This window comes from Stegostoma tigrinum, chromosome 29 (genome assembly GCF_030684315.1).
Source record: "Stegostoma tigrinum isolate sSteTig4 chromosome 29, sSteTig4.hap1, whole genome shotgun sequence".
NCBI classification, from domain to species: domain Eukaryota; kingdom Metazoa; phylum Chordata; class Chondrichthyes; order Orectolobiformes; family Stegostomatidae; genus Stegostoma; species Stegostoma tigrinum.
The window spans coordinates 45,839,117-46,127,474 of NC_081382.1; the positions used below are offsets into that span (position 1 = coordinate 45,839,117).

General features: G+C 43.6%; 2 protein-coding genes and 1 long non-coding RNA gene across 5 annotated transcripts in view; 1 reads left to right on the top strand and 2 right to left on the bottom strand.

Moving 5' to 3' along the window:
- Window positions 1-2,886: 2,886 nt before the first annotated feature.
- Window positions 2,887-208,249, bottom strand: adamtsl2 (ADAMTS-like 2). The gene is made up of 19 exons (XM_059638308.1): window positions 208,196-208,249; window positions 204,008-204,125; window positions 187,886-188,028; window positions 165,941-166,019; window positions 164,472-164,574; window positions 154,847-154,992; window positions 154,641-154,764; window positions 143,910-143,990; window positions 142,879-143,054; window positions 130,995-131,361; window positions 104,620-104,854; window positions 102,274-102,377; window positions 92,062-92,188; window positions 77,102-77,315; window positions 65,396-65,551; window positions 53,895-54,065; window positions 25,338-25,514; window positions 21,424-21,568; window positions 2,887-7,399 (listed from the first exon to the last, which is right to left on the bottom strand). The coding sequence occupies exons 1-19, from the start codon at window positions 208,237-208,239 to the stop codon at window positions 7,281-7,283; spliced, it is 2,829 nt and encodes a 942-aa protein (XP_059494291.1). The 5' UTR covers window positions 208,240-208,249; the 3' UTR covers window positions 2,887-7,280.
- A 144-nt stretch (window positions 208,250-208,393) lies between these two features.
- On the top strand, window positions 208,394-235,950 carry mymk (myomaker, myoblast fusion factor). 2 transcript variants are annotated; one of them, XM_048559179.2, is made up of 6 exons: window positions 208,394-208,476; window positions 214,748-214,882; window positions 215,147-215,261; window positions 225,843-225,991; window positions 230,014-230,130; window positions 235,136-235,950. In XM_048559179.2, exons 2-6 carry the CDS (start codon window positions 214,748-214,750, stop codon window positions 235,277-235,279), a joined length of 660 nt encoding a protein of 219 aa, XP_048415136.1. In that variant the 5' UTR covers window positions 208,394-208,476; the 3' UTR covers window positions 235,280-235,950. The 2 variants fall into 2 exon arrangements, with proteins under 2 accessions (XP_048415136.1, XP_048415135.1); XM_048559178.2 differs by lacking the exon at window positions 208,394-208,476 and adding an exon at window positions 214,592-214,668.
- A 47,519-nt stretch (window positions 235,951-283,469) lies between these two features.
- The window catches only part of LOC132206036 (uncharacterized), an 88,719-nt gene continuing 83,830 nt past the window's right edge, over window positions 283,470-288,358 (bottom strand). For both annotated transcript variants that reach the window (XR_009442761.1, XR_009442760.1), the window contains one exon: window positions 283,470-288,358. This exon is cut by the window's right edge and continues 1,095 nt beyond it. This is a non-coding gene — a long non-coding RNA (uncharacterized LOC132206036).

Below are 288,358 nucleotides of genomic sequence, written 5' to 3' on the forward strand. Positions count from 1 at the left end.
CAGACAGGTCAAAGAGGCAGGGATGAAGCCAGTACAGGGGAGTGGAGGTAGGGAGTTTAGATGGGGGTTGGTCAGTGAGGAGGGAGGGGCTGGTAGGTGGGAGGGAAGACAGACGGGTCAAAGAGGTGGGGATGAGGCTAGGAGGGAGGGAGTGTGAGTTGGTCAGTGAGGTGGGAGGATCAGATAGGTGGGAGAAAAGACTGGCTGGTCAAGGAGGCTGGGACGAGAGGGGCTGGTTTTGGGATGAGGTTGGGGCTGTGGAGATTTTGAAGCTTGTAAAGTCCACATTGAGACCATTGGGCTGCAGGGTTCCCAGGTGGAATATGAGGTGTTGTTCCTCCAGCCTTCATTGTGGCAATGCAGGAGGCCCAGGTTGGACATGTCGTCCAAGGAGTGGGAGGGGGAGTTGAAGTGGTTCGTGACTGGGAAGTGTTGTCGTTTGTCATGAACCTAGAGTAGGTGCTTTACAAAGTGGTCTCTGAGCCTCTGCTTGGTCTCCCTGAGGTAGAGGAGGCCACACTGGGAACAGTGGACACAACAGACCACATTAGCGGATATGCAGGTGAACATCTGTTTAATGTGGAAGGTTTTCTTGGAGGCTGGAATGGGGGTGAGGGGGGTGGTGTAGAGGCAGGTGTAGCACTTCTTGTGATTGCAGGGAAAGGTGCAGGGGGTGATGCAGCTAGTGGGGAGTGTGGAGCTGATGAGGGAGTCATGGAGAACTTGGTCCCTCCGGAAGGCAGATAAGGGTGGGGAGGGAAATATATCCTCGGTAATGGGGTCAGATTGCAGGTGGCAGAAGATGATATATTGAATCTGGACGTTGATGGGGTGATATGTGAGGACAAGGGGAATTCTGTCTTTGTTGTTATTGCAGGGAAGGGGTGTGAGGGCTGAGTTGCAGGAAACGCGAGAGATGTGGTTGAGCGCGTTTTCGACCACTGTGGAGGGGAAATTGCAGTTGTTGAAGAACGAGGATATCGTCTGCTCCACACTCCCCTCCAGCCCCACCATCCATGGCACTTCTCCCTGCAACCGCAGGAAGTGCTACACCCACCCCTACACCGCTTCCCTCAACCCCATCCCAGGCCCCAAGAAGACTTTCCACATCAAACAGATGTTCACTGCACATCTGCTAGTGCGGTGTATTGTATTGGATCTGCTCTCCTGATGTGGCCTCCCCTACATCAGGGAAACTAAGGGAGTCTTGGAGACCACTTTGTGCAACAACTACACTTGGATCATGACAAATGACAACACCTTCTGGTCGCGAATCACTTCAACTCCCACTCCCACTCCTTAGGCGAAATGGCCGTCCTGGGCCTCCTCCAGTGCCACAACGATGCCACTCGAAGGCTGGAGGAACAGTACCTTCTATTCCACTTGGGAACCCTGCAGCCCGTGGACTTTACAAGCTTCAAAATTTCCCCACCCCCCCAGCCTCATCCCTAGACCAGCCCCTCTCATCCCCGCCTTTCTGACCCGTCTGTCTTTTCGCCCACCTATCTGCTCCTCCCACCTCACTGACCAACCCCCATCCAAACTCCCCACCTACACTCACCTTTACTAGTTTCATCCCTAGCTCCTAGACCTGTCCATCTTCTCTCCACCTCCCTGCTCCTCTATCCACCTTCTACCATCATCTCCCCCTCTCTTTTTTTTTCGGAGCTGCCTTCCCCTTCCCCATTTCTGAAGAAGGGTGCAGAAACGTCAGCTTTCCTGGTCCTTTGGTGCTGCCTGGCCTGCAGTGTTCATCCAGCTCCACACCTTGTTATTTAAGTTTAAACATGGATGTGTGTGAGATTCTCCAACCTGGTTGAAGGAATAGAAAGGCAACTGTTGTATTGAAGACAATTAAGAGAAGCTTCACTCCTGTGATTCTAGAAATGAGCGGCTTGTCTTATGAAGACAGGTTGACCAATTTAGGCTGATACTTTCTGGAGTTTAGAAGAATGAGATTGAATTGAGGGATATAAAATACTAAAGGAGATTGACAAAGTAGATGTAGAAAGAATCAGGTCTTGCGGGTACACTAGAATGAGAGGTCATAATTTTAGGATAAGGTTTAGCAGATTTAAAACCGAGATGAGAAATTACCTTTCTTAAAAGGTTGTGAATCTGTGGAATTCACTCCCCCAGAATGCATTGGATGCTGAGTTATCAAGAAAATTTAAACAGGAGATTTTTTTTTTTTAGTTAGTAGTAGGTTCAAGGGTAATGGACAACAGGCAGAAAAGTGGAGTTGACGCTGAGATGACTTCAGCCATGATCATATCAAATGAAGGAGCAGGCTCAAATGGCTGAATTGCATGGTCCTGTTTTTTTGTTATATTTTAAAAGTTATTACTTATTATACTGTCACTATAAGGCTAGTTGGTTTTAAACATTGCATAATGGTTCAATGGGTTTGGAAATGGCATAAATTCACATAAAAGACAACGGCAGTCATGAGAAGCATAGTTCGGCGTAGGGAGAGTGTTTCTCGGAATAGCCTTTTATAAAAGGATCATGGGAGATGTAGGGCAGAGCCTGGTATCGGGGCTAGAGACAGGTCATTGTGAGTGTGTAGGAGGTCAGCTATTGATGGCCTGTTTTTAATAGGAATGAAACCAAATGCCACAGCAACAAGGTGAGCTTTCCAAATAGCCCCTAACATCATCTCTAATTTCTTTCCTGGGTTGGCTGACCTGACTGCAGCTAGCACCCCTTTTGTTAATGATGCTAACCACTTGCCCTGGTATTGAAATTCCAGGCCTTAAACTAATCCTAAATGCTCCAAGCCCATGACAGACAACTTGTTTGTGATTCTGTTTGTTCTGGACATAAGTAAACGGTAACAAATATTACAGATATATTTGAAATAATATGCATTTTGTTTAAAATGAATTGAAGAATTCTGTCTAAAAGACAAACTTATTTATTATCATTTTTCATAAAGATCTGGTTTTACATAGATTACTTCAATATTCTTTTTCCTAGTTTCCCCAACTCCAAGAGAGCAGAATGAATACTTTGTACAAGAGTAATTTTACTCAGCATATTTTAACCCATAAAATGAGGCCAGGGGAAAAAGAAGCCAATCTACCAAATTTTCCATTTTGTTCTCCTGGGTGGGGGTGTTCTGAAGGTGCTTCATGTATAATAATTTTTGTGCAGTTAACTTTAGAAGGTTATGGATACCTGTATTTTTTGTCAAAAGAGTTCAATGCCTGGACAGTGGGACCTTTTTAAAACAAGACATTCCTTGACTGTCACAAACATCGAGGGCCTAAGGGCCTGTACTGTGCTGTAGTGTTCTATATTTTACGATAACTGCTTATTTACTGCAGAACCACAGACGGCCCCTGCCTGAGTTTATGACTGTCAGGTTGCAGCTTCTGCTTTTACCTGTAACTTCAATATGTCCAGAGATTCTATTAACTTAGCTTTGATGACATTTTCCAAGCACTCAGTGATACATGTTCCTGAAAAGTCTTAGCAACTACCAAAGCCGTTGAGATTAATGAACAATAAACTTGGTGTTTCTTTTTATCATTTTATAATTAATACCACCCTATTTCCCAATTAAACATTAGCACTGGATATCCCTCTATGATTCCTTCCTTTTATATTATGACCAAGGTCAGAAAAGAGTTTTGTCTTTTTCTAGTCCCACTACTTCACTAGTCACAACACATATTTATTTGTTTTATCTTGTTTCTGAAAGAGAAAGCATGCAATTGGCCTATGTTATAAATTAATTAAAAAGATTCATCAACCAGGTTCCTTTAATAAACACAAAACAAATGATTTTATTATAAACAAAACATTTAAATGACAATGCAAAACTGATAACCATACATAGCTGATCATATGGTGGTATGAAAATATAAATATTTATCCCTTTAAATAATCCAAGACGCACTAACAACCAAGCAGACCTCTCTACAAAGATTCACTCTGGGGAAAAAAACACTTTTAGCCAATAAGTCTTAGTCATTGACAACTTAAATAAAGGATACTGTATGGAATGTTTAAATAACTATCAGTCTGGCAGTCAGGCCCACAAACATGCATTTCACCAAACACAAAGCAGATATCTTAGGAATCAGAGCCAAACAGACTCAGGGATTCTTCTGTGCGCATTTTAGGAGGGAAATCACAGCTTAGACTGGACAAGGGATCCATCACCACACTGCACCCATAACAAGGACCTTTTCAGAAACAGCTGGTAAGGTCTTTTCCTTCCCAGGCTGGCTGGCCACTAACCGAAAAATCTAAACACTTTCCAAATCAGAAGCTGTAACCTGACAGTCCTAAACCCAGGCAGGGGCTCTGGAGTAAACAAGTACTTATCACAAGACATCTTCCTTTCAGGAAATGCATTTTTAAAAAATTCTTTTCATTGACCTATAAAGAAAAGGCCAGGTCTCCCCATACCTTCAATCTCAAGATCACAAAAATTATAAATACGAAGCATCTTCATAACAATCATTAATAATGATGAATTAAATATCATGTTATTAAATATTACATTAAAGCATGTTTTCAGCAATAAGACAATTTCTGACATAGCTGTACAAGATTTTTAATTAAGAATATTATTTTCTCTTTAAAAGATTCAGAATTTTAACACAATTCATAGATAAAACAACACAGTCACTAGGATTATTTGAGACAACCAGAAACATTCAGACAACACACTGGGATCTTCTCATTATTTTGTACGTTTATCCATGATCATATTATGGGAAGGGATAACACAGAACAATAGGCTTTAGCAGAATAATTAGCACGGTTGTACAATTAGGGCGGGAGATATAGATGTTTAACAATTACCATTGGCAGCCTGTCAGCGAGTCTTGATGGTGGGAGGTTCCTGGATACTTTTAACTTGGCTACAACTGAGCATAATAGCTCCTGGTTATTTTTAGGTAGGTGATTGAAATTGGTGTCAACTGGCTCCAAACGATGTCCTTTCTATGAACAAATTTCCTCCAGAAATTGAAACTCACAATAATTCAGACGACTGGAGAATAGGAGTTTTTAAATTTTTGATCAAATTTTACTGGGCACACAGATTTCTACTATCGGCAACCTCCATTTGTAAAACTAGACCCCAAAAGTGCCTTAATTAGCCAGTATGGAGAAAGTTACTGGCTGTTTTATGTGCCAAATATTTAACCTATACAAAAATGGTTATACACATCATCTTTGGAACAAGTTAACCATGGAACAGTAAACAAATGTATTTACTGATATTGACTGAAACAATTATCCACCCAAACTGCTCCCTGTCATTTCTCTTCATGGAAAGTTCAGAAAAATCAGAGCCGAGAATATCTTCAAGCAGTATTGTTTCATGAGTTGCTGAAACGTGAGGTGATGCCACAACACACAGCTGATGTATTGTGCTGGATTGAGCCACAAACTCACTGAGAAGGCAATGTGTGGATTTAAGGAGCCTAGGAAGAATGCAAAATATTGGACTATCTGGTATCCCAGAGACTAAACATCTAACTCTGGTGAGGAAGATTGGTAATCTGAGTTGGCAGAGTTCCAAACAAGTCTATCACTTTAAGGAGGTCCTCACCCATCATAATTTTGTTCTGGAAGCACAGCAAGTTGGAGATGGGCAGCCACCAAGTGGAATGTCCACCTCCATTTACTAGGACATCTGACCAGCTGAAATGATGAATGTTGAAATAAAAATGAAAACAAAACTGCAGATGCTGATGAATGTCTACCACTTGCTAACTCCATGCCCTCTCATATTGCCCATGCCCCCTTCCTTATCCCTTCCATGTCCTCATGGGCATCCTCTATACCCATTCTCCTAATATCCACTTTATATAGAACCAATGAAATATTGACAAGTGTTTGAAATGTTCCTAAAAATCACACAATGGACAGAGAGTTTGAGAAGATTCCTTGGGGAAGAAAAATGCTTAATTTACAATCTCTTAAAGATGTAATTCTCGACCTTGGCCAGGCATTTATAATGAGACAATCTGGCAACGATAGCAACAAAAACAGACTGAACAGAGGGCATCATTACATATACGTGGCTAATCCATTTAGATGCCAGTAAGGAACAGTTAGGTAACTGCAAACGTGAGGAAAAGCTATGTTTGATCAACATTTCTACTATCTGTTTTGAAGTCTTTTCACTCATTGTCTATGTGTTACTTAGATAAGATTAAGAAGTGTTGAACGGAGATACATTTCTAGCCTTGTTACTTTAAATGGCTGTGATTGATTGATAGCTGTATGAGAAAATAAGAGGGTCAATGCAATTCATGGGAATGTTGAATGGCTGCACTTTTTGGTTGATGCCTAAAATTAGGATCTACCATAGTTTATGACTCTTCTGGCAGGCCGTGAACCATACTGACTTAGAGAAGGGGCCTAGGTCCACCAAAATTGTGGTGTTTAGTGGGTGGAGTTTGAAATGTCCATCTCCACAACGAAGCTGGTGAAGACTGATGTATCGTATTTGGGCTGGCTATTTGTACCCTTACCCCATGCCAGTAATGATTGTTGGAAATGGTGTGAAATATACATATGTTGTGGTGGTGCTAGAATTCTGGAATTAGCCTTGCACACTATTTTTAGATGTCCTCTCAGGGAAGAAGATGGACCAAAAACAGACAGACAGGCTAATGCAACAAGTAGCAAAAGGATTGAACTGATTGAGGAAGAGGCAATGAACTGCGTAAATAAGTCCTAGAGTTACAGGAAGTTTTGATATTTGATATAATGATCATGTTACTGAGAGCCATGCTCCCTGGATCTCCATTATATGGAAAAGTATTTGAAATTAGTGTATTAAAAATATAATCATTGTAAGACCATACCAAAATTGAAATATTATCTAACTGAGCATTTGCATGTAATATAGAAGTACATTAAACTGATGATAGTATTATTGCACTAAATGGCCTTGCATGATAATTTGCAGAGTTAATATTCATTCAACCATGTCTCCATGTTCCGTAGCATTAGATGTGATGCCATGGTAATAAAATAATTTATAAGTGAATAACTGAAATAAAGTACAATGGCTCTGCCATACAGTGATGGGCAGAATGCTATACATGACAGCATGCAACACTTGAATGTCCAGGGAACCTGATGGCTTAATAGCATAATATTTCTTCGCCCAACTTGATGAGCTACCAATAACACACATGGTTCTGAGGGAAGGTGCCACTCAATTCTTGCAGTAAAACTAATTCCATCAGTTTCACATCATTCTTTTATTCACATGTTGGGGGGAGCAGTGATTCTGCCAATCTGTACTATGAATCAGCAGTTCTACAGGATCTGCAGCATGCTTTGCTGTAATACCAGTGGGAACACAGATTGACTTTAATTGCCAGTACACAATTAGTCCCAAGTTGATCTTGACAACTGTCATCTGCGGAACAATAACAGCAATTGTTAGCATCTCAAGAAGCTGTTGTTATTTCTTTTTGTCTCCATTCAAAAATACACCGTTTTAAAATCGATGTGCTATATCATCTTGAAATTTGATCTTCTGATCACTACCCTAAACAGTCAAATTAAAAGCTGAACTTTAAGTGTAGGATGCATTAACTATCACAGTGAACAAGTCAGATTCAGATTATCAATCTAATAACAAACAGGTGAGAAACAAGGGGATTAACATCAGTACAAAATAAAATCACTAAATTTGTTCTGTATATTTCTTCTCAATGATAAATACCATGCAGAATCCCACCAAGATTACTTTCACAGCAGCTCCTTCTCAAGTTACTTCTAAAATGAAGCAGGAAAGAAATAGCAATGATGTAGGAACATTATCATCTTCAAGTTCCCCAACAAATAGACATGATTCTGACTAGGATATGAATTGCTGTCCCTTAATTGTTACTGGGCCAATATTTTCAAAGTTTTTACATAGTTACAGTTGTACGTCCCTTCACAGCAAGGAACAGTAATGTTTCAAAGGGAATTCTCTCCATAAATCAGCTTTACAGGGCAACTAGGGCTGGACAATACATTTGGTTTGGTTCATAATGCCTATACCCTTGGCATATACATCACTCTACCATTACAATCAAACCAGGGGGTCAACCACAGTTCAATGGAGAATGCTGAAGGGCGAGCCAGAAACTACACTAAGCATGCCTAAAAATGAGGCAACAACCTGGTGAAGCTACAGAACTACTTGCATGCTAAAGAGCATAAGCAGCAAGTGAGGGGGCATTCTGGCGAAGTTTGCCAATGATACAAAGATAGGTGGACAGGCAGGGAGTACTGAGGAGGTGGGGAAGCTGCAGAAAGATTTAGACAGTTTAGGAGAGTGGTCCAGGAAATGGCTGATGAAATTCAACATGAGCAAATGAGAGGTCTTGCACTTTGGAAAAAAGAATACAGGCATGGACTATTTTCTAAACGGTGAGAAAATTCACAAATCAGAAGTACAAAGGGATCTGGGAGTGTTGGTCCAGGATTCTCCAAAGGTTAACTTGCAGGTAGAGTCTGTGATTAAGAAAGTGAATGTAATGGTCTTGTTTATCTCAAGAGGGTTGGAATACAAAAGCAGCGATGTGCTTCTGTGGCTTTATAAGGCTCTAGTTAGGCCCCATTTAGAATACTGTGTCCAATTTTGGGCCCCACACCTCAGGAAGGACATACTAGACCTGGAGCGTGTCCAGCGGAGATTCACACGGATGATCCCTGGAATGGTAGGTTTAATGTATGATGAACGGCTAAGGATCCTGGGATTATACTCATTAGAGTTTAGAAGGTTGAGGGGAGATCTAATAGAAACTTACAAGATAATGTATGGTTTAGAAGGGGTGGATGCTAGGAAGTTGTTTCTGTTAGGCGGGGAGATTAGGACCCGTGGGCACAGCCTTAAAATTAGAGGGGGTAAATTTAAAACTGAAATGAGATGACATTTCTTCAGCCAGAGAGTGGTGGGCCTGTGGAATTCATCGCCGCAGAGTGCAGTGGAGGCTGGGATGTTAGATGCCTTCAAGGCAGAGTGCAGGGAAGTGGTGTTGAAATGCCCATCAGCCATGATTTAAATGGCGGAGTGGGCTTGATGGGCCAAATGGCCTTACTTCCATTCCTATGTCTTATGGTCTTATGATAGACAAAGCTAATCAAACCGACAACCAATGGATCAGATCTAATCGGAGTCCTGCCACATTGAGTCGTGAATGGTGGTTGACATTTAAATAATTTACCGGAGGAGGAGGCTTCATAGAAATCTCCATCCTCAATGATGGAACATCTTAACACATCAGTAAGAAAGTAAAGGCTGAAGCATTCACAGCGATCTACAGTTAGAAGGTTCCTAGTGGATGATCCATCTCAGTCTCCTGCAGTGGTGCCCAGCATCACATACACTGTTTAAATCCAAGGTGCACACCAAGTGGAATGCTGCAAGACATAAACTACCATTTCAAGTGTGTGTCGCAACTGCCTTTTGGAAGGTGATGGCTGAGGAAGGGAAGCTAGCACCCCAGTTTGTGAACATGATCTGAAAGTCCTGAAGGACTGAGTTGAGGGGAAGGCTGCCTTTTTTATTAAGGACCCCCAACAACAGACCATGACACCACGTGCTGCCAGTGTGGATGGAGATAGCCACCTCATAATTTTAGATGAAATGTACAGCAACTGTTGTAAGCATGTCAATGGCATCTGTATTCTGCAAACATAAATGCCATCATTTTCTCTTTGCTACTTCACAGTGACTCTAACTCTAGACCAAGTCTATTATTCTCACTACTGCACGAGACATCTAGCCTCAATAGCTCTCATTCACATCTTCCCAAACTATAAACCCTGCCCACCCATTGAGCATCTACTCATTCACTTTGCATACTTCACCACAGTTCCTGTTCTGGCACTGCCACCAACAGCTCTTCAAGTGCTTTCATTCACTCAATCCCTCTGTTTGTCCCATTACAGGAGAAAACTTTTCATATTAGGTCGCAAAAGGCAAAGACAAGTAGTTCACATTCATCTCTTCAGAATTCAATACTACCAACTACCAATTTGCAGAAGCCTTCCAACAACTCATCTGCTTCATCTTCAACCACAACAGCTTCACCACTGACGACCAGTTCTTCATTCAGACACACGGACCAGCCCTGGGGACCAGATTTGCACCCCAACATTTTCATGCACAGGTTCAAGCAAGAATTCTTTGATGCCCAGAACATCTGACCAACACTATATGCCAGATACAGTGAAAACATTTTCTTCCTTTGACCTCATGGCAACGAATCTCGGAAACAATTACATAGTGATATCAGCAAGTTACATCCCATTATCAAACTTACGATGGACTACTCTTTAGAATCAGTCTCCTTTTTGGACACGCGCATCTCCATCAGGGACAGACATCTCAATACCTCACGCTACCACAAGCCCACGGATAACCTCATGATGCTGCACTTCTCTAGTTTCCACTCGAAACATAAAAACAGCCATCTCCTACGGACAAGCCCGACACATACACAGGATCTGTTTGGATTAGGAGGAACACGAAGGACACCTGAAGGTGTTGAAGGATGCTCTCATTGGAATTGGGTACGATGCTCAACTCATCAATCCCCAATTCCGACATGCCACAGTGAAAAACCCTAATGACCTCCTCAGAAGACAGACATGGGATACATTTGATAGGGTACCCTCCATTGTCCAATACTTCCAGGGAGCAGAGAAGCTACACCATGTTCTTCGCAGCCACAAATAATTGATGACGATGAGCACCTTGCCAAGATCTGACCCACGCGTCCACTTCTCACCTTCAAACAAGTGCCAAATCTTAAACAGACCATTGTTCGCAGTACTACCCAGCCTTCAGGACAACATTGCCCACAACAATATACAACCTGGTCATGGCAACCTCTGCAAGTCCTGTCAGATAATCGACATAGATACTACCATTACACATGGGATCACCACCCACCACATGCACAGCAGATACTCATGTGACACAGCCAAAGTAGTCTCTCTCATACACAGCAGAAAACAATGCCCCAAGGCATGGTACACTGGTGAAACCATGCAGACGCTAATGACAACAGATGAATGGATATTGCGCAACAATCACCAAAACAAGGATGCTCTCTCCCAGCGGGGGAAGACATCAAAGGTCAAGGACATTCGGCATCCAATCTTCAGATAAATGTTCACCGGGGGGGATTTCTCAAGACACAACAATGCAAAGTTGTTGAGCAGAGGCTGATGGCCACATTCAGTGCCCATGAGCATCGCCTCAACTCGGATCTTGGGTCATGTCACACCATAGGTGACCGCACCACACTAAACACATCGCGCGCGCGCACACACACACACACACACACACACACACATCCTCGTAAATCTCCTCTGCACCCTTTCCAAAGCTTCCACATCCTTCTTATAATGCGGCGACCAGAACTGTACACAATACGCCAAGTGCGGCCGCACCAGAATTTTGTACAGCTTCAAGATAACCTCTGGGTTCCGGAACTCGATCCATCTATTAATAAAAACTAAACACTGTATGCCTTCTTAACAGCCCTGTCAACCTGGGTGGCAACTTTCAAGGATCTGTGTACATGGACACAGAGATCTCTCTGTTCATTTACGATACTAAGAATCTTACCATTAGCCCTGTACTTTGCCTTCCGGTTACTCCTACCAAAGTGCATCACCTCACACTTGTCCGCATTAAACTCCATTTGCCACGTCTCAGTCCAGCTCTGCAGCTTATCTATGTCTCTCTGCAACCTACAACATCCTTCTTCACTATCCACAACTCCACCGACCTTAGTGTCATCTGCAAATTTACTAACCCATCCTTCTACACCCTCATCCAGGTCGTTTATAAAAATGACAAACAGCAGTGGACCCAACACCGACCCTTGCGGTACACCACTAGTAACTGGTTTCCAGGATGAACATTTCCCATCAACCACCACTGTCTGTCTTCTTTCAGCAAGCCAATTTCTGATCCAAACTGCTATATCTCCCACAATCCCATTCCTCCGCATTTTGTACAATAGCCTACTGTGGGGAACCTTATTGAACGCCTTGCTGAAATCCATATACACCACATCAACCGGTTTACTCTCATCTACCTGTTTAGGCACCTTCTCAAAGAAATCAATAAGGTTTGTGAGACACGACCTTCTCTTCACAAAACCATGTTGACTATCCCCAAATCAAATTACTCTTTTCTAGATGATTATAAATCTTATCTCTTATAACCTTTTCCAACACTTTACCAACAACTGAGGTAAGGCTCACTGGTCTATAATTACCACGGTTGTCTCTACTCCCCTTCTTGAACAGGGGAACCACATTTGCTATCCTCCAGTCATCTAACACTATTCCTGTAGACAATGACGAGTTAAAGATCAATGCCAAAGGCTCGGCAATCTCCTCCCTAGCTTCCCAGAGGATCCGCGGATAAATCCCACCCGGCCCAGGGGACTTATCTATCTTCACCCTCTGAAGGATTTCTAATACCTCTTCCTTGTGAACCTCAATTCCACCTAGTCTAGTAGCCTGTATCGCAGTATTCTCCTCGACAATATTGTCGTTTTCTAGAGTGAATACTGTCGAAAAATATTCATTTAGTGCTTCCCCTATCTCATCTGAGTCCACACACAACTTACCACTACTATCCTTGATTGGGCCTAATCTTACTTTCGTCATTCTTTTATTCCTTAAATACCTATAGAAAGCCTTAGGGTTTACCCTGATCCTATCCGCCAACAACTTCTCATGTCTCCTCCTGCCTCTTCGGAGCTCTCTCTTTAGGTCTTTCCTGGCTACCTCGTAACCCTCAAGCGCCCTAACTGAGCCTTCACATCTAATCCTAACATAAGCTTTCTTCTTCCTCTTTACCAGAGATTCCACCTCCTTCGTAAACCACGGCTCCCGCGCTCGACAACTTCCTCCATGCCTGACAGATACATACTTATCTAGGACACACAGGAGCTTTTCCTTGAATAAGCACCACATTTCTAATGTGCCCATCCCCTGCAGTTTCCTGCCCCCTAAATCTTGCCTAATCTCATCATAGATAATAGGAACTGCAGATGCTGGAGAATCCAAGATAATAAAATGTGAGGCTGGATGAGCACAGCAGCCCAAGCAGCATCTCAGGAGCACAAAAGCTGACGTTTTGGGCCTAGACCCTTCATCATCAGAGAGGGGGATGGGGTGAGGGTTCTGGAATAAATAGGGGGAAGGGATGGGTGAGAGGAAGAACAGGTTAGGGAGGCAGAGACAGGTTGGACTGGTTTTGGGATGCAGAGGGGAAGAGCTGGGCTGGTTGTGTGGTGCAGTGGGGGGAGGGGACGAACTGGGCTGGTTTAGGGATGCAGTGGGGGGAGGGGACGAACTGGCCACATTAAGCAGAGGTTCACCTGCACATCTGCCAATGTGGTATACTGCATCCACTGTACCCGGTGTCGCTTCCTCTACATTGGGGAAACCAAGCGGAGGCTTGGGGACCGCTTTGCAGAACACCTCCGCTCAGTTCGCAACAAACAACTGCACCTCCCAGTCGCAAACCATTTCCACTCCCCCTCCCATTCTTTAGATGACATGTTCATCATGGGCCTCCTGCAGTGCCACAATGATGCCACCCGAAGGTTGCAGGAACAGCAACTCATATTCCGCCTGGGAACCCTGCAGCCTAATGGTATCAATGTGGACTTCACCAGTTTCAAAATCTCCCCTTCCCCAACTGCATCCCTAAACCAGCCCAGTTCGTCCCCTCCCCCCACTGCATCCCAAAACCAGTCCAACCTGTCTCTGCCTCCCTAACCTGTTCTTCCTCTCACCCATCCCTTCCCCCCATCCCAAGCTGCACCCCCATCTACCTACTAACTTCATCCCACCTCCTTGACCTGTCCATCTTCCCTGGACTGACCTATCCCCTCCCTACCTCCCCACCTATACTCTCTCCACCTATCTTCTTTTCTCTCCATCTTCGGTCCGCCTCCCCCTCTCTCCCTATTTATTCCAGAACCCTCACCCCATCCCCCTCTCTGATGATGAAGGGTCGAGGACCGAAACGTCAGCTTTTGTGCTCCTGAGATGCTGCTTGACCTGCTGTGCTCATCCAGCCTCACATTTTATCATCTCATCATAATTGCCTTTCCCCCAGCTATAACTCTTGCCCAGTGGTATACACCTATCCCTTTCCATCACTAAAGTAAACAGAACAGAATTGTGATCGCTATCACCAAAGTGCTCACCTACTTCCAAGTCTAACACCTGGCCGGGCTCATTACCCAGTACCAAATCTAATGTGGCTTCGCCCCTTGTTGGCCTGTCTACATACTGTGTCAGGAAGCCCTCCTGCACACACTGGACAAAAACTGACCCATCTATAGTACTCGAACTATAGTGTTCCCAGTCAATATTTGGAAAGTTGAAGTCCCCCCCATAACAACTACCCTGTCTCTCTCACTCCTATCGAGAATCATCTTTGCTATCGTTTCCTCTACATATCTATAGAAAACTCCCAACAGGGTGACCTCTCCTTTCCTGTTTCTAACCTCAGCCCATACTACCTCAGTTGACAAGTCCCCAAACATCCTTTCTGCAACTGTAATACTGTCCTTGACCAACAATGCCACACCTCCCCCTCTTATACGGTCTTCTCTGTTCTTACTGAAATATCTAAATCCTGGAACCTGCAACAACCATTCCTGTCCCTGCTCTATCCATGTCTCCGAAATGGCCACAACATCGAAGTCCCAGGTACCAACGCATGCTGCAAGTTCACCCACCTTATTCCGGACGCTCCTGGCATTGAAGTAGACACATTTCAAACTAACTTCTTGCTTGCCTGTGCCATCTTGCGTCCCTGAAACTTTATTTCAGACCTCCCTACTCTCAACCTTTTCTATGCTCGAACTACAATTTTGGTGCCCATTCCCCTGCTGAATTAGTTTAAACCCACCCGAATAGCGTGAACGAATTTCCACCTCAGGATATCGGTACCCTTCTGGTTCAGGCGAAGACCATCCTGCTTGTAGAGGTCCCACCTACCCCAGAAAGAGCCCCAATTATCCAAGAATCCAAAACCCTCCCTCCAGCACCATCCCTGTAGCCACGTGTTCAACTCCTCTCTCTCCCTATTCTTCGCCTCACTAGCACGTGGCACGCGCAACAAACCAGAGATAACAACTCTGTTCGTCCTAGCTCTAAGCTTCCATCCTAGCTCCCTGAATTTCTGCCTTAAATCCCCATCTCTCTTCCTATCTATGTCGTTGGTGCCTATGTGGACCACAACTTGGGGCTGCTCCCCATCCCCCTTAAGGATCCCAAAAATACGATCAGAGACATCACGCACCCTGGCACCTGGGAAGCAACACTCCAACCGTGAGTCACTCTCGTCCCCAGAGAACCTCCTATCTGTCCCCCTAACTATGGAGTCCCTAATGACCACTGCTCTGCTCCTCTTCCCCCTTCCCTTCTGAGCAGCAGGGACGGACTCTGTGCCAGAGACCTGCGCCTCACTGCTTTCCCCTAGTAATCGTACCCCCCAACAGTATCTAGGTGGGATTGAGGTTCACAAGGAAGAGGTATTAGAAATCCTTCAGAGGGTGAAGATAGATAAGTCCCCTGGGTCGGATGGGATTTATCCTCGGATCCTCTGGGAAGCCAGGGAGGAGATTGCCGAGCCTTTGGCATTGATCTTTAACTCGTCATTGTCTACAGGAATAGTGCCAGATGACTGGAGGATAGCAAATGTAGTTCCCCTGTTCAAGAAGGGGAGTAGAGACAACCGTGGTAATTATAGACCAGTGAGTCTTACCTCAGTTGTTGGTAAAGTGTTGGAAAAGGTTATAAGAGATAGGATTTATAATCATCTAGAAAAAAATAATTTGATTAGGGATAGTCAGCACGGTTTTGTGAAGGGAAGGTCGTGCCTCACAAACCTTATTGAGTTCTTTGAGAAGGTGACCAAACAGGTAGATGAGAGTAAACCGGTTGATGTGGTGTATATGGATTTCAGCAAGGCATTCGATAAGGTTCCCCACAGTAGGCTATTGTACAAAATGCGGAGGAATGGAATTGTGGGAGATATAGCAGTTTGGATCGGAAATTGGCTTGCTGAAAGAAGACAGAGGGTGGTAGTTGATGGGACATGTTCATCCTGGAGACCAGTTACTAGTGGTGTACCGCAAGGGTCGGTGTTGGGTCCACTGCTGTTTGACATTTTTATAAATGACCTGGATGAGGGCGTAGAAGGATGGGTTAGTAAGTTTGCAGACGACACTAAGATCGGTGGAGTTGTGGATAGCGACGAAGGATGCTGTAGGTTGCAGAGAGACATAGATAAGCTGCAGAGCTGTGCTGAGAGGTGGCAAATGGAGTTTAATGCAGACAAGTGTGAGGTGATGCACTTTGGTAGGAGTAACCAGAAGGCAAAGTACAGGGCTAATGGTAAGATTCTTAGTAGTGTATGTGAGCAGACAGATCTCGGTGTCCATGTACACAGATCCTTGAAAGTTGCCACCCAGGTTGACAGGGCTGTTAAGAAGGCATACAGTGTTTTAGCTTTTATTAATAGAGGGATTGAGTTCCGGAACCAAGAGGTTATGGTGAAGCTGTACAAAACTCTGGTGCGGCCACACTTGGAGTATTGTGTACAGTTCTGGTCACCGCATTATAAGAAGGATGTGGAAGCTTTGGAAAGGGTGCAGAGGAGATTTACTAGGATGTTACCTGGTATGGAGGGAAGGTCTTACGAGGAAAGGCTGAGGGACTTGAGGCTGTTTTCATTCGAGAGAAGAAGGTTGAGAGGTGACTTAATTGAAACATATAAAATAATCAGAGGGTTAGATAGGGTGGATAGGGAGAGCCTTTTTCCTAGGATGGTGACAGCGAGCACGAGGGGGCATAGCTTTAAATTGAGGGGGGAAAGATATAGGACAGATGTCAGAGGTAGTTTCTTTACTCAGAGAGTAGTAAGGGAATGGAACGCTTTGCCTGCAACGGTAGTAGATTCGCCAACTTTAGGTACATTTAAGTCGTCATTGGATAAGCGTATGGACGTACATGGAATAGTGTCGGTTAGATGGGCTTGAGATCGATATGACAGGTCGGCACAACATCGAGGGCCGAAGGGCCTGTACTGTGCTGTAATGTTCTATGTAGTATCCAAAACGGTATCCTTACTGTTGAGGGGAATGGCCCCAGGGGATCCCTGCACTCCCTGCCGGTTCCCTTTCCGTCCCCTGACCGTAACCAATCTGCCTTTTTCTTGTACCTGAGGAGTGACTACCTCCCTGTAACTCCTCTCAATAACCCCCTCTACCTCACGAATGATCTGAAGTACATCCAGCTCCAGCTCCAGTTCCCTAACGTGGTTTTTGAGGAGCTGGAGTTGGGTGCACTTCCCGCAGATGTAGTCAGCAGGGACACTAGTGGTGACCCTTACCTCCCACATTCTGCAGGAGGAACATTCAACTGCTCTGACCTCCGTTCCCATTATTCAAAATTCCCAAAGAGACTGTTAAAAAATAAAGAGGCGCACAGAACCTTTTTTTGGGTTAGAGGAGGAGGATGGGTGGGAGACACTACCCGAGTAGTGTTTCGGGTAACGCAGCCACACAAATATATTACCTCACTTACTCAGCAGTACCGTGTCTGCTCCTGCTCAGCGTACGCTCTGCCTATTCACGAGCTAAGTTTTTAAAGCAGTGACTCACCGGCTTCCCGACAGGCCCCTGGTCCAACTTCCCACTCGCGCTGCTGCTGCAACCAGAAATGGAAAGCACCGACGCTCGAAGTAAGCTTTTTAAAGATTCAAAAGCAGTGACTCACCGGCTTCCCTCCAGGCCCCTGGTCCAAGCTCCTGCTCGCGCTGCTGCTGCAAACTGTTGAGCTGACGTATTATCCTACTCGAAGATCAAACTACCCTGCATCCCCTACATTTTACTGTCATCCATGTGACTGTCCAAGAGTCGCTTAAATGTCCCTAATGTATCTGACTCCACTACCAGCGCTGGCAGCACATTCCACGCACGCACCACTGTCAGTGTAAAGAACCCATCTCTGACATCTCCCCTATATCTTTCTCCAATTACCTTAAAATTAGTCATTTCTGCCCAGGGAAAAAATCTCTGGCTATCCACTCTATCTATTCCTCACATCATCTTGTACAACTCTATCAAGTCACCTCTCATCCTTCTTTGCTCCAATGAGAAAAATCCCTAACTCCCTCAACCTTTCCTCATAAGACCTGCTCTGCAGTCCAGGCAGCATCCTGGTAAATCTTCTCTGCACCCTCTCTAAAGCTTCTACATCCTTCCTATAATGAGGTGGCCACAACTGAACACAATATTCCAACAGTAGTCTAACCAGGGTTTATAGAGCTGCAACATAACCTCACAGCCCTTAAACTCAATTCCCCTGCCAATGAAAGCCAACTCACCATACGCCTTCTTAAAAACCCTATCAACTTGGCCAGCAACTTTGAGTGATCTATGGATGTGGACCCTAAGATCCCTCTGATCCGTCACACTGCCAAGAAACTTGTCATGAACCCTGTATTCTACATTCAAATTCGACCTACCAAAATGAATCACCTCACACTTTTCTGGATTGAATTCCATCTACCACTTCTTTGCCCAGCTCTGCATCCTATCAATGTCCCGTTGCAACCTGTAACAGCCCTCCACACTATCCACAGCTCCATCAACCTTCGTGCCATCAGCAAACTTACTAACCCACCCTTCCACTTCCTCATCCAAGTCATTTATAAAGATCTGAGTAAGGTGAGGGCCCATGGTGTTCGAGGTGAGCTACTGGCTTTGATTGAGGATTGGCTGTCTGACAGAAGGCAGAAGGTTGGGATAAAAGGCTTTTTTTCAGAATGGCAACCAGTTACAAGTAGTGTCCCACAGGGTTCTGTGTTGGGGCCGCAGCTGTTCACTTTATATATTAATGATCTGGATGAAGGGCCTGGGGGCATTCTGGCGAAGTTTGTTGATGATACGAAGGTAGTACTGAGGAGGTGGGGAGGCTGCAGAAAGATTTGGACAGTTTAGGAGAGTGGTCCAGGAAATGGCTGATGAAATTCAACGTGAACAAATGCGAGGTTTTGCACTTTGGAAAAAAGAATACAGACATTTCTAAATGGTGAGAAAATTCATAAAGCCGAAGTACAAAGGGATCTGGGAGTGCTAGTCCAGGATTCTCTAAAGGTTAACTTGCAGGTAGAGTCCGTGATTAAGGATGTAACGTTGCCACTTATCTCAAGAGAGTTGGAATATAAAAGCAGCAATGTGCTTCTGAGACTTTATAAAGCACTAGTTAGGCCCCATTTAGAATATTGTGTCCAATTTTTGGCCCCACACCTCAGGAAGGACATACTGGCACTGGAGCGTGTCCAGCGGAGATTCACATGGATGATCCCTGGAATGGTAGGCCTAACATATGATGAATGGCTGAGGATCCCGGGATTGTATTCATTAGAGTTTAGAAGGTTGAGGGTAGATCTAATAGAAACTTACAAGATAACGCATGGCTTAGAAAGGGTGGATGCTGGCAGGTTGTTTCCGTTAGGTGGGGAGATTAGGACCCGTGGGTACAGCCGTAGAATTAGGGGGGTAAGTTTAGATCAGAAATGAGGGGGCCTTTCTTCAGCCAGAGTGGTGAGCCTGTGGGATTCATTGCCATGGAGCGCAGTGGAGGCCGGGATGTTAATTTCTTGATCTCGCAAGGAATTAAGGGCTATAGGGAGAGTGCGGGTAAGTGGAGTTGAAATGCCCAGCCATGATTAAATGGTGGAGTGGACTTGATGGGCCGAATGGCCTTACTTCCACTCCTATGTCTTATGGTCTTATCACAAAGAGCAGAGGTCCCAGAACAGATCCCTGCAGAACACCACTGGTCAGCAAGCTCCAGGCTGAATACGTTCCATCTACCATCACCCTCTGTCCTCGATTGCTCAGCCAGTTCTGTATCCAGATTTATTGGGCTATTTAAATGGAAAGAACTGTAGAACTCTGAGATACAGAGGGATCTCAGAATCCTGGCATATAGATGATAAACTTAGCATATAGGTACAGCAAGACATGATCCAGGACAAAGCAGCCCGCTTGATAGGCGCCAAATCTGCAAGCATCCACTCCATCCAACGTACAGCAGCAGTGTGCATTACCTACTAGGTGCACTGCAGAACCTCACTGAAGATCTGCAGACAACATCTTCCAAATATACAATCATTTTCATCTAGGAGACAAGAGCAGCAAATACATGGGAACAGCACCACTTGCAAGTTCCCCTCTAAGTCACTCACCATCCTGACATGGAAATAACATCACTTTCCCTTCATTATTACTGGTTCAAATCCTGAAAGTCCTTCCCATCAGCATTGTGGGTTTACCTTTAGCACGCGGACTGTAGCAGTTCAAGAAGGCAGCTCACCACCACCTTCTCAAGGGTAACAAGGTGCAGGCATAGTGCTGGACAGCGAGTGTCACCCCTGTCCTATAAATGTTTTAGGAAAAAAAGCATGGCCTAAATGATGGAATCAGCACTATACAACTGCAGGTCCATCTTAGGGCGTTGGCTGGCAAAGTCATGCCAGGGTTTTGAGTTCAGCATTTATATTATCTACATTAAGAATAATTAAAAAAACACCTTCACGAACAGATGCCCAGCTGAGCCTGCAAGTTTAACCATGACCCTACAAAGTTATGGGTACATAGTGGACACTAATATAAGCATTCAATAGAGAGCGAACAAAAAAACCCAGCAAATAAAGGTAATTTCCCTAACACTCCAGTAACCAACAATATGTGCCAACTGACAGCATGCCAATATACTGTGATCCCTGACCGAGTTAATCTCAGCAAATAACATAACATCCCACCTCCTTGACCTGTCCGTCTTCCCTGGACTGACCTATCCCCTCCCTACCTATACTCTCTCCACCTATCTTCTTTACTCTCCATTTTCGGTCCGCCTCCCCCTCTCTCCCTATTTATTCCAGTTCCCTCTCCCCATCCCCCTCTCTGATGAAGGGTCTAGGCCTGAAATGTCAGCTTTTGTGCTCCTGGGATGCTGCTTGGCCTGCTGTGTTCATCCAGCCTCACATTTTATTAACATAACAAAGTGACTTGTTAACAAGCGAAATTTAACTCTGAGAAAAGAAATCCAGTACTTCTTTGTACTCTCAATAAACCCTTTGTTTAGTTCAATGGAGTTTGGCAAGAAAATTGTGTCCATGATACAGAGATTCCATGTTTAGCTAAGAATCTTTTATAACTCAGCTGAAGCTACAGTACTGTCAGGGCATTTTTCATCACTGAAAAGTTTCCCCTGCAGTGAAACTATAGACGTTTCCTATGCATGCCACTGGCACTTTAAATTTTAAGTGTAATCACTTTAGAAGTGGGAGAAGAAAACAATGACAGAAGTGCTATGCACTATTACCTGGTGGCTGGGTGGGACAGGCCTCGAGTTCACAGCTTTGCTTCGCGACAGGCTTCAAGAGTGGGTCACATCCTCGGACAATTTCTTTTCCCTGATAACATTTCACATCTCTCATTCTTACTCCAACTCCACAGGTCTTAGTGCACTGTATAAAGGTGAGAAAAAGATAGTTTATTAAATGCAGTAGAAAAATAGAAAACAAAACTATAAAATTTTAAGTGAAAATATTATGTATGGGATAATTAAGGACAAGGAAATTGGGGAAAAATGAAGGAATAGTAATGTTAATAGAAGACAAATAAAAAACCCAGTCTAAAGAAAGACTTAAGATAAGTGTGAAGGGATGACAGTGGCCAAAAGAAGAAAGGTCTAAAATATTCGCATGACAAGGACTTGCGTAATCAGAGCAATTTTTAATGCACTATAGTGAAATATAAATGCTGTAGGTCACTTCAAATACATGTAATTATTAGACTTCAAGTGAACAGAAAGATTAGTTTTTCCTTTCTTTTTCTCCTATTGGTGTCTGGACTGAGGACCAATGCATTTCTACCAAATGAGCAAAGTGACCTTGGCATTTCAGCAGTGAGTGCAATTAGCGCATGTGATCCAGGAAGAAATCCAAACCAATGTCACTTTGCTGATTAAAGACACAAAAAGCGAAGCAAAGTAATATGGCAGTGCCTCACAAACTATTTTCTCATGTGATCCCATTTTAACTTACTGTCCCCTTCTCAAAGGCAATTAGGGACAGGCAACAAGCCAGCATCAACCCATGAATGAAAACATTAAAAGACTGCTTGAAAATGTAACTGATGCCAGCAATATCAAAACAGCAATAAAACAACACAACAACATTTCATATTTAATTATTAAGAGTTCACCTATCAGATACATATATATGGAAACAAATTATTATTATTATTTTATGAACCCGTGTAGGTTTTAGCCAAAAGCAAAATACTGCAGATTTGGAAATCTGAACCACCGGGTCATTAGCCTGAAATGATAGCTGTTTCTATCCCAAAAATGCTGATATTTTCCCAGCTTTTATTCTTATTTTAGGTTTCAGCAAAGCTTTCTACATTCCCCCACCCCGCCTTTCCACACACACACACACACACACAGCGCAACCAAGCCTTCTCCCTCACTCCACACAAGCACCCCTCTTTCTAACTCCAACTCACCTATATAATAGCTCCCCCCCTCAATCAGTTGCTCCTCTCCCAAAACACCCTTGCACTAAATCACCCATTCAGAGTCTCTTACCCAGCACCCACCAACGTTCAGCAGCTCCTCTCCCAAACTCTCTCATCCCTTCCAAAGACTCAATTATCTCACTTTCCAAACTCTTCCTTCAGCTCACCAGCAGACCCTTTTCCCAAATCTTCCCTTACTGAGACTTGGGCTCCACTCCTCTCCCAAGCCACAAGCCAGCCAACAGCAGACCACATCCTTTGACAGGTCTCAGCAGCCATGTCCGAGCTGATGCAAGGTGAAGTAGTGTTGACCTGGGTCCCACTTTTCTGACTTGACTACTGGAGATTCCAGGCTGAGACTCTCACCTTTTGGGTATGGCTGCACTAGAGGTGGCGGCAGCCAGTGGGAGGTAGAATTCAGGAAAAAAAATATTAAAGCAGAGAAATTTCACAATCCCAGATTCAGAATTCTGCCAAATGATGGAAATATCTCATCCTAGTAAGCCTGGATATGCAATGGAAATAAATGAGTAATGCTAAAGAACAGCCAAAATTGCATTTCGGATAGGTGTGTAAGGGTGCACAATGCTGCTGGCTGGCTTGAGACTTGGGAGAGCATAATTAAGTCCAGATTTCTGCCAAATCCTGTAGGTGGAAAGGAGAAGGATTTGGAACATGGGTCTGCTATTCAAAGGAAGCTGGAGTTTGTGGAGTGGGATTGTTGAATCACTGGAGAGGTGGCAAGAGAGCTTGAAGTGAAAAGTTGCTGAGTGTTGAGTGGATAAACGTATAAATACAGAGTGAAATTTTACCATATTTTTGGTCGAGAGTCATGGTGCTTATCTCTCATAGATCAGTGTAACTTTTCTCACACATTGTCTGCTCTTCAATATGCAACTGGAGCCTTTGATGCCTTTCTTGGGAATTCATGCAGCTGGAAAGGTCGTCATCACCTATTAACTCTGTCACAGCACTCACATTTCATTGTGGCCTATGGGTCTGGGTATTGCATTGTTCATGTCCATTCAGTAGCTCTCACCCACCTCATCCTTCCAAACTACTAATCTCTAATGCAGTCTAAGCTTTCTACTCACTCAATGGGTCACTTCACCTCTCTGCTCATGCTTCACCACTCGCTGCTTTTGCGTCCATCTCCACCATACTTAATGCTTCCCTTTGTCTCACTGGAGTAAAAATTGGCCCACCACACAGACTATTATTTCAACAAAACTCCAACTGACCTTGACTGCTTGCAGTTAGCCTGCAGGACTGATTGTGAGCAAGTCCCTGGATGGGATGGAGGTCCAGGGCATGGATCTCTGGACTCTGGTAGAATCAAATGCCTGACTATGGTCAATCCTGGGATGAACAGAATGAGGCTCCTGACGGAATGTGGTAGTACCCCCAATGGATTTTAATAGTCTATCACTCACTTAGAACTGCTCCACTTTGACACTTGTATATGGCCATTCGTTGGAAGTACATACAGTATGCTTTCCATGTAAACTTCTAGCACTTGCTGGCGGTCTGCCATTGACGTAGCGTACTACTGTACAAAAACATGTGTGTTCCATATGTGTCTGATACATTGTTTGATCAGTACTCCCTACTGTCACAAGCTGCCTGCATCTTCCTTTTTGAAAGCAATTCAAGTTACAGAGGCTGGCAGTCTGTAAATCTGTGAAGTCAGTGAGTGTGAGTTAAGAAAGTTATGTGAAGTACACTGAGACTGGCAGCCTCCAAATAAGGTCAAAGTAGTAAGCGCTAAGAAAGCAAGTTAAGAACCATAAGATGTATCCTATGAAGATGCACAAGGTGCATGCAAAGTGACCTGGCAGAACCATGAAAATCATAGGTGCCTGTCAGCTCCGAGTAAAGTGTTAAATGGTATCTGACTTGGTCCAAAAGCTGGCACAATCATGTTATGAGGCTGGTGGCTTAGACCATAAGACACAGGAGCAGAATAAGGCCATTTGGCTCGCTGAGTCTGTTCCACCATTTGTTCACCGCTAACATGTTTCTCAAGTCCATTCTAATCTTCTCCCTGTAACCCTTAATCCTCTTACACTGTCAAGAACCCTTTATTTCTGTCTTAAATACACTCAATGACTCAGCCTCCACAGCCCTCTGCAGCAGAGTTCCACAGATTCACCACCGTCTGGCTGAAGAAATTCCTCCTCATCTTAATTCTAAAGGAACTTAGCTTCATTCTGAGGCTGTACCCTCGGGTCTTAGTCTCTCCTACTGGTGGAGGCATCTTCTCCATGACCACACTATCCCGATCTCATAGTATTGAGTAAATTTCAATGAGATCCTCCCATCATCCTTCTAAACTCAATCAAGTACATATCCAAAGTCCTAAACCATGCCTCATATGACATGTCTTTCATCCTTGGGTTCATTCTTATAGAGCTCCTCTGCACACCCTTAAAGGCCAGCACATCTTTCCTTAGATACTGGGTCCAAAAGTACTTAAAATATTGGTAACACGACTTGACCAGATGTTGAATTGCGTGGTTCAATGGTCAAGGTGAATGGCAGCCATGGAGCTGCTCAATGGCGAGATTCTGAAACCATGATTTAGGCCATGAGGGGAGAGTCTGATTTTTGCATTCTCACCTACTTTTTCACCATTACTCATGTCGCACCAAGAAAAAGTGAAAATTCCACGTTTAGGAAGTTAAGGAAAAATAGAGCAGATATTGCCCTTATTACCTCAGACCATGAAGTGGTAAACCATTTGAAACATGGACGCTCAAAGCATGTCGTTTCTTCAAGCAACTTCTGAGTGGCATCACATTCCTCAGGATTGGAAATTTTAACCTTTCCATTTACTATTCCCACACATAGAACAACTCGTCTTTTTATTCCTCTGCCACACGTTGTATTGCACTAGAGGAAACAAACCAGAAAGGTATCTTTATGTTAGGACTATGACTAAAGTCTTGAATTTAATAAATCTAAAAATTTCCTCTAATAAACCTGATGTTAGAACAAATACTTAATTTATCATTTTTCTGGGCTGTTCCAGTAATCTTTAATATTGGTAAAAGTGACGATAAATTTCTCAGCTGCAACATTAATAACCTGATCTAGTCCAAGTGAGCTTGGCACATCTAGATGTAACAAATTCAGGCTCCCATAATACAAAGAAAAGAATAAAGTTCATTATCAGTTACTTCTAAATCAGTCAGAACATTTTATTAATTTTATAGGGTTATATCTGTCAAGCTACCTTGAAAAGTTAGAGCAGGCATTCAAATGTTCCGAACCCAATCTCAAGTGCTTGTGTTTTAAATGGGAATGTCCCCAAAGACACATGGAGGCAGGGAACTTTGTCCCTGTTATATTACTTCAAGGTTTATGATTTCTGATACTATACATCAATTCTACAGGACAAATGCTTAACATATTTATATCAAATTTCTCCCTCTGCTATTCTAGAGATTATAGTAATGTTTTCGAGCGTAAATTGTACATAGAGAAATGTTCAATACATTAATTGTCATCCAATATTATCCCATAACATCAGGACTAGAGATTTATTTACAGTTTGCAAATAACCAAATTACCAATAGGCACTTTCAGGTCACAATTTACAGCCCCAAACCTGAGGTGAATTTGGAGGTGGGCATGGGTTGTTTGATCAGGCATGAGGATGCAGGATGGAGATGTTATCACCTCCCTCTGATTACATCTGATGGTGATGGGGTGGGGGGTGGCGGGGGCAGTGTGTGCTTGTGGGCACCCTTCCAACCCAGAAGCCAACTAAGGCCTCTTAAGGATCTCATTCTGCGCCACTTGTATTTAACCAGCAACAGGTGACGTACTCGCAATCCAGGGATTTTGCCCAATATATCCTACTGTGTCCAGCGATCAAAGAACTTGGCATTGGGGAAGTCAGGACCCACAGGAAGCCCCTTCTTGCTCTTGATATTGACTCTCCTCAACCCCCTCCCCATTCTCTCTAACCACTTCACCCTGGCAGGTTCTCACCGCTCCGGTGTACCCAAATTTCCCCACTTAATTGACTCCATTGCACATTCTCAGTGAAGCACCGGCTGCAGCCATCACTCAAAGTAACATAGAAAATAGGAGCAGGAGTAGGTCATTCATTTCTTCAAGCCTGCTCTACCATTCAATACATTCATGGCTGATCAGTTAACTCAGTACTCTGTTCCCATTTTCTCCCCATATTCTTTGATCCCTTAAGTCCTAACTCCTCCTGCACGCATTCAATGTTTTGGCCTCAATCACTTTCTGTGGTGGAGAATTCTGTAGGCTTACCTCACAACTGAGGTGGGACTCCCAGAGAGAAACAAATTGAGTTCATCAGTTCATCAACCAGTGGGAAATACTCCTGTTGCATTCATTAAATTACTTCCCCCCCCCTCCCTTACATGTCATCGACCCTTAAAGATAGTTTATTTTAAAATCAGACTTTAGTTTTTATATATATTCAAATATAATGGTGATTCATGCATTTTAGGATGTGTTCATTCAATAATCATACTTGTTTGGTAGTACAGAACGTGAGTAGTGGAGCAAAGGTCATGTTGTCAAAGCTTCTTGTCTTGTACTCATCGGGACAAACACCAAAAATGTCAAATTTCAAGGAATTGCAACAATTAATATTATGGGAGAAAAGGACGACGGTTGGTTTGCAAGTCAACCCTGAAAGGCTTAAAGCTTTGGCATGGAGAAAGCAACAAGTAACTATACACTCTCTAAGCACTCAGGCAATCTGTAAAAGGGTCAAAGCTTCAACATATTCCTTACATTTGCAGAGAATGGGTGCTTGGATATGGATGTATCCTGCTTCCAGCATGTAAATGAGCTATATAATACACTCAGAGATAGTGGGAACTGCAGATGCTGGAGAATCCAAGATAATAAAATGTGAGGCTGGATGAACACAGCAGGCCAAGCAGCATCTCAGGAGCACAACAGCTGACGTTTCGGGCCTAGGCCCTTCATCAGAGAGGGGGATGGGGTGAGGGTTCTGGAATAAATAGGGAGAGAGGGGGAGGCGGACCGAAGATGGAGAGAAAAGAAGATAGGTGGAGAGAGTATAGGTGGGGAGGTAGGGAGGGGATAGGTCAGTCCAGGGAAGACGGACAGGTCAAGGAGGTGGGATGAGGTTAGTAGGTAGATGGGGGTGTGGCTTGGTGTGGGAGGAAGGGATGGGTGAGAGGAAGAACAGGTTAGGGAGGCAGAGACAGGTTGGACTGGTTTTGGGACGCAGTGGGTGGAGGGGACGAACTGGGCTGGTTTTGGGATGCGGTGGGGGAAGGGGAGATTTTGAAGCTGGTGAAGTCCACATTGATACCATTGGGCTGCAGGGTTCCCAAGCGGAATATGAGTTGCTGTTCCTGCAACCTTCGAGTGGCATCATTGTGGCACTGCAGGAGGCCCATGATGGACATGTCATCTAAAGAATGGGAGGGAGAGTGGAAATGGTTTGCGACTGGGAGGTGCAGTTGTTTGTTGCGAACTGAGCTGAGGTGTTCTGCAAAGCGGTCCCCAAGCCTCCGCTTGGTTTCCCCAATGTAGAGGAAGCCACACCGGGTACAGTGGATGCAGTATACCACATTAAGCAGAGGTTCACCTGCACATCTGCCAATGTGGAATGTCATCTTGGGGCCTGGGATAGGGGTGAGGGAGGAGGTGTGGGGGCAAGTGTAGCATTTCCTGCGGTTTTAGGGGAAGGTGCCGGGTGTGGTGGGGTTGGAGGGCAGTGTGGAGCGAACAAGGGAGTCACGGAGAGAGTCGTCTCTCCGGAAAGCAGACAGGGGTGGGGATGGAAAAATGTCTTGGGTGGTGGGGTCGGATTGTAGATGGCGCAAGTGTCGGAGGATGATGCGTTGTATCCAGAGGTTGGTGGGGTGGTGTGTGAGAACGAGGGGGATCCTCTTAGGGCGGTTGTGGTGGGGGCGGGGTGGGAGGAATGTGTTGCGGGAAATGCGGGAGACGCGGTCAAGGGCGTTCTCGATTACTGTGGGGGGAAGTTGCGGTCCTTGAAGAACTTGGACATCTGGGATGTGCGGGAGTGGAATGTCTTATCTTGGGAGCAGATGCGGCAAAAGCGGAGGAATTGGGAATAGGGGATGGAATTTTTGCAGGAGGGTGGGTGGGAGGTGTATTCTAGGTAGCTGTGGGAGTCGGTGGGCTTGAAATGGACATCAGTTACTAGCTGGTTGCCTGAGATGGAGACTGAGAGGTCCAGGAAGGTGGTGAGGGATGTGCTGGAGATGGCCCAGGTGAACTGAAGGTTGGGGTGGAAGGTCTTGGAGAAGTGGATGAACTGTTCGAGCTCCTCTGGGGAGCAAAGGGCGGTGCCGATACAGTCATCAATGTACCGGAGGAAGAGGTGGGGTTTGGGGCCTGTGTAGGTGCAGAAGAGGGGCTGTTCCACGTAACCTACAAAGAGGCAGGCATAGCTGGGGCCCATGCGGGTGCCCATGGCCACCCCCTTAGTCTGTAGGAAGTGGGAGGAGTCAAAAGAGAAGTTGTTGAGGGTGAGGACAAGTACGGCTAGGCGGATAAGGGTGTCGGTGGAGGGGGACTGGTCGGGCCTGCGGGACAGGAAGAAGCCGAGGTCCTTGAGGCCATCTGCATGCAGAATGCAGGTGCATAGGGACTGGACGTCCATGGTGAAGATGAGGTGTTGGGGGCCAGGGAATTGGAAGTCCTGGAGGAGGTGGAGGGCGTGGGTGGTGTCACGGACGTAGGTAGGGAGTTCCTGGACCAAAGGGGAGAAAATAGAGGCCAGATAGGTGGAGATGAGTTCGGTGGGGCAGGAGCAGGCTGAGACGATGGGTCGACCAGGGCAGGCAGGTTTGTGGATTTTGGGAAGGAGATAGAAACGGGCCGTGCGGGGTTGGGGAACAATGAGGTTGGAGGCTGTGGATGGGAGGTCCCCTGAGGTGATGAGGTCATGAATAGTGTTGGAGATGATGGTTTGGTGCTCGGGTGTGGGGTCATGATCGAGGGGGCGGTAGGAGGTGGTGGAGAGTTGGCGTCTGGCCTCGGCGATGTAGAGGTCAGTGCGCCATACTACCACTGTGCCACCCTTGTCTGCGGGTTTGATGGTGAGGTTGGGGTTGGAGCGGAGGGCTGCCCGTTCTGCAGGGGAGAGGTTGGAGTGGGTGAGAGGGGTGGAGAGGTTGAGGCGGTTAATGTCTTGACGGCAGTTGGAGATGAAGAGGTCAAGGGAGGGTAGGAGGCCTGGGGATGGTGTCCAGGAGGAGGACTTGTATTGGAAGCGGGTGAAGGGGTCAGTGGAGGGAGGGTTAGGTTCCCGGTTGAAGAAGTAGGCATGGAGGCGAAGACGGCGGAAAAACTGCTCTACGTCCAGTCGTGACTGGTATTCGTTGATGTGTGGTTGTAGGGGGACAAAGGTGAGCCTCTTACTGAGGACTGACCGTTCGTCCTCAGTCAGTGGGCGGTCTGGGGGGATGGTGAAGATGCGGCAGGGCTCAGTGTGGCCGTCTCCTCTGGGGTTGCTGGCTGTGGACGTTGTGGGCGGAGCGATGAGGTCGTCGGCCGTGGGCGGGGTTCCGTCGGCGTCGGCCGTGGGCGGGATTCCGTCGGCGCCGGCCATGGGCGGGATTCCGTCGGCGCCGGCCATGGGCGGGATTCCGTCGGCGCCGGCCTCACCTTCCTGGACCTCTCAGTTTCCATCTCAGGCAACCAGCTTGTAACTGATGTCCATTTCAAGCCCACCGACTCCCACAGCTACCTAGAATACACCTCCTCCCACCCACCCTCCTGCAAAAATTCCATCCCCTATTCCCAATTCCTCCGCCTCCGCCGCATCTGCTCCCACGATAAGACATTCCACTCCCTACATCCCAGATGTCCAAGTTCTTCAAGGACCACAACATTCCCCCCACAGTGATCGAGAACGCCCTTGACCGCGTCTCCCGCAACACATCCCTCACACCCCGCCCCCGCCACAACCGCCCCAAGAGGATCCCCCTCGTTCTCACACACCACCCTACCAACCTCCGGATACAACGCATCATCCTCCGACACTTGCGCCATCTACAATCCGACCCCACCACCCAAGATATTTTCCCATCCCCACCCCTGTCTGCTTTCCGGAGAGACGGCTCTCTCCGTGACTCCCTTGTTCGCTCCACACTGCCCTCCAACCCCACCACACCCGGCACCTTCCCCTAAAACCGCAGGAAATGCTACACTTGCCCCCACACCTCCTCCCTCACCCCTATCCCAGGCCCCAAGATGACATTCCACATTGGCAGATGTGCAGGTGAACCTCTGCTTAAATGTGGTATACTGCATCCACTGTACCCGGTGTGGCTTCCTCTACATTGGGGAAACCAAGCAGAGGCTTGGGGACCGCTTTGCAGAACACCTCAGCTCAGTTCGCAACAAACAACTGCACCTCCCAGTCGCAAACCATTTCCACTCCCCCTCCCATTCTTTAGATGACATGTCCATCATGGGCCTCCTGCAGTGCCACAATGATGCCACCCGAAGGTTGCAGGAACAGCAACTCATATTCCGCCTGGGAACGCTGCAGCTTAATGGTATCAGTGTGGACTTCACCAGTTTCAAAATCTCCCCTTCCCCAACTGCATCCCTAAACCAGCCCAGTTCGTCCCCTCTCCCCACTGCACCACACAACCAGCCCAGCTCTTCCCCTCCACCCACTGCCTCCCAAAACCAGTCCAACCTGTCTCTGCTTCCCTAACCTGTTCTTCCTCTCACCCATCCCTTCCTCCCACCCCAAGCCGCACCTCCATCTACCTACTAACCTCATCCCACCTCCTTGACCTGTCCGTCTTCCCTGGACTGACCTATCCCCTCCCCTACCTCCCCAACTATACTCTCTCCACCTATCTTCTTTTCTCTCCATCTTCGGTCCGCCTCCCCCTCTCTCCCTATTTATTCCAGAACCCTCTCCCCATCCCCCTCTCTGAAGAAGGGTCTAGGCCCGAAACGTCAGCTTTTGTGCTCCTGAGATGCTGCTTGGCCTGCTGTGTTCATCCAGCCTCACATTTTATTATATAATACTCAATTGATTATCTTAAATTCGTTGTTAGCATATGCATTAGCACACTTAGGTTTCTTCAGCAACTGCTGCATAATTATGAAATTGCATCCATCCACAGACCTTTTGTATCTTAATGTGGTAATTTGGATTTTTAAGGAAAGCTAATCTGTTTTTAAAATACACTATTGAAATACGTTCTTCAAATCCATCAGTTAAAACATTCATTTGTATTGTTCGTCAACAACACTGAACATTATATCATGCAGGGAACACAGCGATCCACTATTGCTTACTATATGTGTTCCTGTCTAGGAACAAGGACAGGACTTGTTGCAAGATTTTCAATAGGCCAATTTATACATTTAAGGGTAACTGAACCTAAGCTTTTAGTGAGCTGGTTGTGGACAATCAAAGCAGCAGACTGCTAATTTCAGGGTTTTGGCTAGCCAGGTACTTAGGAACAGATGAAGAGGCTCCTTCTCGCCATGATCAAATTGGCATACAGACAACAAGATTAAAGAAGTAAACGCATGGTTCAAAGATTGGTGTGGGAGAAACGGGTTTGAATTCATGGGATACTGGCATCAATATTGGGGAAGGAGGGAACTCCACTTGAATCATGCTGGGATCAGAGTCTTTGTGCATCATAAAATAGGGTCGTAGGTAGGGCTTTAAAAATCAATAGTCGGGGATGTGGGCTCAGTTGTATGGAAAATTATAGTTAAAAATAAAAAGGGCAAGAGGGCTCATCTGAGATTAAAGCTTCCAAAACAAGTAATAGGATAGAGTGCATGGAAAGGGTCAGGAATCTAACGACAGGCATAATAACAGATAAGGAGACAACTATGAGAAGGTGGAGGGTGGGTGGAGTGCAGGCAATACAGGACTCAGGTCATTGTATTTAAATAGTCGTAGTGCAGACTGAAATTGGTAGGTACAACACTAAGGTCGGTGGAGTTGTGGATAGTGACGAAGGATGCTGTAGGTTGCAGAGAGACATAGATAAGCTGTAGAGCTGGGCTGAGAGGTGGCGAATGGAGTTTAATGCAGACAAGTGTGAGGTGATTCACTTTGGTAGGAGTAACCGGAAGGCAAAGTACAGGGCTAATGGTAAGATTCTTAGTAGTGTAGATGAGCAGAGAGATCTCGGTGTCCATGTACACAGATCCTTGAAAGTTGCCACCCAGGTTGACAGGGCTGTTAAGAAGGCATACAGTGTTTTAGCTTTTATTAATAGAGGGATCGAGTTCAGGAACCAAGAGGCTATGCTGCAGCTGTACAAAACTCTGGTGCGGCCACACGGAGTATTGCGTACAGTTCTGGTCACTGCATTATAAGAAGGATGTGGAAGCTTTGGAAAGGGTGCAGAGGAGATTTACTAGGACGTTGCCTGGTATGGAAGGAAGGTCTTACGATGAAAGGCTGAGGGACTTGAGGCTGTTTTCATTAGAGAGAAGAAGGTTGAGAGGTGACTTAACTGAAACATATAAAATAATCAGCGGGTTAGATAGGGTGGATAGGGAGAGCCTTTTTCCTAGGATGGTGATGGCGAGCACGAGGGGGCATAGCTTTAAATTGAGGGGTGAAAGATATAGGACAGATGTCAGAGGTAGTTTCTTTGCTCAGAGTAGTAAGGGAATGGAATGCTTTGCCTGCAATGGTAGTAGATTCGCCAACTTTAGGTACATTTAAGTCGTCATTGGATGAGCATATGGACGTACATGGAATAGTGTAGGTTAGATGGGCTTTAGATCGGTATGACAGGTCAGCACAACATCGAGGGCCGAAGGGCCTGTACTCTGCTGTAATGTTCTATGTTCTATAGGACTATGTTGTGGGTACTGCAGAGACATGGCTGAAAGAGGATCAGGTTGTCTAAGGATACATGTCCTACTAAAAGGACACGCAAATGGGCAGTGAGGCGAGGCTGTCTTTTTAGTAAGAAATGAAATTAATTCTATGGCGAGAAGTGATACCGAGTTAGAAGGCGTAGAATCTGTGTCGATAAAGTTGAGGAACCACAAAAGATAAAAAATCCTGATGGGAGTTGTGTACAGGTCCCCTAGCAGAAATCAGGATTTGGGGAAGAAAATAAATCAGGAGATAGAAAAGATACGTACGAAACACAGCATTACAATAATCATGGGAACCTTCAATATGTAAGTGGACTGGCAAAATTAGATTGATAATGAATCTCAAAAAAATAAATTCTTGGATTGTCTACAAGATGGTTTTTTGGAGCAGTTTATGGTACAGTCCAATAGAGAACAGGCAATCCTGGATTGGGTAAAGTGTAACGTGGCAGACTTGATTAGGAAGCTGAAGGTGAAGGAACCCCTGGGGGGTGCAGCGACCATAATATGATGGAATTCACTATTCAATTGGAGAGGGATTAGATTGGATCAGATGAAACAGTATTACAATTGAGCCTATGAAGATGCGAGGGAGGAGCTGGCCAGAGTTAATTGGAGAGAGGGCCCAGCAGGGAAGAAAGTGGAGCAGCAATTACAGGATTTCTGTAAGTAATTCAGAGGGCACAGCAATTCATCACAAGGATGAAGAAACACATTAAAGGGGATGGTGTGGTAACCAAGGCAGACAAGGGAAGTTGGAACGGCATAAAAGCAAAAGACTCGTGGGAAGCCAGAGGATTGCTAAGCCTGCAAAAACCTTTAAAAAAAGCAATAAGGAGGGAGAAGATGAATTCGGATAGGAAGCTAGCTAGTATTATAAAAGATGGTTAAAAGAGTTTGTTTAGATATCTAAAAGGTAAGACAGAGTGCAGTCTGGACATTGGACCCCTGGAAAATGAGGCTGGAGAAGTAGTAATGGGCAACAAAGAAATAGCAGAGGAACTCAACGGGCACTTTGTACCAGTCTTCATAGTGGAAGAAATCAGCAACGCACCAGAGCTTCAAGAAAGTCAGGGGTTGAATTTAGTATCTATCACTAAGAAGTAGGTAATGGGGAAGCTGAAAAGTTTGAAGGCAGATAAATGACTGGGCCAGACAGACTACCAAAATTGATGCTGTACTGGACAGTGAAGGATGTTACCTCAGAGTACATGAGATCTTGATGTGATGGGCTGAGGAGTGGCTCATGGAGTTTAATTTAGATAAACATGAGGTGCCATATTTTGGTAGGGGAAATCAGGGCAGGACTTCTACACTTAATGGTAAAGCCCTGGGAGTGTTGCTGACACCTTGGAGTGCAGGTTCATAGTTCCTTGAAAGTAGAGTCACAGGTAGACAAGGTAGAGAAGGTGGTGTTGGGCACACTTGCCTTTATTGGTCAGTGCATTGAGTATAGGAGTTGGAGGTCATGTTGCAGCTGTACAGAACATTGTTTGAGCCACTTTTGGAATACTGTGTTCAATTCTTGTCTCCCTGCTATAGGAAAGTTGTGAAACTTGAAAGGGCTCAGAAAAAAGGATATTGCCAGGGATGGAGCGGTTGAGCTATAGGAAGAGGCTCAATAGGGTGGGGCTATTTTCTCTGTAGCATTTGAGGCTGAGAAATGACTTTATAAAAGTCTTTAAAATCATGGATGGAGTAAATAATCAAGGTCTTTTCCTTAGGGTAGTAGAGTCTAAAACTAGAAGGCAGATCCAGTTTAAGGTGAGAGAGGAGAGATATAAAAAGGGACCTAAGGGGCGACTTTTTCCATACAGAGGGTGGTGTGTGTATGGAATGAACTGCCAGAGGAAGTGGTGGAGGCAGGTACGATTACAATGTTTAAAAAGTCACCTGGATGGGTATGTGAATAGGAAGCATTTAGAGAGATACAGGCTTAACACTGCCAATGGGACTAGACTAATTGAGGATACCTGGTCGGCACTGATGAATCGAACTGAAGGATCAATTTTCCTGCTGTACATCTCTATGACAATATGAATATCTGCCAGAGGAGATAGCTGAAGGCAGATGGTAGAGGCATTGGTTGCGTTCTTTCAGGAATCACTTGAGTCAGGGACAGTATGAAAGGACTGGCAAACGGTGAATTTAACATCCTGTTTAAGAAAGGAGGGAAGAAATTGACAGGAAACTATAGGCTAGTTGGCTTGACCTCAATCATTGGTAAGAATTTAGAGTCCAATATTAAGGATGAGATTGTGGAGTACTAGTGGAAGTGCATGAGATAAGGAAGTGGGTTGGTCACCAGCATTGGCATGGGAGCAAGAGTGAGCCACAAGCAGAGTGGCACATGTGGCTTTTCCCAGTGATCGGGGACAGTGGCAGTGAGGACATTCTCTCGCCATTCAGGGCCTGTGGCAGTAGCAGCGAGTGCGTTCTCCCAGCGTTTGGGGCTGACAACAACGGCAGCAAGATCGTCTTCCTGCCGTTCAGGGTTAGTGGCAGCAGCAGCAAGGTCATTCTCCTGGTGTCGAGGCTGGGTGCAGCATTAAGAAAGGTTATTCTCCTGGCTTTGAGGTCATCATCAGCAGCAGAAAAGCTCCTCCAGCAGTTGGGGACAGCAGTGCTGGTGGCAGCTGACTCTTAAAGATGACAGTGCCAGTGAGGTGCCAAAGCAGGACTCATGGCCCAGCAGCAACCTGTCCTGGCTGGCAAGTCAGAGTTTCTTGGCTGCAGGGTGAGTGAGGGTTCATTGGTGTCAATGAAGTGGGTCCAACGGTGAAGAGACAGTGCCCAAAGTGGGGTGACTCTTAGGTTGGTGGATCCAGCACAGGAGACAGTCAGACGGTGGTGGTCTCCCTTGAGGCTGGACGGCATGGGTGTTGTCACAAAAGTAAATTCTGAACTTTTTGACTTCTTTATTTTTCTAATTTACTCCTATGACTTATAATGCTGGACTATTTACTTCTTTCTTTCTTTTTTGTTTCCTAAGAATGTAATCTTAAGTATCTGTACTCATAGCACCTTTGTACCAAAGATGGTGCTGTAACGCGGTGACTATGCGCTTTCACTATACTCATTTCAGTACATGTGACAATAAAGCTAATTCAAAACAATCTATATTAAAGACTAGGATATGGGGATAGAAACAATGTCCCAGACACCACCATCACCATTCCTGGGTATGTCCTGTCCCACCGACAGGACAGAGCTAGCACAGGGGTCGGCACAATGGTATACAGTTGGAAGGGAGTTGCTCTGAGAGTTCTCAACGTTGACTCCAGTTAAACATGGGCAAGGAAACCTCCTGCTGATTACCACATACCATCCCCCCTCAGCCGATGAATCAGTATTCCTCAATGTTGAGCAACACTTAGAGGAAGCACTGACCATGGTGAGGGCACAAAATGTACTCTGGGTGGGAGATTTCAGTGTCCATCACCGAGCGTGGCTCGGCAGCAGTACTACTGATTGAGCTGGTCGGGTCCTAAAGGACATAGCTGCTAGACTGGGTCTGTGGCAGGTGGTGAGGGAACCAACAAGAGGGGAAAACATACTTGACCTCATCCTTACTACTTTGCCAGCTGTGGACATATCTGTCCATGGCAGTATCGGTAAGAGTGACCATTGCACAGTCCTTGTGGAGATGAAGTCCCACCTTCACAGTGAGAGCAACCTCTATCGTGTTGTGTGGCCCTATCCCCGAGCTCAATGGGACAGACTGAACAGATCGAGCAACTCAAGACTGGGGCATCCATGAGACGCTGTGGGCCATCAACAGCAGGACTGTACTCCAGCACAATCCGTAACCTCATGGCCCGGCATATCCCCCACTCAACCATTAATGTCAATCCAGGGAATCAACCCTGGTTCAATGGAGAGTGTAGGAGGATGTGCCAGGAGCAGCACCAAGCATACCTGAAGGTAAGGTACCAACCTGATGAAGCCACCAAATAGGACTATTTGCACACCAAACAATATAAGCAGCTAGTGACAGACAGAACTAAGTGATCCCACAACCAACGGATCGTATCTAAACGCTGCAATCCCTCCACATCCAGTCGTGAATGGTGGTGAACAGTTAAAGAGCTCACTGGAGGAGGAGGAGGAGGAGGTTCCACCAATACCCCTATCCTCAATGATGGAACAGCCCAGCACATCAGTGCAAAAGATAAGGCTGAAGCATTCGCAGCAATCTTCAGTCAGAAGTGCCGAGTGGACAATCCATCTCGGCCTCCTCCAGTTGTCCCCAGCTTCACAGATACCAGTCTTCAGCCAATTTGATTCACTCCACATGATATCAAGAAACGGTTGGAGGCACTGGATACTGCAAAGGCTACGGGCCCTGATAACATTCTGGCAATAGGACTGAAGACCTGTGTTCCTCTAGCCAAGCTGTTCCAATACAATTATAACACTGGTATCTACCTGACAATGTGGAAAATTGCCCAGATATATCTTGTACATAAAAAGCACGAATAATCCAACCCAGCCACTTACTGCCCCACCAATCTCCTCTCAACCATCAGTAAATCGATGGAAGTTGTCAGTAACAGCGCTATCAAGCAGCGCCTGCTCAGTGACGCCCACTTTGGGTTCCGCCAAGGCCACTCAGCTCCTGACCCCATTGTAGCCTTGGTTCAAACGTGGACAAAAGAGCTGAATCCCAGAAGTGAGATGAGAGTGACAGCCCTTGATATCAAGGCTGCATTCAATTGAGTGTAGCATCAAGGAGTCCTAGCAAGACTGGAATCAATGGATATCAGGGGACAAATGCTCCACTGGTTGGAGTCATACGTGACACATAGGAAGATGGCCATGGTTGTGGGAGGTCAATCATCTCAGCTCCAGGACATCTCTGCAGCAGTTGCTCAAGATATTGTCCTAGGTCCAACCATCTTCAGCTGCTTTATCAATGACATTCCCTCCATCAAAAGGTTAGAAGTGGGATGTTCGCCACTGATTGCATAATGTTCAGCACCATTCATGACTTCTCAGGTACGGAAGCCGTCCATGTTCACATGCAACAAGATCTGGACAATATCCAGGCTTGGGATGACAACTGACAAGTGACATTCGCACTACACTAATGCCAGGCTACGACCATCAACAATAAGTGACAATCTAACCACCGCCCCTTGAAATTCAATGGTATTACCATCACTGAATCCTCCACCATCAACATCCTCATGGTTACCATTGACCAGAAACTCAACTGGACTCACCACACGCACTCAACACAGTGGCTACGAGAGTAGGTCAGAAGCTGGGCATACTGTAGTCAGTAACTCATCTCCTGACTCCTCAAAGCCTGTCCACCATCTACAAGGCACAAGTCAGGAGTGTGATGGTTTATTCCCCACTTGTTGGATGAGTGCAGCCCCAGCAACACTTAAGAAGCTTGACACCATCCAAGACAAAGCAGCCTGCTTGATTGGCACAACATCCACTGCCTCCAGCACCAATGCTCAGCAGCAGCAGTGTGTACTATCTACAAGATGCACTGCAGAAATTCACCAAAGATCCTCAGACAGCACCTTCCAAACCCATGGCCACTTCCATCTGGAAGGACAAGGGCAGCAGATACATGGGAGCACCACCCCCTGCAAGTTCCTCTCCAAGCCACTCACCATCCTGACTTGGAAATATATTGCTGTTCCTTCACTGTCGCTAGGTCAAAATCCAGGAATTCCCTCCCTCATAGCATTGTGGGTCATCCCACAGGAGAATGAATGCAGCGGTTCAAGAATGCAGCTCACGACCACCTTCTCAAGGGCAGCAAGGGATGGGCAAGAAATGCTGGCCAGCCAGCGAGGCCCACATCCCACAAAATGAGTAGGGGAAAAAATAAAGTACAATGACTACATTTGCAGGTGACATGACAATAGATGGGAAAGTAAGTTGAAATGAAAAGAGTAAGACATTTACAAATGGAGATGAATAGGTTAGGTGAATGGGCCGGAATTTGGAAGATAAAGACTTAAAATGGATAAGTATCAGGTTATCCATTTTGGTTGGAGGAATAGAAAGGCAACTTATTATTTAGGTGGAGAGAAACTTCAGAGTGTTTCGTGTAGAGAGATCTGGGTGCCTTCATGGGCGAATCACAAAACTAATATGCAGGTAGAGCAGATAATAAAAAGGCAAATGGAATTTTGTCACTTATTGGAAAAGGAATAAAGTATAAAAATAGAGAAGTGTCACTGCAATTGCACAAGGCTTTAGTGAGATTGCGGCAGACAAATAGGAGGTTGGAAGAACAGAGCAAACCAGGCAACATCTGCAGAGTCCTGGAGAAGGGTAATACCTGAAATGTCGACTGCTCCTTTTCTCCAGATGCTGCCTGGCTTGCCATGTTCTTCCAGCCTCCTATTTGTCAACCTGCATTCTAGCATCTGCAGTTTTTTCCTCTTCTAGTGAGACCACACCTGGAGCACTGCAAACAGTTTTGGACCATTTACATAGAACATTAGAACATTACAGCACAGTACAGGCCCTTCGGCCCTCGATGTTGTGCCGACCTGTCATACCGATCTGAAGCCCATCTAACCTACGCTATTCCATGGACGTCCATATTCTTATCCAATGACGACTTAAATGTACCTAAAGTTGGTGAATCTACTACCATTGCAGGAAAAGCATTCCATTCCCTTACTACTCTGAGTAAAGAAACTACCTCTGACATCTGTCCTATATCTTTCACCCCTCAATTTAAAGCTATGCCCCCTCGTGCTCTCCCTATCCACCCTATCTAACCCTCTGATTATTTCATATGTTCAATTAAGTCACCTCTCAACCTTCTTCTCTCTAAAGAAAACAGCCTCAAGTCCCTCAGCCTTTCCTCGTAGAACTCAAAAAGGTTTGTGAGGCACGACCTTCCCTTCACAAAACCGTGCTGACTATCCCTAATCAATTTATTCTTTTCTAGATGATTATAAATCCTATCCCTTATAACCTTTTTCAACACTTTACCAACAACTGAGGTAAGGCTCACTGGTCTATAATTACCAGGGTTGTCTCTACTCCCCTTCTTGAACAGGGGAACCACATTTGTTATCCTCCAGTCATCTGGCACTATTCCTGTAGACAATGACGAGTTAAAGATCAATGCCAAAGGCTCGGCAATCTCCAGCCCCATTTAGTGCTTCCCCTATCTCCTCTGACTCCACACACAACTTACCACCACTATCCTTGATTGGTTCTAATTTTACTTTCGTCAGTTCTTTTATTCCTTAAATACCTATAGAAAGCCTTAGGGTTTACCCTGATCCTATCCGCCAACAACTTCTCATGTCTCCTCCTGGCTCTTCTGAGCTCTCTCTTTAGGTCTTTCCTGGCTACCTCGTAGCCCTCAAGCGCCCTAACTGAGCCTTCACATCTCATCCTAACATAAGCCTTCTTCTTCCTCTTGACCAGAGATTCCACCTCCTTCGTAAACCACGGCTCCCGCACTCTACAACTTCCTCCATGCCTGACAGGTACATACTTATCTAGGACACACAGGAGCTTTTCCTTGAATAAGCTCCACATTTCTAATGTGCCCATCCCCTGCAGTTTCCTTCCCCATCCTATGCTCCCTAAATCTTGCCTAATCTCATCAGAATTGCCTTTCCTCCAGCTATAACTCTTGCCCAGTGGTATACACCTATCCCTTTCCATCACTAAAGTAAACATAACAGAACTGTGATCGCTATCACCAAAGTGCTCACCTACTTCCAAATCGAACACCTGGCCAAGCTTATTACCCAGTACCAAATCTAATGTGGCGTTGCCCCTTGTTGGTCTGTCTACGTACTGTGTCAGGAAGCCCTCCTGCACACACTGGACAAAAACTGACCTACCTATAAAACTCGAACTATAGTGTTCCCAGTCAATATTTGGAAAGTTGAAGTCCCTCATGACAACTACCCTGTCTCTCTCTCTCACTCCTATCGAGAATCATATTTGCTATCCTTTCTTCTACATCTCTGGAACTATTCGGAGGCCTATAGAAAACTCCCAACAGGGTGACCTCTCCTTTCCTGTTTCTAACCTCAGCCGACGAGTCCCCGAACAACCTTTCTGCAACTGTAATACTGTCCTCTCCCTATCCACCTTAGGAGATGTTTGTTGCATTGCTTGCAGTTTAGAGAAGGCTCATCAGATTGATTCCGGGGTAAGGGGTTTGTTTTACAGAGTCGCACAGCACAGAAACAGACCCTTCAGTTCAACTCGTCTGCGCCAAATAGACATAATCCCATTTGCCAGCATTTGGCCCTTTAAACCCTTTCCATCCATAATTCCATCCAGATGCCTTTTAAATGTTGTATTGTATCAGCCTCACCCACTTTTTCTGACAGCTTGTTCCACACTCACACCACCTTCTGCATGAAAAAAAAGTCACACCTCAGGTCCCTTTTAATTTTACCCCTCTTACTTTAAACCGATGTCCTCTAGTTTTGGACACTTCTTCCCCCCCCACCACCCCACCCCCCTCAGAAAAAGACTTTGGCTATTCACCCTATCCATGCCTCTCATGATTTTATAAATCTGAGGTTGCCTCTCACCTCTGATGCTAAATGGAAAACAGCCCAGCCTATTCAGCTTCTCCCTATAACTCAAACCCTCCAGTCCTGACAATATCCTTGTAAATCTTTTCTGCTTCCTGTCAGGTGTAACAACTCTTTCATAAAGAAGAACAATCTGAATTGTATGCAGTATTTTAAACATGGCCTCACGAATGTCCCAATTCCTATACTCACTGATCTGAGCAATGAATGAAAACATTCAAACGCCTTCTTCACCACCCTGTCTACGTGCGACTCCACTTTCAAGGAAGTATGCAGCTACACCCCTAGGTCTTTGATCGGCAACACTCCTCCGAGGCAGATTCAGCAGTTCAAGCCTAACCTGTCCGGAATTTAGAAAAATGAGAATAGATCTAATTAAAGTATACAAGATGCTGAAGGGGAATGACAAAGTTGACATGGGGAGGATGATTCCTCATGTTTGGCAGTCAGAATTAGAGATCATAGTTTTAGGATAAGTGATAGCCGATTTAAAACAGAGATGAGGAGAAATTACTTCACTCAAAGGATCTGTGGAATTCATTGCTTCAGAGTGTATTGGATGCCAGGACCTTGAGTAAATGTAAAGGAGAGACAGACAGATTTTTCATTGTAATGGGTTGAAGGATCATGGACAGTGCTCTGGAAAGTGGACTTGAGGACCAAGATGAGATCAGCCATAATCATATTAAATAACGGAACAAGTTTAAGGATTGAATTGGTTATTCCTGTTTCTGGTTCTTATGTTAACTCATATTTACTTCAAATTCATTCTATGTTAGAGTATAAGTATATATAGAATATTTTGTTTAACTAGCTTAGTATAGTAAAATTTAGTTTGTTCAAAAGACTTTTAAAAAATTGGTAGGTATTTGGGATATCAAACATTGCCTACTGCAAGTAAGTTACTGAGGAGGAGTGGGTAAGATGACAGGCAGTCAGTATCACTAACAGAAGCGGATGATGTGAAGGCTATTACAGAGGAGTAAACAGATTGGCAGCATGCCTGAGTGGAATTTGGGACACAAACAAGAAATAAAATATGTTCCAGATAATACTTGAAAGAGTGAGCATAAAATAAAAGAAAGGATCCTCTACAATTTAGTTAAAATATGCCAAGACAGTGAAGACAAATGGAGACCCCTTACAGTCAGAAACACAGCAAGTTATAATGGGGAACAAAGAGATGGCAAACCAATTAAATATATATTGTGCTGTTTTTGCAGAGAACACAAATAACACCCTAAAATTGTTGGGAACACAGGGTCTAATGAAAGGGAGGAACGGAGGGAAATAAATATTAGTAGGGAAATGGTGCTGGGGAAATTGATAGGATTAAAGGCTGATAAATCCCCAATGCCAGGTCATCTACATCCAAGAGTACTTAAGGAAGTAGCCCTAGAAATAGTGGATGTATTGTTCATCATTTTTCAAGATTATATTGAGGGTGGAACAGTTGCTATGGGTTAGAGAGCAGCTAATGTAACCCACTATTCAAAAATAAAAGAGAGAAAACAGCAGAATGTGAGGCTGGATGAACACAGCAGGCCAAGCAGCATCTCAGGAGCACAAAAGCTGACGTTTCGGGCCTAGGCCCTTCATCAGAGAGGGGGATGGGGTGAGGGTTCTGGAATAAATAGGGAGAGAGGGGGAGGCGGACCGAAGACGGAGAGAAAAGATGATAGGTGGAGAGAGTATAGGTGGGGATAGGTCAGTCCAGGGAAGACGGACAGGTCAAGGAGGTGGGATGAGGTTAGTAGGTAGATGGGGGTGCGGCTTGGGGTGGGAGGAAGGGATGGGTGAGAGGAAGAACAGGTTAGGGAGGCGGAGACAGGTTGGACTGGTTTTGGGATGCAGTGGGTGGAGGGGAAGAGCTGGGCTGGTTGTGTGGTGCAGTGGGGGGCGGGGACGAACTGGGCTGGTTTAGGGATGCAGTTGGGGAAGGGGAGATTTTGAAACTGGTGAAGTCCACATTGATACCATAAGGCTGCAGGGTTCCCAGGCGGAATATGAGTTGCTGTTCCTGCAACCTTCGGGTGGCATCATTGTGGCACTGCAGGAGGCCCATGATGGACATGTCATCTAAAGAATGGGAGGGGGAGTGGAAATGGTTTGCGACTGGGAGGTGCAGTTGTTTGTTGCGAACTGAGCGGAGGTGTTCTGCAAAGCGGTCTCCAAGCCTCCGCTTGGTTTCCCCAATGTAGAGGATGCCACACCGGGTACAGTGGATGCAGTATACCACATTGGCAGATGTGCAGGTGAACCTCTGCTTAATGTGGAATGTCATCTTGGGGCCTGGGATAGGGGTGAGGGAGAAGGTGTGGGGGCAAGTGTAGCATTTCGTGCGGTTGCAGGGGAAGGGCACTCCCCCTCCCATTCTTTAGATGACATGTCCATCATGGGCCTCCTGCAGTGCCACAATGATGCCACCCGAAGGTTGCAGGAACAGCAACTCATATTCCGCCTGGGAACCCAGCAGCCTTATGGTATCAACGTGGACTTCACCAGTTTCAAAATCTCCCCTTCCCCAACTGCATCCCTAAACCAGCCCAGTTCGTCCCCTCCCCTCACTGCACCACACAACCAGCCCAGCTCTTCCCCTCCACCCACTGCATCCCAAAACCAGTCTAACCTGTCTCCGCCTCCCTAACCTGTTCTTCCTCTCACCCATCCCTTCCTCCCACCCCAAGCCGCACCCCCATCTACCTACTAACCTCATCCCACCTCCTTGACCTGTCCGTCTTCCCTGGACTGACCTATCCCCTCCCTACCTCCCCACCTATACTCTCTCCACCTATCATCTTTTCTCTCCGTCTTCGGTCCGCCTCCCCCTCTCTCCCTATTTATTCCAGAACCCTCACCCCATCCCCCTCTCTGATGAAGGGTCTAGGCCCGAAACGTCAGCTTTTGTGCTCCTGAGATGCTGCTTGGCCTGCTGTGTTCATCCAGCCTCATATTTTGAGGTCTTGGATTCTCCAGCATCTGCAGTTCCCATTATCTCAGAGAAAACAGCAGTTTCGGTTTCAGATTTCCACCATTCACAGTTCTTTTTTTCCACGTTGCCAACTAATTTGCATCAAACATGGAAACGTCCAAATCATTGGAATCGATTGTGACAGCTGGGGTCCAAAAAATGATCCTTGCAGAAACCCACTGGCAACAGTCTGCCAACCTGAACATGACCCATATATTCCAAATGCTTGTTTCCTACTGTCAACCAAATCTCAATCCATGCCATCACCTCCTATTCAATGCACTCATGTTTGTTTACTCATGCCATGTGTTGGATATTATCAAAATTCTACTGAAAATCTGAATAAACTACAACGACTGTTCTCACTTATCCACTCTCCAAAAATATGCTCAGAGAACTCCCATAGGTTTCAACAAGGGGAAAATTCTCAAATCCATTATCAAGGACTTTATGGCAGAGCATTTAGAAAGCAGTGGCAGGATCAGACAGAGTCAGCATGGATTTATGAGGGGGAACCTTGCTTGCGAAATCTGTTGGAATTTTATGAAGATGTAACTTGTAGAGTTGACAAGAGGGAACTAGTTGATGTGGTATGTTTGGACTTTCAGAACACGTTTGACAAAGTCCCAAAGAGATTACTGTGCAAGGTTAAAGCGCATTGGATTGGGATAAGTGTATTGAGAGGGGTAGAAAACTAGTTGGCAGAGAAGAAACAATGGGTCCTTTTCAAATTGCCAGGTTGTAATTAGTGGGGCGCCACAGGGATCAGTGCTAGAACCCCAGCTATTCACAATATACATTAATGTATTGAATGAGGGAATAAAGCATAACATCTCACTCAAAGTTTGCAAATGATAACAAGTTGGGTGGGAGGGTAAACAGAGACAAGGACGCAGAGATCCTTCAGCATGATCTGAACAAGTTGGACGAGTCGGCAAATTAATGGCAGTATAATTTGAATAAATGTGAGGTTTTTCACTTTAGAAGCAAAAACAAGGTGGCAGATTACTACCTGAATGCCTGTAAATTGGGAGAGGGGGAAGTGTGCAGCAGGACCTGTCCTTCTGCACCAGTCGCTGAAGGTGAGCAGACAGGTGCAGCAGACGGTAAGGAAGGCAAATGGTATGTTGGTCTTCATTGTGAGAGGTTTCAAGTACAGGAGCAAGGATGTGTTTGGTGCAGTTATGCAGGGCTTTAGTGAGGCCACACCTGGAATAGTGTGTGCAAAAGGTCTCCTTTTCTGAGGAAGGATGCTCTTGCTCCAACAGGGCTGGACAGATTAGATGCAGGGAGGATGTTTCTGACTGTGGTCACTGTATGAGGATTCGTGATAGACCATTTATTATGGAGAAGAGGAGACATTTCTTCAGCCAAAAAGAGTAGTGAATTTGTGGAATTCATTATCACAGGGAGTCGTTGATACCAAACCTTGAATGTATTCAAGAGGCAGCTAGATATCACACTTGGGGCGAATGGGATCAAAGGTTATAGAAAGCAGGATTAGACTTTTGAGGTGGATGATCAGCCATGATTGTGATGAATGATGGAGCAGGCTTAAAGGGCTGAATAGCCTCCTTCTGCTCCAGTTACCAATGCCAGCAGCAAAAGGCTCAGTCCCAAGCTTCACAGGGTGAAAATCACAGAATTTTAAGACTCTCTACGGTGTGGAAACAGGCCCTTCGGCCCAGCAAGTCCATACTGACCCTCACAGCATCCCAATCAGACCCATTCCCCAATAACCCATGTAAATCTACACATCCCTGAACACTACGGGCAATTTAGCATGACCAAACCACCTAACCGGCACATCTTTGGCCTGTGCAAGTAAACCGGAGCACCCAGAGAAAACCTACGCAGACATGGGGAGAATGTGCAAACTCCACACAGTCGCCTGAGGATGGAATTGAACTTGATGCTGCAAAGCAGCAGTGCTAACCGTTGAGCCACCGTGTTGCCAAGATTGATAAAAATTCACCTAGATTGGTTCAACACTTCTGATTGGAAAATGGCTGTCTGAGTGAAGTCCTAATTAAATACCCAGACATTTTTCATAAGGTTGAGGGACTATCAAAGCAGCCAAAGGCCACTTTGCATGTTGACCAAGAAGCAATTCCATGATTCTGCAAGGTCTGCCCAGTGCCATTTGCTACATAGGCAAAAGTAGAGGCAGAAATCAGAAGGCTGGAAAGCGACGGAATGATCAAACCAGTCCGGGTTGAGGAATGGGCAGCAGCGGTCATACTGGCTGTGAAGCCAGACAGGTTGGTTTGTGTTTGTGGGGATTTTAAACAAACAGTAAACCACTTCTTGCACTTCTCGTATACAGGATTTTATAAGCAAAGTGGCAGAGCATCCTTCATAAAGCTGCACATCAGCTATGCATACTTGCAATTTCAGTAAGATGAGGATTCTCAGAACAAAGAACAGTACAGCACAGGAACAAGCCCTACAGCCCTCCAAGCCTGCACTGACACATATTGACCTTCCATACTAGAACTGTCTTCAAAGACAGGATCCATATCCCCCTATTCCCTTCCTTTTCATGTATTCGTCCGGGTGCTTTTTGAATGTTGCTACAGTGTCTGCTTCCACCACCTCCTCTAGCAGCATGATCCAGGCACTTAACCACCCTTCATGTGAAAACGTGCCTTGTGCATCTCATTTAAACTTCCCCCATTGTACCTTGAACCTGTGTCCCAGAATAACTGACCCCCTCCAACCTGGGAAATAGCCTCATATTTTCCACTGAATCCACGCCATTCACAATCTTATAAAATTCTATCAGGTCACCCCCTCAACCTTCTGCATTCCAGTGAAAACAAGCCCAGTCTATCCAACCTTTCTTCACAGCTAAAACACCCCATACCAGGCAACATCCTGGCAAACCTTTTCTGTACACTCTCCAAAGCATCCACATCATTCTGCTGGTGTGGTTGTAAATCGGGACCCCCGCCAGGACCTCTCTCGATCCCACAATCAGTCAAAGAACACTCGCAGTCTGTCTGGCTTCTTGAAACTTTGCTCTTTATTTTCTTCAATCGGCCGGGTACAGATCATCCAGAATCACAGAAGTTGAGCGCTTCCGTACTTCTTGGAGGAGCTGCATATCATAGGTTGATACAAAGGCATTTTACACTCTTCTTAAAGCAGAATACATGGCGTGATCGCATAGTGTTTTCAATGCATTTCCAATCAATACATGATGTTGTCTCATTGAGAGTTACCTAATCCAATAGTATTAACTGGTAAACAACTTATGTCACAATGCTTAGGTTACTGAATTGTCCCACCATATAGCGCCATAACATTTGCTACTGAAGGTCAGCTAAAATGGTACTGCATTACCTTATCATTACAACGTTATTTATGCTGTAGCCCTAGCAGAATGCGAGGTTCCCAGGCTAAAAGAGCAGATCTAGCAGAATTCACAGTTCCCAGGATAGAAGCCATTTTGCTGCCAACTTGCACAGCAGCCATTTTGTGCCTGCACCCAAATTACAGACTCACATGGTGACCAGAACTGTTTGCAGTGTGGCCTAGCTAAAGTTCTATAAAGCTGCAGTAAGCTACAAATAATTTCCATATGATTTGTACCAAAATACAAGACTGCCATTTGCAGTATCACCAGCCTTTGCAATTTGTCAGTGGATGACGGAGAACATTTTACAAGGCCTACACCAGATCACCATTTATCTAGATGATGAAGAAGTGCTAATAACAGAGAAGACCAATAAAGGAGCAGTCAGAGAACTTGAATAGGTTTCTCCCAGGTGGGCACACACCTTAGGAGGAAGAAAATGCATGTTCCAGGTACCCCAAGTGACCTACTTGGGCTACAGAACTGACAAGATTGGGTTACATCCGTTGGGAAATAAAGTGAGGGTAATCAAAGGTGCCCTGGCTCCAATGTCTGTATCAGAGCATTGGGCTTTCCTTGGGCTGGTGAATTATCAAAGAAGGTTCAAACATAGCCTGGCCTCCATCCTGGCACCTTTGCATCAATTCTTTGATACAGGATCACCCTTGGAAATAGTCACGTAGCCAAGCATAGCCTTCAAGGAAGTGAAGGAACAGTTATCACCCTCTAAGGTGCTGTAATAATATGATCCCAAGCAAGATCTCATATTGACTTGTGATGTCTGTAATACCAAATGTATCTAATTACAAGGTGGTACACTGTCTGGGATGCAGGTGCATTGAGCCACCTCCCGCTGCCAGATTCAGTGGCGGTGGGACCGTCACTGGAAGAATTTTCTGGACACATGTCCAGAAGCTGACAATATCAGACTTTGGACACAGAAAGATCTGGTGCTGGCAAAGCTGAAACAGCTGGTGATGGGGGATGCCAAAGGGTCATCACAAGTAGAACTGAAACCAAAAATGGTCCTGGAGAGACCAGATCACAGCAGATTATTACAGGGAACAAGAGAGACTTTCCTGAGCAAAGGTCGCCATCAGCTACTGGGTGAACTCCATCAGGGTCATCCAGGGGTTTCCAAAGTGAAGATGTTGGCAAGAAGTTATGTCTGGTGGCCCGGCCTGGACGCAGACATAGCTACATTGGTGGGGAAGTGCTCAGAGTGCCAACAAGGACAAACATTACTGCTAGCAGCTTCCCCACATTCGTGGAAATGGCTGAGTAAACCCTGGATTCAGTTACGTGTTGACAATACAGGTCCTTCCATAGGCTCAATGTTCTTAGTCATTGCAGATGTAAAGTCAAAAATGGTTTGTTGTGGATAGAGTTCATTTGTCTCAGTGTTTGATGATGATAGAAAAACTGTGCAAATCTTTTGTAATACACCGATACCTACAAGTGCTGGTCATGATAATGAGCCATCATCTACCAAAAGGGAGTTTGAGTATTTCCTAGAATTGAATCGTCATAGAAGGACAGCTCCATAAAATCCATTATCCAATGGTCTGGCAGAAAGAGCAATCTAAACTTTGAAGGCAGGCTAAAAGAAACAGCCTACAGCTTCACTAGATAATAAACAGTCCCAGTTCCTATTTGATTATAGGACCACCCCTCATGCAACTACAGGGATAGCCCCAACAGAGTTGCTGATGGGAGAAGACTCCACACCAGGTTAAATCTGATCTCCCCAGACATGGACGTGGAAGGGGGAAACGGCATCAGGTATGCCGATGCCAGACTCCACTAAGTGAGCCCTTGACCGCGTCTCCTGCATTTTCTGCAACACATCCCTCACACCCCGCTCCCGCCACAACCGCCCCAAGAGGACCCCCCTCATTCTCACATACCACCCCACCAACCTCTGGATACAACACATCATCCTCCGGCATTTCCGCCATCGACAATCCGACCCCACCACCCAAGACATTTTTCCATCACCACCCTTGTCTGCCTTCCGGAGAGATCACTCTCTCCATGACACCCTTGTCTGCTCCACACTCCCCTCCAACCCCAACACACCCGGCACCTTCCCCTGAAACCACAGGAAGTGCTACACTTGCCCCCACACCACCTCCATCACCCCCACCCCAGGCCCCAAGATGACCTTCCATATTAGGCAGATGTTCATCTGCACATCTGCCAATGTGGTATACTGTATCCACTGTACCCGGTGTGGCTTCCTCTACATTGGGGAAACCAAGCGGAGGCTTGGGGACCGCTTTGCAGAACACCTCCGCTCAGTTCGCAATAAACAACTGCACCTCCCAGTCACGAACCATTTTAACTCCCCCTCCCATTCCTCAGACGACATGTCCATCATGGGCCTCCTGCAGTGCCACAATGATGCCACCTGAAGGTTGCAGGAACAGCAACTCATATTCCGCTTGGGAACCCTGCAGCCCAATGATATCAATGTGGACTATAGTTAGAGTACTATAGATGGGTCAGTTTTTGTCAAGTGTGTGCAGGAGGGCTTCCTGACACAGTATGTAGATAGGCCAACAAGGGGCGAAGCCACATTAGATTTGGTACTGGGTACTGAGCCTGGCCAGATGTTAGATTTGGAAGTAGGTGAGCACTTTGGTGATAGCGATCACAATTCTGTTATGTTCACTTTAGTGATGGAAAGGGATAGGTGTACACCACTGGGCAAGAGTTATAGCTGGAGGAAAGGCAATTCTGATGAGATTAGGCAAGATTTAGGGAGCATAGGATGGGGAAGGAAACTGCAGGGGATGGGCACATTAGAAATGTGGAGCTTATTCAAGGAAAAGCTCCTGTGTGTCCTAGATAAGCATGTACCTGTCAGGCATGGAGGAAGTTGTAGAGTGCGGGAGCCGTGGTTTACGAAGGAGGTGGAATCTCTGGTCAAGAGGAAGAAGGAAGGCTTATGTTAGGATGAGATGTGAAGGCTCAGTTAGGGCACTTGAGGGCTGCGAGGTAGCCAGGAAAGACCGAAAGAAAGAGCTCAGAAGAGCCAGGAGGAGACATGAGAAGTTGTTGGCAATTAGGATCAGGGTAAACCCTAAGGCTTTCTATAGGTATTTAAGGAATAAAAGAATGACGAAAGTAAGATTAGGCCCAATCAAGGATAGTGGTGGTAAGTTGTGTGTGGAGTCAGATGAGATAGGGGAAGCGCGAAATGAATATTTTTCAACAGTATTCACTCTAGAAAACAACAATGTTGCCGAGGAGAATACTGAGATACAGGCTACTAGACTAGGTGGGATTGAGGTTCACAAGGAAGACGTATTAGAAATCCTTCAGAAGGTGAAGATAGGCAAGTCCCCTGGGCCGGATGGGATTTACCCTAGGATCCTCTGGGAAGCCAAGGAGGAGATTGCCGAGCCTTTGGCATTGATCTTTAACTTGTCATTGTCTACAGGAATAGTGCCAGACAACTGGAGGATAGAGCATGTGGTTCCCCTGTTCAAGAAGGGGAGTAGAGACAGCCCTGGTAATTATAGACCAGTGAGCCTTACCTCAGTTGTTGGTAAAGTGTTGGAAAAGGTTATAAGGGATAGGATTTATAATCATCTAGAAAAGAATACATTGATTAGGGATAGTCAGCACGGTTTTGTGAAGGCAAGGTCGTGCCTCACAAACCTTACTGAGTTCTTTGAGAAGGTGATCAAACAGGTAGATGAGAGTAAACCGGTTGATGTGGTGTATACGGATTTCAGCAAGGCATTCGATAAGGTTCCCCACAATAGGCTATTGTACAAAATGCAGAGGAATGGGATTGTGGGAGATATAGCAGTTTGGATCGGAAATTGGCTTGCTGAAAGACGACACAGGGTGGTAGTTGATGGGAAATGTTCATCCTGGAGACCAGTTACTAGTGGTGTACTGCAAGGGTCAGTGTTGGGTCCACTGCTGTTTGTCATTTTTATAAATGACCTGGATGAGGGCGTAGAAGGATGGGTTAGTCAATTTGCAGACGGCACTAAGATCGGTGGAGTTGTGGATAGTGACGAAGGATGCTGTAGATTGCAGGGAAACATAGATAAGCTGCAGAGCTGTGCTGAGAGGTGGCAAATGGAGCTTAATGCAGACAAGTGTGAGGTGATGCACTTTGGTAGGAGTAACCAGAAGGCAAAGTACAGGGCTAATGTTAAGTTTCTTAGTAGAGTAGATGAGCAGAGAGAGCTCGCTGTCCATGTACACAGATCCTTGAAAGTTGCCACCCAGGTTGACAGGGCTGTTAAGAAGGGATACAGTGTTTTAGCTTTTATTAATAGAGGGATCGAGTTCAGGAACCAAGAGATTATGGTGAAGCTGTAGAAAATTCTGGTGCGGCCACACTTGGAGTATTGGTACAGTTCTGGTCACCGCATTATAAGAAGGATGTGGAAGCTTTGGAAAGGGTGCAGAGGAGATTTACTAGGGTGTTGCCTGGTATGGAGGGAAGGTCTTACGAGGAAAGGCTGAGGGACTTGAGGCTGTTTTCATTAGAGAGAAGGTTGAGAGGTGACTTAATTGAAACATATAAAATAATCAGAGGGTTAGATAGGGTGGATAGGGAGAGCCTTTTTCCAAGGATGGTGGCGGCAAGCACGAGGGGGCATAGCTTTAAATTGAGGGGTGAAAGACCTATAGGACAGATGTCAGAGGTAGTTTCTTTACTCAGAGAGTAGTAAGGGAATGGAACGCTTTGCCTGCAACGGTAGTAGATTCGCCAACTTTAGGTACATTTAAGTCGTCATTGGATAAGCATATGGACGTACATGGAATAGTGTAGGTTAGATGGGCTTGAAATCGGTATGACAGGTCGGCACAACATCGAGGGCCAAAGGGCCTGTACTGTGCTGTAATGTTCATGTTCTATGACTTCACAAGCTTCAAAATCTCCCCTTCCCCCACTGCATCCCAAAACCAGCCCAGCTCGTCCCCTCCTCCCACTGCATCCCAAAAGAAGCCCAGCCTGTCCCCGCCTCCCTACCCTGCTCTTCCTCTCACCTAAAGCCTCACTTCCATTTCCTACCTACTAACCTCATCCCGCCTCCTTGACCTGTTCGTCTTCCCTGGACTGACCGATCCCCTCCCTACCTCCCCACCTATACTCTCCTCTCCACCTATCTTCTTTTCTCTCCATCTTCGGTCTGCCTCCCCCTGTCTCCCTATTTATTCCAGAACCCTCTCCCCATTGCCCTCTCTGATGAAGGGTCTAGGCCCGAAACGTCAGCTTTTGTGGTCCTCAGATGCTGCTTGGCCTGCTGTGTTCATCCAGCTTCACACTTTGTTATCTTGCTCGTGCTGTGAGCTGGCTCCGAGAATGCTGGATCAGTATCAAAGGCTTTCCACAAGTAAATAAAGGGTGACTTGGTGATGGAACACCTGTGTCTGTGGAGTTACTTCACTTTGCAACAATGATAACTTTAGTACTGCCATATATATATGTGGAAAAAATACAAAAATAACATATGCAAAAACCAGAAATGAAACATTTCTCTACTTACTCGTTCCCAATCCTGGGCCAGCCAATGAGGTGGGCAATCTTTGGCTCCACAAGGATGTATGCCATGGGGTTTTGATTGAGGTTTGCATTGGGATTCAGGCATTACCCTTCCTTCTGAGTTCTTGCAGTACACATGTCTTATCATTCTTCCCTGCCCACAAGGCCCTGAGCACTGAACACACAAGAGAAAAATCAATCTAATACCAGTGTAACGGATTACAGATTTTGATAGATAATGCCTCAATTTCTTACAACAGTATTGGTAACATACTGTTTGTAGACAGTAATTGCACGAGGAACTTCAAATACATATTAAAACTTCATGGAATTAAACAATGATCATAGGTATTATTAATTCTATTTCCCAAACAAGAATGTGCTTTATTTATTATTGATAAACACATGGCAATTCTTCTGATAACAACATTGGATGGAAATTATGTGCAAGGCTAAGGAGAAAAATTCAGGAAATTGGCAAAAGAAATAAAAATTTATATACGCATATGAATATATTCAAGACAAGCTTCGTCCACTTCTGCTTCAAACAAGAGCAGTGAGGTAGAGGTGTCAAGGTTGGAATGGGGTGGAAAAGGTCAGAAGTCAAATGACACCAGGTTATAGTCCAACAGGTCTATTTGAAATCACAAGCTTTTGGAACACTGCTCCTTTGTCAGGTGAAGTGGAGAGAAACACACAGGCACAGAATTAAAGGCAGAGAGATCAAAAGACCACACAAATGGTGTGCGTGGAATGGTAACTTCTGAATGGACCACTCATATTTTAGATTTAATGTTGATCTTTCTCTTTGTGCACCTTCTCTACACTGCATGGTATGATCTGCAAGCAAAACAAAACTTTTCACTGTATCTAGCTACATGTGATAATAATAAATCAAATTAGATAGTGATTGCTCATTTAAAGAATCTGTGCAGGCATGAGGAATCAATATTATCTCTTTTTGCACTGTAACAATTCTGTGATTCTGTCGGTGATGCTGAAAGATGTTTCCCCTAGTGTCAGAAATTAGATGATGATGAGATAATAGTGTGGAGCTGGAGGAACACAGAAGGCCAGACAGCATTAGAGGTGCAGGAAAGCTAACGTTTCAGGTCAGGACCCTTCTGAAGAAGCTGATGAAAGGGGTACACTCAGAAGCCTTGAGATTTCAAATAAACCTGTTGGACTACAACCTGGTGTCGTCTGATTTCTGACCTTGTCCAACACCTCCACATCAAGGCTACCTTAAGGAGAACACTGGAAACTCAGCTAAATGGATGAATGATCAGGGCAGTTTTGCCCAGTTATAGACATTTGATTAGTTCTTCAATCAGGACAGTTGTGCGCGCGCTCGGAAAAGTAACACATTTTTGATTGGTTCCTGGGATAATAACTACGGCTTTGTGATTGGACAATGCAGCTTGTGAAAGAAACAGCACCTAAATCTCCCCCTCCATCTCTCTTCTGTGAGTGGAGAAGTAAAAAGAACTTTCTAAGCAACTATTTTCTCTTGCTCTCTGCAAATTCCTTCTTTAAAGGAAAAAGAAAATCCTTCAGACACCTAGAAAGATTAAATTCTCAAGCCATCAATAACTGAAATGAAGCAACTCATTGACACTTTTAATCTGGATTCATGCCATAATTGTGCTTCACTGACCTTCTTTGTTCTTTCCCCACTGATGTCCCGCAGGGTTCAGTGTTGGGGCCACAGCTGTTCACTTTATATATTCATGATCTGGATGAAGGGACTGGGGGCATTCTGGGGAAGTTTGCCGATGATACGAAGTTAGGTGGACAGGCAGGTAGTACTGAGGAAGTGGGGAGGCTGCAGAAAGATTTGGACAGTTCAGGAGAGTGGTCCAGGAAATGGCTGATGAAACTCAACGTGAGTAAATGTGAGGTTTTGCACTTTGGAAAAAAGAATACAGGCATGGACTATTTTCTAAACGGTGAGAAAATTTGCAAATCAGAAGTGCAAAGGGATCTGGGAGTGTTGGTCCAGGATTCTCTAAAGGTTAACTTGCAGGTAGAGTCCGTAATTAAGAAAGGAAATGTAATGCTGTCACTTATCTCAAGAAGGTTGGAATATAAAAGCAGCGATGTGCTTTTGAGACTTTACAAAGCTCTAGTTAGGTGCCATTTAGAATACTGTGTCCAATTTTGGGCCCCACACCTCAGGAAGGACATACTGGCGCTGGAGCGTGTCCAGCGGAGATTCACACGGATGATCCCTGGAATGATGGGCCTAACATATGATGAATGGCTGAGGATCCTGCAATTGTATTCACTGGAGTTCAGAAGGTTGAGGGGAGATCTAATAGAAACTTACAAGATAATGTATGGCTTAGGAAGGGTGGACGCTGGGAAGTTGTTTCCGTGAGGCAGGGAGACTAGGACCCGTGGGCACAGCCTTAACATAAGAGGGGATAAATTTAAAACGGAAATGGGGAGACATTTCTTCAGCTAGAGTGGTGGGCCTGTGGAATTCATTGCCACGGAGCGCAGTGGAAGCCAGGATGTTAAATGTCTTCAAGGCAGAGATTGATAAATTCTTGATCTCGCAAGCAATTAAGGGAAATGGGGAAAGTGGAGCTGAAATGCCCATCAGCCATGACTAAATGGCGGAGTGAACTCGACGGGCTGAATGGCCTTACTTCCACTCCGATGTCTTATGGTCTTATGATAATATTAGTGACTGGTACGTGTTTGTATGTGTATGGGATTTTGTTTTGAAATAGGTAGTGTTTAATTTTATGGTATTATGGATGAGCAATTCAACATATCTATTTTTGGGCTGTGAGTTAAAAGTTTCATTGTAATAAATAGTTATTTACTTGTTTGATAAAACCTCGTGTGCATATTAGAGTCACACAGCATGGAAACAGACCTCTTGGTCTAACCAGTCCATGTCGACCGCATTCCCAAACTAAACTTGTCCTACCTGTCTTCTTCTGGCCCATATCCCTCCAAATCTTTCCAACTCATCTACTTCTTCAAATATCTTTTAAATGTTGTAATTGTACCCACATCTACCACTTCCTAAGTAAGTTCATTTCACATGCTAGCCAGCCTGTGTAAAAAAATTGCCCCCATGTCCTTTTTAAATCTCTCTCCTCTCACCTTAAAAATGTGCCCTGAGTCTCAAAATCCCTCATCCAAGGGAAAAAGACAATCTACATCCCTCATTATTTTAAGCTTCTATCAGGTCGCCTGTCAACCTGCTACCCTCTAGTGAAAAAGTCCCTGTTTGTCCAGCCTTTCCTTATAACTCAAACCTTCCATACCTGGCAACATGCTGGTAAATCTCTTCTGAATCCTCTCCAGCTTGGTAATATCTTGGTAATATCCTTCCTATAATTGGGTGATCAGAAGAGGACACAGTATTCCAAAAGAGGCCTCACCAATGTTCTGTACAACCTCAACATGACTTCCCAACTCCTATGCTCAAAGGACTGAGAAATGAAGGCGTGCGCTAAATGTCTTTTTAACCACCCTGACTATATGTGATGCAAACTTCAATGAATTATGGGCCAGCGCCCATAGGACCTTCTGTTCTACAACACTCGCTAAGGCCCCATCATTAATTGTATCAAGTCCTGTCCTCATTTGTTAACCAAAATGGAATACCTCAGTTATCCAAATTCAACTCCATCTGTCATTTGACTCTGCTCAACTTGAAGTTCCAAGGGTTGGAAGAGTTAGGTAGGAGTGACTCTGCTGGTCTTCAGAGACAGGACAACCCTCCTTTGTGCCACCCATCCACCAGAACCTGCAGATCCCGGTTGACGAATCACAGTGCCGTCTTTGCTTTCTCTTACATCTTGTGGACAAATCCTTCAATGAGCATGGCAGCTCTGGAGTGTCACTACTTGTCTGAGTGCACTGACCCAAGGGATAGTGGCGTTTCAGCAATATCTGCTGAGCGCTAAGTTGTTATGGGAAGGGTGCATATTGAAACAGGGTGGATTTGTACATGAGACACGCCACAGGAGTGGGGTAGGCAATTAACGTGGCGAGTTTGAAGAGGTGAGGTAAGCAAACTCGCAAGCTTCTGCAATGACAAATGCACAAAAACCTCAATACAACACAGACTTAGCTAAATAAATGTAAGATTTTTTTCCATTGTATTAGTTTTATTTATCAGTTTTGAGTGTACAGCCAGGGTGTCTGTAAATTTGCTTGCTGATATGCATTTAAATAATATCTTTGAAAACCCTTGAGGTGAATAGTTCAGAACGTCAGGAAAAATACACAGAAAGTTGACTTTCTATTATCTAGTGACAGGAATTCAGTGGCACAGAAATTAAGAATCAGAATAACAGGCAACGTGCAGGTTTTCAGTCACAACAACAAGTCTAAAGCAGTGCTGTTAAAAACAAGATAGGGCTAGTGAAAAGCTTTCCTTTGCACAGAAGAAAACTCCTGAAACAGGAAGCTGTGGAAACCTAAGTTGAAGAAACCCTTGTTAAGTATTAAAGGAGTAGTTTGTTTAAGGGTTTCACGGAAGAGACATTAACTAATGAAAATAGCATGGACCAAATGCCCAAAAAGAAACTCATGACAGTTGCGCCAATAGAACAAGTAACTATACTGTCAAGACAAGGTCATCACTGACGAAGGTTTGGACGCCTACAAAACTGTCATCGAGGGTAAAAGAGTTAAATCTTTATGTATTGTAACGAGATCAGCCAGGTGGATCTCACAGAATATGAGTTTTCTGAACGATGCTGTTTACCTGGTCCAATCAGGAAGCCCTGGCTGACAGATATAAACAGGAGTGTCAGAGGTTCTGCTCCCTCTGAAAGCTGGGTATTAGGAAGGCAGACCATTGTCAAGTGCTATGGACGTGTAAATAGAGGGTGACTTGGTGGTGGGATACCAGTCTCGTGAAGTTATTTCAGTGGTGACGAGGATGGAATGCAGACATAGCCATGTTGGTGGGGCAGTGCCCAGAGTGCCAACAAGGATGAAATTCACCACCATAGCTCACCCACATTTGTGGGAATGGCTGTGTAAGCCCTGGAAGTGGTTGCGTATTGATTATGCCTGCCCTTTCATGAGGTCAACATTCTTAATCACTGTGGATGCCCACTCAAAAGTGGTTGGACATTTATCGTGTTTATTTATCAAACAAGAGGGCAATTATAGAAAAGCTGCCAGCATCTTTTGCAATACATAGGCTCCCAGAAGTGTTGGTCACAAACAACAGGCTATCATTTACCAGCAGGGAATTCAAGTATTTCCTAAAGTCGAACGATATATGGTATACAAGGCCAGCGCCATATCATCTATCATCGAATGGTCTGGCAGAAAGAGCTGTACAAGTTTTGAAGGCAGGCTTAAAGAAACAGCCTACAACTTCACTGTCTTGGTTCCTATTTGATTATGGCACCATCTCTCTTGCAACGTCAGCGATAGCTCCAAAGTTGCTAGTGAGTAGAAGAAACCACACCAAATTAAATCTGACACTCCAGGATTTGGGCTGGGCTTGGGCATCAGTAATGCCAACACCATACACAGAATTTTGCTAAGTGAGAGAGACCGTTTACTTCAGGGATGAAGTTTGGTGTCAAAATCATAAAAATGGTCCTTCATGGATAAAAGGTATGGCTGATCTGAGGACAGGTCCTGTGACGTACAAAGTTCAAGTAGATGAGATTGTCCTAAACAATCAAATGAACTACATCAAACCCGCAAACTCACAAATAAGACACGAACAAAACTGACCCAGCCTTGCAGAACAACTGGAAACCTGTTGGAACCTGTGCATTCTCCCCCTCCATCTAACATCTCTGGTTGGGCGTGGCAGATGCTGCAGCCTTGACGTCTTTATTGCCTGAAGAACAGGATGAATTTCCTCCAAGACAGTCCAGGTGGAAGAGTTGGGCTACAGTCCAGTACATCTTGCCCACGTCCGCAGCTCAATCAGAGGAACTGGGCCCAGAGCAAAATCGCCCCAGGGGAGTCTAAGAAACAGAACAGACCCACATCTTGGGACTTAAAGAGGAAGGACTGCATTGATTGTAACAAGGTCAGTCAGGTGGACCTCTTAAAATTAGTTCCCTGATGTGGGCTCTTAACTTGGTCCAATCAGGGAGCCCACGCTGACAGATATGAACAGGAGTGTCAGAAGTTCTGTTTACTTGGAGAGTCGGGGCTGAGGGAGTTGGACCAGTGTCAATACCATGCAACTGTATATAAAAGATGACTTGGTGAGGGGGTAGCTGCTTTTTCTCTTTTGTTTGTGTACTAAACACTTACCTTCTTCTGTTGAAAGTATATTGGCAGTCACTTGTGAATAATTCAGTGACTGACCGCAAAGTAAACAAAGTCAGAAGTCACATGACATCAGGTTATAGTCCAACAGTTTATTTGAAGACAAGCTTCCAGAACTCATTGAAAGATACCTGTTAGCCTATAACCTGGTGTCATGTGACTTCTGATCTTGGTCACCCCAGTCCAACACTGGCTCCTCCTGAAATTCTTGATCTCACAAGGAATTAAGGGCTACAGGCAGCATGCAGCAAAGTGGAGTTGAAATGCCCATCAGCCATGATTAAATGGCAGAGTGGACTCTATGGGCCGAATGACCTTACTTCCACTCCTATGTCTTATGGTCCTCCACACCATGGCCATAAAGTAAACAAACAGCAAAAACAAAAGTAACTTAGGGTCTATCAAGATAGGTACTGCTCTGGGATCAGAGTTGCCTGGTATTATCATTGACTGAGGTCATAAAGTGAGGACTGCTAGGTATCCTAATGCTGATACATACTTGACGTAAGTGCTTAGCTTTGTAGCATGCTTTCCTTCCAGCTCTGTCATTTTGTTTTCTAATTTTGGACCTATACCTGACCATCCACTTCACCTTCAATGGCCAAACACAAGCAAATCAATGGGACACCCATAGGATCACCTATCTCCTGACTTATAGCAGAAGCCGTGATGCAAAGACTAGAAAGGACTGCTCTTCCACAAATCCAGCCTAAAATGTCATCATTAATCAGGCCAAATTAGAAGAGACACACAAAAACTTACAAACAACACCCTCACCGGAATAAGATTCACTGGAGAGGAATAAACAGTCTCACTCCTGGACGTCATGGTAGACAAAACTGGGAACAGCAAACGAAAGTGCACAGAAAAGCCACACACACACACACACACACACACACACACAGACCAGGTACTAAACTTCAACAGTAACCATACCAGCACACACAAACGAAGCTGCGTGTGAACACTATTTAAACAAGCGACGACACACTGCAGCAACATGAAACTCTGCCAGGAGGAAGTAGAATACCTCTTCCAGGTTTTCAAGGATAATGGATTCTAAAGAACTGGGTCAGAAGGTCCCTACGAGAACAGCATCAGAGAGATTCTACACGCCCTGACAAACTCATCACACTACCCTACATCAGGAACACGTTGGAACTCACCACAAGACTCCTACGACCGCTGGGCATCAGAGTGGCACACATGTCCACGTCAACCCTACGACAACTCATCCGAACTAAAGGCCCACACCCCGCCATAGACAGGACCAATGTCATCCACAAAATCCCCTGCAGAGATTGCGAGAAACACTACATCAGACAAACTGGAAGGAAACTAACAACAAGGGTACACTGACACCAACTGGCTACAAAAAGACACGGCAATACTGACTCATCTCAATCCACATGCACAAGGAGAATCACGACTTCGACTGGGACAACACCAATGTCCTGGGGTAGGCTAGGCAGAGACAAGCACGAAAATTCCTGGAAGCGTGGCACTCCACGAAGCAGGCTATTAACATACATACTGAACTCGACCCCATATACTTTCCACTACAAAGGAAAACCGGAGGTGAGACAATCCATCTAAATGGACCCAGAGTTTAAAGACCAGGCGGGAAAACACACCGACGCTTCATCAGAGGCTGCACAGAGGATGTTACCAAGCACGGTAACAAAACATCTGCAAAACAACAAACCAGCATAGTTAGCCAACCAACCTTAACACTCACATCCCCAGGTACAGATCTACTCCAAAACCTGAGAGTTGCCTAATTTTATCCTGGCATCATTAGGGGAACGCAGTTGACCAAACAATCTACACTACTGTCTGACCTTACGCAGTTGCATTACTGAAAAAAAAAGAAAAATTATGGAGAATCTGGGCTAGATTGAGAGACAGCAAGTCTAAGATTGAGAGAGTCACTCCATAAAGTTTTGCTTTTATGTAGCCACTGGGCAGTTAAAGAACTGATTTTCATGTCTTTGCAAAAATTTGTGAAGAAATTAGGAAACAAGTTTGTTTCTGCCTCGAGATTATACTGTACTTTTTTAAAAGAATTTCTTTTCTTGACTGAACAAATTCAGTGGAAACCCTTGTCTATGTGTATTTTATTTCCCACACCCAATAGTGTGCATTATCCATTAACACTGCACCTTGGACGAAGTGTGGAAGAAGTGACAAAATACGTAGTGAGGTTGAAAAACATCTGATAGAATACAAGACTTTAACAAGAAACATTTCATAGAGTAGAAATAAGAAATATGTAATTTTTGTTAAAAGATGTGTTTTTTAAGATTTAACTAACATTTAATTTAATTGTATTTTCCAAATAAAAGTTTGAAACTTACAGCTAGTCAGGACCTCAGGTTTTTCATGCGGTTTCACAATTGCACACATAAATGACAATGATACACAAGCCTTAATTTGTTAGAGGTGGGCTTGCTAATTCCCTTTTATAGAAGCTAAATTCAACTGGATAGCAAGAAACCACAGGTGAGGACTGTATTGTCAGCTGGAAAAAAAACAACTGTTTTTGACGGTTTCAAACGGATAACAGCTGATCAGCTAGTAACAGATGTCAGGTGTTTCCAATTGGGAAAATTTAACTTAAAGTGGCATGCTGGATGAACACAGCAGGCCAAGCAGCATCTCAGGAGCACAAAAGCCGATGTTTTGGGCCTTCATCCCCCTCTCTGATGAAGAGTCTAGGCCCGAAACATCAGCTTTTGTGCACCTGAGATGCTGCTTGGCCTGCTGTGTTCATCCAGCTTCACACTTTGTTATCTTGGATTCTCCAGTTCCCATTATCACTGGGATAATTTAACTGTCTGGTAACCAAGATCAGTAGCTTACAACCGGTACTTGTCAACCTGGCAACAGCTAATGAATAATTCTTTCAAAGGAGGAACAAAAAGCTGCCCAACAACTGGAAGCAAATGCTTACAAATGGTATGTGAAAATCAGTCAGCAAGCAACTAAGAACAAGTCAAGATCTTCAATAGCTGGGATATACAGATTCTGACCAGTAGTCACCAATCAAATAGCAACTATTGGCCATTGCTGTCACCTGGAAGCAATAACTACCTGGCAATTAAAAGGAACTATTTTAACAGGTCTCAAAACACAGTTAACATTTTCATCCAGGATAGTAAAGTGGTTTTTCCTTCTGGGATAGCAGTTACATTCAGTATCCGAGATAATAAAGTGTGGAGCTGGATGAACACAGCTGGCCAAGCTGTATCTTAGAAGCACAAAAGCTGATGTTTTGGGCATAGACCCTTCATCAGAAAAGGGGATGGGGAGAGGGTTCTGAAATAAATGGGGAGAGAGGGGGAGGTGGATCGAAGATGGATAGAGGAGAAGATAGGTGGGGAGAGAGGGGGAGGTGGATAGAGGAGAAGATAGGTGGAGAGGAGAGGTATAGGTATAGGTCAGTCTGGGGAGGACGGACAGGTTAAGGGGGTAGGATGAGGTTAGAAGGTAGGAAATGGAGGCATGGCTTGAGGTGGGAGGAGGGGATAGGTTAGAGGAAGAACAGGTTAGGGACGAGCTGGGCTGGTTTTGGGATGCAGTGGCGGGGAGGGGAGATTTTGAAGCTTGTGAAATCCACATTGATACCATTGGGCTGCAAAGTTCCCAAGCGGAATATGACCAGTCCCCCTCCACCGACACCCTCATCCGCCTAGCCGACTTCGTCCTCTCCCTCTTTTGATTCCTTCCACTTCCTACAGACTAAGGTGGTGGCCATGGGTACCCGCATGGGCCCAAGCTGTGCCTGCCTCTTTGTAGGTGATGTGGAACAGTCCCTCTTCCGTACCGACACTGGCCCTAAACCCCACCTCTTCCTCCATTACATTGATGACTGTATCAGCACCGCCTTGTGCTCCCAAGAGGAGCTCGAACAGTTCATCCACTTCGTCAACACCTTCCACCCCAAACTCAAGTTCACTTGGACCATCTCGAACACATCCCTCACCTTCCTGGACCTCTCTGTCTTCATCTCAAGCAAACACCAAGAAACCGATAACAAAGTGTGGAGCTGGATGAACACAGCAGGCCAAGCAACATCTCAGGAGGACAAAAGCTGACGTTTCGAGCCGAGACCCTTCATCAGAGAGCTCTGATGAAGGGTCTCGGCCCGAAACGTCAGCTTTTGTGCTCCTGAGATGTTGCTTGGCCTGCTATGTTCATCCAGCTCCACACTTTGTTATCTTGGATTCTCCAGCATCTGCAGTTCCCATTATCACCCAGAAACCGATATCCACTTCAAGCCCACCAACTCCCACAGCTACCTAGAATACACCTTCTCCCACCCACCTGCCTGCAAAAATTCCATCCCCTATCCCAATTCCTTCACCTCCACCACATCTGCTCCCAGGATAAGGCATTCTACTCCTGTACATCCGAGATATCCTCATTCTTCAAGGAGCGTAACATTCCCTCCCTCCCTCCCCGCCCCCCACCCCCCCCCCCCCAGCAGTGGTCAGGAATGCCCTCGACTGTATCTCCCACATTTCACACACCTCATCTCTCACATCCCGTCCCTGCAATTACCGCCAAAAGAGAATTCCGCCTAGTCCTCACATACCACCCCACCAACCACCGGATACAACACATCATCCTCCGACACTTTCACCATCTATAATCTGACCCCACCACCAAAGACATTTTTCCATCACCACCCTCGTGTGCCTTCCATAGAGACCACTCTCTCCCCGACTCTCTTGTCCGCTCCACACTCCCCTCCAACCCCACCACATCTGGCACTTTCCCCTGCAACCGCACTTGCCCCCACGCCTCCTTGCTCACCAACACCCCAGTCCCCAAGATGACTTTCCACATCAAGCAGATGTTCACCTGCACATCTGCCAATGTGGTATACTGCATCTGCTGGACACGGTGTGGCTTCCTCTACGTTGGGGAAACCAAGCGGAGGTTTGGGGATCGCTTTGCAGAACACCTACGCTGGGTTTGCAATAAACAACAGCACCTCCGAGTCGCGAACCATTTCCACTCCCCCTCCCATTCTTTAGATGACATGTCCATCCTGGGCCTCCTGCACTGCCACAATGATGCCATCCAAAGGTTGCAGGAATAGCAACTGACATGGATGTTTGCTTCTCTTTCGGATTTTAATTTCTTCAGTTAAAAGATCACTTATGTGAACAAGATGAAAGTAGAAAATAAGAAGTTGTGCAAGCTGTTCTGCAGCTGACTTACTGGGCCCCAGTCTGACACAGTCCACTGTCGATCACAAGGGGGTCCAACACAATCCTTCTGAGATGGTGGCTTTGTTTTCTCATCACACAACCACTCTTCTTTCGAGCATCTTACTTCTCTGGTCACAGTAACCCGTTCTGCACACTTTGCTGTACACTGGAAAACAAAATGCAATGATGTATGAACCACATAATAGAACTTTATTCTTTGTTACACTTCTTCCACGTCGCAGGATTCCTATTCAACCATTAATGAAGGTAGAAGCCCATGGAATTTAAGGCAACCATTGATTTGGCTGGGAAATCTGTTGAGCGGCTGGCAACAAAATTTGGGGATCATGGGTAGGTACTCAATTTAGCAGGATATGACCATTGGAGTCACACAAGGACCTACGTTAGAACATAGAACATTACAGCACAGTACAGGCCCTTCGGCCCTCGATGTTGTGCCGACCTGTCATACCGATTTCAAGCCCATCTAACCTACACTATTCCATGTACGTCCATATGCTTATCCAATGACGACTTAAATGTACCTAAAGTTGAAGAATCTATTACCGTTGCAGGCAAAGCGTTCCATTCCCTTACTACTCTGAGTAAAGAAACTACCTCTGACATCTGTCCTATATCTTTCACCCCTCAATTTAAAGCTATGCCCCCTCGTGCTCGCCGTCACCATCCTAGGAAAAAGGCTCTCCCTATCCACCCTATCTAAACCTCTGATTATTTTATATGTCTCAATTAAGTCACCTCTCAACCTTCTTCTCTCTAATGAAAACAGCCTCAAGTCCCTCAACCTTTCCTCGTAAGACCTTCCCTCCATACCAGGCAACATCCTAGTAAATCTCCTCTGCACCCTTTCCAAAGCTTCCACATCCTTCTTATAATGCGGTGACCAGAACTGTACACAATACTCCAAGTGCAGTCGCTCCAGAGTTTTGTACAGCTTCGCCATAACCTCTTGGTTCCGGAATTCAATTCCTCTATTAATAAAAGCTAAAACACTGTATGCCTTCTTAACAGCCCTGTCAACCTGGGTGGCAACTTCCAAGGATCTGTGTACATGGACACCGAGATCTCACTGCTCATCTACACTACCAAGAATCTTACCATTAGCCCTGTACTTTGCCTTCCGGTTACTCCTACCAAACTGCATCACCTCACACTTGTCTGCATTAAACTCCATTTGCCATCTCTCTGCCCAGCTCTGCAGCTTATCTATGTCTCTCTGCAACCTACAGCATCCTTCGTCTCTGTCCATAACTCCACCGACCTTAGTGTCATCTGCAAATTTACTAACCCATCCTTCCAAGCCCTCGTCCAGGTCATTTATAAAAATGACAAACAGCAGTGGACCCAACACTGACCCTTGCGGTACACCACTAGTAACTGGTCTCCAGGATGAACATTTCCCATCAACTACCACCCTCTGTCTTCTTTCAGCAAGCCAATTTCCGATCCAAACTGCTATATCTCCCACAATTCCATTCCTCCGCATTTTGTACAATAGCCTATTGTGGGGAACCTTATCGAACGCCTTGCTGAAATCCATATACACATCAACCGGTTTACGTTAGTGTCTCAATTATTCATATTATTTTATGAAAACTTGGATAATGGTAGGGAAAGTCATATACCCAAATTTACTGATGACACAAAGTTAGGCGGCTTTGTACACAAGTGTAGATAACAGCATAAAATTATTAACAGGCATTGATAGACAAAACTATAGCAACACCGAGGACAGCAAAGGCACAAAACATTCTCAGGGTGGGGGATTTCAATGTCCACCACCAGGGGTGGCTAAGCAGCAGTACTACTAAGCAAACTGGTTGGGTCCTAAAGGACATAGCTGCTAAAGTGGGTCTGCAGCAGCTGGTGAAGGAATCAACAAGAGAGAAGAATATACTTGACCTCATCCTCACCAATTTGCTGGCTGCAGATGCACTTAAATAGACAAACTTTGAACGGATCTAGTAACTCAAGAGTGGCAATCCTTGGGGCATTGTGGGCCATCATCAGTGGTAGAATTGTACCAGTAACACTGTGCAACCTCACAGCCTCGCATGTTCCCCACTCAACCACTACCATCAAGCTAAGGGATCAACCCTAGTTCATTGGAGAGTGCAGAAATCTCAGGAGCAGCACTAGGCATACCTGAAAATGAGGAGCCAACCTCGTGAAGCTACCAAACAGGACTACTTTCACACCAAACAGCACAAGCAGCAAGCAACAGACAGAGCTAAGCAATCCTACAATCAGCAGATCAGGTTTAAGCCCGACAGTCCTGCCACATCCAGTTGTAAGTGGTGGTGGACAATTGAACAACTCATGGGAGGAAGCAGCTTTATAATTATCCCCAACCTCAATGATGGAAGAGTGCAAAAGATAAGGCTGAAGCATTCACAGGAATCTTCAGCCAGACAATGACTTTCCCTCTATCATAAGCTCAGAACTGGAGATGTTTGCTGATGATTGCACAATGTCAGCTCCATTGAGACTCTTCACAGACAGAGGCAGTCTATGTTCAAATTCAATAAGATCTTTCCTGTCCTTTCCCTGAAAGGCTCAATTCCCCTACTGATCAAGCATTTTTACACTTCTCCACTGCAGGTCACAAAATCTCAGGGAAAGCGTGTCTCTTTTAGAAGGGATTCCAGTTCTTCATGTATGAAGAGTTAGCCTTGAAACTCCTTCAAAATCTACTCACTTAGTCACAGACTGCCACAACGACTACTTGGTTGCTCAATCTCCTCCTCCAAAGTTGTACTCCACAAGATTCTTGAGACTACTACAGCATCTACACATGGACACAATTCTAGTTCGTTCACACATAGCTTCACTTAGTTGCTAATGCCCCTATTGAGCGCCACTAGTTCTCAGCTACACCAAGAAAATACTGCTCATGGGCTTCTTTCACCTGTATTATCAGCTGCACTGAACGATCAATCGTTCCAGAGCATCTTCTAAGCTCCAATTTCTCCAGACAGGTTTTTGATCCCCAACCCCAACTTTTACCTGAGCCTATTGGATCCTAGGACCTCTGAGCCCTGATTGCCTGGAGTCTACTCCTCTTACACTCTTCTATAAGACCATAAGATAGAGGAGCCAAATTAGGTCATTCAGCATATCAAGTCTGCCCTGCCTTTCGATCATGGCTGATATGTTTCTCAACTCCCTTTAAGCCTTGAGCCCCTTATCAATCAAGAACCTATCTATCTTTGCCTTAAACACACTCAATGACTTAGCCTCCACAGCCTCTGCAGGAATGAACTGTCTACCACTATTCCCGACTGGATGTGGCAGTACTGCAGACCTTAGACCTGAACTGTTCGTTGTGGGGTCTCTTTGCTCTACCATTTGCAGCTTATGCTGTTTGGCACACTTATCGTCCTGTCTGGTAGCTTCACTAGGTTGACACCTCATTTTTAAAGTATGCCTGGTGCTGCTCCTGGCATGCCTTCTTGCACTCTCCATTGAACCAAGGTTGATGCCTTGGCTTGATGGCAGTGGTTCACTGGGAGTATGCCTGTCAAAGAGTTTGTTGATTGTTACTGGAGTACAATTCTGCTTCTGTTGATGGTCCACAATGCATCACGGATGCCAAGTCTTGAGTTGTTCAAAATTTGTCCCATTTAGCGCAGTGATGGTGCCACACAGCACGATGGAAGTTAGTCAATGCGAAGGTGGGACTTTATCTCCAAAAGGACTGTGTGGTAGTCACTCTTACTAATATTGTCACAGGTAGATGCATCTGAAGCTGGGGAATTGGTGGGGATGAGGTCAAGTACGTTTTTCCCTCCTGTTGGTTCGTTCACCACTTGCTGCAGACCCAGTTTAACAGTTACGTCCTTTAGGACCCAATCAGCTTAATCAGTACTGCTGCTGCGAAGCCACTCTTGGTGGTGGACATTGAAATCCCCCAGAGTACACTTTGCACCCTCACCATCATCAGTGCTTAGCTGAAGTGCAGTTCAACATGGAGGAGTATTGATTCATTAGCAGAGGGAGGATTGTAAGTGGTAATCAGCAGGAGGTTTTCATGTTTAACCTGAAGCCATGTGATTTCATGGGATCTGGACTCAACGTTGAGGATACCCAGGGCAACTGCCTCCTGACTGTATACCATTATGCCACCATCTATACAGAGTCTGTCCTGCTTGAGGGATTGGACATATCTAGGGACAGTGATATTTGGGACAATGTTTGCAAGATGTGGTTCTGTGAGTATATGTCAGGCTGTTGCTTGGCTAGTCTGTGAGACAGCTCTCCCAATTTTAGTACAAGCCACCAAATGTTAGTGAGGAGGATTTTACAGGTCAACCGGGCTGCTTCTGCCATTGTCTCTTCTGGTACTAGGTTGTTTCCAGGTGGTCCATCTGATTCCATTTCCTTGAGACTTCATGGTGACTGAATGGCTTGCTAGGCCATTTCAGACAGTAGTTGAAAATGAACCACACTGGTCTACATCTGGAGTCACAGGTAGGCCATAACAGGTGAGGATGGCAATTTTCTTCCCTGAAGGATATTAGTGAACCTGACAGGTTTTTCTGACAATGGTTTCAAGGTTATTGGTAGGTTCTTAATTCCAGATTTTTAAAAATTGAATTCAAATTTCACCATCTGCTGTGGTTGGGTTCAATTCTGGGTCTCCAGAACATTAGTTGAGTCTCAGGCTTAACAGTCCAGCAATAATGCCACTAGGCCATCACCTCCCCACTAAATAGTCAAGAAAAGTAATGGAATGCTGGCCTTTATAACTAGAGGACTGGAGTAGAAAGATGCAGAAACAGAAGTTATGTTGCAGTTATACAAAATCCTAATTAGACTCCATTTGGAGTACTGTGAACAGATCTGGGCATCGCTGTGGCAAGGATATATTGGTCTTGGGAGGGAGTACAACATTGGTTTAAAAGAATGATACCCGGACTTCAGGGTTTAAGTTATGAGGAAAGATTTTACAAATTAGGCTTGTGTTCTCCAGGATTTAGAAGGTTAAGGGGTGATCTGATCAAAGTCTTCAAGATATTAATAAGAAAAGACAGGGTAAATAAAGATAAACTATTTCCACTGGTTGCAGATTCTACAATTAGGTGACATTGTTTAAAAATTAGGGCCAGACCATTCAGGAGAGAAGTTAGAAACACTTCTAAACATGAAGAGGGATAAATGGAATGGGACTGAGAGGCTAATTGGCCTATACTCTTTCCTATTTAACTTTCCAGCTAAGAACTGGGAGTGGAACATGAGACCTGAATAGGAGAACAGTATGAATTTTGTTAATGCCTTTTACCAATTCCTGTAATACCTGTTGTTTGTACATCAATTGGGTCAAATGGGCTAAGGAATGGCAGATGGAGTTCAATTTGGACAAATATGAAGTTTTGCATTTTGGTAATATGAAGAAGGGCAGGACTCATACAGTTAATGATAGGGCCCTGGGTAGTCTTGTTGACCTAGGGGTTCAGGTACATAGTTCTTTGAAAATTGTGTTGCAGGTAGACAGAGTGGTGAAGAAATCATTTAGTATGCTTGCCTTCATTGCTCAGACCTTTGATTATAGCCACTGGGACATCATGTTGAGGTTGCACAGGATGCTGGTGACTCCACTTTTGGAGGAAGGATATTAGTAACTTGGAGAGGATTCAGATAAGATTTATTAGCATGAAGTGAGAATGGTCAGTTTGAGTTATAAGGAGACACAAGATAGGCTGGGACTTTTTTCACTCGCACGTAGGAGGTTGACGGGTGAGCTTATAGAAGTTTATGAAATCATGAGGGACATGGACAAAATGAACAGCAAAGGTCTTTTCCCTAGGATGGGAAGTTCAAAACCAGGGGACATATTTTTAAGCCGAGAGGAGAAAAATTTAAAAGGGACCCGAAGAACAACTTTTCACACAGAGGTTGGTTCATATTTGAAATGAACTGCCAGAGGAAATGGTAGATTGCAGGCACAGTTACATTTCACAGGCATTTGGACAGGTACATGAATAGGAAGGGCTTAGAGGGATAGGAGCCAAATGCAGACAAGAGAGGCTAGTTTAGTTTGGGAAACTTGGCTGGCATGGATGAATTGAACCAAAGGGTCTGTTTCCATGCTGAATGACTCTATATAGTCTCCACATATTCCATTTACAAACACTTTCACTGAACTCCTTGGTGGGCAACCTAAATCCTTCACCAGCAAGACAGTTTTTTGTGAAGTTATGGATTTTGATCCTTGAGGGAAAAGAGCTTAACTTTCCTTTTGAGAAAAATCCTTTATTTTACTCATTTACTCTATGTACTACTTTTGTACTCACAGCAGCGTTTACCCCCAGGGCTCTTAACTGTAGTTAAAGCTACACTCTGATTCGTGGTCTCTTCCTTATGAGTTTCCCTTTTAGACTCATTCTTACAAGCATCAATAATTCTCACAGATTTCTATTACAACTTCCAGCGTTCTGAATGAAATTGTCACACTTTGTTACAATAAAAACATGTTGACTTTTGATCTTCACTTCCAACCTCAGTCCTTTCTCTTCTGATCAAAGGAGACATAAGAGCATAAGAACTAGGAGTAGGAGTAGGCCGTACGGACGCTCGAGCCTGCCACTGAATTTGTGCAACTGAGGGAAAATGTGTTTAGCCCATACTATTCAGCCAGCATTGTATTGTCTATCTGTTGTAATATCTTGGTGCTCAAAGTGGCTACATATTATGGAAGATACTGATTTTTAAAATGTTTGTAAGAGAATATCCTGTCCAAAAGTTTCATGCATAGTTTCAGCATCAAATATTCACACCCACCAGTAAAAATTACTTTAATTAACTCTTTTGAATTCAATACAAGCTTGCTTCAGCTGCTTTCTTAAATTCCAGAACGATTGGCCATATGCCTCAGGCTGTAACTCAGATGGAGCAAATATAATTTCTTTCCAGTATCACAATCCAGAGAAATTGCTTCTGACAGTGAAGCATAAATTACCTGCGCATTACCTATCAATGTACACAGCATTATCTGGGGATCAGTTAGCTCAGTTGGTTAGACAGCAGGTTTGTAATGCAGACTGACACCAGAAGTTTAGGTTCCATTCCCTTTGAAGTTACCCCCAAAAGTTTCATCATCTTAACCTGCCCCTTCAACTGAGGTGTGGTGACCCTCACATTAAACTCACAACTTGCCTCTCTTTATGGTGAGAGCTGTCCTCTGGGATCATGGTGAATTTATCCACACTCTGCATTAGAAGTATTCAGACTTCTTTTGCCCAATTCATTTGACTCACTATTTTCTTGAATTACATGAAGAATACTCCACATTTTTTTCTTCAAATTTTGTTAAGACTTATGCAAACTTAAACAGTTCCTTACTGGACTTCAAATTATGATTTTGATTCTTCCCTGCACCAGCACCTGATATCTCCTATTTCAACAGCTTCATTTTAAGCTGTTCATGTTCCCTCACTTTCTCTTCTCTTGGCAATTTTAATTCTCTCTCTCACATTTCCATTTCCTGTCTTCTTAATTCTATCTCCTTTTCCTTATCGTTGTCTGCTCTTTGTGCCTTTTTCTGCCATCTCTAGTTTCTTCATGTTCTGGCTGCTTTAACTGTAACTAAATATTATCTGTTTTGGATGGTTCATTGCTCAGGGTACCTGGCCTCTTGTGTATGAGACTATGCCAACTGATATCCTACCACCTTGATTATCTCTACATTCTTAGCTCTGTCTGACAACACTAATTCCACTTTACCCATCAAATGGATCAACATAGTCTTTCAAAGTTGCCTTTAGCCTGTTAGGGATAATGCTGTCATCTGCAGGAACCTCTGCTATTTCCAGGGACAGTTGTAAATGCAGTACGAACTTGGGTGTTGTTCTTCACCTGCAATATTTTCTAACATCATTCCAAGTTCTTATTGCCTCTATTTCAACCCATCCCTGATGAGCCTCCAAACTCTGTTACGCTTCATTGGGGTAGTACACTGAAAAATCAAACCTGCTACTTTCAGATTTGTCACAAAGGTTAAAGAGTTTAAAATTATGCAAAATTCCCCAATCCACCTGTCTTGTAGACCCATGGTAACAGAAAGCAAGGACCAGGATTTTTTACTTAACAAGAATGACAATTAGTTATAAATAGATTTCAGATACAGGCAAACAATCAAACAGTTAGTACAAATAACTCTACTAGTTAAAATTCTAATCCCCTCTATAAACTTCATTTCAACACAGATACAGACACAGACATAAAAAAACATATGGGTGTTGTGGGGGCAGAAGGAAAGACTGGGAAAGCATTTCACTAATCTCTGTCTAAGCAATTTGCTAAAATAATTCTTGTGCTGATCAGAATGCTGTTTCCTGATCTTCCTTGAGATACTTTCATCTATTTGCAGGAGGCACCAAATGACTGGATTGTCAAACATGAAGGTCTTTGATTTATCAATTAACATGCACAGCTTACAGCAAATGAAAAGAGAGATAAATTGGCTCTCTTCAGACTTAAGACGCTTTTTGCTGTAGGCCAAAAACAGCTCCTTCCTCTTCAAAGGTCTGATGGCTTCTGCCGAAACAATTACACATTGAAGCTGTTCAGCTACCTAGAAGCCAATCACATAGCTACTGGCAGGCAGAAGGCCTTTGACATCGATAATTGGTCATTAGTCCACAAGACAATCAGCAACTTGTTGCCAGTCAAAGCTCCATTCTGTTGGATACTGAGGTCCATCAAAAGCTGAATTTTCCTAGTATTTGCTGTATAATGGGTGAATTTCATTTAACAGCTATTGCAACAGAAATTAATTTTCTAAAATTCTGGCATATGAAAATAAACAGAAGAATTTCAAAAAACAAGAGGTCATGACGCCTATTTAACGAGTGTTAACAATTTATCCAGTCAAACACACTCTATTATCAATATCTTGTTTTCAAAAATAAGAAGTATTTGTTCTCAGAAAGAATGGTAAACTAAGCCTCAGATGAAAGCAGGCAAGGGGGCAATGGTTGTTCTACATTATAAGTGGCTGTCCCACAGCCATTGGCTAAGAGAGATCCAACAATTGATTAAAGCAACGTAAGTTACCTCCTCTAGAAATATTTAATGGGGATTTACTTTTTGTGTGGTTTTCCAATCTCCCTACTGTATACAACTGTATTTCTCCCCTTATTATATTTGAACTGTAACTGATGTACAGGATTGTTTTCTTGCACTGTAAGTAATAAGCCCCAGGCTTGTCATTGCATCAAACCCTATGCCCACTTTCTGACCTGATCCAATATCTTCCCCTTTAATTCTAAAACTTGAACCCCTCAGGATGAAAAGTTCTTAGAAATAGGAATCTTTTGCAATTCCCCCTTTGGATTTATTACTGTGAAACTAAATTGAAGAGAATACATCTTATTTTTATTTATTTTTGATCATGGAGCAATCTGCTCTAAAATAAGGAGACCATAGAAGAGGATGTTGCTGTTTTAAAACATGTTATTGGAACTTGTTGTAAGTTGTATTTACACTGATGCTTTGTTCAAGTGGTGGACAGGATAACTGAACTCATCAACACCATGTTTTTCCCCACCTATACTCTCTCCACCTATCTTCTTTTCTCTCCATCTTCGGTCCGCCTCCCCCTCTCTCCCTATTTATTCCAGAACCCTCACCCCATCCCCCTCTCTGATGAAGGGTCTAGGCCCGAAACATCAGCTTTTGTGCTCCTGAGATGCAGCTTGGCCTGCTGTGTTCATCCAGCCTCACATTTTATTATCCTGGAATTCTCCAGCATCTGCAGTTCCCATTATCTCTCATCAACACCATGGGTGTGTGTTCAGATCAACTGCCTAGAGGCAGCATGTTGCTTGTTTTACAATCAGTACTAGTGGCGTGGATCAGGAAACATCAGCATGACAACAACTCTCTGCTTGGTTATATAACTGTCTATGAGCCAATGTGAACAATATGGGGCAGAAAGCCTCCAGACTCTCAAAAGATGCATTGCACTCTCCCGGCAGAGAAGTAACTTGGAAATTGAAACAAAAACAGAAATTGCTGGAGGAACTCAACAAGTTTGGCAGCATTTGTGGAGAGAAAGCTCAGTTAACATTTCAAGTCTAGTAACCCTTCTTCTGAAGGGATTGGAAGATAGTTTGCTATTCTCACTCACTATTTGCATATAAACTACCTATAATGAGAGATTGAGATTGAAAAATTCATAATCCTTCTGTCTGTATCTGTAGTAAAGAACCGAGGGGCCTTGAAATGAAGAAAATTGGAGGCCAGTTCTCTGAAGAAGCAAAAGGGCATTAGACCTTAAGGTGCAGGAGCAGAAATAGGCCATTCAGCTCACTAAATCTGTTCTGTCATTCAAAGTGATCATGGGATAATCCTCAGATCCACTTTCTTGCCTTTTCCCATTACCCTTTATTCCCTTACTGATTAAAAATCTATCCATTTCAGCCTGAACATATTTAATGACCCAACATTGACATTCCTGTGTGATGAAGAATTCCACAGATTCACTACCCTCAGAGATAAAATTGCTCTTCATCTCTGTCTTAAATAACGGCCCCGTATTCTGAGATACTTTTGGTCCTTGAGTGTCCCATATGGGAATTAATCTTGCTGCATCTAACCTGTCAAGTACTCTACGAAACTTTTATGTTTCAATAAGATCACTTCTCATTCTTCCAAATACCAACAAGTCGAGGCCCAACACTCTCAAACTCTCTTCATAAAATAGTCCTTCCACAGCTGGTTATCAGCCTAGTGAATCTTCTCAAGCCTATCTCCAATGCCAGTATATCACTCCTTGGCTAAGGGGTCAAACTGTTCACAATATTTCAGTTATATGATTTGTACCTCTTAAAGTTTTAGCAAAACCTCCCTACTTTTGCATGCCATTTCCTTTGAAACAAAAGGTCAACATTCCACTTGTTGAAGATTAGATTAGATTCCCTTCAGTGTGAAAACAGACCCTTCGGCCCAACAAGTCCACACTGCCCTTTGAAGCATCCCACCCAGACCCATTCCTTTATAACCCACTCGCCCCTGAACACTATGGGCAATTTAGCATGGGCGTTCCACCTAGCCTGCACATCATTGGACTATGGGAGGAAACCAGAGCATTCGGAGGAAACCCACGCAGACAGGGGGAGAATGTGCAAACTCCACACAGACAGTCACCCGAGGTCGGAATCGAACCCGGGTCCCCGGCGGTGAGGCTGCAGTGCTAACCACTGAGCCACCGTGCCGCCCTTCCCCATTACCCAATGAACTTGGATGCTGGCCATTTTACGGTTAATGGACAAGGATACCTTGTTGAATCCTGTGTACTGGTGCTAGTGAAGTGAGTTCTCTTAACATTTTTTCTCTATCTATAACAACTATGTTTTCTTGTTTGTCTATGTTTCTCTCAATGTGTGTGTAGGGGTTTCAGAAGGCATAGAGCTACAAGCTGATAATTCATATTTTACTTGGCTGTGGTTAGAACTGATTTATTTGTAATAAATATTAATCTCTTGTTAAGCACAGAAACCTGGTCAGTGTTTTCTGTTATCTTGAGTGTATCACACAGGAGAATTGAGGACTTTGAGTAATTTGATTAGAACTTTTAACTTTTGAGATGATCCCAAGAGTAATGGGCATGAGTATCAGCTCACCTTCCCATGTAGATCATCTCAATTAACATTAGAGAACAGACTACTTAAACAGAAAAACATAGTAATCCTACCTCTGACCACTCCGACATCTCCCACTGTGGGCCACAAGATGGATTTTTGCAGGTTTTACGTTCAGATGGTTTGGAGAGATCAGCAGATTCACACATTTCATTGTACACTGAGCTGTCAAACCCCGCAGAGAGAATCTTCCAACAGCGGACTATTCTGAATTGGTGTCCTTCTCCACAGGTACGTGAGCATTCACTCCAACTGCTCGTCTCCCATCTGCAAATATTATTTATTTAAACATTGTCAGTGCATACTACACGAACACTCCGTTCTTTATTATTGTTTAAAAAATAACCAGCCAAAGGAAAAGTAGAAGCAGTACTTAAGGTCTGAAGGTACAGAATCCTACTTCAGGATTTTCTGAAGTTTAACATGCAGATTCACTTGGCAGTTACAAAGGTAAAACAATGTTGGCATTCATTTCAAAGGGGCTAGAATACAAGAGCAGAGATGAACTACCCAGGCTGTGTGGTGCATTGATAGTTCCCTACCTTTGAGCCAGGAGACCTCAGTTTAAATCCCATCTGTTCTAGAGATAAGTAATAAAATCTCTGAACAGGATAATTAGATATCTAAGGAAGGATGTATTGGTGTTGGAAATAGTTCAGACAGGTTTACATGAATGATTCTGGGAATGAGGAGTGGTTGAAAGCTCTGGGTCTGTACTCAATGGAGTTTAGAAGGATGGGGTGGATCTCTTTGAAACTTACAGAATACTGAGAGGCCCAGATAGAATGGACATGGACGTGTTTCCATCAGTAGGAGAGACTAGAACATAAGGGTACAGCATCAGAGTGAAGGACCAATTCTTTAGAACTGAGATGAGGAGGAATTTCTTCAGCAGAAAGGTGATGAATCTGTGGAACTCAGAGCTGCAGAAGACTGTGGAGGCCAAATCATTTAATGTATTTAAGACAGAGATGATTAGGTTATTCAATAGTAAGGAAACAAGAATTACAGGGAGAATGCAGGAGAATGAGGTTGAGAAACATATCAGCAATGAACGAACAGTAGAGCAGACTTAATGGGCCAAAAGGCCTAATTATGCTCCTATATTTTAAGGTCTCATGAGCAACTTTGCTGTGGTTTTACAAACACAAAAGGAGGAATATGTGATGAAGCTGAGAAAAGAAAATGGTCTGAGGCAGATGGTCAATATTTAGAATGAATTGCCCAGGAAGACAAACAAGGCCTTTAACATCAGTTGTACAAAAAGGCAATTGGACTGGCTTTAAGAGGAAATCAACTGGGACACATGCAGTGAATTGTGTGGTCTGTTTTGAAATTGGGGCTGGCAAATAGATCAAAATGTTTCTAAACTTATGCTTATTTGTCATTTCCTGCCCTTAGAATCTGTTACTTTCTTCAAAACAGAAAGTGTATCATGTTTTCTACCCAAAAATTACTTACAAGTTTTCTGCCAAAATTAGAATCTCTACAGTGTAGAAACAGGCCCTGTGGCCCAACAAATCCATACCGAAACTCAGCATCCCACCCAGACCCAAGCCCTATAACTCACCTAATCTACACCTCCTTGAAACACTACGGGCAATTTAGCATGGCCAATCCACCTAGCCTGCACATCTTTAGACTGTGGGAGGAAACCGGAGAACCCGGAGGAAACACACGCAGACACGGTGAGAATGCGCAAACTCCACACAGTCACCTGAGGCTGGAATCAAACACAGGTCCCTGGCGCTGTGAGGCAGCAGTGCTAACCGCTGTGCCACCGATCATCTGTTTGCATCTACACATTTCTACTTTTCTTCCTCAGCAAGGCAAGTTAGCCTAAATAGTTTCATTTGATCAGATGCAGATTGTATCATCGGCTCAATTTCTTGGTCCAAGTGTAGCTGCCTGCACAGTAGAGAGCAAAAACAAAGTTGCTGGAAAAGCTCAGCAGGTCTAGCAGCAACTGTGAAGTAAAAAACAAAAGTTAATGTTTTGAGGAAGGGTCACTGGGCCTGAAACGTTAACTGTTTTTTCCTTCACAGATGCTGCCAGACCTGCTAAGTTTTTCCAGCAACTACGTTTTTGTTCCTGATTTATAGCATCCACAGTTCTTTTGGTTCTTATTTTTGCACAGTCAAGAACCAGGGACCAGAAACAGACAGGCATATTTCTGTCTACTATTTCCATTTGGTAATTTAACTCAAATCAAAAATTCATAAAGCTCAGAATATTCCCAACCACTGAAGAAAGTGGTCTTGTTGACAGTCAGGAAAATAGATTAAGATTGGCAACAAAGATAATCCCGACATTGAAAGCAGAAAGTCCCATTTTCCAATCAAATGTTGAATGTCATGCCGAGAATTTTGCTATTGAACAGAAAGAGGCCTTTTTGCACGTATTAATAGTTCATTATCATTTAATCTGACCTATTTTATCTAGATTCCCATTTTCCAATCCACTGAATGGAAACTAGACAATGACAATTCCTTACATGAAAGTCAGAGCAGTTGCTTGGTGACTCCAGCTCGTTGCTTGCTCCTCCAGCCTTCCATGTGGACAACAGTCACCAAGATCTCAGGGCTCCATGGACTCCACTGGTGTTGGCAGGGGGCGCATACTACCCTCTTCACATCATCATGGCATATCTCTGACTCATGCACAATATTTAACGTTTTGGTAAAGATCTGTAACTCGAGATGTGGATGAGGTTGCTGTCTTGCTTGTCAAGCTGGTTTGTTCTTGTTCAGACGTTTCATCACCATGCCAGGTAACATCATTGGTGGAGCCTCCAATGAAGCGATAATATTCTACTCTGCTTGGAATTCATACTGTCTGGTCCGTTACAGTGAGTACTGTCATTTCTGGTTTTGATCTGTATGGGTTTGTATAGAGGGGTCCAATTCTATATGCTTGTTGATTGCATTGTGGGTGGAGAACCATGCTTCGAGGAATTCCCTTGCTTGTCTATTTTTGGCTTGTGCTACTATGGTTACCTTGTCCCAGTTAAACTGATGGCCTTCATTGTCTGAGTGTACCGATATTCAGGAGAGTTCGTAGTGCCATTTTGCTGCTAGCTGATGTTCATCTCCATAATATAGGTGCACTCAGACAATGAAGGCCATCAGTTTAATTGGGACAAGGTAACCATAGTTGTTCAAGCCAAACATAGGCAAGCAAGGGAATTCCTAGAAGCATGGTTCTCCACCCATAATGCAATCAACAAACACACAGAATTGGACCCTATATACAAAGCCATACAAATCAAAACTGCAAATGACGCTACACACCATGACAGACCAGACAGTATAAATTTCAAGCGGAGTATAATAACATTGCTTCATCAGACGTTCTATTGGAGATGCCACCTGGCATAGTGATAAAATGTCTGATGGGAACAAGCCAGCTCGATGAGCAAGGCAGCAACCTTACCATGCACAATATGGTAAATGGTTCCACATTTCATTGCTGTACTTTGCACCAGTGCTGGCACCTCTCATTGCAATGTTGCTGCCAGAACACTTTCCACACGTGGATAAGCATGCAACTCAAGGATTGGACCCAGGGTGCACTTCAGGGCTTCTTGCTTACTCTCTTAGCACTCTCTCACTTTGTACCTATTTTAATACTTACAGCATTGCTGTCTTGCTTGGACTCGTCTTTGTGTGTTGAGGTTGGTTGGCTTGCCGAGCTGGTTCGTTGTTCTGCAGACGTTTTGTTACCTTGCTCGGTAACATCCCCAGTTTTGGTGTAGTTTTCTCATTTCCTTGCCAGTTTAAGCATGTTGCATCCGTAGGTCTCTCAGGTTTTGGAGTAGATCTGTAGCTCGGGTAGTGGGTGTTTAGGTTGGTTGGCTCGCCGAGCTGGTTTGTTGTTCTGCAGATGTTTCGTTACCGTGCTTGGTAACTGAGGATATTACTCCAAAATCTTGTCTTTTTGTGCTTCGACCCTTCAGGCAGAATCAAAGGCTCATAGTACTTGTGGATTGCCTTGCTGTTTAGCACAGACATAAAAGCAGTCTGTTCATCAAGGCTGACAGCAGTCACCATTTCAGGGACTCGACATATTACTGTATACAACTTTGGCAATCTCATACCTGGGCCCTATACTAGCAGGTTATGCAACAAACACACTGAAAGTGTACCAACCAAACAGTCATGTCTCAAAAGTCTAAGGGGAGTAATCTTAAGTAAAACCAATGAAAATACTGTTCGGACATGGGACCTGGCACAATAAGTCATGGGTGGCCTCCAATATTTGTCCAGGGGCTTGGGCAGTCAGGTTTAAGAGTTCATATCTCTACAGTCTAGGGAGTGGACCATGGTCAGCCTGTTGGTCCAATACAACTAACATGTTTGGAAGGTCATGTTAAGTCAGTTGGGGAGTTGCACAGTCAGGGGTCCAGTCAGTCATCATTCAATCAAAGTTGGTCAAGAGGTAGGCCATTGTCAATCCTCGGGATGTCCTACACTAAAAGTGGAGTGAGGGGTTACCCTGCAGATCAAAGCTGGGGGAATTAAACAATCGGGATTGAAGGCAGCTTGCTGGGATGCACAGAGGATAACAATTGTGAAGGGGCAGCTCAATACATAATTGTGGGGGGAGGGGAAAGAGGCAAAAAAAATTACAGAGAAAGGGGTTAGGTGTGATGGGTGGTCATCAACAGTCAGCATCATCCTGGCTTCAATGGGGTGGGGGCTAGGTGCAGTTGGTGCACGACCATGTCTGGTATGACTTGAAAGTTGCCACCCAGGTTGACAGGGCTGTTAAGAAGGCATACAGTGTTTTAGCTTTTATTAATAGAGGGATCGAGTTCCGGAACCAAGAGGTTATGGCGAAGCTGTACAAAACTCGGGTGCAGCCGCACTTGAGTTCTGGTCGCCGCATAATAAGGATGTGGAAGCTTTGGAAAGGGTGCAGAGAAGATTTACTAGGATGTTGCCTGGTGTGGAGGGAAGGTCTTACGAGGAAAGGCTGAGGGATTTGAGGCTGTTTTCATTAGAGAGAAGGTTGAGAGGTGACTTAATTGAAACATATAAAATAATCAGAGGGTTAGATAGGGTGGATCGGGAGACCCTTTTTCCTAGGATGGTGATGGCGAGCACGAGGGGGCATAGCTTTAAATTGAGGGGGGAAAGATATAGGACAGATGTCAGACTAGTTTCTTTACTCAGAGAGTAGTAAGGGAATGGAATGCTTTGCCTGCAACGGTAGTAGATTTGCCAACTTTAGGTACATTTAGGTCGTCATTGGATAAGCATATGGACGTACACGGAATAGTGTAGGTTAGATGGGCTTCAGATCGGTATGACAGGTCGTCACAACATCGAGGGCCAAAGGGCCTGTGCTGTGCTGTAATGTTCTATGACTCCACATGCCCAGGACTCAAGGGCTAACGTACAAAGGTGATGGGTTGAGTGGGAACTTTCATATCACAGCTTATGGGGGTGATAGGCAGGGCCACCACAAAGGAGACATGAAAATCTGGCGGTGTTACCCAGACTGACAGGCTGACTATGGGACTCACTGTATGAACAGTGACCTCTTTTATTTCCGTCTTGATGCAAGAATCTAGAAAATGACAGCGATGAAAATGGCTGGCCTGACTAATGGCTATGTTGTACAAGCAATGTATTGTGGTTAAAGTAGCAAGCAAGATCTCAGTTTTCATTTGGTGCAGAATCTGTTCAGTTCACACCTGGGGCCAAAAACCAGTGTGGTGCTAAGGATGGCTAGACTCTGCACATTCATTCTTGTAGTTGCAGTGAGGAAGACATTACTCATACAGCTAATGATGAACAGTAAGCATGCATTTACAAATGTCGGAATGTATTTACAATGGAGTTCCACCCAAAGCACCAATGTGCCCTCATAATGTCCTCTTTTTCCAACAATTTCTGTTTTTGTTCCTTCAACATGAGTTACTTTGCCCACTGCCACCAACAGAACTGTCAGCTGTCCTGTGTTGGATATGCATTTTACAGAAGTTCTAAATTGCCATCACCATGGAGTCCTTTCTTGCATCAGGATTAGACAACTGATCTGCAAAAGTCTTCCGAATGTTGATGAACCAATTAAAACTGTATGCGTGTAACCGGTCTGACACCTCTTTGTTCCTCATTATATATTCTCCTGTTTCTGACTTTAAGCAACCTATATTTACCTTTACTTCTTTTTTCTCCATCCATCTATTTTTTTTTACTATCGGTTTATGTGTTCTATGCAATCTTACTCTAATCCTTATTTCCCAAGCACAATCCTGCTCAATCAATCTCATCACCTCCTTTTGCTGGAATCTAAAACTGTTCCCAATCATCAGGTTGGTGCTTATTTAGGCCAAGTCCTTATTAGCCAAGCTAGGATGAATAAGTTTTGCAGTTCATCCATTTAAATATTTGCCAATGCCTATCAACCATCATCCCTTTAAATAATGATCTTCAATTTATCATAGCTGGTTCATCACACATACCATTGTAATTTCCTTGATTTAAATTCAGGTCCCTGGTCTTGGAAACAAAATGTTACTTTTCAGCTTGGTGTGGCACAGTGCCTAGCACTGCTGCCTCACAGTGCCATGGACCTGGGTTCGATTCCACCCTTGGGCAAATGCCCATGTGGAGTTTGCAAATTTATCCTGTGTCTGCATGGGTTTCCTCCATGTGTTCTGGTTTCCTCCGACAGTCGAAAGATATGCAGGTTAGGTGGACTGGCCATGGTAAACTGCCCATGGTGTCCAGGGATGTGTTATGTAGGTTAGTGGATCATTCATGGGAAATGCAGGATTACACTGAATAAGGCTGGGCGGGGATGGATCTGTATGGGATGCTCTTTGGAGGGTCAGTGCCGACTAGCCTGCTTCCACACAGTAGGGATCTATTCTATGTTAGTGAAGAATTTTATCCTAACATGGTCACACTTGTCCAACAGCCCACACAAAACTGGATTATCAATTATTCTTACATAAGAACTAGGAGAAGGAGTAGGCCATCTGGAGCCTTGAGCCTGCTGCGCCATTCAGTAAGATCATGGCTGATCTTTTTGAGACTCAGCTCCACTTACCCGGCTGCACACCATAACCCTTAATTTCTTTACTATTCAAAAATTTATCTAGTCTTGCCTTAAAAACATTCAGCGAGATAGCTTCAACCACTTCACTGGGCAGGGAATTCCACAGATTCACAACCCTTTGGGTGAAGAAGTTCCTCCTGACCTCAGTCCTACACCTGCTTCCCTTTATTTTGAGGTGATGCCCCCTAATCCTAGTTTCACCTGCTCGTGGAAACAACCTCCCTGCCTCCACCTTATCTATTCCCTTCACAACCTTATAAGTTTCCACAAGATCCCCCCTCATTCTTCTGGATTCCAATGAGTATAATCCCAGCCTACTCAGTCTCTCCTCATAATCCAACCCCCTCAACTCTGGAATCAACCAAGTGAATCTCCTCTGCACCCCCTCCAGGGCTAGTAGGTCTCTTCTCTTTCCTCATTGCACAATACCTAGTCATGGATGGCGTTTGAACTGGATGGTACCTCAATAAAACCATAAGACATAGGAGTGGAAGTAAGGCCATTCGGCCCATCGAGTCCACTCCGCCATTTAAATCATGGCTGATGGGCATTTCACCTCCACTTCCCTGCACTCTACCCGTAGCCCTTGATTCCTTTTGAGATCAAGAACTTATCAATCCCTGCCTTGAAGGCATTTAACGTCCTGGCCTCCACTACACTCCGTGGCAATGAATTCCACAGGCCCACCACTCTCTGGCTGAAGAAATGTCTCCTCATTTCCATTTTAAATTTACCCCCTCTAAGTCTAAGGCTGTGCCCACGGGTTCTAGTCTCCCCACCTAACGGAAACAACTTCCCAGCGTCCACCCTTTCTAACCCACACATTATCTTGTAAGTTTCTATTAGATCTCCCCTCAGAGACCTTCTAAAACTCTAATGAATACCATCCCAGGATCCTCAGCCGTTCATCATATGTTAGGCCTACCATTCCAGGGATCATCCGTGTGATTCTCCGCTGGACATGCTCCGGCGCCAGTATGTCCTTCCTGAGGTGTAGGGCCCAAAATTGGACACAGTATTCTAAATGGCACCTAACTAGAGCTTTATAAAGTCTTAGAAGCACATCACTGCTTGTATATTCCAACCCTCTTGAGATAAATGACAGCATTACAATCACTTACTTAATCACGGACTCAACCTGCAAGATCCATTCGCCCCCTCCCCGCCACCCACCGCGGTGCCATTCTCCACCCATCTGTGTTCCATTCCCCATCCCCAGGAGCAATTCCCTACCCTCAAGGGGGCAATTCCCTACAGTCACAGTACCCATTCCTCACTCCCATAAGATTTGACATAACCTGCGTGAGAGAATAAAACAAGACTTTTAAAGCTTTTCTGCAGTCATATCATTCTGTGGAGAAGTGTGTGACAATCAGGTTGTGTTAACACTATTGTTCACACTCCTTCTGCCAGTGATGCATAGTGTGCCGTTGTGTGCATGGTAACTTTCTCCATGACAACCAAGTTTAAAAACAGGTCACAACTCACTCAGAATCATCATTAAATCTCAAAATATAGTTTTAAATGTTGTCCCTGTACAACAGCCAGTTTTAATACCTCAGTATTAGAATTCAGGGAAACTCTTTTGGCTTTATACACTGAGGTTATTCAAAAACATTTTTTAACTCTTATTCCACAAAATCCAAATAGCCCACCCTAGTAACAAACCAGTGTCCATTGTGTTGCACCCCAGTGTCATGTAGTGACAGACCTGAGCATCCAGGCAGGAGAGGAATTTATTGCATCTCTATTGGAGCTTCTTATCAGAAACCCGGCAGATTCACTGAATTCACATGGACGCTAGCCCAACAACATTTTATAATACAACATCATCATGCACCATCCTAGTAAGGAGGTATTTTAATGACTAACCTCTCCCTCTGATCAACATGATCCCAATTTTCCAAAAGCTCAGTTCAAAGTAAATAAATGTTTGTCCAGATTGTGGTAATCCATTTAAAGACTGGCCATTTGCTTGTAAGCGATTTTAACAAATGGACTTCTGACTCTGCTCTGTCTTGGTAGCCTCCATTATAGAACATAGAACATTACAGCACAGTTACAGGCCCTTCGGCCTTCGATGTTGTGCCGACCTGTCATATAGAGAACCAACCTGGAATCCACTTCCAATAGGTGCGGCATTTGAGACAAAGATGCATGCCCTTAATGCAGCAGTAGCTGCTGTATTCCAGTAATTAAAATTTTTAAAGGTTCCAAACCTAATTTGACAGGAACTGAGGGATGCTAAAAGAAGAGGGAGTAGGGAAGGGGGTGGGTGGGTGAGTGGCTCAGGTGACAAGTGGATGAAGCAGTGTGGAGGTAGGTGTCTGCGGGCAGGGGACATTTGTTGTAAATGCTTGTTAATGAATGATCTCTTCTGGTTCCTATTTCTTCTGCCTTAAAGATACATTTCTATGAATCATGGTTGATTTTTTAAACTTTTTGTAACCAAATACATCAATCTCCATTGAAAGAGAAACTGTTTAACCTTCAATAAAGATTTGTTTGATTCAATTCTATCTTAAATGTTTAGTTTCTCTAACAGCGCTTTGACATCACCTGGGGGCAAACAGCTAAGCTCCTGGGTTGTAATTGGAGGGATTTCCTTTGGCTTCTTATCTTATTGTCCACACAGTGATAGAAATCATGTTCACTGAAGGCATTCTTTGCAAAACCATGATTAAGTCTCTTTAAACACAACACTTAGAAGGTTTGCACCTTCTCAAAAAATATTCTGTTTTTACATTCTTATGAGCTGAATGAATAACTTCACACTTCCCTACATTACAATCTATCTACCATCTCCCTGCCCACTCACTTAACCTGTGAATATCTCTTTGCAGGCTTTCTGTTTCTTTCTTACAGCTCACCTTTCCACTGAGCTTTGTATCCAGTATGCATGGATATGTTACTGTCGGCATCCCCATCTAACTAATTAAGGGCCCATCATTGACTCTTGTGGCATTCCATATTCAGGACATGCCAACTTGAAAATGTTCCATTTAAGCCTACTGTATGCTTCATGTCCATTAACCAATCCTGTACTCACTGGGGTTGAGAAGAATGAGAGATGATCTCATTGAAACATAGAGGATTCTTCAGGGGCTTGATATGGTAAATGCTAAAAGGATGTTTCTCCACATGGGACAATCTCTTAATAAAGGGAATAGTCTCAAAGTAAATGAGTGCCAATTTAAGACTGAGATAAGACCGAATTTCTTTTGAGGGTGGTGAGTGTTTGGATCTCCTTGTCACAAAGTGCTATGAGGGTAGAATTTTTGTTTATATTTAAGGCTGAGATAGATTTTTGATCAGTCGGAGAATCAAGGGATCTGGGGTAAAGACAGGGAAGTAGATATGAGGAGTATCAGATCAGCAATGATCCTATTGGATGGTAGAACAGGCTGGAGTGGCCAAATGGCCTACTCCTATTCCTGTTTCTTATGATCCAAGGAATGGCTCGTGGTCAGTCCTGTGGCTTCATGGCAATCAGCCTAGGGACAAGTGTTAATGTGCTCAGGGAGATGTACTATCATCAGTCAAAGCACTTCTCGACAGTTCCCGTCTGGTTAGGTCCTTTCAGGAGATGGGCCACAGTTATTTAGTTGGGTCCATCTGGAGGGCGGGGAGGGGGGGGCAGTGGTTTGAAGGAGACTTGGGAACCTGTTCATGAGGATTAGGAAGGGGGGGAGGGAAGGGAAATGACAATTGTTAAGGGAGTTGTAACAATAAGGGAGAGTTACAGTACAGCATGGATTGGAATGGGGTAATGCAAGAGGGGAGTTTGCCTAAGGCCAGGAGCATCTGACTCTGATGGAGGGCACAGTGCATACAGCTGCTTTAGATTCCTCTTATGCCGGAGATGGGGGGAGCGAGGTGCAAGGTGAAGATTCATGGAGATGGGTTCTATGTCGACCTGGGAACATCCGAGGATTATGAGGTTCAAATACATTGCTATCAGAAAGGGGAGCTGGATGTTCAGTGCCTCTCAATATCACAGCACTGACAGCCGGGGAATTGTTAAGAAGGCAATGAAATGTAAATACAACAAAGGAGCCATTAAATCATAGAAACTAGGAGCAGGAGTAATCCATTCAGCCCTTTCAGCTTACTCCATCATTAAATATGATCATGGCTAATAATCCAACTCAGTCCCCTGCTCCTGTTCACATCCCATACCTTTTTGATCTCTTTAGCCCCAAGAACTATACTTAACTCCTTCTTGAAAATATTCAGTATTTTGACCTTAACTGCCTCCTATGCTGGAGAATTCCATACACTCACCACTTTCTGGGTGAAGAAATTTCTCCCCAGCTCCACGTATCCATAGACTGAATTCAAAGCCCAAAGTCAACCAAGCAAAACTCAAATTTCAGAAGCTGATCCAGTTTTCCATGTTGTTAACCTCACACACCATGCCAATGGAGTAATATGATCAAAAGTTTCTACAACCTTTTATTGACATAGCAGCCACTGCCCCCACTCATTCTGAGAGTGACACTTTATGGTACAGCTTACAAGAGACCATCTTTCATCAGTCTGATAACATATCACCAGATCCATGGATTGGCAGAGCCATTAAATAAGCTGAGCTTGGCTTCCCAAGGTCTTCCACCTGGTCCATCTGAACTGTCCAGCAGTGACAGTATTTCCAGTCTACATGGACCTCTGTATAGCCACAATGCAGAGGATTGAAACCACACTCATTTGGAGGAACTGAGCACACTTGACCCAATCAATTCAGTCAATAATCTCAAACACCTGTAGTTAGGCTGATTCAAAGGATGATGAAATATTTCAGTTTAAGGATGATATCAAGTCTGTGTAACACCAGGGACACATGGGCATTGAACACAGAAACTGGCTAACGCACAGAATGAGAGATAATGGGAACTGCAGATTCTGGAGAATCCGAGATAACAAAGTGTGAAGCTGGATGAACACAGCAGGCCAAGCAGCATCTCAGGAGCGCAGAAGCTGATGTTTTGGGCCTAGACCCCTGAAACGTCAGCTTTTGTGCTCCTAAGATGCTGCTTGGCCTGCTGTGTTCATCCAGCTTCTCACTTTATTATCTTGCCCTCTCCAGCAAATTACTTTCCTATCAGTCCACCCTTGATCTCATTAAAGTGATGGAAGGTATCATTAACAATGCAATAGCCTGCTCCCTGATGCTCAGTTTGGGTTCTGCCAGGATCACTCAGCTCCTGATGTCATTATAACCTTGGTTCAACCATGGACAAAAGAGCTGAATTCCAGTGATGAGGTGACAGTAACGGTCCTTGACATCAAGGCTGCATTCGAATGAGTGTGACATCAAGGAATCAGGGCAAAAAAGTGGAGTCAAAGAGAATCACGGGAAAGCTCACCACCGGCTTACTTGTCATACTTTGTACAGAGGAAGATGGTTGTGGTTGTTGGAGGTCAGTCATCTCTGGTGCAGGACATCTCTGCATGACTTACCTCAGAGTTATGTCCGAGGCAACATCACCTTCAGCTGCTCCATGAATGACTTTCCTTCCATCACATGGTCAGAAGTGGGGATGTTCACTGATGATTGCACAATGTTCAGCATCATTAGCTGAAGCAGTCTATGTTGAAACACAGCACGATTTGGACTGTATCCAGATTGGTGTTGAAAAGTGACAAATAACATTCACACAAGCGCCAGACCATGAGAGGTAATCTAACTACCAAGCCTTGACATTCAATGGCTTACCATCATTGAATTCCCTGCTATCAACATCGTAAGAGTTACCGTTGATTCGGAACTTAACTGAGCTTGACACAGTGGCTTCAAGAGCAGGTCAGGGACTAAGAATCCCTGCTAGGAAGTGAGTGATTCATTTCTTCACTGTTTAAGATTTATGTCATACAAGTCAGGAGAGTTAGGGAATACCCTGCGCTTGTCTGGAGGTGTGCAGCTCCTACAACATTCCAAAAGCTTGCCACTAGCCAGGACAAAGTAGCCTGTTTCATTAGCACCACATCCACAAGCATCCACTGATGCTCACTAACAGTCGTGTGTACTAACTACGAGATATATTGCAGAAATTCACTAAAGATCTCTAGTCAGCACTTTCCAAGCCCAAAGCCACTTCTGTGTGGAAGGACAACGGCAGTAGATAAGTGGGAACACCTACATCTCTAAGTTGCCCTCCAAACTACCCACCCTTCCTCCAGTGTTGTTGAATCAAAATCCTGGAATCTCCTTCCAAATAGCATTGTGAGTCACCCTTTGGTACACGGACAACAGTGGCTCAAGAAGGCAGCTCACTAATGCCTTCTCAAGGGGGACTAGGGACAGTCAATAAATATTGGCTGAGCCAGAAAAGTCCACACCCGGTGAGTATATTGAAAATATTAAAAGACGTGATTTATCTTTTTCTCTAGCAACATATATATGCCTATATATATGGTCGGACATACCACCCCACCAACCTCTGGATACAAAGCATCATCCTCCGACACTTCCGCCATCTACAATCCGACCCCACCACCCAAGACATTTTTCCATCCCCACCCATGTCTGCCTTCCGGAGAGACCACTCTCTCCGTGAATCCCTTGTCCGCTCCACACTCCCCTCCAACCCCACCACACCCGGCACCTTCCCCTGCAACCGCAGGAAATGCTACACTTGCCCCCACACCTCCTCCCTCACCCCCATCCCAGGCCCCAAGGTGACTTTCCACATCAAGCACATGTTCACCTGCACATCTGCCAATGTGGTATATTGTATCCATTGTACCCGGTGTGGCTTCCTCTACATTGGGGAAACAAAGCGGAGGCTTGGGGACCGCTTTGCAGAACACCTCCGCTCGGTTCACAATAAACAACTGCACCCCCCAGTCGCAAACCATTTCCACTCCCCCTCCCATTCTTTAGATGACATGTCCATCATGGGCCTCCTGCAGTGCCACAATGATGCCACCCGAAGGTTGCAGGAACAGCAACTCATATTCCACTTGGGAACCTTGCAGCCCAATGGTATCAATGTGGACTTCACCAGCTTCAAAATCTCCCCTTCCCCCACCGCATCCCAAAACCAGCCCAGCTCTTCCCCTCCACCCACTGCATCCCAAAACCAGTCCAACCTGTCTCTGCCTCCCTAACCTGTTCTTCCTCTCACCCATCCCTTCCTCCCACCCCAAGCCGCACCTCCAGTTCCTACCTACTAACCTCATCCCGCCTCCTTGACCTGTCCGTCCTCCCTGGACTGACCTATCCCCTCCCTACCTCCTCACCTATACTCTCCTCTCCACCTATCTTCTTTTCTCTCCATCTTCGGTCCGCCTCCCCCTCTCTCCCTATTTATTCCAGAACCCTCACCCCATCCCCCTCTCTGATGAAGGGTCTAGGCCCAAAATGTCAGCTTTTGTGCTCCTGAGATGCTGCTTGGCCTGCTGTGTTCATCCAGCTTCACACTTTATTATCTTAGATGGGCTTCAGATTGGTTTCGCAGGTCGGTGCAACATTGAGGGCCGAAGGGCCTGTACTGCGCTGTAATGTTCTATGTTCTAAACTGCTTGGCCTGTTGTGTTCATCCAGCTTCACACTTTGTTATCTTGGATTCTCCAGCATCTGCAGTTCCCATTATCACAAGCTTCACTGACATTTGTCTAATTTTCCATCACCAAATTTCAATATTATTCCCCTTACGTTTTTATATAAAACAAGTTACACAAACAGAAACCAAAATAAGTTCTTGTGCAGACACTTGGTGTGCAGCAACTACCCAAATTGAACTAATTCAAAAAAAGTTAATTTTCTTTTCTGTTCCCTAGTTATCTATCCACTCATCGGAGACATTCCTTTTCACATCATGTGTTAACAGTGGCTGTCACAAATCAAAACGGATTGCATGGGAGCTCTAAACACGGTTTGAAAAATCAATTGTTTTAACACAAGCATGGAAGGAATAACATAAAAAGAACATTGATTACTTACCTCGGTTGACATTCTCTTCCTACACAAAATTCATGAACTGGCTCTGGTCGAGTCACAGAATCACAATATGAATCATCAACTTCAACGCCATCATAACGAACACACAATGCATAAGAAGTAGATACTCCTGCATGCAGTAAAAAAATGTTCAAATAGGGTCATATTACATGTGGCTGCATTATTCTTTTAATCCTGTTCCATGGATAATAAAATTACATGTCAGCATATAAACACAGTTTCAGCTCTAGTTATCTGGCAATGAATTAATATCAGTATTTGGAGTCGCAGTGTGCTTTGGTTACATGTCAATGGAGACATAACTATAACCTAACCCGGATAGTTACCTATAAATGGATTTCAACAGATTTTGTTACTGCCCTGCTTTGCCACTGAATGGAAATCCCAGATACATACTGCTGCACTGCCTGCTGACTTCCCAACGGCAATGCAAGTTTTACTGCCTTTAATACAGTAAAAATCCCAAGGTGTCTCACTTAAGAAAGCAGAAAACATTTGAATATTAGGAGGGATGATCAATGTCATCGTCATTGAGTCCAACAACACAGAAGAGACCCTTTGGCCCTGAATCATTGAATGGCTACAGCATTAAAGGAGGCCTACTGACACTGTACAAATGCCAGCTTCCTGAAAGAACAACTCAGTTGATTTCATCTCCTCACATTTCATCCCAAGCCTTGCAAACATTCCTTCCTCAGCTGCTCATTCACTTCACTCCTGAAAGCCATGATTCAACTCGCCTCCATTATACCTTTAGGCCGTACGATCCATAACCTATAGTTTGGTATTTCAGTGCAACACTGAGAGTATGTTGCATTGCTGGAGACAGCATCCTTTGTTCAAGTTGAGGGATGAGTTTATATTATATTCTCGACAGCGATTCTTACTGACTCAGTAAGAATTCTCCCAACTCAGCTTAGACGGTTTCATCAAGAATGCTACTGATGGCTGACCCCTTGGTTTGATATTTAGGCAGCTTAGAAACTAAGACTGTGTCTGCAATTCTCATGTCAACATAGCTTTGGATCTTTCCGTACTGAGAATAGGAAGGTGAGCAGATCGGATAGAATGAGAATGGCAATACTTTGGATGAATTGGTATCATAATTGAATGCATTTCACAAACAATGAAGAATACATTGGAAAATTGAGCATCAAGTAAATAGAGCATAAATTAAGGTTTAAATATGGTTGAAAGTAAGTCAGGGGTGGAAGCAAACAATGCTATGGAGGTTAAAGTTAGTAGTGTTTGTGATAGCTATAAAATGAAACTGCAAGCCAAGAAATCATTAAGCAGTTTAGAACATAGAACATTACAGCGCAGTACAGGCCCTTCGGCCCTCAATGTTGCACCGACCTGCGAAACCAATCTGAAGCCCATCTAAGATAATAAAGTGTGAAGCTGGATGAACACAGCAGGCCAAGCAGCATCTCAGGAGCACAAAAGCTGACATTTTGGGCCTAGGCCCTTCATCAGAGAGGGGGATGGGGTGAGGGTTCTGGAATAAATAGGGAGAGAGGGGGAGGCGGACCGAAGATGGAGAGAAAGAAGATAGGTGGAGAGGAGAGTATAGGTGAGGAGGTAGGGAGGGGATAGGTCAGTCCAGGGAAGACGGACAGGTCAAGGAGGCGGGATGAGGTTAGTAGGTAGATGGGGGTGCGGCTTGGGGTGGGAGGAAGGGATGGGTGAGAGGAAGAACAGGTTAGGGAGGCAGAGACAGGTTGGACTGGTTTTGGGATGCAGTGGGTGGAGGGGAAGAGCTGGGCTGGTTGTGTGGTGCAGTGGGGGGAGGGGACGAACTGGGCTGGTTTTGGGATGCGGTGGGGGAAGGGGAGATTTTGAAGCTGGTGAAGTCCACATTGATACCATTGGGCTGCAAGGTTCCCAAGTGGAATATGAGTTGCTGTTCCTGCAACCTTCGGGTGGCATCATTGTGGCACTGCAGGAGGCCCATGATGGACATGTCATCTAAAGAATGGGAGGGGGAGTGGAAATGGTTTGCGACTGGGGGGTGCAGTTGTTTATTGTGAACCGAGCGGAGGTGTTCTGCAAAGCGGTCCCCAAGCCTCCGCTTGGTTTCCCCAATGTAGAGGATGCCACACCGGGTCCCATCAAACCTACACTATTCCATTATTATCCATATGCTTATCCAATGACCATTTAAATGCCCTTAAACTTGGTGAGTCTACTACTGTTGCAGGCAAGGCATTCCACCCCCTTACCATTCTCCGAGTAAAGAACCTACCTCGGACAGCTATCCTATATCTATCACCCCTCAATTTAAACCTACGTCCCCTTGTGCTAGCCATCTCCATCCGAGGAAAAAGGCTCTCACTGTCCGCCCTATTTAACCTTGTGATCATCTTGTATTAGGTCACCTCTTAACCTTCTTCTCTGTAATGAAAACAGCCTCATGTCCCTCAGCCTTTCCTCATAAGGCCTTCCCTCCACACCAGGCAACATCCTAGTAAATCTCCTCTGCACCCTTTCCAATGCTTCTACATCCTTCTTATAATGCGGTGACCAGAACTGTACGCAATACTCCAAGTGCGGCCGCATCAGAGTTTTGTACAGCTGCAACACGACCTCGTGACGGCGAAACTCAATCCCTCTACTAATAAAACCTAACACACCGTACGCCTTAACAACCCTATCAACCTGGGTGGCAAATTTCAGGGATCTATGTACATAGACACCGAGAGCTCTCTGCTCATCCACACTACGAAGAATCTTACCATTAGCCCAGTGCTCTGTAATCCTGTTATTACTTCCAAAGTGAATCACCTCACACTTTTCCGCATTAAATTCCATTTGCCACCTCTCAGCCCATCTCTGCAGCTTATCTATGTCCCTCTGTAACCTACAACATCCTTCCGCACTATCCACAACTCCACCAACTTTAGTGTCATCTGCAAATTTACTGACCCATCCTTCTATGCCCTCATCCAGGTCATTTATAAAAATGACAAACAGCAGTGGCCCCAAAACAGATCCTTGTGGTACACCACTAGTAAGTGAACTCCAGGATGAACATTTCCCAACAAACACCACCCTCTGTCTTCTTCCAACTAGCCAATTTTTTATCCAAACCGCTAAATCACCCTCAATGCCATGACTCCATATTTTATGCAATAGCGTACCGTCGGGAACATTATCAAACGCTTTACTAAAATCCATATACACCACGTCAATCGCTTTACCCTCATCCACCTGTTTGGTCACCTTCTCAAAGAACTCAATTAGGTTATCTCTTATAATCCTTTCCAACACTTTACCCACAACTGAAGTAAGGCTCACTGGTCTGTAATTACCAGGATTGTCCCTCCTCCCTGTCTTGAAAAAGGGGACAATATTTATAACCTGGATCAGCCCAAATCAACAGCAGGAATAGCATGATCATGGAAATGGAGGTATCTTGACTAGAGTTGAGGAAGATCAGTTCAGCTTCCACATTGTCATGTAGATTCATTGAATGGCTACATCACAGGAGGAGCCATTTGGCATCTTGTGTAAATGCCAGGTTCCTGAAAGATCAATTCAGCTAAATCCACTTCCTCACTTAGGGACATTCAAGCAACTCTTGGATGGGCACATGGATGATAGTAAACTATATGATATGCAGGGTAATTTAATCTTATTTGATAATAGTTTGGCACAACATTGTGGGCTGAAGGCCCTGTACTATGCTGTATTGTTCTATGTTCTAACATTTCGGCCAGAGCCCTGCAAACTCTCCCCTTCAGTTGCTAATCCACTTCCCTTCTAAAAGCCATGGCTGAACTTGCCTTCACCATTCTGTCAGGCAGTATGTTCCAGAACCTCTCTGCTCATTCTGTAAAAAAGTTCCTGTGTCACTGTTGCTCCTTTTGCAATCCAGCTTGAATTGGCATCCTCTGGTTCTCAACCATTCCACCTACAGTCACTGTTTCTCTACCTAGTCTATTTAGTCTCTCATGATTTTGTACACCACATAGAACTTATCTTCTCTAAGGAAAGCAACTCCAGCTTCCCCTGTCCTGGTAATAACCTCATACTTGGAATCATTCTGGTAAATGTCTTGTACCTTCTCTAAAGCCTTCACATCCTTCTTTAAGTGAAATGCCCAGACAGTTAAAGCCTAGTCAGTGTTTCATAAAGGATCATCACTACTTTTTTTGTGTTTATAGACTATTTATCTCTTAATTTTGAAACTGAACCCTATATACATTCAGGACATAAATGCATTGAAAGCAGTTCACAGAATTTATCAGACTAATAGCTGGAATAGGTAGGGTTGCAGGCTAGTTTAGAAGAGTGAAAGTTTTTTGACAGAAACATATGAGATCCTCAGGGGTCTTGGCAGGGTCCTGGTAGGAAAGATATTTCTGCTAATCCAAGTCCTTAATGTAAAATATCGATGATTTTAGCCAAACCACTAATCCCTTTGGTACTAGATCCCGGTTGCTAAGCCAAAAAGGCCTCCCTTTAACCCAGCTCTTGCCAATCCTATATCAATGCTAATATTCTGTCCTAAACAGCATGGATTCTTATCTTATTCAATAGCCTTATGTGCCACATAAATACTGTGGCCACAACTTCACATCAGATGCTAGGAATCCTGCAATGAGAAGCTGACCTCCTGATTCCCTAAAGCCAGTCAACCAATTATTTGCAAGGTTAAAGCAGGTATTTGATGCAATGCTTCCCACTTGTCTGGATTAGTGCAGTTCAAACACACTCAAATAGCTTGGCTTCACCCAGGACAAATCATCCTGCTTGACAAGCACCACATCCACAACAAACATTCAGTACTTCCACCACTTATACAGTGGCATCAGTGTTTACCATCTACAAGATGAAATTCATGAAGGATCCTTAGACAGCACTTTCCAATCACACCCACTACCATTCAAAAGAACAAGAGCAGCAGATGTTTGTGAACACTATTCACCTGTAAATTCCCATCCACATCACATACATTCAGATTTGGAAGTATATCACCATTCCTTCACTGTAGCAACTGACTGCAACAGAACTTCCCAATTGTATAAATGAAAAGCTCAAGATACGACATTTACAGCTCAGCTGAAATGCTTATGCCACAGACATCATTATTTACGTCTTGACACTTGGCTCAGATGGAAGTATTAATCAACAGTTCTATTCTGACCTTGATTCCTCACTGTCATTCCGAAAGAAGGAAAGATCCTCCTCTGGGGTACTTTAGTGCTAGGGTTGACCATAACTCCAAAGTCTGGAGAGGAACTTCAGAAAATGGCATTGCACAAACAGTCCTCTTGCTGACAACGTGTACTTGGTATAGTTTCATCAGAACAAACACCATCTTCTGCCAGAAGGACAAGTACCAAACACATGGAGGTACTCCAAATCAAAACAGCGATCCTTATTGAATTATGGTCTTGTTCAAGCCAATGACCTACATGGTGCCTGTGTCACTCAATCCTTGCTGGGATCTGAAGAGCAGATTGTCAACTTGCTTTAATTGTAATGAGTATCCGTTTAGCTCAAAGACATCATAAAAGGGACTTTCAGGAAATGTGTACTTTTTAAAATTATTCATAGTCAATGCCGGTGTCGCCCATTCACTAGAGGAGGAGACTCCCCAGATATCCCCATCTTCAATAATGAGGGAGCCTAGCATAACAGTGCAAAAGATAAGATGCATTTGCAACAATCTTCAGTCAGAAGTGCCAACTGGATGATCCATCTCAGTCTCCTCCAAAGGTCCCAAATATCACAGATGGCAGTCTTCAGCTAATTTGATTCATTCCATCAAGAAATGGTTTGAGGCACTGGATCCTAGAAAGGCTGGCCCTGGCTACATTCAGGCAATAGAACTAGAGACCTGTACTTCAGAACATGCTGTACCCTTAGCCAAGTTCATCCATCATAGGTGAAATACCAACATCTACTTGATAATGTGTAAAATTGCCCAGATTTTTTTTTCTTTATTCATTCACAGGATAAGGGCATCGCTGGCAAGGCAGCATTTCTTGACAATACCTAACTGCCCAGAGGGTAGTTCAAGAGTCAACCACATTGCTGTGGTTGCAGGCCAAACTAGGTAAGGATGGCAGTTTCCTTCCTTAAAGGACATTAGTGAAGCAGATGGGTTTTTCCAACAATTGGCAATGGAGTCTTAATTCCAGATTTTTATTAAAATAAAACTCTGCTATCTCCAGTGGCCGGATTCAAACCTAAGTCCCCTGACATTACCTGGATCTCCGGATTAACAGTCCAGCGATAATAGTACTAGGCCATTTTCTAGTTATTGCTCTGCACAAAAATCAGATATACAGAATGTAACTAGTAGAGCTGATTAGGGGGAGCACTTAAACAGTGACAGGATTGGACAGTGTCAGCATGGATTTACAAAAGGGAAATGACAAGTCCAATGGGAGCCATTTGATGTAGTTTACTTTGACTTTCAGAAGGCTTTTAATAAGGCCCCACATTAGAGATTAGCATGTAAGACTGCAGATAGGAATAGGAATACTTGGGTCTTTTTCCAAGAGGCAGCCTGTGACTAGTAGGGTACTGGGGTGTCCAGTGCTTGGACTCCAGCTATTCACGATATATACTAATGATTCAGATGAGGGATTTAATTGTAATATCCCCAAGTCTGAAGATGACTCAAAGCTGGTTGGAATACTGAGCTTTGAGGACGCAGGCTTGCTTCAGTGTGATTTGGACAAAGTGAGTGGTGGGCAAACTTATGGCAAATGAAGTATAATGTGGACAAATCTAAGGTTATCCAGTTTGTTAGCAAAAACAGGAAAGCAGATTATTATTTGAATAGTGAAACATTAGGGAAGGGGGAAGTGCAATAAGGCTGGGTCACAGTCGTGGAAAGCAAGCATTCAGACGCAGCAGGCATGAAGAAGAGAAACAGTTATGTTGGCCTTTGTAGCAAGATAATATGAATATAGGAGCAGGGGTGTCTTGTTACAATTGCACAGGTCCTTGATGAGGCCATACATGGATACTGTATACAGTTTTGGTCTCCTTAATGAGGAAAAATATTCTGGTTATGGACGAAGTGCAACAAAGTAGATTCGGTCGTAGATTTGCCAACTTTAGGTACATTTAAGTCGTCATTGGATAAACATGTGGACGTACATGGAATAGTGTAGGTTAGATGGGCTTCAGATCAGTATGACAGGTTGGCACAACATCGAGGGCCGAAGGGCCTGTACTGTGCTGTAATGCTCTATGTAAAGGTTTACAAGACTGATTTCTAGGATGGCATGACTTAAATGAGGGGGAGTTTCATAAAAACCTCCAAAATGCTCATAGGACTAAACAGGGTAAATGCAGGAAGGATATTCCCAATGACTGGTCAGTCTAAGACCAGGGGTTACAGTCTGAGCATGTGGGATAAATCATTTAGGACTGAGATGAGGAGAAATTTCTTCACCCAAGGACTGGTAAGCCTGTGGAATTCTCTGTCACAGAAAGTGGTTGCAAACTAAACATTGAATGTTTTCTCAGAGCTGAAAGGTTCAAAGACAATGGATACTGTTTTGGATAATCAGCCATGATCAAATTAAATCGCTCAAAGGTCCAAATTGCCTACTCTTACTCCTAGTTCTATGTTATTACCCCTAGATTAGAGGGAGAGAGAGACTTTTTTTTAGTTATTACTTTGTTTTGAACAGGCCTGTGAAGTCCTTAGATAAATATAGTCGTACACAGATGTTCTCATGAGAAGGGGAGAATATAATAAAAACAGATTACTTGAAAGTAAGGAGTTAATGATAGTCCCAAACCAGAAGTATTGAGATAAAACTCTGAAGAGATTATTTGAAGCTGAGTACATTTAAGCTCAGAAATACGATAGCTCCGATGATAAGCCTCTGCACTTGAGCCTATTGAGTTGTTGGGGAAAAATATCTTTCTTCTATGTGTACTGGACATGATATACTGTGGGTTACATGTTAAAAGGATTTTTTTCGGAAGTTGTTGAAGTCTGTTATGGAAGTAATGAGACTGGGTTTTTATGGGGTGTTTAAAAATTTTGCATTTGTGTTGGCAATACATAGGTCGGTTTATTCCATTTTACCTTTACTTCTTTTAGTTAATAATCTTCTGTTTTATTGTTCAAACAAAATCTGAAACATTACATACTTATGTTTCAGTAAAAAAACATTTTGTTGAAACCAAAATTAAACAAAAAGATCAACTATCAAGTCAGGCTTCAGTCTGGGATCTGGCTTATCTAGTAATAACATTAGCTGCTCAGAACACCAACCTGAAGAGACTGCTTAGTCATAGATGCTGATTCTTCATGTCTCTATTGCCTGTGAACAGATTCTTGACCAGTGGCTCCCAGGTTTACAGCCCTGTCCCTATTGTTTACTTCCCAATGCCACTGAACTTGACAAATTGACTCTTATAGAAGAATGCACATGACTTCATTTAATACGGAACTCTTGGGGTGCTGTCATTGTCCACATGTTCTTAATGAGTTGTGGAGAGATTTCATTGATGTATTGAGCCATAATAATTGGGACCACTTTGATGGTACAGCCTTTTCCTGGCTTCATAGTAAGATGCAGTCTTTCTTTGCCTATTCTGCGATCTAGGACTTTGAATCACAATTTGTCTGGCACCTTCTCTGATCTTGCCAACATGGATGACCCTACCAGCAACAAGGAGCTCCCAACAGCATGACTCGTTGTTATTCTGAAATCGAAGGTTGCATCTTATATGTTCAGATAGCAGATAATTAACTTACTTTTCTTAGTATTGAATGAAGTTTCTTCATTTATTCTATCATTTTATTACACACAATTACAAGAAACAGTTTTTGTTGGGCCCCTGGCAACAATCAAGTTGAATTCACCAAGTCCCTTACATGCACCATTGATTTGAGCCTGCTATAAATATATTAATGAGAAGTTAAATTCCATATAAAAGTCAGGATGACGTAATATATCTTTATGAGGTACAGACACTTGCATACGACCAATTATGTTGGATACCTAACATCAAGAAGCATGATTTAATTAACTTGTAGATATTTATTATACAAGTGTAAATTACTAAAAATAAAGACAAGCCTCCTTATTATAATTATGCTGTTGCTTCACAGCATCCAATATTGCAATGATCTTTTATGCAAAAGAATTAACAGATCTCATCATACAAATATTATCACTCCATAATGGAAATGTTCTTTCAATTCTGAACTCAGCAGAAAGTCAGCAGGTTGTCTCAATTACTCAGCTAGCATATTAACTTACTGGGAGGGCAGGGAGGGATACAATTTAAGAGATTATGTTTCACTATTCCACTTAACTACCTGAAACCTATAAAGTCTTGGACAACGTAAAGAAAAAAAACACTTGCATTTATGCAACATTTTGCACAACCTTAGGAAGTTCCCAAGGTTTAACAGCTGGAAATTTTCTAAGGAACCCTCCCAAATGATTACCATAATTTTGAAATATCGCATTTTGGTCTATCATGAAAAGCCCCTGACAAAATCTCCAATTAAGTGTACAAGTCTCTGAAATAGGACTTGAACCAACCACCTTCTGATGGGAAACCAAATAGCCAGCCATTGATTAAGGCAGAATCCAAGTGGTAAAAATGTTACAAGATGATGGTATTAAGTGTGTGACAGACATGGCTGTCTTTCCTGAGTAGTCCATTTTGCACATATGCAACCACATGCTTGATGTTTTACCAAAATGCGTAAGTGGGAGGTGGTAAAATTTGTTGCAAACTTGCCCCTTTATCATCAGGGCTTTTGTAAGCTAGCCCTTGAAACCATAGGGTTACTCTGTTAAAGGCATACATATCTAGGTATGCTAATCTGTGATCTTCTTTCATCACACTAAGTTCCACGATATGAATGCTTAAATGTATAAATGTGTAAAGTATTGGCAAAGATCTGTAGCTCGGGTTGCTGCCTTGCTTGCTGAGTTGGCTTGTTTTTGTTCAGATGTTTCACCACCACGCTAGGTGACATCTTCAGTGCAGCCTCTGATAAAGCGATGTTATTCCACTCCACTTGGAATTTATACAGTCTGGTCTGTTATAATGAGTACTCAATAAATTCTGAGCAGAGTAGAATAGCGTCACTTCATCGGTAGCTCCACTGATGATGTCACCTCGCATGGTGATGAAGCGTCTGAACAAAAACAAGCTAGCTCGGCAAGCAAGTCAACAACCTGTATAAATGTATACCTGTTGTGCAGGTGGAACTACAAGGTTCATGAGATGACAGCTTCCATCTGTACATGTCAGCAGCGCTCACTCCCAGGCCCTTTCTCAGCATTTTCAGTCTATTTCTGAAAGAAATAATTGATGAAAGGAATTATGTCTGAGCAAAGTAAACAGGATAAAGCACTGCACAAACATGTGTGTCACAAACCTACCTGTCCTGCTGTTGAAGAAGCATTCCAAGACTTGTTACAAGCAGAGCTTCAGCTGGCTAGAAACAGAGAGAATGTAATAAAAATACCCAGCTTTAGAGAAACAAAAGACCATTTAAATAGCAGACATGTGTACTGTTTTAGTCATCATGTATTACGATTGATATTCCAATAGCAATTTTCAGATACCAGTCCATCAGGTAACTATCATTTTTTAAATGATTAAAAAAACCTGGATGTTTTTGATGTTGAATCTCTCATTTTGGCTAAAATGAATCATTGTACCTAATTATTAATCTGACTAGACAGATTTCTGATTTAAACAGTTTGATATTACAGTAAACATTTTAACTTTGTACATAATATCAAAGCTGTTCTATTGCTGATATGCCTCACTGTTACGGCCTGTATACAATCTCTAGACAGCAGAAGCTCTGACATGAACGGCAAGTAATGAAAAGCACCAATTCCAGGAACAACATCACTGGTGTGTTGCAGCATGTAAATATGCATGTCCTGAGGAAAGGCTTACTGTCTAAGCATAGTGTTTCTTGTGTGAACTACTCTGGGCATAGCTGCCACTTAAGATTTAAAAACTGCAAGGAGTTTGGCACAACATTACACAATCTCCTAACCTACTAACAATGATTATGATCTCTCACTCCATTGGCATCACCAGCTCTGCTGAGTGGTCCTGGTGCAGAGAGCTGACAGACTCCTGAGAAGTGCACTAACTTAATTTTCCCATCCAATTTAAAATTGTTATTCACATATATACATGGACTTATTTGCAGCCACTTCCATAATTATTTAGCCAAAAGGAAATTGCAATCAGAGTCTACCCCATGATAATTTTGCTTTTAATACCATTCTCTGGCTTTAAAGGTGCTGATTGTTTTACATTACCTATATAAAACTGGAATTTGTCTGGTACTCTACTTAAGCATATCTCATTCAGTCACCATTGCCCTGTTTGTGTTAATGTACATTTAGTGTTAGTTAATTTTGCATAATATTGGCACTGAAAATCTGGAATATTTTTAGCAGATTCCAGACACAATCAGATAAAAGATACAAATATTGGAATGGGGCCTCATTCCAAAGTCTCCAAGCCTGGGTGGGCAGTGTTGAAGTCGCTTAAACAAAGAGATGAACACTTGTTTTCATCTGCTTGTGACCAAAACAACTTACAGCACATGTCAGGAGCACATCCTGGTGGAGGCGAAGCCCAAGATATACAAAATGGTCATTCTTCTTAGGGAAGTTTGTTACAAAATAATCAGCTGTTTCACCTTTCTATAAGGGACAAGCTTTTAAAAACAATTCCCCATAATTTAACTATATTAGTTATATTGCCTAGAGAATGACCGTGACCTAGTGCACAAATACAGGTAACAGCACAGATAAACTTTATGGCAATGTCCAATTATTAAACTGTTCTATCTGCCTCTGGGGCAAAGACCTGTTTTACAATGGTTACAGCAACAAGGCAAAATTGTTGATTTTCAGCAGCTATATACTTACTCTGCTCATGTTTACCCATGTACCTTTTATATTATTAGGCCTTACTACCTGTTTTGAGGTCACTAGTCCACTGCCAGTTTCTTTCTTTACAATCACTAAATAATTGGATTCTCATGAGAAGGCAACTTCAGTTTTGTTAAAACACAACGTATCAATTAAAGTTTTTACAATTTTTTAGAATATTCTGAATCTGTTGATGCAGACCTGATGGGCCGAAGGGCCTCTTCTGCACTGTATGAATCTATGGATGTTATAAAGACATGGCTGCAACGTGTAAAGAGCCCAGGAGTACACACATTTTGCAACTTCTGATCAGCCACAATTTAGAGCTACAGATAACTGTTCAAGTTATCTAACTTATAAAAGCAATGATGTGTGGACAGGTTTCTATTTGATGATGCAAAGGTCACTGGAACAAGAACAACTTATGGTTATGTAACATTCAATTTACATCAACTTCAGGGCATTGTTGAAGAAGATATAAGGCTAACGTTTATAGATTTGTCTAACACCAAGAGAAAAAAAAAATCTATATTGAGCAAAGTGAAATGCAAGTTACAACAGGCAAAGAAAACACAACTAATTTTTTATGTTTGTATATAACTCTGCTCAATCATTTGTTAAGATGGCTTACCGCAATTTCTGTGTTCTGTTTGCTTGATGAATAATCTGCAGAAGTGTTTCATTGGAGAATGGAATCTCTGCAGACATATTGAAGGTCAGTTCCAGGGGTGTATCATTAACTTTGTAGCTTCCCATATTTTCATTTTCTCCGTAATATACCAGGAAACCAGCAGAATTGGACTCTGAAGAGTACAGTGGACCTCCTCTTGAGTTTTCAGTCATATTTGCACTCAAGTCCATGTGCCCTTACACACGAGAAGAATGTTGATTTGTAAATGTGACTGTCAAATGATTCTTAGACATTAATAGATATTCTAGTGGGGTCAATTTTGAGGCTATGTCTGTGTAATCATTGTCAACACTATTAAGTTCAGTATAATTTTTGATGTCTGTAGTAAAGCAAAATGTTAAAGCAGATAATATTGACAAAAATTATTCATCGAACAACAAAAGATTACACAGATTTAAGTAAATTCAAAGAATCGATTTGGACAGAAATCATATATGTAATGTGGAAAAATACATAACAGGCATTTCACAGAAGCATAATCAAACAATGGATGCTGAGCGAAAGAGACAAAAGCTTAGATTTAAGCTGAATATTGAATCAGAAGAAGAATAGGGAAGATGGAAATGCAGAGCAAGGAGTCTAGAGGTCGGAGACGCAACTGGAGATAACCAGAGCTGATGGGTAGAAGGTGTTGAGCCAGAGGAGATTGCATAATTGGGAAGGAGGATGCCATGAAAATGAGACTATGTTGGAGAGACATAAAAACATAGAAGATAGGAACAGGAGTAAATTATTGACCTCTCAAGCCTGCTCTGACATTCAATGTGAACGTGGCTGATCATGAAGTTCAATTCCTAATTATTCCTTTATCCAAAACCCTTTAGCCACAAGAGCTATATCTACCTCCTCATTGAAAACTGAATTTTGATGCCAACGTAGGTCAGCAAGGCCAAAGATGGAGAGGATTTGTTGGAGAATATGAAACTGGCACATTTCCATGTGAGCGCAAATTTAAGAATGGTGAAGGAAAGGTGGCTGGTCTGGACAGAAATGGAATAAGCAAGTCGAGGAGATCTAGAAAAGACTTGGATGAAGTTTTCAGCAGCAGATCAGCTCAGGTTGTAGTTAGCATGAACAATGTTATGGAGAGAGAAATGTGTGGTTTGAGAATGAACCTGTTAGAAACTCAGGCCAGCACGGCATTGCAGAACAGCACTCAAGGCAGCACTAAGTGATTCCTTGGATAGACGAACTAAAACCTCTCCTAGGTAGGAAGAAAAATGAGATTTTGGCTATTATTCAGCACAATATAAACTTGAGCAAGAATGACTAACAGAACAGATTGGATTGCAACACTTAATCTTTATATCTGCGGTTGTGAAACTTTAAGAAAAGTCATAAACATATGAGTTTGCCAGTAACACATGAAAATTCTTGAAGAAATCTATGACCATCACCAAGTACCAAAGAACAAGTCCCTGAAAATCACAGATGAGAGATTCCAGCTAGTTTTTGCATGACAAACAGGACAGATGACAAAAAGTCAGGTAACATTTAAGGGCTGTAGATGTCATATACATGGACTTCAGTAAGGCATTTGATAAGGTTCCCCATGGTAGGCTGATGGAGAAAGTAAAGTCGCATGGTGTACTAGCTAAATGGATAAAGAGCTGGCTGGGCAACAGGAAAGAGAGTTGAAATGGAAGGGAGTTTCTCAAAATGGAGAACTGTGACAGTGGTGTTCCACAGGGATCCGTGTTGGGACCACTGTTGTTTGTGCTATACATCAATGATCTGGAGGAAGGCACAGATGGTCTGATCAGCAAGTTTGCAGATGACACTAAGATTAGTGGAGTAGCAGATAGTGAAGGGGACTGTCGGAGAATGCAGCAGAACACAGATAGATTGGAGAGCTGGTAGAGAAATGGCAGATGCAGTTCAATCCAGGCAAATGCAAAATGATATATTTTGGAAATTCCAGTTCAAGAGCGAAGTATACAGTAAATGGAAAAGCCCTGGGGAAAACTGATGCACAGAGAGATCTAGGTGTTCAGATCCATTGTACCCTGAAGGTGGAAATGCAAGTCGATAGAGTGGTGAAGAAGGCATATGGCATGCTTTCATTCATTGGTTGGGGTAATGAGTACAAGAGTTGGCAGGTCATGTCGGTTTGACCACATTTGGAATACTGCGTACAATTCTGGTTGCCACATTACCAAAAGGATGTGGCTGCTCTGGGCAGGGTGCAGAGGAGGTTCACCAGGATGTTGCCTGGTATGGAGGGTGCTAGCTGTGAAGAGAGGTTGTGAGTAGATTAGGATTATTTTCATTAGAAGGACGGAGGTTGTGGGGGGACCCGATTGAGGTCTACAAAATCATGAGAGGTGTAGACATGGTAGATAGCAAGAAGCTTTTTCTCAGAGTGGGGTACTCAACTACTAGGGGTCATGGTTTCAAGGTGAGAGCAGAAAAGTTTAAGGGAGATATGTGTGGAAAGTTCTTGACGCAGAGGGTGGTGGGTGCCTGGAACGCGTTATCAGCAGAGGTGCTACAGGCAGGCATGACAGCGTCACTTAAGACGTATCAAGACAGACACGTGAATGGGCAGGGAGCAGAGGGATACAGATCCTTGGAGAACGGGCGACAGGTTCAGATAGAGAATCTGGATCAGAGCAGGCTTGGAGGGCCAAAGGGCCTGTTCCTGTGCTGTAATTCTCTTGTTCTTTGTTCTATCACCATGTGGGCGAAGTAGTATACTGGACAAACAAGTGAGGCTCTTGTGACAGTGTCCCCAACTCCGGTCCAGGAGGCTTAGGTTGAAATTGCCCGTAGTGTTCAAGGGTGTGTGGGTTATAGGGGGATGGGTCTGGGTGGGATGCTTCAAGGGGCGGTGTGGACTTGTTGGGCCAAAGGGCCTGTTTCCACACTGTAGGGAATCTAATCTAAAAAAATGCCATCTACTCCAGAGGTGTGGAAGTACAACTCTGGACAGGCTAATTAGAAAATATCTAAACTGGATGAACAGAAAGACAAACTAATGGGTTACAGCAAGAGTAAAAGTTCAGGAATCAAAATGTTTGCTCAGCATAGGTAGAGAAAGGCAGCAAAGTACTGGCTTTGGAAATAAAAACTTGACAACCTTCAACTCAGGGGAAATGAAGTAGAAAAAGAAGAAAAAGAAACAGATGAGTGGATAATACTGAGCTTGGGAAAGGACTGAAGAGGAAGCAAGTTAATGTTAATTTGACCTCTGAGGCTATGGTGAAAATAACTAATACTGATGTATGTGCAATTTGAAGTTAGGGTGCTTAAAATCAACCTCATGATATTTAAGCTTCCATCCTGCAGGCTGATTCGTGTTAGTAATGTGATACATGATATTTGTATGTTTTACTAATGTATTAAAAGTCTAAATCATTGCATTCATTGATAAACAATTAAAGTTTCTGGGGCCAGACTCTTCAACCTCTTAATGAATAAGTTTAGAAACTGCAAATCTGAAAGCATATGGTCTGGTTCAATCTGAGACTGCAGCTGGGGAAAGGAATAAAAATATCAGCTACAATATGTAATTTACGACAGGATTGGAGATGATAGTTTTGGATTCCAAAATTATACCAGCCTTTTGGGAATTTATTTCTGCACTTGAAATTTGTTTCTTTCTTGTTTGGTTCTGCTACACCATCCAGCATCACTACAGTGGTAACTGCATGGCATTTCTGCCTATGCAGCATCCTGAGTGATCACCGGTAACATACTTCGGCTGCCTGAGGTAAAGTTAGCATATTTTTATGTTCTGAAGAACAGTCACTGGACCCAAAAAGTTAACTCTGGTTTCACTCCACAAATACTGCCAGACCTGCTGATTTTTTCAAACAATTTCTGATTTAGTTTTTTTGTTTCCAGCATCATCAGTTTTTTCAATTTTTTTTATTCAGCATATTTTTCCCTATTTGCTTCTGGAATGCAGGAGCAGAAGTAGATTGTATAGACTTTTGAGATGCTCTGCCATTGAATATGATCAAGTTTGAGAATCCAATTCAATTCTTTTCTCCTTACACTATCTCCTTATAACTTTCTGTCATTAATATTTACATATTGGTATCTATCAATCTCTACTTTAAACCGCAACAGTGACTGATTAGCCTTCCAGGAAAGACAGTTCCAGGCGGATTAGTTGGGTACTGTCAAGACATCATAAGAGTGGTCAGTTAAGCCAATCCTGTCTGGGACAGGATGGATCTTGGTCAGCACTGGGGGTTTAGTCAATGATGATGAAGGGACATATTAGGGAGAAGCCCACGAGTCCAGAGGAATGCAGGCAACTCAAATCTGGAGATGTGTTTCAATCTACTGGATTGCAGAGTGAGTGGTGACAGTAACACAGGGTAATTGCACATTTCACATAGAACATAACAGCACAGTACAGGCTATTCAGCCCTCGATGTTGTACTGACCGGTGAAACAATCTGAAACCCATCAAACCTACACTATTCTGTTATCATCCATATGCTTATCCAGTGACCATTTAAATGCCCTTAAACTTGGTGAATCTACTACTGTCACAGGCAGGGCATTTCACCCCCTTACTACTCTCTGAGTAAAGAATCTACCTCTGACATCTGTCCTATATCTATCACCCCTCAATTTAAACCTATGTCCCCTCGTGCTAGCCATCACGATCCAAGAAGGGTCTCACTGTCCACCTTAATCCTCTGATCATCTCGTATGTCTCTATTAAGTCACCTCTTAACCTTCTTCTCTCTAACAAAAACTGCCTCGAGTCCCTCAGCCTTTCCTCATAAGACCTTCCCTCCATACCAGGCAACATCCTAGTAAATCTCCTCTGCACCCTTTCCAATGCTTCCACATCCTTCCTATAATACTGCAACCAGCACTGTACGCAATACTCCAAGTGTGGCCGCACCAGAGTTCTGTACAGCTGCAACATGACCTCATGGCTTCGAATCTCAATAAAACCTAACACACCGTATGCCTTCTCAACGACCCTATCAACCTCGATGGCAACTTTCAGGGATCTATGCACATGGACACTGAGATCTCTCTGCTCGCCCACTACCAAGAATCTTACCATTAGCCCAGTACTCTGTATTCCTGTTATTACTTCCAAAGTGAATCACCTCACACTCTTCCACATTAAACTCCATTTGCTACCTCTCAGCCTATCTCTGCAGCTTATCTATGTCCCTCTGTAACCTGCAACATCCTTCTGCACTATCTATAACTCCACCGACTTTAGTGTCATCTGCAAATTTACTGACCCATCCTTCTATGCCCTCATCCAGGTCATTTATAAAAATGACAAACAGCAGTGGTCCCAAAACAGATCCTTGTGGTACACCACTAGTAAGTGAACTCCAGGATGAACATTTCCCAACAAACACCACCCTCTGTCTTCTTCCAGCGAGCCAATTTCCTATCCACACTGCTAAACCACCCTCAATCCCATGACTCTGAATTTTTTGCAATAGCCTATCGTGTAGAACCTTATCAAATATTTTACTAAAATCCATATACACCACATCAATCACTTTATTCTCATCTACCTGTTTGGTCACCTTCTCAAAGAACTCAACAAAGTTTGAGAGGCACGACCTATCCTTCACAAAGCCGTGCTGACTATCCGCAAGCAAATTATTCCTTTCTAGATGATTATAAATCCCATCTCTTATAATCCTTTCCAACACTTAATCCCAACTGAAGTAAGGCTCACTGGTCTATAATTACCAGCGTTGTCTCTACTCCCCTTCCTGAACAAGGGGACAACATTTGCTATCCTCCAGCCTTTTGGCACTATTCCTGTAGAAAATGACGACATAAAATTCAAAGCCAAAGGCTCTGCAAAGCCCTCCCTAGCTTCCCATAGAATCCAATGATAGATTCCATCCAGCCCAGGGGACTTATCTATTTTCACATTTTCCAGAATTTCTAACACCTCCTCCTAATGAACCTCAATCCCATCTAGTCTAACAGCCTGTATTCTCCTTGACAACATTGTCTTCTTCCTTTGTGAATACTGACTAAAAATATTCATTTAGTGCCTCTCCTATCTCTTCGGACTCCACGCACAACTTTCCACTACTGTCTTTGACTGGCCCTAATCTTACTCTAGTTATTCTTTTATTCCTGAGATACCGAAAGAAAGCTTTAGGGTTTTCCTTGATCCTACCTGCCAAAGATTTCTCATGTCCCCTCCTGGCTCTTCTTAGCTCTCTCTTTAGGTTCTTCCTGGCTAACTTGTAACTCTCAAGCGCCCTAAGCGAGCCTTCACGCCTCATCTTTAGATAAGCCTCCTTCTTCCTCTTGACAAGAGATTCAACTTCTTTAGTAAACCACAGTTCCCTCACTCGACCACTGCCTCCCTGCCTGACAGTTACATACTTATCAATGACACGCAGTAGCTGTTCCTTGAACAAGCTCCCTACTTCAATTGTGCCCAGCCCCTGCAGTTTCCTTTCCCATCCTATGCATCCTAAGTCTTGCCTAATCGCCTCATAATTGCCTTTCCGTCAGCTATAACTATTGTGACATGTGACATATCATAATGAAATGGAGGGAACTAGAGACTCTAGAACAGGGGGGGTTCCAACAGGTCAGAATAATTCTGCCCTCAACATGGGGAAGGGTGTAGGGCCAACAAGGACATGGGAATTTTCAATATCAAGGGTTCTGGGAGCAAAATTGGGACATCAGTAGTTAAGTAAAGGGGCTCTTCAGAAATCGGAAAGTTGGGAAATGGAAAGAAGAGTAACAGAAAAGGGCACGTAAAAGGTTGAGGAGAAATCTGTAAACCACATAGAACACAGAACATTACAGCACAGTACAGGCCCTTCGGCCCTCGATGTTGTGCCGACCTGTCATACCGATCTCAAGCCCATCTAACCGATACTATTCCACATACGTCCATATGCTTATCCAATGACGACATAAATGTACCTACCCTCTGAAGGATTTCTAATACCTCTTCCTTGTGAACCTCAATCCCACCTCGTCTAGTAGCCTGTATCTCAGTATTCTCCTCGACAATGTTGTCGTTTTCTAAAGTGAATACTGTCGAAAAATATTCATTCAGTGCTTCCCCTGTCTCCTCTGACTCCACACACAACTTACCACTACTATCCTTGATTGGGCCTAATCTTACTTTCGTCATTCTTTTATTCCTTAAATACCTATAGAAAGCCCTAGGCTTTACCCTGCTCCTGTCCGCCAACAACTTCTCATGTCTCCTCCTGCCTCTTCTGAGCTCTCTCTTTAGGTCCTTCCTGGCTACCTCGTAGCCCTCAAGCGCCCTAACTGAGCCTTCACATCTCATCCTAACATAAGTCTTCTTCTTCCTCTTGACCAGAGATTCCACCTCCTTCGTAAACCACAGCTCCTGCGCTCTACAGCTTCCTCCCTGCCTGATAGGCACATACTTATCGAGGACACACAGGAGCTTTTCCTTGAATAAGCTCCACATTTCTAATGTGCCCATCCCCTGCAGTTTCCTTCCCCATCCTATGCTCCCTAAATCTTGCCTAATCTCATCAGAATTGCCTTTCCCCCAGCTATAACTCTTGCCCAGAGGTATACACCTATCCCTTTCCATCACTAAAGTAAACATAACAGAATTGTGATCACTATCACCAAAGTGCTCACCTACTTCCAAATCTAACACCTGGCTGGGCTCATTACCCAGTACCAAATCTAACGTGGCGTCGCCCCTTGTTGGCCTGTCTATGTACTGTGTCAGGAAGCCCTCCTGCACACACTGGACAAAAACTGACCCATCTATAGTACTCCAACTATAGTGTTCCCAGTCAATATTTGGAAAGTTGAAGTCCCCCATGACAACTACCTGGTCTCTCACTCCTATCGAGAATCATTTTGCTATCCTTTCCTCTACATCTCTGGAACTATTCGGAGGCCGATAGAAAACTCCCAACAGGGTGACCTCTCCTTTCCTGTTTCTCATCTCAGCCCATACTACCTCAGTTGACAAGTCCCCAAACATCCTTTCTGCAACTGTAATACTGTCCTTGACCAACAATGCCACACCTCCCCCCCCTTTTACCATCTTCTCTGTTCTTACTGTAACATCTAAATCCCGGAACCTGCAACAACCATTCCTGTCCCTGCTCTATGTCTCCGAAATGGCCACAACATCGAAGTCCCAGGTGCCAACCCACGCTGCAAGTTCACCCACCTTATTCCGGATGCTCCTGGCGTTGAAGTAGACACACTTCAAAACAACTTCTTGCTTGCCGGTGCCATCTTGCGTCCCTGAAACTTTATTTCGGACCTCCCTACTCTCAACCTTTTCTATGCTCGAACTCCCATTTTGGTTCCCATCCCCCGGCTGTATTAGTTTAAACCCACCCGAATAACCTTCGCAAATTTCCACCCCAGGATATCGGTACCCCTCTGGTTCAGGCGAAGACCATCCTGCTTGTAGAGGTCCCACTTACCCCAGAAAGAGCCCCAATTATCCAAGAATCCAAAACCCTCCCTCCTGCACCATCCCTGTAGCCACGTGTTCAACTCCTCTCTCTCCCTATTCCTTGCCTCACTAGCACGTGGCACGGGCAACAAACCAGAGACAAAAACTCTGTCCGTCCTAGCTCTCAGCTTCTATCCTAGCTCCCTGAATTTCTGCCTTAAATCCCCATCTCTCTTCCTACCTATGTCATTGGTGCCAATGTGGACCATGACTTCCCCTTAAGGATCCCAAAAACACGATCAGAGACATCACGCACCCTGGCACAGACACAGCCTGCAATTTATTCACACAGTTGAAACTTTGCCATGTCAGATCAAAGTCAACTATGTAATAGCTATGCAAAATCACCGCTAAAACATGCAAAACAGATGGAGTAACTTGCTATCTGAGATAATGGGAACTGCAGATGCTGGAGAATCCGAGATAACAAAGTGTGGAGCTGGGAGAACACAGCAGGCCAAGCAGCATCTTAGGAACACAAAAACTGAAATTTCGGGCCAAGGCTCTTCATCAGAAAAGGGAGATGGGGAGAGGATTCTGAAATAAATAGGGAGTGAGGGGGAGGCGGACCGAGGATGGATAGAGGAGAAGATAGGTGGAGAGGAGAGAATAGGTGGGGAGGTAGAAAGGGGATAGGTCAGTCAGGGGAGGACGGACAGGTCAAGGGGGTGGGATAAGGTTAGTAGATAGGAAATGGAGGTGTGGCTTGAGGTGGGAGGAGGGGATAGGTGAGAGGAAGCACAGGTTAGGCAGGTGGGGATGAGTTGGGCTGGTTTTGGGATGCAGAGGGGGGAGGGATGATTTTGAAGCTTGTGAAGTCCACATTGATACCATTGGGCTGCAGGGTTCCCAAGTGGAATATGAGTTGCTGTTCCTGCAACCTATGTGTGGCATCATTATGGCACTGCAGGATGCTCAGGATGGGCATGTAGTGTCAGGAATGGGAGGGGGAGTTAAAATGGTTCACGACTGGGAGGTGCAGTTGTTTACTGCAAACCGAGCGTAGGTGTTCTGCAAAGCGGTCCCCAAGCCTCCACTTGGTTTCCCCAATGTAGAGGATGTACAATGTAGCTTTGCAAGAATATTGGGAATGTAGAGCGAATCTGAAAAAAAGGGATTAAGAGGGCTAAGAGAGGACATGAGATATTGCTGGCAAACATGGTTAAGGAAAATCCCAAAGCCTTTTATTCATAAATAAAGAGCAAGAGGGTAACTAGAGAAAGGATTGGCCCACTTAAGGAAAAAGAAGGAAAGTTATGCGCTGAGTCAGAGAAAATGGGTGACATTCTTAACGAGTACTCTGCATCGGTATTCACCAAGGAGAGGGACATGACGGATGTTGAGGTTAGGGATAGATGTTTGCTTAGTCTAGGTCAAGGTGACATAAGGAAGGAGGAAGTGTTAGGTATCCTAAAAGACATTAAGGTGGACAAGTCCCCTGGTCCAGATGGGATCTATCCCAGGTTTCTGAGGGAAGCGAGAGAGGAAATAGCCGGGGCCTTAACAGATATCTTTGCTGCGTCCTTAGACACGGGTGGCGTCCCAGAGGACTGGAGACTTGCTAATGTTGTCCCCTTGTTTAAGAAGGGCAGCAATGATAATCCAGGTAATTATCCACCAGTGAGCCTGACGTCAGTGGTCGGGAAGCTACTGGAGAAGATACTGAGGGATAGGATCTATTCCCATTTAGAAGAAAATGGGCTTATCAGTGATAGGCAACACGGTTTTGTACAGGGAAGGTCATGTCTTACCAGCTAAATAGAATTCTTTGAGGATGTGACAAAGTTGATTGATGAGGGAAAGGCTGTAGATGTCATATGCATGGACTTCAGTAAGGCATTTGATAAGGTTCCCCATGGCAGGCTGATGGAGAAAGTGACGTCACATGGGGTCCAGGGTGTGCTAGCTAGATGGGTAAAAAACTGGCTGGGCAACAGGAGACAGAGGGTAGTAGTAGAAGGGAGTTTCTCAAATTGGAGACCTGTAACCAGTGGTGTTCCACAGGGATCTGTGCTGGGACCACTGTTGTTTGTGATATATGTAAATGATCTGGAGGAGGGTGTAGGTGGTCTGATCAGCAAGTTTGCTGATGACACTAAGATTGGTGGAGTAGCTGATAGTGAAGGGGACGGTCAGAGATTACAGCAGAATATAGATAGACTGGAGAGTTGGGCAGATAAATGGCAGATTGAGTTCAATCCGGGCAAATGCAAGGTGATGCATTTTGGAAGATCAAATTCAAGGGCAAACTATACAGTAAATGGAAAAGTCCTAGGGAAAATTGATGAACAGAGAGATTACAAGGAAAGGCTGAGGGACTTGAGGCTGTTTTCATTCGATGGAAGAAGGTTGAGAGATGACTTAATTGAAACATATAAAATAATCAGAGGGTTAGATAGGGTGGATAGGGAGAGCCTTTTTCCTAGGATGGTGACGGCGAGCACGAGGGGGCATAGCTTTAAATTGAGGGGGGAAAGATATAGGACAGATGTCAGAGGTAGTTTCTTTACTCAGAGAGTAGTAAGGGAATGGAACGCTTTGCCTGCGATGGTAGTAGATTCGCCAACTGTAGGTACATTTAAGTCGTCATTGGATAAGCATATGGACGTACATGGAATAGCGTACTGTATATTTGAACAGGTACATGGATGGGCAGGGAACAAATGGACACAGGCCGTTAGAAAATAGATGACAGGTTAGACGGAGGATCTTGATCGGCGCAGACTTGGAGGGCCGAAAGGCCTGTTCCTGTACTGTCGGTTTCTTTGGTTTCTTTGTTTCTTTGAAAGCACAACAGGTACAGTGATGCAGTATATCACATTGGCAGATGTGCAGGTGAACATGTGCTCGATGTGGAAAGTCATCCTGGGGCCTGAGATGGGGGTGAGGGTGGAAGTGTAGGGGCAAGTGTAGCACTTCCTGCGGTTGCAGGGGGAAGTGCCGGGTGTGGTGGGGTTGGAGGGGAGTGTGGACCGGACAAGGGAGTCCTGGAGAGAGTGGTCTCTCCGGAAGGCAGACAAGGGTGGGGATGGAAAAATGTCTTTGGTGGTGGGGTCAGATTGTAGATGGCGAGGTATCGGAGCATGATGCGTTGTATCCAGAGGTTGGTGGGGTGATATGTGAGGGCGAGGGGGATTCTCTTTTGGCAGTTATTGTGGGGGTGGGGTTTGTGAGATGAGTTGCGGAAAATGCGGGAGACACGGTTGAGGGCGTTCTCGACCACCGTGGGGGGGATGTTGCGGTCCTTGAAGAACGAGGACATCTGGGATGTAGGGAGTGGAATGCTTCATCCTGGGAGCAGATGCGGCAGAGGTGAAGGAATTGAGAATAGGGGATGGAGTTTTTGCAGGAGGGTGGGTGGAAGGAGGTGTATTCTCAGTAGCTGTGGGAGTTGGTGGGCTTGAAATAGACTTCGGTTTCTAGGTAGTTGCCTGAGAGGGAGACAGAGAGTTCCAGGAAGGTGAGGGATGTGTTCGAGATGGTCCAGGTGAACCTAAGGTTGGGGTGGAAGTTGCTGGTGAAGTGGATGAACTGTTCGAGCTCCTCTTGGGAGCACAAGGCAGCGCCGATACAGTCATCAATGTAATGGAGGAAGAGATGGGGTTTAGGGCCTGTGTAGGTGCGGAAGAGGGACTGTTCCACGTAACCTCCAAAGAGGCAGGCATAGCTTGGGCCCATGCGGGTACCCATGGCCACCCACTTTGTCTGTAGGAAGTGGGAGGAATCAAAAGAGAAGTTGTTGAGGGTGAGGATGAGTTAGGTTAGGTGGAAGAGGGTGTCGGTGGAGGGGGACTGGACTGGTCTATGGGACAGGAAGAAGTGGGGGGGGCCTTGCTGTTTATTTCTTCAGGGGCTTGTACAAAAAAGTCTCGGAATTAGAGGCCCAGGTAGAGGCAACTGCAGTGATTGTGAATCCAATTATACAGAAAAGCCACCATCTAGCTTCAAATCACAATTCACTGGCAAATCACATAACTTCAAGCTCTGTATGAAATGGAGAGAACAGGGGACTCTAGAAATGGGGTTCCAACAGGTCAGAGTAACTGGGGAAGTTGTGGGGCCAACTATGACAATTATCTCCTTCGGAAGCCTCCATGTCAGAGGATCTTGATCCGCGCAGGCTTGGAGGGCCGAATGGCCTGTTCCTGTGCTGTAGGTTTATTTGTTTGTCTTTACTATGTCACAGTGTCCAAAGCATAATATAAAGCTTCATTCTTATGATGTGAGGGCCCAGCATTCTTTCGCTAAAACTGTGCCATCTTTGTGAATTTCCCCAAAGACTATCAAATGGAGTATGCTGCAACCAGAGTCATTGTGGCTTTGATGCAACCTCAAAGATATTCCAGAAGGTATCAGGGACTACATCTTTGTTCTCAAAAACGCTAATATCTAATGGGCATATAGCAATAGCTACTGAGATACAGGGGTATCTTAAATGCATTTGATAAATAGGCTACTTAATAAGACAACAGCCCATGATATTGGAGGTAGATGATCAGCATAAAGAAAGGATTGATTCACTAATAGAATTAGAGAATAAAAACCTGAAAAAATTGTGGATGCTGTAAATCAGGAACAAAATCAAAAGTTGCTAGAAAAGCTCAGCAGGTCTGGCAGCATTGAACATAGAACAGTACAGGTCCTTTGGACCATGATGTTGTGCTGACCTATTATCCTACTAAGGCCAATCTACCCTGCATTTTTGGAGAGAAAGGAGAGTTAACGTTTTGTGTCCGGTGACTATTCCTCAGAACTGTTAACTCTGAAACGTTACCTCTGATTTTTCTTCACAGATGCTGCCAGGCCTGCTGAGCTTTTCTAGCAACTTCTACATCAGAATCAGAGGGTTGGGATTAGAGGGACATTTTCAGAAGGTAGCTGTAGCTAATAGAGTGCTAAAGAAACCAATGCTGGGGCTACAACTATTACCAATACATAGATGAGGAAATTGAATGCACAATAGCAAAATTGGTGGGTGACTCAAAAATAGATAGCAAGGCAAGAGTGTGCATGACAGAAGAGTCTGCAGAGGGATGAAAACAGGTTCGCAAACAAGTTAAAACTTGGCAAGTTGAATACACTCTGGAAAATGTGAGCTTATGCAGTTTGACAGGAAGAATACAAAAGTCGAATATTATCTAAAAGCAAAAAGTTACAAGAGAAGGATTTGGGAGTCATCACCAATTAATCTCAAAAGCCTGGCATCCAAGTTCAGCAGGTAACAGGAAAGGCAAATGGAATATTGACCTTCATTTCAAAGGAAATGGAGTATAAAAGCAAGGAGATATCTCTAAAACTACAAGGCAGTAGTCAGACCACAGCTGGAACACTGAACAGATAGCTAAGGAAAGATATACTGGTATTGAAGGCAGTCCAGAGGAAGTTCACTAGACATATACAATGTGTGGAGGGACTGTCATTATGAGAAGAGTTTGAGTAGGTTTGGTCTGTTTGGTCATAGGAATTTAAGAGAATAAGGGATGACCTTACTGAAACACAAGATTCTCAGGGGACTTGACAGGGTAAATATAGAGAGATTGTTTTACCTTGTGGCAGATTCTACGACCAGAGGGCATAATCTCAGAATAAGGTGTCACAAGTATAAAACAGCTGAAGAGAAATTTCTTCTCTCAGAATAGTGAATCTGTGCAATTGTTTACTGTTGAGACTAGATTGTTGAGCATATTCATGGCTGAGATGGGCAAATTTTTAATCAGTAAGGGAATCAAAGCTTATGAGGACGATGCAGGAAGATGGAGTTGAGGATTATCATATCAGCCATAATTTAATTGAATGGAGCAGGAGAGATAGTCTGAAAGGCCTGCTGCTGCTCTTATGTATTATAGTCACTCCAAACATGGCACATGACACATTTCACAAAATCCCCAGATTGATGCAGAATGAAAATACAACACTGCTCAAGCTTCAATTGGGGCCAAGATTGAACTATAGACCTTCTTAAGATAAGGTTTGATTATGGTTTGCAGGGCACAGTAGTACAGTCCAGAAAGGGTATCCCAGAGAATCATACCATGCTATACTGTTCACAGGTGGAGCCAACAAAGGGTGTGGGAAATCTGTATGCAGACAAAATGCAGACTGACAACAATCATCTGAGTGCGCAGCACAGGTCGAGGATTAGGACATTTACCAAGAGGATTGACCATAAGTGTATGACAATGCATTGTAAAGCATGAGACAGCCTAAACCTAAACCAATTTAACATGAATGAGTCATTCAAATGTTATAAACCACTGCTCATACACTGGTGAGCAACATATGATCTCTGCAATCCTGAATTTGATCTGGAAATGATCTAGGACTTGGTGAACAGGGCACAATTTAAAAGTTTGTGGGCAATACAAATTTTGGGAGCATCGTAAATTCTAAAATGGGTAGTGTAAAACTTCAAACAGACACTTATAACTTGGTCAGTGGATAGATTTCAGGTAAAGTTCAATGTGGAGATGGGTGAAGTGATACATTTTGGTAGAAAGAAATGGAAACGGTATAAAACAAAGACTGCTATTCAATACTGCTAAGTTTGCAGATGACAAAGACAGGTGGACGAAATAGTGTTGAGAAGTGGGGAGGCTGCAGAAAGACTTGGACAAAACTTGAAAAGTGGATAATAGATAGAAATAGTAGAAGTAGTAGATGGAATACAGTGTGAGAAAGTGAGAGGTTTGGTAGGAAGAACAGAGCATGGACTATTTTCTAAACACGGAAGGGCTTCAGAATTCTGAAGCACAAAGGGACTTACAAGGCTTAGTTCAGGTTTCTCTTAGGTTAACAATCAGATTCAGGTGGCAGTTAGGAAGGCAAATTCAATGTTGGCATTCATTTCCACATGGTTGGAAAACAAGAGTAGAAATGTACTGCTGAGGTGGTTATAAAGCTCTGGTCAGACTGCATTTGGAATATTGTGAGCAGTTCTCGGTCCCATATCTAAGGCAAGATGTGTATGCGTTAGAAGGCAGTCTAGAGGAAGTTTACAAGAATAATCCCTGGGATGAGGAGCAGCTGAAGATTCTAGGTCTGTATTTGATGACGTTGAGAAGGATAAGGGGAGATCTGATTCAAACTTACAGAATCCTGAGAGGCCTAGAAATAGGGGATGGAGCAATGCTTCGGCTAGTAGGAGACACTGAGGCCCAAGGACACAATCTCAGAGTGAAGGGACAATGCTTTAGAACTGAAATAAGGAGGAATTCATTCAGCCAGAGGGTGATGAATCTGTGGGGCTCATGGCCTCCAAAGCCTTCTGCAGCAAAGTCAATGACTGTATTTAAGACAGAGACAGATATGTTCTCGATTGATAAGGGAGAAGACAGGAGAACTGGGTTGAGAAATGTATCAGCCATGACCGAATAGTGTAGCAGATTTAATGGGAAGAATGGTCAAATTCTGCTCTTATAGCTTAGCTTAAAAAGTGTGCAGGAACAGTAAGGCCAGGGTGTATGTGTACATAAGTCATTAACTGTGGGAGCACAGGTGAAAAGAGAAGTTAAATGAGCATTCAATATTCTAGGCTTCATTAACAGTAACACAGAGTGCAAGAATGGGGAGATTGTGTTGAATATACATAGGACACTACTTAGAGCTAGCATTTATTGCGTATCCCTAGTTGCCCTTGAGAAGGTGATGGTGAGCTGCCTTTGTGAACTGCTGCAGTCCATGTGCTGTAGGTTGACCAACAATTCTATTAGGGAGGAAATTCCAGGATTTTGACCCTGCAACAGTTAAGGAAGTGTGATATATTTCCAAGTAAGGAGCATGAGTTGCTTAGAGGGCAGCTTGCAGGTAGTGATGTTCCCACGTTTCTTTCTACCCATGTAGTTTGAGATGAAAGAGATTGTGGGTTTGGAAGGTGCTGTCTAAGCAGCCTTGGTAAATTTCAGCAGTAACCCTTGTCGATTGTATACACAGCTGCTCCTGACTGTCGGCCAGGGAGTGACTAGATATTTGGGGAAGTGGTGCTTATCAAGCAACCTGCTTTATCCTGGATGGTGTGATGCTTTATGAATGCTGGTAAAGCTGCATTCATCCAGGCAAACAGGGAGTATTTTACCAAACTTCCAACTGACAATCCTGGACAGTCTTTAGGGAGTTAGGAGGTGAGTTACTTGCTACAGGATTCCTAGCAGCTGATCTACCATTGTAGCTACTGTACTTGTATGGCTAATCCAGTCGAGTTTCTGGTTAATGTTAATCTCAGGATGTTGATTTTGGGGATTCAGTGATCAATCATTGCCCAACATCAGTACTTCTGACCTGATAGTGGAGTGAAGGTCATTGATGAAGCAGCTGATGACTGACCTCCAACAGCAAGGTCAAACTAACCTACATACCCCTCATTTTACTATCATCCATGTGTCTATCCAAGAGTCGCTTAGATGTCCCTGATGTATCTGACTCAACTACGACTGTTGACAGGGCATTCCATGCACCCACCTCTCTGTGTAAAGAACCTACTTCTGACATCTCCCCTATATCTTGCTCCAATCACCTTAAAATTATACTCCCTCATGATAGTCACTTCCGCCCTGGGAAAAAGTCTCTGGCTATCCACTCTATCTATGCCTCACATCATCTTGTACAGCTCCATCAAGTCACCTCTCATCCTTCTTCTTTCCAATGAAAAAAGCCCCCTCAACCTTTCCTCATAAGACTGCCCTCCAGTCCAGGCAGCATCCTGGTAAATCTCCTCTGCACGCTCTCTAAAGCTTCCACATCCTCCCTATAATGAGGTGACCAGAACTGAACACAGTATTCCAAGCGTGGTCTAACCAGGGTTTTATAGAGGTGTAGCATAATCTCACGGCTCTTAAACTCAATTCCCTTGCCAATGAAAGCCAACACACCTTATGCCTTCTTACAACCCTATCAACTTGGGTGGCAACTTTGAGGGATCTATGGACGTAGACCCCAAGATCCTGCTGTTCCTCCGCACTGCCAAGAATCCTGCCATTAACCCTGTATTCTGCATTCAAATTCAACCTTCCAAAATGAATCACCTCACACTTGTATGGGTTGCAATCCATCTACCACTTCTTTGCCCAGTTCTGCATCCCGTCAATGTCCCCTTGCAACCTACAACAGTCCTCCACACTATCCACAGCTCCACCAACCTTAGTGTCATCGATAAACTTACTAACACACCCTTCCACTTCCTCATCCAAGTCATTTATAAAAATCACAAAGATCAGAGGTCCCAGAACAAATCCCTGCGGAAGACCACTGTCACCAAGCTCCAGACTGAATACTTTTCGTCTACTATCACCCTCTGTTTTCTATTGGACAGCCAATTCTGTATCCAGACAGCCAAATTTCCCTGGATCCCATACCTTCTCACGTTCTAAATGAGCCTACCATGGGGAACCTTATCAAATGCCTTGCTAAAATCCATATACACCACATCCACTGCTCTATCTTCATCACTGTGTTCTGTCACATCCTCAAAGAATTCAATAAGGCTTGTGAGGCATGACCTGCCTCTCAGAAAGCCATGTTGACTATTTCAAATCAAACTATGCTTTTCCAAATAGTATTTATGATTATCTCTCAGAATCCTCTCCAATAATTTGCCCACCACAGAAGTGAGACTGACCAGTCTGTAATTTCCAGGATTATCCATATCCCTTTCTTGAACAAGAGAGTAACATTTGCCACTGTCCATTCATCTGGTACTACTCCGGAGGACAGTGACAACGCAAAGATCACTGCCAAAGGGGCAGCAATCTCTTCCCTTGCGGTATATCCTGTCTGGCCTGGGGATTTATCAATCCTCATGTTTTTGGAAATTTCCAGCACAGCCTCCTTCTTAACATCAGCCTTTTCATGCTGTCCTCACAAACTACAAGGTCCCTCTCACTGGTGAATACTGAAGCAAAGTATTCATTAAGGACTCCCCCTACCTCCATCAACTCCAAGCACAAGTTCCCTCCACTATTGCTGATCGGCCCTACCGTCACACTGGCCATCCTCTTGTTCCTCACATAAGTATAGAAGCCTTGGGGTTTTCCTTAATCCTACTGCCAAGGCTTTTTCCATGCCCCCTTCTCGCTCTCCTAAGCCCATTCTTCAGTTTCCTCCTGGCTACCTTATAACCCTCTGGAGCCCTGTCCGATCCTTGCTTCCTCAACTTTAAGTAAGCTTCCTTCTTCCTCTTGACTAGATGTTCCACGTGTCTTGTCATCCAAGGCTCCTTCACCTTCCCATCCTTCCCTTGCCTCAGTGGGACAAACGTATCCAGTACTTGTAGCAAATGCTCCCTAAACAACCTCCACATTTCTGTGGTGCATTTCCCCGAGAACATCTGTTCCCAATTTATGCTTTGAAGTTCCTGTCTAATAGCATTGTAATTCCCCTCCCCCAGTTAAATACTTTCCCATACCACCTGCTCCTATCCCTCTCCATGATTATAGTAAAGGTCATGGAGTTGTGATCACTATCACCGAAGTGCTCTCCCACTGAGAGATCTGACACCCGGCCTGGTTCGTTGTCAAGTACCAAATCCAATATGGCCTCCCCTCTAGTCAGCCTATCTACATATTGAGTCAGAAATCCTTCCTGGACACACCTGACAAAACCTGCACCATCCAAACTTAGGAGGTTCCGGTTGATATTAGGGAAGTTGAAGTCACCCTGACAACAAAGCTATTACTTCTGCACCTTTCCAATATCTGCCTCCCAATCTGTTTCTGTGTGTCTGTTGCTACTGGGGGTCTATAGAAAACTTCCAATAAAGCGACTGTTCCTTTCCTGTGTAAGATTTCCACCCATACTCACTCAGTGGAGGAACCCTCCTCCACGACCTCCTTTTCTAAAGCTGTAAAACCATCCCTGATTAGCAATGCCACTCCTCCAGCTCTTTTACCATCCTATTTCTTCTGAGACATCTAAACCCCAGAACATCTAACAAACATTCCTGCCCCTATGATATTCAAGTCTCCAAATGGCCACAATATTGTAGTTCCAAGTACTGATCCATACTCGAAGGTCGTCAGCCTTATTCCTGTCATTTCTTGCATTACAACAGACACACTTCAACTCGTCACACTGACTGCAACTTTGCCCTATCAACTGTCTCTCCTTCCTCACAGACTCTCAGCTACCCCTTCCTCTGGTCCAATAGCTCCAGTGCCCATCCCCCTGCCAAACTAGTTTAAACCTTCCTGAAGAGGTCTAGCAAACCTCCCATCCAGGATATTGGTGCCCTTCCAGTTCAGGTGCAACCTGTCCTTTCTGTACAAGTCCCACCCTCCCTAGAAGGCATCCCAATGATCCAAATATCTGAAGCCCTCCCTCCTACACCAGCTCTGTAGTCATGTGATCAGCTGCACTCGCTCTCTATTCCTACCCCCACTAGCCCGTATCACTGGTAGTAATCCTGAGATTACTCCTCTGCTCGTCCTGCCTTTTAGCTTCCAACCTAACTCTCTATATTAATTTTTCAAGTCTTCATCCCTTTTCCTAGTTATGTCATTGGTAGCAATGAGTATGACTTCTGGCTGGTCACCTTCCGCCTTTAAGAATCCCGTAGACCCAATCCGAGACATTCCTGACTCTGGCACCCGGGAGGCAACATACCATCGGGAGTCTTGTTCATGACCACATGTCTCCCCTCAGTTCCCACAACCACTGAATCTCCTACCACTATCACAATGGCGAGATGGGTGACCAGGGAGTTTGCTACACATTTTTTTTAGATTAGATTAGATTTCCTACAGTGTGGAAACAGGCCCTTCGGCCCAACAAGTCCACAGCGCCCCTTTGCAGCATCCCAGCCAGACCCATCCCCCTATGACCCACACACCCCTGAACACTGCGGGCAATTTAGCATGGCCGATCACCTAACCTGCACATCTTTGGACTGTGGGAGGAAACCGGAGCACCCGGAGGAAACCCACACAGACACGGGGAGAATGTGCAAACTCCACACAGACAGTCACCTGAGGGTGGGAATTGAACCCGGGTCCCTGGTGCTGTGAGGCTGCAGTGCTAATCACTATCGTGCCGCTCCATTTGGCAGGCTCACCAGCACTGAATTCAATCAGTTGTTATTAAAGGACCATTCTACACACTGCTGCTACTGAGCATCAGTGGTGGAGGGACTGAATGTTTGCCATGTGGTGCCAATCAAGTGGACTGCCTTTTCCTAGTTAGTATCAAGCTTTCAGTGTTGTTGAATTACAAAGAAAGGCTGAGACTTTTTTCTCTAGAGCATAGGAGGTTGAGAAGCAAATAAACATGCGCTGCGTTGTTGCTAAGACAGTGCGAGCCAGGTTGCCTGCCCTCAGGAGGGATCTGATAATCGACAAACCCTTTTAGGACCATTTATTTATTGGTTGATTGATTGATGATGTGAGGAGAGGCGGATATGGGCATTGTCAGCATCCTGGAGTGATCCCGATCTAAACAGTAGGCCCAGGGGCAGGCGAGGGGGAGGGGAATGCTGTGAAGTGTGTGGCGCTGAACATGATCCGCCTTAAATCCCGGGAGCACAGGCTTTTCCAAGAGGACAAGAAGCAGGGAGAGAGTTGGGGGAGGGAAACACCCGCTATATCTAACTCCTTCTTGAAAAGTTTCAATCTTTTGGCCTCAACTGCTTTCTGTCTCAGAATTCCACTGGTTCCCCACTCTCTGGATAAAGAAATTTCTCATCTTTGAAAATGTCTTACTTAATATTCTTAGAATGTGACCCCTCGTTTTGTACTCCCTGGTCATCAGGAAAATTATCCTCCTTTTCTACCATAAATTATGGCAAAGTATGTATTCTAACATGTTTACCATTTCCCTATAGTCATTGACATTTTGCCCACTTTCAGTCTTTAGTGGCCAACATTGCTTCAGATCTGTGCTTTCCCTTTATGTAACAAAACATTCTTTCTTATTGATTCTGATATCCCTTGCACGTTTACTTTCATAATCAATTTCTGTCGGTCTTATTAACTGCATTGTGGACCTTTGCTGGTCTTTGCTGGTGGATAGCAAGAAGCTTTTTCCCAGAGTGGGGGCCTCAATTACTAAGGGTCATGAGTTTAAAGTGAGAGGAGAAAAGTTTAAGGGAGATTTGCGTGGAAAGTTCTTTACACAGAGGGTAGTGGGTGCCTAGAACGCGTTGTCAGCGGAGGTGGTAGATGCAGACACATTAGTGTCTTTTAAGATGTATCTGGGCAGGTACATGGATAGGCGCGGAGCAAAGGGATACAGACCCTTAGAAAATAGATGAACAGGTTAGTCAGAGGATCTCGATTGGCGCAGGCTTGGAGAGCCGAAGGGCCTGTTCCTATGCTGTAATTTTCTTTGTTCTTTTTATCTTTCCCATTCAGTTGGACGTGTGCTTATTTTTTGCATTTTTATAAGCCCCTTTCTGTTTTATGCTGTCTCTTATCTCTTTAGAGTCAGAGTCATATAGTATAGAAACAAACCCTTTGGTCCAACTCTTCCATGCTTACCAAATTTTCCAAACTGATCTAGTTTCATTTGCCTGAGTTTGGTCCATGCCCCTCTAAACCTTTCCTATTTATATACCATTATCACATTTAAAAGACATTTGAATAGGTATTTGCATCCACCATTCCTCTGGCAGCTCAATTCACGTACAAACCACCTCTGAAAAAGTTGTCCTCCTGGTCCCTTTTAAATCTTTCTCCTCTCACCTTTAAAAATGTACCCGAGTTTTGAACTCCCCCACCCGAGGAAGGAGACCTTTGCCATTCACTTGATCAATTCTTGATTTTATAAACTTCGATAAAGGTCACCACCCCCAACATCATATGCTCCAGTGAAAGAAGTGTGTGGAACAGAGGATATAGAGACCAGTCACTAACACCTGAAAGAATGACAGAAAGGAGGGCTCTATGCTTCTGAAACAGCATGAGGTTAGCGAGTTTTGAGAAGATTTGTAGCTCAAGTTGAGGTTCTGGATTATTGTTCCCACTGTGGATGAGGGCTCAGGCTGCAGGGAGAATGAATGAACTAAACAAAGGATTATACTACAAGTCTCAGCCTATCCTTGTAACTCAAACCCTCTAGGCACAGCAACATTTTGGTAAATCTTTTCTGAACCATTGCCAATTTAATAGTAGCCTTCCCTTGGCAGCGAGACCAGAAATGTGCACAGCATTCCAAGAGTGGCCTGACCAATGTCTTGAACAACGTCAACATGACATCCCAACTCCTATGCTGAGTTAGTAGGAACAGCCGATGCCGGAGAATCTGAGCTAACAAGGCATGAGTGATGTTTCGGGTCTGGTCCCTTCAGAATAATTTTCCGAAACGTCAGCTTTCCCACTTCTCTGACGCTGTTTGGCCTACTGTGTTCATCCAGCTCTACACTTTGTTAGCTCACATTCTCCAGCATCAGCAGTTCCTACTAATTCAGCATAGAAGTTGGGATCTCCTATGCTGAGTGGTGTGAGCAATGAAGGCAAGTGTGTCAAATGCCTTCTTAACCACTTTGTCTCCCTGTGATGCAAATTTCAAAGAACTCTGAACCTAGGTCTCTCTGTTCCACAACACTACCTACGGCCCTATCATTAACCGCATAAGTCTTTAGTCATAACTTTAGTTGTCCATGGCTGTTTTTTCTGTGAAGTGGAGCTTTTCCCTTTCACGGATATAAACTGATTTTGTATTGTGCTAAATGTGTCTCTAAACATCCTCCACCAGTCTTCAATTAGCAGAAGTTCCTAGTTTACTCTGGGCAATGTCTTATCTCATAAAGTGGAAAGACAATAAATGCTGGCCAGCCTGCGATGCACACATGCCACAAACGAATTCAAAAACAATTAAGATTGGCTTTCTCTAAAGCTAAAATTCTCTTTGATGATTCATGCTATTTACTTTCAACACTAACTAACACTAACACTACACTGAACTCAGTCATGTTACAGAGATAATGGGATCTGCAGATGCTGGAGAATCCGAGACAACAAAGTGTGGAGCTGGATGAACACAGCAGGCCAAGCAGCACCTTAGGAGCACAAAAGCTGACATTTCGGGCCTAGACCCTTCATCAGAAAAGGGAAATGGGGAGAGGGCTCTGAAATAAATAGGGAGAGAGGGGGAGGCGGATGGAAGGTGGATAGAGGACAAATTAGGTGGAGTGGAGACAGACAAGTTAAAGGGGCGGGATGGAACCTGTAGAGGTGAGTACAGGTGGGGAGGTAGGGAGGGGATAGGTCAATCTGGGGAGGATGGACAGGTCAAGGGGGTAGGATGAGGTTAGGAGGTAGGGAATGGAGGTGTGGCTTGAGGTGGGAGGAGTGGATAGTGAGAGGAAGAACAGGTTAAGGAGGCGGGGATGAACTGGCCTGGTTTTGGATGCAGTGGTGGGAGGGGAGATTTTGAAGCTGGTGAAATCCACATTGATACTATTGGGCTGCAAGGTTCCCAAGCGGAACATGAGTTGCTGTTCCTGAAACCTCCGGGTGGCATCGTTGTGACACTGCAGGAGGCCCAGGATGGACATGTCGTCTAAGGAGTGTGAGGGGGAGTTGGGATGGTTTGCGACTGGGAGGTGCAGTTGTTTGTTGCGAACTGAGCGGAGGTGTTCTGCAAAGCAGTTCCCAAGCCTCTGCTTGGTTTCCCCAATGTAGAGGAGGCCACAACGGGTACAGTGGATGCAGTATACCACATTGGCAGATGTGCAGGTGAACATCTGCTTGATGTGGAAAGTCATCTTTAGGCCTGGGATGTGGGTGAGGGTGGAGGTGTGGGGGCAGGTGTAGCACTTTCTGCAGTTGCATGGGAAAGTGCTGGGTGTGGTGGAGATGGTTGGGAGTGTGGAGCGGACAAGAAAGTCCCAGAGAGAGTGGTCTTTCCGGAAGGCAGACAAGGGTGGGGATGGAAAAATGTCTTGGGTGGTGGGATCAGATTGTAGATGGCGGAAGTGTCGGAGGATGATGTGTTGTATCCGGAGGTTGGTGGGGTGGTGTGTGAGGACAAGGGGAATTCTCTTTTGGTTGTTATTGCAGGGACGGGGTGTGAGGGATGAGTTGGGTGAAATGCGGGAGACACGGCTGACGGCGTTCTCAACCACTGCGGGGGGCAGGGGGAGTTGCAGTCCTTGAAGACCGAGGACATCTGGGATGTACGCGAGTGGAATGCCTCATCCTGGGATCAGATGTGGCGGAGGCAAAGGAATTGGGAATAGGGGATGGAATTTTTGCAGGAAGGTGGGTGGGATGAGGTATATTCCAGGTAGCTGTGGGAGTCAGTGGGCTTGAGATGGATATCGATTGTTTGGTGGTTGCCTGAGATGGAGACAGAGGGGTCCAGGAAGGTGAGGGATGTGTTCGAGATGGTCCAGATGAACTTGAGGTTGGGGTGGAAGGTGTTGGTGAAGTGGATGAACTGTTCGAGCTCCTCTTGGGAGCATGAGGCGACGCCGATACAGTCATCAATGTAACGGAGGAAGAGGTGGGGTTTGGGGCCTGTGTAGGTGCCACGTAACCTACAAAGAGGGAGGCATAGCTTGGGCCCATGCGGGTACCCATGGCCATCCCCGAGTCCACGGAACTCATCTCCACCCATCTGGACTCCAGTTTCTCCCCCTTGATCCAGGAACTCTCTAACTATGTCTGTGACACCACGCGCACCCTCCACCTCTTCCAGAACGTCCAATTCCCCAGTCCCCACCTCGTTTTCACCATGGACATCCAATCCCTCTACACTTGCATTCCCCATGCAGATGGCCTAAAGGCCCTCCGCTTCTTCCTGTCCTGCAGGCCCGACCAGTCTCCCTCCACTGACACCCTCAACCGCCTAGCCGAACTCGTCCTCACCCTCAACAACTTCTCTTTCAATTCCTCCCACTTCCTACAGACAAAGGGAGTCTGATAACATCAGTTATCAGCATTTGAATTTTATTTTTGTTTTAACTCATTCATGGGATGAGGGTGTCACTGAGGCAACTACATTGGGTCTGGAGTCAAATGCAGGCTAGATGAAGTAAAGACAGCAGTTCCTTCCCTTCTGTGTTCTATGAACCAGATGGATTTTTCTAACAAGATCAGCAATAGATTTGTGGTCATCAATAGACTCTTAATTCTAGATTTTTATTGAAATCAATTCCACCATGTGCCGTGACATGCTTCGAACCTGGGTTCCCAGAATATTACTAGAACTCTGGATTAACAGTCCAGTAATAGTACCACGAGGCAATCACCTTCCCCAAATGCCAATTTATATGCTAGTGTTTTATGTGGAACCTTCTCAAATGCCTCCTGAAAGTCCAAGTAAACAAAATCCACTGGCTTCCCCTTATCAACTCTTTGTTACATCCTCAAAGTTCTAGTAGATTGTCAGACATGATTGCCCTTTCATAAATCCATGCTGATTCTGTCTAATCCTGTCACTGTTTTCCAAATCTTTTGCTATTACAATGGACTCTAGCATTTTCCCTACTATCAATGTGAAACTGTCCAGTCTATAATTCAGATAATTAGCCAGTGGGATTTGTTAGCCTCTAATGCCACCAATTTCCCGAACATTTCCCAGTGACAGTAATTTCCTTCAGTTCCTTTCTCTCAAGAGCAGGTATTCCCTAACTTTATTGGGAGGCTATTTGTGTACGTGTGATTTCCTACCCCCTGCAATCTAATTGCAAATCAATTGGCTACCATTTCATTTCTTTTCCCGTACCATATTGCTTAGATATAAATGTAGATTCTGCTGACAAATACACTACTGTTCAGAGACCTGGATGCCAAAAAGCTAAATCAAGATGTGATACGCAAATTAGAGTAGAAGGTAAACAGAATTCTAAAAAGCCCAGAGGGAAAGAAGAGTAAGAAAACTGACAACAATTAAAAGTATTTCATTTTGCTCCAATGAGGTGCTTTACCAAAATCTCAGCAAACCATACCTTTGTTTTGATTGATGTTCTCATCTTCTGATTCAAGCTGATGAGCTGTTTCATCATAAACTGTGTTGCTCACATCAAAACCAGCCAGATTCTTCATTGTTTGTAACATCTCGTTTCCTCTTCCTGAAATTTTCTTTGTAAGTGTCTCGCTATAACTTGCATTAGTATGAAAATCAGCTATATTATCTTCACTATCCAAGTCATAATTCACATCAAGGCGCTCATCATCAAATTCTATGCCTTGAGAATCTGATCCAGGCATGTAGTAAAACGAACCAAAGGAAGGTCGAAGTTGTTTGAAGTGTACAATCCGTGGCACTGTATATTCATAGGTAATGTAAGGACTCTTGCCACTTTGAATAAGTAACTAAGAAGGCAACAGGATCAGTTAGAACACCATTACCATTTGGGAAGTAAGTGTGCTTGTATATGTTTCACTATAAGTGTAGTCATGGCAGCTGAACAGTCAGGATAATACATATATTAAAATGAACAGAATATTACATTAACCCAAAGAATGCCTTGGTTGACAGAAACCTTTGAGAGGAACAAATGGCAAGTAACATTCACACCAAACAAGTTCCAGGCAATGACTTACGAGCACCAAATTCCCCACGATCAACATGGCAGTTAGCATTGAACAGAAACTGAACTAGACTATAGATATAAAAACTCTGTGGCTGTAAACGAGGTCAGAGGGTAGGGATCCTACAGTGTGTAACTTACCTCATCACTCCAGAAAGACTGCTCATCTACAGAAAATTAGTAAGGAGTGTGGTGGAATACTCTCAATTTCCTGGACATGCACAGTTCCAATAAAATTAAAGAAGCTTGCCATCATCCAGGACAAAGCAGCCCACTTGATTGGCACCACAATCCACAAGCATTCATTCCCGCCACCACTGATGCACAGCGCATATCATCTCCAAGATGCGCTGCAGAAGTTCACCTTAGCTCCATAAACAGCACCTTGCAAGTCCATGGTCACTGCCATCTAAAAAGGACAAGAGTAGAAGATGCATAGGAACACCACAGTAAGTTCCTCACCAAGCTACTCATCATCAGGACTTGGAAATGCATTGCCAGTCATTTAATGCCACTCGGTCAAAATCCTGGAACTTCCTCCCATGACACCGTTAGATATAGGTGCAGAAGTAGGCCATCGAGAGTGCTCCACTATTCAATGAGACTGTGCCTAACCGGATAATCATAGAAACATATAAAGTAGGAGAAGTAGACATTCAGCCTTTTCGTCATGACTATGGTTGGTCATCCAATGCCATAGCCTATTCTTGCTTGTACCTCAAATTTTGATCCCATTAGCTTCAAGTGCTATATCCAACTACTTCTTGAAATCACAGAATGTTTTGGCCTTGACTGCTTTGTGATAGCAACCTTCACAGGCTCAACTCTCTGTGTGAAGAAATTGTTGCTCATCTCTGTCCTAAATGGTCTGTCCTTAGACTGTGACTCCGGTTCTGGACTCTCTTGCCATCAGGGACATCTTTCCCACATCTACCGTGTATAATCCTGTTAGAATTTTATAGGTTTCTATGAGACTATGCCTCTGTTCTTCTGTAGGCCAGCAAGTATAATCTTCACTGATCCAACCTCTGCTAAAAGTCAGTCTTGCCAGCACAGGATTCAGTCTGGATGGGAGTTTGCTTGCTGAGCTGGAAGGTTAGTTTTCAGACGTTTCATCACCATTCCAGGTCTGAAAACGTCTGAAAGCTAATCTTCCAGCTCAGCGAGCAAACTCACATCCAGAACCTCAACCTGAGCTACAAATCTTCTCAAAACAGGATTCAGTCTGCTAAGCCATTATTCTACTCCCTCTACAGCAAGAAAATCCATCCTCAGATAAAGAGGCCAAAGCTGCACACAATGCTCCATGTGTAGTCTCGTAATTGCAGCAAGACATCCCTGGTCCTGTATGCGAATCCTCTTGCTACGAAGGGCAACATATCATTTGCATCCTTGACCAGGTGCTGATCCTGCATGCTAATCATCTGTGCCCTTCTGTATGAGGACACCCAGGCCTCACTGCACATTCCTTTCTCAACTTATAGCCAGATAATAACCTGTTTTCCTGTTTTGGCTTTCCAATTGGATATCCTCACATTGATCCACATTGTACAATATCTGCCATGCATTTGCCACTTAATCATCTTGGTCACAACTCAATTCCACTTTCCTGCTTTATCCCTACGACCCTTGATTCCCCTTTGTGGATTAAAAATGGGTCTATCTCAGCGTTGAATACGCTCAATGAAACAGTCTCTGCAGCCCACTGTGACAAAGAATTCCACAGATTCATTACTCTGAGAAGGTAGTCCTCCTTGTCTGTCTTAAATGGCCCAACCCTTACTGAGATTATGTCCTCTTGTTCTATGTTCTTCCACAATGGGATTGAACTCCTTGCACCCATCTATAGCAAAATTCAGCAGGAGCTGGGAAATGTGGATTGGGAGCAGCTGTTTGAAGGTAAATCCACATTTGATAAGTGGGAGGTTTTTAAGGAGAGGTTGATTAGAGTGCAGGACAGACATGTCCCCGTGAAAATGAGCGATAGAAAGGGCAAGGTTAGGGAACCATGGATGACAGGTGAAACTGTGAGACTAGCAAAGAGGAAAAAGGAAGCATACAAAGGTCTAGGCGACTGAAAATAGACGAAGCTTTGGAAGAATATCGGGAGAGTAGGACCAATCTGAAACAAGGAATTAAGAGGGCTAAAGGGGTCTTGAAATATCTTTAGCAAACAGGGGAAGGAAAATTGCAAAGTCTTTTATTCGTACGCAAGGAGCAAGAGGGTAACTAGAGAAAGGGTTGGCCCACTCAAGGACAAAGGAGGGAAGTTATGCGAGGGGTCAGAGAAAATAAGTGAGATTTTTAATGAGTACTTTGCATCAGTATTCACCAAGGAGAGGAAGATGACGGATGTTGAGGTTAGGGTTAGATGTTTGATTACTCTACGTAAAGTCAGCATAAGGAGGGGGAAGTGTTGGGTATTCTAAAAGGCATTAGGGTGGACAAGTCCCCAGGTCCGGATGGGATCTATCTCAGGTTGTGACGGAAGCCAGAGGAAATAGCTGTGGTCTTAACAGATATCTTTGCAGCATCTTTCAGCACAGGTGAAGTCCTGGAGGACTGGAAAATTGCTATTGTTGTCCCCTTGTTTAAGAAGGGTAGCAAGAATAATCCAGATAATTATAGACTGGTGAGCCTGACATCAGTGGTGATGACGCTGCTGGAGAAGATACTGAGGGATTTACATTTGGAAGAAAATGGGCTTATTAGTGATAGGCAGCATGGTTTTGTTCAGGGAAGATCATGTCTTACCAACTTGATAGAATTCTTTGAGGAAGTGACAAAGTTGATAGATGTGGGAAAGGCTGTAGATGTCATATACATGGACTTCAGTAAGGCATTTGATGAGGTTCCCCATGGTAGGCTGATGGAAAAACTAAAGTCACATGGGGTCCAAGGTGTGCTAGCCAGGTGGATAGAGAACTGGCTTGGCAACAGGAGATAGAGAGTTGTAGCGGAAAGGAGTTTCTCAAAATGGAGAGCTGAGACCAGTGGTGTTCCACAGGGATCTGTGCTGGGACCACTGTTGTTTGTGCTATACATAAATGATCTGGAGGAAGGTATAGATGGGCTGATTAGCAAGTTTGCAGAAGACACTAAGACTGGTGGTGTAGCAGATAGTGGACTGTCGGAGAATGCAGCAGAATACAGATAGATTGGAGAGCTGGGCAGATGGAGTTCAATCAGGCAATGCGAGGTGATGTATTTTGGAAGATTAAATTCAACAGTGAAGTATACTGTAAGTGGAAAAGCCCTAAGGAAAATTGATGCACAGAGAGATCTGAGGTTTCCGGTCCATTGTACCCTGAAGGTGGCAACACAGGTCGATACAGTGGTCAAGAAGGCATATGGCATGCTTTCATTCATCAGACAGGGTACTGAGTACAAGAGTTGGCAGGTCATGTTGCAGTTGTAAAGGACTTTGATTCAACCACATTTGGAATACTGCGTACAGTTCTGGTTGCCACATTACCAAAAGAATATTGATGCTTTGGAGAGGGTGCAGAGGAGGTTCACCAGGATGTTGCCTGGTATGGAGGGCGCTAGCTATGAAGAGAGGTTGAATAGATTAGGATTGTTTACATTAGAAAGATGGAGGTTGAGGGGGGACTTGATGAGGTCGACAAAATCATGAGAGGTATAGACAGGGTGGATAGCAAGAAGCTCTTTTCCTCCAAAGTGGGGGGACTCAATTACTAGGGGTCATGAGTTCAAGGTGAGGAGGAAAAGTTTAACGGATATAAGCGTGGAAAGTTCTTTCCACAGAGGGTGATGGGTGCCTGGAATGCACGGTTAGCGGAAGTGGTAGAGGTGGGCACGATAGCATCATTTAAGATGTATCTAGACAGATACAAGAATGGGCAGGGAGCAGATGGATATAGATCCTTGGAAAATAGGTGACAGGTTTAGATAGAGGATCTGGACCGGCGCAGGCTTGGAGGGCCGAAGGGCCTATTCCTGTGCTGTAATTTTCTTTGTTCTTACCTTGTCATGTCTCCAAAGAATCTTATGTTTTAAAATAAGGTTGTCTATCATTTTTTTCAAAAACCAAAAGAACTGTGGATGCTGTAAATCAGGAACAAATACAAAGTTGCTGTAAAACTTTGGGGCGGCACGGTGGCTCAGTGGTTAGCACTGTAGCCTCACAGCACCAGGGACCCAGATTCAATTCCAGCATTGGACAACTTGTCTGTGTGGAGTTTGCACATTCTCCCCATGTCTGCGTGGGTCTCCTCCAGGTGCTCCGGTTTCCTCCCACAGTCCAAAGATGTGCAGGCTAGGTGAACTGGCCATGCTAAATTGCCCATAGTGTTCAGGGGTGTGTCAGTTATAGGGGGATGTGTCTGGGTGGGATGCTTCAAGGGGCGGTGTGGACTTGTTGGGCTGAAGGGCCTGTTTCCACACTGTAGGGAATCTAATCTAAAAGATCAGCAGGTCTGGCTGCATCTGTGGAGGAGAAAACAAGAGTTAATGTTTCGGGTCTGGTGACCCTTCCTCAGAACCTGCTCACACAACCACAGATGCTGCCAGACCTGCTGAGCTTTTCCAGCAACTTTGTTTTTGTATCATTGTTTTCAATTCCACTGGATACAATTTAACTTACATCAACCGTTTCTCAAGGAAGATCCCTCCACACTCAAAATCAACCCCATTAGCCTTCTCTGGACTGCCTCCAATGAGCATATATCTTTCCTTAGATAACGGGTCTAAAACGGTACATCATAGTGCAGGTGTAGTCTCACCAGTGCCTTGTGTAATTTTAGCAAAAGTTTCCTTTTTATTTTAACTCCATTCCCTCTGAAATAACGGCTTGCGGTCCTATTATCTGCTAAACTTGCAATCAGCTTTTTGTGAGTTATGCACTAAGACCCCTTAGAATGGCGATTTCTACACTTTTCACTGTACTCCAGTTTTCATGTACTTGAGTGCGTGTGGCAAATAAAATCTAATCAATTAAAAACTCTCTCAAATAAAATTTAAGAATCTAATAGACTTTCGCCATTTAAATGATATTTAGCTATTCCATGATAACGAAGTGTGGCGCTGGGTGAACACAGCAGGCCAAGCAGCATCTTAGGAGCACAAAAGCTGATGTTTTGGGCCTAGACCCTTCATCAGAAAAGGGGCAGGGGGAGAGGGTTCTGAAATAAATAGGGAGAGAGGGAGACATGGATTGAAGATGGATAGAGGAGAAGATAGTTGGAGAGGAGATGGACAAGTTAAAGAAGTGGGGATGGAGCCAGCAGACGTGAGTGTAGGTGGAGAGGTAGGAAGGGATAGGTCAGTCCAGGAAGAATGGACAGGTCAAGGGGGTGGGATGAGGTTAGTAGGTAGGAAATGGGGGTGCAGTTTGAGGTGGGAGGAGGGGATAGGTGAGAGGAAGAACCGGTTAGGGAAGCAGGGACGAGCTGGGCTGGTTTTGGGATGCAGTAGGTGGAGGGGAGATTTTGAAGCTTGTGAAATCCACATTGATACCATTGAGCTGCGAGGTTGCCAAGCGGAATAGGCGTTGCTGTTCTTGCAACCTTCAGGAGGCATCATTGTGGCACTGCAGGAGGCCCAGGATGGACATGTCATCTGTGGAATGGGAGGGGGAGTTGAAATGGTTTGCGACTGGGAGGTGCAGCCTTTTATTGCGAACCAAGCGTAGGTGTTCTGCAAAGCAGTCCCTAAGCCTCCGCTTGGTTTCCTCAATGTATTTCCTTTAGCTATTCCATTCTCACTACCAAAGTGCATTGCCTCACATTTTCCCATATTATATTCCATCTGCCAACCATGTGTCCACTCACTAGATTGGGTTTATCTGTCTGTAGGCTTCAGCCATCCTCACTATTTGCCTTCCTGTCTAATTTCATGACAGCCACAAACTTGGCGATAGTATATTCACTTCCATCACCCAAGTTATTCATATGAAAATAATTTTAGCCCAATTCCTGCGGTCCTCCACTAGTTAAAGGTTGCCATCCTGCATATGCCCCATTTATCACAGCCCTCTCTACTAGTTATTCAATCTTCTATCCATATTAACATACTACCAAACACTATGAGCTCTTTTCTTATGAAGTTTTATGTCTAAGATTTTGTCAAATGCCTTTTGGAAATCCGCATAAATTACATTTACCGGATCTCCTTTATCTATCCTGCTTGCTTCTTTATCATAGAATTCTACTAAGTTTGTCAGGTATCACTTTCCCTTAATGAAGCTATGCTGACACTGCTTGATTATATTATGCATTTCGGAATTTCTAAATGCTCTGCTACTACAACCTTTTTGACAGATTCTAACATTTTCCCTATTGTTACTTGTTTCTAAAAGGTTTTACATTGGCTGTTTTCCAAACCTCCAGGGCTTTCTCAGAAGCTAAGGATTCTTGGAAGTTTACTACCACCATATCTACTATTGCTGTAGCTACTTCTTTTAAAATTTCAGGAAAACAACCAATCAGGTCCAGATTTTAGCACCGTTACCTTCCAAAGGGCATTTTCTCACGTGACAGTTATTGCATGTTATTTCTTCTTCATGGCAATCTTTGTTCATGATTTTCTTAATCTACTTGAAGATTGAAGTCACCCATGATTAATGTACTTTCTTTCTTACACGCTCACATCATTAACTGTTTCATTGTGTCATAGTTACCGTTAGGGGGGCTGCAGGCTATTCCAATGACGTCACTTGTAATAAAGTTAAAGGGGAACCACATTATGTGCTATTCTTTACAGTAAAAGGATTTTGATAAAGGTGTCTACTAAATGTAAACAGTCAAGATAGCTCATGGAGTTGTCAGTGAGATGGAGAGACAAATGGCTCATGGGCAGGAAGCACAGAATAGGTTTAAACAGGCTATTTTAAAATCAGTGTTAAGTTAAACTGTTGCAATGCCACAAAAGAGGCTGTAAAGAGATATACAGACAAGTAAAATGAATCTGCAGCAAGATGGTGGGTGGGTTATGCTGTAGGTAAGTGAAAAACTCTTATCAATATTTCTGAAAGGTATGACATTTGTCGATATTTAAAGAGCCATTACATATGGAGATAGTTAGCATGCAGTACAGCAAACAATTAGAAAACCCAATGAAATGTTGGCATTTATTGCAAGAAGTTGGAACACAAGAACAGACAATGTTACAATTCTTCAGAGTTCTGGTGATCAGTTATGGGGTGTTTTCTGTGATTTTAGTCTTGACATTTAAGATACACTTACATTGGACAGCACGGTGGTTCCGTAGTTAACACTGCTGCCTCACACAGCGCCAGGGACCCGGGTTTGATTCCACCCCTGGCCAACTGCCTGTGTGGAGTTTGCACATTCTCCCCATGTCTGTGTTTGCTTCCTCCAGGTGCTCCAGATTCCCCCCACACACCAAAGATGTGCAGGTGAGGTGAATTGGCCATGCTAAATTCCCCACAGTCCTCCAGGGATGTTCAGGCTAGGTGGATTAGCCCTGGGGAATGGAGAGTTACAGGGATAGGGTGGGGGATCTGCATGGGATGCCCTTCAGAGGGTCGGTGTGAATTCCAAGGGCCAAACAGCTTGCTTCCACGCTGTAGTGATTCTATGATTGGAGACGGTTTAGTGAGTTGGTTCCTGAGATGACAGCCTGAGTAAATTGGATCTAGGTACTCTGCAGTTCAGGAGAATTGAGGTGATCTCATTGAGAAGTACATGGACCTGAAAGGGCAGATGCTGAGCAGGTGTCTCAGCTAGTTGGAGAATCTAAGATGCAAGGGTACAGTTTCAGGATAAAGGGCTGATCATTTAGAACTCAGGAGGAGAAATTCCATTATTTACAGTTGCAAATCTTTGGAATTCTCTGTCCCAGAGGATTGTGGGATCTCCATTATTGAAGATACTTAAGGCTGGGAAAGACAAATGTTTAGCCTTTCAGGAAAGTGGAGATAGTGAATGAACTCAGCCATTATGATACTGAATGATGGAGCAAGCTTGGTGGCCTATGGTCTATTTCTTCAACCATTTCTGTGGTTATTGTAGAACAGATAAGACTTTTGAAGATCTAAGGGATAGATAGTCACAAAGTTGCACATCCACAATGTGTTGTGGGCCGTCAGCAGCAAAATGTAACCTCACACCCCTGCTCTACTGTTACCAGAAGTCAGGGATTTATGACTGGTTCAAAGATGAGTGCAGGATACCATGCCAGGAATAGCATTAGGTATATCTAAAAATGACAACCTGGTGAAGGTACAACACAGCACTACTTACAGCCAAACAACAGAAGTAGTATGTGATAGACAAGAGCTAAATAATTCCACCAACAGAACAAATCTAAGCTCTATTGTCCTGCCACGTCCAGTTATGAAGCGTGGTAGATTATTAAACAAATAACTAGAAAAAGAAGCTTCTTAAGTATTCCCATCGTCAACGAGGGAAGCTCAGCAGATCAGTATGAAACACAAGGCTGACGGGGTTTGTAGCATCTTTGAGACAGAAATACTGAGTGGATGATCGATCTCAGCCTCCTCCTGAGATTCTACATCACAGATATCAGTATTCAGTGAATTTGGCTTGATGTGATATCAAGAAATGGCAGGAGAGACTGGATGCTACAAATTTTATTGACTTAACATTCAGGCAGTAGTTCAGGAGCAGAAGTCCTCAGTCCCCTAGCCAAACATTTTCAGAATAGCTAAACACTGGCATTTACCTGACAATGTATAAAATTGTCTCATGACGTCCAATCCACAAGAAGCAGAATGAATTCAACTCAGCCAATTAGCACCCCAGTTTACTCTTGATCAGCAGCAAAGTGATGGAAGATATCACCAACAGTGCTATCACGTAGTTGTTCAGTGATAACATGCTAACAGACTTTCAGTTCAAGTTCCTCCAGAGTCACAGATCTCCTGACCTCACTACAGCACTGGAACAAACATAGGCAGAAGATGTGAACTCAAGTAGTGAGTGGAGAGTGGCTTCCTTTGAATTAAAAGCAACACATGACTGTATCCAATCAAGGAGCCCTAGCAAAACTGGGAGTCATTAGGAATTATAGGGAAACCTATCCAAGAATTCCTCAAGCTGGTGTTCCAGGCCAAACCTCCTCTGCTGCTTCAATGTTGTTCCTTCTCTCGTAAAGTCAAAGTGGGGATGTTTACTGATGATTTCACAATGCTCATCACCATTTGTCATCCACCACCAGCACCCCACCCAGGTACTGAGCAGTCTGTGTCCAGATGCAGCAAAAGCTGCATTCAATAGCATTGGCAACACTCAACATCTGAAAAGGTACCACTGACCAGGAACAAACTAAACTGTTCATATACACACTATGGCTAGGAAAACAGGACAAATGCTGGAAATTCTGTTGGAATAAATTACCTTCTAACTCCCGAAAACTTGGTTTACTACTCATAGGGGGCTGCACCAACAACACAAAAAGCTTGATACCATCCAGGACAATGCAGCTGCTTGTTTGACCCTCCATCCACCGGCTTTACAGTCACTTTCTTCACTACTATTTCACAGGACAAATGTAGTATCCACAAGATGACTACAGCAAGTAACCACATTTTGCTGCTGATGGCTCATTATTTGTTCAGAGGATGTGAACATCACTGACTTGAGACTTGCATTCATTTTCCTTTCCTAATTGCCCTGCAGAAGGTGATGGTGCACTGCTTTCTTGAACTACTGCAATTCTTGGGGTACAGGGCCACTACAGTGCTTTTAAGGAGCAAGATTTTGACACTAACAGTGAAAGAACAAGAATATAGTTCCAAGTCAGGATAGTCTGTGGTTTGTAAGTGAACTTGTAGTGTTTCTGTACATTTGCAACCCATGTCCTTCTGGGTGGTGGAAGTCAGGTTTTGGAGGGTTCTGTTGAAAGAGGCCTGGTGAGCTACTACAATACATCTTGTAGGTGATACATATTTGCCGCCACTATACATTAGTACTGAAGGGATTGACATTATAGATGGTGAACGGTTGCTTTTAACCTGCATGTGTCTTCAGGGTTGGAGATGCATTCATCCAGGCAAACAGGGAATATTCTACCATATTCCTGACTTGAGCTCTGTGGATGGTAAACAGGCTTTAGAGAGTAGTAAGGGGAGTTATACCCTGCAGGTTTCCTAGCCTCTGACCTGCTCTTATAGTTACAGTATTTATATGTCTAGTCCAGTTCAGTTTCTGGTCAGTGGTAATCCCAGGGCGTTGATAGTGGGAAATTCAGTGATGGCAATGCCATTGATATCAAGGGGCAATGGTTGGATTTTCTCTAGGAGATTTTCATTGCCTGGCACTTGTGTGAGGTAAATGGTACTTAGATGTTAATCAGATTATTCACTTTATTATTAAGAATAAAAACAAACAAACAATATTTTTAAAAGAAGTGAAACTGCTTAATGTTGGGTATACTGGTACGAGGAACACAGGAAATTAGCATTCAGGTACAGCAAGCAATTTGGAAGGCCACTGCCATATTGCCTTTATTACAAAGGCTTGAAGTACAAGAATGAGAAAGTCTTTCCACAAAGTACAGGATTTGTGACAGCACACCTGGAGTACTGTGTAAGGAAGGATTGATTTGCATTGGAGGCAGTACCGAAAATGTTAACTACATTGGTTTCTGTATCGGGGGTTGTCCTGTGTTGAGAGACAGAGCAAATTGAGTCTATAGCCTCCAAAGTTTAGAAAAATGGGAGGTGATCACATTAAAATATACAACATTCCAAAGGGGTTTAATAGGATTTGGGAGATTTCCCAGCTGGGAAACAACAAAACACAAGGGCACAGTCTCAGGATAAGGAGACGATCATTCAGGACAGGGTAGAGAAGTTCCTTCACTCCAAGAATTATTGGAACTGTCTAGCCCAGACAGTTTATGGATGCTCCAATGTCAAACATATTCAGATGGATTCAGAACTACAGACAGATTTTTGATCCCTCAGGGAACTGTGATAATGGAAGTGGGCAGAAGTGTGAAGCTGAAATAGAGGATCAGAACAGGCTCTGGGACCGTAAGGCATATTCCTATTTTAATTTTTAAAAAATTTTCTGCTAGTTGAGAAGTGTGAGCAAACTGTTATCAACAATGTGACCTGGTTAACAGTTTACTGTATCTGGAATTCTTTGTACCGAACCAGGAAAGAAACTTTGGATACATCTGCCATTATGACTGACACTTGCTCAGCTCATTCAAAAACAGCACATTTCGTTCTTTCAGTGGGAAGTTTAACATTTTAAAGCTATATTGCTATTGTTACTGAGGTTCATAAATCTGCAAAAACAAGTTTTGATGAATATGAATTTTATGTTTGAAAGAATTAAGGTTTTACCAGAATATTAACTCCCAGATCAGTTGGTCCTTGAGCCACAATGTATTCAATACCAGTTTCATACACATCCATTGGTCTCCTATATTTAAAAATGGTGCCTGCAAGGTGAAAGTTTCTTGGACCTTCCACTTTTAAATTGCCATTCACGAAGAAATTTCCAGATTCATCTGCAACAGCTGGTGGGGTAGACAAAAGCACAGACAAAACTCAATTGTTCACAGGATGTCACTGCCATTGTTTCAGATTACTAAAAAGACACAACACCAAACCCAGAAATTATAATACAAGGTTCATTGGAGCCTGAACGACTCCACATGGGTGAATTAACCCTGTCTTTAGAAAGGGCAGCAAGCCACGTATTTTGACAGTGCAAACTGCTGCTAGTGACGGCAAAGAAACAGAAGCTTTCAGTGTAAGTGCTCCTCTTCTATTCTATTTTGAGGGGAGATAAACAACCATAATGACAGCTCTTTAGGAGATTCTCTCTTATGGATGAGAATGGTTAGGATTTTCTGCTGGCCAGATAATAGTTTCTGCAGCATAGACTGGAGTTAAATGTTGTGGCTCTGGAAGCAAATTCCAAGGGAGCTGCCTGGGAAATTGAAGATTCCAATGGGTAATTCCATGCACCTGGTACCATCCATAAGTATCTATTTTTTAAAAGCTGAGAATTGGGAGAATTCCACTGCAGTTTCTAGTTACTCGGGAAAAGACAATTGATAACTAAATCTAACTGCTGCTTAACTATTAATCTAACCCCAATTTACCATTCACACCTCCCCATCCCCACAGAACTCAAAAATCACATTTTATATTCACGACAGAATACATTAAAATGCTCAAATCAGAACAGTTGATGCTAGCAGAGATGAATAATATACAAGATAACAGAGATACATATTTACAATTCACTATTTATTAGTAAAACACTGGGCCAAGCAAATATGCTATAGCTGTTAGCCAGTGATAACAGAGAGCACAAACTTATAATAAACAAAGATGTAGCTAACTTCATATACCCTTATACATACCCAAAACATCATCTGATTTCTTTCTTTCAATTATTTGGATATCTGTCGCACCAACTGGGATGTGGGTTATCAGAGAATAACCTAGGAAACAATTTTAATAAATGTTCATACCAAAGTCCATGTCAATTTGCAAGTAACCATCATAGCATACGAGCGGAGAGGATTACCTAGCAAAACGGACCTCACACCTTAATACCTTAGGGTAAAAAAAATACAGATCACAAGATTTAATGGGTTGAGAAAGCAAAGTAGTCAGGCGATGACCATTAGCTGGGGCCAGAGGTTTATAGTGCACCTACATTCTATATGCCCAAATGTGGACAGACGTCTTCTGGAAAATACATAGGTAAGATCAGTGTCAGATATGATGATGACTGTAGTTGAATTTATAATACTATCTAGATCCACACATGAAGAAATGTCATTTATCCATAACATTGTAACTTAACATGATTCAGGAAGAAAAGAAAAAGATGGAGGACAATAATCAATTGAGTCTTTTCATCAGTTAGGTGGCTGTATCAGGAGTTCAACATGAACTACGGTGCAGCACAGACTTCACCACGTCTGGCAGCAAGCAGTTTCGGTCACAGGTTCCTTGCAGCTATTTGAAGAACTCCATTAAAAGAAGATTCTGCTCACCAAAGAATTAAACAATTCATATTTACAGCTCAGATCAGGGGATTAAGCAATGCTCTCCCTAAGCTCCTCATGACATACAACAATTCTAAATTTTCTGCACAAGACATGATCAAGTTGCCCTCTATAAAATATTATGTATAGATAATCGTGCAAAAGAGACAGAAAAAGAAAAATGAAAAGGAAATGTGCATTTAAGCAAATTGTCTACTCATTCTAAGAATGATAGTGAACAATGAGAGTTGGGCAACATAGTCAAGTTTGCTGACATACAAGTAAAGACTTTGCATTTTGGAGTTACTGTGGGTACAGATGCCATTATGCACAGGACAGCACACCATCATAACTATAACAGAGAAAGTCCTTCATATCCAGTCTAGATGACTTTCCAGCTCTGCAACCTCTGAGGTCCATGCGTAGCAGTGACTTCTGGAACCAAACTGTTGCTGATTACCATGCACAAGAAATTAGGAGCAGCTTGCAGGGACTGTTGTATCAGTAATAAGGGGAACTGCAGATGCTGGAGAATCCAAGATAATGAAATGTGAGGCTGGATGAACACAGCAGTCCACAACCAGCCCATCTGTTCCCCTCCCCCCACTGCATCCCAAAACCAGTCCAACCTGTCTCTGCCTCCCTAACCTGTTCTTCCTCCCACCCATCCCTTCCTCCCACCCCAAGCCGCACCCCCATCTACCTACTAACCTCATCCCACCTCCTTGACCTGTCCATCTTCCCTGGACTGACCTATCCCCTCCCTACCTCCCCACCTATACTCTCCTCTCCACCTATCTTCTTTTCTCTCCATCTTTGGTCCGCCTCCCCCTCTCTCCCTACTTATTCCAGAACCCTCACCCCATCCCCCTCTCTGATGAAGGATTTAGGCCCGAAACGTCAGTTTTTGTGCTCCTGAGATGCTGCTGGGCCTGCTGTGTTCATCCAGCCTCACATTTCATTATCTTGCAGGGAATGTTGACAGGATGTGGTGAAAAGAATGCCAAGTGACTGCAGAAGACTACAGACAGGTTGGATGAGTGAGCAAGAATTTAACAAATTACAAAATCAAAGAATGATCACAAGAAGGCAGGCCTTCAGCCCTTTGGGTTTCTGTATCAGGGCTTAGCAAGACCAACTCATTTTGTCCCACTCCATCTTCTCCCCATAGTTATGCATATTTTCTTTTCAGATAACTAATTGATTCAGTCTGCCATACTCTTGGGCAGTGTGTTCTAAATCCTTAACACAAAAAAATGTTTTGTCATGTCACCCTTACTTCTTTTGACACACCTTATTTGGTGTCCATCTGTTCCTCAATTCTCCTGCCAATGGGAATCGTTTGAGTTTTGCTTTGGCAAAATGAAAGTTGAATTCTCGTTTTCTACAGGGCTTCTCGCCATTAGGTCTAATGGGTTTTCTCGCAGTATCATTATCTACCTAACCCATGATGCTCCTCTTGTCTGATTCTAGCCCCACCTTTTCATACATCATGACTGGAACAACTCATCACTGGACAGAATTGGCCATTAATTGGCCTGCTGCATAGTGCCATCTTTTAAAAGCATGTTAGGCACCCTGACAAGCATTGCCTGGGGCCTCTGAGAGAGCAGGGATCATTAGATGGGGTGGTGCAGATGTGGGGCTTCCTTTTCTCTCAGGACCAGAAGTAGAGCTATGATACCAGACCATACTAGCCTGGTCCTGGGTTACTGCTGGTATCAAATCAGCCTCAAACCATGTTGAGGAATGCACAATGATGTAGAAAAGATCATTGACCTTCCCCACTCTGCTGTGAGTGCCACCAGCTTCCCTTCAATTCAATAGCTCACTATATCTCTGCTACTGTATCCAACTCCCACCAAGAAGTATGCTCAATCACTCATTATTGTTTGCAACATTCCCACGTGCTCTCATTCACCTCAACCCTCAACAGCACTAACCCTGCTTATCCTTTGCATTGCCTACTCTCTCTGGGGACACTTCCCCAGCTGAAGCTAACTGTGAGACTAACTTCCATCTTCTGTAATACCTGTCTCTCTTGCACTTATTCCAGGAGAAAAACAGCCCAGAATAAAGGAAAAAACATTGAAGACTGGTAATGAGCTGCACAATATTTGGCTCCTCACTGCTGTGTGGAGTCATTCTGACTGACTATCCTGAGCAGCTGACTGACAGTGTCCAAGCCCATGGACTGGTGTCATATGCTGTCCTTGACTTACAGTGCTGGCATCCCCCAAATGAAAGCCACCTCCCTTGACTTGACTGAGGACAAAGGGCAGCTTCACCATTTAGGCAAAGGCAGATCACAGAGTTAAATGCATGCTTTGAGGGGTGATGTTGAAAGGACAGGAGTAGATTTTTTTGGGACATTGGAATCACTTTTGGGAAAAAGTTGTAAATCGGAAGCAAAGAGAATTCTGGGAGAGGTCGGCCCATTCACCATGACCAAGAAGTGGGGAATCCCCTGTCAAAGGACAGTGAAGCCCCAAACATCTCAGTACCGTAGTGTTAGCCTCCTCCTTGAACAAAAAAAAAGGGGTTGTTAGAACATTTATGTGTGGCTTAGAAAAGGCAAAGCTTCAGCAGTCTGCCTCATCTTGACCAGTAAAGATGGCAGGGGCTCTGGGAAAACTTGTGATTTGTGTGGCATGTAAAAAGAGACAGGTTTTGGATCCACAAGACATCCAGGATAATCACATTAAAGTGTCAGAGAACAGCAGTGGGTGATTTGGAGCAACTCTCCTCACTGACCCTCACACAAGGAGGTGAAAGGTTTCTACAACAACCAAACCTGACAGTGGTCATTCCACATCGTGATATGCAAATAAGGAGGAGTGCACAGATGCCAAATGAGCTGGCGACCATTCACCGAACGGCAAGGAGACAGCTGATCCAGGAAATCCAGGACACCTTGCAGCAGTTAAACGGGTATGAAATTTGAGATGTCTATTTTGTGAGCAAAATGACTGAATCAGGGGTGGATGACACGAGGGAATACCATATCACAACAGTGCCCGAAGTTACTCTGAGAAAAGTCAGAAGGACTGGTAGGCAGTACAGAAAAGTAGTAGTCGTGGGTGACTCAATAGTTTGACGGACAGACAGTTTAGTTTGCAGCTGAGATCAAGAGTCCCTTATGTCTTGATGCCACATGGTGTAAAGTTTTGGGACATAACAGAACAACTGAATAAACGTCTGGAAAGGGAGCATGAACAACCAGTGGTTATGGCTCATAAGGGAACAAACAACATGGGAAATGATAAGGTGGAGGATTTGCAAGACCAGTTTTAGGAGTTAATGAGTAGGCTGAAATGCAGGGCCTTTAGGGCAGTAATCTCAGGAATGCTACTTGTGCCATGAGTTTCACTCTTTAGGCAAAGGCAGATCAGAAAGGTAAATGTGAGACTTGAGAGATGATGTAGGAGGGAAAGGGTTAGATTTTTGGGACACAGATTATGTATGGGAAAGGACAATGCTGATCATAAGAGATGGGCCTCAACTGAGTAGAAATATAACTGATCTCCTGGTTGATAGAGTATATTGTGTAGTAGGGGTGGATTTAAACTTGTAAGCCAGACGGGTGAGTTGACCACTTGGCCTATTTTTGGAAGTACCAGAGAGGACAAGAGACAGAAGATGGGGAATGAAGTAAAGGAACGGGTGAAGGCTTCAGTATTGACAGTAAACAAAGTAATGGCTGCCTTCAAAAGGACAAGAAAGAGATAAGGTCACGGCAGGCACAGGTTATCGTGAACAAAATTGGGAAACTGGAAGCAGAAAGTGCCCTTGATAGATACACTGTAGCATTGATAGAAACATGTTTCAAGTCAGAACACGGCTGGATACACATCCCAGGTTATGATGTTTTCAGTAGATACAGGGTGGGTAAAAAAGGAAGTATAGCAGTTTTGATAGTTTCATTGCCCTTGAACAAGATGCAGTTCCTGAATTAGAATCTGTATGTCTGGAGGTGAGAAACAGGAAGGAAGCCGTGATCTTCTTAGCTATTTATTATTGACTTACAAATAGTGGGGAGGAAGTAGAAGAGAACATTTATAGCAGACGATGGAAATATGCAGGACAAGTCAGTTTGTGATAGCTAGTGGTTTCCATTATCCTAGGGTGGAGTGGGAAAAAGGCAGAGTGTGGGGCATGGAAGAGAGAGAAGTTCCTGCAAAGTGTGCAAGAGAACTTTTTGGAACAGTACATTTCTGGTCCCACCAAGGAGGGAGATTTGTTGGATCTGACCCTAAGAAATGTGGCAGGCTAAGTAGAGAACAGCAGAGTGGGGAGTAATTCTGAAACAGCAATCATAATGTAATAAAGAGGTTCAGTATTACATTGGAAAAGACATAAAGTCAATTACAAAGATTCCAATCCGGAAAGGGACAGATTTTATGGGTCTAAAAGTTGAAATGAAGCTGGTTGCTAGAATGCACATTTTGCAGACTAAAGCAGTGGGATGAACAATGGGAGAATTTCAAACAAGAAATAAATAGGTTGCAAGTTAGTTACATATCCACAAGAAATAAATAGTTTTTGCAGCAAAGGTACCCTGAATGACTAAAGGTATTGATGAAAAATATCCACAGAAAGCTGCCATATGATGCATACAGGAATAATAATAGCAATAGAAATTAGGAACAAGCAGGGTAAGCTGCTCACTAAAGCAAAAGGTATGACAGAGGTCCTAAACAAGTAGTCTATTTCAGTCTACACCACATTAAAAAAATTGTAACAATGGCGTAGTTGAAAATGTGAGTTAGTGTAACTAAGCAGAATAGTGCCAAAGAAGAGGCCTAAAAAATTTTGGCAACACTCCAGGTAGAGAAGATGCCAGGCCTGGATGGGATGCACCTAGAATGCTAAGATAGGTAAGCCAGGACCTTGAGGAGTAGTTGTCAAAATTTTCCAGGTTTTTTGAATACAGGATTAATTCTGGGGCACTAGAGGATTGAAAATGTAATACTTGTTTAAGAAAGGGGCAATGGATAAGCCAGGAAACTACAAGCCTGTGAGCTCGATGTCACATGAACCCTGACATCACTCTGCTCCTGTACTTCTCTCAAAAAGTTGTCCCATTGAACCCGTATTGACTATCTGTGTTTCAATACTGGGAATAATGATGGAGGCCATAATAAAAGAATATACATTTAGCAAAATAAGCTAATACTCGACAGACAATATGGCATTTGTCAAGGGCAGATCATGTCTGACAGATTTAATTGAGTTCTTTTCAAGAGGTGACACGGGCAATGAATGAGGGTAGTGCTGTGCATATTGTATATTTGGACTTCCAGAAAGCATTTGATACAGTGTCAAAGTGTGGAGCTGGATGAACACAGCAGGCCAAGCAGCATCTTAGGAGCACAAAAGCTGACGATTCGGGCCTAGACCCTTCATCAGATGCTGAGATCAGAGGAAGGGTCTAGGCCCGAAATGTCAGCTTTTGTGCTTCTAAGATGCTGCTTGGCCTGCTGTGTTCATCTAGCTCCACACTATGTTATCTCAAATTCTCCAGCATCTGCAGTTCCCATTATCTCTGATACAGTGTCACATGCAGGTTGATTAGCAAATTAGAAATGTTAGGGATTGATGGGTCCTTGACATTTTGGATTAGAAGTCAGTAAAAAGATAGGAAAGAGAGTAGTTGTAGATGGACATTTTTTAGATTGAAGACAAATTGAAAGTGGTGTTCCACAGGGAACAGTGTTGGGACCACTTTTCTGATGCTATAAATGATTTGGAGATATGCATTTGGGGGAAAAAATCTCCAAATTTGCAGATGATACTCAGCTAAGGAGAATAATGAATTGTTAGGATGCTGCTCAAGAACCAAATGGACAGATCATTGGCAGATGAATTACAATGTAGAGAAATGTGAAGTGAGCATTTTGGTAGAAACACAGAAAGACAAAATGGTTCAATGGTACAACTTCAAGCCATCAGAAAGTGACTAGTTGAAACAGTTGTTAAGAAATCTTAAAAGATTCTTGAGTTTATAAGTAGATGTATAAAGTACAAAAGAGAGGAAAGAATGCTACACCTCTTCAATCATTGGTCAGACTACACTTGGCGTGCTGTGTTCAGTTCTGGGCACAGTATTTCAAAGGAGGATGTTAAATCCTTGGAGATTGGTCAAAGGAAATACCAGGACTGAGGTATTTTAAGTAAAGACTGGAGAAATTGGGGTTATTGTCCAGAGAGAGGATTAAGAGGCGACCTTATTGAGGTGTTTGAAATTATGAACAATTTTGACACAGTAAAGAAGGATATTGTTTCCACTAGTTGGCAAGTCTGTAACTCTTTTGTCACCAAGATTGCTTGGTGTGAGATGGGTAACAACATCTTTACCCAATTGTTAGGATTTGGGAGGAGCTGCCTGGGAGAGTAGTACAGGCAGATTCCATATGTGGTTTCAAAAGACTAGATATACGTTTGAAAGTGATGAATTTAGAAAGGTATGGAGAGATAGGGCTGGAGAATGGGACTAGTTGGATAGCCCTTTCTGACACCAGTACAGACAATAGGTTGATTGGCCTCTTTCTCCTCTGTAAAATTTAATGACTGCTGACAGTCATGTCAAGATTCCTGGCTTTGTGTTTGTGTCAAATGGCAAGGCAAAACAGAATAATGTTAAAAACCAAAAGAACCACAGATGCTGTAAATCAGGAAGAAACACAGGATTTGTAGAAAAGTTCAGCAGGTCTGGCAGCATCTGTGAAGAAAACTGTTTTGAGAAGGGGTCACTGGATCCAAAACATTAACTCTGATTTTTTTCTTCACAGATGCTGCTGGCCCTGCTGAGCTTTTTCAGCAACTTCAGTTTTTGTAGAGAATCGTGTTAGCCTGACATCTCTGGCTGAGGGGGAAAAACACAAAAAAGCAATGCAAGGCACAGACTTATCAGCATCCAGGTAGGCTCAGAGTGAGTCATTGCGATGATAGCAAGCAAACAGGATGGCAATACTGCCTGATTTATCCCACTAGCTCGGTCTGTGTCCCTGCCCACAAGAATTTCAGTCACTAGTGCATCCCGAGGTATAGCATCAAAATGCAGTAGTATGCTGCAAGTGGATTGGCGATGTGCCTTGAGGATTTTTAGAAGTTGGCACATGTTAAATGCCAATTTGTGTGGACATGGCCACAGTGCGCATGGAGTTTACACAGAAACGTTGGTGCTCAGTGTCTAACATGGAGGTCATCTGGAGTAGAGATAATGGGAACCGCAGATGCTGGAGAATCAGAGACAATAAAGTGTGAAGCTGGATAGAGACAATAAAGTGTGAAGCTGGATAGAGACAATAAAGTGTGAAGCTGGATGAACACAGCAGGCCAAGCAGCATCTTAGGAGCACAAAAGCTGACGCTTCGGGTCTAGACCCTTCATCAGAAAAAGGGTGAAGGGTCTAGGTCTGAAACATCAGCTTTTGTGCTCCTAAGATGCTGCTTGGCCTGCTGTATTCATCCAGCTTCACACTTGGTCATCTGGAGTAAGTGGCAAGTGAAGTTGCAAGGTATTTGCTCTGACGTCCATGTTCAGAATTCTAGATATCCAGCTTGTTCAGCGTATTTGGTAAGAGAAGAAGCTGATAAATATAAGGCAAGCTGTGATGTTTGTAAGACATTTAACAGGCAAAAAAATCCCCTTTAATTGGCAACTTGCCATTGCCTAGCAAGAAACTTACCTTCCCACTTGCCAAAAAAAAAGAGATGCAGTGAAATACTCCTTACATGAAGATAGACCTTGCTAGACTTCTCATTTAATTCTGCACAAATCCCATCCAAGTCGATAAGACCCCCATAAGTTTCCTCGCTGTATTTGTTCTATGCAGACCTCATTATTTTGAATGCCTCTTTTCTTAATCCTTTTTTTTAAATTCTCTTGTTTCCAAGTTAAACAGCCCTAGTTCCTCTTACCTTTTCAAAAGTGAATTTTGTTATCCCAGAACCATTCATAGAAATCTTTTCTGCACCCTCTCTGATGCCTTTACATCCTTCCTATACTGAGCTAGTCAATACAGAAAAGAACACCCAAGTTGAGGCAGAGCCCATGTTTCAGTCAAGCTTATCATGACTTCCTTGTTTTTGTTCTTTTGCTCATGTTTATGAAGGTAAAATTCAAACACTTTAGTAACCACCTTCTTAACTTTTCTTCACTGGTTCATATACCCATTCCCCATGAGTGGGACTTGCTCTTGCAAGTCCTTTAGAATTGTACCTTTTATTTTATATTGGTGTCTCTTCTTGTTCTTCCAAAATGAATGAATTCACACTTTTCTCCATTAAATTTAAATTGCCTGTTCTCTGCCCATTCCATCAACCTATCTAAATCTTTTTCAAGATAACAAAGTGTGGAGCTGGATGAACACAGCAGGTCAAGCAGCATCTCAGGAGCACAAAAGCTGATGTTTCGGGCCTAGACCCTTCATCAGAGTGGGGGATGGGGGGAGGGTTCTGAAATAAATATGGAGAGAGGGGGAGGCGGACTGAAGATGGAGAGAAAAGAAGATAGGTGGAGAGGAGAGTATAGGTGGGGAGGTAGGGAGGGGATAGGTCAGTCCAGGGAGGATGGACAGGTCAAGGAGGTGGGATGAGGTTAGTAGGTAGGAAGTGGAGATGCGGCTTGAGGTGGGAGGAGGGGATAGGTGAGAGGAAGAACAGGTTAGGGAAGCGGGGACAAGCTGGGCTGGTTTTGGGATGCAGTGGGGGAAGGGGAGATTTTGAAGCTTGTGAAGTCCACATTGATACCATTGGGCTGCAGGATTCCCAAGCAAAATATGAGTTGCTGTTCCTGCCTCACACCCCGCCCCCGCAACAACCACCCTAAGCGGATCCCCCTCATCCTCACATACCACCCCACCAACTTCCGGATACAACGCATCATCTTCCGACACTTCCACCATCTACAATCCGACCCCACCACCCAAGACATTTTTCCATCCCCATCCTTGTCTGCCTTCCGGACAGACCACTCTCTCCGTGACTCCCTTGTCCGCTCCACACTCCCCTCCAACCCCACCACACCCGGCACCTTCCCCTGCAACTGAAGGAAGTGCTACACTTGCCCCCACACCTCCTCCCTCACCCCCATCCCAGGGCCCAAGATGACTTTCCATATTAAGCAGATGTTCACCTGCACATCTGCCAATGTGGTATACTGTATCCACTGTACCCGGTGTGGCTTCCTCTACATTGGGGAAACCAAGTGGAGGCTTGGGGGCCGCTTTGCAGAACACCTCCGCTTGGTTTGCAATAAACAACTGCACCTCCCAGTCGCGAACCATTTTAACTCCCCCTCCCATTCCTTAGACGACATGTCCATCATGGGCCTCCTGCAGTGCCATAATGAGTATGCAGATACCTTCAGGTACAACTGTACACGCACACTAAAGGTCCCTCTGATCCTTGGTGCTTCTCAGGATCCTACCGTTCATCATGTATTCCTTTGCCTGCTTGTCCTGCCCAAGTGCATCACCTCACACTTATCCAGATTGAATTCCATTTTCCACTGATCAGCCCATCTGACCAATCCATCTATATCCTCTTGTAGTGCAAAGCTATCCTCACCAGTTTCCACCTAATTAATTATTGTATTGTCTTTGAACATACTGATCCACAAGCAGCAAGGACCCCACAACATTGATGCCTGTGGAACCCTAGCAGACACAGATTTCCAGTCAGTAAAAGACTCCTCAACCATCCCCTCTGCTTCCTGCTGTTCAGCCAATTGTGGATCCACTTTGCCAAATTTCCTTGGATCCCATGGCCTGTTTTTTCTCGCTGATAAATCTAAAAGATGGAATCACAATTTCAAAACAAAAAGTCCAGTCATTTGGCACGGAGATGAAGAAACATTTTTCATTCAAAATGTGGTCAACTTCTGGAATTCTTCATCCCATGGGATCAATGGATGATCAGTCATTCAGTATATTAAAGATAGCGGTTGATAGATTTTTGTGTACCATGGGAATTAAGAGATTTGGGGACAGTGCTGAAACATGGAGTTGAGGTAGATGATCAGCCTTAATTTTGTTGAACGACAAAGCAGGCTTGATGGGCCAAATGATCTACTCCTGCACAGCACATCTCTTACCCAGGTATGATGCACCTTTCCTGTAGTTGCCAGTAACTCGAATGCAGCTGCTCCCATTGCCCTGGCAGACACCACATTTGTCGAGGGTCTGGGTGGAAAAGAGCACCCCATCACATCCAATGGGCTGCAGAACACGGAGAGTGTGAAACAAGAATCAACAAGATTTGAAAATTCTAAAACGCATGTATGCAGATTATTGTCACAACCTCACATCTGCCAGCTACACAGACACCTCTGTATTCCCTGTATTTACAAGATGTTCCATCTCGTGCTGGGACCATTAGTTGTCTCTGTCCATCTGCAGTAGTACACTGAAGATCACAAGGCTTACTTGAAATGTGCACGTAATCATCTGCAAGAAATAAATAATTTGAATTTATATTATGATTTATTGACACCTCTCAAAACTCCCAAAGCACTTAGCATTTAAAAAGGTACAATAATTATTATCTAGACAAGATCCACAGACAATAATAATATGCATCAGCATCTACTATGGTTGAAGGAAGAATGACAAAAACAGAAGCAGTGTCCTCTTTATTTTCCATTAGATATGAATTAGTTAACTTCACTTGAAATGTTCTGAAAGTATTATCCCAATTTGTTCAGCATTGTCTAAAGTATGAACACACTCAGATGATGAATCCCCTCACCACCTTCCAGACGTAGTGAGAATTTAAAGCATAGATTTGGGACCAGATTTCCATGCTGGAAGTGGGAATCAGGAAATGGAACTAATCCCTAAGTGAAGTATATTAAATACTTACCATTGGTGGCAAACACTGCATTTCTTACAAATATGTGTTTAGAGGCTAAAAATAGATAATCTACACTAAAATAAGTGTTTTTTATTGTGCCAAAAACTTTTACAAAAAATCAAAACCTCATGCACACAATCATTTGCAAGACACCTCACACATAATCTACATAAATTTTATTTCTAGTCTGTTCTAATTTTGTCTGTCCCTACACATACATTGTGTACATTGCTAATTTTTGGTAAAATTCTGCTGTAAGTGCTAAACTTCAGGGAATTTCACAGAGGGTTTCTAGCTCTAGCAAGTTTCCTCATTCAGTTCTCCATTGTTCACCGCAAGTTTGCACTACATCTGGAGAGCACTGCTCTTACACCATCTTGTGCTCACCAGCAGAAATGCTCATGCTGTCAGGGCCGTCTAGGTTTAGCACCTCTGGTGCTATATTTAAAACTCAACTGTGCACCAGGAAAAAACATGCAAATCAGGAACAGCCCTTTAGAGTAGACACAGTAGAAGGGAAGTTAAAAATTAGATGAGGAAATAAAGTGTAACATCTCCCAAGTTTGCAGATAATATCAAGTCGGCGAGGAGGGTGATCTGTGATGAGGATGCAGAGATTCTTCAGCACGGTTTTGACAGGTTGGGTGAGTGGGCAAATCAATGGCAGATACAGTATAATTTGGGTAAAATGTGAGGTTATTCACTTCAGCAGCAAAAACAATGCAGATTGCTACTGGAATGGCTGTAATTTGGGAGAGCGGAGTGCACAGAGGACCTGGGCGTTCTTGTCTATCAGTCGCCAGAGGTAAACGCACAGGTCCAGCAGGTGGTAAAGGCAAATGGTATATTGACTTTCATCACAAGAGGCTTTGAGTACAAGAGCAGGGATGTGTTGTTGCAGTTGTACAGGGCCTTGGTCACATCACACTTGGAATACTGTATGTAATTTTGTTATCTTTTTCTGAGGATGGATGCTCTTGCTGTTGAGGGAATACAGTGAAGTTTTACCAAGATTCTGGGATGGCAGGATGAGGAAAAATGGACTAGGTTGGGACTGTTTTCACTAGAGTTCAAATGGATGAGGGGGAATTTCAGAGACTTATAAAATACTAACAGGACTGGACAGGGTAGATGCAGGGAGGATGTTCCTGATGGTGGGTGTACACAAAACCAGGGGTAACATATGAGGATTCGGGGTAGACTATTTAGGATGGAAATGAGGAGACATTTCTTCACCCAAAGAATGGTGAACCTGTGGAATTTGTTACCACTGAGAGTATTTCATGCCAAAACATTTAATGCATTCAATGGGTGACTAGATATAGTACTTGGGGGCAATGGGATCAAAGGTTATGGGGAGAAAGCAGGATTAGGCTACTGAGTTGGATGATCAGCCATGATCGTGAAGAATGGTGCAGCAGGCTCGAAGGGTCAAATAACCTCCCCCTGCTCCTATTCTCCATGTTTCTATGAAAAAGGAAAGTTTCCAAGAACACACAGGTGGCACAGGTTATGTTTCATTACAAACACAGTTGTGAATATATTGGTATTTAAATCACATTCCAATCCATGTTATTTGTAGCTGTTGCTTTAAGGATAAAGCTCCTGAGGTTACCGCAAGGGTCAATGTTGGGTCCACTACTGTTTGTCATTTTTATAAATGACCTGGATGAGGGCGTAGAAGGATGGATTAGTAAATTTGCAGACAACACTAAGGTCGCTGGAGTTGTGGATAGTGATGAAGGATGCTGTAGGTTGCAGAGGGACATAGATAAGCTGCAGAGCTGGGCCGAGAGGTGGCAAATGGAGTTTAATGTGGACAAATGTGAGGTGATGCACTTTGGTAGGAGTAACCGGAAGGCAAAGTATTGGGCTAATGGTAAGATGATTGGTAGCGTAGATGAGCAGAGAGATCTCGGTGTCCATGTACACAGATCCTTGAAAGTTGCCACCCAGGTTGACAGGGCTGTTAAGAAGGCATACAGTGTTTTAGCTTTTATTAATAGAGGGATCGAGTTCCGGAACCAAGAGGTTATGCTGCAGCTGTACAAAACTCGGGTGCAGCCACACTTAAAGTATTGCGTACAATTCTGGTCACCGCATTATAAGAAGGATGTGGAAGCTTTGGAAAGGATGCAGAGGAGATTTACTAGGATGTTGCCTGGTATGGAGGGAAGGTCTTACGAGGAAAGGTTGAGGGACTTGAGGCTGTTTTCGTTAGAGAGAAGAAGGTTGAGAGGTGACTTAATTGAGACATATAAAATAATCAGAGGGTTAGATAGGGTGGATAGGGAGAGCCTTTTTCCTAGGATGGTGATGGCGAGCATGAGGGCGCATAGCTTTAAATTGAGGGGTGAAAGATATAGGACAGATATCAGAGGTTGTTTCTTTACTCAGTAGTAAGGGAATGGAACGCTTTGCCTGCAACAGTAGTAGATTCGCCAACTTTAAGTACATTTAAGTCATCATTGGACAAGCATATGGGCGTACATGGAATAGTGTAGGTTAGATGGGCTTCAGATCGGTATGACAGGTCGGCACAACATCGAGGGCCAAAGGGCCTGTACTGTGCTGTAATGTTCTATGTTACCTGGCTTAGCATACTGTTCTTTCCCCAACACCCAAAGTTTTGTGTCAACATAACGTAATGTGTGGGAGCTTCACACATTGAAGGTAAAACCTTCAAACAGTTGTTAACATTAAATTTTATTAAACAACAGGAAGACCCACAAAAGTATAAACATACAAAAAGGCTGCATTTGCATCTTGGACTAAACAGATGGTGCTTGCCTTTTGAGCAACAAGTTTATGGTCACCAGGCAATCACTTCGCCCAGCACACATCTACTGAAGTGCTTGTCAATTAAGTACTGTCTTGCTTGTTGTGCCTGATGTTGCACCAATCAGAGTGAAGGTGATAACAAGGTGTAGAGCTGGATGAACACAGCAGGCCAAGCAGCATCAGAGGAGCAGGAAGGCTGATGTTTCGGGTCTAGACCCTTGTTCAGAAATGGGGGAGGGGAAGGGTGTTCTGATATAAACAGGGAGCGAGGGGGAGGTGGATAGAAGATAGATAGAGGAGAAGATAGGTGGAGAGGAGGCAGACAGGTCAAAGGGACGGGGATGGAGCCAGTAAAGGTGAGTGTAGGTGGGGAGTTAGGGAGGGGATAGGTCAGTCCAGGGAGGACGGACAGGTCAAGGGGGTAGGATGAGGTTAGTGGGTAGGAAATGGGGGTGCAGCTTGAGGTGGGAGGAGGAGATAGATGGGAGCAAGGACAAGCTGGGCTAGTTTTGGAATGCAGTAGAGGGAGGGGAGATTTTGAAGCTTGTGAAGTGTGAAGTCTAGACCCGAAACATCAGCCTTCCTGCTCCTCTGATGCTGCTTGGCCTGCTGTGTTCATCCAGCTGTACAACTTGTTATCTCAGATTCTCCAGCATCTGCAGTTGCTACTACCTCTGAAACAATGAAGGTGACGTTCCTGATCATCTTAGAAAAACTGCTTTCTAGCATCCATCACGTCTTTCCTTTGCCTTTCAGCTGCCAGAATGCAAAATGAGGAAGGGACACGGCACCCAAAACGTTAACTCTGATTTTTCTTCTTCACAGATGCTGCCAGATCCACTGAGCTTGTCCAGTAACTTCTGTTTTTGTTCTTGTGTATACAAAGTGGTTCACTGTACTGATTAGTTTTTCGTTAGTAGAACATGGTTTATGAAACTCCCTTTAACATTCTTGCATTTTTGATACTAATGGTTCTTGGCCCTGGGTTCCAACAATTTGCTTTCACACATTCTGTCCTAAGGCAACGAAAACGTACGAGTTTCCTAACATCATCCTTATTCTTATGTTTTTCCCTCTCTCTGCTATCTGCAACAGTTTCTGCTATGCCCTAAAGCCAAAGTCTTGTCAATTCCTCCAGCTACTGTGTTGGTTTCCACATAATAAAATACTTTCTAACACTTATTCGTCAGTGAGAAACATTATATGCATTTGCCAGATCTGCCTGCCTCGTTGGCTTTAGACACCCGAGATTCATCCAAATAAAACTGGAATTGTTATGAGAATGCTAGTCTTAAGTTCTTCTGTAATTATGATTTCCTTAATGTTTTCAGAAGTTTGCTCTCAATTCAATGAACTAAACCACAACCATATTAACACTTCGTTTTTCATAGTGAATTCACATTGTCTGATGATGTTTGACATAACTGTCCTAAATCTGAATTGGTAAACTTCAGGAACAAGCTCACAGGCACTACTTACTGCAGTGTCAAATCTCAGTGATTAGTCTTTAAGAAGAACAGAACAAGCACCACTTTACCAGTCAAGACATTTTGTAGCATAAGAGTCCAGGAGTGCTTTGGGCAATTCAAAAGTTTAGAGCCTCTCAAATGGCAGAACATCTCTTGGCGTGCTTTACGGAAAAAAGATCTGACTTTCGAAAAGGACTTCACTCCTCATCCAAACTTCCTTGCTGACCATTACCCAAGCTTTTCTTTTCAAGTTCATGCTTCATGGTTTCTCTGTTTGAAGTTTAAGTTCACACATTTGTTTCCTCTTTCTATTTCAAGCTGCATTATCTGCAACTAAATTCTAGCTAATTGTTCTATTTGGGTTTGACTCCTTTTCATTTTCTAATTGTAGATGCTGCACTATTATGCCAACTATATCAGAATTAAAAGCAAGGACTAAGAAAGACAAGCCCAACTTATGTAAATGCTATTAATCTAGCCTTGATCAAGTTTTGTAAACTCTTCAAGCAAAGAACCTCACTCTTCAGAAAGTCAAAGCAAGGTTTCATTTCATTTTTTAATAGCTACAGGGCTCCCCAATTTACAACCATCCAGTGACAAAAATCTGTACTTACGAATACAATACCATACAGGGATGGGGTTTTGGACATTTGACATAGGAACATTTCCTGTACTTCCAAACAGCTACCTCACATTGTCCTGCATTCTGTTCAGACATGCATACAAATGGACTTGCGAACAGATTCAAGAACTATTCTGTAATCTAGGGACTGCATGTTTGTTAGAATTCACTGCAAAAATCTTAACTAGCCTCAAGTTCAGCAAATCCCAAGAGCCATATTTGTTCGTGGGTTTGAAATCCTGTAGGGAGTCCCCACATTAAGCCAAATGAGGTCCCCACTAGCTTCCCAGAAGAGATTATTACATTATTTTATCATCTGATTGGGGACCAGTGACCTTTGTATTTTGAAATAGGCAAAATATGAATTCCATGTTTTTTGAAGAGGTGACTGAAATAACTCCACAGCAGCTGGTATCCCATCAAGTTATCCTTCATTTATACATGCATAGTACTTGACAGTGGTCCAGGTTCCTCAGTTCCAGCCTTCAATGAATAGAACTTCTGGCATTCCTAGTTATATCTGTCAGCCACGGCTCCCTGACTGGACCAAGTTTACTACCTCAATCAGGGAACTCAATCTAGGATGTCCACCTAGCTGACCTTGTTACAATCACTAGAGTAGCCAAGAAGATGAAGGACTTTAGCAAGGCTTTCAGCAAGATTCCACATCATAGACTATTTAGTAAGGTTAGATCATATGGGATCCAGGGAGAGCTAGCCAAGTATATACAAAATTCATTTGACCTAGAAGACAGAGGGTGGTGGTACAGAGTTGTTGTTCAGACTGGTGGTATACTGCGGGTCATAGGCCATTTGTTCATTTATATAAAAATGATTACGATGAGAATACAGGAGGCACGGTTAGCAAGTTTACAGATGACACCAAAATTCGTGGTATAGTGGACAGTGAAGGTGGTTATCCAAGATTACAATGGGATCTTGGTTAACTGGGCAAGGAAATGGGTTATGGAGTTTAATTCAGGTAAATGTGAGCACTCAATTTTTATAGGGCAAATTGGAGCAGGACCTATACAGTTAAAGGTATGGTCCTAGGGAGAGTTGTCAAACAGACAGACCTATGACTGCAGGTACATAGTTTCTTGAAAGTGGCATCACAGGTAAATAAGGTGGTGAAGAAAGCTTGCCGTCATCAGTCAAAGCACTGAGCACAGGAGTTGGGACATCATGTTATGGCTGTACGAGACATTGCCAAGGCCATATTTTACCACAGAAAGAATGTTATTAAACTGGAAAATCTGTTTAAAAAAAAAAGAGATTTACCAAGACTGGAGGCTTTGAGTTATAAAGGAGAGGCTGGGACCTTTTTAACCTGGACCACTGGAGGCTGAAAGGTGACCTTATATAATCATGAGGGGGATAGATGAAGTGAATAATGAAACAGGTTTTCTCCCCCCAGGGTAGGGCAACCCAAAACTTGAGGACATAGGTTTAAAGGTGAGAGGGATAAGGTTTTTAAAATAGAGGCTACTTTTACATACACGGGGTGGTGCATGTATGGATTGAACTGCCAGAGAAAGTAGTAGAGGCAAGTACAATTGCAATATTTAAAAGACATTTGAACAGGTAAATGCATAGGAAAGGTTTAGAGGAATATGAGCTAAATACAGGCAAATGGGGCTGGTTCAGTTTAGGAAATCTGGGCAGCACGGACGAGTTGGGCTGAAGGGTCAGTTTCCACATTGTATAACTGAGACCTAAAATAATACAGACACAATGTTCAATGGAAATGAACAAGCACCAATACATTACTATACAAGTTAATATAGTAAATAATCTACAATACGAGCTGATACATTCTATCACCAAGAATTAGCATGGTGAAAGTGGGTAATATACTGTGATCAAACATCCCACTACACACAAAACATGGCAAATACACCAAGGTAGATGTCATGGATTTTTCAGTAACTTTTCTCAGATGTTTCCTACATGATAGGTTATCGAAATTCATCAAACTTCACAAGGGATTACATCTCTTTAATGTATTGATCTGGCGCAGAAACTCACTAACATGTTCGAGGTGAGCTACTGGCTTGGATTGAGGATTGGCTATCTGACAGAAGGCAAAGCGTTGGGATAAAAGGCTCTTTTTTGGAATGGCAACCAGTGACAAGTGGTGTCCCGCAGGGTTCCGTGTTGGGGCCGCAGCTGTTCACTACTTTTTTAGATTAGATTACCTACAGTGTGGAAGCAGGCCCTTCAGCCCAACAAGTCCACACTGCCCCTTGGAGCGTCCCACCCAGACTCATCCCCCTATAGTCCACACACCCCTGAACACTACGGGCAATTTAGCATGGCCGATCCACCTAGCCTGCACATCTTTGGACTGTGGGAGGAAACCGGAGCACCCGGAGGAAACCCACCACAGACACGGGGAAAATGTGCAAACTCCGCACAGACAGTTGCCCGAGGCTGGAATTGAACCTGGGTCCCTGGCGCTGTGAGGCTGCAGTGCTAACCACTGAGCCACTGTGCTGCCCCTTTATATATTAATGATCTGGATGAAGGGACTGGGGTCATTCTGGCGAAGTTTGCTGATGATACAAAGATAGGTGGACAGGCAGGTAGTACTGAGGAGGTGGGGAGGCTGCACAAAGATTTAGGCAGTTCAGGAGAGTGGTCCAGGAAATGGCTGATGAAATTCAACATGAGCAAATGTGAGGTTTTGCACTTTGGAAAAAAGAATACAGGCATGGACTACTTTCTAAACGGTGAGAAAATTCGTAAAGCAGAAGTACAAAGGGATCTGGGAGTGTTGGTCCAGGATTCTCTAAAGGTTAACTTGCAAGTAGAGTCCGTGATTAAGAAAACAAATGTAATGGTGTCATCTATCTCAAGACGGTTGGAATATAAAAGCAGTGATGTGCTTCTGAGACTTTATAAAGCTCTAGTTAGGCCCCATTTAGAATACTGTGTCCAATTTTGGGCCCCACACCTCAGGAAGGATATACTGGCGCTGGAGCGGGTCCAGCGGAGATTCACACGGATGATCCCTGGAATGGTAGGTTTAACGTACGATTAATGGCTGAGGATCCTGGGATTGTATTCGTTAGGTTGAGGGGAGATCTAATAAAAACTTACAAGGTAATGTATGGCTTAGAAAGGGTGGACGCTGGGAAGTTGTTTCCATTAGGCGGGGAGACTAGGACCCATGGGTACAGCCTTAGAATTAGAGGGGGTAAATTTAAAACGGAAATGAGGAGACATTTCTTCAGCCAGAGAGTGGTGGGCCTGTGGAATTCATTGCCACGAAGCACAGTGGAGGCCGGGACATTAAATGTCTTCAAGGCAGAGATTGATAAGTTCTTGATCTCACAAGGAATCAAGGGCTATGGGGAGAGTGCAGGGAAGTGTAGTTGAAATGCCCATCTGCCATGATTAAATAGCAGAGTGGACTCGATGGGCTGAATGGCCTTACTTCCTCTTCCATACCTTATGGACTAATGAACTGCTCCATCATGGACAGCCTCAACATCTGCTCCTATTTTGCTTGTTCACACTCTCTGCCTGGATCCACATTGCCGTGACTTCAAAAACTTCACTCCAGCACTTAGTCAACTTACACAAGTCCAAATTTCACACACATAGCTATCCTGTATCATGCTAAAATCTGCCATTGAATTTCCCAGAGCTCTACACTTGCACTGATGCATCAAGCAAATACTGCTCATGACTTTTCAACCACCACATTCACAATTGTAATGAAGAATTAATGCATGCAGACTTCTTCCAAACTTTGCACTACTCTCCCAGTACAAAATCAGTAACCTTCCCACTTTCACAGCCCCTAAGACTTGTTCTGAGACCTGGATCCAACTCTTCGCTGCCTAATTCTTAAAACCTCTTCCTCACTTTTTATTTAAGAAAGGCACAGGGCCGTCCAAAAGATCTGGGCTCCTTCCCTCTAGGACAGTTAAAAATCAGCACTCCTAACAGAGTCTGCTTCTCAGCCTGTCTGTCTCTTTGAACTTCACTTCAATGAACCCCAAACTGTTATGACTGACTTATCAAAAAGCTTGTTGAAAATAACGCCCTAAGCTTATCGTAGGGTTGAACTGAACGATGCCACCTAGCAACTTTAAAACAGATTGTTCCCCAAATTTTCACAGAATGTATTTAATCAATTTTTAAAACACGTGTAATAAAATAACCAGTTTACAACACATGCATCTTTCCTCACCTGGATATAACGGTGTCCATTTGTAAGTCCTTCCATTATAAACCCGGGAGTTAAAGGATGAACACTGCTCATCACGAAAGCTTCTCCCATTAGCTGGGCACTCCTGCAACAGATTACAAAGGTATGTAATGTAGTAATTTGTTGCTTTTGAGTTGGCTGCCACATTTGCAACATAGTGATTGCACTTTCCAAGTTGTTTGTGATGGATTTTAGAACATGTTAAACATGTGCTGCTAGAAAGCCCTATCTTCAACAGGTGGTATGTGAACTCAGTATTTTAGAGGACAGATATTTGTTCTACATAGTTGCAATCATTAACCTAAACAGTAATAAGTAAGTTGACAAAACAAAGTCTGGCTAATGATAGTTAAGCACCAAATCTATTCTGACATCCAAATTTAGAAGTAAGGTGGTGCTGGAAGTGTTGTCTTTTGAATTACATGGAATCTTGATTTAATCTTCCCTTGCAAGTAAAATGTAAAAAGGTTCCATGGCATCTTCTGAAGAGCAATAGAGTGTTTCTGAAAGGGATTAATAAAGGATGTGGTGTTTTTGGAGAAAATATATAGAGAAAAAGGATCTGTAGTATGACCTAAAAAGAGGTGAAGAAAGCAGACAGCAGTGTGTGTAATGAATTCAGGCAAAGATGAACCACTTGACAAACAAACATAATCACAAATTTGTTTCCTGAGTGGAATATTTTTATAGTCAAGAAGACTGGGTGAGAATTTTCCAAATGCTATTCAGTTATGGTAGTACTATGATCCTTGCTGACACCAACATTGGACAAGTCAAATGCAAAAGTGAAATGAGACCGTAAGACCATAAGACGTAAGAGCAGAAATTAGGACTAGAAAACAACTAGAAAATAACTAATCTAAACTGAGCATGGCAGCAAAAGGGATCCGGGGTAAAAAAACACATTAATAAAATGGCATTGACATTGGTCAGCAAGAGCATGAAGAAAATAATGCATTGTTCCCCAATGCTAAACAGTAGAATTACACTCATCAGGCACCTGTTATATGCCTTGCTGTGCTATACACCCTATATCACCATCTGGAAAACAAAGGAACTGAAGGTCAGTCATTCAGAAATTAGAGTTCTCTCCCTAATGATATCGTGGTTCTACCTAGAGCAAATGGATTGCAGCTGCAGAAGGTAGCTTAAAACCATCTTTTCATGGACAATGAAGGATGGGCAATAAATGCTGGGCCAATCAGCGACATCCACATCAAATGAATGCTCATCATAAAAAAATACATACTACTGGTTGATACAATACTTCCCAAACAGAATTTCTATGCCTGTTACACTCTGAATGTTCTCAACTATTATCTGTTCTTCGTAGGACACTCCTGGCAATTGACTGCTTTGCTTGTGACATACCTTCATTCTTTAGGTGTTTCTTTCTATATTGGCCTTACTATAACATCTAAGCTATATCTGCAGAAAACAGTTTCACTGACCTGTATATTGCAGAGCTGATATCTTTTAGAAGTACCTGTACAAGTCTGGTTATCAGCTCCCTCCACTGCAAGTCTTCTGCTAAATAAAACACAAACATATTACATTCAGGAACCTTATGGTCCAAGATTAGTATGTATCTTTGCTTGTCCCCATAAAAGCATCCTAATTAAACAAATTAAAAACTAAATAACATTCATCAAACTTAGATAATACAATTATTTAATTTACATGCACTAGAAGATCATTTTCATTGAAAGAGTAAATTGTCAGCAGCATTCTTCTCAATAAAACACTATCGTTTTTGAGTCTAAAGAAAGATTTAAGACCATGGGCTGGATTTTCTTTAAAGTCTGCTGAATCAAAATTTATGCAAGTATGGTTCTGAACACTCCTACCTCCCACGCAAAGCACAACAGAACCACCTCCAATCATCTCCTTCCTTGGCTATCCACATTAAATGTTAACAATGTGGCTAACTGTATGTATAACTAAATTTTTGCCTGTCTCCCAGTCACTTCTTTTCCAATAGGCATAGGACAGAGGTGACAAAGATCCCAAATCTTTCTAATAGGGTGCAAGGGCTTGGCATAGGCATGCTTTCCTGTCAGTTCTGACCAAATTTCTGCAAAACTGTGGCCGACTCATACTGTACTTCCTGTTCTGCTTATTCGTCCGTTGTAGCAAGGTTTTCCAGCTAAATGGGAGAGATCTATTGGTGGTGAAATTTCTGCTTGGACTTTGTCTTGTGGCAGTCAGGGTTCACACATCTGGGAAATTTGACAGCACCAGAACACAGTTAACACTTTGACAGAAGACCTATTCATTTGTTACTCAATCTAAAGAAAACAAGCTCTTAGCATCACTTGAGCCTAAAGAATGCCACAAGTGTCTGAATTTTGCCTTTATTTTCAGTATTCATTTCTAGTTAATTTTGATTTCACTGAATAATGACAGTCAAGAAGCAATGTCAAACAAAATAAAAAGCAGAAAACAAGCTGCCTATTTGTTATCATTTATTTTAAACTGATGTACTTACTGCAGTTGAAATGGCATTCAAGCTTTATTGTCTCACTATTTGCTATTAGAATACCTAGAGTGTGGAAACAGACCCTTTGACCCACAAGCCCACACCGCCCTTTGAAGCATCCCACCCAGATCCATCCCCCTATAACCCACATGCCCCGAACGCTACGGGCAATTTAGCATGGCCAATCCACTTAGCCTGCACATCTTTGGACTGTGGGAGGAAACCCACGCAGACACGGGGAGAATGTGAAAACTCCACACATACCGTCACCAGAGGCTGGAATCAAACCCAGGTCCCTGGTGCTGTGATGCTGCAGTGCTAACCACTGAGCCACCGTGCCGTCTATTACGTCTTATTTTTCTGTGTCTGTATTTCCTTAGTGTTTCCTTCCCTACTTCCTCCTCTAACCAAACAAAAAGGCACACAGACACCACTGTGAGGACCAAAAACAAGGGAAAGGAAGGGATTCAGAGGGCATCCTGGGAAGGTGAGTAAGGGAAAACCTACCTCAGGTGTTTGCAGCAATAAGTAATGACTAATGATTAGGGATATAAATGTCAGTCAGTGGGGTTAAGTACACCCAATTGCAGTTCCTCACAGACTGCATGGATAGGTTGGAATAGCAATTAGATGCACTTAGGAGCAGGAGAGAGGCAGAAAGTGCCATAGCCAGGAGTTTTAGAGATGTGGTGATACCCAAGGTGCAGGCAGGTAGATGGGGGAATCGTTAGAAAGGGCAGGCAGCCAGTGCAGGAATGCCCCTGTGGTCGTTCCCCCTCTCTAACAAATATATCTCATTAGATACTGTTGGGGAGGGTGGCGGGAGATGACCCTTCAGGGGGTAACAGCAGCAGCAGCCAGAGTGGCTGGCAGATTTTATGAACGGAATGACAAAGAGCACTACAGCAGTAGTTGTAGGGGACTCTGATAGTTAGGGGTACAGATAGGCACTTCTGTGGATGTGAAACAGTCTCCAGGGTAGTATGTTGCCTCCCTGATGCCAGGGTCCAGGATGTCTCTGAACAGGCAGAATTCAGTCTGAAGGGGGAGGGTGAACAGCTAGAGGTTGTGGTACATATTTGTACCAATGACATAGGTAGAATGAATGAAGTCCCACAGTAACAGTTCAGGGAGTTAGACAGAAAGTTAAAAAGCAGGACCTCCTGTGCTACATGCCAGTGAGGCTAGAAATAGGCAGATGGTATGGCTAAACACAAGGTATAAGAGAGAGGGTTTCAGATATCTGGACCATTGTGATCCCTTCTGGGGCAGGTGGGACCTGTACAAGAAGGACAGATTGTATGTAAATTGGAGGGACACAAATATTCTTGCAAGGAAGTTTGCTGGTGACACTCTGGAAGATTTAAACTAGCTTGGCAGGGGGTGGAAACTAAAGCAAAGGTGAATTGACTGAAAGGGAACTGGAGAATAGGGCCAGTAAGACTCAGAGGAAGAGCAGGCAGAGTGTAGTTGCTTATCAAAGCGGGACTGGTGGACTGAACGCATCTGTTTCAATGCAAGAAGTGTAACAGGTAAAGCAGATGAACTTAGAGCTTGGATAAATACTTGGAACTATGATGTTGTTGCTATTACAGAGGCTTGGTTAAGGGAAGGACAGGATTGGCAGCTCAAAAGTTCCAGGATACAGATGTTTCAGGAATGATAGAGGGGGATGTAAAAGTGGTGGGGGAGTTGCACTGTTAATAAAATGTGAGGCTGGATGAACACAGCAGGCCAAGCAGCATCTCAGGAGCACAAAAGCTGACGTTTCGGGCCTAGACCCTTCATCCGAGATCAGGGAGTTGCACTACTTGTTAAGGAGTTTATCACAGCTGTGCTGCGGGAGTGCACCTTGGACGGCTCACAGTGAGGAAATATGGGTAGAGCTCAGGAACAGGAAGGGTGTAATCACAATGTTTGTGGTTTACTATTGGCCTCCCAACAGCCAGTGGGAGATAGAAGAACAGACATGTAGGCAGATTATGGCAAGATGTAAAAGTAACAGGGTTGTTGTTGTGGGTAATTTTAACTTCCTATATATTGACTGAGACTCACAGTGCTTGGGGCACGCATAGGGCAGATTGTGTGTAAGGAGCATCCATGAGGGCTTCTTAAAACAGCATATAGATAGTTCAACCAGGAAAGGAGCCGTACTGGACCTAGTATAGAGGAATAACCCTGGCCAGGTGGTCAATGTCTCAGTAGGGAAGCAGCTCAGGAACAGTGATCACAATTCAGTAAGCTTTAAGGTACTGATGGATAAAGGCAAGAGTTGTTGTCAGGTGAAGATGCTAAATTGGGGGAAGGCTAATTACAACAATATTAGACAGGAACTGAAAAATGTAGGTTGGAGGCAAACGTTGGAGGGCAAATCAAATCTGGTACGTGAGAGGCTTTCAAGTATATATTGCTGGGAACTCAGGACCGGCACATTCTCGTAAGGATGAAGGACAAGTATGGCAAGTTTAGGGAGCCTTGGATAATGAGAGATATTGTGAGCCTAGTCAAAAAGAAAAAAAGGAAGCATTTGTCAAGGCTAGGAACACATGAAGCAAGGGTAGAACACAAGGAAAGTCGAAAGAAACTGAAGCAAGGAGTCAGGAGGTCAAAAAGGGATCATGAAAAGTCATTGGCCAACAGGATTAAGAAAAATCCCAAGGCTTTTTAAACATATATAAAGATCAACAGGGTAGCCACGGAGAGGGTTGGCCCACTCAAGGGCAGGGAAGGGAATTTGTGGAGCCAGAGGAAATGAACAAGGTATTAAATGACTACTTTGTGTCAGTATTCTCCATAGAGAAGGACTTGGATGATGTGTCTGGGTAAGGGTGAGTAGATAGTTTGGGTCATGTTGAGATCAAAAGGGAAGAGGTATTTGGGGTCTTGAAAATCATTAAGGTAGACTCCTCCCCAGGCCTGATGGGATATACCCCATAATATGGAGAGAGGCAAGGAAGAAAACTGGTAGGGCCTTGAGGGAAATCTTTGTGTCCTCAGTGGTTAGAGGGGAGGTCCCAGAGGATTAGAGATTAGCTCTGCCCCAGAAGGCAGTGGAGGCCAAGTCTCTGGATAGTTTCAAGAAAGAGTTAGGTAGGGCTCTTAGAGATAGTGGAATCAACAGTTATGGGGATAAGGCAGGAACAGGATACTGATTGTGGATGATCAGCCATGATCATAATGAATGGTGGTGCTGGCTCGAAAGGCTGAATGGCCTACTCCAGCACCTATTATCTATGGTCTAGAATAGCTAATGTTGTTCCTTTAGGAAGGGTGGCGGGGATAATCCAGCTAGTTACAGACCGGTGAGCCTTATGTCATCAGTAGGAAAATTATTGGAGAGGATTCTTTGGGACAGGATTTACTTCCACTTGGAAATAGGTGGGCATATTAGTGAGAGGCAATATGGTTTTGTGAAGGGGCGGTCTTGTCTCACCAACTTGGTTGAGTTTTTTGAGGAAGTGACGAAGGTGATCGATGAGGGTAGGGCAATGGATGCTATCTATGTGGTCTTAAGTAAGGCCTTTGACAAGGTCCCTCATTGTAAACTTCTACAGAAGGTTAAGTGGCACAGGGTCAAAGGTGAGCTTGCATGATTGATTTAAAAAATACTGTTTCCGTCATAGAAGACAGATGGTAGCAATGAAAGGGTGTGTTTCTGAATGGAAGGCTGTGATTAGCAGTGTTCCTCAGAAATCAGTGTTGGGATCTTTGCTGTCTGATACATTGTCAAAGGATATAGCAGGATATAGACCGGTTGGTCACTTGGGCGCAGACAGCACTTGGAGTTTCATCTGGAAAAATGTGAGGTAATGCATTTTGGAAGGTCTAATCAAGATGGAAAATATACAGTAAATGGCAGAAGGATCTGGGTGTACAGGTACACAGGTCACTGAAAGTAGCAATGCAGGTGGAGAAAGCAGTCAACAAGGCGTATGGCATGCTTGCCTTCATTGGCCAGGGCACTGGGTTTAAAAACTGGCAGCTTTATAGAACCTTAGTTAGGCTGCATTTGGAATGTTGTGCTCAATTCTGGTCACCATACTAACAGAAGGGTGTGGTGGCTTTGAAGAGGGTGCAGAAAAGATTTACCAGGATGTTGCGTGATACGGAGGGCATTATCTATGAGGAGAGATTGGAGAAACTTGGGTTGTTCTCACTAGAACAATGGAGGTCGAGCAGGGACCTGATAGACGTCTACAAGATTATGATGGGCATGGACAGAGTGGACAGTCAGAAGCTTTTCGCAGGGTGGAAGAGTCAATTTCTAGGGGGCATAGGTTCAAGGTGCAAGAGGCAAGGTTTTTTTTTAAAACAGGGGATGTTATGTGCCTGGAACTTGCTGCCGGGAGAGGTAGTGGAAGCAGATACGATAATGACTTTTAAAGGGTGTCTTGACAAATACATGAATAGGTTGGGAATAGAGGGTTATGGTCCCTGGAAGGGTAGGGGATTTTAGTTGTGATGGGCAGCATGTCAATACAGGCTTGGAGGGCCGAAGGGCCTGTTCCTGTGCTGTAATTTTCTTTGTTCTTTCTTCTCTATGTACTGCAAGATCTCTAAAATTACTTTAGAGAGCAAAGTAAAAACAATGCCAGTTTAAAAAAAATGAAACAGCAGAAACTGGAGACACGGGAAGATTACCAATAGAGGAGGGGGTCATTCAACTGACTATGTCCATGCCAGACTAAATGACTACTCAAGAGTATGAAGTCATTTTTTAAATAGGAGTGCCTTGTCTCTACCACCCTTCCAGGCTCTGAATTCCAGAAATCCACTACCCACTGGATAAAAACATGCCATTTCCCCCCTATACTTCATAATTATGCACTTTATTATTAATTTTGCTATGAAAACAGGTCCATTCTGTTCGTTCTATAGGTGCCGCCCAGGAGGCTGCTAAATAGAGTGTCTACGGTATTAAGTGCAAGGTATTGAAATGGATTGAGGATTGGCTGACTGGCAAAAAACAAACAGCAGAGAGATAAAGAGCGTTTTCCCCCTCAGGATGGAAGCTAGTGACTTGTGGAGTTCAGTAGGGGGTCCATGCTGGATCCAGAACCATTCACATTATACATTAATGATTTGGGCAAAAGGAGCAGAGGGCGTTGTTACTAAGTTTACAGATGACACACAAGATAGGCAAAGGCAAAAGGTAGTGTTGAGGAAATTGGGAGGCTACAGAAAGACATGGTCAGGCTAGGAAAGTTGGCAAAGAAATGACAGATGGAATACAATGTTCAAAAGTATGAAGTTATCCATCTTGGTAGGAATAATAAAGGAACAGACGATTTTGAAAATGGGGAAAGGCTTTGGAAATTTGAAGAAGAAAAATACTTAAGAGTTTAGATCAGGATTTTCTTAATTTTAATATGCAAGTTCAACTGGTGGTTGGAAGGCAAATGTTGTCGTGGAGGTGGTGTTGCCTGTTCTCATTGATTGCAGTCTGCAGGTCAGGAAGTGGAGGATCCAATTGCAGCGGATGGAAAAGAGACCGGGCTCTGGAGTTTTGTAGATTTGTTTGGTTAGAATTATTGTACAAAATGCAGAGGAATGGAATTGTGGGAGATATAGCAGTTTGGATCGGAAATTGGCTTGCTGAAAGAAGACAGAGGGTGGTAGTTGATGGGAAATGTTCATCCTGGAGACCAGTTACTAGTGGTGTACCGCAAGGGTCGGTGCTGGGTCCACTGCTGTTTGTCATTTTTATAAATGACCTGGATGAGGGCGTAGAAGGGTGGGTTAGTAAATTTGCAGACGACACTAAGGTCGGTGGAGTTGTGGATAGTGACGAAGGATGCTGTAGGTTGCAGAGACATAGATAAGCTGCAGAGCTGGGCTGAGAGGTGGCAAATGGAGTTTAATGCAGACAAGTGTGAGGTGATGCACTTTGGTAGGAGTAACCAGAAGGCAAAGTACTGGGCTAATGGTAAGATTCTTGGTAGTGTAGATGAGCAGAGAGATCTCGGTGTCCATGTACATAGGTCCTTGAAAGTTGCCACCCAGGTTGACAGGGCTGTTAAGGCGGCATACAGTGTTTTAGCTTTTATTAATAGAGGGATTGAGTTCCAGAACCAAGAGGTTATGGTGAAGCTGTACAAAATTCTGGTGCGGCCGCACTTGGAGTATTGTGTACAGTTCTGGTCAACGCATTATAAGAAGGATGTGGAAGCTCTGGAAAGGGTGCTGAGGAGATTTACTAGGGTGTTGCCTGGTATGGAGGGAAGGTCTTACGAGGAAAGGCTGAGGGACTTGAGGCTGTTTTCATTAGGGAGAAGAAGGTTGAGAGGTGACTTAATTGAAACATATAAAATAATCAGTGGGTTAGATAGGGTGGACAGGGAGGGCCTTTTTCCTAGGATGGTGACGGCGAGCACGAGGGGGCATAGCTTTAAATTGAGGGGGGAAAGATATAGGACAGATGTCAGAGGTAGTTTCTTTACTCAGAGAGTAGTAAGGGAATGGAACGCTTTGCCTGCAACGGTAGTAGATTCGCCAACTTTAGGTACATTTAAGTCGTCATTGGATAAGCATATGGACGTACATGGAATAGTGTAGGTTAGATGGGCTTCAGATCAGTATGACAGGTGGGCACAACATCGAGGGTTGAAGGGCCTGTACTGTGCTGTTATGTTCTATGTTCTAAGTTCTATAGTGCTGAAGGCAGTACTGTAGTCAATAAACAGGAGCCTGGCATCGGTAACCTTTTTATCTAGATGTTCCAAGGAGGAGATAGCATTTGCCACGGACCGGTTGCAATGGTCGACGAATTACAAGGGAAAATCGTAGGCTGCAACGGTAAAGTTTATGAGCCATGACTAACCTGTTTAAGCACTTCATAATTAGGGAGATTCAAGCCACTGGGCAATAGTCAGAGACACGCTAAGAGTTTTCTTTAGTACCAGGATGATCGTCTTCTTGAAGAGGTGACTTCAGATCATAATAAGGTGAGGATTAAAAGTGGTCAGCAAACAATCCTGTCACCTGGTGCCATCCTCTACTGGTCTCACTGGGGCCAGAAAGGTTTCAATCCTGGTCGTGATGGTCCTCGTTTCCCCCATCAGCTCTTCTAGTTTCGCCAGGTCAGAATCCATGTCCACAGTACGATATTGTCAGCGTGGCCAAAAGATAGTGTCTATTAAGTTTAACAACTAGAGTGGACATTTCAATAGACAATAGGTGCTGGAGTAGGCCATTCGGTCCTTTGAGCCAGCACCACCATTCATTATGATCATGGCTGATCATCCAAAAATCAGCATCCTCTTCCTGCCTTATCCCCATAACCCTTGATTCCACTATCTTTAAGAGCTGTATCCATCTCTTTCTTGAAAGTATCCAGAGACTTGGCCTCCACTTCCTTCCATGGGAGACACCGGCAACAGACAGCTCAAAGCTTCCAAATTTTCCACTTAGCTTCCTGGATGGTTTCCAACTTATAATTGTATGCGTTGAGAAAAGGCCCCCCCCTCACGGAATTCAACCAGAAGCTACAGGCAGCACGGCCTTCTCCTCAAGTTGCCTTACCGGAGGAGTGGGGGTTTGAGGTCCGTTCCTACTACAAATTTATGTTCATAAAAAAAAGGTATTAGTGGAACTCTCAAACTCCAAAATTGACCACCAAACCTTCCTTTTCTCACTGGGCATATTTGCATTTGATATCAACCAAACTCAGGAAACGATATACTACTGGGCATCCCTCTGTTGGCTCACTGGTGAGTCAACACTACACTGACAGCATACAGGGAGGCACTGCATGTTAGAACAATCTCTTCCTTGCAATTGCAGTGGGCCAACACCTTAGATAACAAAAGCTACTTTTTCACTTCCCTAAAGGCTACCTCTTGGCAATGTGACCACTTCCAAGGCTGACCCTTTTTCAACAGCAGATATAAAAGAGTGCCAAGATGTAGGCCATGCTATGAATGAATTTCCTGTAATAATTCACTGACCCAAAGGAAAGACCTAAGCTCCAGAACAGACATGGGGCTTGGGGCACCTTTGATCACCCTTATTTTACTTTCCAATGGGTATAACCCAGTATGACTGTAGTACAAGTTCATCTTAGGGTGCCTGGAAGACACATTTTCCCTTCTGAGGCATATGGCCATCTGGGAGATACATTTAACCCAAGTTATGTCCAAGTTCTCCAAGTGCTCCTTATTGGCCTTCGTGGATATTAGCACATCATCCAAATAAATTGCAAGCTAAGGTAGACCTTGTAAAACATTCTCTATCCACTGTAAAGAGTACAGACTGATGATCTGAAATGTTAGTCTCGTACATTGGTCCGAATCCTTATGAGTATTCATTACGGCACAATTGCAGACAAGCTTGGTTTGTGCTCACCTTTGTCAAGGACAGCACCCCCTCCTGGCCCAACCCAACCCACCAGTTTTATGTACAAGTCCTCCATGCAAGGGGTTGGGTATTTATCTAGCCGCGGGAAGTTGTTTATCATTTGCATAAAAATCCCCACAAAAGGTGAACTGGCCAGTTAGTCTTCAATGGGTACAACCAGTGCTGCCCATTCTGTAAACTGTATTGGTTTGATGAGTCTTTGCCTTTTCAGCCTCCTGCACTCTGTCTCCACTTTTACACACAAAGTAAGGACACTGGGCAGGCCTTGCAGAGTCCCAGAACTGCTTCCTGGTCAACATGCAAGGTGTCCTTCATTCCTTTGCTAGTCCCCAGACCTTCCTGAAAATCTTTTAGGTCCCTAATTAGGACTCCTCTCAGGCAGCTATTTTTTTTTTTTTAAAATTGGCTTGCCCCCCATTTTTCAATCAAGGTGAATCTTTCTCTAACAATTCCACCCCAGCAGGCTTGAGCCCGAGCCTTTTACTACAGTGGTGACTACACCAAAAAGCATCTCAGACTAGAACTGAGGTTATACCCTTTATCTGTAACAGTTTCCCTAGATAGGTTCTCAGGCTGGCCAAGCCTTGTGCAAACTGAAGGGCTGGAGTCTGAAGTCTGTTAAAGACTGGTTCTGCAATTACTGATACAGGTGGGCTGGTATCAACCTCCATTAGAACCAGGTGATCATTTAACAATGACATGGAACGTGCCAAGGAATGGGGTAGATAAAGGTCAGAAATCACAACAGTCCATGCTGAGGAAGGGTCACTGGATCCAAAACATTAAATCTATTTTTTCCTTCACAGATGCTGCCAGACCTGCTAAGCTTTTCCAGCAATTTTGTTTTTGTTCCAGAAATCACAACAGGCCGAAAAAATAGTGTGAGTAGAGTGTCGACACACTGGCTTAGTCTATGTGGGTTATCAAAAGTGTCAGACGGTGTGAATAAATTTGTCAACAGCTGACTAGCAACTGAAAGGATAATTTATAATCTGATTAATTTTTGCTCTGTTTCAATTAAAAAGGGGGAACTGGAGACAAACCAAATGGCTGGAATAACATGATGGGTACGAGTTGCATACTAAGGGTCTAACCAAAATAAACAGTAATCCAAAACTGTACAAACTAATTAAGTTAGGGAGATCATAACTTAAAAGGTGATGGTGTCAAGACAAGACAGTAAGGAAGGTTATACAGGTATAGAACAGTATGGGAGGGGGTTACATGTCGTGTGACATGAACCCAAGATCGCAGTTGAGGCCGTCTTCATGGGTAAAGAACTTGGTTATCAGTTTCTGCTTGGCGATTCTACATTGTGTATCTTGAAGGTCGCCTACCTGAGGATTGGAGGCTGAATGCCCTTGACTGCTTAAGTGTTCCAATTAGAAGCTAACATTCCTATCTGGCACTTGTTGTGCAGTTTCCTTTCATCTATTGTTGTAACATCTGCATGGTCTTGCCAATATACCATGCCTTGGGACATCCTTGTCTGCAGCCTATGAGGTAGACAACATTAGCTGAGTCACATGAGTACCTGCTGTGTACATGGTGGGTGGAATTCCCATCTATGTTGATGATCTGGAATGTCTTGCAGAGGTTACCATGACAAGGTTGTGTGGTGTTGTGGTCAACATTGACCTGAATGCTGGGTAGTTTCCTGCAAATGACGTCGGTTTAAAGGTTTGGTGGTTATTTGAATGTGAGGAGTGGAGGTGTAGGGACAATGTAGGCAAAATGCTCACTGTCAATGCCATGAACGTTATGAAGAACAGTGTAGTTTCTCCACTCTAAGGAAGTACTGGACAACGAAGGGTACTCTATTGGTTGTGTTCGAGGAGGTCATTGCAGCTTCTCACTACGGCACATCAGAACTAGCAAGTCAACAAGTTGAGCATTGTATCCCATTCTAAGAGCATTTTTAAGCGTCCACTACATTCCTCCTTTTGAGCAGATCCTCTGTACATGAAGGGTTCATCTGGAGGGGAAACAACTTCTTTAACACAATTAGGGTAGAAGCCAGAGAAATGCAGCATTGAGATATAAATCTGTGAGTTTATCGTAGAATGAGGTACTGAGATGTCCATCCCTGATGGACGTGTGTCCAAAAAGGAGTCTGATTCTAAAAGAATAGTCCATGGTACGTCTGACGGTGGGATGATGCTTGTTGGTAATGTTGTGTAGTCGTCATTTCAGCGATGCCTTGCCCTGAGGCAATGGAAGAAAATGTCACCGTATCAGGTCTTTCATTTTAAATTCTGCTTCTGATACTACCCTTCTCGCTACGCCTGAAGGAGGACTGAGCTCCAAAAGCGTGTTTTGAAATAAACCTATTTGACTATAACCTGGCGGTGTATGTGATTTCTGACTTTGTCCACCTCAGTCCAACAGTGGCACCTCCACATCATTACTATCAGGTACACAGTGGTGGGTGGGAAGGCCCTGTGCAGCAAAGAAGTCTTATTCAAACTGGTGCATGACGAGGTTGGTGTATGGGGGGTGTAAATGTGGTCCCCATGGCTGTTGGGTCGGGCTGAAGAACTGGTTGAAGGTGAAGTTGTTGGGGTTGAGGATGAAGCAGATAGGTTAGAGGATGGTGTCTGGAAAGTGTAGTTGTCGACACTGAGTACTAAGAGTCTGTTGTAGCGATGCTGTTAACGGCAGATGCTGGTGTAGAATGCCAAAACATGTGTCATGATAAGAAATATTGCTGATGAGGCCACCCTGCTCTTGTGTGAGACAATAAAAGTCCAACAGCAAGATTGACAGAAGCCATTTTAAGAGTACAAGTGAAGATATAAAATAATGAGAGCAAGTTTGTACCACTTTTCTCTAATCCAACCTGATCTAACTGCAAGATAACAAAGTGTGGAGCTGGATGAACACAGCAGGCCAAGCAGCATCTCAGGAGCACAAAAAGCTGACGTTTCAGGCCTAGCCCCTTCATCAGAGCACTGAAGGAGGGTCTAGGCCCAAAACGTCAGCTTTTGTGCTCCTGAGATGCTGCTTGGCCTGCTGTGTTCATCCAGCTCCACACTTTGTTATCTTGGATTCTCCAGCATCTGCAGTTCCCATTATCACTGATCTAACTGCAGACCCTTTCCTCCCCAGCTGCAACTGGATGGAGCTTGTCTTTAGTTGGCACTGCATGCTTGGAAGGCTTGGCATCATTTAGATGGCCAGTTGAATATGGTAGGCTTAGATGCAGAAGTCAGCCACCTTAGCTTGATGTTTAGTCTTAAGAACCACAGCAGCCTGGGGGCGGAGGGGGGAAGACAGAAGGAGAGGTAAGACATCTCTGGGAACCTTGAAAAGCAGATTCTGGAGTTGTCTCCTCTCTTCCTTCTCTCCTGCTGGTTTTTTTTTGGGGGGGGGGGCGAAGAAAAGGGAGGGTGGTGCTGGGAGGGGCACCGGCAATGGGCTCAAGACCCCCAATCTTGAAATTGTGCATTGATGCAAGTAAATACCATCTGCTAGTTATTGGAGACATGGCTTTTGGACGACAAGGATTGGGTCCTGGATATTAAAAAGTGGTACACCATTCAAAAGAAAATAAAAGCTAGCCAGCCACAGATGGAGGGGTAAGCACTATTAAAAGGTTGAATTGCAGAGTTAGATCACAGAATTTACATTCTGACTGCCTGAACCAATTACAATACTGAAGAAACTGAGCATTTCTGGCAGTACCTATGGAGACAAACAGTTGCCATCAAGTACAGTGTGGTTGATCTTCAGAATGGATTTACTTTAAGTCAAGTAGTGGAATAGAAGGAGGAATGGTTTACAAGTCATGTAATAGTGACCAACGAGACAATGTATAAAAGAATCAACAACAAGAACAAAGTTGCTGGAAAACCTCAGCAGGTCTAGCAGCATCTGTGAAGGGAAAAAAAAAAATCAGAGTTAAATGTTTTGGGTCTGGTGACCCATCCTCAGAACTGATGGCAGCTGGGAAAATGTATCAGTTTATATACAGAATAGTGTTGGATGGGGTAGGGAATACGTGATCAGATAGAATGTAGAAAGACAGCTGGACACACAAAAGGAGTTGCTAACAATCAGGCTAGTAGGGTGAATAGTTGTTAAATGGGGACTGTTAGCCACTAACAGGGGGTGTGAAATGGCAAGTTATGTGGTAACAAGGCCTGGTTTGTGGGGTAGGGGGCTGGGACATGGGAGAGTTTAGGCCCTAAAATTATTGAACTCAGTATTGAGCCTGGAGGGCTGTAGGGTCCCTAAGTGAAAAGTGAGGTGTTGTTCCTCCAGCTTGTATTGGGTTTCACTGGAACACTGCATGCAGCAAGCCAGAAACAGATGTTGGCCAGGGAGCAGGGTGGTACACTTAAGTGGCAGGCAACAGGTAGTCCAGGGATAACATGGTGTGAAGCTGGATGAACACAGCAGGCCAAGCAGCAGAGGAGCAGGGAAGTTTGACATTTTGGGTTGAGACCTTCAGAAATGGTGGAGGGGAAGAGGGTTCTGAAATAGGGAGAGGTGGATAGAAGACAGATAAAAGGAGAAGATTGGGTGAGAGGTGTCAGACAGCTTGTGGGGGGGGGGGGGGGGGGGGGGTGGTGGTGGTGTTAGAGTCAGAGTCAGAGAAGGTGAATGTAGGTGGGGAGTTAGGGAGGAGAAAAAAAGTCAGTCCAGGGAGGACTGACAGGTTAAGGAGGTTGGAGGTGGTTAGTGGGTAAAAGATGGGGGTGGGGCTTGAGGTGGGAGGAGTGGTTAGGAAGGCAGGGACGAGCTGGGCTGGTTTTGGGATTTGATCAGGGGAGGGGAGATTTTGAAATTTGTGAAGTCCACATTGAGGCGCTTGGGCTGCAGGAACAGCATCTCTCAGGTGGAGTCATTGTGGCAATGCAAGAGGCCCAGGATGGACGGGGCATCAGAGGAGTGGCTGGGAGTTGAAATGGTTTGCAACTGGGAGGTGTAGTTGTTTTGCAAAGCATTTCCCAAGCCTCCGCTTGGTTTCCCTGATGTACAGGAGGTCACAACAGAACAGCATGTCACATTAACAAATGTGCAGGTGAACATCTGTTTGTGAAAGGTTTAGGTCCTGGGTTGGGGGAGGAATAGGGGTAGGTGTAGCATGTGCTTCGGTTGCGAGGACGAGGACGAGGACGACGAGGGACAGAAAAATGTCTCTGGTAGTGGGGTTGGTTGGCTCGCAGAAATGTTGAGGATGATGCATTGGATATGGAGGTTGGTGGAGTGGTATGTGAGGACAAGGGGGAGTCTGTTTTGCAAGGATGGGGTGTGACGTATGAGTTCTGGGAAATGCGGGAGACCGGTCAAGGGCAATCTCAGTGGAGTTGCAGTTCCTTTAAAAAAAACGACATCTGGGATGTGTGTATGGAATGCCTCATTTCGGGAGCAGATGTGGTGGCAGTGAAGGAATTGGGAATAGGGATGGCCTCCCCCCCCCCCCCCCCCCCCAAACAAGGTGGGTGAGAGGAGGAATATTCTAGGTAGTTGTGGGAGTCAGTAGGCTTAAAATGGATATTGGTTTCCAGGTGGATGCCAGTGATGGAGACAGAGGTCCAGGAAGGAGAGAGGGGTGTCAGAAGGTTGGGGTGAAAGGTGTTAGTGTTAGTGAAGTGTAACTGTTCAAGCTCCTCATGGGGGCACAAGGTGGCACCGAAACAGTCAGTGTAATGGAGGAATAGATGGAGGAAATAGGGCATGGGTGACTTTTTAATCCAGGTTAAAGTGGAAAAATAATATTGGTAGTAGTAGCCTGGATATGGAGTTTGTAGGATGCGTTCAAGCCTGTTTTAGAGAAAAACATCTTACAACCTACTGTCTTGTCAGTTCTGAATCAGACTTTATTGTGCAATTTGACAGTTCTAAATTACTGATAAGAACCTACATCTGTAGGTAGCAACGACTACATTATTGGAATTTACATCTAAAAGGGAGAAGACATGTCAACAACAATAGATGTTATGGCTGTCCTAGCTGAAAAAGGGAGGCACACTAGGCTATGGAATAGATCAAGATGTAGCCATTTAAAGGATTATTTCAGAATACATAGACTGAGTAGATTCCCACTAAGGAAAGAAAATCTAAAGCAAGAAAAGTAACTATCAGGAAAATTCAAAAAAGAGCAGAAACTTTCATATTGGACAATAGGAAGCTCAAGAGTGTAATAAGCTACTACAGCTTCCATGTTTTTCCTCTTCACTACTGGGAAGTATGTTTAAAACTAAAAACTGTAATTTAAGTTTGGAGATTTGATTTTTGAAGTGATATGGGTTGGGGGTGATCAAATGAATTAATAGCTTACTGTTTCACCATAGCGATTTTAAACAATATTTTTGGACTAGCTTTTAGAATACAATTTAGCATATAGAGGTTGTAGGACCCAAAAGTAACCAACGTTTGTTAGAAATTTCTGGACCTTTGCAAGCTTTAGGAAATCCTATTTCTGAAGGGAGATTTCAGTTCTGTTAAAGAGTGTTCTGCAGATGTTTTCATGTGTAAAGTCATTCCTTAAGAAAGGAGAGGACCCTAAAATTCTCAAAAAGTGAGTTCATGACCGTTACAGGCCAAGAGTGCTTGGATAAAACCCTGACAAGATTATTTGAATTTGAGTGTTTTAGCTCTGGTATGTGATAACTCCAGGGAAACATGAAAATTTTCCAATCTGGGAGAGCAAGTCAAATTAAATCCAAAGTGTAGTTTGGGATTGTGTTCAGAGAACTGGCAGGGAAGAGCAGAGTGCCATGGCACCAAATACTGGTGTTCCAGGATCTGTAAAAGGAGTGTTTTGGGATGAATGGGATTATATTTTCTGTTTTCAAACCATTTCTTTTGCTTGAAGCATCATTTCATGTTCATCTCAGCCTAGTTGTGTGCTAGTTTTTCCCCTGCAATCTGGTAAAGGCAGGGCAGATTAAGTATGATAGAACAGCAGTGAGTCAAGATGCCACAGCAAGTGAGTGAAATGCAGCTGGAAGAACACTGAAGATAAGGTGGGTGACAGCTGCTGAGTGGACATGATGCACACAATACTAAGAATTTAGTCCATGAGCTTTGATGTACATGAAGCAGAGTTACACAGTTAATCATGATCCTGCAAGAGTCGGTAGCAGATAAAGGATAGAGGATAGAGGCACTTGTCCTTTAGGGCTGCAGAAGATCATTAACCTTCAGGCTGCGTTGCCGTGCATTTAATTTGGTACACAATGCTAGCTGTTTCCAGGCAGGCTGTGTCTTGTGACATGGCTACTAATAGTTTAGAGAAAGGCATGCCCCCTCACCAACAACACCTCAGCTCCTGGTCTGCAGACAGCAAAAGCCTCAGCTTTTTCCTCCACAACCCCAATTTAAATTTCAGGCATGACATGACACCAAACTCTTCTGCTGTCTTTTCTCCAATGAAATGAGCAGTGAGGCAAAGTCCTTTCCCCAACCCACAGACCATTGCCCAGTTCCAACACTCTCCCCCCCATTAGACCCCTCCCTCTGGCCTTTTACCTGCACGCTGATATTAGTCACCTCAATTTCTCTGCCCCCTCACCAAATCCAACCTATTTCTCTGATAACAAAGTGTGGAGCTGGATGAGCACAGCAGGGCAAGAAGCATCTCTGGAGCACAAAGTCTGACATCCAAAACATCAGCTTTTGTGCTCCTGAGATGCTGCTTAGCCTGCTGTGTTCATCCAGCTCCACACTTTTATCTTGGATTCTCCAGCATCTGCAATTCCCATTATCACTATTTCTCTGATCTAACTCAGACTGTTATTAAACCGGCTGATAAAAAGAATGGTGCTGTTGTCTGGCATACCGACCTCTACCTTGCAGAGGCTGAGCACCAACTCTCGTACCTCCTACCTTCCCCTAGACTATGACCCCACCATGAGGCCATTGTATCTACAATGGTAACTGATCTAATTTCATCTAGTGATTCTTCCCCACCCACTGCCTGCACTGCTTCCAAGCTGATAGATCACTTCTACTTCGTCAAAATCCACAAACAGGACCCAATGTTTCAGCCCGCTCCTGCACAGAACTCATCTCTTCCGACCTTGACTCGGACTTCTTTCCCTGGTCCAATCCCTGCCTATGTTTATCTATGATTCCTTACACCAAATTCAAAACTTCATTTGCAGGTTCCAGCCACCTCCTCTTCACCATGGATATGCAATCCCTTTACATGTCCATTCCCAACAGAAGGGTCTTAGGGCTCTCCACGTCTTCCAGGAAGACAGACATGACCATCCCCACTCACCACCACTCTGTTTGGCTGAGCACATCCTTACCCTCAATTACTTTTAACTCTTTCTTCAGTTAAGAGGAATGGCCATGCCTCTATTGGGTACTTGGAACATTACTTGTTCTAATCCTATTCCAGCCCCCACCCAGAACTGATACATTGGCACTGCTTCCTTCTCTTGTCTGGAATTGGTAAACTTCCACTTTGCCTCCAATTCCCACCCTGCCCTCACTTTCATGTGGTCTTGTCAACTCCTCCCTTCCTTGACATTTGTTTCCATTTTTGGGGTTGGATTGGCCACTAATATCCACTATAAAACACTGACTCCCACAGCTACCTGGACTATGCATCCTGACACCCCACCTCTTGTAAAGACTCCATTCCATTCTCAGTTTGTCTCGGTAGTATAAATTCAGATGAGGCCAATTTTGACAAGGGAGCCCTGGAAATGTCCACCACCTTCCTCAACTGAAGATTCCCCAACTCCATTGTCAACAGGCCCCTCAATGAAGTCCAACCCATCTCCTGCACTAGCAATAGGATTCCCTTATCCTTGCTTACCAGCATCCACATCAGAAGATCATCAGGTGCCATTTCCACCACCTCCAGCAAGAAGCCAGACATATTCCCCTCATGTCTGCCTTTGCGGGCATCTTTTCCTTTGGGACACCCTGGTCCACTGCCTTCACCCCTAACACTTCACCTGCACTTCCCAGAATCTAGTCTACTGCATTCACTGCTCAAAGTGGTCTCCTCTACAATGGGGGAAAAGAAGTGTAAACTTGTGACCAACTTACTGAACATCTACATTCTACTTGCAACAAAAAAAAGCTGGAACACCTCATTTTCCACTTGGGGACCCTATAGCCCTCCAGACTCAATAATTTTAAAGGCCCAACTCCCATGTCCCAGCCCCCCCCTCCCCATTCACCAAAGCTTTGTTACCACAGCCTGATTTTTTTTTACACCCTGTTAGTCACTAATAGTCCCCTTTAACATCTAATCACCCTTCCAACCTGATGTTATCAACTCCTTTGTTTGTAACTGCTCTTCTCTTTAGGCTCTATCCTGTTTACTCCCCACCCCCATCCCCCTCCTTTTTCTGCATATCACTGATGTTTTCCCAGTCACTATCAGTTCTGGAGGAAGGGTCAAGAGGCCTGAAGCATTAACTCTTTCAGATGCTGCCAGATCAGCCAAGCTTTTCCAGCAACTTTGTTTTTGTTCTGGATTTACATGTTCTGCAGTTCTTTTGGTTTTTAAATTAGCAAAGTTAGCTTGCCTTTCTGGACTATTTACTCAGGGAATCTACAGAGTACTGCTACAGCCCATTACAGCCTTGGAACATCTGAAGTGGTGTGCAGCTGGGCTTTAGACACAATTCTAACACCACGAATTACAGAAAGCACATTCACATCTCCTGCCAAAACAATGCCACAAAGGGTGGTGGACCAGATGTATAGTGAAACAATGGGCACAGGGGAGAAAGTCACCAAGACTTGACCATGAATCTCAACTGAAACTCTGGTTGGGCAGCCACACAAAATCAGACCAAGCAGGCAGAGACTGGGAACCTTTTAAAACAGCACGCAGGGCCTCAAATGCAGAAGGTCTACCCCATTTTTCATCCGCAGGTAGAAGATGGTGATGTTATCATAGGTGGGAACCCAAACTCAGCAGTACCATGTGAAATCATCATGGAGATAAAACTGACCCTACTTCTGTTCCAAGCAGTTTAACTTGCAGCATGGGTCACAAGAAGGTATTTGCATAAATATTCTTGAAAGGTGGCTAAGATGTTAATGTATTATGAAGAAATAATTTCATCATACCGTTCATTATGAGATAAAAGACTGACTTTGTAACATTCAAAGCTATTGTTAGGCAGCAAGGACATCTGGCTTAGCCTTGGAAAAAAAAAGTGTAGTCTTGCAATTTTAATAAGCTTTACTGTCAACATTTCCTAAGGGATATTACTACCCAGATGATTTATAATCAGCTCCAAAAGCTCAAAAGAAAAAGCAACTTAATGGGATTGTGGAGTTGAATTTCTGATTGCTAATTTTTTAGAACCTCAAACTTGTCAATCTTGCAGGTGTTAACCAAATAAAATCTCTGGTATAATAACAAACTGACTGCTTGAGGAAATTTAAAATTCAATTGGTTTTAGGACTTTTACCCTATAAAGTATGAATGAAAGCACATTTACACTCCTAACAGTTTGACTTTACAAACTCCACAGTTCAACCTACCTATGGAGGGTGTTCGGGAGCAAATTTTCTTATTTATGGGATTGCGGGTGTCACTGGCTGGCCAACATTTCTTGCCCATCCCTAGTTATCCTTGAGGTGGTGGCAAGCTGCCTTCTTGAACTACTGCAGTCCTCCTACTGTAGGAGGGAATTCCAGGATTTTGACCCAGGGACAGTGAAGGAATGACAATACATTTCAAAGTCAGGATGGTGAGTGGCTTGGAGATGGTGGTGTTCCCGTGTGTCTGCTGCCCTTGTCCTTCGAAATGAATGGTCAGGGGTTTGGAAGATGCTGCCTGAGGATTGTTGGTGAACTTCTGCTGTGTATGGGGTAGATAGTACACACTGCTACGACTGAGCATCATTGGTGGTGGGCATGGATGCAGTGCCAATCAAGCAGGTTGCTTTGCCCTGAATGGTGTCAAGCTTCTTGAGTGTTTTTGGGTTGCACACATCCAGGCAAGTGGGAAGTATTCCATCACACTCCTGCCTTGTAGGTGGTGGACAGGCTTTGAGGAGTCAGGTGGAGAGTTACTTGCTGCAGTACTCATGACTTCTGGCCTGCTCTGGTAGCCAGAGTTTGCGGTGAGTCCAGTTGAGTGTCTAGTCAATGATAATCCCAAGATGTTCATAGCGAGGGGTTCATGGATGCTAATATCATTTAATGTGTCAAGGATGAGTGACTAGAGATTACCTCTTATTGGCAAGAGTCATAGCCTGGCATTTGCAGATCAAATGTCACTTGCGACTTGTCAGCCCAAGGCTAGATATTGTCCAGATTTTGTTGAAAACAGACTGCTTCATTATCTGAGAAGTCATCTAAGTGGTACAAGGCATGGGAGATAGCATGGTGTTGTCAGGGGTCAAGAAGTCAGAATTAGATGCTGCAAGTGTTTAAAGCAGCTTGCCTTGACACTCATCCATATTATAACTGCCTCTGAGCTGCTTATGGAGGTAGCAGGCACAACTGGATTACAGCTCCAAGAAATTGTACAATGGGTGAGTCTGCCAATTTTGGCAAATTCTCAACTCCTCTTCCCACATTTAACTAAAAATCTAGCCAAAAAAAGGTAGTCAAAAGCCAGCTAATGTCTTCAGACTCCACTAAAGAGTTAGCTTTTGATTTTTAGCCTTGCCCTATTTATCCTCATACTCTGTATTTAGAAAATACTTTGTGGCTTCGATTTGCTTTAATTATTAGTACTTTAGGGTCTTTGACTAGAGCTCTTGGGTTTGGACATTTTAAAAAATATGCCTTATTGTATTATGTATGCTCTGACATTGAGGGAGAAAGGGGGGCTAGATTTGAGTCCTGCACTTTTTTTGCAAGAACATAATTCTTTAGGTTGTGTTAAAAAGTCTGTTGCTTTTTAACTCTGGAATTTGCAGGGCTATAGGGAAGCCAGAGGAATACGTCAACATTGATAGTTCTTTCAAGAGAACAGGAATGACAGGCTGAATAGTCACTTCTGTGCTATTATTTTAAAGATCTGATTTTGAAGACAGGAAACAAACAGTAGCTTCCAGAGAGAGGCAGACAGCTTGGAGCAAAAGTAGCTGGAAATAAAATTACCCACAAAATGACAGTAAAAACCCAAACAATTTTGGATGCAGAGGCACAGAAGAACTTCAGTATGTAGTAGTTAATTTCAAGTGACAAATGAATTTTGAAAGTGACAAGTTTCATTCTGGTACTCCAAACCATATCAGAAAAGTAATTACCATGACCATGAAGACCTAGTGATGAGCATCTTCCCACCAGAAAGGAGCACCAAATAAAGCAATAGTACTAAATCAGTGGACCAGACACACAGGCTTTATCCTCTTTAGGGGAACGTCAAAGTTGGCACAACAAAGGCATGGAAAATGTCCAGTGGAATTTTGAGTGGCAAGGGAGATGAATGGTGAGAGAGTGTGGGGGTCAATTTTCATTAAACTTGATATTCAGTAATACCCAACAATTTAAGCCACCTTTTTCTTTACAGATGTTTGATCAGCTATACATTTCCAGCAATTAGTTTTCAGAAGCTTTGACAAAATGCTATTCAATCTGATAAAATACACATTGCCTGAATATTAATATTTATCTCTACCTTTGTTGCAGGCAGTGTCTTTCTTGTGTTTTGATGCCTCCTCCACAAGTCCGGGTGCATCCTGTCCATTTGGCCCATTCACCCCACCAAAAGGCAGTATTATCCAGTCCTTCTTCTAAGCTATTAGAGGTCTGTGTCACTTGCTAGGGAAAATAAAATACAACAATATTTATTTGAAACTGCATTTGTTTTGAAGTAATGAGCTGAATTTTTACTTGCACAAAATATAGTTTCAGTGGATAAAGGTGAAAAGCATGGAATGGACTCCATGTTTGTCAATTTCCAACACCCTCAGCTAAAGCATGTTGTTAACTTTACTGTGCGATGTGCTCAAATACAGCTGTGTTAACATGATTTTAGAATTTAAATCAGGGTGATCAGGTTTCCTGGTAGAAAGAGAGGGAGGATGCAGGAGTAATTAAGAATGCAAACAAATGCCAACATCCCAAAAATACTCAAGCTTCACAATTTGTTGTTTTTTGCTTGACTGTATGAAAGATTTTGTTCAGTTCTTGTGTGGCAAACTGCTTTCTCAATTTGGAATTAGATTGTCTTGGGTAATGCTCATGGTGTGAAACATGGTAGAGTTTTGACCTGGAAGAGAAATAAAATACATGCATAAAAAGCCTTCGGGAGAGTGCAAGAGGTAATGCACGAGCACTGCTGCTCAGGGAGTCCTCTTTGGAAGGATCATTTAGATTCAACCAGTCTACCAGCAACATACACACCAACATGTTGCAATTCAAAAAACAACCCAGGCATCTCTTTCACAGCATGCATATCCCCATTGCTAAGTCATATGTTCCATTCATCACGAAAGATCACTTGCCCAGCTACCAAAAATAGCTATAAAAGAAATGGAATCTGTGAGCTGGTGTTTAGATGCTCAAAAAAAGCTCCACAATGGAGATGGAAAATTAGATGCAAGGATTGTGTCAGCATGGCAGTCACCAAAACAACTGTCCTGCGTTGAATAAATCTCGACAACCTGTTGGGTTGTACTCTACCACACACCCACTTTTCCCTATAAATCGTCCTTCCAAAAAAAAAAAGCCATGAACCATCAACACTTCATAGAACAAGCAGGAAAGCTGGGGGAGTGACAATGGGAACTGCAGATGCTGGAGAATCCAAGATAACAAAGTGTGGAGCTGGATGAACACAGCAGGCCAAGCAGCATCTCAGGAGCACAAAAGCTGACGTTTCGGGCCTAGACCCTTCAGAGATGGGGTGAGGGTTCTGGAATAAATAGGGAGAGGCAGACCGAAGATGGAGAGAAAACAAGATGGAGGAGAGTATAGGTGAGGAGGTAGGGAGGGGATAGGTCAGTCCAGGGAAGATGGACAGGTCAAGGAGGTGGGATGAGGTTAGTAGGTAGGAGGTGGAGGTGTGGCTTGGGGTGGGAGGAAGGGATGGGTGAGAGGAAGAACAGGTTAGGGAAGCAGAGACAGGCTGGGCTGGTTTTAGGATGCAGTGGGGGAGGGGAAGAACTGGGCTGCTTTTGGGATGCAGTGGGGAAAGGGGAGATTTTGAAGCTTGTGAAGTCCACATTGATACCATTAGGCTGCAGGGTTCCCAAGCAGAACGAGTTGCTGCTCCTGCAACCTTCGGGTGGCATCATCAGGGCACTGCAGGAGACCCATGATGGACATGTCATCTAAAGAATGGGAGGGGGAGTGGAAATGGTTCACGACTGGGGAGGTGCAGTTGTTGGTTGAGAACGTAGCAGAGGTGTTCTGCAAAGCGGTCCCCAAGCCTCCGCTTGGTTTCCCCAAAGTAGAGGCAGCCACACTGGGTGCAATAGATACAATATACCACATTGGCAGATGTGCAGGTGAACATCTGCTTGATGTGGAAGGTCATTTGGGGCCTGGGATGGGGGTGAGGGAGGTGGTGTGGGGCACGTGTAGCACTTCCTGCAGTTGCAGGGGAAGGTGCCGGGCGTGGTGGGGTTGGAGAGCAGTGTGGAGCGGACAAGGGAGTCACGGAGAAAGTGGTCTCTCCGGAAAGCAGACAAGGGTGGGGATGGAAAAATAGCTTGGGTGGTGGGGTCGGATTGTAGATGGCGGAAGTGTCGGAAGGTGATACGTTGTATCCGAAGGTTGGTGGGGTGGCATGAGAGAATGAGGGGGATCCTCTGGGGGCGGTTGTGGTGGGGGCAAGATGTGAGGGATGTGTTGCGGGAAATGCAGGAGACACGGTCAAGGGCGTTCTCGAACACTGCGGGGGGGTTGCGCTCCTTGAAGAACGTGGACATCTGGGATGTGCGGGAGTGGAATGCCTCATCCTGGGAGCAGATGCGGCAGAGGAATTGGGAATGGAATTTTTGCAGGAGGGTGGGTGGGAGGAGGTGTATTCTAGGTAGCTGTGGGAGTCAGTGGGCTTAAAATGGACATCAGTTTCTACCTGGCTACCCGAGATGGAGACTGAGTGGTCCAGGAAGGTGAGGGATGTGTTGAAGATGGCCCAGGTGAACTTGGAGGTTGGGGTGGAAGGTGTTGGTAAAGTGGATGAACTGTTCAAGCTCCTCTGGGGAGGATGAGGTGGCGTCGATACAGCCATTAATGTAACAGAGGAATAGGTGGGGTTTGGGGCCTGTGTAGGTGTGGAAGAGAGACTGTTCCACGTAACCTATGAAGAGGCAGGCATAGCTTGGGCCCATGTGGGTACCCATGGCCACCCCCTTTGTCTGTAGGAAGTGGGAGGAATCGAAAGAGAAGTTGTTGAGGGTGAGGACAAGTTCGGCTAGGCGGATGAGGGTATTGGTGGAGGGGGATTGGTCAGGCCTGTGGGACAGGAAGAAGCGGAGGGCCTTGAGGCCATCTGCATGAGGAATATACGTGTATAGGGGCTGGACATCCATGGTGAAAGTGAGATGTTGGGGTCAGGGAATTGGAAGTCCTGGAGGTGGTGGTGGAGGGCATGGGTGGTGTCATGGACATAGGTGGGGAGTTCCTGGACCAAAGTGGAGAAAATGGAGTCCAGATACGTGGAGATGAGTTCAGTGGGGCAGGAACAGGCTGAGACAACGAGTCAACCAGGGCAGGCAGGTTTGTGGATTTTGTGAAGGAGATAGAAACGGGCCATGCGGGATTGTGGAACAATGAGGTTGGAGGCTGTGGGTGGGAAGTCCCCTGAGGTGATGAGGTCATGGATGGTGTTGGAGATGATGGTTTGTTGCTCAGGGATGGGGTCATGATCAAGGGGGCGGTTGGAGGTGGTGTTGGAGTTAGCATTTGGCCTCGGCGATGTAGAGGTCAGTGCGGCATACTACCACTGCGCCACCCTTGTCTGTGGGTTTGATGGGGCTGACAGTCTGACCCCACCACCCAAGCTATTTTTCCATCCCCACCCTTGTCTGCTTTCTGGTGAGACCACACTCTCAGCAACTCCATTGTCCACTCCACACTCCCCTCCAACCCACCACACCCGGTACCTTCCCCTGCAACTGCAGGAAGTGCTACACTTGCCCCCACACCTCCTCCCTCACCCCCATCCTAGGCCCCAAGATGACCTTCCATATCAAGCAGATGTTCACCTGCCCATCTGCCAATGTGGTATGTTGTATCCATTGCATCCGGTGTGGCTTCCTCTACATTGGGGAAACCAAGCAGAGGCTTGGGGACCGCTTTGCAGAACACCTCCACTCGGTTCACAACAACTGCACCTCCCAGTCGTGAACCATTTCCACTCCCCCTCCCATTCTTTAGATGACATGTCCATCATGGGCCTCCTGCAGTGCCACAATGATGCCCCCCGAAGGCTCCAGGAACTGCAACTCATTCCGCTTGGGAACCCAGCAGCCAAATGGTATCAATGTGGACTTCACAAGCTTCAAAATCTCCCCTCCCCCCACTGCATCCCAAAGCCAGCCCAGCTTGTCACTGCTTCCCTAACCTGTTCTTCCTCCCACCCATCCCTTCCTCCCACCTCAAGCCACACCTCCATTTCCTACCTACCACTTCATCCCACCTCCTTGACCTGTCCATCTTTCCTGGATAGACCTATCCCCTCCCTCCCTACACTCTCCTCTCTACCTATCTTGTTTTCTCTCCATCTTTGGTCTGCCTCCCCTTCTCCCTATTTATTCCAGTTCCCTCTCCAATGAAGAGTCTAAGCCCGAAGCGTCAGCTTTTGTGCTCCTGAGATGCTGCTTGGAAAGCTTGTTGAGTTGACTTTTGTTCCGTCTCCCTCATCCCACTGAAGAATGCAATATCCAGTCTAAGAATAAACAGAAACCCAACATTTTAACACTGGAAGGGAATGGATGAGAGTTTGCTCACTGAGCTGGAAGGTTAGTTTTCACATGTTTTGTGCTACCCACCAACACACTAAAACAGCAGCTACTGAACTTAAAAGACCCTATACAGACAACAAGCAAAATGAATGTCACGTACAAAATACCTTGCAAGAACTGTGGCAAACACTAAACTGGACAAACAGGCAGAAAGCTAGCCACCAGGATACATGAACATCAACTAGCCACAAAACGACATGACCCACTGTCACTCGTATCCTTATATACAGATGAGGAAGGACACCACTTTGATTGGGACAACACATCCATCCTAGCACAAGCCAAACAGAGACACGCTCGAGAATTCCTAGAAGCATGGCATTCCAACTGGAACTCCATCAACAAACACATTGATTTGGAGCGAATCTACCACCCTCTGAGAAAAAGAACAGGAAATGACATCACCAACCCAAGGAAACCTAAAACAGATAAATAGAAAGCAGGACATACACCAGCGCTTCATCGGAGGCTCACTGATGTTACCTAGAATGGTGACGAAATGTCTGAAAACTAACCTTGCAGCTCAGCGAGCAAACTCACATCCAGAACCTCAACTTGAGCTACAAATTTCTCAAAACTTGCTAGCACTGGAAGGGAATCTTGGCCTTACTTTTCCTGACTAGCATTTCTGTGAAGTCACAAGGTTGCAGCAAAAGGTTTAGAGTCTGATTGCTGTGATGCTGTAGATGGAGATGTTTCTAGGGTACATTCAGCATAATAAAGAATCAAGACAAAAAAATTATACCAAGCCATAAAAAGTGAAACTTGATCAGAGGTTTTTTTAAAAAGTAGCATTACAAAAAAGGATGACAGCAAAAGAGGCAGAGGTATAGAGATTAAATTTCTCGATGCCTGGGCTCTAAAATCCTTAGTTGAACTGGGTGGGGAATTCTTAGAATTTTCTATGCCAAGGCTGTGGAAGCTCTATAACTGAGCACATTCAAATAAAAGAAAGTTGTAATCTTATCAGAAGAATGTTTTGGGGACAGTGCACAGAAGTGGCATTCAGATAGATCATCATTGAAGTGTCAATGGATTAAATATCCTACACTTGTTCCTGTGTTCTGAAATCAGCACTACCCTCTGACTCCCCTAGTCTTTACTTGAATGCCTGATCACAGTTCAAAGAATGGATTAGAACTGGTAAGTGATTACTATATACAAATCATGTTTTCCCCCCAACCCTCTTGCTATGGATGTGAAATTTTAAAAATCCTTTCAAGGATAGTGTAGTAAAATTGCCATAGTCTTAAATCATAGATCTGTTTTCTCATTAGCAAACTGGCTAGTGGTGGTTTAATCCAAGGGTCACCACATCTCATGGAGGGATAGAGGCTAAGGAGTCCTTCATGGTAACCACAGTTGGTGCAAGAATTGAATCCACACTATTAACATTAATCTGTTTCTCAAACCAGCCAATTGAGCTTCAGGGGCATTAGGCTCAATGTGCAGAGCCAGTCATGGGTGGATGATATAAAATTAGTGGGGTGGCAAATAGGGAAGACAGCAGCCTTCGATTTCAGGAAGTCAATCGGGCTGTCATTGGCAAACCAAATTCAATTGTGGCATGATATACTTGGGCAAGACAAACGAGGCAAAGGGAATGCATGGGCAGTAAGGTCATGAGGAAGAGACTGTGCATATCCACTGATCCCTTAAAGGTAGCAGGACATGTGAACATGAATGGTCAAGAAAGCTTTAGGATAATGGCTTTTATTAGCCGAGACTGTTTAAGCACAGGGAGCTTATGCTGGAGCTGTAATACACTGGCTTAAAAATCCTCATAACATTAACATTTAAGGGGCAGCACAGTGGCTCAGTAGTTAACACAGCTGCCTCAGAGCACCAGGGACCAGGGTTTGATTCCAGCCTTGGGCAACTGTGGAGTTTGCACATTCTCCTAGCGTCTGCGTGGATTTCTGGGTGCTCTGGTTTCCTCCCACAGTCCAAAGATCTGCCGATTAGATGGATTGGCCATGTTAAATTGCCTGTAGTGTTCAGGGAATGTGTAGATTAGGTGGGTTGTACAGGGGTATCGGTCTGGGTCTGGGTGGGATGCTCCAAGGGTCACTGTGGACTTGTTGGGCTGAAGGGCCCGTTTCCACATTATAGGGATTCTATAACAGGTATTTACAGATACAACTTTTGAGATGCCAGGGTATACTACACTGTCGGCCAAACACGGGACCATGGGAGTCGAATATAGTTAGGTGATGGTTTTTGATAGCACAGACTTCTGACTGTAAAGTTAAAAGTGTGTTTTGGCTACAGAGGACAGTGAGGCAATATCTGCACTGGCACAGATCATTCTAACTTATTTTCAGTTTCAAGCTGTTCAGTTACCCAAGAACTGAATCAGTCATTGTCAAGCAAGAGACCCTTATTAGTCTCTCAACCAATCACCTTCTTGTTGACACTCAAATGCAACTGTAGACAGAACCCCTTGGCTCCAATTCATCTGCAACCACTTCAATTATTTGTACAGATGTTTTGATGAAGCAGTAAAGTTTGCCATAAGAACAGTGACTGTGTCCTTAATTGAAGTGTATGGAGAAAGTTTTGGAAACAGGCATAATTTTACAGGAAATTGGTACCAGTGATGTTTTGTGGCTATGGACTCCTGCAAGATGCAAGTGATCAAGAGTCAAGGAGCTGTTTACTAGAAGGTAATGGATTCTCAGCTAAGTGGGTTTGAACTGGAAACAAGTTACTAGACAGGGAGAGCCTGCATACCACAAAAGGGTGAGCTGCAGATCTCTTGCAGTAAAAAAAACTCAATTTAAACTGGTTACATTTTCTGTAGCAGTTGCTGTGACTTTTGAAGTAATAAAAGCAACTGAGTCACTTGGAAAATACCTGATGTGTACTTAAAACCAGTGAATGTTTCCAAAAACAAACATGGAAGGCCTGTCTAGCCAAAGTAGCATAAACTTGACACTGAAGTCAGGAAGCATTGATCACTGACTGAATTTTCAGTATTTTTCTACTTTTGCTGATAAACTTTTTTCCTGATTTGTTTCAGTGCATGCACAGGTGTGTGTAAGGAGGAGTTTAAAGGGATTTAAAGTTTAGCTAGTATGTCAATGGCTTATCTGTTTCCTTGTAGTTATAGTTTAATCACCTAAGTATGATTTGTTTATCACAAAAACCTTGTCTGTGCTTTTGATGAACTTTTGTCAATGTCAGGTAATGGGGTACTTTGCATACTTCAACTTTAACATTTATTAAAACTCTGGAAATAGCAGGGCTTGATTTACAGCTTGCTACTCCAGTGGATCATAAGTGGATTGCTTGCTTGCAAATGATGCAGCCATCCTCTCAAAACACTGGTTTAAAAGGGCTCTCATTTCAGTCCACAACTTAAAACACAATGGCCCAAGATTTTCAGAGTAATGGCATGTGTTCAGATGGAAGGAAAACACTTCGTGACAATGCAAAAGATGCTAAACATTACGTGAAGATGAGAATGAGAAAGCATAGAGAATGACAGTGTTAGGTTTCTGGAGTGCTGTTGGACCTGCAATCATTCAGGCACATGGGGATATTCCATCATGCTCCTGACTTATACCTTAGATGCTGGACAGGTTGAGGAATCGGAGCAACGTTCCCTTTAAAAAGTTATGCACAAGATGGTCAGCATTGGCACTCAATTGCAGCACTGAGTTTTGCTTCTGGAAACTGTTGCTGGGCAAGGGCCTTGGAAACCTGTGCAGCCATAAGAATATTACAGAACACACTGGTCAATAGGGGAATTAGTTATTGCAGTATTCCTAATCTCTGACCTGCTCTTATTCCATGGTATTTATAACAGTCATACAGCACAGAAGCTGATGCCAGATCCAACTTGTCCATGCTACCCAATTTTCCCCAGACTATAAAGGTCCCATAACTCCACTTGCAATGTTTATACAGTTTATATTACATGGCAATGGTTACCTGCTGCCTCACAGCACTAGGAAGCCAGGTTCAATTCCAGCCTCAGGTGACTGCGCAAACTCCAACGACATCCTCCTAGTATCTGCATGGATTTTGTTTGTGCAGACTAGATGATAGCCGGGGGAGGAAGAAGGAAGAAGGTGGGAGGGGGGGGGGGAGAGGAAGAAGGGGGAGGGGGGGGGGAGAGGAAGAAGGGGGAGGGGGGGGGGAGAGGAAGAAGGGGGAGGGGGGGGGGAGAGGAAGAAGGGGGGGGGGGGGGGGGGGAGAGAGGAAGAAGGGGGAGGGGGGGGGAGGGGAGGAAGAAGGGGGAGGGGGGGGAGAGAGGAAGAAGGGGGAGGGGGGGGAGAGAGGAAGAAGGGGGAGGGGGGGGGAGAGGAAGAAGGGGGAGGGGGGGGGAGAGGAAGAAGGGGGAGGGGGGGGGAGAGGAAGAAGGGGGAGGGGGGGGGAGAGGAAGAAGGGGGAGGGGGGGGGAGAGGAAGAAGGGGGAGGGGGGGGGAGAGGAAGAAGGGGGAGGGGGGGGGAGAGGAAGAAGGGGGAGGGGGGGGGAGAGGAAGAAGGGGGAGGGGGGGGGAGAGGAAGAAGGGGGAGGGGGGGGAGAGGAAGAAGGGGGAGGGGGGGGGGAGAGGAAGAAGGGGGAGGGGGGGGGAGAGGAAGAAGGGGGAGGGGGGGGGAGAGGAAGAAGGGGGAGGGGGGGGGAGAGGAAGAAGGGGGAGGGGGGGGGAGAGGAAGAAGGGGGAGGGGGGGGGAGAGGAAGAAGGGGGAGGGGGGGGGGAGAGGAAGAAGGGGGAGGGGGGGGGAGAGGAAGAAGGGGGAGGGGGGGGGAGAGGAAGAAGGGGGAGGGGGGGGGAGAGGAAGAAGGGGGAGGGGGGGGGAGAGGAAGAAGGGGGAGGGGGGGAGAGAGAGAAGGGGGAGGGGGGGGGAGAGGAAGAAGGGGGAGGGGGGGGGAGAGGAAGAAGGGGAGGGGGGGAGAGAGGAAGAAGGGGGAGGGGGGGGAGAGGAAGAAGGGGGAGGGGGGGGAGAGGAAGAAGGGGAGGGGGGGGAGAGGAAGAAGGGGGAGGGGGGGGAGAGGAAGAAGGGGGAGGGGGGGGGGAGGAAGAAGGGGAGGGGGGGGGGGAGGAAGGGGGGGGAGGAAGAAGGGGGGGGGAGGAAGAAGGGGGGGGGAGGAAGAAGGGGGGGGGGAGGAAGAAGGGGGGGGGGAGGAAGAAGGGGGGGGGGAGGAAGAAGGGGGGGGGGAGGAAGAAGGGGGGGGGGAGGAAGAAGGGGGGGGGGAGGAAGAAGGGGGGGGGGAGGAAGAAGGGGGGGGGGAGGAAGAAGGGGGGGGGGAGGAAGAAGGGGGGGGGGAGGAAGAAGGGGGGGGGGAGGAAGAAGGGGGGGGGGAGGAAGAAGGGGGGGGGGAGGAAGAAGGGGGGGGGGAGGAAGAAGGGGGGGGGGAGGAAGAAGGGGGGGGGGAGGAAGAAGGGGGGGGGGAGGAAGAAGGGGGGGGGGAGGAAGAAGGGGGGGGGGAGGAAGAAGGGGGGGGGGAGAAGAAGGGGGGGGGAGGAAGAAGGGGGGGGGGAGGAAGAAGGGGGGGGGGAGGAAGAAGGGGGGGGGAGGAAGAAGGGGGGGGGAGGAAGAAGGGGGGGGGAGGAAGAAGGGGGGGGGGGGAGGAAGAAGGGGGGGGGGAGGAAGAAGGGGGGGGGGGGAGGAAGAAGGGGGGGGGAGGAAGAAGGGAGGAAAGGAAGAAGGAGGTGCTCTGCAGGAGTGTTGACTTGATGGCTGAATGGCCTCATTCAGAACTGTAGGGATTCTGTGAATCTCTACTTGGGCATCAATTTCTATGTTTGGTGTCCTCAAAATGTATTCCAATGAAACTGATAAATTTGGGAACTTCTAAATGCTTGTTATTCTATTTTTACTGTTGTACAAGAAAAATTGCAGATAGGATTTTCAATACCAGCTAATACAAAGAAAATGCTGAAGAAACTAACTGAATCTCCCAGCATCTTTGGAGATGGAAAAGTCAATCCATGCCACCATCCCCATAGTCAGTACTTTGCTTTTAATTGGTTAATTTGATTTCTTGTTGGCACATGTTGTGATGTGACTCAGTACACTGTCCTGTATGCCATCCAGACAAACATTACATCTCAATCAATGGAACAAAATGCAGAACAGTGCCACAGCCACAGAGAAAGGCCAACTCTAACATATGAGAGGTCTTTTCACAAGTCCATCGACAGCAGGAAAGAAGCTATTCCCAAATCTGTTACATGTTTCCAAACCCCTGCATTCTCTGACCAATACAGGTGGGTGGAAGAGAGCACAACCAGGTGGAAAGGGTCCCTGACCATCAGCTGATCAGGAGACTGTAAAGTGCAGACAGAGGAGTTGAAAAAAACCAAACACACTAGCCCCCACAATGGACCAGGCTGCATTCACAACTCTCTGCAATTTATGGTCTTGGGCAGAATGTACCAACTGGGATGCACCAGGACAAGATGCCTTCTATAAGAAAAAACTGGCTAGAACCATTGTGGATATGCCAAACTTCCTTGCCTTCTGTGGAAGCATTGGCGTGTTTTCTTGATTGCACCATCAAGATAAAAAGGACCAGGATAGATCAATGACAGGAGTTTCTTCCAGTCTGCATCCTGAGGTTGACGACTAGCTCCTACATGTTGCGACATTAGGGGGAGATTGTTATCTTTACACCATACTAAGCTATCTGTCTTGTTGTTTGAGATCCAACCCACCATGGTGGTGTCCTCAGCAAGTTTATAAAATGTACTTTGAGCTCAATTTGGCCCCAGTTGAGTGGGTAAGGAGTACGCCAAGAGGCTAAATATGCAACTTTGCAGAGCACCAGTGTCAAGGATTATTGTGGAGGTAGTGTTTAGAGTCTTATGGACCAGAAGTAGACCCTTCAGTCCAACTTGCCCATGCTGACAAAGTTTCCCCAAACTAAATTAGTTCCTCTTGCCAGTGTTTGGTGCATACACCTCTAAACGTTTCCTATTCACACACTTGTCCAAATCTTAAGTAAGTGTTTAACCCACATATGAACCACCTTGTGTTAAAAGGTTACCCTTCTGGTCTTGTCTTTCTCCTCACCTTAGTTTTGAATTCCACCACCCTCAGTATTTTGTTATTTACATTTTCATGTCCCTCATTATTTTAGACCCCTATGGTCACCCTTCAGCCTGCTATGGTCCTGCAAATAAAGTCTCAGCCTATCCAGCCTCTCCTTACAACTGGAGCCCTCCAATTCCAGCAACATACTAGTTAAAAAGAGAAGTCACTGTTGAACCCTTTATGTTCCTATGACAGGGTGACCAGATCTGTATACTACTTCAAAGTAGCCTCACCAACATCCTTTACAGCCTCAAGATGTCCCAATTCCTATGCTCAAATTAAGTTAGCAATGAAGTAAAGGATGCTAAATGGCTTACTCAAATGGTGACAACTTTCAAAGAACTATGTATGTTGAACAGAGACCTAGAGGTTCACACCATTAACAGATCCCCACCATTAATTATATAAGCCTGGTCCTTGTTCATTTCACAAAAACACAATATGTTGCATTTACCCAAGTTAAACTCCATTTGCAACCCCTCAGCCCACTGATCAAATCCCTCTGTAATCTAAGATTAGCTTCTTCACATGACAGTAATCACCAATTTCAGTCTCATCCCCAAACTTACTAACCATGTCTAAATTCTCAAGTCATTTATGAAATCTAATGAGTTGGCCCAATAATATATTCATGGCTAATCATCCAACTTAGTACCCTGTTCACTTTCTCCCCATATGCCTTGGCTCCAAAAACTCTACAACTCCTTGAAAACATTTAAATGTTTGAGCCTCAACCATTTTCTGTCAAAAGGAATAGCACAGGTCACCATGCTAGGCAAAGAAGGTTTTCACTCTCAATGTTCCTAATCTAGATCTTTAGATCATGACTTCTGTTTCTGACTTAGTAATCAGAAACATCCTTCCTACTTTAGCCTGTGTAATCCAGTAACAATTTATGTTTGTGAAATGGCCCCTCTCCCAAATCTGGTGAATACAGTCCTAACCAGGTCAGTCTCTCCATGTCAGTCCAGTTATCCTAGCAAACAGCCTGGCAGACTTCTGTCACCCAACCTCTATAGCCAGAATAATCCTCAAATGGAGACCGAAACTGCATATAACACTCCAGGTATGGTCTTATCAATGGCTATATGATTGAAGACAACATCCTGTTCTTGTATTCAAACTATCCTCAAGAGGAAGGCCAACATACCATTTACCTTTTCCACCACATGCTTACTTTCAGCAGCTGGTGTCCAATGACACCCATGTCTCATTGTACCTTGGCCTTTCCCAATCTATCAAATCACTTTCCAGATAACCACCTGCCTACATCTGTTTGCTAGGCAAGTGGACAACCTCATGTGTCCACATTATGTACTTCCTGCAGCCACGATTTACCCACTCCCTCAGCTTGTTGTCTGAATCACGTGCATTATGGTATCATCCTCAGTTCATCCTCTCACCCAGCTTGGGTCATTTGCAAATCTGGAGACATTGCAATGTTTCCATCATCTGAATCATTTATACTAGGAGTATCTAGGGTCCAAACACTGACCCCTGCAGTATATTAGTTGTTGCCTGCCACATGGCAAGAGTTTATTCTCTTTGCTTCCTGTCTGCCAACCAGGTCTTTATCAGTAACTACCCCAATCCCACAATTTGACAGCCTAAAATTTTGTGGAACCTTAGTAAAAGGCTTCCAAGTCTAAATAAATCACATCCACTGGCTCCCTGTTATCAACTATTAGTTATGTATTTGAGAAATGTCTAATAGATTTGTCATCAAGCATGATCTGCCCTTGGTAATCCATGTTAACTGTGCTATTATGTAATAGATTCCAGCATTTTCCCCTTATTACTGATGTCAGGTTAATGTGGCTATAGTTCACCGTTTTCCCTTTACCCCTATTAAAGAGGTACATGAGCTATCTTCCATTCCATACGAATGGTTTGTGTACAGAATCTTGCTGTGCTGTATATCAGACTAACAATGCACCCACTATTTTTAGGGCAACCCCTCAAGTACTCTAGGATGTAGATTTAGGCCCAAGGGATTTAAGCAGTCTTTAATTCCTGCAAATTCCCCTAATGCTCATTCCTCTAGTTCCTCCCTTACCGGGCCCTGCACTCATTCCAACACTTGGAGACATTATCTGTCTTCCTTTTGAAGGCACTTCACATTTCCTAACCAGTGATGTTACAGGGATTGTTTACATTCTTGAAACAACTCCATTCAGGAACAGTTATTTTCAGGCTCAGGATCAGACTTTGTTCCACTTTTTAAGAAAAAAACACAAGTGCCACCATCATTGCCTCCTCCAAATTACACAGGTGATCTAATCCATTTTTAGGATTAAAAACAGCTCCTCAACTTTTATTGGAAAAAAGCATATTTAAGAAACCAAATACATCTTCAAGACCTCATTTACATAAATTAGTAAACTAAATTCAGGTAGCCTGAATGGAAAATATTCCTTGCTTCCCATTTGGTGTTCAACTAGCAAAAGCAGTTCCTAGATCATGAAAAAATCATAGGAAGATAATTTGCCCATGCTATAGTTTCCAGTTTACTTGTTAATGTGTTGTTTGCTATTGTCTGCAAAGACATGCAGAAACTTCAATACCTACAGGGCACATTTGGGTTCAGGCATTTTGCCTGGGGCGGAGCCAACATTTAACTCTGGCAGACATCTAAATAATTATCTCTAAACTGCAGAGAACTCTTAAACTATGTTTGGTTTTTTTTTTGGAAAACAAACAGTCCCATTGCAGAGAAATTCCTCAAGGCAATAACATTCCAAACTAGAATTAATAGAACCCTAAATGAGCAAAGTAGCTGACATTTATTGTACGCCACTTAGCCTCATCCCTTGACAAGAGTAACAGTGGTGCTATAAACTAAGACATCACTCAATAAGTCATTTCCATCCTCATCTTACACCACAATAAAATTTGGCAAGTTCTTCACATTAAACTTCACAGCACATTCCAAATCCTATCTTGTTGTCCGAGGGAGGTATTCCCACTCAAGTGGAAATTGAGCAACACAGTGGGCTAGAAAAGTAATTGCTATCCCATAGGGACCATAAGACAGACAACTTTATTTTACTTAGAAAATTACCAAGAGATTTGCACTAAATGGATCAGCTAACAAAAGCAATACCACAAATGCTGAAATCAAAAATAAAGCCAAAATGCTACAGAAACAGGTCTGATGCATCAGCAGAGGGATAAACTGAACTGATATTTGGGAGATTCTAGTCAGAACAGAAAGTTGCTGGAAATCACATTTATGCTGTTACAGAAGGAGATGTTGCAACAGTGGGTGGAAAAGATTGTCTTTTGCCCACAGCACCTTCACAAAGGTAATGTTGATAAGAGGTTAAAGGTCCAAAACAAGTGTTTAAAAATAAAATCATTATCCTCAAAAAGCAAAGCCAACTAGACACATCCTAAAGGTTGTGAAAAGCTTAAGCAAAACAAAAATTAAAAAAAAGTGTTGTGTAGAGCTTTGTTGGAACATTAGCAGATCCAGAACAGAAATATTCTTACGGGAGCAAGATGGTTTATTGAAATGGCAAACAACTGGAATGCCAGTTATTCTTACTGACACAGCAGTTGCATTCCACATTGTGGAAGTCTGCATTTGGTCTTCTCAGTTTAAGGGAGTGACACTGAGCAACAAATACTGTGGATTAAACTGAAAGAAGTACATGTAAAATCCTGCTTCACCTGGAAGGTGTTTAGGGTTTTGGACAGTGAAAAGGGAGATGAAAGAGCACATGTTACACCTCTGCAATTGCCATAGGTGGGAGGAGAGTGGGAATTGTTACTCCATTCTTCCTTCAGTGCTATGACATGCCAGAAGGAATTATCTCTGCAGTGGAAGGGATGTATTTGCTGGAGGTGGTTCAAACAGTGCTGGATAATCTTGCGATTTTGAAGAATGGTGGATGGAAAGGGAGGACAAAAGAATCCGACCATTGTTCGGCCCCTTGGGGGGGGGGGGGGGGGGGGGGGGGGAAGCAAGGAGTGAGGGGGCAGAAGAGCAGGAAGTGAATCAGACATGACAGCTCTCAGCTGCACTGGGGGTAATTCTTGGTTGAGGATTTTAAAGAAAAGCACAAGTCTGGGGCATCCCTACTGTAAAGTGGCTGGAACAGGAGACAGCAATTGGGAGAATGGTAAGGAGTCACTGCAGAAAAATTGAGGACGAGCAGTCAAGTATAAGAAATCTGGGTTCAAAATATTAACTGTTTCTCTATCTGCATATTTTCTCCAGTACTTTCTGGATATTTCATCTATAAATATTACTTGTGGCAAACATAAACTGCTATCAGAAGCAAAGGAGAGAGACAGCTGTATATTTTCTCAGGGTAACAGCTGATGTAATTTTTCTTAATTTATGGGATGTAGACATCACTGTCTATGCCAACGTTACCCATGCTCAATTGTTATGGGTCAATTAGATTGCTGGGTGTCTGGAGTCACATGCAGGCCAGACTAGGCAAGAATAGCAGATCTCCTTCCCTAGACGACATTAGTGGACTGGAGAAGTTTTCCAGTCAGTCAACAATGGTTTCATGGTCACCACTGGACTCTTTCCTTATGGAATCCAAATTTCACCATCTTCCATGATGGAATTTGAAGCCTAGCCCCCAAAACATTTCCTGGGTCTCTGGATTAAATAGTTCAGCTGTAATACAACTAGGCCATCATCTTGCCTGTTTTCTCCAAAAACAATTACATGAAGAACAAAGAGCAAGAGAATAATTTAAACCAAGAGTATATACACAAAGCAAAAGCATGAAACTGGGAAACACTGGCTTGATACTCACATGTATTAGTAGAGTAGCAACATTTTCAATGAGCAATGCTACAGCAATCAGACAGTGCAGGAAGACAACTGCATCCCAACACAAAGTACTTTTGGAGTTCCATTTAGTCAAATTCATACTGAAATAGAAAATATGAAGATCACTTAGTTTCATGATTTGCTAACAAGTCGATGGAACATGGTAGGTACTATAGGATCAACTAAGTTTGCATGTGATGTAATTATTGATCAGAATTAAGTTGGCAGAGCTCTTCAAGGCCCACATGACAACACTTGGGTTTCTCTTTCCTATGGGAGAGAACCCATAAACACCTGACCCACACCTAACCCTGTACTGTCATAAATGGAAGCTGTGTGAAGAATGTTAGGGGTGACAGGGTATGTCCAATTTAGACATCATTCCCCTGTACCAATGGAAAATATTTTATGTTGAATAACGGAATAAAAGTTACAAACATATGAATTATAACTAAAGTTAAGCCATTCATTATCTCAAAATTGCTTAACCATTATATGGACATAACTAATCGGTTTTTAAGTTTCATATTCTCATGTACCCTCATTCTTTATTTCCTTGCTGTGGCAACTTAGCCACCTTGCATTGCCCAAACACCAACTGCTGACATTAGGCTAGGTGCCACTAGTGTCTGGGTTGGAAGTCCATTGTTCTGAAATTTCAGCAACGCTGGACATTCTATTCTGCTATTTTCTGACATATAGCAACTAACGAAACTGTACCTAGGTACCTTTATACCCAAGGAGCACTAAGTGGTGACATACAAATGTCACTATACTGTGACAAAAGGCTAACCTAACAAAAATTCAATCTCCACCTTAATATTATTAATTGGCCAGTTAGGTTTCCAAAGTCTCACAATTGACAGAAAAAAAGGTTTCATTTGTCCTAAAATGGCAACCCCTACTTTTAAAAGTGTACTCAGTTAACTTTTAATTTTTTAAAATTTAATCTTTTTTTCCTAAATCAACCTGTTCAAAGATGTCAATACACACCTGCAGATGGGACTTGAACCTGTCTTTCCTCCAGGAGTAGGGAGATTACTTTCCCTAGAGGACATTAGTGAACTAGAGAAGTTTTCCTGTCAATCAACAACAGTCTCATGGTCACCATTGGACTGTTAATGTGGTTTCTCCCCACCACCTTACTGAATCCAAATTCCACTATCTGCCATGATAAAATTTGAAGCCAAGCCCCTAAAACATTTCCTGGGTCCCTAGATTAAACAGCTCAGCTGTAATACCATGAAGTGGTGTGTCACTGGGTCAAAATCCTGAAGATCCCCCACATCCCAGCCCAAAAGGACACTGCAATCTATGAGATGTAGTTACAGGCGCATAGGTGGTAGCGAGCTGTTTATTTGAAACAAAGTGGTTGGGGACAGGCAATGAATCTTAGCCAGCCGGGAAGTGCATGTCCCACAGCAAATTATAACCTGAGGATGAGCATACCTCAGAAAAGGTAAAGATATAGAAGAGATAACAACGTGGAGCTGGGGGAAGTCAGCAAGCCAGGCAGCAGAGGAGCAGGAAAGTTGACGTTTCGTTCAGGACCCTGCTTCAGAAATGGGTGGGGTGGGGTGGGGTGGGGGAGCTCAGAAATAGTAAGAGAAGGGGTTGGGGTTTGGGGGAAGGCGATAGGTCAGTGCTGGCAGGCCGAGGTGGGGATTGGTCAGTGGGGTGAGATAGGCAGGAGAGAAGATGCAAAGGTTTTGTCAGGTGAAGGAGCAGGGTTGGACATGAGGTGGCCAGGGTTGGGGAGATTTTGAAGCTAGTAAAAGTCCACATTTAGCACATCATGTGGTAGGCTCCCAAGGAGGAGTAGGTGCTGCTCCTCCTCCAGTTTCCAGGTGGTGTCTTTGTGACACTGGAGGAGGCCAAGGATGGACATGTCACCCAAGGAGTGGGAAATTGAAATGGTTTGTGACTGAAAGGTGTTGTTTGTCAGAAACAGGGCGCAGGTGGTCTATAAAACAAACAAAGTCTCCAAGTCGAGAGTTGTCCTTCAATGTAACCTCAACCTCCATGGGAATCACGCACATACTGCTGTTATCACAAACCATCCACTCAGTTGAACTAACCACACCCCTCAACTAAACTGGTTTTCAAGAAGGCATCTCAATATCCTCTGCTTAAGGCCAATTAGAAGTAGGCAGTAAATAGTGGCTTTGCCTATGACACACATTCCTTGATTGCTTAAGAAGTCCTGTAAATGCCAAAAGATGGGTCAAGACAGTTTCCTAAAAGAAGCTTATAATTATTAATTCTCATTTCTTTTATCCTTGAATTCTTTTAACTCCCTGGAGTCTCAAAATATTGCTGGCAGCAGAAATAAACTGATTAGCTAACAAAGAGGGGAACTGGGCGAACACAGCAGGCTAAGCAGCATCTTAGGAGCACAAAAGCTGACGTCTCGGGCCTAGACCCTTCATCAGAAAAGGACCCTTTTCTTATGAAGGGTCTAGGCCCAAAACATCAGTTTTTATGTTCCTATGATGTTGCTTGGCCTACTCTGTTCGTCCAGCTCCACACTGTTATCTTGAATTCTCCAGCATCTGATATTCCCATTATCTTTAAACTGATTAGCTGTCCTTTTCCAAAAGGCAACATGTAGCAATATGTTTTTACTTGATCATGACAGCATGCACCATCTTGTCACTGCAAGGCAGCTGCTGGTTATTGAGAAACAAAACAAAAATTTAGATTATTAAAATCAGAGGTTGTATTTGAACTAATACAATTACAGCCAAGAATCTTTGAGCACATTCTGATTAAACTTTGGCCACTAAGCACAAAAACATAGAAATATTATTCTAATTTAAAAACTACACAGCTAAATTAGTTGCTTTGTATTTATTGCACTGCCATTGATTTATCAACCGAGTAGATTTTTGTGCCATGTTCCTTGGCTCTTGCCAATTTGTGTAAAACTATTAACAATGTGCTACCCAGATAGTGTGCATGTTACATTACACAACTAATATTTCTGTACAAGTTTCTCAGCAGTTCTGTTCATACTCAGAGCAATAGGTTTTCTGGTCTTTTAAAAAAGTAAACGTTACTGTGCCAATTCAGATTAACTTGATACACCATCTGTGTTATTGTAGCAACGCAAGAGTAACCTGCATTATCACACTGATGCATTGCAGTGTCTTCATACACATTAATGCCATTAAATTTTCCCTCACTGTCCTATTCTGTTGTACCAATTCAATATTATTTACTGTATATTTTATTACACTATCCCCACACTAACATATTAATCTCCACATTTTAGAAAACATGACTAGTTTGTTTAAATTTCACCTTGTTGACACTCACTGAAGCTTAATGGCAGGTGGCTAAATGCTACTGGGCCATTTGGCATTGTTGAAAAATTCTAGAAATAAAAGCAATTCATAAAGTTAAATTAAATTCGGCCATTAAAACTACACAACGAATATACATTTATTTTACAAGAGTAGCCGCAGATAGGTTGAGATTTATAGCTAATAGATAGCTGACTTCTTGGCCAAAAAAGATGGGATACCCGATGAATAATTAAGGCCGATTATGTATACGGTAGTGAATGGTGCTAGTATGCTGTTTCCTAAACCCTAGTTGAGCAACCGATTCTGTTGTAAGTGCCCACACAACAGAAATAGGTGTACATTTCGCCTGCACAAACGCAGGCACTTTTATGGAAGACCTAACATTCTTCAGAGACCTTTGAATCAATTTAGCGGTTTTGTGAAGTTTAAACTGAACAAAGATTGTCAAACACAAAACCAGGGGAGTCACTACTGAGGATAACACGCTGGTTTATAATTTCGGCAAGTCACAGAAACCAACGGCCAATTACTTCAACATTTACCTTTTACTCGGTCTCCTGGCTGATGGAAGAATCGAATGTGACCTCTCAAACCAATACAAGCTAAAGTACCACCAGTGCTCGGACCCTGCCCGCGCTGCCAGTGGTCAACTGCTTCAGGTCTCCATACAACGAAGCATTCTCTTCCTTCACGGGTTAATAACTATCTCAGCCGCAGACCAACACAAAAACCTCCTAACTCTTCCTCCTCTCCTCTCCTCTCCTCTCCTCTCCTCTCCTTTTCTTTTCTTTTCTTCTCTCCTTCCTTCCTCACTCCCTACTCTCTGAATAGATCCCAACGATTCTCTTACAGGCTTTTTATACCTGAAGATTCCACCGCCTTCGATTGCCGACCCACCGCCGGCCATCCCGCCCTCTCTGCAGTTGTGCCAATTCCCAGTAGTTTGCGTCACTCACACCGTCAGCATACTGCGCATGCGCACATTGCCACCTGCCGGCGCCCACGTGCCTGAAGTTTGAAAATCAACTGCCAGAACGCTTGCTGTTGCTCGGCGCCACGGACTCGGGTCCGTTAGCGGGCCCACGCTGGCAAGCCAACGGAACCATCGTGGAATTGTCGCGATTTGTTTCCGGGACCTCGAAATGTTGGTACCGATGAAGCTGGAAATCTCCTGGTTCCAATACACTCATTACTGTGCCTAATCTCCTGCCTCCATCTTTGATCCCTCTCTTGGCCTTTGTCTGCGACCCATACTCGAAAACTCTGTCCTCTTTTTTAACCCTGTGTAACAGACTTTCTGCCACTGACCTACTGTGACTGACTGTATGCTGTCCACTTTTGGACCCACTGCCACTAATTCTCTGACACTGACCCTCTGTCATTGACCCCCTGTCAGATCCTACGCCACTAAATCTGTGTCTCGGACCCTCTGCTATTAACTCCCTGTCACTGGCTATCCTGTGTCACTGACCGTTTGTCTCCACTTCACTTACTCTGAATTTCTGCCTCCTCATATCAGCTAGCAAACTAAGTCAAATTATGTTCTATAAAGGCTCTAGAGGGATACAAGTTAGCCAGGAAAGAGCTGAAGAAAGGGCTGAGGAGAGCTTTAAGGGGGCATGACAAAAACTAGACAGATAGGATCAAGGAAAACTCCAAGGCTCTTTACATGTGCATGATGAATAAGAGAATGACCAGAGAAAGGGGAGGGCTGATCAAGGATTGTAAAGGGAATTTGTAAACGGAGCCTAAAAAGATAGGAGAGGTCCTTTATGAATACTTTTCTTCAGTATTCACAACTGAGAGGTACCTAGCTGTAGAGGAGGAAAAAGGCTGGTAGACTAGAGGAAGTTGGTGTTAGCAAGGAAGATGTACTAGGAATTGTGAGGAACCTTAGTGCTATGTAATGAGCCTGACTTTATAAAAGATCTGAAAGTAAGAGAACACTTAGGAGGCAGCGATCATAATATGGGAGAGTTCAGTCTGCAGTTTGAAAGAGAGAAGGCAAAATCAGATGTAATGGTGTTACAGTTAAATAAAGGAAATTACAGGACCATGAAAGAGGAATTGACGAAAATCAACTGGAAGCAGAGCCGAGCGGGGAAGACAGTACAGTAACAATGGCAGGGGTTTCTGGGTGTAATTGAGGACACAGTACAGAGGTTCATCCCAAAGAAAAGAAAGATTATCCGGGGTGGAATTAGACAGCCATGGCTGACAAAGGAAGTAAGGAAATGTATCAAAGAGAAAGAGACAGCCTATAAAGTGGCCAAGAGCACTGGGAAATCAGAAGTTTGGGAACGCTACAAAAACAAACAGGATAACAAAGAGAGAAATAAGGAAGGAGAGGATCAAATATGAGGGTAGGCTAGCTAGTAATATTAGAAATGATAGTAAAAGTTTCTTTCAATACACAAGAAACAAACAAGAGGCAAAAGTAGACATCGGGCCGCTCCAAATTGATGCTGGAAGGCTAGTGATGGGAGATAAGGAAATAGCTGAAGAACTTACTAAGTACTTTGCATCAGTCTTCACAGTGGAAGACATGGGTAGTATCCCAACAATTAAGGAGAGTCAGGAGCAGGACTGAGTATGGTAGGCATTACAAAAGAGAAAGGTCCAAAAATTGATACATCTCCTGGGCCCGATGGGCTACATCCCAGAGTTCTGAGGGAGGTGGCTGAGGAAATAGCGGAGGCTTTGGTTGTGATCTTTCAAAAGTCACTGGAGTCTGGGAAAGTCCCAGATGATTGGAAAATTGCTGTTGTAACCCCCTTGTTTAAGGAAGGATCAAGATAAATGATGGAAAATTATAGGCCAATTAGCCTAACCTCGGTTGTTGGTAAAATTCTAGAATCCATTGTTAACGATGAGATTTCTAAATTCTTGGAAGTGCAGGGTCAGATTAGAACAAGTCAGCATGGATTTAGTAAGGGGAGGTCGTACCTGACAATCCTGTTAGAATTCTTTGAAGAGGTAACAAGTAGGTTAGACCAGGGAAACCCAGTGGATGTTATCTATCTAGACTTCCAAAAGGCCTTTGATAAGGTGCCTCACGGGAGGCTGCTGAGTAAAGTGAAGGCCCATGGTGTTCGAGGTGAGTTACTGGCTTGGATTGAGGATTGGCTGTCTGACAGAAGGCAAAGTGTTGGGATCAAAGGCTCTTTTTCAGAATGGCAACCAGTGACAAGTGGTTTCCAGCAGGGCTCAGTATTGGGGCTGCAGCTGTTCACTGTATATATTAATGATCTAGATAAAGGGACTGGGGTCATTCTGGCGAAGTTTGCCGATGATACAAAGATAGGTGGACAGGCAGGGAGTACTGAGGTGGTGGGGAGGCTGCAGAAAGATTTGGACAGTTTAGGAGAGTGGTCCAGGAAATGGCTGATGAAATTCAACATGAGCAAATGTGAGGTTTTGCACTTTGGAAAAAAGAATACAGGCATGGACTATTTTCTAAACGGTGAGAAAATTCGTAAAGCAGAAGTACAAAGGGATCTGGGACTGTTGGTCCAGGATTCTCTAAAGGTTAACTTGCAAGTAGAGTCCGTGATTAAGAAAGCAAATGTAATGGTGTCATCTATCTCAAGAGGGTTGGAATATAAAAGCAGTGATGTGCATCTGAGACTTTATAAAGCTCTCGTTAGACGCCATTTAGAATACTGTGTCCAATTTTGGGTCCCACACCTCAGGAAGGACATACAGGTGCTGGAGCGTGTCCAGCAGAGGTTCGCACGGATAATCCCTCGAGTGGTAGGTTTAACATACGATGAACGGCTAAGGAACTTGGGATTGTATTCATTAGAATTTAGAAGGTTGAGGGGAGAACTAATAGAAATTTACAAGATAATGTTTGGCTTAGAAAACATGGATGTTGGGAAGTTGTTTCCGTTAGGCAGGGAGACTAGGACCCGTGGGCACAGCCTTAGAATTAGAGGGGTAAATTTAAAACGGAAATGAGGAGACATTTCTTCAGCCAGAGAGTGGTGGGCCTGTGGAATTCATTGTCATGGAGCGCAGTGGAGGCTGGGACTTTGGTGATAGCGATCACAATTCTGTTATGTTTAGTGATGGAAAGGGATAGGTGTATACCACTGGGCAAGAATTATAGCTGGGGGAAAGGCAGCTTATGTCATACACAAACCAACTTCTCACCTTAAACCTATGCACTCTAGTTTTTGACTCACCCACCCCAGGGAAAACCCCTTGTCTATTTACCCAATCCATGCCCCTCATGATTTTATAAACCTCTGTATCTCACTTCTAAAAGCCTCCTACTTGTCAGTCATCCCTTTACCTGCAAATAGTCTACTCCAATCAACTTTTGAAAATTCTTGTCTCATACGATCAAAATTTACCCTATTCTAATTAAGACCTTTTATACAAGGCCTATCCTTTTCCATTCCTATTTTAAAACTAGAATGTAAGAGAATCCCTGCAGCATGGAAACAGACCCTTGAGCCCAACAAGTCCACAGCAACCCTCAAAGCATCCCACCCAGACTATAACCAACCCAGTTTTCATATTTCTGAACACTACGGGCAATTTAGCATGGCCAATCCACCTAGCCTGCACATCTTTGGATGATAGTAGGAAACGCACACAGACACTGGGAGAATGTGCAGACTCCACACAGGCAGTCATCTGAGGGTGGAATCGAATCCAGGCCTCTGCTGCTATGAGGCAACAGTGCTAACCACTGAGCTAATATGCCGCCCAAAATTTGTGGTTAGAAACCGATAAACTTGGTCAGCATGGGATTGATTTGATGACCTTGGTGTTATTAGAACCACATTCTAACTATCTGAACTAATAGAATTATGATGACTGGTCCGAGAGTGCCCCCTCCCCCCAACTAACACTTCACTTGCCCTGCTTTTTTTCCCCCAAGAGAAGTTCAACCTTTGCCCCTTCTCTAGTAAGTACATTTACATGTTTATAAAGAAAATTTTCTTGAACATATTTAACAAATTTCTCACCATTAGGCAATGGCCTAATGGCATTATCGCTGGACTGTTAATCCAGAGACTCAGTAACATTCTGGGGACCCAGGTTCAAATCCCACCATGACAGTGGAATTTGAATTCAATATATATGAGGAATTAAGAATCTAATGATGACCCTGAAACCATTGTTGATTGTTGGAAAAACCCATCTGGTTCACTAAGTCCTTTAGGGAAGGAAACTGCCGTCCTTACCTGGTCTGGCCTACATGTGACTCCAGACTCACAGTAATGTGGTTGACTCTTAACTGCCCTGTGGGGCAATTAGGGATGGAGAAAAAAATGCTACCTAGTCGACGATGCCCTCAGCCCATGAATGAATAAAGGAAAAAAAAAATCCAAGCACTTAACACTCTAGCAGTGCCAGCCTATGTCTGGAAAGTTAAAAACTGTACTTTTACAACCATATTCTTACATATATCTGAAATCTCACAGCATATTTGCTCCTCAGTTTCCTGCCAACTACTGGGGGCCCTATAGTACAACTTCATTAAGGTGACCATCCCCTTCTTATTTCTAAGTTCCACCCATATGGTTTAACTGAACAATCCCTCCAAAATACCTGCTGTTATTACAGCAATAATGTTTATCCTACTTAAAAAACTCCACTCCCCCTTCCTCTCTTGTCCCCCTTTCTATCCTCCCTATAGCATCCACACCCTGAAACATTGATCTGCATGTCCTGCCCCTCCTTCAGCCATGCTTCTGTAATAGATATGATGTTCCAGTCCCATGTTCCCCTACATGCTCTTGAGTTCAAGATAACAAAGTGTGGAGCTGGATGAACATAGCAGGCCAAGCAGCATCTTAGGAGCGCAAAAGCTGACATTTCGGGCCTAGACCCTTCATCAGAGAGGTGGGTCTAGGCCCGAAACGTCAGCTTTTGAGCTCCTGAGATGCTGCTTGGCCTGCTGTGTTCATCCAGCTCCACACTTTGTTATCTTGGATTTTCCAGCATCTGCAGTTCCCATTATCACTGCTCTTGAGTTCATCTGCCTTAGAGCTTGGATTAATAAATGTAATTACAATATTGTTGCGATTGCACATTGTATTTCCACACATTTTACCCATCCCCTGTGCAGTTGAGCCAACCGTGGTGTAACAAATTTGGATGCTGTTGCTTTTCCCTGAGAGGCCATTTCCCTCAACAGTATCCAATGTGGAATAACGTTTACAGAGGAATGGCCATAGGAGACTTCTACACAGTCTTCCGGATCCTCCTGTTTTGCAAGTTGGTCACCTGTGAACTGCCTGTGCAGTCTTAGCCTGTGATGTGATCACCTCTCTATATGATTTATCCATGACACTTTGTGCTTTGTGGATGCTCCAACGTGTCCCTATCTCCTCTGATCCAGCTCTGGAACCCAGGCTTTGAGGAGCTGCAGCTGTGGATGCTCCCTGTACACATGCTGGTGCCAGGTGCTAAAAATATTCCTGCTTGATTTACCCCTTTTAAATTAAATCCTTTGGAAGATGCTTAATATAAAATAATACACATTAATCTAGGGCCCTTATTCCATGGTCCTTATTACAATAGAATATAGTCTTTACAAACTATAAAACCCAATAATGTAAAAAGCACCTCTTTCCCTTTGCACCAAATTCCTACTGTGTTCCAGATTTCCAGATACACACATTCACTTTGGCTACGTCTCACTGAGGATATGCTCACTCTCAAATGATCGTGGTCTATCAGTCCCTTTCATAAAAATAGAATAAGCTAAGATGACTCACACGAGTTAAGCTTTGATAGTAATCAACATATATATTGAGGCTCTATTAAGGCATAAGGTGATTGACTGTTAACTGCCCCTCAGTTGGCTGAGTCAGCTACCCTAATAATCTTTAAACAAGACTACTGAACGTTTAATAAAGAAGTTAAAAAAAGACTTACCAGTTCATTTCACACTGTTCTCCAAATTCCCAGAAACATACAATCACACTGGCTTTCTCACTCAGGATATATTCTCTCTCACTGCACATGCAAAGTTTATGAAGATCTGGTGAGCTGGATTAATTGGATAGTTGTGCAAAGAACTGTCACAGATGCAATGAGCAAACAACTTTCTGTCTCACATGATTCTAGGATTATTCTTAAAACCTGTGACACTTTAGAAGCCTAGTTATCACATGGATTTAGCAGTTGTTCAAGGATTAGAAACAATAGCAAATGTTTTGATGTTTGCTTCTTCTCTCAACCATTTCCCATTGGGTCTGAGAACCTGCAGCTGTTGGGCTCCAGTGACGTGTTGGAAGGGGCTGGGTATTGGACTTTTAAACTTTAAAGTCCACTTAGCAGCTGTCTTACAACATTCAGCAACTAACAGCAAACGGTACGTTTTAGTTCAAAGCTCTGAATCTGTTTCGTGATGTATACTTAGTCTTAATTCCTGTTTTTCTTGGGACATTTAGATGGGAGCTGCAATAGCCAAGCTTTTCCTTCCAACCCTCAGCAGCCTGATCTTCCTTCCTACCATCACCATTGCAGCAAAGCGGAGATTCCACATGGAAGCCATGATTTACTTCTTCACAATGTTTTTCATAGCGGTAAGAGGATATTTTTGACAGTCTATGTTCACCTGTCAGGCTATCATAAATAGCTGAAACCATCTGCATAAACCATGTGGTGCTAGCAGATTACCCTGTTCCTTTTACCCAGTGAGACTAGGCAAATATTTATTCTACCTCTGCTGATTCTTCTACAAATCTCCTTTCGTGAAAATGATCTCTCCTCCCCTGAGAAGTTTTAGCTGCTTCATTGTATTTATTTTCACGTGTAATTGACTGAAATGTTTTTCCTTTCTCTTCTAGTTTTTTCATGCTTGTGAAGGGCCTGGCTTGACAGTTTTGTGTATCATGCGTCATGACATTCTGCAGTATTTCAGTGTTTATGGCACTGCTCTATCCATGTGGGTCACTTTAATAGGTGAGAAATAGTTTAATCCAGTTTTCTCCTATAGAAGATCAAATGATGAAAATAAACCCCCTGACCTGTTAGTCACAGCAGAGCTTCAGGAGAATCACAGAAATAATCACAGAGCTATGACCAATAGTGATCTGATTCGACCATTTTCTGTTGCTCAAATTGGAACAAACATTGAAACAAGAAAATCCTAACGCGGCAGTCAGAAACAGATATTTGTGCATGGGTGTAATAATCTTTCCTTGCAGAGAATTGGAGTGTAAAAGTAGGGGATGTCCATAATGGATTTTGATTGTGCATCTAAAATGTTTCCGAAAGAGAGTCTGAGTTCACACTCAGGTATGGTGAATGTTCCCAAGGGCTGTGTGTGTCGACACGTTAAACTTATGGGAACCTGTGAGTAAGTATTGTGGATGTTCCAGAGGCAATCTGTATATAGCTATGATGAATACTCGTGAAGGAAGTCTGTGTGTCACGGTGAATATTTTTGAGGGAGTTTCTTTCATTCAGTAATGGGATGTGCACGTAACTGACTAAGCCAGTGTTTATGCCCATCCCTAAATGGCTTTGGGAAGGTGGTGATAAGCTGCCTTCTTGGATCACTGCAGTCAATGGGGCATTGGTGCAACCATTCTGCTATTAAAAAGGGAGTTCCAGGATTTCAACCCAGCGACACTGAAGCAACAGCGATAGATTTCCGTGACAGGACGGCGTGTTGCTTGGAGGGGAACTTACAGTTGATTGAATTCCTTTGCATCTGCTATTTTTCTACTTCAAGGCTGTAGAAGTCACAGGTTTAAAAGGATTTGTCAGAGAATCCTTGGAAAGTGCTGCAGTTTATCTTATTGGTGATATTAATTTCTGCCACTATGCGTTGATGATAGAGGAAACAAATGCAGAAGGTTGTGGATAGGGTGCCAATCAAGTGAGCTGTATTTTTTTTCATGAATGATGTTGAGCTTTTTGAGTGTTGTTGGAACTGCATGAATTCAGATAAGTGGAAAATATTTCTTCACACTCCTGACTTGTGCCTTGTAGATAGTAGACAAGCATTGGGCATGTAGTGAAGGTTTCTCAATGTTTAACTCCACAATATTGTTACAGTGTCACTATACATGTCTCCAAACATTTAATTTTGAAGTTGATCAACTTGAAATACTCAGAATTCAAGTTTATGCTTATATTTAATTTTTAGGCATCTACAGTTATGAGTGGCACAGAATTTTAGAGTGATGGCAGTATAGTAAAAGAATTTTAATATCTCTTTTGGCTTTCTGAAATAGCAGTTCATCTAGGGCCGTTTCCCGCCTTCACATTCCTCCTTTTCGGAAAAGAATCCATTTACCTCTTAAAGCCTTGATTCACCCAACTACGGTCCCCCACACTTTTGGACAGTGCCTTTCATGTCCTAATTACTCACTGCTTAAGAGAGTTTCCTCATGTTACAACTGCTCCTTTTGCCAATTACATATGAATATAAGAATACAGAAAATAGCAGTAATAGGCCATCTGGCCGTCAAGCCTACTACGCCATTCAGTATTTCATGGCTGATCTTTTCATGCACTCAGCTCCACTTATCTGCCCACTCACCATAACCCTTAATTCCTTTACTATTCAAAGATGTATCTTTGCCTTAAAAACATTCAATGAGGCAGCATCAACTGTTTCACTTGGCAGGAAATTCCACAGATTCACAATCCTTTGAGTGAAGAAGTTCCTCCTCAACTCAGTCCTAAATTGCTCCCCCTTATTTTGATGCTATACCCCCTAGTTCGAGTTTCACCCACCAGTGGAAACAACCTCCCTGCTTCTTATCTATCCCCTTCATAATTTTATATGATTCCATAATATTCCCCTTCATTCTTCTAAATTTCAGTGAGTTTAATCCCATTCTACTCAGTCTCTCCTCACAAGCCAATGCTCTCAATTCTGGAATCAATCCAGTGAACTTCGTCTGCATCCCTTCCAGGGCCAGTACATCTTTTCTTAAGTGAGGAGACCAAAACTGTACATATTACTCCAGGTGAGGCCTCACTGAAGGATAGGAATGGCAGAATCCAGGAACCTTGGATGCAAGAGAAATTGTAAACATAGTCAAAAGGAAAAAGGAAGCATACCACAGGTCTAGGCAGGTACAGAATGCCAAAGCCGATGAAGAGTACAGAGAAATTAGGAAGGAACTTAAACACAGAATTAGGAAGGCTGAAAGGGGCCATGAAATTCCTTTAGTGAACAGGGTCGTGGAGAATCCCAAGGCTTTTTATGGACATGTTAGAATAAAGATTAGGTCCCCCTCAAGGACAAAGGAGGGAAGTTATGCGTGGAGCTACAAGAAGTGGGAAAGATCCTTAATAAGTACTCTGTATTAGTTTTCACCATGGAGAAGGGCATGACTGATCTTAAGGTAAGGGATGAGTGTGTGAATACTCTAGAGAATGTCAGTATATTAAAGGAGGAAGTTTTGGGTATCCTAAATTGCGTTAAGGTAGACAAGCCCCCACGGACAGATGGGATCCATCTCAGTTTGCTACAAAAGGCAAGGAAAGAAATAGCTGGGGCATTGGTGGATATCTTCACATCCTCTTTGAGCACAGGCGAGGTTCCACCGGACTGGGGATTAGCCAATTTTCTTCCTTTGTTTAAGAAACAAAGCAGGGATAATCCAGGAAATTATAGGCTAGTGAGTCTGATATCTGTGATAGGGAACCTCTTGGAGAAGATACCGAAGGACAGGATATATGCACATTTGGAAGAAAATGGACTAGTTAGTGACAGGCAGCGTGATTTTGTATGGGCAAGTTCATGTCTCACCAACCTGATCGAATTTTTTGAAGAACCAACAAAGATAATTGATGAGGAAAGAGCTGCGAATAAAGTTTATATGGATTTTTAGTAAGGCATTTGATAGAGCCCCACTTGGCAGATTGGTACAAAAACTAAAATCTTATGGCATTCAGGTTGGGCTGGCTAGATGGATACAAAGCTGGTTTGGTAATAGAAGACAGAGGGTAGTGGTGGAAGAATGTAGACCGGTCACTAGGGTTTTCTACAGGGACCAGTCATATGTCCTCTGTTTTCTTTCCTTCACCTCTGCTGCATCTGCTCCCGAGATGAGACATTCCACTCCAGGACATCCCAGATGTCCTAGTTTTTCAAGGACCGCAACTTCCCCTCCACAGTGGTCGAAAATGCCCTCGACCGTGTCTCTCACATTTCCCGCAACTCATCCTTCACACCCCCTACCCACAATAACAACCAAAACAGAATCCCCCTCGTCCTCACATACCACCCCACCAACCTCTGAATCCAACACATAAGCCTCCGGCACTTCCGCCACCTGCAATCACACCCCACTACCAAAGACATGTTTCCCTCCCCGCCCTTATCTGCCTTCCGGAGGGTCCACTCTCTATGTGACTCCCTTGTCCGCTCCACACTACCCTCCAACCCCACCACACCTGGCACTTTCCCCTGAAACCACAGGAAGTGCTACACTTGCCCCCACACCTGCTTCCTCACCCCCATCCCAGGCCGCAAGAAGACTTTCCACATCAAGCAGATGTTCACCTGCACATCTACCAATGTGGTATACTGCCTCATGTGGCCTCCTCTACGTCAGGGAAACCAAGCGGAGGCTTGGGGACCACTTTGCAGAACGCCTACACTGGGTTCGCAATAAACAATTGCACGTCCCAGTTGCGAACCATTTCAACTCCCCCTCCCGTTCCTTAGATGACATGTCCATCCTGGGCCTCCTGCAGTGCCACCACGATGCCACCCAAAGGTTTCAGGAACAGCAACTCATATTCTGCTTGGGAACCCTGCAGCCCAATGGTATCAAAGTGGATTTCACAAGCTTCAAAATCTCCCCTTCCCCCACTGCATCCCAAAACCAGCCCAGTTCTTTCCCTCCCCCCACTGCATCACAAAACCAGCCCGCTTGTCCTTGCCTCCCTAACCTGTTCTTCCTCTCACCTATCCCCTCCTCTCACCTCAAGCTACGCCCCCATTCCCTACCTACTAACCTCACCCCTTGCCTGTCTGTCCTCCCCGGACTGACCTATCCCCTCCCTACCTATACTCACGTCTACTGGCTGCATCCCCACCTCTTTAACTTGTCTGTCTCCTCTCCAACTATCTTCTCCCCTGTCCATCTTCAATCTGCCTCCCCCCTCTCCCTATTTATTTCAGAACCCCCTCCCCCATTCCCATTTCTGATGAAGGGTCTAGGCCCAAAACATAAGCTTTGCTGCTCCTAGGATGCTGCTTGGCCTGCTGTGTTCATCCAGCCCTACACTTTGTTATCTCGCAGCATATCCTCCCTGTTTTTAAACTCCATCCCTCGAGTAATGGCAGACAAAATTTCTTTTGCCTTTTTAATCACCTGCAATCCTACCTTCAGCGATTCATGCACAAGGACACCCAAGTCCCTTTGCGCAACAGCTTGCAGCAACTTTTTACCATTTAAAACATAGTCCATTTTGCTGTTATTCTTACCAAAGTGGATGACCTCACACTTATGAACATTGTACTCCATCTGCCAGACCTTTGCTCACTCACTGAGAGTATCTATATCCCTCTGCAGACTTTCAGTGTCTTCTGCACACTTTGCTGTACCACTCACCTTAGTGTCATCTGCAAATTTTGATACAGCGCATTTAGTCCCCAACTCCAAATCCAATTGAGGTCCCAACACTGATCCCTAGGCACACCACTAGCCATCGATCGCCAACCAGAAAAACACTCATTTACCCCTACTCTTTGCTTTCTACTGGTCAACCAATCCTGTGCCCATGTCAATACATTACATGCCATTATTTCAGAAATGCAACTGTATCTTATGTAGCAGCCTTTGGTGTGGCACCTTGTCAAATGCCTTCTGGAAATCCAGATACACCACATCCACAGGTTCCCCATTGTCCACCATACAAGTAATGTCCTCAAAGAATTCCACCAAATTAGCTAAACATGACCTATCCTTCCTCAACCCATGCTGGATGTTCCAAATGGGACTTAATTGGATCCTGTCACTGTTTTCCAAGTGTTCCACTATTAAATCTTTTACAATGGACTCTAGCATTTCCGCCATTCCCGATGTTAGGCTAAAGAGTCTATAATTCTATTTTTTCTCCAGCTTTTTTTAAAATTGCGAGATAATATTAACTATCCTCCAATGGACAAGAACTGTTCCAGAGACAATAGCACCTTGAAAGTTTACCACCAAGGCATTTGCTGTTTCTTGGCCCACTTCCAATATACTTTGGGATGTAAATTATCAGGCCCTAAGGATTTATTGGCCTTTAATCTTATCAATTTGCCCATTTTCCCACACCAGGCACTATGCAGACCCCTCTGCCCATCCCAACATTTTTGGGATGTTATTTGTATCTTCCATTGTGAAGACAGAACCAAACTATGTGTTCAGTTGATTTGCCATCTCTTTGTTCCCCATTATAAGTTCTCCTGTTTCTGACTGTAAAGGAGCTGCGTTGTCTTCACTAATCTTTTTCTCTTCAAAGTCTTTTACAATCAGTCTGTACTTTCCCTGCAAGCTTACTCTCATACTTCATTTTCCCCTTAATCAATCCCTTTGTCCTCCTTTGCTAAAATCTAAACTGCTGCCAATACTCAGACTTTTTTTTTAGTCAATTTGTATGACTCTCCCTTGGATCTATACCATCCTTAATCCCACTTGATAAAAACATGGTTGGGCCGCATTTCACATTTTATTTTGAGGATCAGGACTAGAACTCTGAACTTGCCTGTGACAAGTAATGTGAAGACGTACTGTAAAGATTGCTGTGAACTCTGTTAATAGGTCCAATATATTATAGCCTATTTAAATTTCATATTTGGTTCTACATGGAAATGGACTATAATTTTGTAGGATAAATATAAATCACAAAGCACTTTGTACTCCTGCCCAACATCTGAGCCCAATGACATCACTACAAGAATACCATAGCACCATATCTTAGATCTAGCCATCTTAATTGCTTCATCAAAGATCTTCCTTCAGTATTCTTCTCATAGAATCTCTACAGCGTGGAAGCAAGCCATTCAGCCCACACCAATCCTCCAAAGAACATCCCACCCAGACCCACCCCTACCCTTTCCCTGTAACCATGCATTCCGCAAGGCATACAGAACACCGACCTTTATCATTCATGGCATAGATTATATAAGCAGAGAGATTATGTTGGAGCTACATAAAACTTTGGTTAGGCTACAGCTGGAATACTTTTTGCAGTTCTGGTCACTGGGCTATAAGAAGAAATGTGATTGCACTGGAGGGTGTGTGGAGGAGATTCAGCAGTATGTTCCCATAGTTTAGCTGTGAAGAGAGGCAGGCTAAGTATGGGTTATTTTCTTCAGAGCAGAGAAGTCTGAGTGGGAAGGTGGACAGAACTCAGCTGTTCCCAGTAGTTGAAGGTCAGTAACAAGGGGACATAAATTTAAGGAGAAAGATAGGAAGTTTTGAAAGGATTTGAGGAAAAGATTTTTCATCCAGAGGATAATGGGAATCTGGAATGCACTGCCTAGGCAGTAGTTTAATCGGTAAACTTCACAGACTATAAAAAGCACTTGAATTAGGTTTATTGAATTGGATTAGGTTTATTTAATTAAATTATGTTTATTTTCACAAGTAGACACAAGTATTGTGAAACATTTTAAGTAGCCACTTAGGACACTAACTTGATACAAAGGTATCTAGGTACAGAATCTTTGTTGGATGAGCACTTGAAATGATGTAATATTCATGGCAACAGGCTAACTGCTGGTAAGTGAGACTATTGCAGATTTAGAGTAGGTTTTGTTGGTGCACGCTTTATGAGCTGAAGGGTCTCTTCTGTACCATATAATTCTTTGATCCTATGAATCGAGACCTAGATGTTACTCGCTGATGAGTCGCAATTAGCATGCACTCCATACAAATTTCAGGCAATCATCATCTCTAACATGAGAGTATAACCACCTCCCTTTGAAGTTTACAGCACCAGCATTGTTACATTCCGACCATAAATATCTTCGTTGGGTGTGGTAAAGACATCACTATTGACCAGAAATGTTATTTGATCAGTCCCATAAATAGGGTGGTTCCAAGAGCAGCTCAGAGGCTGTGTATTCTGCAGCAAGTGACTCACCTCTCAGGTCTGAAAACTTTTTTATCATCTTTATTTGCACAAGTCAGAAATGTGGTTGAATTCTCTCCACATACCTACATGAGCGCCACATTAGCTCACCATCACCCAAAAAGTTTGACAACACTTAAGCCAAATCAGTTCACTTGCTTGGCACCCATCCATACATTCACTCCTTCCAGCACTGCCGTGCCATGGTTATAAGACCATCTACATGATGCATTGTAGAAACTCACCATGAGTCCTTGATAATACTTCCTAAATCTCTGTTGTTTGAGATTTGAAGAGCAAGGGCAACATGTGCATGGGAATACCACAATCCTCAAGCCTCCCTCCAAGTCACACTTCATCCTGAATTGGAAGTATATTGTCATGTGTACTTTGTCATTAGGTCAAATTCTGGACCTTTACCAGTAACAACAGTGTGACAGGCCTTCATGACCCGGGCTGCATCAAGAAGCACTTCACCACCATCTTCTTAAGAGCAGATATGGAGAGTAATAAAAGCCAGTGTTTCCAGCAATACTCTAATAATACATCTGATATACTCTTGGAAAGGAAATCTGCCGTTCTTACCTGGTCTGGCCTACCTCTGACTCCAGATTTGCAGAAGAGTGCTGCCCTCTGTAATGGCCCAGCAAGCCACTCAGTTCAAAAGCAGTTAGGGATGGGCAACAAATGCTGGCCTTGCTTATTAGCCAATGTCAGACAAAATAATAAAGAAAAGCAAAAGAATGAAAAGTAAAACATATCAGCATAAATGGGTGGGTAAAAACTAAAATATAAAGGCTAGGAAAAATTGTAGATTCTCTGATCAGTGTCTAGTTATCTGGTCACACATGGTTAATGCTGTGATAACACAGTTGGAACTGGAAGAATACAGCAGGTCAGGCGGCATCAGAGGAGCAGGAAAGTTGATGTTTTGGGTCAGGACCCTTCTTCAATTTCCTGCTCTTCTGATGCTGCCTGACCTGCTGTGATCCTCCAGGTCCAACTGTGTTGTCTGTGACTCCAGTATTTGCAATTCTTGCTGTTTCCAAGATGGTTAGTGCTGTCATGCCTCAGGGTTCCTGGCATGGAAAGTAGCTTGCCCATCTCAGTACAGTAACCTCTGCTGGAAGGTATTTTTTCTTTGTTCACAGTGTGAGTGTCAGTGACTAGGCAACATTTGTTGTCCATCCTGAATTGTCCTGAGGTCAGTTAAGATAAAACCACATTGCTGCGTGTCTGATATCACATTTAGGGCAGACCAGTATAAGGATAAGAGGTTTCCTTTCCTAAATGGGCATTAGTAAACCAGGTAGGTTTTTACAACATTAAACAATTTATTTATTCATGGGTTGTGAGAATCACTGGCCAACATTTATTGCCCAGCCATAGCTGCCCTTGAGAAGGTGATGAGATGCTTTCTTGAACTGCTGTTGTCCATTTGATGTATGTAACCCCACAAAGCTGTTAGAAAGTGACTTCTAAGATATGACTTGGCAACATTGAAACAACAGCAACATATTTCCAAGTTGGGATGGTAAGTGATTAGGAAGGTAACTTTCATATGGGGCTGTATCTACTACCTTTCTCTTTCTAGGTGGTAGTGTTCATGGGTTCGGAAGTTGCTATCCAAGGAGCTTTGGAGAATATTTGCGGTGTATCTTGTAGACAATGCACACTACTGTTACCGAACATTGGTGCTGGAGGGAATGAAAGTTTACAATGTGGGGTCAATCAGCCAGCTGCTTTGTCCTGGTGTCAAGCTTCTTACATGTTATTGCAGCTGCATTTATCCAAGCAAGTGGGGAGTATTTCATCACACTCCCAATTTGTGCCTTGAAGATGTGAACAGGCTTTGGGGAGTTGGGAGGTGAGTTACTCACTTAAGGACTCCTAGCCTCTGATCTGTTCTTTTGGTCACAGTATGTATATGGTTCAACTAGTTTAGAGTACAGTCAATGGAACCACCAGGATTTTAATAGTGGGGGATTCAGCAACGGCAGTGCCATTGAATCTGATGGGGCAATTATATTCTCTTTTGTTGGGTATGCCGAATGCTTGATGTTTGTGTGGTGCGAAGGGACATAGACTACCTCAGTATCTGCGTGAAAGTTGTTGATAATTGTGCAATCACATGTGAACAACGTCACTTCTGACCTTATGATGGAGGAAAGGTCATTGAAAAAGTTACCAAAGACGGTTGGCTTGGACACCACCCTGAGGAACTCCTGCAGAACCATCCCGGAGCTGAGATAAGTGACCTGCATAACCATTGTTATTTTCATTTGTGTTAGGTACGACTGCAACCAGTGGTGACTCTTCCCCTTGATTCTCATTGACTCTATTTTGTCAAGACTCCTTAATGTTATGCTCAGTCAAATGCAGTCTTGATGTTAAGGACAGTCACTCACCTCACCTCTGGAATTCTACAGTTTTGTCAATGTTTGAACTATGGCTGTAATGAAGTCAGGAACTGAGTAACCCTGGTGCAATCCAAAATGAGTATCAGCACCAGTAGTTACACTGTTGCCATTTGGCTAGTTTTTTATTCCAGATTTTTATTTTCAAATGTCTTCATTTACCATGGAATTTGCACCCATTTTCCCAGTACATTAGCCTGAGGTTCCAGATTACTAGTTTCAGTGGCATTACCACTATGCCATTACCTACTCAGAACAATGTGTTTGAATAGGTTTTGGATTCTGATTTAGTTCCACCCAAATCAAATAGCATGCATTACTCACTATTTTAGGTGAAATCGTAAAATGATCCAACATAGGACGCCATTCCAACCTTTGTCCCTCTGCAGGAATAATCTCATGAAGACTGATATTAGGCAGTGCTTTTGCCTATAGATGGTCATTAGTTATTAGTTTTAAAAAATTCACATTTCAGTCAAGTGAAAGGAGAAGCTGCATTTTGTATAAGTTTCCCATGTGTCATAAGAAAACCAATGGCTTGTGGCTTTGAGCATGTAGCGATCGTGATGATTGCACCTTTAGCTGTTTCCTAATCAGAAATGTTATAACATATTGGCGCAGGTGAGACTTCAGTCTGGGCCTCCTGCCTTAGTGGTAAAGATATTACCACAAAAGCTCAGATGTAGCTTTATATTTGTGATTCTTTATATGTTTATGAATCTGAAATGAAATCTATCGTGGGATGTCATAAGGCAAAATCCTTTCTCAGTGGAAGCGGGTACAAAATCAAAGAGTAAGTGTGTTAAAAATCTACTTGTGCATATATGAAATTCTAATATAGATTCTTCATACTGATATGTGGGGTTAAAATCTTCAATGCTCACAAGTTAAAGAACTCAGTGGATTCTGTAATATCTGTTGTTTGAATTGTCTTTCTATGAAGGCAATAGCCATTGCATTTCCTAGATAGTTTACTTATTTGCATGAAATAATAAGTAACTATTAATTTTGTTTTTTCTTATTTGATATTTAGCACTGGCAGAATTTGAAGAACCAAAAAGGTCTACATTGGTTATATTTGGAGTGCTCACTCTGAGTGTGCGAATCTACCAAGATCGTTGGGGCTATGGTGTTTTCTCTGGACCAATTGGAACAGCTGTCTTCATAATAACCATCAAATTTGTACGTAGATTCACTAAAGCATCTATGCAAATCCTAAAATCGTATCATTATTACTGTTAATCATTACAGCCCTCTCTGGCATTCATCTGTCCTAATTTCTCTCCTCTTTTTGTTTCAACTGTTTTAGGAGCAGAGTAATAAATGAGTATCTATTAATCAAGTCTTTGGCTCACCTAGCTGTCAGGCTGTTTACCATGTAGATTTTGACTGTGAGACATTGGAGTATAAATGGCCATTTGACTCATCGAGTCTGCTGTGCCATTCAGTGAGGTCACCGCTGATCTGATAATCCACAACTCCACTTTCCTGCATTATTCCTATACTTTTTGATTCAGTTACCGATTAAAAATCTGTCCTGAATATACTTCACGACCTGCGCCTTCATCCAAGGGTCGTAAAATAAACCGTTAGAGAGATACTTGATACATTAGCTTTAATTGTCCAAAATTTACTAGATTCAGAGAAGGTTCCTTTCGATTTAAAGTTAGTTCATGTAACTTGTGCTTATGACGGAAAAAACTTAAAGAAAACATTGGAGGGAGAGAAAAAAGCAAGAATCTCCAGGCCTGTTAGCTTAACGTTAGCAGTTCAGGGTATATTTATTAGACCAGTACTTGGAATGGGCAGATTGTGTTTAGAGAGTGGATCACATGGAAAATGTTAGAAGCTATTATTATAGAAGCTACAGCAGGGGATTTAAAATTTTCAGGTCATCAGATGGCATCGACATGGTTTTGAGGAAAGGAAATCATGTTTAACCAATTTATTAGAGTTCTTTGAGGAAGTAATGTATACTGTGGATAAAGGGGAACAAGTGTATAAACTGTACTTCAATTTCCAGAATTTGATAAGATGTCACATCAAAGGTTATTGCAAAAATTAAAACCTTGGAGTGCTGGGTTTGGCATGGTTAGAAGATTTTCTAGTAAATAGGAGATAGAGTAGGCATAAATGAACAACGTTCTGGTGAGAAAGAAGTATTAAGTGGTGCGTTACTGGTATTGGTGCTGGGGCCTCAACTTTTACATTTTATATAAATGACTTGGACTGAAGGTGTGGTTGCTAAATTTGCTGTTGACGCAAAAACTCTAGGTTTCAAGATGATGGCAGAATAAGATGCTTCAGCTGGAGCTCATCCACTCCTTTCGTTTCCTTATCTTTTTTTCTTTCTTTTTCTTTTGTGTTTCTTTTTCCCTCTTTTCCTTTCTTCTCTATGCTGCGCTGAAATCTGGCCACAGTGCGGGCTTGGAGTCTTGGTCTCAGCGTGGATTCAGACTCCTGGCCTCGGCGCAGTCTGACCTGGTATGGCAGTCTCCTAGTCCAGTGAGGCAGTTTTCCCATTCTGGCATGGCAGTCTCTCGGCCCATCGTGGTTACCTTTTGGCCCAGCATCACGGTCTCTCAGTCCAATGTGGCAATCTCCTGAACCAGTGTGGTAGTCTTTCAATGGCCTGTGACAGTCATTCAGCCTGGTGTGGCCTCAGCATGGACTTCTGAGATGATTCTAGAGCGGTCTCTCAGCCTCTGGAGCCTGGTGGTCTGGAGTCAAGGCCTGATATGGACTGGAGGCTAGGTGGTGGGGTGGACTGGGTTGGAAGGACTGTCATTCTGAACTTTTTATTTCTCTATTTTCCACCATATTCCTACAATCTGCAGTACTGCTCTTTTTATTTCTTTATTTTTCTCATTTTTTTTCCCTAAGAACTTGTACTGTCAAATCTCTACCTCAGTACCTTATACCTAAGATGATGATGCAAACAGCAACTTGTAAACTTTCACTATATCCATTTGAGTTTATGTGACAATAAAGCTAAATAAAATAAGTAAGAATGTAAATTGTGAAGACGACATAAGGAGGCTACAAAGAAATATAGAAAGACTAAGTGGGCATAGGCCCGTCAGACGGAACACAATGTGGGAAAATGTGAAATTGTCCATTTTGGCAGGAAGAATAAAAAAAGACCCTATTATTCCAATGGTGAGAAATTGAACAGATCTGAATGCGGAGAAATCTGGATGGCCTACTGCATGAATCACAAAAAATTAGTATGCACCTATAAGTAATAAGAAAATCCAACACAAATCACCTTTATTGCGAGGTCAATTGAATGCAAAAGTAGAGAGGTTATGCTTCAGTTATACAGGGCATTGGTGAGACAACATCTGGAGTCCTGTTTAGAGTATTGCTTTCCTTATTCAATGAAGGATGTATATGTATTGGAAGCAGTTCAGAGTATATTTACTAGACCAGTACTTAGAATGGGCAGATTGTGTTTAGAGGGTAGGTTGGACAGGTTTTATCTGCTGAAGTTTAGACAAGTGAGAAGCAACTGGATTGAAACATTTAAGATACTGAGAGACCTTGACATTGTAGGTGTAAAGAGAAGTTTCTTTTTGTGGGATGGAGGGTCACCATTAACAGTAACAGGTCAACTATTTACGACAAAAATGAGGGAATTTCTTTTCTCACTCTGGGTCAGAAGTCTTTGGCTCTTTGTTACTCACAAGCCAATTGAAACAGAATCTTTGAATAATTTTAAGGCAAGGGTAAATAGATTCTTGATTAAGAAGGAGTTGTGGAAGGTAGGTGGGAATGTGGAATAATGAAATCAGTCATGATCTTATCGAATGGTGGAGCAGGCTCAAGGGGCTGAATAATCTACTCCTGCTCCTAATTCATCTGTTTGTATGTTAGTGGCAAGTAACATTTGTATCATGTCAATGCCAGGCAATGGCTATCATCAACAGAGAATCATCCATCACCACTTAATGTGCCAAGGCATGACTATCATTGAATTGCTCACTGTCAACACCCTGGAGGCTTTCATTGACCAGACATTAAACTGATCAAGCCTTATATCCAACTATAGTCGATGAATAAAAATATGGAATTGAGAGTCTATGATGCTCATAAAACTTGTTGATTGTCAGAAAATTCTATCCAGTTCATTAATATCCTTTAGGAAGGGCAACTGCTACCCTGACCTGCTCTGACCTAAATGTGATTCCAGATCCACCACAATGTTACTGACTTTTAACTGCTTTCTGAGGAATTAGGGATGGGCAATAAATGGTGGCCAGCCACCATGATGCCTATATCCCATCAATAAATTTATTAAAAATATGTAAATTCAGTGGTTACAAGAATGGGTCAGAGACTAGGAATTCTGCAGTGAGCAACTTACTTTCTGTTACAGCCCACTGATTGTATGCACATCTAACACCTTCAATATTTGTTCCTTCACCGCCAACAAAAGTAGCTGCAGTGTATACCACTGCATTAACCCATCCAGGTTTCTTTGACAGCACCTTCCAAACCCACAACCTCTTCTTCCTCGAAGGAAAAGGGCAGTAGATGCTTGGAAAAGCCACCAGCTGCAAGTTTCCCTTCAAGCCAGACACCATCATGATTTGGAACTATATTGCTATTCCTTCCCTGTTCCTGGGTCAAAATCTTGGAGCTGCCTTCATAACAGTATTGTGGCTGTCTCTACAACTCAAGAACTGCAATAGTTCAAGAGATAGCTCACTATCATTGTCTCTGGGGTAATTAGGTAATAAATGCTTCCTTAGTCCACAATGTCTACACCCTGTAAACTAATAAAACAAATGTAGTCAAAACAATTAACACTGATATACTCAAGGGGAATCTGGATAAACTCGGGGAAAAATGGATTGGAGATTATGCTGACAGGGATAGTTGAGGAAGAATGGGAGGGAGCGCAAGTGCAGAATAAATGGCAACACAGCACGCTTGTACTCAGTGTGTTACTTCTGCGTTATGTTGTATGTAATTCTTACTTTCTTTACTCATGATCCTTAACCCACCTAGGTTGCACAGTGTACTGTCGTCACTGTTCTGGAAAGTATAGTCAATGAAATGCTTATACAATACAGGACAAATTATATGTTCGAGTGTGAAAATAGGGAGATATATTGTAATTGTTCAATAGAAAGTTGTTGCCAAAAGAGATAATATTTAAGTATGAACAAAATTACTAAATACTGCTTTTAATTTTATAGTTAAAGAAAATGAAAGACAAAAAAGGTCTTTACCCTGATAAGAGCATCTACACACAACAGATTGGCCCTGGCTTCTGCTTTGGGGCACTTGCCTTGATGTTACGATTCTTCTTTGAGGTACAGTTATGTCATTGTTATTTATATATTTGTCATCTTACAACAATGTTGGAAAAACATCTCTTCTCTGAAACATTTCAGAGGTATCTTTTACTTGTGTTATTTAGATTTCGTTAGTTACCTTTCAAGTGATACAATCTCACAATATCTCAGAGTCTCCCAGGTCATTCCCATGAATGCAACAAGGTTGTTTTTGGGATCTTCTGGTTTTCCTGGACATGTTGCACCAATTGATCATGTTTTCAATATCAGTGTCTACATCAGGAGACCAAACATAGCTATTTGTGAGAATTTTCAGTTCAGAAATTACCGGGCTACCATATTTTCAGATCTCGAGCATATCTCTTCATAGGATAGATTTATGGTCCAGCATTTAGGATGATACGATGCAGCCAATGTAGGGTCCTTTTGGGTCCACGCCTGGATTCACTTGGCAGATAATGGTGTAGTGTCCGTGAAGTTCAAAGTTGTGATGATGATATCCATCTTCAGAAATGAAGGTAGGCTGGTGGATAGTGGCAGGCGGCTCCAGGAATCTGCACTGGTTATATGCTCCCTGCAGAATGCTCTAAGGTAAATTCACAGGTACCTAATTGTGGCAGCCAGTGTTGGATCCAAACTGGTGTGATGGCAGGAATCACTTTGTCTTCCTTGCAGAAGCCCAGCAGAAGTTTATGATCAGTTACTGTGGTGAAATGCCGACCATTCATAAACTCATGGGACTTTTTCACCGTGAATACCATGGCCAAATCTTCTTTCTCAATCTGGGCATACTTCCTTTCTGCCTCCACCAAGATTTGTGATGCGCATGCAATTGGACATTCTGATCCATTCTTGCAACGGTGTGATAATACCGCCCCTATCCCAAAGGGGAGGCATTGCAGGTTACAATAAGTGGTCTCCAGAAGTAGTAATGGGTAATATATTTCTTGACAGTGATTGTTATTTGATGTTTGCAAAGGCTTTGCCTTGTGGTATTTATCACAATGATTTCTGATCTTTTTACCAGGTTATGTAGGGTTTCCAGCAGGATTGTTAGGTTCAGAATGAAAATCCCATGATAATTTATGAGACCTAGAAGACATTTCAATTCTATTACATTCCTTGGAATTATAGCCCTTTTTATGGCCTTTACTTTCTTTTTGACAGGGCATAATCTGTCCCTGTCAGCCACGTACCTGGAACATATATTTATCCCTTTTTAGCCTGACACCGGCTGCAGAAAAGTGCTGCAAAACCTCCTCCATATTCTCCAAATGTGCCTTTGCAGCAGATCCCAAGATTAAAACATTACCAAATAGACTACCATTCTGGGCACCCTTTGGAAGATGCTCTCCATCATCCTTTCAAAGCACAAGCTGCAGACATCCTAAAAGGCAGCAAGTGTACTCATACTGTCATTTGTGACTATTTATAGGGATGTACTTCTTGGATGTCATCTAGTTGGAGGTCGGTGTGGTTTATATTCAATTTGGAAAATATGTAGTCTCGAGCCAGTTTTGCACACAAATATTCTTGGCACAGGGTATGACAAAGCAAAAAGGTCTGTTGACCCTCAACTTATAATACCCCACAGAGACATACTGAATTGTCAAGTTTTAAAACTGGCACTTACTGGCATGGCCCATTCAGCAAACTGCATTGTGTGTATGATGCTACATTCCTCTAGATGTTCTAATTTGGTCTGTACTTTCATGCATAGGGCATAGGAGACTAATCGTGCCCTGAAGCATTTAGGCCGGGCCTCTGGGTCTACATAGATCTTGGCCATGGCACCTTTATCTTCCCAAGGCTTCTTGGAACATTTCGGAATACTTCCCAATGACTTAATATACATTGCCAGTATCCATTATAAACATCTGTTGCCAATAGAGGCAGATTTTCTGTAGCAAGTCTCTTCCCAAAAGGTTGAGACCTAGCCCTTGTATCACCATTAAGGGGAATCGGACAGCCGGTTGGCCATGTGTAACTGGGGCTGCAGTAATGTCAGTAATACATAAAGGCTCCTCAGTGTATGGGGTCAATCTAGCCTTGGTGTCTCACAGACATAAAGGCAAGATGCCCCAACAGACTTTCCTAAATATTTTCTCTCCAACAATAGTTACAGCAGCATCTGTCTCTACTTCCACATCTGGGGGTAGCCATTTACCTGCAGTTTTATCTTATTTGGGTCCAGTCTGGCAGCAGTGTACAATTTATCTGTATCAATTCCGTACTCTTGAGCTGATTTATTTGCAAAACCCTTTGTTGAGGTGGCTTCACCTATTGGCTTAGTTGGTTTGCATTTCACCCATATCAGTAGCCTTGACTGGGGAAAACTCTATGACTGCAAGTATGGCTTGGATGTTCTGGTTCCTCACTGTATTGTGCAGAAACTTCTGGAAACTTGTGGCATCTGACACTAAACAGCCTTCCTTGGCAACAAACGGGAGCTGCAAGTATTATCCACTGGGGACTTCAATCTATGGAATGGGGATCGCCCACGGCTAAGGACAGTACTGTCTATGGGCCTCTGAAACTCTTCAGCCCTTTTTTCCATGTTTTCATGGAAAAAGGCCAGTTCTTCATCTGACTCAGTCAGTAGCTTCATTTGATTGGCAATATTATTAATTCCACAAGATAATCAATTGCTTAACATTCCCATAGTGCTGACTCCAACTTAGTGTTCTTCCACTTGCCTCAGTCTCATTAAGAATTCACTAATTGGCCACCCAGGAAGTCTAAGATAACAAAGTGTGAAGCTGGATGAACACAGCAGACCAAGCAGCATCTCAGGAGCACAAAAGCTGACGTTTCGGGCCCAGACCCTCCATCAGACCCTCTTATCAGTGCCCTGGAAGTCCGTTTGCCATGTGAAACCTGTACTGCTAGAATAAGATAAATGATTTAGGGTCATAGTGATCTGCTAGCATATCTGTCATTCATCAAAAAAATTGACTCCAGGGTTGCTGGGTGGATTAAATTATTTCTGTTGCTGAAAATTGGAGTCCCTTAAACAGTCAGAAGAATGACTTTTGTTAGTGATTTCCTTCTGTCTGTCTGCCTGAAGAAAATATCTCATTGTTTCAGTGTACAGGGCCAATCCTCCACACTGCATCAGTAGGTTCCAGTTTCTGAAACAGCAGCAATTTTAATATTTACTGTCATGATCTTGCTGCATTCAATGAAAGGCAAGGCTGTCCAAAACTTTTCATGACTTTTATTGCCAATGTAATAACTCAGGTAGTTGGTTGGGAAAGGAACATCGCTTATTATTGTCACTTATTATTGAAAACTCAAATAGAGCCGCTACTCGTGCCTAATCCCAGCCCAAGACAGACAGTTTTGTAAACCAGCTTTATTTTCTTTCTGCATACATAATTGCTGTTATACACAACTGAACATTTCTTTCTTTCCATCACCAAATCACTGTGACATTTTTTTCTTTGTAGCTGCTAACTATACCACCAATAAATCACCCTTGTAGCTAATTGGATTTTTACGTGCAAAACCCATTAAGGGAAAACAAATTATCAAAGGTGAGAGAGGTGAGGAGAATGGGAAGGAGCTAAATCAAAATGGAGTTTGATGGGGACATTAAGCACTATATCCAGGGTATCACAGATAATGGGAACTGCAGATGCTGGAGAATCCGAGATAACAAAGTGTGGAGCTGGACGAACACAGCAGGCCAAGCAGCTGCTTGGCCTGCAGTGTTCATCCAGCTCCACACTTTGTTATCTCTATATCCAGGGTGCCCACCTCTCTGTAAAGGCATCAAGAGTATTGGTGGACATTACTTGTTTCCTCTCCAAGGTCACCTAAGCATGAATGTAGCCACAAAAGGAGGGCAGACAGTCAGCAGAAACAAGCCCCTCCACTGCCCACACCTGTAAAAGCCATTTGGCCAGGCCCAGGAGCAGACCAGTGAGGAGGTCCTTTGACTTGCCCACATCCTTCCTCTCCAGAACTGCAAAGATCAAGAGCCTGGTACTGATGTGCAACCAAAAGCAAAACAAAAGATTTTTTAAATAACTAAAAAGAGGGTGCATTCAAGCAGAACCAAGATATGCATGATCCACAGAATCCATGCCAATATAGACAGTTGATCTGGGAGTCTGTGAATTGCTGCAATTGGGGTTGTGTGGGAGTGCTGCATGCATCCTCCTGCACCTCCAGGTCCCTGATGGAAAATGGGAGGACTCCAGTACAGACTGGTTTTATTAATTTTTATCCTGAAGCACTATCACATACGACCAAATATTTTTTCTCCCCATCACTAAATCGTTGATTTTTTTTGGCTTTTAACTATTAACCACTCTCCATAAATCTTCCATGTAGCCAGTTGGATATTTACACACAAAGCAAATCATCAGAAGATGAGAAGGAGGTAGGGACAGGGGGAGGGGACTAAATAAAAATGGAGTTGCAGACTTGCTTTATACTTTTTTAATACCTGAAAGTGCCATCTCACACAGAGACTTCAGTTACATGAAAAGAGTGGAGGAACTAGTGCTGTTCTTCTTGGCTCATAGCAGGTTAAGAGAAGATTTGGGAGAAGCATTCAAGATCAAGAATAGACTTCCTACAATAAACAAGGAGAAATTGTCTCCAGTGGCAGAAATGTCAGTAACTAGAACACTTGATATCCAGTGATTGACAGGAGAAACAGATGAAATCAGGAGAATTTTACCCAGTGAATTGAATGTACACACCTTGAAAGGCTGATGGAAGTTGATTCAATGCTAACTTTCAAAAGAAATTGTATAAATGCCTGGCAATGGGGAAAGAGGGACACAGTGTAAAGTAATTCAAAAGCTCTTTTGAATGATTTGACAGGCACGATGGACCAAAAGATTTCATTCTATGTTGCATCATGATTCTATGAAAGGCACCATTATTAATACATTGAACAAAATATTTGATATTTGAAAATATTTGAGCAAATTATTCACTTGATTTGCATGTAATATTCGGAAGTGATCATGGGGTGATTCCTGCAGGTTCATTGTTTTTCTGTTCATAGGATTGGGATTACAGTTATGTACATAGCTTCTACCACTGCAGTCTGGCAGCCTCCTTTATCTTACTTCTCCCAAAGATCAACCCTCAAGCAGGAAATGGAGGAAATCCGGTAAAATTAAGTTGTTGTACACTCTGCTGTGTCTGAAAGAGGTAATGACCGAGACTATTAATCCAGAAACTCAACTAATGTTCTGGGGAACCGGGTTCAAATCCTGCCTTGGCAGATGGTGGAATTTGAATTCAATAAAAAAAATTGCAACTAAGAATCTGCTGACCACAAAACCATTATCAATTGTTGTTAAAAACCCATCTGGCTCACTAATGTCCTACAGTGAAGGAAATCTCCCTTCTCCACCTGGTCTGGCTTATGTGAGACTCCAGACCCACAGCAATGTGATTGACTCAACTGCCCTCCGAAATGGCCTAGCAAGTAACTCAGTAGTATCAATCACTATAAAGTCTAAACGAAGAAGTGAAACTGGACGGACCACCTGGCATCGATCTAGGCACCAGAAAGGACAAAAGCAGCAGTGTGTGAGCTGCAGTGGCTCAAAAAGGAAGCTCACCACCAGCATTTCAAGAGCAACCAGAGACGATTGAATAAACAAAACGATGCTTTATCTGTCTTTGGGCCCAGTGATACATTTCTGCATTGCATCAATGAAATAATCATTCCTTAAGCCATGAAATCGTAAATGCAGTACATGATATGAAAAGGAAGGGGTGTGTATCATTTCTCCAACCAGATATGATGAGTTCAGAAATACATTTTGATGTATTAGCTGTTGGGTAAGAATACAAATTGTATGAAGCAAAACATAGCTGCTGATGACTGTATCATTCAAATAAATGATAATTAAAGAAAAGCTAAAGCAAATTTTAAAATGGATGAAAGTTTCAATTAAGTGCTTGATTTTTCAAAAAGGTTTTACATTTTTTTTATCTTGCTGAAGTTTATGTTGAATTCAAAATCTGTGGGTAAGGGAGGGTAGTTTTTTGATATATAAGGTGCTTTTAAGACTTAATGTCATTGAGGACATTCAAGAGACGGAGTGTGATGGTTGATAAATGGGTGACTGTCAGGAAAGGTAAGAAGGTAGTTAAGAAGTCTCCTGTGGCTATTTCTCTCAAACAGATATTCTGGATACTGCTGAAGGAGATAGTCACTCAGAGAAAAATAGAAGACAGGCAGATCTTGGGCACTAGGAATGAATCTTATGTTTAGCAGGGTTTGTCAAGATTTGAAAGAATAATTGTTATAGGGACTCTTCTGTCAGGGCCACATTCAGGAGATTCTGCAGCCGTGAGTGTGAATCTAGGATAGTATGTTGCCTTCCTGGTGCCAGAGTTAAGGATGTTTTAAAGCAGTTGAAGCATGTTGTCAAAGGGTGGAGTGAGAAGCTGGAATTTGTTATACATGTTGGTAAGAACAACATAGTTAGAGGAAGGATTAAGGCTTTGCAGAGTGAATATAAGAGGTTAGGTAGAAGGTGAAAGACCTGATGCTCAAATGTAGTAATTTCTGTTTTTTCCCAGTGTCACGTTTTAATCAGAGTAGGAATCAAAAGATAGTGCAGACAAATCAATGGCTGAATAGATGGTGCAATGTGCAAGGACGTCTTCTGTGGCAGAAAAGACCAGTTCAGACAGGATGGGTTTCACCTAAACTGGGAAGGCACCAATATCCTGGTGGAGAGACTTGCTAGCTCTATTTCAGGAGCCTTAAAACCAGTGGTGGCAGTAAAAATAGAAAGACAGATGAAGATGCATCCGAATCAGAAAAGAGCAAGTTAATTAGAAAAGGCAGACAACAGCAAGTCAGAGAACAAGGTAACTCTGAAGAATTAAACTGAATTTCTTTCAGTGAAAGGGGTCTTACAGGTAAGCTTGGTGAGCTCAAGTCATAGCTATTGCAGAAACTTAGCTGAGGGAAGCACTGGACTGGTAGTTCAATGTTCCAGGTTTTATATACTATAGAAAGGACAGAAAGTGAGGTGAGAGGAGTGGAGTGGTGTTTTTGATTAAGGAAACCACTGCTACTTTAATTAGGGAGGATATTTCTGGGGGATCATTCAGTGAAACTTTATGGGTAGAAATAAGAAAGAGATGATCACCTTGATGGGATTGTAAAGTGGGCTCCCCAATGTAAGGAAATTGAGGAGCAGATATCTTGAGAGATCTCAGATATATGTAAGAATAAGAGGGTTGTAATAGTAGGGGATTTTAATTTTCTAGATATAGATTGGGACTGCCACAGTGTTAAAGGCTAGGATGGTGAGGAATTTGTTAAATGTGTTCAAGGAAATTGTGTTTATCAATATGTAAATGAACCTATTAGAGAAGGAGTAAAACTTGACCTTCTGTTGGGAAATAAGATCGGGCGACTGACTGAAGTGTTAGTAGGGCAACACTTTGGATCCATGACCATAATTCTGATAGTTTTAAAATAGTTAAGGAAAGGAATAAGCCTTCCAGAAAAGTTAATGTTCTTAACATGCAGATGTTACAAAGATAGGTTGAGAGATGCTAGTATTGAGGAAGGAGGGAGGCTGCAGAAGGATTTAGACAGGTTAGGAGAGTGGACAAAGAAGTGGCAGATGGAATACAATGTGGGAAAATATGGTGTTATGCACTTTGGTAGGAGGAGTACAGGCATGGACTATTTTCTAGATGGGGAGAAAATTCAGAAATCTGAAGCGCAAAGAGACTTGGGAGTCCTAGTCCAGGTTGTCCTTATGGTAAACTTGCAGGTTGAGTCGGTAGTTAGGAAGGCAAATACAATAGAACATTACAGCACAGTACAGGCCCTTCGGCCCTCGATGTTGTGCCGACCTGTCATACCGATCTGAAGCCCATTTAACCTTTCCTATTCTATGTACGTCCATCTGCTTGTCCAATGATGACTGAAATGTACTTAAAGTTGGCGAATCTACTACCGTTGCAGGCAAAGCGTTCCATTCCCTTACTACTCTCTGAGCAAAGAAACTACCTCTGACATCTGTCCTATATCTTTCACCCCTCAATTTAAAGCTATGCCCCCTCGTGCTCGCCGTCACCATCCTAGGAAAAAGGCTGTCCCTATTCACCCTATCTAACCCTCTGATTATTTTATATGTTTCTATTAAGTCACCTCTCAACCTTCTTCTCTCTAACGAAAACAGCCTCAAGTCCCTCAGCCTTTCCTCATCAGACCTTCCCTCCATACCAGGCAACATCCTAGTAAATCTCCTCTGCACCCTTTCCAAAGCTTCCACATCCTTCTTATAATGTAGTGACCAGAACTGTACGCAATACTCCAAGTGCGGCTGCACCAGAGTTTTGTACAGCTGCAGCATAACCTCTTGGTTCCGGAACTCGATCCCTCTGTTAATAAAAGCTAAAACACTGTATGCCTTCTTAACAGCCCTGTCAACCTGGGTGGCAACTTTCAAGGATCTGTGTACATGGACACCGAGATCTCTCTGCTCATCTACACTACCAAGAATCTTACCATTAGCCCTGTACTTTGCCTTCTGGTTACTCCTACCAAAGTGCATCACCTCACACTTATCTGCATTAAACTCCATTTGCCACCTCTCAGCCCAGCTCTGCAGCTTATTTATGTCTCTCTGCAACCTACAGCATCCTTCGTCACTATCCACAACTCCACCGATCTTAGTGTCGTCTGCAAATTTACTAACCCATCCTTCTATCCCCTCATCCAGGTCATTTATAAAAATGACAAACAGCAGTGGACCCAACATCAACCCTTGCGGTACACCACTAGTAACTGGTCTCCAGGATGAACATTTCCCATCAACTGCCACCGTCTGTCTTCTTTCAGCAAGCCAATTTCCGATCCAAACTGCTATATCTCCCACAATCCCATTCCTCCGCATTTTGTACAATAGCCTACTGTGGGGAACCTTGTTGAATGCCTTGCTGAAATCCATATACACCACACCAACTGGTTTACTCTCATCCACTTGTTTAGTCACCTTCTCAAAGAAATCAATAAGGTTTGTGAGGCATGACCTACCCTTCACAAAATTGTGCCGACTATTCCTAATCAAATTATTCTTCTCTAGATGATTATAAATCCTATCTCTTCTAACCTTTTCCAACACTTTACCAACAACTGAGGTAAGGCTCACTGGTCTATAATTACCAGGGTTGTCTCTACTCCCTTTCTTGAACCAGGGAACCACATTTGCTATCCTCCAGTTGTCTGGCACTATTCCTGTAGACAATGATGAGTTAAAGATCAATGCCAAAGGCTCGGCAATCTCCTCCCTGGCTTCCCAGAGGATCCAAGGATAAGTCCCATCCGGCCCAGGGGACTTATCTATCTTCACACTCTGTGGGATTTCTAATACCTCTTCCTTGTGAACCTCAATCCCACCTAGTCTAGTAGCCTGTATCTCAGTATTCTCCTTGACAACATTGTCATTTTCTAGAGTGAATACTGTCGAAAAATATTCATTTAGTGCTTCTCCTATCTCCTCTGACTCCACACACAACTTCCCACTACTATCCTTGATTGGCCTAATCTTACTTTCGTCATTCTTTTATTCCTTAAATACCTGTAGAAAGCCTTAGGGTTTACCCTGATCCTATCCGCCAACAACCTCTCATGTCTCCTCCTGCCTCTTCTGAGCTCTCTTTTTAGGTCTTTCTTGGCTACCTCATAGCCCTCAAGCACCCTAACTGAGCCTTCACATCTCATCCTAACATAAGCCTTCTTCCTCTTGACCAGAGATTCCACTTCCTTCGTAAATTACGGCTCCCGCACTCTACAGCTTCCTCCCTGCCTGACAGGCACATACTTATGTAGGTCACACAGGAGCTTTTCCTTCAATAGGTTCCACATTTCTAATGTGCCCATGCCCTGCAGTTTCCTTCGCCATCCTATGCTCCCTAAATCTTGCCTAATCTCATCGTAATTGCCTTTCCCCTAGCTATAACTCTTGCCCAGTGGTGTACACCTATCCCTTTCCATCACTAAAGTAAACATAACAGAATTGTGATCACTATCACCAAAGTGCTCACCTATTTCCAATTCTAACACCTGGCCGGGCTCATTACCCAGTACCAAATCTAATGTGGCTTCGTCCCTTGTTGGCCTATCTACATACTGTGTCAGGAAGCCCTCCTGCACACACTGGACAAAAACTGACCCATCTATAGTACTCAAACTATAGTGTTCCCTGTCAATATTTGGAAAGTTGAAGTCCCTCATGACAACTACCCTGTCTCTCTCACTCCTATCGAGAATCATCTTTGCTATCCTTTCCTCTACATCTCTGGAACTATTCGGAGGCCTATGGAAAACTCCCAACATGGTCACCTCTCCTTTCCTGTTTCTAACCTCAGCCCATACTACCTCAGTTGATGAGTCCCCAAACATCCTTTCTGCAACTGTAATACTGTCCTTGACCAACAATGCCACACCTCCCCCTCTTTTACGGTCTTCTCTGTTCTTAATGAAACATCTAAATCCCGGAACCTGCAACAACCATTCCTGTCCCTGCTCTATCCATGTCTCCAAAATGGCCACAACATCAAAGTCCCAGGTACCAACCCATGCTGCAAGTTCACCCACCTTATTCCAGATGCTCCTGGCGTTGAAGTAGACACACTTCAAACCAACTTCTTGCTTGCCGGTGTCATCTTGCGTCCCTGAAACTTTATTTCAGACCTCCCTACTCTCAACGTTTTCTATAGTCGAACTACAATTTTGGTGCCCATCCCCCTGCTGAATTAGTTTAAACTCACTCGAATAGCCTTAGCAAATTTCCCCCCTGTCGGTACCCCTCTGGTTCAGGTGAAGACCACCTTGCTTGTAGAGGTCCCACCTACCCCAGAAAGAGCCCCAATTATCCAAGAATCCAAAACCCTCCCTCCTGCACCATCCCTGTAGCCATGTGTTCAACTCCTCTCTCTCCCTATTCTTTGCCTCACTAGCACATGGCACGGGCAACAAACCAGAGACAACAACTCTGTTCATCCTAGCTCTAAGCTTCCATCCTAGCTCCCTGAATTTCTGCCTTAAATCCCCATCTCTCTTCCTACCTATGTCGTTGGTGCCAATGTGGGCCAAGACTTGGGGCTGCTTCCCCTCCCCCTTAAGGATCCCAAAAACATGATCAGAGACATCACGCACCTTGGCACTGTGATAACAAGAGTTCAGAGTCATTATGTTCGTCTTAGAGTAAAGGGTCAGGTAGAGAACAATAGATGAATAAAGATATTGAGGTTCTCATCAAGGATAAGAAAGAATCGTATGTTGGGTATAGACAACTGGGATCAAATGAATCTCTTGAAGAGTATAAAGAGTATGGGTGCATTCTTAAGAGGAAAAACAGGAGAGGAAAGAGAGGGTATGAGATAGCCTTGACAGATAAGGTTAAGGATAATCCAAAGAGATTCTGCAAGTACATTAAGAGTAAAAAAGCAACTGTAGAGAGAGCAGGGCCCCCTAAAGATCAACAAGGTCATCTATATGTTGAACCTCTGGAGATGGGAGATACTGAATGAACATTTCATATCACTTTTTTACTGTGGAGAAAGAAATGGAGGCTAGGGAACTTGTGGAAATAAATATTTTGAAAACATTTCACATTACAGAAGAGGAAGTTCTGGAGGTTGTAGAAAACATAAAGGTGGATAAATCTTGGGACCATGACAATGTAAGAAGTTAAGAAGAAACTGAAGTGCCCCAAGCAGAAATATTTGTTTCATCTATAGCCAAGGGTGAGATGCAAGAGGATTGGAGGGTGGCTAATGTTGTTTCTTTATTTAAGAAAGGTTGTAAGTCGAAGCCAGGAATCTGTAGACCTGTGAGCCTGACATCAGTAGTGGGTAAGTGGTTGGAGATAATTCTGAAGGACAGGATTTACATGCATTTAGAGTGGTGAGGACTGATTACGGATAGTCAGCACGGCTTTGTGCATGGGAAATAGTGTCTCACAAACTTGATTGAGTTTTCTGAGGGAGTAACCATAAAGATTCATGAGGGCAGAGCAGTAGACCTTGTTTACTTGAACTTTCATGAAGCCTTTAACAAGGTTCCACATGGTGGACTAATTAGTAAATCACATGGCATTCAGGGAGAGATGCCAAATGGACATGAAAGTGGCTTGAAACTAGGAGACAGAAGGTGGTCACGAAGGGTTGTTTCTCAGATTGGAGGCCTGTGACCAGCAAAGTTCCACAGGGATCAATGGTATTGTTTTGCTATCACTTTTGTTTGTCATTTATATAAACTATTTGGATGAAAATATAGAAGGTATAGATCGTAAGTTTGTGGATGACACTAAAGATTGGTAGAATGATGTACAGTGAAGATGGAGATCTAAGATTACAGAGACCTTGATCAATTGGGTCAATGGGCTGAGGAATGGCAGATGTAGTTTAATTTGGATAAATGTGAGGTATTGCATTTTCGTAACACAAACAAGGGCAAGATTTATCCAATTAACAGCAGGCCCTGGGTAGTGTGGTAGCGCAGAGAGTTGTAGGGTTGCAGTTACATAATCCTTTGATATTTGCATCACAGGTAGACAGGGTGTTTAAGAAGGCATTTAGCAGGCTTGCCTTCATTGCTCAGACCTTTGAGAATAGCAGTTGGAACATCATGTTGAGGATGTACAGGATGTTGGTGAGATCTTTTCTGGAGTACTCTGTGCAGTTCTGGTTCCCCTGCTATAGAACAAAGAAAATTATAGCACAGGAACAGGCTCTTTGGCCCTCCAAGCCTGCGCCAATCAAGATCCTCTGTCTAAACCTGTCATCTATTTTCTAACGGTCTGTGTCCATTTGCTCCCTGCCCATCCATGTACCTGTCCAGATACATCTTAAAAGACACTATTGTGTCTGCGTCTACCACCTCCGCCAGCAACACATTCCAGGCACCCACCACCCTCTGTGTAAAGAACCTTCCACGCAAATCTCCCATAAACTTTCCTCCTCTCACTTTGAACTCATGACCCCTAGTAATTAAGTCCCCTACTCTGGGAAGAAGCTTCTTGCTATACACCTTGTCTATACCCCTCATGATTTTTGTAGACCTCAACAAGGTCCTCCCTCAGTCTCCATATTTCTAATGAAAATAATCCTAATCTACTAAAGCTTTCTTCATAGCTAACACCCTCCATACCAGGCAACATCCTGGTGAACATCCTCTGCACCCTCTCCAAAGCATCCACATCCTATTGGTAATCTGGCGACCAGAACTGTACGCAGTACTCTAAATGTGGCCGAAACAAAGTCTTATACAACTGTAACATGACCTGCCAACTCTTGTTGAGAAGATATTATAAGATGTTATTAAGTTTGAGAGGGTTCAGAAAATATTTGTCAGATGTTTCTGGAAATTGGGAATTTGACTTAATAAGGAGAGGTTGGACAGGCTGGATTTCTTTCCACTTGAGCTTTGGAGGTTGAGGGGTGACCTTATAAAATCATGAATGGCATAGATAAGGTGACAAGGAAGGGTCTTTTCCCTAAAGTGGGGGAGTTCAAAACTAGGGGCCATATTTTTAAGGTCAGAGGAGAAAGTGTTTAAAAAGATACAAGGGGCAACTTTTTTACACAGAGGATGGTTCATGTGGGGAATGAACTGCCAGAGAAAGTAGTTGATACAGGTACAGTTATAACATTTTAAAGTCATTTGAATAAGTTAATGAATTGGAAAAGTTTGGAAGGATATGGTCCAAACCCAGGTAAGTAGGGGTAGTTTAGTTTGGGAATATGGTCAGCATGGATTGGTTGGACTGAACGGCCTGTTTCCATGCTACATGACTCTATGACTCTATTAATCTGGTAAGCCTCAACTCCATTTTACTGTGTTATCCATGAAACCCTCGGAAATAGGAACAGGAGATGTTTCAACTCCTTGAGCTTCCTCCACCATTCAATAGCATCACGGGTAATCCAATACTCCACATGTTCACCTTCCTGTCCTGTCCCTAAAATTGGTTCCTCTGATAGATTGATTCCCCTACTAATCAAGAATCTATCCATCTCAGCCTTAAATATACAGAAGGATTCTGCCCCACAGCTCTCTGTGGTAAGGAATTTCAAGGACTCATAACCATCTGAGAGAAGAAGTTCCTCCTTATTTCAATCTTAAATTAGTGCCCTTAATTCTGAGACTATACTGTCTGGTCCTATACTTGCCCATGAGGGGAAGCATCCTCTCAGCATTCACCCTGTCAGGTCTGTTAAGAATCTTATATGTTTCAATGAAATCACCTCCCATTCTTCTAAATTCCAATAAGTCCCAACCTGTTTAACCTTTGCTCAAAAGACAATTCCTTCATACTGGGGATCATCCCTATAACCCTTGATTGCCTTGCTGATTAAAAATGTGTCTGTCTCAGCATTGAATATACTTACAACCCAATCCCAACAGCCCTCTTCATTCCTCAGATTCACCATCCTCTGAGAGGAGGATCTCTTCATCTCTGTCTTACATGGGCAATCCCTTACTCTGAGATTATTTCCAGTGGTTTTACACACTCCCACAAGGAGAAATAATCTCAATTTTCACCCTGTTAAGCCTCTAAGAGTCTTGTTTGTTTCATTAAGATTTCATCTCATTCTTCTAAACTTCAGTGAGTACAGGTGCAACATATTCACCTCTCTTCATAAGAAAATCCCTCCATACCTAAGAACAAACCAGTGAAACTTGTGTGGATAGGCTCCAATGTCAGTTTATCTCTCTTTAGATAAGGGGACCAAATGTTCACAGAATTCTAAGTATGGTCTAATTAGTGCCTTTTATAGTTTTAGCAAGACATCCCTATTTTTCTGTACCATTTCATCTTTGAAATAAAAGCCAACATTCCACTTGCCCTCTATTATCCTCTGAATTTGGATGCTAGTGTTTGTGATTGATGTTTGAACACCCCAAAATGCCTCTGTTCTGCAGATTTCTCCATTTAAATGAGATCTAGCTCCTCTATCCTTCTTGCCAAATCACATAACCTTTCATTTCCCTGAATTGTATTCCATCTGTCAAGATTACCCACTTGCTTAACCTGTCCATATCCCTCAGTAGATTCTATGTGTCATCCTCACCTCTTACCTTCCCACCTGTTTTTGTGTCATCCACAAACTTGGTAATAGCAGATTCATTTCTGCCATCCCCATCATTGTTTTCTTTCATGGGATGTGGACATCAATGGCTAGGCTGGTATTTGTGTCTTATCCTCAGTTGTGAGACAACCATGTAGTTTGAGTCTGGAGTCATTTGTAAGCCAGACTAGATAAGGATGACATATTTCCTTCCCTTACCAGTAGTAGTGAACAAGATGGGTTTTTAATGACAATGAATAGTGGTGACATGGTAGCCGTTAGAATAGCTTTTTTTTAAACTACAAATTTTTTTAATTGAATTCAGATTTGAATCCAAGTACTCAGAACATGAGTCTTGAGTTTGCATTACTATGCAAGTGACATTACCACAATGCCATTGCCTCCCAGTTAGCATATGTTATAGATATTTAGCATCCCAGCACTGATCCCTGCAGCATCTCTCTAGTTACTGATCCCTATTCTGAAAATGTTTCCCCTATACCAACTCTATGTCTTCTGTTAATTAACCAATCAGCTATCCAATCTGGTGTACTGCCCTCAATACCAAGGGCTGTTCTGTTATCAAATAATCTTGTTGAATGCCCTTTGGAAATCCAAATATCGTACATCTACTGGTTTCCTCTAGCTACCCTGCTAGTCCTCAAAGGACTATAATAAATTTCTCAGACACAACCATCACTATCCCTGGATATGTCTTGTCCCACCGGCAAGACAGACCCAGCAAAGGGGACTGCACAGTGGTATACAGTTGAGACGGTGTTGCTCTAGCAGTCCTCAACATTGGCTCCAGACCCCACAAAGTCTCATGGCTTCAGGTTAAACATGGGCAAGGAAACCTCCTGCTGATTACCACATACTGTCCTCCCTCAACTGATGAATTAGTACTCCTCAATGTCGAACAACACTTAGGGGAAGCACTAAGGATAGCAAGGGCACAAAATGTACCCTGGTTGAGGAATTTCAGTGTCCACCACCAAGCGTGGCTCGGCAGCAGTACTACTGATTGAGCTGGATGGATCCTAAAGGACATAGCTGCGAGACTGGGTCTGTGGCAGGTGGTGAGGGAACCAACAAGGGGATCTCATTCTTACTAATCTGCCAGCTGCAGTTACATCTGCCCATGACAGTATTGGTAAGAATGACCATTGCACAGTCCTTGTGGAAACGCAGTCTCACCTTCACGTTGAGAATAATTTCCATTGTGTTGTGTGACACTCTCACCGTGCTCAATGGGACAGACTTCGTACAGATCGAGCAACTCAAGACTGGGGCATCCACGAGATGCTGTGGGCCACCAACAGCAGAATTGTACTCCAACACAATCCGTAACCTCATGGACCAGCATATCCCCCACTCAACCATTACTATCAAGCCAGGGGATCAACCCTGGTTCAATGGAGACTGCAAGAGGGCATGCCAGGAGCAGCACCAGGCATACCTGAAGGTAAGGTACCAACCTGGTGAAGCCACCAAACAGTGAAAGCAGCAAGTATAGGCCGAGCTAAGCGATCCTAACCAATGGATCAGATCTAAACTCTGCAGTACTGCCACATTATTAGTGGTGGACAATTAACCAACTCACTAGAGGAGGAGGTTCCACAAATATCCCCATCCGCAATGATGGAAGAGCCCAGCACATCAGGGCAAAAGATAAGGCTGAAGTGTTCGCAGCAATCTTTAACCAGAAGTACTGAGTGGACGATCCATCTCGGCCTCCTCTAGTGGTCCCCAGCATCACAGATAGCAGTCTTCAGTGAATTTGATTCACTCCACATGATATCAAGAAACAGATGGAGACTCCACTACCTCCTCTGGCAATTCCTTCCATGCATGCACCACCTGCTGCATGAACAAGTTACCCTTTGGGTCCTTATCAAATCTTTTTCGTCTCACTTTAAACCTATGCCCTCTAGTTTGGAACTCCCTACCCTGGGAAAAAGACCATCGGTATTCACCCTATCCATTGTTCCTCATGATTAACCCTAAATAAGGTCACCCCTCAGCCTCCAATGCTCCAGGGAAAATAGCCCTAACCTATTTAGCCTTTCCCTATAGGTCAAACCCTCCAAACCCAACAACATCCTTTTAAATCTTTTCTGCACCCTTTCAAGTTTCAAACATCTTTCCTATAGTTAGGAGAACAGAATTAAACGCAGTATTCCAAACACTAAACAAAATATACCTAACAAAACAGCTGCAACATGACCTCCCAACTTCTACATTCAATATACTGACCAATAAAGCCAAGTGTTCAAAATGCCTTTTTCACTACCCTGTCTACCTGTGATTCCACTTTCAAGAAACTATGAACCTGCATCCCAAGGTCTCTTGAACCCTACCATTCTTAATTATTGACACCACATTAGCCAACCTTCAGTCTTCTAGTACCTCACCCATGTCTGTCAATGATAGAAATATCTCAGCAAGGGGCCCAGCAATCACTTCCCTAAATTCCCACAAAGTTTTAAGATACACCTACGCGGGTCCTGGGAATTCATGTACCTGTATGCATTTCAAGATGTCCAGCATCTCCTCTTCTGTAATATGGACATCTTTCAAGATATAAATATTTATCTCTTCAAGTTTTCTAGCTACCATATTCTTCTCACAGTAGAAACTAATGCAAAATACTTGTTTCGTATCTCACCCATCTCCTGCAGCCAACCTGGTGAAGCTACAAAACAGGACAAACGGTGAAAGCAGCATGCAGAATGGGCTAAGTGGACCTGCAGTCAACAGATCAAATCAAAGATCTGTAGTCCCGCTACATCTAGTTGTGAATGATGGTGCCAATCAAACAGCAAGATGTGTAGCTGAGGGTAATGCATTTGATGTAATCTACTTAGACTTCAGCAAGTCTTTTGATAAGGTTCTGCATGGGAGACTGATAGCGAAGGTAAGAGGCCCTGAGATCCAAGGAACCTTGACTAATTCGTTCCAGAATTGGCTGAGTGGCAAGAAATAGAGCATGATGTTCAAGAGTGCAGAGAAGCCTGTGTTCAGTGAAGTTCTGCAGAGATCAAAGTTGGATCACTTGCTGTTTGTGGTATCTTTAAATGATTTAGACTTGAATATAAGAGGGTTGATCAGTAAGTTTGTGGATGATATGAAGATCAGTGGAGTGGTAAGTAGTGAGCCATAGATTACAGGGAGATAGAGATGGACTGATGGACCATTTGATGAACAAATGGAACTCAGCCTGGATATATGTAATTTGATGTGCTTGAGCAAGACAACAAGGCAAGGGAATGCGTAATGAATGGTAGAACTTGGGAAGCACCAAGGGACTTTGTTGTGCATGTACCTCAATCCTTTCAGGTAGCACTGCAGGTAGATATAGTGGTTAAGAAGGCTTTTTTAAAAATTCACTTGTGGCATGCGGGCATTGGTGGCTGGTCAGCATTTATTACCTGTCAGAAGAAGGGTCCAGACCCAAAACATCAGCTTTCCTGCTCCTCTTATGCTGCCTGGCCTGCTGAGTTCCTCCAAGTGACACCTAGGTATCACAGCAGCATTTGACCAAGTATGACATCAAGGACATCTAGAAAAGCTAAAGTCATTTCTAGCACAAGGGAAGATGATTGTTGCTGTTGAAGGTCATCCTCTCAGAGCCTGGATATTTTTGTAGGAGTTTCTCAAGGTAACATCCTAGTCCTCACCATCTAAAGCTGCTTTATCAATGACCTTACCTCCTTGCCAAGGTCAGAAGTAGAGATATTTGCTGATGATTACACAATGTTCAGCTCCATTTTCAACTCTTCAGATACTGTAGCAGTTCTTATCCATATGCAGCAAAATTTGGCCAATATCCAGGCTTGGGATGATAAGGGACAAGGAACATTCACACCACACAAGTGCCTGGCAAAACCCTAAACCCAGTCCACCATCTACAAGGCATAAATGAGAAGTGTGGTGGAACATTTCACATTTGCCAGGGTGAGTTCAGCTCCAACAACAGTATAGAAACTTGATACCATCCAGGGCAAAGCAGCCCACTTTATTGACACCATATCTTCAAACCTTCACTCCCCTCACCACTGATGCTCAGGAACACTGTACCATGTACAGGATGCACTGCAGAAATTCATCAAGTCATCCTAGGCACACCCGTAACGACTACCATCTAGAAAGACAAAAGCAGCAAATATATGGGAACATCAACAACTGCAAGTTCCCCATTCAGCTACGCACCATCCTGACCTGGAAATATATCACTGGTCCTTCAGTGTCGCAAAATTCCTGGAATTCCTTCCCTAATTGCACAGTAGGTGTAGCTGTATCAAACGCACTGTTGCTCAGTACCAAATAGGGGTAAGAGATAGGTACTGACCAAGCCAGAGACACCCACAATCCACAAACGGATAAATAAAGGTTTAGCGAGTTTTGAGAAGATTTGTAGCTCAGGTTGAGGTTCTGGATGTGAGTTTGCTCGCTGAGCTGGAAGGTTAGTTTTCAGACGTTTCATCACCATTCTAGGTAACATCATCAGTGAGCCTCCGACGAAGCACTGGTGTTATGTCCCGCTTTCTATTTATCTGGTTAGGTTTCCTTGGGTTGGTGATATCATTTCCTGTTCTTTTTCTCAGAGGGTGGTAGATTCGCTCCAAATCAATGTGTTTGTTGATGGAGTTCCAGTTGGAATGCCATGCTTCTAGGAATTCTCGTGCGTGTCTCTGTTTGGCTTGTCCTAGGATAGATGTGTTGTCCCAATCAAAGTGGTGTCCTTCCTCATCTGTATGTAAGGATACGAGTGATAGTGGGTCATGTCGTTTTGTGGCTAGTTGATGTTCATGTATCCTGGTGGCTAGCTTCCTGCCAGTTTGTCCAATGTAGTGTTTGTCACAGTTCTTGCAAGGTATTTTGTAGATGACGTTCGTTTTATTTGTTGTCTGTATAGGGTCTATTAAGTTCATTAGCTGCTGTTTTAGTATGTTGGTGGGTTTGTGGGCTGCCCTAATGCCAAGAGGTCTGAGTAGTCTGGCAGTCATTTCGGAAATGTCTTTGATGTAGGGGAGAGTGGTTATGGTTTCTGAGCCCGTTTTGTCTGTTTGTTTGGGTTTATTGCTGAGGAATCGGCGGACTGTGTTCATAGGGTACCCATTCTTTTTGAATACACTGTGTAGGTGATTTTCCTCTGCTCTGCGTAGTTCCTCTGTGCTGCATTGTGTGGTGGCTCGTTGGAATAATGTTCTAATGCAGCTTCGTTTGTGGGTGTTTGTGGGTCATCACCACTCTCCCCTACATCAAAGACATTTCCGAAATGACTGCCAGACTACTCGGACCTCTTAGCATCAGGGTAGCACTACTCGGACCTCTTGACATCAGGGTAGCACTACTCGGACCTCTTGACATCAGGGTAGCACTACTCGGACCCCTTAGCATCAGGGTAGCACTACTCGGACCCCTTAGCATCAGGGTAGCACTACTCGGACCCCTTAGCATCAGGGTAGCACTACTCGGACCTCTTGACATCAGGGTAGCACTACTCGGACCCCTTAGCATCAGGGTAGCACTACTCGGACCCCTTAGCATCAGGGTAGCACTACTCGGACCTCTTGGCATTAGGGTAGCACTACTCGGACCCCTTAGCATCAGGGTAGCACTACTCGGACCCCTTAGCATCAGGGTAGCACTACTCGGACCTCTTGGCATTAGGGTAGCACTACTCGGACCCCTTAGCATCAGGGTAGCACTACTCGGACCCCTTAGCATCAGGGTAGCACTACTCGGACCCCTTAGCATCAGGGTAGCACTACTCGGACCCCTTAGCATCAGGGTAGCACTACTCGGACCTCTTGACATCAGGGTAGCACTACTCGGACCCCTTAGCATCAGGGTAGCACTACTCGGACCCCTTAGCATCAGGGTAGCACTACTCGGACCCCTTAGCATCAGGGTAGCACTACTCGGACCCCTTAGCATCAGGGTAGCACTACTCGGACCTCTTGGCATTAGGGTAGCACTACTCGGACCCCTTAGCATCAGGGTAGCACTACTCGGACCCCTTAGCATCAGGGTAGCACTACTCGGACCTCTTGGCATTAGGGCAGCCCACAAACCCACCAACACACTAAAACAGCAGCTAATGAACTTAATAGACCCTATACAGACAACAAATAAAACGAACGTCATCTACAAAATACCTTGCAAGAACTGTGACAAACACTACATTGGACAAACTGGCAGGAAGCTAGCCACCAGGATACATGAACATCAACTAGCCACAAAACGACATGACCCACTATCACTCGTATCCTTACATACAGATGAGGAAGGGCACCACTTTGATTGGGACAACACATCCATCCTAGGACAAGCCAAACAGAGACACGCACGAGAATTCCTAGAAGCATGGCATTCCAGCCGGAACTCCATCAACAAACACATTGATTTGGAGCCAATCTACCATCCCCTGAGAAAAAGAACAGGAAATGACATCACCAACCCAAGGAAATGACATCACCAACCCAAGGATACCTAAACAGATAAATAGAAAGCGGGACATTACACCAGTGCTTCGTCGGAGGCTCACTGATGATGTTACCTAGAATGGTGACAAAACGTCTGAAAACTAACCTTCCAGCTCAGCGAGCAAACTCACATCCAAATTAAAGGTTTTTTAGAAAATCATATGTATGCTGCTTTTGCCCTGTTAATCCCATGGGCTTCAATTTTTCTAATAAGTGGTAATTTATCACTCACCTTTAAAGGTACATATACACAATTTTAACCCACTACCTATAATCTCTCTCCACTATTACCTCAATTTCCTTACCTATGGATTTCAATAACTTCTCCACAACAGATGGTAGGCTATCAGGTTTATAATTTCCTGGTTTCTCTCGCCTTTTTTAAACACTAGAATTACATCTATAATTTTCCAATCTAAAGGGAAAGTTCCTGAATCAAGAGGATTGGAGGATTTTGGCTGAAGCACCTGCAATTTCCTTTCTTTCAAAACCCAGGGGCGGAAACCATCAGATCCTGTGGATTTAATCTTTGGTTTTTTTATAGTACTGATTTCTTGCTTTCTTTAGCTTTAGTGAATTCCAGTTGATTATTCATTTTCCCGAAATGCCAGGTATCCTATTTCTCTCTTGTGACGACTAATTATTAAACAAATCTGCCACTTTCTTATTTTTTGTTAGAATGCATCTGATGTGACTGCAGTTTTGGACACTGCACCAATATATTTGCTTGTACTGGGTACAACACAGATTCACTGACATGATTACAGGTCTTAAACAGTTAAATTACGAATGCAAGTTGCCTGGACTAAGCTTTTAATTCCCTGAGCTTAGAAGATTAAGGAGTTATTTAATTAATGTATTTAAGGTGATTAAAGAATTTTTTTTAATATTATTGTCCATCCCTAGTTGCTCTTGAGAACGTGGTGTTGAGCTGCTTTGCTGCAGTTCATTTGCTGTGGGTAACCCCACAATGCTGTTAGAGAGGGAGTTCCAAGGTTTTGGCTCAGGGGCACTGAAGGAACAACTATATATTTCCACATCAGGAATGGTGACATTGCCATGCAACTTTTGCTCTTGACCTTCCAGATAGTACAGGTCTTCAATTTAGAAGGATTATTGCTGTTGTTTCTGTACCATCTACAAGATAACTGCAGAAATTCACCAAGGCTCCATTTGCCATTCTAGTATAGTTCTGGTCAACGGTAACCCCCAGGATGTTGATAGTGGGAATTCAATGATGGTAATGTCATTGATGTTAAGGGCTGATGGTTACATTCTCTTTCATTGAAGATGCATAAGCTGGTACTTGTGTGGTTGCGTATGTTATTTGACACTTGTCAGCTCAAGAATGGATATTTCCCAGCTTTGCAGAACAGTCATACTGGACTTGAAACATTAATTCTGTTTCTGACTCCACTGATACTACTAGACATCCTGAGTTTCTTCGGTGTTTTCTGTGTTTGTTTCAGATTTCCAACATCCGCAGTATTTTTTTCTTTATTCATTCACGGCATGAGGGCATTTCTGGCTAGGACTAGCATTTATGGCCCATCCCTAATTGCCCAGAGGGCAGTTCAAAGTCAACCACATTGCTGTGGGTCTGTAGTGACACATAGGTCAGACCAGGTATGGATGGCAGTTTCCTTCCCTAAATGACATTAATGAACAAGATGGATTTTTCCTGACAATTGACAAAGGAATCGTGGTCATCATTAGACTCTTAATTCCACATATTTATTGAATTCAGATTCCACCATTTGCCATGGCAGGATTCAAACCTGGGTTCCCAGAATATTATGTGGGTCTCTGGGTTAACAGTCCAGTGATAATGTGCCTATCCAAGAATCGCTTAAAGTCTCCAAAGCATCTGACTCCACTACCACTGGCAGCGCATTCTACACACCCCACTCTCTGTGTGAAGAACCTACCTCTGTCATCTCCCCTGTACCTTCCTCCAATCACCTCAAAATTATGCCCCCTTGTAATAGTCATTGCCACCCTGGGAAAAAGTCTGTGGCCACCCACTCTATCTATGCCTCTCATCATCTTGTACACCTCTATCAAGTCACCTCTCATCCTTCTTCTTTCCAATGAAAAAAGCCCTAACTCCCTCAATCTTTCCTCATAAGACTTGCCCTCCAGTCCAGGCAGCATCCTGGTAAATCTTCTCTGCACCCTCTCTAAAGCTTCCACATCTTTCCTATAATGAGGTGACCAGAACTGAACACAATATTCCAAGTGTGGTCTAACCAGAGTTTTATAGAGCTGCAGCATAGCCTCACAGCTCTTAAACTCAATTCCCCCGTCAATGACAGCCAACACACCATACGCCTTCTTTACAACCCTATCAACCTGAAAAATTGGGGATGCAAATATGAACTCATCCTCACCCTCAACAACTTCTCTTTCAATTCCTCCCACTTCCTACCGACAAAGGGGGTGGCCGTGGGAACCTGCATGGGCCCAAGCGATGCCTGCCTCTTTGTAGGTTACGTGGAACAGTCCCTCTTCTGCACCTACACAGACACCAAACCCCAACACTTTGTCCGTTACATTGATGACTATATTGGCGCCGCCTCTTGCTCCCCAGAGGAGCTCGAACAGTTCATCCACTTCACCAACACCTTCCACCCCAACCTCAAGTTCACCTGGGCCATCTCCAACACATCCCTCACCTTCCTGGACCCCTCAGTCTCCATCTCAGGTAACCAGCTAGAAACTGAGGTCCATTTCAAGCCCACCGACTCCCACAGCTACCTAGAATACACCTCCTCCCACCCACCCTCCTGCAAAAATTCCATCCCCTATTCCCAATTCCACCGCCGCATCTGCTCCCAGGAGGAAGCATTCCACTCCCACACATCCCAGATGTCCATGTTCTTCAAGGACTGCAACTTTCCCCCCGCAGTGGTCGAGAATGCCCTTGACCGCTTCTCCTGCATTTCCCGTAACACATCCCCCAAACCCCGCCCCCACTACAACTGCCCCAAGAGGATCCCCCTCGTTCTCACACGCCACCCCACCAACCTCCGGATACAACGCATCATTCTCCGACACTTCCGCCATCAACAATCCGACCCGACCACCCAAGCCATTTTTCCATCCCCACCCATGTCTACCTTCCGGATAGACCATTCTCTCCGTGATTCCCTTGTCCACTCCACACTCCCCTCCAACCCCACCACACCCAGCACCTTCCCCTGCAACCGCAAGAAGTGCTACACTTGCCCCCACACTTCCTCCCTCCCCCCCATCCCAGGCCCCAAGATGACTTTCCATATTAAGCAGATGTTCATCTGCACATCTGCCAATGTGGTATACTGTATCCACTGTACCCGGTGTGGCTTCCTCTACATTGGGGAAACCAAGCGGAGGCTTGGGAACCCCTTTGCAGAACACCTCCGCTCGGTTCGCAATAAAAAACTGCACCTCCCAGTCGCGCACCATTTTAACTCCCCCTCCCATTCCTCAGACGACATGTCCATCATGGGCCTCCTGCAGTGCCACAATGATGCCACCCGAAGGTTGCAGGAGCAGCAACTCATATTCTGCTTGGGAACCCTGCAGCCCAATGATATCAATGTGGACTTCACAAGCTTCAAAATCTCCCCTTCCCCCACTGCATCCCAAAACCAGCCCAGTTCTTCCCCTCCCCCCACTGCATCCCAAAACCAGCCCAGCCTGTCTCCGCTTCACTAACCTGTTCTTCCTCTCACCCATCCCTTCCTCCCACCTCAAGCCGCACCTCCATTTCCTACCTACTAACCTCATCCCGCCTCCTTGACCTGTCCGTCTTCCCTGGACTGACCTATCCCCTCCCTACCTCCCCACCTATACTCTACTCTCTACCTATCTTCTTTTCTCTCCATCTTTGATCCGCCTCTCCCTATTTATTTCAGAACCCTCTCCCCATTCCCCTTTTCTAATGAAGTGACTAGGCCCGAAACGTCAGCTTTTGTGCTCCTAAGAGGCTGCTTGGCCTGCTGTGTTCATCCAGCTCCACACTTTGTTATCTTGGATTCTCCAGCATCTGCAGTTCCCATTATCACTGATGCAAATATGGTACTGTTTCTTTTACATTCCTTTCTTACTGTATGCAAAACTATCAAAAACCTAAATGACTGCCAAATGAAAAGTAAAATTAAAACAAATTGATTAATGCCCGTAAGGATTTTAAACAGACATGCAACTCGGCAAGTAGAAATTAAACTGAATTCAACAATATTCCTTTCAAGATAGATTCAATTTTCCCGAGAAGAGGTTGCTAATCCCAATAGTCTCAAAATAACTGGACAAAATGCAGAGGGGGAATGTGGAATAAATACTGCATTACTAGAATCAGCCATTTCCAGTTGCAGCAGCAGCGCGAGCGGGAGCTTGGACCAGGGGCCTGACGGGAAGCCGGTGAGTCACTGCTTTTGAATCTTTAAAAAGCTTACCTCGATCAGCAGCACCTCGGAGCAGAGGTTTCTGGGAAGGGAGCGACTTTTGTTTTACATCTCTCTGCTGTATTAGTGATCGTTGTGTAAACCCGAGACCCGACCCTTGTAGGGCCTCCCACCCATCCACCTCCTCTAACCTTATACACCAGGGACAAATCAAGGTAAGCTTCTCTTTTTTAAACCTTCTGTTTAGGGGATTAGCAGGGACGGCAGTACAGGTAGAGGAATGTTCCTCCTGCATGATGTATGAGGTGAGGGATGCCATTAGTGTCCCATCCAAATACGTCTGCAGGAAGTGCACTCAACTCTTGCTCCTCCAAGACTGCGTTAGGGAACTGGAGCGGGAGCTGGATGAACTTCGGATCATTCGGGAGGCAGAGTCAGTGATAGACAAGAGTTACAGGGAAGTAGTTACTCCTAAGCGTGAAGAAAGCTGGGTAACTGTTAGAAGGGGGAAAAAGCAATCAGTGCAGGGATCCCCTGTGGTCGTTCCCCTGAAAAACAAGTAGACCGTTTTGGATACTGTTGGGGGGGATGACTTACCAGGGGCATGCAGTTGGGTGCAGGTCTCTGGCACAGAGTCTGTCCCTCTTGCAAAGAAGGGAAGGGGGGATAGGAAGAGAGTGATAGTCATTGGGGACTCAATAGTTAGAGGGACTGATAGAAGGTTTGCTGGGAACGAAAGAGACTCACGGTTGGTGTGTTGCCTCCCAGGTGCCAGGGTCCGTGATGTCTTGGATTGTGTCTTTGGGGTCCTGAAGGGAGAGGGTGACCAGCCCCAAGTTGTGGTCCACATAGGCACCAACAACATAGGTAGAAAGAGGGATAGGGATGTCAGGCAGGATTTCAGGGAGCTAGGGTGGAAGCTGAGAGCTCAAACAAACGGAGTGGTTATCTCTGGTTTGTTACCTGTGCCACGTGATAGCAAGGCAAAGAACAGGGAGAGATTTCAGCTGAACACGTGGCTGCAGGGATGGTGCAGGAGGAAGGGCTTCAGGTACATGGACAATTGGGGCTCATTCTGGGGAAGGTGGGACCTCTACGAACAGGACGGTCTCCACTTGAATGAGAGGGGCACGAATATCCTGGGTGGGAAATTTGCTAGTGCTATTCGGGTGGATTTAAACTAGCTCAGAAGGGGGATGGGAAACTGATGTGTAGTCCTAGTACACAGGAGGATGAGCGTAGGGAGGACATGGACAGGATCTTACTGTCACAGGAGTGTGCTGGCAGACAGCAAGCTGGATTGAAGTGTGACGACTTTAATGCGAGGAGTATCCGGAATAAGGTAGGTGAGCTTGCAGTTTGGATAGGTACCTGGGACTAGGATGTTGTGGCTATTTCGGAGACCTGGATAGAGCAGGGTCAGGAATGGATGTTGCAGGTTCCAGGGTTTAGATCTTTCATTAAGGTCTGGGAAGGTGGTAAAAGAGGGGGAGGTGTGGCTTTGTTGGTCAAGGACAGTATAACGGCGGCTGAAAGATCCTTTGAGGACTCGTCTCCTGAGGTGGCATGGGCTGAGGTTGCCAAGGAAGGTTTATCGACTGAGTCAGTACGGCTCGAAGTTAGGAACAGCAAGGGAGCAGTCACTTCACTGGGGGTTTTCTACAGACCCCAAATAGCGGTTGGGAGATGGAAGAACTCATTGGCCGGCAGATTGTTGGAAAGTGCAAACGTAGCAGGGTTGTTGTTATGGGTGACTTCAACTTTCCCAATATAGATTGAAACCTCCTTAGTGCAGATGGTTTGGATGGAGCCGTTTTTGTCAGGTGTGTTCAGGAGGGTTTCCTTACTCAGTATGTGGACAGGCCGACGAGGGGGGAGGCCATTTTGGATTTGGTGCTCGGCAATGAGCCAGGACAGGTGCCAGATCTCGTGGTGGGAGAACACTTTGGAGACAGTGACCACAACAGCCTCACATTTACCATAGCCATGGAAAGGGAAAGGAGCAGTTACCAGGGGAAGATATTTAACGGGGGTAAAGGAAACTATGACGCTATCAGGCAGGAGTTGGGAAGTACAGATTGGGAGCAATTTTTCCACAGAAAGGGCACAGCAGACATGTGGAGGCTGTTTAAGGAGTAATTGTTGTGAGTGATGTATAAATTTGTTCCTCTGTGACAGGTAAGAAGGGGTAAGATTAAGGAGCCTTGGATGACGGGAACAGAAGTGCTTTTCGCCAAAAAGAAAAAGGTAGCTTACGTAAGGTGGAGTTAGCAAGGGTCTAGCACAGCTTTAGAGGATTATAGGCTTGCTTGTAAGCAGCTCAAAAGTGGACTGAGGAGGGCCAGGAGGGGGCACGATAAAGGCTTGGCAGGAAGGATGAGGGAGAACCCGAAGGCATTTCACTCATACGTGAGGAATAAGAGAATGATCAGGGAGAAGGTAGGGCCGATCAGGGCTAGCGTAGGGAACTTGTGCGTGGAGTCAGAGCAGATAGGGGAAGCCCTAAATGAGTTTTTTGCTTTGGTTTTCACTAAGGAAAGGGACCTTGTTATGAATGAGAACTTTGAAGAGCAGGAAAACAGGCTTGGATAGATCGAGATTGAGAAAATTGATGTGCTGGAAATTTTGGCACACATTAATATTGATAAGTCCCCAGGGCCAGACCAGATTTATCCTAGGTTGCTCCGGGAAGCAAGAAAAGAGGTTGCTAAGCCGCTGGCGAAGATCTTTGCTTCCTCACTCTCCATGGGAGTCGTACTGGAATATTGAAGGGAGGCAAATGTTGTTCCTCTTTCAAGAAAGGGAATAGGGGCATCCCTGGAAATTACAGACCAGTCAGTCTTCTGTCTGTGGTCAGCAAGGTTTTGGAAAGAATTCTGAGGGATAGGATTTATGACTATTTGGAAAAGCATAGCGCGATTAAAGGGAGTCAGTATGGCTTTGTGAGAGCCAGGTCATGCCTTACAAATCTTATTGAGTTCTTTGAGGAAGTCACGAGACAGGTTGACGAGGGTCAAGCAGTGGATGTGGTGTACGTGGACTTCAGCAAGGCATTTGATAAGGTTCCCCATGGCAGGCTCATTCATAAAGTCAGGATGTATGGGATACAGGGTGATTTGGCTGTCTGGATTCAGAATTGGTTGGCTGACAGGAGGCAGAGAGTGGCTGTAGATGGTAAGTATTCTGCCTGGAGGTCAGTGCTGAGTGGTGTCCCACAGGGCTCTGTTCTTGGGCCTCTCCTCTTTGTAGTTTTTATAAATGACTTGGATGAGGAGGTTGAGGGGTGAGTTAATATGTTTGCTGATGACACAAAGGTTGGAGCTGCCGTTGATAGTATCGAGGGCTATTGCAGGCTTCAGTGAGACATTGACAGAATGCAGAGCTGGGCTGAGAAATGGCAGATGGAGTTCAACCTGGATAAATGCGAAGTGATGCTGAATATAGGATTAAAGGCAGGATTCTCGGCAGTGTGGAGGAAGAGCGGGATCTTGGTGTTCAAGTGTATAGCTCCCTCAAAGTTGCCACCCAGGTGGATAAGGTTGTTAAGAAAGCATATGGTGTTTTTGCTTTCATTAACAGGGGGATCGAGTTTAAGAACGTGAGGTTATGCTGCAGCTCTACAAAACCCTGGTGAGACCACACTTGGAATATTGTGTCCAGTTCTGGTCGCCCTATTATAGGAAAGATGTGGAGGCTTTGGAGAGGATGCAAAGGAGGTTTACCAGGATGCTGCCTGGACTGGAAGGCTTATCTTACGAGGAGAGGTTGACTGAGCTTGGACTTTTCTCTCTGGAGAAAAGGAGGAAGAGAGGTAACCTGATCGAGGTGTACAAGGTAATGAGAGGCATGGATAGAGTCGATAGCCAGAGACTTTTCCCCAGGGCAGGATTGACTGCCACGAGGGGTCATAGTTTTAAGGTGTTAGGAGGAAGGTATGGAGGAGACGTCAGAGGGAGGTTCCTCACCCAGACATTTGTGAGTGCATGGAATAATTTACCAGTGGTAGTCGCGGAAGTGGAGTCATTAGTGACATTCAAACGACTGCTGGACATGCACATGGACAGCAGTGAATTGAGGGGAATGTAGGTTAGGTTATTTTATTTTTCGATTCGGATTATTCCACGGCATAACATCATGGGCCGAAGGGCCTGTACTGTGTTGTATTTTTCTATGTTCTCTGTTCTATGTTCTATGTGTATTTTGTCTGTAAAAAAAGGAACATTTAAATTAATAGTGAACACAAATAAGAGACTGGCTTGATGAGAACCTGTGATTTTAAATACTAAATCAGTAAGATACTGGGGAATGACTTAAGAATTATCGAACGGTAAAAATCCTATTCCTTGAATTCAACTCTCAGAATTCTTTTTAAAATTCTAATTAAAATGCTGTTCAACATTGAACAAATGATTAGTGGGCAAATTTTATTCAATTATGATGAAATATTGAAATTTACAACCAGGAAACATCCAGGCTAAGTGATCAAAGTACACTGATAGTGCAAAACTTGGCAATCATAATTACTGCCAATATTACACCTCTGCAATAATCAGAGTTCAGAAAACTGGGAAAAGAATACGCTGCTCACCCAGCCAGAAATACAAATACACATGTCTTCTCAGTTGATTTTGTGAACTTGCTTTCAATTTTTTTTGACAACCAAAATAAACTGCATTTTATTAATCACTGGGGTATAATGGAAACAACTTTGAGGGATCTATGGACGTAGACCCCAAGATCCTGCTGTTCCTCCGCACTGCCAAGAATCCTGCCATTAACCCTGTATTCTGCATTCAAAGTCAATCTTCCAAAATGAATCACCTCACACTTGTATGGGTTTCATTCCATCTGCCACTTCTTTGCCCAGTTCTGCATCCCGTCAATGTCCCCTTGCAACCTACAACAGTCCTCCACACTATCCACAGCTCCACCAACCTTTGTGTCATCAGCAAACTTACTAACCCACCCCGCCACTTCCTCGTCCAAGTCATTTATAAAGATCACAAAGAGCAGAGGTCCCGGAACAGATCCCTGCAGAAAGCCACTGGTCACCAAGCTCCAGGCTAAATACTTTCCATCTGCTACCACCCTCTGTCTTCCATTGGACAGCCAAGTCTGTCCAGACAGCCAAATTTCCCTGGATCCCATGCCTTCTTACTTTCTGAATGAGTCTACCATATGGAAACTTATCAAATGCCTCAAAATCCATATACACCACATCCTCTGCTCTACCTTCATTGATATGCTTTGTCACATCCTCAAAGAATTCAATGAGACTTGTGAGGCATGACCTGCCCCTCATAAAGCCATGCTGACTATTTCTAATCAAACTGTTCTTTTTCAAATTATCATAAATACCATCTCTTAGAATCAAACATGAACAGCTTCAATATCTGAGGAGTTGTGAATGGTGGTGAACAGTGTGCAATCATCAGTGAATATCCCCACATGATGGAGGGAAAGTTGTCGTTGAAACAGCTGAAGTTAGTTGGGCCTATCAGAGTACCCTGAGAACTCTTTCAAAGATGTCCTGGAGCAGGGATGAGTGACCTCCAATAACCACAGCCATCTTCCTTTGTGCTAAGTATGACTCCAACTAGCAGAGAGTTTTCTCCATGATTCCCATTGACTTTAGGGCTCATTAAGCCAGATTCAATCAAATGTGGTCTTGATCTCAAGGGCAATCACTCATATCCTTGGAATTTTGCTCTGTTGTCCATACTTGAGCTAAGACTGTAATGAGGTCAGGAGCTGAGTGATCCTGTTGAATTCTAACTGAGCAACTGTCAGCAGATTATTACAGAACATAGAACATTACAGCACAGTACAGGCCCTTCGGCCCTCATTGTTGTGCCGACCTGTCATACCGATCTGAAGCCCATCTAACCTACACTATTCCATGTACGTCCATATGCTTGTCCAATGATGACTGAAATGTACTTAAAGTTAGCGAATCTACTACCGTTGCAGACAAAGCGTTCCATTCCCTTACTACTCTCTGAGTAAAGAAACTACCTCTGACATCTGTCCTATATCTTTCACCCCTCAATTTAAAGCTATGCCCCCTCGTGCTCGCTGTCACCATCCTAGGAAAAAGGCTCTCACTATCCACCCTATCTAACCCTCTATTTTATATGTCTCAATTAAGTCACCTCTCAACCTTCTTCTCTCTAATGAAAACAGCCTCAAGTCCCTCAGCCTTTCCTCGTAAGACCTTCCCTCCATACCAGGCAACATCCTAGTAAATCTCCTCTGCACCCTTTCCAAAGCTTCCACATCCTTCTTATAATGCGGTGACCAGAATTGTACACAATACTCCAAGTGTGGCCGCACCAGAGTTTTGTACAGCTGCAGCATAACCTCTTGGTTCCAGAACTCGATCCCTCTATTAATAAAAGCTAAAACACTGTATCCCTTCTTAACAGCCCTGTCAACCAGGGTGGCAACTTTCAAGGATTATTGTTAAGTAAGTGCTTAATTTTCATTTTGCTGATGATCAAGAGGGGGCTGATAGGGCAATAATTGGCTGAGTTGAATTTGTCTTGTATTTTGTGTACTGAGCATAGCTGGGCAATCTTCCACAATATCAAATAGATTCCAGTGTATTAGCTATATTACAACAGTTTGGCAAGGGATGCTGCAAGTTCTTGAGCATTCATCTGTACTATTACTGGAATGCTGTCAGGGTCCATAGACTTTTCAGTATGCAGTGCCTCCAGATGATTCTTGATATTGTGGAGAGTTGATCAAATTGGTTGAAGACTGGTATCCGTGATGATAGGGACCTGTGGAGGAGGCCAGATGGGTCATCCAACGGCATTTCTGGCTGAAGGTTGCTGTGAATACTTCAGTCTTGTGTTTTGCACTGATGTGCTGAGCTCCCCCATGATTGAGGATGGAGATATTTTTGGAGCTTCCTCCTCCAGTGAGTTGTTAAATTCAGTACTGGATCTGGCAAGACTGTCGAGCTTAGAGCTGATCCATTGTTTGTGGAACTGCTTGGTTCTGTCTATCACTTACTGCTTATACTATTCAGTAGGTAAGTAGTCCTCTTCTGTGATTTCGCTGGGTTGAAATTCCATTTTTTGGTATCCTTTGAGCTGCTTCAGGAATCCCCTCCTGCAGTCTTCACTGAAGAACATTGGTCCCCTGACTTGATGGTAATGGTCGAGTGGGGGATATGTCAGGACATTAGGTTATAGATAGTAATTTTATACAATTCTCCTGCTGCTGATGATCCACAGTGCTTCAAAGATGCCCAGTCTTGAATTGCCAACATCTGTTTGAAATTTATTCGATTTCGCACAATGACAGTGCCACACAATATGTGAAGGTGGGACTTGGACTCCACAATGTCTTTGCAGTTGTCACTTTTGTCAATACCATATTGAATAGATGAATCTGCAGCAGGTAGACTGGGGTGGATCAGGTCATGTTTTGTCTTTTTGGTTATGTCATTACGTACCACAGACCCAGTCAACCAGCTCAGTCAGTAGTGGTGCTACCTAGTCACTTGTGCTGGTGGGCAGTGAAGACCCCACCCAGATATATTCTGTGGCCATGTCGCCCCCAGTGCTTCCTCCAAAGAATATTTACTTTGCAGATGGACAGATTCTTTAATCAAGGGGCAGGCAAGTGAGTGGTAATCAGCAGGAGGTTTCCTTGCTCATAGAGTCATAGTGTCATACAGCACTGAAAGAGGCCCTTTGGTCCAACCAGTCCCTGCCAGACATAATCCCAAACTAAACTAGTCCCACCTCCCTGCTCCTGGCACATATCCCTACAGATTTCTCCTATTCATGTACTTATCTAATATCTTTTAAATGTTGTAACTATGCCTGCATCCAACACTTCCTCAGGAAGTTCATTTTACAGGGGAACTACTGCTGTGTAAAAAACAAATTGCCCCTATGTCTTTTTTTTAAATTTCTCTCCTCTCACTTTAAAAACATGGCCCCTCGTCTTGAAATTCCCTATCCTAGGCAAAAAGCACCTACCATTAACCCTATCTATAGCCTAATTATTTTATAAATCTCTATAAGGTCACCTACACTCCATTGAAAGAAGTTTCAGCCTATCCAGTCTTTCTTTGTAACTCAACCCTTCTATGCCTAGCAATATCCTGGTAAATCTCTTCCGAACCTCTCTAGCTAAATAATGTCCTTCCAATAACAGGGCAACCAGAACTGGACAGAGTACTCCAGAGGACACCTCACCAATGTGCTGTACAACCTCAGCATGACTTCCCAACTCCTATACTCAAAAGGACTGAGCAATGAAAGCAAGCCTGCTAAATGTCTTTTTATCTGTGTATATGTGATGCAAACTTCAAACAATTACGTACCTGTTTAACTGAAAGCCAAGAGTCTTTGCTGGCTTCAGGTGCCATGTTGAGAACTCCCAGGGCACCTCCGTCTGACTGTATATGACTGTGCCACTGCCTCTGCTATGTCTACCCTGCTTCTAAGACAGGGCATACCCAGAGATGGTGATGGTAGCGACTGGAACATTGTGTGTAAGGTATAACTACATGAGGATGACTATGTTAGGCTGCTACTTGATTAGTCTGGGAGACAGCTCTCCCGCACATCTTTGGACTGTGGGAAGAAACCAGAGCACCCAGAGGAAACCCACGCAGACATGGGGAGAACGTGCAAACTCCACACAGTCGCCCAAGGCTGGAATCGAACCCGTGTCCCTGGTCCTGTGAGGCTGCAGCACTAACCACTGAGTCACCGCGCTGCCCCATTGACATTGATATGGTGGATTTGAAAAATATTACTTTTGCTAGGGACACTCAGATCAAAGGCCCTTATTCTTTTGTACTGATATGAATCATTTTGTCAGTTTATAAGTTATAATTTAATGGAGATTTGTAATTACAACTTGACCATTCAGGACTTCTGTCAGAAAATTCTGCACACAAAGGAGTAATGGAAACCTGGAATACTGTCCCTGGTGCCCTCTCACTGATTGTGAAAATTATAGTCAGTGCTGAAGGCTACCAGCAGGTTGTGAGTCTAGTTTGCTCGGTGGCAAATCAGTCCATAAAATCTTGGGTCTATCTCTCCTTTTCCTACAATTGCTAAATTCGGGAATACTGAATCTGGTCTGGCTGATTCTTCCCTTTAGCAGCAGCACACTAATGCTAAATTGTCAACAATATTTGATTCTGTTGAAGTATATTGTCAAAAATAGCTCCTTAAGGAATTTTCAAAGCAATTTTGATTAGAAAAGGCAGCATTCCAGGACAAGCTGTTCTAGAAAATACTACTCAAAGGAAATATATTATATCAGGTGGTGATCTTTAGAAGCTAGTTTAAATATTTTCTTAATTAATTGAAAACACATTGCACCCCATGGATTGATTTCATGATATAATTACATTCTTATTCGAACTGTGAGAGATACTAATACTCCAGCGGAACAGCACAAGACGTTCTTCAGACAGAAGCCTTCCCAGGTTATTGTTAAAGTATCACGTAGCACCTAAACATCTGGAAGAAATTTGAAGCTCAGCTTCTTCCAATATGTTGTAGACATTCTAACTTTGGAATTTGCTAAATAATAAACCTTTAAACAAATTGGTAACAGTGGCCAAGTGTTCCTTTCGTGAACTGGTGAGCAAAACAGTCTTACTATTGATGGCCAAAGAAAAGATTTGGAACTCGAGGCAAATGTGTAGCCAGCTCAAGTTTACTTTGTTACCTGCACTACACTCTCCAGTAATGAATCCTATTCTTGCTGAGAACCATTCCAAGACTCATCACCAAACAGGATGATCTGTTTCAACAAACGGACCAATCTAACAGTAAGACTATGCCAGAACTAGCAGGTACCACATCATTTCTGCATTAAGCTGTCTAGCCAAGCGGATTATGAAGCATTCAGTGTTGAGCAACAATAATATGTCATTTTAAAGATAACCTAAAAGCTTTTCCTCATTTCACCCTTAGTGAGACGATTACAGACAAATATATTGAGAGAATCAGATCAGTCAAACCTTATAAATCTACAGCTCGTGTTCAGTTTTGGGCAACACACATTAGAAAGCATGTCAAGGCCTTGGAAGGGAGCAAAGGAGAATTGTTAGAATGATGTCACGAATGAGGGACTTCAGGTGTTGTGACGAGAAAGGAGAAGCTGGATTTATTCTCTTTAGGTCACTGAAGGTTGAATGGAGGTTAAAATTATAGGGTGCATTGCTAGAAGACATGGAGAGAAACACTGTCCACTAACAGAAGGTACAGTAATCAATGGGCACAGATTTATAGTAATCAATAAAAGAACCAGAGAGGAAATGAGAGTTTGTTTTACACAATGAGTTGTTGTTATAGGACAGAACAAACGCAAGATGAAAAAAAACCAAGATCCATCAAGGTGACCTTCTGCCATCCTGCTTTAGACATGATAGAATGGCAATGGAGTAGCTAATTGTTTGTAGTGATCAAACCAGTCTACAAGTGATCCAGACAGGGGATGAGGAAAGCCTTAGTGGTGGATAGCACAGAGAATCATGGATCCAAAGTCACTTTACACACAATCACATTACTCATTAACTCCATTCATAACAATGGATCCCTTGGTCTGCCTCGACAACCTGTTTCAAGAATTGATTACTGTCTTAAGTATTACTGTCTGATTCTACTATTTACTCCCTGTGATTTATAGCATGGATTTTATGAGTGTGCCCAATGTCTAGACAAGGCTTCACTTCTTCATAACCCAGCATGTGCATTTACTTGCCTGATGTCAATGTAATCAGTAGTGAGTGAAATGAAGAACATAAAATCCTTCTAAGTGTATTTTGACTTGCTGGAATATCACAAGGCTTATATGATCTTTACCAGGCCCTGAAATATAGACCTATAAAACCATTGCTTGGGCTATAAATTGTCAAGTGGATTGAATGCAGCACACAAGAATAAAAATTGCAAAATGTTGGAAGTCTCAATTATAAGTAGAAATGCACTGGATAAATAAACTGATCAATCAGCATCTTTAAGAGCAGAAACCAACAATTGTTTATGAAAATTGATAAATCCATTATAACAGTAAATGGATAAGTGAACATAATCCATGACAAATTTATAGCTTCTACAGGAGTAGCTTTCCTACATTGCAATGAAAGAAAGTATCAGTTACTGCTGCAGTAAACTTAAGTGTGGACTTGCTTGGCACAAAGTCCATGGCTATTAACATTACAAGCTGTTCAATGCTGGTTTAGAATTTCTCTGATCTAACTGTATCTCTTCGAAACCTTTAGATATACCACTGCATTGAAACAAAAAAAAGACTAAGACATATAATTTTTTCTTTATTTTTTCATGTACTGTGAGTGGCACTGCCAAGGCTGGCATCTGTTGTCCATCCCCAACTGCCCTTGAAGTGAGCTTGCTTGGTCATTTCAGAAGGCAGATAGGAGTCAACCACACTGTTGTAGGTCTGTGTCACATACTGGCCAGACCTGGTAAGGACAACAAATTTCCTTCTTTAAAGCAATCAAACTATAACTTTATAATTTGACTATAGAAGAGGAAGTTAAATATATTGACTCATTGTTGAGATAATTTTAACAGCTGTACCATCAGTTCTATATGTTAAAAGAAAGTTAGGCCATTTTCTGCAGGTTTTTATTGGTATAATTGCCATTTTTGGCAAAATTCCCATATTTTTTGTGTCATTTTTGTCAAACTTCATGAAGGATTCACTCCATAAGGCCTAGGAAGATTTCCTTTCTGATCTTCCCAAATTTTTCTACCATGCCTCTGTAGCACTCTTCTTGACCGATGTTAGCCCAAATTCTCCCACATGTCATAGCTGGAAATACTTGCTTTTGCTGGAATATCCCTGGCACTGCTGATGCCATCTTTAAAACATTGTTGTGCATCCAGACAAATATTACCAGTCCTATTGTGCGCGATATACGACATTTGCCCTGGATGTGGCAGTTATGAGGAAATTGGTGCTCTACAGACTGAGAGGTCCTGGTGGATGGAGTGATGCAGATGTGGACTGTCCTCTTCCCCATACAACCAGAGAAAGTCAAAACATTGGACCCTGCCAGCCTGTTCCAAGGCTGCTACCTAGCTCACAACCATTCAAAGGAACATGCAGCAATGCCACAGGAATGTCAATGACTTTGTCCACTCTAGCAGGTTAAGTGCTATCATCTTCCTGCTCCTACTTCACACTCACTCTACCTTTGATACCACACACATCTTTCACTAAGATTCATACTTTACCACTCTCATTATTGTATGCAACATCTATCCTCACTTGCTCTCACCCAACCCAAACCCTCCACACCATGAATCGTGCATAGCCTCTATGCGTCCTACTCACTGATTTTGGACAGCTCATTATGATTCTCTCACTTGCACCAACACTAACAGCTTTCCACCCACTTTCCTTTTCTCTCATTGTAGGAGAAAACAGCTCACACTAGGGGCAGAAAGAGCCAGGATGGCTGCTATGGTCCCTGACATTCAGCTTCTCATCCCAACTGACTGTGCCCAGTCTTCTGAGCTGATAATGGATGTTGCCTTGGACTTTCTTTGCTGGGACTCCTCGATTGAACATTATCTCCCTTGACTTAAGATTACTCCCCCTTGGACATTGAGACATGGATGTCTACTTGCACCATATGCAATTTGTTTTCTGCAGCTGGAACATGATGCAAATATGATATTAACTTAGTACTGAGCTCCATAGCAACATGCTCACAATTTTCACATTTGGCAAATATACAAAGCTGCCTGGCTTTGTTTATGCGCCAAACTGTAAGGCCAGACAGAAGCATTATTAGTCTTTAAAGCACGGCCGAGGTGTCAAAGTTCTGAATTGCATGGCTAAGATGTTGTGAAGATCCTGGCCATAGAGATCATTTCTGGGATGTCAGTTATTTGCAATGTATATTAATGTCTTAGATGCAGAGGCCAAATTTGCTGTCAATACCAGTACAGCTGGGAGCGGAAGATGTGAGGAGAAAACAACTTTTAATTCAGATCCAGATATAATGAAAACTGCAGATGCTGGAGAATCCAAGATAACAAAGTGTGGAGCTGGATGAACACAGCAGGCCAAGCAGCATCTCAGGAGCACAAAAGCTGACGTTTCGGGCCTAGACCCTTCTAAGATGCTGCTTGGCCTGCTGTGTTCATCCAGCTCCACACTTTGTTAATTCAGATCCAAGCCAGCTGGTGAAACAGAAGTCATGACACTTTTATATGGCTAAATATAATTATCTGCTCAGCTTTACAGCTGCTTTCATGCACCATTCCAGTGGTAGTGTCCTTACCTTTCAGCCAGAAGCCCTAACTTCAAGTCCCACCTTTCAGAGATAACAAAGTGTGAAGCTGGATGAACACAGCAGGCCAAGAAGCACCTCAGGAGCACAAAAGCTGACGTTTCGGGCCTAGACACTTTGTTGTAACACACCTAAGCAAGTTGATTAATTAATCAATGAACAAAATCACCTGACTAACTGCTTGCTATTCTAATAGTAAGGACATAGAGAAGTTAAGTGACTGGGCAAACATTCAGCAGACAAAATACCATATGAGAAAATGTGAGGCTATTGACTTTGGTAGGAAGGAGTGAAATATCTCAACTGGTGCATCTGTGGAGCGAAGGATAGAGTTAATGTTTTGAGTCAATCATGACTTCTTCAGAATTCCAGTTCAACTCTTTTTTTCTAATTTTAGATGTTCAACACTGACAAATATTTTGTTTTTACACAAGGCAAAAAATACAACTTTACCTTATTACCACCAATCTACTTATCACAGATACATCACTCCTAGACAGTACCGGTAGCAGCGATCGACACACCTTAATTCTTGTAATGGACCAAACCAAACGCCCTCAAAACATATCAAAGAGAGACCCTAGACTCTAATGTCTAACTTATTTAAAGGCAAGTATAAGTGCATTTTTAAAGCACTTAAAAATGCTTTAAGTGTAAGCATTTAAAAGATACTTTAAATTTAATCTGCACTGCATTTAAAGTGCAGATGTGATTCAATTGGTCAGACTACTATGTTTTAAGCAAAACACTTTGTTCTCACACCACAGTTAAAATACAACAAAAAAATTGGCATAATGTCATTGAAATACTTAACAAAATAATATATAATTCGATACTACTCAACTGTACTAATAAAGCAACATCCATAAACACACCTGTGGCAAAGGCTAATTCAGCAAAACAGGTTTTCCTCAGCAGGGAAATCACAATCTCCAGTGCAGAAGAAACAAAAAGGATGAATCTAGCAGCAGAGAGAGAACTCAAGCTTTTGCAGCAGCAGCAGAAAGAGTTGTGTGTAGCAGCTTCAACTCCAAAGCCCCAGTTTCTATAACTGAAAGAAAAAACTAAAACCTGGGGTCTGAATGAGACTGACTCTTCAAACCCATGTTTATTTTGTATAATTGAAAATAAACTGAAGCTATTCTACGTTCCATGACACCATGTTTACAACACCTCTCTTCAAGAGAAACAGGAAAGAACAAATTTCTCTTAAAGGTACATATTGTCAGTCTTTATGTCGAGGACATGCTCTTTCTAGTTTCTGACACTCCCATTATTCTGAAAGGGCTAAACATAACCATGTTTGGCAGCAACCTGGATGTCCATGACACCTAGCCATCAGCTGAATTGTATTCCACCACGACACATAAACATCATTTTTTTCTTTATTTGTTCACGTGATGTGGGCATCACTGGCTATGACAGCATTTATTATAATTCTCAATTTTCCAGTGTTAACGGTCAAGCACATTTACATGAGTCACATGTAGTCCTGATAAACCAGACTGGTTTTCGTGACAATAGGCTGTGGTTACATTATTACCATTTATATTTTAGAATTTTAATGAGCTCAAATTTCACAAATTGCTGTTGTAGGATTTGAATCCATATTCCTAGTATATTACCATGGGTCTCTGGATAAGTAGTCCAATGATATGATCAGTATGCTGACACCTCTCCATATTCAGCTTGGCATAGCCCTTCTTCTTGGATTACCATCAAGCCAGGGAGCCAACCCTCGGTTTAATGAAGATTATGGAAGAGTATACTTGGAGGAACAACAAGCATATCTGCGTAGGAAATACCAAGCTGGTGAAGATATAAGATGGGAATGGATGTGAGTTTAAATAGTGGAAGCAGGCTGCTATAGATGGAGCTAGCCAATGGATCAGATCAAAGCTGTACAATCCTACCATATCTAATTGTGAATGGTGAGATCATAAGACATAGGAGCAGAAATGGGCCATTTGGCCCATCGAGGTTCCACCACCATTAAATGAGATCATGGCTGATTTGATAATCCTTAGCTGCACTTTTCTGCATTTTTTCACAACACTTTGTTCCTTTGCTGATTAAAAATCTATTTATCTCAGCCTTGAAAATATTCAAAGAGTCAGGGGTCTGCAGCCCTTTTTTGGTAAATGATTCAACAAACTTGTTCCCCACTGAGAAAATAAATTCCTCGTCATCTCTGTCATAACTGTCTGACCCCTTACTCTAAGATTATGCCCCTGGCCCTAGACTCCCACACAAAGGGAAGCAGCTTCTTAGCATCTGTCCTGCCAAAGAATCTTGTGTGTTTCAATAAAGATTACCTCACATTCTTCTAAACTGTAAGGTCCAACCTACTTTACCCCTCCTCCAAAGAAAATCACTGCAGCAGGAATCATCCCAGTGAACCTTCTCTGAACTGCCTCCAGTGCCAGTATTTCTTTCGTTAGATAAGGGGAACAGAACTGTTCACAGTGTTCTAGGCGAGATCTAATACCTTGTACAGATTTAACAAGTTTGCTCAGTTTATACTCCATTCCCTTTGAAATAACGGCTGACATTGCATTCATCTTCCCTATTACCTGTTGAACTCAGATCCTATCTTTTTGTGACTCATGCACAAGGACTCCCAAATCCCTGTTCTGCAGCTTTCTGCAATTTTTCTCAGTTTAACTAATATTCAACTCCATTCTTCATTCCAAGTTGCATAATTTTACATTTTCCCTCCTTACATTCCAACTGTCACACTCTTTCCCCACTCAGTTAATCCGTATATATTTCTCTATTGCCTCTTTTTCTCATCCTCACTACTTGCCTTCCCATCTATTTTTGTGTTATTTGCAAACTTGGCAATGACTTCCCTCATCCAAATCATTAAATTATATGGTAAATAATTGTGGCCCCATCACTGACCTCTGCAACAGTCCACTAGTTACAGGCTGCCATCCTGAAATTGTCCCCTTTATTGCAACTCTGTTTCCTATTAGTTAGCTGGCTTTTTAGCAATGTTAACATACTCTCCTCAACATTATATGCCCTTATCAATTATATGTACATACTGAACAAGTAAAGCATTAACCAAAGGAGCAGGTTCTACAAATATTCACATTTTTCAATGATGGAGATGCCCAGCACACCAGTGTAAATGACAAAGCTGAACTATTTATAACTATCTTCAATCACTTGTGTTGACCAGATTATCTCTATTGACCTCTTCTTCAGGTTCACAACATCACAGGTGTCAATTTTCAGCTAGGCTTGATTCACTGGATGTGATATCAAGAAATAGCCAAAGGTACTAGATACAACAATGGCTATGGGCCCTGACAACATTCTTCTGTAATATTGATGACTTGTGGTCTACTACTAACTGTACACTTAACCAGACTGCATCATTACAGTCACAATATTGACATTTAGCCATCAAATGGGAAAATTGCCCCAAGTATAGGTATTGCTACTCAACTGTTCAGACATATTGTGAGACATGGCTGTAGAATATGGGATTGAACCCAAGCCTCTTGGTCCAGAAGTAAGGACACTACACTGCACCATAAGAACACTTTGCCCAAGCACAACCTGTCCACAAATAGCAGGGCAAATCCAATACAACTTATTACTGCCCTGCCTGCTCATAATTATCAGCAAAATGATACCAAAGGGTCTTTTGTGGTGTCTCTATTTCTGATCCTGGAGACCCAGGTTCAAGTCCCATCTGCTTCAGAGGTGTGTCACAACACATCTAAACAGGTTGATTAAAAATAATTACACACTCCTGTAGGACTTGTTAGATAAAAACCAGGAAACCAAAAACTTGAAATGGCAGTTCTACTAAGTGACACTTATTCAATGAGACTCTTCAGTACCTTTTCAGGAAACATGCACACTTTTACTCACACACTGATTTTGGCTTCTCCAGGGCCACTCAGCTTTTGACTTCCTTATATCTAGTCTAAGAATGAGTAAAAGAGCTGAATTCTAGAGCTTAAGTGAGAGTCATTGCCTTTGATACAAAGGCAACAATTCACCAGTGTGGTGTCAAGTTATCCAAGTAAAACTGACATCATGGGAAGCACTCTTAACTGACTGGAACCATACTCAGAATGAAGATAAAAACACAAAATACTGGTGAAACTGAGCAGGTCTAGCAGCATCTATGGAGACATAAAATGTTAAAATTCCGAGTCCAAAAACTATTCTTTTCGACTCAAAGTGTTAACTCTGCTTCTGTTTTCACAAATGATTCCAATTCCTTTGAATTTCACCAGTATTCTCTATGTTTATTTCTGATTTCCTTACAGAAAGGAAGACAATTAATTATAGGTTTGCTGGAAATCAATCATCTGAACCTTAGGACATCACTACAGGAGTAATGTCTAAGGTCTAACCGTCCAAAGCTGCTTCATCAATGATTTTTCCTATACCATAAGGTTAGAAGTAAGCATGTTCACTGAAGAATGGACAATGTTCAGTACAATTTGCCACTGCTTGGAGTAGTACCTACAGAGTACCTACATAAGACCTGGACAACCTTCTTCTCTCTGTTACTTCATTCTTACAGTACCACAATTCAGTCTAACCCTGCCATTGGAAACACATTGCACCAGGCTGATGGACTATAAGCCTCAGTCTTGCGTGCATCATGTTAATTCCACAGCTCTCATTCACCTCATCCTCTTAAGCTACTAATTCTTTCTACCTTCTGTGCTGCCAGCACAGTCACTGGGGTCACCTCACTTGCTCTCCTCATGCATCACCAATAATTGCTCTTGCAACTATTCCCATCATGCTCAATCTCCCACTCCCCACCCGCACCACCTCTGTTGTGTCCTTACACAGGAAAATATTATACAATCGGGCTGAGAGGTCCAAAGTTGTAAACAGTGGTTGCGCAGGGGCAATCAGGCTCCCCATTCCCTCCCGGTGGAAGAAGGTCCATTTGGCCATAGCCAGTAGTCCACTCATGTGAGAACAGAGAAAACTGAATGGGATGGCAGCACTGCACAATGAAGCCTACTGGTATGCTACCCATACCAGCTGGCTTCATTGTGCAGGGCTGCCATCCCATCACCACCAAGGTTAAGTCCCCTTCATTAGCAGGCACAAAGAGCATCCAGCCTTCCTCTACCCAAAAGAGGCCAGTGCCAGAAAACTTCAGGCACCTCGCCACTAAGCAGAAAGCCACTGGACCTTGAGAGGAAGTACTGGCAAGGCATTCACCTACACCCTCTACCAGTTTCACCTCAGTGAGAACTCATTCTAGCTTCAGCTCAAGACCACCATCCAGTGAGCACATTGTATGTTTCTGCACCCAGCAGAGGAAGAGATGCTCCAGGCCTCTGACACTCAAGGGCCATCACAGTCTATGAACCTATTCAATCCAGGGTAGATGCTGAGCCTCTGTTTCGCATTAATGACTTGGTTAACCTGCCAAGAAAGGCACAGGAACACCAAGCAAGTTTTAGAGAGAATCAGTCAACTGGACTGAAGAATGGAGGAATTTACCAACATTACCCTTATTATGCTGTTTCTGGCATGCATGCACTTCTCTGTTTCTAAGGGCAGTTTGGCAACCTTCCTGGAGAGCCAGGTCTAGTAGAACTCTTAGTGTCTGCTTGATATATGCATGGTTCTACATTCCATTGCTCCAACCATAGGTGCTCAGCATTAATTGTAAATTGCCCATTTCTCTTAATATATTTGGATGAGCAATTGAAAGGCCATAACATGAGAGACTATGAGCCCAGTGCAGGGAAGTGGCAGTAGAGTAGGGGTAGTGTATTTTTGGCTGCATACCCTTGATGGGCCAGAGGGCTTCATCTGCACTATATGCTTCCGTGATTTTCTCAGGGATAGAGTGGTGCCTCGCAAGCATCCATAGGGAGGAATAGCAATAGGCAGGCCTCCCAGCAGCTTTTCCTAAGGATGCTCCTTGACTGCCTGGCTCCTTCACCTTGTTATCTTAAATCCTGTAGCAGCAGAAGCCAAGGAGAATGAGCTTGTATTCAGGCAGGAGACTCATTTCAGGACTGGGATCTCTAGGCCTAAAGGCACAAGGACGCAATCATCCAAGTCAACAGGGTCAACCACAGAGTGGGCTCCCCTCACCCCAGATGTAGAATGTGGGTTTGCACCCAAACAACATGGGAGGGAGAGAAAAGGGAAAACATAACGAGTCCATATTGATGGTACAGATGAAATATCACTGTCAATAACCATTCACTTCGTAAATCTGCATTCACTTGCACTAATAAACTGTTTGCTGCAGTATCGTTTCCAATCAAACCTAATTAAGTCTGAAATGAGCAACCTCTCAAAGTCACAGAGTAATGCAGCATGGAAACAGGCCCTTTGGCCTAAACTGGTCCATGCTGACCATGGTGCCAACTCAGCTAGTTTCAACTGCCTTCATTTGGTCCATATCCCTCTAAATCCTTCCCATCGATGTACCTATCCAAATGTTTTTTAAATGCTACTGGGAGATATAGCAGTTTGGATCGGAAATTGGCTTGCTGAAAGAAGACAGAGGGTGGTAGTTAATGGGAAATGTTCATCCTGGAGACTAGTTACTAGTGGTGTACCGCAAGGGTCGATGTTGGGTCCACTGCTGTTTGTCATTTTTATAAATGACCTGGATGAGGGCGTAGAAGGATGGGTTAGTAAATTTGCAGATGACACTAAGGTCGCTGGAGTTGTGGATAGTGACGAAGGATGCTGTAGGTTGCAGAGAAACATAGATAAGCTGCAGAGCTGGGCTGAGGGGTGGCAAATGGAGTTTAATGTGGACAAGTGTGAGGTGATGCACTTTGGTAGGAGTAACCGGAAGGTACAGTACTGGGCTAATGGTAAGATTCTTGATAGTGTAGATGAGCAGAGAGATCTCGGTGTCCATGTACACAGATCCTTGAAAGTTGCCACCCAGGTTGACAGGGCTGTTAAGAAGGCATACAGTGTTTTAGCTTTTATTAATAGAGGGATCGAGTTCCGGAACCAAGAGGTTATGCTGCAGCTGTACAAAACTCTGGTGCGGCCGCACTTGGAGTATCGCGTACAGTTCTGGTCACCGCATTATAAGAAGGATGTGGAAGGTTTGGAAAGGGTGCAGAGGAGATTTACTAGGATGTTGCCTGGTATGGAGGGAAGGTCTTACGAGGAAAGGCTGAGGGACTTGAGGCTATTTTCGTTAGAGAGAAGAAGGTTGAGAGGTGACTTAATTGAAACATATAAAATAATCAGAGGGTTAGATAGGGTGGATAGGGAGAGCCTTTTTCCTAGGATGGTGATGGTGAGCACGAGGGAGCATAGATTTAAATTGAGGGGTGAAAGATATAGGACAGATGTCAGAGGTAGTTTCTTTACTCAGAGAGTAGTAAGGGAATGGAACGCTTTGCCTGCAACGCTAGTAGATTCGCCAACTTTAAGTACATTTAAGTCAACATTGGACAAGCATATGGATGTACATGGAATAGTGTAGGTTAGATGGGCTTCAGATCGGTATAACAGGTCGGCACAACATCAAGGGCCAAAGGGCCTGTACTGTGCTGTAATGTTCGATGTTCTACTAAATGCTACTATAATGTACCTGCCTCAAATATTTTCTCTGGCAGCCCATTCCATATATACACCACTCTCTGCATGAAGACGTTGCCCCTCAGGTCCTTCTTAAATCTACTCCTCACATCTTAAATCTTTGCCCTCGAGTTTTCAATTCCAAATCCCTGGGAAAAAGACTATATGCATTCCTCCTATCTATGCCCCACATAATTTTATACACCTCAATGAAGTCACCCTCTCATTCTCCTGCATTCCAAGGAATATAGTCCTATTCTGGCCAACCTCTCCCTATAACTCAGGGTACTATGCCTGGCAACATCCTTGTAAATCTTCTTTGCACACTTTCCAGTTTAACTATGTCTTTCCTATAACAGGGTGGCCAAAAGTATACACAATATCCAAATGTAGCCTCACTAACGACTTATGCAACTGTAACATAACGTCCCAACTCCTACACTCAATGCCTTGACTGATGAAGGACAGCATGCTAAAGCCTACTTCACCACGCTGTCTACATGTGGTGCTGTTTTCAAAGAACTTATCTACTCAGACTCCCAGGTTCCTCTGTTCCATGCCACTCCTCAGGACCTTACCATTTACTGTATAAGTCTTAGCTTGGTTTGACTTTCCAAAGTGCAACACCTCACACTTATCTGTGTTGAATTCCACCCTCGCCAATCCTCAGCCCACTTCCTCATCTGATCAAGATCCCTCTGCAATTTTTGACAACCTTCTTCATTATCAATGATATATCCTAATTTTGTATCATCCACAAATTTACTAATCGTGCCTGATACATTCTCATCCAGATCATTTATGTGGTCCCAGCACCAATCTGTGTGGCATACCACTAATCAGAGGCCTCCATCTGAGAAACAACCTTCAACCATCACCCTCTGCTTCCTGCCATTGAGACAATTTTGAATCAACTTAGATTGACTCTTAGGTAGTCCAGGGATGAAAGGCATTGTAATGGGGAGGCAGTGCTTATCTCTCCCAGGCAACTGAGATATTGATTGCAGATAGCGTCGAATGTCAGATCCTTGAACTATGATGCTGAGTACTGCTGTCACATTGTTGCACTTTAATGTGGACTACACTGAGGCTAAACACTATGTGCAGGCAATGTTTAGAGTCTGGCCTGTATAAATCATTCCATACTTACACTCACCTGCTGAATGAAAGTATGGAATCAATGAAAATCCCACACACTTCTGCAGGGAAAGTTTCATCCTTTGTCTCAGCTTTGCAAGGCTGGAAGATGCACAACGGTCAGTACAGAGTCCACTCTCCTTCCCCAATGTATTGGTCTGCTGAAAAAAGCAGCAATACTTTTCACAGAGTCAATGCCATCTTATTGAATGCTTAAACATTTTAGAATAAAGTAATAACAATGCGCACTCTGAAATGTCAAGATTACTCGTGATGGAAGGGTCAGTACCGATCTCAACCTGCTAGCTACTATGAGGGTCTTCAGTACATACATTCAGATGTGATATCCTGACAGATACCTTATAAACTTGTAACTCTAACCCCAAGCGATGTCTTTGTGCATGGCTCACTGACTGCTGCTTTTTCACAATAGTCAGTGGGACATGTTATGAGCGCATGCAGATGGTTAGGTGAGATCACCCAAATAGATCAAATGTTCAATCACATGGTTAATAAGACATTGTTTCAGCTACAGAACAGATCAAAAATTATATTAAACAAGGCCCACATATGTTTTGAACTCAGCAGGGGCTGCTTGCCAGGTTTTCTACGGGATCATTATTAAACAAAATCCAAACACAGCACACTCATCCTGGAAGTGGGTTTTTTATGTGTCCTCAGGCTTTCTTGAATGGTCCACCTTGTCAATGTCCTGATCATCAGTCTCATCCTTAGAAGACCACAGCCATTCTAGCATTTCATCTGTATCCTCATCATCCCATCAATAGCTCTCTTTCCATGAGCAGAAACATGTTGGACCAAATTATGTCTTTCTGTGGCATAATTAGCCTTTGTTTCTATAAGAGGATAAAAATCTACAAGGATTTCATATGCCTAGTCCTGAGCAGGCAGCTAAGAGACAATAAAGAAATTAACTTCATTTGGCATAAGAGCTTCCAGGGATCTATGGATTATCACAAGTATTTTTTCAACATAAATCAACAGAATGAATTTTAAGATTTTTCTTCCTTCTGATGGTGGTTATTTAATGATAAAAATGTGTTAATTCACACGTAGTGAATTTCAATTGTAGGTACATGATTATTTACCTACTTTTAAAACTTAGAACCTCTTATCAGTTCAACAGCAGCATTTCAAACCATTCCAAGAACAGGACATAAATATAACAATCTCTGCTGAGATCAAGATCAAGTGTTGTTTCCAAAGCAAACACAAACAGCACATTGAATACCAACAAGCATTTGTTAGAGATCAGTCACATTAACAAAAGAGACAGTTCAATTGTGAAGTATCAGGACTGTGAGTCTCTATTTACTGTCCTGCTTTTGTAATAATTTATTGCCTTCAGATGGATTTATTTTATACTTTTGTGCAAGGAAATATTAAGTGTTCAAAATAAATTATTGTCATACTTTAATATTAAAGAGAAACAGCTGTCAGGGTGAGTTTTTGTCGACTCAGAAATGCTTGGCTAAGCCTATGATTTCTATATTTTGGTTGAAAAGGGGCACTATAACCTGTGTCTGGGGATGTAACTGAAACTGACAATAAAGCAAAATATCAGAGGTCATAGTCGGCATGTCTATGTTTATGTCTGCGCACTGAATTCCTCAAAAAGTGGACGAATAAAAATATTGGGATTGTTTTGAACTTTGGAACCTTTATGTGAGACCAGCCTGACACACTTTTCCAGAATTCCATCCGTTTTGCTAGCTTTTTTTTGACAGTTTTCCAGTAAGGTCAATGAGACCCGGCATATACACGAGATAAAAAGCAAAAATGTAAGTTCAATTTGAAAGTTGTAATTTCAAAGTTTAGTTTTACCACTTACTCAAATTCTACCATTTACCATTGATCACCAATCATATTTATTACTGTCCATTCAGATATTTCATTCAGATACATATGGAATTTCTGTAGTAAAGTAAAATTATCGATTGATTGTTGGAACCATGGTTTGAAAACACAAAAACCAATGTACACACTACCGTGCAATATTGAGGGAACACCAGAATGTCCGAGATAGTAGGAACTGCCGATGTGGAGAATCTGAGATAACAAGATGTAGAACTGGATGAACACAGCAGGTCAAGCAGCATCGGAGGAGCAGGAAAACTGACGTTTCGGGTCTGGACCCTTCTTCAGTTTAAGAAACTTAGTTGGCACAGTCAAGTTGGGCCAAAGGGCCTGTTTCCATGCTGTATAGCTCTATGACTTTACAAACACTCTCTCAATAGGTTCTGCTTTTTTTGAAAATCAAGGCACATTCTTTGCATTCTTTCAATGCACTTTCGACTCTGGTGTTATTGGCAAATTATGAAATTTTACTCTGCTTTCCAATCTCCAAGTTATTTATATATGTTTTAAATAAGCAGAGGTCTGAGCACCACAGACAATGATCATCTAGTCTGAAAAGCAATTTAATTCAACGGTTGTTTTCTGACTTTAGACCAACTGTTGTTCATCTAAGTTTCCAATGACCTTACCATTCCATGTGGCTCAATTTTAGTAACCAGCCTTTTATGGGCTAATCTGTCAAACACTGCCTTACAATCTGTATTGAAAACGTCAATTCCATTCAATTCATTAACCTTCATTATTACTTCATCAAAAAATTCAATTAGATTAGTCAAACACAACCTGACTTTTACAAATCAGCACTGTCTCTCCTTAATTAAGTTGAATTTCATAACTGTCTGTTCAATTTGTTCCTTAAATATTGTTTCTAAAACCTTACCTACCACTAATGTTATGCTGACAATCCTGTTGTCAGTTATCTGGAATGTCTTTGTACCCTTGTTGAATAAGGGTTCACATTTGCAACTCTCTAATCTTCTAATAGCTCCCCCACATATATGGAAGATAACGACAAACTCTTCCGATATCTCAAGCTCCATGTTCTTGAGGAACCTGTGGTGCATCTTATCTGGACCAAGTAGTTTATTTATTATAAGCATAACAGTCTTTTTCTAACATCTAACAAATTTCACGCATTATCCCTATCATCTCCACTTTTACAGCCATTTTGTCAGCTTCCTCTTCCTTGGTACACATACATACAAAGTCGTCGTTAAGTATTTCAGTCTTGCCTCCCAGCCTATATCACTTTGTTTGTTCCCAACATGGCACACCATTAGACCGTAAGATGTAGGAGCAGAAGTAGGCCATTCACCTCTTATGTCTGCTTCACCATCCAATGAGACCATAGCTGATTGGAAACCCTCAATTATACTTCCTCGACATCCCCCCTTAACTTTTGATTCCATTACTGATCAAACATCCGTTTATCTGAGCCTTGAATATATTTAATGACTCAGCCTCAATAGTGGAATCATACACAGATTCACTACTCTGTCGCAGAAGGAATTCCCCCTCATCTCTGTCTTATCTGGATGATACCTTGCTGTGAGATTATATCCTCTGGTCCTGGACTTTGCAATAAGGACAAACAACTGCATCTAGCTTGTCAAAACGCTAAAAATTGTCTTTGTTTTAATGACGTTATCTCTCAATTTTCTAAACTTCAATCAGATCCAACCTACTCAAACTCTCCTCAGTAGGGAAATCTCTCTATTCTCAGGATCAACACAGAGAACTATCTCTGGACTGCCTCCATGCCAGTACATCTTTCCTTAGATAGGGAGACAAAAACCTTTACAAAATTCTAAATGATGTCAGGCTATTGCCTAATGTAATGATCATAGTAAGGCCAGCCAGATGGGCTTTATAGAATATGAATTCCCTGTTTGGGGTTGTTAGTCTGGTCCATTCAGGGAGCCCTGGCTGACAGATAAAGACAGGGGCATCAGGCAACCTGTTCATTCTGAGAGCTGGCTCTGAGTAAGCTGGATCAATGTCAAGGACTCTCCATGTATAAATAAAGGGTGACTTGGTGATGGAATACAGGCCTGTGTGGAGTTATTTCACTCAGTGAGCCCTGTTAGCATTAACAATGGGTAAGTGGCAGATGAAATTCAATGTAGAGAAATGCAAAATGACAAAATACATTGCAGAAGTTGATATTCATTGAATTGAAACAAAATGATGTGCATGAGAAACAAAGGAATTCTGATGCTTGATTAAAAGATAGATTGAAGCTTTTGTATATATGCTCAAAAACATTGGGGCAAGCAATGCCACTGCAATTAAATTCCGGCCCAAATTCTGTTTCCTACACGACAGCAAGAATATTGCAACTTTAGGAAGAATAAACAGAACAACCAGAAAGATTCAGTTGTCACTGGAAAAGACCAGACTGAAAGATGGTATTTCTAACATTCTGGAGGGTCAAGATATTGTCAACTATGACTTGTTGTCTCACCTTGTCCAAGACCAATACAACTAACTGCATATCTTGAGTTGAAAAGGAGGGCATTCAAAATTATTCTGTGGAGAAAAGGTCTCAGTGAGTGATAATTTCCCACATCTGGAACAACTACTGGTCAATTCATAGCAACTGATCAGTCAATAACTCCATCTTAATTGATCATGTGACTATAATACGGTGGAACGCAAACTTGACAGAACTCAATATTTTCTCTCTGGTAGTTACTCCCTTTGTGTAGAGATATTCCTGTTTAAAGAGATTATCACAGAAGTGGCCCAATTCAAGAGTCAGGATATTGGTTTATACCCAGCAAATCAACTGTAGAGAAATCCTTACTCTGTATCTAGCCCTGTGCTGGGTGTGTTTGATGGGGACAGTGTAGAAAGAGCTTTATTTTGTATCTAACCCTGTCTTGGGGCAGAGTTTGCAACAAGGAATATTCTAAATATTCAAAATGAAAAAGTGAAAATGATAGGCTCTTCAATCAAATAAATCCCAGAGTGTATTGGTAGATGCTCCATCTGCCAATACATTTTCAGTCTTTTTGGCACAGTCTGATGCTTTTGTTCTTGACTATATTTCTGTTGACAAGTTCTGGGAAACAGAAAGCATGAGGGAGTTCTAGAAGCTAACCAACAGAACAGCTTAACTTTCCAGTGCAATCAATAATCTGAGTCAAAAATGAAGTACTTTGTTTTCCATTCCAGTTCTTCAAAATACTTTATCAGGGTTTACAGAGTTGTAGTGGATTATCTCCTCATAGCACAGTGTATCAGCTGTACGTGTAAGATCAGAACCTGAATTTTTATCGTAGTGATTGACATTCCTAGGCAGATTTTGAACCACTGAACAGCTCAGCATCTTCCAAGCCCACAACCACTACTGTGTAAATGAGATGACAAAGTGTAGAACTGGATGAACACAACAGGCCAAGCAGCATCTCAGGAGCACAAAAGCTGACGTTTCGGGCCTAGACCCTTTTCTGATGAAGGGTCTAGGCCAGAAACATCAGCTTTTGTGCTCCTAAGATGCTGCTTGGCCTGCTGTGTTCATCCAGCTCCACACTTTGATATCTTGGATTCTCCAGCCACCACTACCCTATCGAAGGATAAGGATGGCAGATTAATTGGAACAGCAGCATCTGTAAACTCCCCCTCCAAAGCACTCATCATCCTGATTAGGATATATAGGTGTCCCTTCAATGTCCGCTGGGTCAAAATACTGCAAGTTGCACCCTAAGGACATTGTGGATCTACCCACAGCAAATATATTGCTGGTGGTCCAGAAGGCAGCTCCACTACCTTTTCAAAGGCAACTACGGATGGGAACTAAATACTGGCCCAGAAAGTGACACCCGCACTGAAAGATAAAAATATACTTATTATCTTTTTGTTAAGTACTTGTACATATTTATACTGATTTATGAAGAATTTTGCACATAGAATAATTACATGAACACAAATTCTATGAAGACGCTGACTAACATAATTCCTCAGCATACTGTCCACTAGTGCTGGCCTAAAGCCTGGTCAACAGGTTCACTGGATTGAGCAGACACAAGACTCAGATTATCCAGAGGTTCATCTGGCTCTAGGGTGGATCTGCAAGGGTTATGGGGTAACTGGAGTTGGCAGCAGCCTCCTGGCCCCACTAAAATATTTTCCTCATGAAGACGTTTCTGAATTGCCTCCCAACATGTAATTGAGGCTTTGTGTATCTCATAAGAACTCAGTCTACACATTAACAACATCCACAACTCGAACCAGGGGTGGACTTGCCCAACAGAAAATGCTTTCAGGATAGTGGCATTTAAACAATCATTGGAAATGATGCAGTCACATTTCACTATAATTTTCAAGTCTATTTCCACCCGGGAAGCCCAGTGAAAATTTCCCTCAACAGTTATAAAGGGCTGGGACATATCAGTATGGGCATAGATGTAGCAGTATCACACAGTGCCTTTAGGTTCACAACTGAATCGCTTAGAGACAAAGGCATTTCTGGCAATGTTTAAATATAGAATCAAAGACATGTACAGCACAGAAACAAAACCTTTGGTCCAACTCATCCATGCCGACGGCATATCGTAACTTAATCTAGTCCCATTTGCCCACATTTAGCCTTTATCTCTCTGAACCCTTATTATTCATATACTCATCCAGATACCTTTTAAATGTGTAATTGTACTAGCCTCCACAACTCCTCTGGCAGTTCATTCCATACATGCGCCAGCCTCTGTGTGAAAAAGTTTCCTCTCGGGTCCCTTTTAATTTTTTTGCCTCTCACCTTAAACCTAGTTTTGGACTCCCCTACCCTGGTGAAATATGGAGCATCAACAAAATGAAACCTATGAAGTGGATCAACATGGGTTTACAAAACTTTGAGACAGTGAGGAGCTAAGATGACATAAAGAAGAGGACCAACAATTTTAAGAAGAGTGGGGAGAGGAACATATTTCCATCTGGAATTGTAGAGGTGACATCAGAGGAGAGCTGGATGTTGATTCGTTGTTATGCTATGAAAGGCTATGTTTCAGTTCCTAGAGGGAGCTGATTTGTCAGTCAAAGTGAAAAAAAATTCTAGTTTACAGTAATCTTCAGGTTGGAGTTGATAGTAAAAGACACTAATAATTTTCCACTTGATATAAATTTTGGTGAAATGTTGTGTAGTTAAAGGTATGACAGGTGAGCTTGATCTCATGTGTTGCCCTACAGTTTGTGGGAAATCTTCACATGCCCCTGGCATTATGGATGATTATATTTACCTGTCAGGTCTTCCTGCTGAAGGTAAGTGCAGGTCTGTTCAGTTATTGGACCCTCCCAGTGTCTCAAATATATGTAAATATTAGTACTGTATGGACAAGAGAGGTCTTTGGTTTTTTAGAGAGATAAAGTCCAATGTTTTGTCTGTTTATTTGAACAGCATTTGTGGCAATGTATATATAAAATGAGATTTTTTTTATCAACAAAGTATATTTTTGAAATAAAAGAATTTACCTGGTGGGGGAATTACCATAATCTGGAAGGTGGTTCTCCCAGGACAAGTCTGACTGAAACCCATCATCATCACCATCATTGTCATCTTCAGAAGAACTCAAGATCATTGCTGGATTGTGAGTGTGGGTGGAAGTTGGATGATCGTTGGATGAACTCAGCCACAGCTGATGGAACTTCATGCTGGTTTTGGCCTAATGCCATTTCAGTGACGAGCCAACTTGAGCTATTGCCTCTGTGAGCATCTGTGCACCAACTCAAGGGCTCTGCAATACAGTCAGGGTGACTGTGAAGAAGGTGGAGGAAGGAATGTTGGTCAACTGGACTTTCTTCATGATGAGAGCCCTCCTGGATTACTGTGGGTAATAAGCACCAGCCATTATCTCTGGATGAGCGGACCAAGGCCCTTGAGTCCTTAGAAAAGAATAAAACTTCTGCACTGTGGGTCTTAATCAGCCAGGACCTGCTTGAGGTCGTAGAGTCAGACAGTAATACAGCATAGAAACAGGCGATTCAGCCCAATTGGTTCATGCTGACCATCGTGCCCACTCAGCTAGTTCCAACTGCTCACATTTGGTCCATATCCCTCTAAACCCTCCCCATCCATGTGCCTATACAAATGGTTTTTAAATGTTTCAAATTGTACCTGCCTCAAACGCTTTTGCTGGCAGACCATTCCATATATATATAGACCATTCTCTGCATGAAGAAGTTGCCCCTTGGTCCTTCTTAAACCTATCCCCTCTCAGCTTAAATCTACACCCTCGAGTTTCAATTCCCCATCCCTGGAAAAAAGACTGTGCATTCCTCCTATCTATGCCCCTCATGATTTTATACGCCTCAGTAAGGTCACCCCTACATTCTCCTGCATTCCAAGGAATATAGTCCTATTCTGGCCAAACTCTCCCTATAACTCGGCTACTATGCCTGGCAACATCCTTGTAAAATCTTCTTTGCACACTTTCCAGTTTAACTATGTCTTTCCTATAACAGGGTGACCAAAAGCATACACAATATCCAAATGCAGCCTCACTAACGACTTATACAGCTGTAACATAACGTCCCAACTCCTACATTCAATGCCTCGACTGATGAAGGCCAGTGTGCTAAATGCCTTCTTCACCACCCTGTCTACATGTGATGCTGCTTTCAAAGAACTTATCTACTCAGACTCCTAGGTCCCTCTGTTCCATGCCACTCCTCAGAACCTTACTATTTACTGTATAAGTCATACCTTGGTTTGACTTTCCAAAGTGCAATACCTCACACTTATCTGCATTGAATTGCATTCACCAATCCGCTGTCCACTTCCCCATCTGATCAAGACCTCTGTAATTTTTGATAACCTTCCTCGCATTCAATGATACCTCCTAATTTTACTATCATCCGCAAACTTATTAATCACACCTTGTACGTTCACATCCAGGTCATTTATGTAAATAGCAAATAACAAAGGTCCCAGCACTGACCCCTGTGGTACACCACTAGCCACAGGTGTCTAGTCCAAGAAACACCCTTCAGCCATCACCCTCTGCTTCCTACCATCAAGTCAATTTTGAATCCAATTAGCTAGCTTTTTCTGGATCCCATGCAACCTAACCTTCATGACTAGCTTGCTGTGCGGGGCCTTGACAAAGACCTTACTGAAGTCCATATGACCTATCCATTGACCTACCCTCATCTATCCTCTTTGAAAAACTCTAAAAAATTTGTCAGACGTGACTTCCTGCACACAAAGCCATGCTGACTATCCCTAATCAGACTATGCAAATGCTGGTTGCTCCTGTCCCTCAGTATTCTCTCCAAGAATTTGCCTACAACCAGGCTCAATGGCCTGTAGCTCCCTACCTTGTCTTCACTACCTTTCTGAAATAATAGAGCAACATTAGGCATCCTCCAGTCTTTTGGAACTTCACCAGTGGCTAAAGATGAAGCAAAAGTCTCTGTAAGGGCCTCTGTAATTTCTTCCCTAGCTCCCATAATGTCTGAGGGCCCAAGGGATTTGTCCATCTTTTAGGCTGCAAACACCTCCTCTCTGGGAAGGTGCATGCGGTCCAAAACATCCCCACTTTTTTTTCCCTTATTATCCATGATTCTCTCCTCAGTAAGTGCCAAGGAGAAATATTCATTAAAAATCTTCCCTATCTCATGTGACCATGCTGATCTTTAAGGGGTCCTATTCTCTCCCTAGCCACTCTTTTACTCTTAATATAGCTACAGAACCTCTTGGAATTATCTTTAACCATATCTGCCAGATCCATCTCATATCCTTTTTTTGCTCTTCTGATTTCCCGCTAAAGTGCATTCGTACACTTTTTATAGTCATATAGGGATTCATTTGAGCCTGATAGTTTAAACCCAAAGTAAGCCTTCTTTTTTCTCCTGACCAGAGCCTCAATATCCCTAGTCAGCCAGGATGCCTAAATCTGCCAGCTTTTCCCTTCACCCTAACAGGGATGGACCTTCTTGATATCTCACTCTTAAAAGCTTCCCATTTGCCAGTTATTGTTTTCCTTCAAACAGACTCACCTAGTTGACTTCTGCTAGATCCTGCCTAGTGGCCCCAAAATTGGCTCTGCATCTTAACCTGTGAGCCTAACCTAGCTTTTTCCAGAACTATGTTAAAATTAAGAGGGTTATGGTCACTGGATCCAAAGTGCTCTCCAACTGACACTTGTCACTTGCCTGACCTCGTTTCCTAAGTGCAAGTCCAGAGTTGCACTCTCCTGAGTAGGGCCCTCTACACAATGAATTAGGAAACTTTTCTTCTAGAATCCCTACAGTGTTGAAACAGGCCCCTCACCCCAACAAGTCCACAACGACCCTCAGAGTATCGCACCCAGATCCATCCCCCCATGACCCACCGAATCCTCACATCCCTGAACACTATTGGCAATTTAGCATGGCCGACCCACCTAGCCTGCACACCTTTGGACTGT

Bases quoted from the DNA above. Each gene is read 5' to 3' on its own strand.
- adamtsl2 (XM_059638308.1), bottom strand. From the start codon at position 208,239: ATGGCCGGCGGTGGGTCGGCAATCGAAGGCGGTGGAATCTTCAG. The intron at 104,855-130,994 runs GTATGGTTTGCT...CTCGTGTGTAAG, and splicing joins GAACATCAATCAAAACAAAG to GGCACATGGACTTGAGTGCA. The intron at 102,378-104,619 runs GTAAGCCATCTT...TATTTCTTTCAG, and splicing joins AACAGAACACAGAAATTGCG to AAATAGACTGAAAATGCTGA.
- mymk (XM_048559179.2), top strand. From the start codon at position 214,748: ATGGGAGCTGCAATAGCCAAGCTTTTCCTTCCAACCCTCAGCAGCCTG. The intron at 214,883-215,146 runs GTAAGAGGATAT...TTTCTCTTCTAG, and splicing joins TCACAATGTTTTTCATAGCG to TTTTTTCATGCTTGTGAAGG. The intron at 230,131-235,135 runs GTACAGTTATGT...TTCTGTTCATAG, and splicing joins TGTTACGATTCTTCTTTGAG to GATTGGGATTACAGTTATGT.